General features: G+C 35.8%; 1 protein-coding gene across 8 annotated transcripts; it reads left to right on the top strand.

The window, feature by feature from the left end:
- Positions 1-47,288: 47,288 nt before the first annotated feature.
- Positions 47,289-283,590, top strand: Cpne8 (copine 8). 8 transcript variants are annotated; one of them, XM_004855010.4, is made up of 20 exons: positions 47,290-47,508; positions 81,607-81,647; positions 82,836-82,882; positions 101,573-101,676; positions 108,394-108,433; positions 127,198-127,274; positions 152,883-152,946; positions 179,347-179,450; positions 183,022-183,126; positions 184,600-184,641; positions 224,711-224,786; positions 230,011-230,064; positions 231,035-231,096; positions 246,323-246,369; positions 255,922-256,103; positions 262,044-262,171; positions 267,445-267,547; positions 269,094-269,151; positions 273,112-273,185; positions 281,886-283,590. In XM_004855010.4, the coding sequence occupies exons 1-20, from the start codon at positions 47,411-47,413 to the stop codon at positions 282,072-282,074; spliced, it is 1,695 nt and encodes a 564-aa protein (XP_004855067.1). In that variant the 5' UTR covers positions 47,290-47,410; the 3' UTR covers positions 282,075-283,590. The 8 variants fall into 8 exon arrangements, with proteins under 8 accessions (XP_087056151.1, XP_004855067.1, XP_021092187.1 ...); XM_013075988.3 differs by lacking the exon at positions 47,290-47,508 and adding an exon at positions 70,600-70,711; XM_087200022.1 differs by lacking the exons at positions 47,290-47,508; positions 101,573-101,676 and adding exons at positions 70,616-70,711; positions 71,781-71,818.
- Positions 283,591-288,358: the final 4,768 nt, after the last annotated feature.

Raw genomic sequence — 288,358 nt, 5'->3', positions numbered from 1 at the left:
CTGACATCCGAACAACTTGGGTTCATTAGGTTAATGGAAGATTCATCTCCCTCTTGTTATCTATAGCATGTACCCAGGTAAATATGCAGATCTCAGCCATATGGACTTACAACCAACTTGAGTTACAACCAATCCTGGGAAACCGATCGAGTTCATAAGTCAAGGGTCCACTGTATTTTGTTTGCCAAAGAGCATCATGAAAAATTGAAGTTGAAGGCCAGCCATTAATCAATGTTTTAAAACCTAGTAACTGCTAGGTAATTTAGAGGATTCCAAGTGAAAGACTTAAGACAAGACCTTGTGGACTTGGAGCTTAATTGATTAGTATTTAAATTTTTTTAAATAGTGAAAGATCACATTAACCTTTATTATCAATGTTAATGCTGTTTTTCAGATTCTACTAGAAGGGTAGAATACCCCTATGTCCCATTCAGTTACATGTTTATGGATTCAACAGTTATATTAATCACTCTTTTCTGAAGAAAAGTATGTTCCAAGGGATCTTAAAAATAGCACATGTTTTAAAGTATGGGCAATTCTCCAAATTACATTGCATTCTATATTTCTGTGTATTATCATCATTTGTTTAAAAGTGGTTTTCTCTCCTCCATGACAACAGAAAATGCTAAAAAACAACTATGATTAAAAATGTCTACCATGAAATTGATACTTTGGCATGTGGCATTATGCAGGTCTTTGGTTTGAGTTCAAAGCCAAGTATTATTTCTATGAATGCAAAAATCATTCCAAACAACAGAAGAATGTATAATTTCAGTAGACTAAGGTTTAAAGAGTATTGATTTCAAAGGCTAAGTTTTCTTTATTAAGTCCTGAATATTTTTTAATATTGAATTTTCCTTGAATGATACCTCTTTGTAAAAATCATAGTAAATCGTATTTCTAAAGTAATAGCTTGCTCATTTCTGTACCTCAAGTAAAACAATAAACATAGAGTTATATTTCCAGATAAAAAATGTGTCTACATCAAGGCTAGGACTAAATAGGAAAGACACTCTCATGTATGGCTAGAGGGTTCTCTGGCAAATTTAGCATACAGGAAGGATAAATCAGGAGCTCAAATAAATGAGAACTCATAAACAATATATTATTTATATAAAACTGGATACGAAATCTTCTGGGCAGGGACTATTCCAATTCTTTTATTTAACAGATATGCATTAATTGATCAGAGAGTTGATGGAACTTATCAAGGTCATATACTTTTTTTTTTTGGTACCGGGGATCGAACTCCGGTCCTTGCGCTTGTGCAGCAGGCAGCGAAACCACTAAGCTAAATCCCCGGCCCCAAGGTCATATACTTTTAATAATTAGCAAGGCTGAGTTTAGGTCTTGAGACTCCTGATATCTCATGCTCCTTCCTCTATTCCATTCTAACTAGAATTTAAACCCATTTAGTGTGTTTGTCTTTCCTCCAGGCCTTTTATTTATTTATTTTTTAAATTAATTTTATTGATACATTTTAGGTATACAATATAATGACATTTATCATTGGAAATTTGTACCTTTATAGTGAGTTTTTCCTAAGAGCTTGAAACTATATATGCTATATATATAGTTTGATACAAAACATGGTCCCTAATCCTCAATAACTTAATAAACAACATATTGAATAGATACTACTTCCCTACAATAGGAAGAGCAAGCTAGAGATTTCAGAGACTCTGAAGTCCACAAATAGTACAACATAATGGCCTTTACTCACACAGCTCAAAATACTGATTCTCTTGTTTCTAATAAAAAATAATTGATAGAAAGGTCATTTGAATAATGATTTAGGCAGAATAAATCCTTCCCTAATTGAATGGAATTCTCTCTGGGAAATGTTTTCTAGTCAGTCATTTGGTGTCCTAATCATAATGATAATTCTATACTTGAAGATTTATAATATACAAAGTATTTTCAAGCAGCATGATTTTATTTGATTCTCGTTGTGCTCCTGGCAGATCCATATGTATGGCCAACATTATCATGCAGATTTTAGTGAAGAAGAAATATTTTTAAATAATCTCAGTGTTAATAACAAAGTAATAGGTAATCTGTGCTGCCTGCCCTGTTCTCTCTGTACTTTCTGTTGTCTAAATTCCTTGGTAAAATAAAAGTGGTTGTTCCTTGATAAAATAAAAGTGGAGCATGTATGTTAGTGGATACAGGTGGAATTGTGAGTTTAATGGTAGAAACATGTGACAGTTGTTTTTAATGGTTTCTCTTTAATCAGAGAAGTAAGTAGCAATGTTACAAACTGAGACTGAGGATAGGTAAAGTTTTGGAAGTTTAAGGAGAGCTGGGTGTGGTGGTGCATGGCTGTAATCCCAACACTTGGGAGGCTCAGGCAGGAGGATTGCCATGGGTTCGAGGCCAGCCTGGGCTACATAGTGAGTTCAAGGCCAGCCTGGACTTATTAAGAAGACCATGTCTCAGAAAATCAAAGGAGGAAAAAAAAGGAAGTTTAAGGAGAGAGAAATGGAAAGGACCAGATGAGGGAATATGTAGTAGCATTGTTTGCTTCATACTAGTGACCCACTTAAAGTTATGTTAGTCAACATGCTTTGTGATTTCTTCAGCCAAATCTGGCTGTTTCAATGTAGTTAGGAACCACTAGGAGAGTAGGATTAACAGAGGTGAGAATTTTGCCAAGGGAATAAAAAGGAGAGTTATAGAGGGCAAAGACACTAAAGGATAATATAGAGTGATTATAATGATAGACCAAAACCCCAAACTGTGTAAATAAAGAAATGAGCATATTAAAGATCAATAGTTCAATGAGCTGGGGGAATTTTAACCCTAAGCTTAAAATATCCATGTCATTTCCATGTAAATGTAACCAAATGATTTAATAAGTAAGTAAATGGGGGAGAAAAACCCCATCTCCTATAGAGAAGTTGAGATACTTCATGAAGAAACTATCCCTCTCAATTGTAGGTTGCTCCCATGACTTCCTCCCTATGATGGTTAATATTAATTGCCAACTTGATTGGATTGAGAAACACATAGGAAATTAGTAAAGCACATTTCTGTGTGTATCTTTTGGTGTTTCCAGAGACAATTGGACCATAAGAGCTCTTACTTTATCAGTGGATTAATTAGTGTCATAACTTGATAGCATTATTAATAAATGATTAAAACAGGAAAAGGGACTGGTTGGAGGGAGTGGATAATGGGAATGTGACCTTGAGGACTCTATCTGCTTCTCAGCCCCTTTCTCTCTGGCTCTTCCCCGGTTCTCAGCCTCCTGGCTTCCATGAGGTAAGCATGTACTTCTGCCTCACAACAATGGGACCAGCCTACCACAGACTTAAACCTCTGAAACCATGATCCAAAATACACTTTCCCTTTTTTAGTTGTGTATGCCAAGTATTTTCTCCCAGCAATGTAAAGATGACTAATAAACTTCCAAAGAATACATTATGAGAAAGGAGAGACATAAAAATAGTAATATAAAATAGAGAAAGCTGACAGACATGATGGCAGACAAGTGGTCAAGAGTAATGTCACAGGTGATAAGCTGTGTTGAGAAGGATGTTTCATCCTCCGTGAGAGCCCTCTCAAAAATGCTCAACCCTCGAGTATGTGAAAAATATCAGACAACCCCAGATGGAGAGATATTTTACCAAATATCTGACCAGTGCTCCTAAAATCTTCCAGGCCAAGGTCATTACAGCCAAGAAAATTCTCAGCATCTGTCCCAGACCAGAGACACCTCAAGAGGCATGATGATTAAATGTAATGTGCTATCTTGGACAGGTTCCTAAAGCAGAAAAAAGCACTATTGAAATCTGAATACACTATTGAGTTTAGTTAATAATACATGCCAATGTTAGTTGAATAATTATAAAAGATGTACCATGATAATATAAGATACTAATAATAGGAGAAACTGAGGGCAGACTGCATGGAAACTGTGTACTCTCTTGGAAACTTTTCTGTTAAGTCTCAAGTTATTCCAAATTTTTTTAAGTTTATGAAAAGGCAAACATATGGCACTTCCCAAGGGTTCACATATTTGCCTGAAACTTGGCACTGTCTTCCCAGCAGGATCATTGTAGTCACTGTGAAATTATCTCTTCAGATCATCACTATTTCAGCTTTAATTCATTACGACTTCCCTCAAAGTTGCTGTGACACCAATATGGCACTTGTAAGAAGTGGCTGGTTATCTTCTGCCTGAACACAATGTAAAACAATTAGGGAAATATAATAATCTTTTCAATTTCAAAAGCTTCCAGCTGTTTATACTATTCTAATAAAACTGTTGAAATCCAGATTGTTCCCAGTCTTAAATCATGTTTGATCCAAGACTACAGTGACTAAATAAATAAAATGAGAACATACTTATTGATACTCATAGTTTGGACTTCTAGTATTGTTGGTGTGGTATAAATAAATTCATTTATTTACGAAATCGACGTCTATCCTGTGCCTCCTGTGTCACAAGCGTTGTGCTACCCACTGAGATGCAACAGGGGACCAAGACATCCTCTTGGCCTCTCTGGTCTATTATTTTAGCATCCTTTATTAAGAAGCTATTTTGGCACTGACTCAAAAGAAGAATAACTTGTGTCAAAGACCAAATATCTTGTCAAACTGGTTTAAAGTCCCAGACACTGGTCCTGGGCCCAGATTCTGAGGTCCGTCTCCTTGGGACAGAAGAACATTTCCATGAGGCCCTTTCAGGGACTCCTGCAGATCAGGGAGGCAGTCGGAGATTTTTCAAAACGGCACTCTTTGCCGATGAAAACCAAGGGAAGGGACATCAAACATTTCCCTTTCTCACTGTTGAGGAACATCTTACCCCATTACGGGACTTGCAGAGATGTTCGAAATTTCTGAGTGAAGCTTTTAAAGAGCTACATAAACCAAGTGTTTCTTTTCTCTCTCATTATGTGGCAGCAGGTCACACGCCATCAAAATGTCATGCCATGGCTGTATTTCCCCATGAGCCCCTCCTACCCTGAGAATCTTTCAAGTGACTCCATTGAATTCCTAGCTCCTGGGGACTATCAATGTCTTTCCGTGCTGCAATTGTCAAAACACATGAGACTTTTTAATAGAGAATGATTTTAAAACATGCAAAAACTTGATTATTATCTTTAAAATGTTCCTTTAATGGTTTCCTATCACTTTCTTAAGCCAGTCTCCTTGAAGTTTTTTCAACCTTTGATCACTTGGAACTAGGACATAAAATTCATAGTTTAGCATTGATCAAGAGAAGCCCTAAGGATTCCTTGACTTTTTAGTTCTATATAGTATTTAATACCTGTGTAATTACTTTACTAGAAATAGACAGTATTCAACCAAAACAAAGCACAACGAAGATAGCATGGTTATGGAGCCCAACCATAAATGGGAAACATGAGATGAATTTATTTTAAAATATATTCTGAAGACTAATTATTGCCCATTTCTAAGCCACAGAAGGTGTGAATTCAAACAAAGCATATAGCAGAGTAATATTTCTTATGTTCATTCTGAGTTCTATTAGGTAATGAGTAAGCAAGATGGAGGGTGTAACACATAATGTATTTCTTATAGAGATTATGGATCAATCTTTCTTATTTGCAAGCAAAGGAACACCCTCTGCTTATTTTCCTCAGTGTATTAATAAAGAAAGCAAACTCACTCTGCTTTTCTATAGCAAGGAAAACAACTGATACTGACATTAGAGGGAAATTAATACCAATTAGGACAATTGTGCAGCTGTGAGAGAGGCATGTTTATACTTAGACTGCTGCACTTATAGCATGCTTAACAATGGAAAAAGCTAACAAACTGATGAATCAATCAAGTCATCATTTTCAACAAAGTTTTAATTTTTATTGACAAATGGTGCTATTTTTACTCTGGTTCACAAATTGGAACTTATTTGAGTAAATTATTTGCAATGCATGTTAGAGTGTTCATTGCATTATATTTTTTGCACTTGCATTCTCAGTTCCATCTGTCTTTTTCTTCTCTGAGAGAATTCTGTATGTGTTAAAATAGAACCTTTCTTGAGGTGCTAATTATGTACAAGAGAAATCCCAACTGTGAATGGATTGTCATTGTCGAGGGATTCATGGTTTTACTCTTTAAGTGCTTTCTTGTTTGTGGTAGTAAAGTGTTAAGAGCTAGGCAGACACAATAAAGTCAGTGGCACAGAATATAACCTCAGGCATTGTGTGAATGCATTTGTGGGCAACTTACAGATATATGAACAGAAAAGATCCTTAATAGAAAAAAAATACATATTGAGATGATATATTCATCTATATAGTAGTATAGTACAGACCACATTTCATGGAGTACATCCAGCTATTTGAGAGAGTCCATGCTAAGACAAGGGACTTCCTCTGGTTAGCAAAAATCTTGTCCATACAAAAGCTTTCAGATGTTTCCAAATAAAGAAAGAAATCAATCAATTGTGTTAAATCTAACAAAGGAATTTCATACCACACTTGAAGTAGACTACATTGAAAAGCTTTCTAAAAATGAAAATGGCTCACTGACCAAAGCAAAGAAAAAGGGAATGAAGGAGTCCAAAGTGACTTGGGAAATGGCTTGAAAGCCAATACAAAAAGCTATACATTATTTATAGTAAAATGGGAAAGGTGCTATAACCAACTTAAAAGTGAATAGATTAAATTTCTTGATTGCAAAACTGTGAGGCTGAGTGTGAAGACAGATCATAGTGAACAGATCTTTAGACAGAACAAAAACCCCACAAATGGAGAAAGTTAGTGGGGAAATATACTGCATGGTGCTGCTCATGGTCCTACTATGCATGTGTGTCTTTGTATGTGTGTATGTAGGGATACACACCCACACACCACTCCTCTTCCCCACACAAATGCAGATACTCATTGATAAGTCTGGAGGACTAATTGTACTCTGTTTACTAAGGAATGTATCATGTACAATTGAATTTAGAGACCTACCAAAGTTGCCTTCTCACTTAGCTCAAAGCAGCACAATGGTGAAGACCTATCAGAGTACAGAATAAGCTGGTAAATACAGGCAGGAACAAGTATGTCATGTAATTCTAATAAATATTGCCTCCCCAGAAGTTCTTTTAAATAAGATTAAATCTTCACTGCAGGTGTTTTTGAGCCATTTCTCATCCCTCTATTCTTTCCCTACCAATCCTCCAAATTCTCCATTACAAAAGCCCTATAGTCAAGGTCTCCTAAAACTTGCCTGAGGGGAGAGGAAACTTGTGTGTTGTGAAAGACTCTCCTAAGGTATTGGTGTGGGATAAGAAGGAAAGTGAGAGAAATTCAGAGTCAGTTCTCACCTTCCTTTTGCATAGAGTTAAACAACAGCTATTCCCTTGCTGAGCATCTTCCCAAAAGAATTAAAAGAATCATACCACAGAGATATATGTGCACCATGTTCAGAGCAGCACAGTTTGTAATAGCTAAAACTTGGAAACATCCCAGTTGCCCATCAACTGGAGACTGGATAAAGAAAATGGTTTTTTTTTTTATAAAATGGAATACTTCTCAGCCATAAAGAATGAGAAATTTGAGACATTTATAGTTAAATGGATGTACACTGAGGCAATTATCTTAAGTGAAATAAATAGGATACATGTGTTTCTCTGGTGTGAGAAACTGAAAATGTAAATAAGGATCAAAATGTATAATAGATAATGTGAAATAGGAAGAAAAGGTGCAAAGGGGAATGGGAAGTGGGAGGGTTAGGGAAAAGGAAAGAAGGCAATTTAATTAACATGCGAAAAGGAAAAAATGGAAATAAAGTCTTTGTAAATAGGGAGGGGTGGAGGGGTTGAAGGGAGGGCAGGGAAATGGGGAAAAAATAAGAATCAAGATATATTATGTAAAGGTACAAATCTCCAATGATGAATATCATTATATTATATGCCTAATAATGTGCCTATAAAATTAATTTTTTTAAAAATCCTGTCCAATAGCATGTTCTAAGAGTGATATAACTAAATCCTGCATATTCTTCAGAATGACCAGTGTAGAATTTGCAGTTCATTATATTTAGTATGGATCAGTATGGCAAAATTAATAATTCAACTTCAAGTATTGCCACAGTTGGGAAAGACAAAGTGCTTGATAGGATGTTTTTGGATAATTTTCTGGAAATTTAAAAAAATATTGAATTTGTTTGAAGGAAACAAACCAATTTAGAAGGTAAAAACAGTATTCAAGCCTTTATTTTTCCTTGAATAGCAGATTTTTTTTTTGGCACTGGGGATCAAACTCAGGTCCTTGTGCTTGCAAGGCAGGCGGCAGAACCACTGAGCTAAATTCCCGACCCCAGGTTATTTATTTTAATCAGAATCTATATATACACACAAAGATGTCAGATTCCTCCCACATAGATCTTTAACAGTAGCTTTCAAATAACTCTCACTACAAACACTAAATGAAAGTACAAAGGTGATATTGAGCAGATGGACGTGTTAATATGATGATAATAACTCATGAAAATTTGTTAATCACTATTGAAAAGATAGATAATCAAATGTGATTATTACACAGTCATGTACTCTGCCAAGTTCTGAGTAGAATTTCCTGATTGAAAATTTTGTGGCATGAATTTTAAGCTGTTATAGCTGAAGGTAACTGAATGGAAATTTTCCCGAAGAAAAATATTGCAGGAAAAATACGAAATTGCATTAATATTTAAAAGCTTTAATTCAAATTTTATCAGCCAAGTATACTCATAGAATAATTATCCATAAATAACACCATTTTCTCAGAGATTTAATTTTTTAAATATTGAACTCGAATATAAGTTTTGCTCCCATGTTTACATTTGAGTGAATAACATGTAGAAATAAGTGTAATTTATTTACATCTTCTTAGACATAACTAGTAATAGGGCAGAAACAGGATTTGTTAAGCAGAGAATGCAAAGATATGTTTAAACTGCGGCCATCTGGTTACTTATTGTAATGAAATATGTATGTCCTGGGCTTCTAGATAAGGTTCAGATTGTATTGAGTAAAGTCATGGTGATATGGAAAAAATCTAATGCTCAACCTGTTGGGTGTCAGATGTGCTGAGTTTGTGTCTCCTGGAATTGCAGAATAATTCCAAGGGACAATGGAGATTAAGAGTAAGAATAGTTTATTGGGAGATAGCTTCTGAGAGATAGGAGGGATACCAAGGGGGTGGCCACCGAAGCCTTTTGTCAGGGGTAATTTATACAGCAAATTCACAATGTGGGTACAAAGTGGCCCAGACTATAATCAACCTATAGGATTACAAGTATAGCTGCTTAGCTAATATTGATCTAATAGGGAAGTAGGTAATGTAGTAAGAGTGCATGGAAAGAACAAAGGCATTTTGGGGAAGGGATGGGTCTGGATGCTCTGGTCACCCACCTGGGTGGATACCTAGCTGGACTTCCTGGATGAGGTGGTGCTAATTACAGTATAATTCCAAGTTACTGCTTATGCCTTAGGGAGATGTGTGGGTCTGGATTTTCCATCTTTATCTTGACTGGGTCTTCCTCAGATGTACCTCCAGCCACAATTCTGATGCCTTTGTTTTCACTGACTTCTTTGAGAGCCCAGTCCCTCACTGATGGTATAAGTTCTGTCTAATTTAGCAGCCTACTATACTAAGACCTCTGGGATAAAAAATGCATGAAAAAGAGATCAGTAATGGAATGGTTAGAACAAAACAGTAAGAGGAGGGATGAGTAGGAAGTTCAGGATTCACCAGATGGGAACTATGTACTACCAGCATCCTCAGATAGAATCCCCAAAGCTGAGCAAGAAAGTGTAGATACATGTGTGGCCTCTGCTCTTCAACAACCTGAGGCCTGCCTTTCTGGTGCTATAAATCCCCCTCAGGCATCATTGCTTGGGATCACTTGAATCAAATCCCCCTTGACACTCTTAATGCAAAGCAGAATGAAATGTATGCTATAGTAAAGGAATAGACCATGTATTTCGGGCACCAAGGGAGAGCTTGAGTTGCTTCAGTGAAAAGATCTAGAGAACTCTTAGGTGGTGGTGGGGGGGTAGGAGTGGGCATAGTGGGGAAGAAGAAATGAGGGCCAGTAGAATTATAATTTGAGGGAACAGGTTGTTGAAGGTTAGAGAACAGAAAAAAATGGAATTTCTAGGAAGGGGAAGAGAATGAGCAGAAACAAGATATAAGATGTTTAACTTAACATCTTTATTATTCAGATAGTTTGCCAGTTTTTTCAGTGTCATGTTATTGAATAAAATCTAAGTTTTGGTATTATTTTCATCATATTTTAATCTCTTTGATGGACTACTTTATCCAGTAGGATAGCTGAACTATTCCATTCTACTCATTTATCATATCAGCTTTAGGCAATTTCTAACTCTGATGCTGGCATCTCTCCTACATTAATAAGGACAGTAATTCATTCCTGGAAATAAATTTTATGTGAGAATACTAACCAAGTTCCTATTACTCCTATTACTCATTACTTAAAAAGTGCAAAATTAAAATGCATCCTACTCATCTCAAATTCCTCAGAAAATTTACTGGAAACCCAGTAAATACACAAGAGTATAGAGTTCAAATCTACAATGTTAGACATAGCTTCTAGGCTATTGCAATTGTTTTTAGAAAACACAACTGATGCTTTTTAAATCAGCTACCTGTAGAATTTACAAGTTATATTCTGGTAAACACACACGGAAAAGACAATAAGTAAATTTATTACAAATAAGATACAAAATCAAAAATGATAAACAAAGACTTTTACTGCAGTAAATTTTACTTACCAAGGATGATAGAAAATTAAAACTTAAAGAAAATTATGAAGGGGGGACTTAGATGCATATTGCCTTAGTATAGTTTTCAAAACACCTAACATTTGGTTCTGATAATTTACCTAATAGTCTATAGAATGTAATTTAAGAATTTTTTTGCAAATCCTTTTGTTTAATGTGTTGTATCAAATTTGGAGGAAATGTACTTTTCCCATATGAGGAGCATGAGTTGACATCTGAGTACTAAAAATAAGAGTTATATAAAAATTGGTACATAGGAATGGGGTTTATATTTGAGTTAATACTATCACACCATAGTACAATATCAATATTATTGTATCAATACAAATTTCCTGATTTTGATGCTATATATATCATGTTTCTATGTTCTCAGTAGGGGAATCTGAATGAAGAGTAGATGAGGACTCTACTACTTTGGCAACTTTTTGTGAGTCTTAAACTATTTTGAAATGAAAAGTATTTTAAGAAACATTAACTGGGAAGATATTATGAGGACACCTATACTTTGTTGTTATTGTAGAGTTAGGATATTCCATTTATGCCAGGATCAAAAATAAATTGGAATTATTCTTTTAACATACACTGGGGATAAAGGTATGCTGTGTTAGGGATGGTTAGAATATATTGAGTATCGTGATCTAACCACATTACACAAATTAGGGACTAAACCACTGAGTATATAAAGAACTGTGACTGTATTCATGTAACTTGATAAGTCAAAATTGAGAAAATGAATGGATTAACATTTTCCTGCTGGAGCTATTTTTGTTATATAAAATGTAATATATTCATTCTAGGTTTTTATAACTCATACAGCACATAATAAAATTTATGCCACCACAATTCCTTTTATGTGAACCTTTCCACTACTACATATTTGCTAAATTTTAAGAATGAGCAAAAATGAGTGAGCAAAAGTAATTTATATGTGTAGAGCATTTATTGTGTATAAAGCACTATGCTGGCCACTTCCATTGTCACATTAAATCTTCCTAATGACTCTGCAAGTCAAGTGTCATTATCTCCTCTTGAAAGATGTGGAAATTGACCGCTAGAGATCAAGCAACATTTCAAAGGCTTCCAAGCTAGTAAATGTGTGAGTCCATGGTGTAAACTCAGATCTGCGGCTCCACTCAACCCCCACACTCCCACTGATAGGGCATGATGATTCTAATTTGATACTAGCTTGGTGATTGCATTTGTCTATAAAGATAATAAATTTCAATCTTTTCTTACCCCAGAAAAGTATTCTGTATTGATCATTATGTCCTTCTCATCTTTCTGTACTCATTGAGGAACACTTTTCTAGATATGGACTAAATTCTAAATATATGGGGCGCTTGTAATTTTCTCTTGTGTTCCAAAAGTGATACAGTGAGTTACTATTTTTTCCCAACAAAAGAATCTACTCCTACCCCCTCCACAGAGAATTAATTTGAAATATATCAAATGGGCCACAGAATCTCTGGTGAAGTAGAGAAGCTAAGAAGCCAGAAACAATGTCCAAACATATTGTAGGGTTTATCTAGCTAAAGTGTCACCTGCCACCGCTGCTTGTCACCTGCTATTCTCTGAACTGGAGATCAGAATCTCCAGTATTGCTTCTTTTAAAAAATTAGTGCCTGTAGCACACTAGCCAGAAAATCAACAACCCTGAACATAAACACAGCTGGTTTGTGTTTCCTAGAATCTAAGTCATATGGCTACATCTTAAATAAAAAGAAGGTCAGGTGCATTTGTGCCACCTTTCAGTGGTTACACAAGTACTGTGAAATCTTCACTCGATCCATCGATAAAACATCCATTTACCAGGTGACTATGCAACACAGAGGGAGAAATGCCTGGTAATTTCAGGAACAACAAAACACTGACTCTGAACTGACAGGAATCCCAGAGAAGCTAAAATGTCTTATATTGCATCAGTCAGAGTACTGTCTCATGGAAGTCGGGAAATAAATGGTCCGTGAGTCGGTTACTGTACTCTAGAGTTATCTCCCAGGGGCCTGAGAGCATTGTCCTGAAAGATGACTCAGTACTTGCTGAATTACATCCTTGCCAGTGGCAGAGCCCAACCCTGAATATCTCATGTGGCACCATGTCCTATAGAACGATCTCACCATTTTCCCTTCCATTAGAGATGGGGGAGAAATTTGACTTCACTAGACACCAAAGATACTGATTTGTCTTCTCTATCCACAATATGTTGGCCAGTATTCTATTCCAAGGAATTACTGGCTGCTTTACTGAATGTCATGGCAATTCAGAGTAGTATTAGCCCTCATCAAAAAACTATATATTTTTTTGGTACTGGGGCTCGAACTCGGGTCCCTCCACTTGTGAGGCAGGCAGAGGAACCACTGAGTTAAATTCCCGGCCCAAGAACTATTTTTTTAACAGCGAAATAAGTAAAGGCTTCCTCTTAGGCTGACAGCCAAGAGAATTGCAAGTCTTGTCACATGCACTGCTAAAAGAAGCAGCACTATAGTGTGCTAGAACTAGACATGACATGTGAAAATTTTAAATTTCAGATTAAATAATGAGCCATGAGGGATAGATGTGCTATTCCAAAGAACCAGTGTATATCTATAAACAAGTTTCCATAGTGTTTCATCTTTCATGTTCAGAACATGAGGGTTGAAAAGGAATTATTGGCTTCTGAAACCCTCAAGTCTAGTCTGTTAGTGGAGACAAGTCTTTTCTGAAGGAGTCAAGGAAGGGAAGGGAGTCATTGTATTAGATAAAGAGATTGGTTCCAAATGTCCATGAAAAAGAAGGCTGTTGCTACACTGTGGAGACCTGGAGAAGCAAGCGACTGAGAGGACCATCTAGGTTTTTCCTAGTATTTCTGTATAATAATGAAAGAAGGGTAGACTACATCCACCAAATACAGTTGCAAATACCAATGAGTTAGATCCTTCAGAAATAAAGGTTTGAGTAATGAAATCTTGTAAATACAAAAAAGAAATTTATGATTAATTAGGGACCAAGTAAAGAGTGTTAGAATAAGAATGATGAATATAAAAATGGCTTCATGACTGGTTATGGAATTCGGGGCCATAATAGTGACTAAAAGTTTTCTTCCTTGCTTTCTAATATATGCCTTGGGGCTTATATCTAGATGTTACCCCAAAATCCTCATGTGGTCATAGGTGGGGTTTCTTCAGAGGTGGCTGGATCTAGAGTGTGTGATGCTGGGATTGATTCATGGTGCAGTGCTAGGATCAGGGCACTAGGATTAAGGATATGAGTGCTACCCACCCTAAGGGCAGGTAGCCTGGATAAGATATAAGGGACAGAAAGAGCTGTGACCTCTACTCTGAAAAATATAGCACTCTGAAAAAAGAGATTAAAGATGATATCAGGAAATGAAAAGACATCCCTTGCTCCTGGGTAGGAAGAATCAACATAGTGAAAATGACCATACTTCCAAAACTGCTATATAGATTCAATACAATCCCAATTGAAATCCCAGCAGCATACTTCACAGAACTGGAGAAAACAATCCAAAAAACATTTGGAACAAGAAAAGACCTAGAATAGCAAAAGCAATACTAGGCAATAAAGACAAGGTAGAGGGTATCACAATCCCCAACTTGAAACTATACTACAAAGCTACTGTGATAAAAACAGCATGGTACTGCCAGAGAAACAGACCTGAGGACCAGTGGAACAAATTAGAAGATGCAGAAACAACTCCAGGCACACTCAGCCACCTCATCTTTGACAAAGGAGCCTAAAACCCTCACTGGAGGAAAGATAGCCTCTTTAATAAATGGTACTGGGAAAATTGGGTTTCAACTTGCCAAAGATTAAAAGTAGACCTATATCTCTCACCATGCACTAAACTAAAATCAAAATGGATTAAAGATCTAAATATTAAAACAGAAACACTAAACCGGCTGGAAGAGAGGCTAGATAGAACTCTTGAAGCCATTGGTATAGGAAAAGATTTTATGATCAAAACCTCAGCTGACTGTGAACTAGCACAAATGATCAACAAGTGGGATCTCTTCTTATTAAAAAGCTTCTGCACAGCTAGAGGAACCACCAACAGTGTGAAGAGACAACCCACAATGTGGGAAAAAATCTTCACCTGCTCTTCCTCAGACAAAGGTCTACTATCTCGAATCTATAAAGAACTTATAAAGATCAGACCTCCCAAATTTAAAGACCCAATCCAAAAATGGGCATCTGAATTTAACAGATATTTCTCAGAAAAAGAAGTAGAAATAGCAAATAAATACATGAAAAAATGTTCAACATCACTGGTCATTTGAGAAATGCAAATGAAAACAGCACTGAAATTCCACCTCACCCCAGAAAGAAAGGCTGATATCATGAAATCGACCAATAACAAATGCTGGCAGGTTGTGGGGAAAGAGGAACCCTGATCCACTGCTGGTGGGAGTGTAGACTGGTGGAACCACTGTGGAAATCAGTATGGCGATACCTCCAAGAACTATGATTGGAAGTCCCATTTGACCCAGCTATTCCCCTGCTGGGAATCTTCCCCCAAGAATTAAAAGAATCATACCACAATGATATTTGTGCACCCATGTTCATAGCAGCATAATTCATGATAGCAAAAACTTGGAAGCAACCCAATTGCCCATCAACTGGAGACTGGATAAAGAAAATGTGTTTTTTAAAATAAAATGGAGTACTACTCAGCCATAAAAAACAAGAAACTAGAGACATTTATAGCTAAATGGATGCACATTGAGATGATACTCTTAAGTGAAATAAATAGGACACACATGTGTAAATACTGAATAGTTTCTCTCGTGTGAGAAACTGAAAGTGTAAATAAGGACTATAAGGTATAATAGATAATGTGGAATAGGAAGAAAAGGTGCAAAGGGGAAGGGGAAGTGGGAAAGGTGGGGAAAAGAAAAAAGGGAATGGAATTAATATGAGAAAATGAAAAAGTGGAAACAAAGTCTTTGTAGATAGGGAGGGGTGGAGGGGTTGAAGAGAGGGCAGGGGAATGGGGAAAAAATAAGAATCAAGATGGATTATGTAAAAGTGCAAATTTCCAATGATGAATGTCAGTATATTATATACCTTAAATACACCAATATATTTAATAAAAAAAGAAAGAGCTGTGATCATCCCTTACCTGCTTTGCTATCTTCTGCCTGGCGTGAACTGTTTCTCCTCTATGATGCCCCTCTGCTGTCCCACCCTGCCTTAGAGCCAGCTGATTATGGACTGGAACTTATACCAACTGTGAGCTAAATAAACCTTTCCTCCTTTAACTTTGGGTGTAGGTATTTTTGTCTCAGCAATGAGAAAAGTAACTAAGACAATATGTATTATTAAAATTTCCCCCTCCACCCTGTATATCTTATATAAGATCTATTAATACTATTATTTTAGAGTTGATTTATAAGATATCAAAGAGAGATTACAATTATTGAAATAAGAATGAGTATTCTCCACAGATGGACACAATGTCTTATGTAAATTTGGCTTTATTTTGCCTGCAGGGCACTGCCTAGATTGCACAATGAGAGGCAATCAGGATAAATTCTTAAGGAGAGAGAAAAAAACATTTTTCTCTAGTATCTACTACCAGAATACTCATGAGCATTAACAGACAGCAATATCAAGAAAGGTGAGAAGCATTGGAAATTTTATCCAGCTTTCATCGTTAGACTGCCATGATTTTATAAATTCCTATAGAAGACATGAGACTCCTAGTTTGCAAATATGTTTGTTAACCATGGCATAGCAAGCAGCATAAACTTAGAGTTCACACAAGTTCCTTTTGGCTAAATCCTGTGGGAGTGATATGGAACCACTCACTGATGGCGAACCTATGACACCTATGTGTACATCAGCAGGCACGAAGAGCCCTCTGTTGGCACGCAAGCCAAGTGGCCCAGGAGCCAGGCAGTGGATAATAGTTGTTTTTTCCTAAACTAAAATCTCAGAATTCAGGTTTAATTGTAGTATTAGCACTTTGTGATAAATAAGCAGGTTTGAAGGTGCAGTTTGGGCACTTGGTCTCTAAAAGGTTCACCATCCTATGAATAGATGCTACACATATAGTAGTTTTGCTTTGCAGCTGAGAAGTCTGAATTTAGGACATTTTGATCTTATAAAGCAGCTGCTAAAAACTTGAACAAACTCAAGGATCTTATTTTATTATCCTGATCAGGAAACAAATCTACCTTCTCCTTCAAAAGGAAGCTTTATCTGTCAAGGCTCTTTGTTATTAAACCACCTAGAAGGACAGTCCAGAACTAGAATGTTATAAGATATGCAAAAATGTCATGATGAATTGTCTTTTAATAAGCTGATATAAAGGTGCTAAATCCCTTCCACTCAAATTACTTATTTTTTCCTAACCAAATCCTGACAGATAAAATTGTTTTTTAGGAACCCTAGCTAAGACAATAAAATAAAAAACAGAGATATAAAAATGGAACAAAATTGTTATTTGTATACCTCATTATTGTGTATCATCTAATTAAAATTATTATTACTCTATCACATAAGTATATTTTAACACTATCTCTGAACTCCCCTCTCAACATTAGAATTACTAGAAATCCTCAAAAGTGACTTAAGCGTATTATATATAAATACACAAAGATTACTAGTCCTTCTATGTATCAGTAATAACATATGAAAATACTTAGCTATAATATTTATAATAAAGGATAAGTTAATCATTCATAAAATATGTATGGATTTATTTAAATTAAGAAACCAAGCTGCATTAATAAAACTAAACATTCCTATTACTAGATGTGTTCAAAGAATTAAATGAGTGAAGATAAATTCACAACTTTTAAGAGATATAATCTGATGACATATTTATATTCTTTCCAAATTAAAGGTTTAATATGGTGTTTATAAAAATTCCAATAAAACAAAAGCTCAGAGAAGTGAAGAATAAAATTACCAGTGGGAGTAAAGTACAAATCATTAAACATTCAGGAAGGGAAGAATTCCAAGTCTAGATGGGTTACAAGGGCATAAAAATAAAATAGATCTCTTGATTCAAAGCATACAATTATTTCCACTGAAGTCTATTTATTCTATCATATGAAATATTTAAATTCTATATGCATTTCTATCACAAATCAGATTAATTTTAATGTAAGGAATTCTAAGGCAGAATGTTAAATGTTATTTATTATATATATTAGTTTCAAAGGCTGAAATTCTTGTCATAGGCTGTAGTCTTTGCTATTTAGTTCCAGCTCCCTTACCCACTTTTAACAACAGCACTGTTATTTTCCCTTAGGGAACCTCCGTGAAGTGTTTTGATGCATTAAAACATTCTTCTTAGTTCCAAGATTTTACTTGAAAGTTTGGAGAGAGTGAGAATGAGAGTTGGGGGAGGTGTTAGTCAATTCACAACATTGTGTCCCCTCTTCAGCTATTGTGATTGAGTCAAACTTCTGCACATGTCCCCCTCAGAGTTACTGCACTGTAGGAGATGAGTTATAACCAGAATCTCTGAGAAATAGGGGAGTTTTCTCTCCAGCTGCTGGTATTCATAACGGTGTGAGACTGGAGCTGACTGAGGCATGAGATGGATAGCAGAGAATCATTCATATGGCTGCATCAAGCTCTGCTTTAAAATATATTACTGCTATTTTCCAGGTTATGGTTCCATAAATTATTTTCTCCAATCAATTGAGTGTTCTGATACAGTCAGAAATAGCTCAACTCACCAAAAGCTGGTCTGAGTAATATTCATTAGAAAGGAGTAGAACAATTTTATATACTAATTGACAATAATAAGTATGCAATAGATTACAATTCAATGGCACTTTAAATTCTACTCATAAAATACAGGTTTTGTCCTGATATAATGAGCCTTTTGAGAGACATTTGCTTCGTATGCAAATGTCTTTAATAATATTTAAAGAACTCCATTTGAAGAAATGATGCATAATAGGTTATATTCAAGGTACCATGTATTCATACTTATTAATTCTGAACCTGAGTTACTGTACTTGTAGATGGAAAATACAAGTGTATTAGCTTGACTACAGAATTATAGAAATATGACAGATATAGATATAAAAATATTCTCTCCTAATTATTGTCTTTACCACAGCATTCTGTCAGTTCCCATGGAACTGTCCCTGGACAGTGACTTCTGTCTAGATTGGGGGACATTTACATCCATGTGGTCAACTACTGGAAACAGGATCTCCTTATCTTTTACTAATTGTGAATATTTTATCAAGCTTATAGTATTCATTTGCTTTGGAAAAATAAATTTCTGCTCATGAAGAGCTTATCTTCCCACTAGAAAAAGCAAATACTAGCTGTATAATACAATGTCAGATAGGCGAATACTATAAAACAATGTGAAGGCACACATTATTTTAGACATTATCTAAAGATAAAATGATCAGAAAAATGATGCTGAGAAGTGATATCTAAGCAAAAATTTCAATGATCTAGTGGGTGGTCTCTGAAACGTGTTGGGAGACAACTGATGATTTATTACCAGAGTGTAAAGATCCTGCAGGTAATGCTCACTTGTTCTGTTGGAGGAAGGGTAAAAGCCCACTGCCTGGAGCAGAGGAGTTGTAGAAATTGAGCTTGAAGAGGCAGTCAGAAGCCAGGTGTATACAGCCTTATAGGTGGAGAAATATTGAATGTAATTCTGAAGAGCCATTTTTAAGTATCCAGGTAGTGAACATTAATTGCTATAAGATTACAATAGCAATAACAAGGAATTATGTGCATAGTTTCTAAAAGTAGCACACAAAATTATGTATATAGTAGTTTTCTAAACAATTGAATCTGATTTGGAGCAAGCGTTTGGATCAATCAATATAAAAACTCTACATGGGACAGAGAAGCAAGTTAAATGATACAAAAGAGATGCAGTCAACACAATTCGGGTGGTGGTATGGTATACTACAAGAAAAATGGCATAGTTTCTACCATAAATAAACTGTAAAACTGAGGTGTAAGGGGAGAGAGAGCTGGCAGACTGATAGGTAGTGTTAAAGATAGGGAGATTGCAAGAAGCTGTGTATTTATGCAATTTTAATAGCTACACCAACAAATCACAATGTGTGGACATTATTCTAATTCTGCCTCAAACAAATAACTTCCAAAAAATGTGGAACAAAAACTAACAGATAAATATGAATGCTGACAGGAGTATAACAAGTATGGCCAACTCCTCAGTTACGTGATTCTGTTTTTAAACATGCTATCTTTCAGAACTGAGTGCTAAAATGTTTATACATGGGGCGTTGTAATATGAGAGCTGCTTCAAAATAATCTGGGAGAAGTACGGAATAGTGTACATAAGAAATCAGACTGAAAATTACATAAGATAGGTAATAGGTACATGGGGGATATGACTATATTATTCTTTTTATATTTTTATATATTTGAAAATTATCATGATGAAATTCTAGATTACAAAAAATCCGTTTCTTTTCCTTTTCCTCTTCCTTTTCCTTCTCCTTCATCTCCTCTTTCTTTTTTCTCTTTCTCTTCCTTCCTCTCTATGAAATACAGGGTAGGAGAGATTAATTAATTTACCTAAGGTACACTAATTTCCAGCTAGCATTTTCTGAGATAGAGATCATTAATCTCATATCACTGCAAGAAATAACCTGTGTAAATATGTGTGAGTGTCCTTGTGTATTCACCATCTGCAAAAAAGATTTTTATTGTACTCTCAAAAGAATGCAGAATCTGATGGAGATCTCCAGAGTAAAAATAATCTATACCTCTTAACTTAAATTTTTCATTAATGATCAATCTTATATATTGAAATAATTTTATTTAACTACAAATGATAATGTATATGCCATTCTCTACTTTCAGTCCTGACCAAATTGCAGCTGTAAAATTATTGAAATTTTCATCTCTGGGCATTTTTACCTGTTTTGATTTCTGATTACAGAATACAAAATCAACACCTCAAATAATAAATATAGAGAGCTGCCAAACCCTTGTCCTCAGACTATTCACTAATTATGGTTGGGGTGTGTATTTATTCAGAATTTTCTATGTGTTTACACGTATGAATGCTTTTTAAAATACACAAATGGAAACATTATATACATTTTTTCCCATGGCTTCATGTTTTCCCTTAACAGCAATTATTAGCATATAGTTCTCTGTCAGCGTGTAGAGATTACCTCATTCCCTTTAAACATTTTAATGAATACTATGGATGCAGTGTTACTTCACTATCTCTATATCGATAGACATGTGCTTCCAGGTTCGTATTGCAAAGAGTATTGTGGTATGCTTCCTTGTATATGCAACTTTATTGGCACATGAAAGTATTTTTGTTTGATATATTTCCCAAAGAAATGGAATTACTAGAACAATGGCTTTGTTTAAAATTATATTCTGTACTACTAAATTGCCCTCCAAAAGGTTATACAAAATACTTTCTCACCAGTGTGAGATTTAAAGCCCATTTCCCCTCATTTATGGTAATGAGTTGTTATCAGCCCACTCAATTTTATATATGAAAAGTAATAACCCAAGTACTTTCCTTATTGCTAGTTAATTTAAATATTATTTATGGATTTATGGATAATTTCTATTTCTTTCATGAGTTTGTTTTCCATTATGTCCATATTAAAACATTTTTGTAGACACTCTTCATACAACAATTAAGTTTCTATGGTACATTAAAATTATATGTCTCAATTTTTTATGATTAATTTTGATTGTGACATCCTTTGACTGATGGAAGTTTTAACTTTTATGGAATTTTTACATTTGTGACCTATAATGTTGTTCTCCTACACAAGAAAACATAGAAATATAGTTTTCTAATAGTAGCATTATAAACTTGTTTTATGTATTTGACCTATAATTTGCAATTTATTTTTTGAATAGGGTGTAAAGTAAGGATTCTTTTTCTTTTTATTCCATTAAGTTTATTGGTACATTTTAGGAATAGAATACAGTTACATTCATCATTGGATCTTGTACCGTTACATGAGTATCTTGGTTCTTATTTTTTTCCCCTTCCCCTGTCCCCCCTTCACCCCCTCCACCCTTCTCTATTTGCAAAGACTTTGTTTCCATTTTTTCTTTTCTCATATTTTTTCTTTTCCCTTCTTTCCTTTCCCCTACCCCTCTCACTTGCCCTACTCCTTTAGACCTTTTCTTCCTATTACATAATATCAATTATACATTTTTAAATTACAATATCAAAATTTAGAGGACATTACCACAGATTTTACAGAATTTAGAAGGGTATAGAAAACACATTACAAAAATCTGTTTTGAAATAAATTTGACAACTTCTAAGAAGTACCTTGGAAAACAAATTAATAAAACTGACTCTGGAGGAAATATGAAATTTGAATAGCACCTATTAAAGAAAGTATATTCCTAGCTTGAAAACCCACCCATATGACAACAACAGGCTCATATATAGTTTAACTGATAAATTATATCAAATGTTTAAAGCAGAAAAAAGAAGGAATACTTCTCCCCTTATTTTGGGAAATCAACATTGTGCTAATCCTAAAACTGGACAAAGATAATAGAAGAAAAAAGTATGAACATAGATAAAAATTTGTTCAACAAAATAAACTGTTAGAAGTCAGATCTGGTAGTATGTAGAAAGTGATTTTATTATAGGGATGGTAGTGTTGGTTCAGCACTGGAAGATTCACCCCCAGAAGTCATCATTTTAACAGAGGAAAGGAAAAAGCCATATGATCCTGTCACTAACTGTAGAAAAAGTATTGGACTAAATTCTATAGCTGTTCATGGTAAAAGCTATCATGAGACTAGAAGCAGAAAAGACCCTTCTCAACAGATAAGCCATGTTCTCCATACTTCAGCAAAAACGTCTTATACGAATGGAAAAGATACAATGCTTTCTCCCTAAAGTGGGGAACAAGGACAGATATGCATACTCTTCATCTGTCCATTAAACTTTGAAACATAGGCCCGGCCCAAAATAGTCTGCCAATAAAAAGAAACAATTAGCATAGGATTGGCAAGGTAGAAGTAAAATCTTTATATGTAGATGAAATTATTATCTAAGAGAAAATACTAGGAAATCTCTAGGAGCCCCTAGAACATGTATTTGAATTTAGTAGGATTAGAAAACACGAGGTATATATAAAAATTTAGGTCTATGTATACTTGCTATAAATGAAGAATTGGATATTGACATTTAAAAGTTATGTAGGAATACAAAGGACCTAGAAAAGTAGAGAGAAAAAAACCAATGTTGCAAGACATTTACTACCTAATTTTTTTTTTTTTTGTACCAGGGATCGAACTCAGAACTGTGTGCTTTCAAGGCAGGCAGCAGAATCACTGAGCTAAATCCCTGGCCCTTATTACCTAATTTTAAGACTTCCTCTAAAGCTACAGTAATCAAGGCAGTGTTGGTGCAAGGAAAGATATATAGATCATTGGAATAAAACAGAAAATCTGGAAAAAGAACCACACATATATGGTCCACTGAGTTTTGAAAGATTATTTAACATTAACATTTTATAGAACATAAACTCAACTCAAGAGCAGAGAAAAAGATAGTGTTTTCAGCCAATGGTATTAGAAACCTGTTATCTGTATGTAAAAAATTAACCTCAACATTTAATTCCATACATAAAGATAACATGAAATGATCTATGAACCTAATAATGAAAGACTAAAACCATAAAACTTTAACAAGAAATTATAAGAGAAAATGTTCATGAATTTAGGGTAGGCAAAAATTTCCTAGGATACAAAAAACATGTTGTATAAAAGAAAAAAATTGATAAATGAGATTCCATCAAAAGTAGTCCTTAAACAGACCATATTTATAATACATACAACCTATGTCCAGAATATATAAAGAACTCTTACAGTTCATTAATAGACAACTCAATTAAAAAGTAGACACAAGAAGATGATAAATAGCCAGTACAATACAAGAAAAGGTGTGCAAAACTAGAATCAGAAAAATACTAATCAGTACAATAACGAGGTTGAATTATACACTCATTAGGGAGATCGAGTTAAAAGTTTTAAAAGAACAGATGTGAGCTTAGGTGTGAACCAGGTAGAACTGCTAATGTGAATGTAAAATGATAAAACCATTTTGGAAAACAATATAGAAATTACTTGTTTTACTGTTAAGAACCAACAGTTCTGTTCTTAAGTTTTTACTTAAGAGGAATGAAAACACCTGTTAACAATAGATTTGCACATACAAGTTTACTATCCCTTATCTGAAATTCTTGGGACTAGAAGTGTTTCAGATTTTAGTTTGAAATCCACTTGATCTGCAAAGAGGATAGCTACTCCTGCTTTTTTTCGGTTTCCTATCACATGAAGTATTGTTTTCCACCCTTTAACTTTCAGTCTGAGTTTCTTTTTTAGTTAAGTGTGTTTCTTGTATGCAGCATATTGTTGGATCTTGCTCCTTGACCCATTCTGCCAGTCTATTTCTTTTGATCGGTGAATTGAGACCATTAACCTTGATGGGTATAACTTATACATATTGATTTATCATTGTCATGACTTTTTCTTTTTGTTGGATTCTCCTCCTTTACATTTAATTTCTTGTCACACCAAATGGATTCATTCTGTTGGCCTTCCTGGGGTTTTGATCCTCATTGTGTTTTCCTAGGATGTTTTCTAAATTTTTTTGGAGTGCTGGTTTGATATTCATGAAGTTCCTGAGGTGCTCTTTGTCAAGAAAGTATCTTATTTCTCCATCTATTTTGAAAGATAGTTTTGTAGGGTACATCAGTCTGGGTTGGAGGCTGTTTTCCTTTAGAGCCTGAAATGCATCACTCCAAGATCTTCTTGCCTTGAGGGTTTGCACTGAGAAGTCAGCTGTCATTCTGATCGGCTTCCCTTTGTATGAGATTTGTTTCTTTTCTCTGTTTGTAGAATTTTGTTCTTCTGTTTGGTTTCTGGAATCCTAACTATTATATGCCTATGTGTAGATTTTTTTTGATCAAGGCTATTTGGAGTCCTGTATGCCTCACTTATCTGTATGTCAAGTTCTTTTCCCCTGCTTGGGAAGTTTTCTGCCATCACTTCTGTGAACAGTTTTTTTTATGTCATCTGCACTCTCTCCTGTTTCTTCATTGACTCCAATCAGTCTTATATTATTCTTCTTTGCATGATCTAGCAGCTGCTGGATTGATTTCTCATGGCCCCTTACAATTTTAAAGAAATTTTTTTTTCCTGGTCACTAATATCAATCTTATCTTCTATATCTGAAGTTCCGTCCTCACCTTGGCTCATTCTGCTGCTTAAGCTTTCAATGGAGTTTTTAATCTCCTGGAAATCTGTTTGCATCTGTTTTATGGATTCCATTTGTTTCCTATGTTGGGATTCCATCATCTTCCTCAACTTCTCTATTTTTTTATGTGTGTCATCTCTAGATTTATTAATCATGTCTTGCATTATGGGCACAATCTCTGCTGTTATCTGAGAAATTATTTCTGATATTATTTTTTCCAGATCCTCTTTTGTTGCAGATTTAGGGAGTCCAGGTAGTTGAGTATCAGATTGTTCCATCTTGTTTCCCTTTGGGGTTGCTGTAGGTGATCTGGAAGTCTGGTTCTGAGGCTTGTTTATGTGTCTTCTCATTTCCATGGGGGAAGGGGGTTTGCTGCTGGTGCCTGCCCGACTCACCTCCTCTCTGCTAGGAGCGGTGCTATGGTGGCCGGGGCACCTTCTCCTGGAAGCTGGGATTGGCTCACCTCCTCTGCACTGGGAGCAGTACTGTGGCAGCCCAGGAGCCTTCTCCTGGGCACTGGGAGCAGCTCTCCTCCTCTCAGAAAGGATTATTTTTTTCAACTTTTTTTCTTTTTGGTACCAGGGATCAAACTCAGGACCTTGCACTTGCAAGGCAGGTGAGGTACCACTGAGCTAAATCCCCAGTTCCTTTTTTCAACTTGATTGCTAATTCTCTACCAACATTTATTAAATGAACTTTCTTTTCCATTGATTTAAATGATTAATTTTAATATAAATTATACTTTTATTTAGAAAAATTTTTTAAATTTAATTCTCCTAACAATAAGATGCCATTTTTTAAGAAAAAGGTTATCAGAGCCTTTTTTGTATTTTCCTATATATTATTGGTACTTATTTTGTGTGTGTGACATTAACATTAATTATATGAATAACTTTCATAAGGTTTGATTATTCACACACATACACATTTATCCTACCTTCCTCATATAAACTGTTTCCCAGGGCAACCACATATTGCATAAAAGAATTTTTCTTCTACAGAATCATCATTTAAAAATACCTAAGGAATTAAATGTATGTTGGTAATTATTATCAATGGTTGCCAACAACTTGAAGTCTATAGCACCATTTATAAAGTACTCTACTCTGGATTTGGATAAATCTAACCCAGCCACAAGATTGCACTACCAAGTTCCAAGTGATATAAGGGATAGAAGAACATGCTAATAAATAAGGAGAAATGCATGTAACAAAACAAAGACTGTAAAAAATTCCATAGGACAAATACCACATCTTTAATTATAAAACCCTTGTAAAAATCACAAGAAAAAATGTAGAAGGGAAAATTATGAGACTCTAGGAGCTTATTACACAACTAAAGCACTCATTTTGCATGTTGATTCTAACAAATTAATGAAAACACTGTAAGACAATCGTTTTACACTTATTTTATTGGATACATAATGATATAAGGAAGTTGTTATTTTTTATATAGTATCATGAAATTCAGATTATTTGTTTCATTTTGTCCTGTTTGTTTGTTGAGATAGGGTCTCCCTATGTAGCCCAGGCTGATCTTGTACTCATCGCCATTCTCCTGCCTCAGCCTCCCAAGCTCTGGGATTACAGGCGTGTACCACCATGCCCAGCTAGAGGGTTATGTTTTCAACTATACTCTAGAGTGATTCCTTTGTTCATCATATAGTTCAATAACATAGTCCTCAGCTAAATTTATATTGCTATTAATTCTTTTCATTGAATGTTTTATGTTTTAACAATCACTACTTATGTTTCAACAAAATTTTCCCCTAAAAACCACTAATGTTTTATGAATGTAATAACTTTAAAATTTCTTTTAGAATATTATTTCTATTTCAATGTGTTTTAATATATTCTTTTATCCATCCTTTTGTTTTTTTCTGCCATATATTAGGTTTTGTTGACTGAATCTAGTGATTCGTGCTGTTGATTTTCCCTATATTTTACAACTCTTCTTTATACCTTCATATTTTTCAATAACAATAGAGTCTATGGGAAGACATGAACTATAGAAGGGGATCAGCTTTGCATGACAAGACCTGTAGCAGAAAGAATGACTAATGTGAGAAAAAAAAATCTCAAGGGATAGTGTTGAAATGCACATTATTTATTGTGGTTGAAATGAAATTGTTAAAGGATTGTGATTACTATAATGTGGTTCAGAGGATGGAAGAAAGGTGTCAGGAAAGTGTTTATGTGCTGTTTTAAGAAATAGTAGATTGTGTTTTAGAACTAATGAGGAGTAATTTTATATTTGTGGCTTATAAAGGTCACCTTGGGTATGTGGTTTCCAGGAGGATATAAACTAATCCCTTAAGAAAATGAGCTTTCAGACTGTTTAATAGCTAGCTCCACATCTCAGAAGCTTTGTATTCTAGGACAAGTCATATTATCATGCCTTTCTACACTTCAATATAGCTAATAGTACCTACCTCATGGGATTATTATATCAATTAAATAGCCTTTCATTGCAAGTAACACAATAATGTAAATGCTCAAGAAATGATAACTATCATAATGATTATCATTCTGGTAAATCTTCAGACATTTTGAGTAGAGTTTAATGTAGTATATTATTAAAAACAAATTAATTAACATTTTAGTTTGGGTAGTGAAGTTTAGTGCACACAAAATATTCTCTATTTCCTTGTTTACCTTGCACTAAGCGTGGGGCCACATAATTAGTTTTGGCCAATAAAATATGACTAGTGTCACATCTATATCATAAAGAATGAATAGGTCATGTTTCATACGACATGACTAAAATACAGAGGTGGGAGATCTGAAATCTTAGATATGTTGCTACTGAGATTTGAAAGTATATTATTGCAATACTTTTGATCTTACTAATATTCAAATACATTCCAAATGATGGATAGAATGAAGAGCCCAGGAAAAAATTTTAAACTGCTATATTTAATATAGTCAAAATATTGTTACGAGAGAGCTTGTGGTTTGACAATGAATTAAAATAAAGGGAAATGTTTGGACACCTGTGGGGGAAAAAAGGTAGAATATTGGAAACACATTAAAAGTGCTGATTCCAAAGCCCTACCAACAATTTGAATTCTTTGTAGGTTTCTCAGATAATAAAGATTGAGGACCAGTGGTCTGGAGAATGCTTTAATATATTCTCCAAATAATTGAAATAGAAGACAGAATTCATGATAATTATTATGTACAATATAAAAGTAAACACTTAGGATGCCTCACAGTACATTTATAAGTATGTCTGTATCTTATCTTTATTAGACACTAGGGAAGATTTAAAGAAGTCAGCACTTGGGGCCAGGGATTTAGCTCAGTGGTTTCGCCGCCTGCTGTGCAAGCTCAAGGACCCGAGTTTGATCCCCAGTACCAAAAAAAAGAAGAAGAAGAAGTTAGCACTTAACACAAGAAGAGAGATAAAAGGATAAGATTTTGCCAGATGAACATAGACAATTCAGGTAAAGGAAATGGTTCAAGCCATAGGAGGATAATAGAGATAGATATTGAACTTGCATCTAAAGTAATCTCATAACTAAAATTTATAGAGTACCTATAAAGTGTTAGGCAGAGAATTATTAAATCTGAATCTCCAGTTTTAATCTCTTCTTCAAGATCTGCTTGTGAAGATAAATGTTAGGTTTTGGTTTTGGTTTTGGTTTTGGTTTCATGTAGATACTCCTGCATTTGAATTTATACTACATTACTTGAGAAGTATTTTTGAAAATGGCAATTTCATGATTTGAGAAGTAAAGCTTTAATGTTGCTATTGAAGGTTGATTTTTGTCATAAATTTATAACACAGGATTTAAATTCTTTGTGTTTAGATTTTTTTCCATAAATGGATAGAGTACTAATCATTCTTGCCATGAAAACTGTTGGATTTTCCTAGTCCTTTCCGCAAATAATGGTTTTTAGAACTTTCCTTAGATTCTGAGTCATAAAAGATCTCTGCGATGTGTTAATTAGCGACTTCCAAAGGAAACTGAGAAGGAGGTTGTGGAGGAGTGATTGATATTTACATCCTATGGTAGTTGAGTTCAATTATACCATTGAAACCTACAACAATGAAATGCTTTAAAGTCCAATTTCTCATATTGTTAAATGTTCTGTGTCTACTTATTCTTAAGAATTATAAGTTGTTTACAGGCTTTTGGGGAAAAGGGCTTTGTGTATTAAGGTAGGTGAGAAAGCAACATTTTGGCCTATTATTTGTGATGATACCTTGTCATCTACAGCTACCACTGTGGCACTTACACAATATTTCCCTAACTCCTATTTAGTATGTTACTATAGAAACACATGTTCACAAAAAATACTTCTTTTGATTTAAAAATCAATTTATCTCGATCTCCTCCCAATTGGAAAAGTTCCTCTAGTCACATACATGTAGTCCTCTGGGATAGTTGTCATATCATAGAATATAGTTCAAAATATGTTTTCTAAAGACAGATTTTCCCTAAAAAGCCTCTGTGTTAACATTTTCTGCCTTTCAAACTAGTAATGATTTGCATTATTTCCTACAATTATTTGGCAGGAAGTATGTAAAAGGGCACAATAAAAACAACTTTTCAAATCACCATCTTGAAATAAAACTAAGTCTGGGAATAAAACTAAGTACTTTCCATCTAACATAGGCATGGTTATGCAGTGCTGTCTAATGCTATAATCAAAGCAGGAGTGAGGAATAGCATTTCATCTTGTAAGAAGGATATGAGATGGGGGGGTCACTGGTATCAGCATTTGTGGGTCATTAGGCTACCATTTCATATGTCACTGGGATTGTGACGTTAACCATTTTTGGCAAACTGGCCAAGGATTACATTTTCTGACCTAAATTTCAGATTAAATAACAAGTGACTCCAGAAATAGGGAGAAAGGAGCCTACTAACTTTAATTTTTGAACTGTTCTTTTTTGTAATCAGCTTAATTTTCATTGAGTGAAATATGTGTGTAGGATAATGTGGTGGGTGGAATAGTTTGTTGCTGTTGACACTGCACAAGTAACAGAATCATTTTGCTAGTCTGATTCTTCCTTTCTTTCTTCATTCATTCATTAAATAATTTTGAGCATCTGACATCTACCAATGATACTCTCATAGGTGCTAAGGGTCAATAAAGTAAGGCACAGTCTGGTTCCTGGTCTCCAAAAATTAATCTAGTGGAGATTAAATAGGACCCTTGCATCTAGAGGGAGATTTTAATTTTTAGTTGTTTCAAATTTGGTGTTTGCAACTAATTATAGAGCCTGATTGGGGAAAATTTTGCTGGTTAAGAAGCTAGCATATTCTAAATCGTTATTCCACAAAAAAACCAAATTTCTTTCTGCCAAACTCATATCCCAAAAAGCAACTTTATTTTTTCTGCATCTGAACTTACTTTCAGTCTCAAGTTCCTTTTCCACCCAGTAGTGTGAAATCTAATCTTGCAAATTTGGGGTAAAGTTAATCAATGTATGGTTATTGTATTCCTATCCAATCTCTGTAGGCATTTAATTTTCTTTGGGCTTTCATAATATAACAGCACAGGTCCAAGATTTGTTATTACTATTAAAATTAAAAGTCTATTCACATGTACTTCCTGTCCCTGTGCCCCTGGTTTCTACTTCATCATTACTTTTGCTATAAGTTCCTTGAACAAAGCAATTTTACAGTGAATCATGACAATGTTGAATGTTTGGTTGTATTAACACAACTTAAGGGAGGGATGCTTTCACCTGTTCAACACAGAAATGGATCTACTGGACTGGAAGCTGTGATCGCCAGCTGGTAGTTGCTTTTTATTTGTTTTTTGCAGCTATTCACTCAGCTTGTATTTAGTACATGCATTGTGATACAGTGGACTAATTTACATGATGTTTCCTAGGTTTATCATATAGCCCTACACTTAGAGACAATTTTTTCTTGTCTTTTCTAAAACAGCAGAAGATTCAGTAACAGTGCCAGTGGCATCCCTTGTTGCTTTTTTGTTTGACCCTATCCATGGACAAAGGAATCTTCTGGAGATACTAAGACATCCATGGAACTGGAAGTGGAGATTGCGGTCTGGAAAGTTTAGACTTCAAATATTGTTTAATGAAAGGCAAAAATACTCAGGGTTATGGAATTGTCTTGCATGACTTAGCCTGCACAGAAGAGGGCAATCACTTTGTTGCTGCACAGTGAGGACAGAAAGAAGAATAGATAGAACCTAGGAGATTTCTAATCTTGTCCACTAATGAAATAAAGCCAAAAAATTGTGTAGAGGCAGCACTTGCAGGGGTTGGTTTCTAAGAAATGAAGTTGTAACCCAAAACTTTAGGCAAGATTAGGTATTGGCTGAAGGAACATGGAGTGAATAAAGAGAATTATTGATGAGATATAGAGTCATAAAAACAAGGTATATTCTTATAACTGGAAGCAGGTATGAAGAAGAAGCTGCCTACATTTTTTTCTTGTGTAGGCATATGTATATACATAGGCACTTTAATTTTTCTTTCTTTCTTTTATTCCTTTTGTTTCATTTTATAGTTCTTAATTTGAAGATTAGTGACATAGGACTGTGTTAGAATAAGAAAAGGAATCAGTAGCCCATAGAAATCATGAACCTGGATATGGTACGTGATGTCCTTATGGAGGAAATGAATCTGTATTTGTTGAACAAGACACAGTTACTATGTGCTGTACATGATTACACATGTTGGTATATACTGTACATCAACTATATACTTGGATGTTTTAAATAGGAAGAGCCCCATTAAACAGTTTTTGCCTGTCAAGTCTTGCACTTCCTTTCCACATTTGGATTATTCTTACTTTGTGAATTTTGGTGGGAGATATAAACCTATTTCTTAGTATCAATGCCAATGAATATACAGATATATTTATTTACAGACATATTTATTTACAGATATATTTATTTACAGATATATTTATTTACAGATATATTTATTTTTCCAGCTTCCCTTGCATCTGGAGAATAAGAATCTACTATTGGCTCAGTGTTTCTAAAAGAGATCCAAATATTCTCTCTTTGCTAGTGATGCGGTGTAAGTGACATAAATAGTGATGGCAGTGGTGGAGAGGTGGTAGTAGACTGGTAACAATAGTAGCAAAGATGGAAGTTAGGGCTCTGGTGCTGCGTGTTGGTCAGTTTTCCAGGGTCAGTAATGGAAGTGGTACTAGAGGCAGTGTTAAGTAGCTGTTAGTAATAGTCACAACATAGGGCATCATCTACTGTTCATTGATCAAAGTAATAGTATACTCATTATACCAGTTTTGAGATATAATTTGGGGGCATTATTTTCTAATGTCATTGTCTTTGAGACTGGTACTCTTCACTCCTAGGGATTTTGAGGAGCTACCTAATATTCAGTTATTTAATCTATTTTCTGATTAAATCAACCAGACACAGCGTTGGTTTCTTTCAATTAAATAACATGACTGATAAAACCTGTTGATTCAACACTGTTAGAGAAAGGTGTTAGTCAAAGCTCTTAGTCAATGCTATGAGAGAAGGAAGGCAGAGACAGGGTCAAATATTTTCAGTTCTGACAACCAAGATTTCTTCATTTTTCTGTGATTACATTTTCCCTTTGAACCAGACCTCTGAAATTTCTATTAAATTACAAATGACGTCTCCAATAACATTAAGACGTATATCATTTAAGGGTACTTTAAATTACTTCACTAAATATTAGGTTGGCTTTTACCTTGTTTAGTGTAAATTTTCTGCTAAGCTATTTTCTGGCGTTTCCTCTTGGGGGTCCTCTCAATTGTTAAAATCCCGAATGGCTTATAAAATCTTATATTTAATGATTCTTTCAGCTCAATATGAAAGAGCAAAAAGTGAAACTAGTTAAGTAAAGATGAGAAAAGATCATTAATTAAATGCTGTGTGCCAGAAAATTTAGAGATGGCTAAATTTAATCACAGTTTAAAAAACTTAATTTCCTATGTATGTGTTACAGGAAGGATCAGTGAAAATTATCCAGGATTAGAAAATGCAAAATGGTTCTTGAAATTAATTTGGTTCTGAAATGAACTCATTTAAAAGACAAAAAGACAACATTTTAGAGAGGTATTATTAAATGTGCAACATGAAAGACTAGAAAATGTCCAAGTTCTTTGTTTCTATTAGGATTTATAGTAACTTAAAGAAAATATGTTTAACACTGTATCAATGTTTTTGGTGTTTGCTAATGTTTTCCTTGTACTAGAGAATTCAGTAATAAAAACCATGAGATTTTTTAGCCTTTTTTGTCTGATTTATAGTATTTCACTTAGCATTATGGTCTCAAGATGCATCTGTTTTCCTACAAATAACTCAAATTCATCCTTCTTTATGGCGGAGTAGCACTCTATTATGTATATATAGAACATTTTTAATCTTTTCATCTGTTGATGGACATTTAGATCATTTCCAAGATTTACTTATTTCCAAGATTGCATAACAAAAACGTGAGCATGCTTGTATCACTGTAATATATATTTAACTCTTTTGGGAAGATACTTAGATAACATATAGCTAGGTAGAACAAAATTTCTGTTTTTAATTTTTGAGGAATCGCCATACTAATTTAGTGATTGTACTAGTTTATATTCCTACCAATAATGCAGAAGAGTTCCTTTTACCCCTCAACCTTGCCAGCATTTGGGTTTTTTTTTTTTTTTTAATTATTGATGATAGCCATTCTTTCTGGGGCAAGAAATTTCAGTGTTGTTTTAATTTGATTTCTCTAATGGCTATAGATGCTGAACATTTTTTCACATATATACCTATTGGCCATTTATACTTCTTCTGAGAAGTGTCTGTTCATTTCAATTGCCCATTTTTAATTGGGTCTTTTATTTGGGGTAATTTAATTTTTTGAGTTCTTTATATATTTTAAATATTAGTCCTTGGTCCAAGGAGAAACTGGCAAAAAATGTTTCTTATTCTATAGAATGTCTTTTCACTCTGTTGGTTGTTTCCTTTGCTTGTAGAAGCTTAATTTGATAGAATATCATTTGTGGAACGTTGGTGTTATTTCTTGGGCAATTGAGGTCCTGTTCAGTAAGTCTTTACTTATGCCTATGTCTTCAAGAGTTTTACCTGTTTTATCTTCCAGAAAATTAAGTGTTTCTGTTTTGAGAGCTAGATCTTTGATCCATTTTGACTTGACTTTAGTATAGGACAGCAACTATAGATCTACAATCACTGTTACTCACATGGATAGCCAGTTTTCCCAGCTCAACAACTTTTATATACAACTTAATCTTCTCACATTAAATATGTTAAGAGTAGGGTTTGGAGAGGAACATAATACATAGAAGAATAAATGCTGTTAATTATTTTTAAAATTAAATGTTACTTTCTATTTGACTCAGGTGATACTAAGCAGAGGAAGGGCAAAAATAATCTCTAGTGAAAATAAAAGTAATACAAAAATCTGAGTCACCACTGCTTATAGTAGAAGGAAAGGGAGCTGGCAGACATCTAGTTACTGGTTATTAGTAGACACTGGGCAGTTTGAACCACAAATATTTTGCATGCATGAGTCAAGAGCTTGAATAATATGGATATAATTTTACAAAGCAAAACCTGTTGGGAGTCCATTTATCTATTCATTGGTTTTTTACTTTCTAAAAGGAAGTATATATTGTAGCATAATTCTTTTTTTTTTTTTTTTTTGTACCAGGGATCAAACTTGGGACCTTGCACTTGCAAGGCAGGTGCCAGAACCACTGAGCTAAGTCCCCGGCCCCGTAGCATAACTCTTAAAACAAACTTTCCATGTACATAGATTTCATTTGTGAAGCCATGACATTAGTTGCATACATGAACTGAAATTCATTTTCTGCAAACATAAAAGCTAGTTTTGATGTTGTTTTTCCTGTTTACTGAATCTCTATTTCTACCAAAACAGATATATTATATATTAGTGGGAGAATTTTCAACTGAAGTAGAAATAATCCACAGAGAAGACTAATTTATTTATCTGCAACACATAATCTGAGATGGGGATCAGACTAAGTGGTCCAGCAAAGCCTTTTATGAATAATTTCATAGATTGTATGGACAGCTTCTTAGAATAACCATGAGCAGACAATAAAATAAATTTTCACATACTCTATTGTTGTATAATATATGTTAACTGGTAATGTTGCAATTAGATTATTAATCAATAATAATAAAGTGAAAAAGAACCTCTTTGGAGAAAAAGACTCCTAAATAATCAATTGTTTATAGGTGAATTCAAAATGAAATTTATAAAAAATTTGAAAAAAATAATAAAGTAATATATTTTAAAGCCCATGAGATGTAGCTAAAGCAGTGCTAGAGGGAAATTCATAGCTTTAATCCATTCATTATTACACAAAAGATAAAGTAAACCTTAAACTCAGTCAGACAAAATGTGAACAGAGACAAAAACACATTAATTAAGAAAGAGCATAATAAAAATAAGAATGGAAATTAATATAATAGATCATAGTTAAAATGATTCACAGAATTACATTCTAGATTATTAGGATCATTAGAATTAAATAATTACTCTGTGAGCCATTATAAATGCTACTGGCTTTAGGGAAGGAACAGATCATGAGGGAAGGGAAGATGACATGCTACAGTGAGGATCAGTTTGGAGCTCATTGCAGCCCTTCACTACTTACTTGTCCTTGATGTGTGACCGTAAGAAGCTAGTTTAACCTCCTTAGGTAAATTTTCTTACCTGAAGACAAGAATAAACCACCCCTATTTTAATAATACCTACTTCACAAGTTTTGATAAAGAGTAAATGATGTTATTGACATTATGTATTGTAGGTCAAGTTTGGCTTTCATTGCCTTCAAAATGCTGTGATTCAGTGTATTTCATTCAAGGCTTGGAAGTGGTTAATGGGTACACATTACAATGCCCTTCAGTAACCTATAGCACATATGTGTGAGGGAAAACAAAACACTTTTATGATTAGAATTCTAGTTTTTTGTTCTCTAGATAGAAGAATCATACTGCTACCTAGTTAACTCTACCAATTTTTATTTACATTAAAAGAAGAAAATCCAACCAACTGAACAAAAAAGGTTTCCCATTTTCATTCCGTTCTATATGTATTTTTCGTGAGTAATGGTGTGCCAGGCCCTGGCCTCAGCAGTTAGGTGTCTGGGCTCTGTCTCATCTGATGAATAGTCACAGTTTCTTAGAAGCTGGCTTAGTTATATTTTGTGGGTTATTTGTTTGGACTGAAAACATGTTTTGCTTTTACAATTGCAGAGGGCAGGAGAGAGATCAATTTAACCAGAACCAGGAAAATAGATCACTTGAAGTTTTTAATGTTTTATTTCCCCTACTGATATGACTGTGTGTATTGGACCATGTACAAATGTTTGCTTCCTTAAGCAAATCTATTTATGAAGACCTTTCATATGGTTGTTAAGCAGCCATCTGGAGCTTTAGCATCCACTTGCAAATTCTGGAGTCATGGGGCCACCACTTGCAAGAAAAGAAGCTGGCTTGTGAAAAGCAGTTTGCACTGAAGAAATATCTGGCATTTCCCCTATTGAGGTTGCATAATATCCTGCTATTTTTGGCTATAGTTATAATCAAAACAAAGTGGCAGGATGAAGTCCCTTCAAAAGAAAAAGAATATTGTGTCCTTCCAATCTGCAGTTCTTCAAATGTTAGTACTTTTCCAAGAAATAAATCATATTTTTTTTTCTTTTGTGAACTCAATGTAGTTGTCAATCTCAGTACTCAGAACAATTAACTGCCACTAATATAATGAATCATGTTGGAAATACTTCTTAAAACAAGCATACAAACATTACCATCACCACTGTCATCACCAACACCTAAGACTTAATGGAGAATGTGTTGATTGGCCCCCTGCTAAAAGTAAGCCATTCTAAAATATAAATGGAATTAATAGATAGGCCATTTAAATGCTAATCTTTGTTTTATGCCTGTTGACATTATCGGAATAACTATGAGTTAAATTTTAAAAGCTTCTATAGAGATACACATGGCCTTGAGATTCTATAAATACCTGATAGAAATGTACAGGAATTGGTCATTTTTCTGTCCTCTGGAGATCTGATACATCCAAAATACAGGTCTCATAGGCTGTTAAAAACCTTGTGGCATAGTGTGATACTGATGGTTTATGAAAAAGATGCAGAGGAGGGCAGAAGGAATGGAGCAAGGGGAAGAGATATTAGAGATCACACACCTGCAAACGACACTCTGGTATGGTTGATCTGCAGGTGGGGGTTGGAAAGGATACAAATTGGAGTGGAAAAGCTGTAGTGGTAAAATTCACTTGTATATTTTCCCCCAAATCTAAAAATATTTATTAAATATTAAAAGAATTCAGAGCATTAGCTAAATGTACATATCATAACAAAGATTTGAAACTCAAAGCTAACTTCACTCAGCAATCAAAGTTCTGCTAAACTTTAGCTCTTTGAATTTTATCAGTAGTATGAAGTATGATAAAAAGTAAAGCAGTTTTAAAAGGGATAAAATCCAGTGTCTAGATTTGGCATTATACAGAGAGAGGTGTTTCTGAAAAAGAAATGAACAAAAAATCAAAAGAAACTAATGCATATACAATGAAATCTCACATTATTTTGCCCCAAACCATCATGTACAGGAACAATTACAATGAGTTTTATGTGGACCCTCCAAGAGGTATTTTTACTTCTTACAAATATACAGAGTTATTATACATCTTCCATTTTTAAATGAAAAAGTGGCAAGATATATACACTGATAACGCATGTAGTTTTTAATTAATTGACCTCTTGGAGATTGTTTCCTAGAAGTAGATAAAGAAATTATTCTTTACTATGCCTACATAATATGCTAGTCTAAAATACAATTTATCCAATTCCTTACTGGTTAATGTTTGTTTCCAGTTATTTGGAATTATTAAGTCTACTGTAAAAAATGACCTTAGGTAAATACCATTTCACACATTTGCAGATATTTCTGTACAATAGGTCCTTGAATTATAATTACCAGGTTAAATAGTATAGGAGTGTGTGTGTGTGTGTGTGTATGTGTGTGTGTGTGTACATGTACATGCATATATATATGTGTGTGTGGAACCGATGATTGAACTCAGGGCCTTCATATTTAGCGACATCTTTTTTTTTTATTTTGTATTTTGAGACAGTGTGACTAAGTTGCCCAGGTTGGGCTTGAATTTGTGATCTTCCTGCCTCAGTTGCCCAAACTGAGGGATTATAGGCATGTACTACCACTCCCGGATGGTATAGGAATCTTTAAAAAAGCTTTATTTGTGTTTTATTCATATTCAATAAACTACACATAACTAAAGTGATCAATTTGATAAGTTTTGGCATATGTATTCAACTAAGACACTGTGACAACAATTAAGAACATATCCATCACCCCTACAATTTCCTTGTGATCCTTTGTAATCTATCTCCTCACTCTCATCCCACTACTTTCTATTTCTAGAAACCATTGATCAGTATGCTTTACATACCATTATAGATTAGTGTGCCTTTTCTGAAATTTTTACATAAATGAAATCATACAGTACGTAGTCTTTTTTGGGGGGTGGGGGTTCTTTCACCAAACACAGTTATTTTAAAGTTAATCTGTGTTGGGCTGGGATTTAGCTCAGTGGCTCTGTGCCTGCCTTGCAATCGCAAAGTCCTGAGTTCAGTCCCTGGTACCAAAAAAAAATAAAAGGTTAATTTGTGTTTGATCGTTTGATTGTTTTAATTGTTGTTGATTGTTTTAATAATTCGTTCCTTTTTTATATGGATATATTTATTTGTTCACTTGTCTTTGGTAAATATTTGGGCCATTACTAACCTTGGTGTATTACTAAAACTCTGCTGTGAATAATCATAGATACATCTTTGTGTGGATATATGGTTTATTTAGTTAGCTTGAGTAAATATCTAGTAGTAGAATGGCTGGATCATATGATCAATGTAGGTTTAACTTTTAAGAAACTGCCAAACTGTTTTATCAAAGTGGCTATATAATTGTGCATTCCCAAAAGCAGTATAAAAGACTTCAATTGTTCTATATTCTCCCTAACCTTTGGTAAGGCCAGTCTATAATTTTAGCCATTTTAGTAAGTATGCAGTAGTATCCCATTACGATTTTAATTTACACTGTTCTAATGACTAGGGATGCTCAATATTTTTACTTATTTGCTATCTGTATATCTTCTTTTTTGAATAAATGTTTTGCACACTTTTCAAATTGGGTTGTTAGCTTTCTTATTAAGTAAATATATATTGTGCAAAATATTTTCTCATGTGTGATTTGCTTTTCTTTTCTTTACAATATTGTTCAAAACATGGAAAATTTTCATTTTGACAAAGTCCAATGTACCTTTTTTTCCCCATGGATCATGATTTTGGTTTCACTCCTAGAAATCTTTGTGTAATCTAGGGTTGCAAATTTTTCTCCTCTATTTTCTTCTACAAGTTTTATAATTTAGATTTTACATTGAGATCTATAATCATCTGGCGTAAATTTTTGAATATGGCATGAGATATAAATCAAAGCTCATCCTTTAGAAATGAACATCCAGTTGACTCATTTTTAATTTTGGTAAATATTACCAGATCATTCTCCATAAACATTACACTGTCACTGGGCCATGTTTGAGGGTCCCTTAGGCCGAAATAAGGAACTTAACCCATCCTTTTGAAATAAGTTTGCAGGTTTGCTGACTCCCATCATGGAAAAAGAATTTTCAAGACACTTCAGTAAAAGAGACACAAGAAGGATTTATTAGAGGTAGATGGGATGTATTCAAAAGCAGAGTGCAGGTGCTCAGAGAAGTAAGGCATGTTAAAAGCTGGAGAAGGGCACATTGAAAGGTTGTGTTCAAGATGAGTAATCTAGAATGAGTATTCTCACTGTCTGCCAGTTGCAGTGCCAGCCATCTATATGATTTGAAGTAGAGACATTCTGTTTCCAATGCAGCTGCTTTCTGAACGGAAGGAAACAGCAATTTTTAGTTGAAAAGGATGGACCTAGTGCCCAGGAGTGTACAGGTTATTGTAAAGGACCTTTAGGAAGGTAACACTATTCTCTGTAAGGATGGAGGGATTCGGGGCGGGGGGAGTGTCAAATGCTAGGATGGTCTCCAGAAACAGGAAAAGAGCTTGTCTTGAAGATGCACTTTTTACAATTTTTAAAACCTTGATTTCCTTGTCTCCTTTTTTACACCTAGTTTCATTTCTTCTATCCTATCCTAATACCATTTTGCAATTCTATCAGCAGTGTATAATGATTTCTGTTTCTCTGTCTCACAGTTCTTATCTACTAGAATAAAGTGGTATTTCCATCTCTTTTTAGTTAGCTTTTCACAAATTATAAGTGAGATTGAGTACCATTTCAAGTTTTAGATCTATTTACACTTTCCTATTAACTTTTTCTGTTCTTTGCTATTTTTTATTGGGTTCTCTTTTGTTATGTTTTAGGTAATTAAAATATTGAACTATATTTGTTTGTTTTTTAAAAACAAAACAGTGCGTAAAACATAAACACTTTTTAAAAAATATTTGAACTCTTAACATTCCAAAATAGTGATTTTGAAGGAAATTTTAAAGTATTTCAAAAGACAACTGCTGAATTAAATGTGTGATTCCAAGATTCAACTCACCTAATTCACCAAATAATTTTCAGTGACTTGGGATTGAGCAGACCAGCATTTAAAAGGTTCAGGGATACAGCGGAGGCCATGTAAATAAACTGCCTTGGCTTAAATAGACTCAGTGTTTTATTTCCTTTTAATATGTCTTTATTTGCAAAAAAAAAAAACCCTCATAATACAAACAATTGACTGCAGTCAATCAAATATTTTTAGTTCTTCAACTGCCAGGTTTCCAACTGTGGCTCAGAAAACTCTACTATTTAGCACAAGTGTCATTTATGAGAATTTGGTCTCATCAACAGGAAAAATTAGAAAGATTTTATGATGTTGAAATTTAAAGCTAATTATTCCCTTGGACAGCTGTTGATAGATGAATTTTAACTAATGCTGAGCTTAATAGAAGCAATCAATTCTCCTTTTGTTAAAGCAGAAACTAAGCCTCAACACATTTCCTTAGAATAAACAACTCAAGTACTTTCTTCTAAGTCAAAGTTACCACCCTTAGTGACTATCCAAACTTGCCTGAAACATCTAAAACTCAAGAAAAACTGAATTTATTTCTATAATGCTCACACCACCCTAAGAGACTCACTTGGAAAACACAATGATTTAATCATTTAACCTCGAAGAAAAAATCCTTTATCTACTGTGACAAATCATGGTAAACCTAACAGCAATTATCATGGTTAGGAAAGACAGTTTTGTGAATCATAAATTTTACCTAAATTTCTTGGACAGTTAGAGATAGGTCCTGTAGCACTTTCGCATTTTTTTTTTTTTTTGGTATCAGGAATCGAACTTGGGACCTTGCGCTTGCGAGGCAGGCAACAGAACCACTGAGCTAAATCCCCGGCACTTATGCATTTTTTTGAAAATTAAAATAACTATTTTGAAATTACCAAAAAGCTAAGTTATCCCAGAACATTAATTATATCATCATTAAATATTCAAGATTTATATTCTTTTTTTCTTTATATGTCCCTAGTTTCCATCAAAACATTTATTTTTTTGCATGGCTCCACACTTTAATTGTCTAAGCAAGCAAGAAACCACAGTAGATTCTGACCACATACTAATGAATACTTATCGGCCCTGCTCTAGCAGCGAACTAAATTAGGACTGTAAATTAGGCTTTAGTTCCTCATATATCATTGGCATAAAGTGCTAGAGAAGATTGTCCTTGGGCAGAGTTCTCAGCGGTAGATGGCTTGGCTGGGATCTAAATTCCACTTTAAAGACTTCTCAAGCAGGGTGGGCTTTACACTCAAGACAGTTAAGTTGGGCCTACTGCTGGGCTTCCACAGACATCATGACGTGGAATGAAAGCTTAACATCTTTAGAAGACTGCCAAATCTGTAACTGCCTGCCCAAGAGAGAGTGGAAAAACCTAGACACTGACAGCAAAGCAGGGCTTTGGACTCTGCAGCACCTGCTGCAGGGATCCTTTTTCTCCTTAAAAACCGCTTCTCTGAGTTCAGTGTCTTGGTACTTGTGTCCCCCTCGATTTGTCTAGGTGCTTCTTTCTGACCTGTCTCCTTGGTGAGACCCTTCTTTGTCTTTCTTTTCCCAGGGCAGATGTTCAGGAGAGTTGATCCTTATTCTTATTCTTTTTTCCCCTGAAATATTCAACCTAATTCTGGGCTTCAGCTATCTAAGCTCTTGATTCCAACCTCCACAGTGGTTTCCTCTCAATGTCCCCAAATCTCCACTTGAGATTTCGGTTGAGTGAACTCAAGTGAGTTCTTACTTGAACTCAATACAAATCATCCTAAACACTTAGAGTAGTTCCTGGCTAAGAGCACTGGGCTCCCTTCTGGTCCTGTGAGTGTGTATGCTGCGGGCAGGAGAGAATGAGTAAGTCAGACAGAGGGGCTCCTGTGCTGGGGAAGTGAAGGCCGTAAAAATTGTCACGTGATAATTTTTGTAATTATGATAAAGTAAAAGCTGCTATGATCTAGCTTATTTGGGGCATCTAGGAAGGCTTCTGTGAGGCAAATTATTTTAGATTTCACATCCTTAAATAAGAATGCATTCATGCATTGATATTTCTTAATTCTTTGTGCTTGCCCTTTCTAATTTATGGTAGTAAATGGATTTCTTTTGATGGCTTTGAAAAGTCAAACTCTGAATTAGCACTTTTAGTGAAAGATGATTTAAAAGAAACTGATACATTTAGAGAATGAAAACATTTATAAAAATTAAGTCTTGTTCTGGGTTTAGTAACCATAAAAAATTGTGCTGGTACAATTCTTTTGACAAGTTCCTTTGAAAGACATCTGTATTTTAAGACGTGTAGGCTTTATTCTACGAATGTTCTCAAAATTAGCTGGTTGTCATTGGCTCATCATATTCAAATCAACATCTATTACCCTGGAAGAAATATAAGTCGTCCCTTCAATTAGATAAAAATCTTAAATTTTCATCTTCATTTCATTCTTTATACATAAATTGTCATGTTAGACTCATTATTTAAAAAGATACAAGCAAGAATTTTTTTTTGATACCTCCATAAGGAAGGGTGTTTTAGATAGACCCTGAGGACTGGATAGAAGTTTGGTCAAAAAAGGATGGAGTTAAGAAGGAATACAATTTAAAAGCTTTGAGGAGAGGCACATCGCCAGTTAGAATAGTGACTATAGATCTCCTTTGGCTTTAAGAGCCACACTAGTAATTTCAAATTATTATTTGGGAGATAGCTGGCCCTTTAGTGTCCTAGAGGCAGAGAGTTTAAACTATACTCACCAAATTGTTATCTTCACCATAATCATCATCACCACTCCAAAGTGCTAAGTTACATACCTTATCACTAATTTTCATGAACTTCGCATCAAGATGATCATACCATTTTGCAGGATACATTGTGGTTGTGAGGTATCTGAAAAAGCTTTGTCAAAGAAGTGACATCTAACTGGGGGCCTGAATATTCTAGGCAAAGAGGCTTTTATAAGTAATTTAGGCAGGACATTAACATGATCAGGTTAATCCTTCATAACATACATTCTCACTGCAGAATGAAGAGCAAATTGGAGAAAAACACACCTGGAACCAGGGAGACAAGAAGGACAGTATGCCTTACCCAGGGGAAAGAACATGGTGAACTGCCAGTAGGGGAAGAAGGGAAGTAAAAGTTGAGTAGATCGCAGAAATATTTAGGAGTAGAATAGATTATCAGGACTGTCAGACAGGATTTCATAGTGTGAAGGAAATAGTCCATAATGTGCCTTATCTAACAGGGTAGTCACTAGCCACAGATGGGTACTGAGCACTTAAATGGTAGCTAGTATAAAAGAAGGACTGCATTTTAAATTTTACTTAGTAGTAATTAATTTAAATTATCATTGAAATGCATGGCTAACTGGACATGTCACGACTGTACAATTTTAGTTTACTCTCCTGTTATGTAACTTTTCTTTAATTACAAGGTCTTTTAAGATAACCTCATTCTATCCAAATTTGTACAACTCTTCTCTGGTTAATATGGTCTTTTCTCTGCTGTTCAAACATATCTGTTCCTAGTTTAACTTCTACATTTTCTCCTGTTTCCCCCTTATCTGTATTTGTCTGTCCTCTCTTTTTACTTGTCAAAAAATGCTGAGTTCCACTTGGTGGCTGTTCTTTCTCATGAACATGCCTGTGCTTGGGCATCATTTATGTTATTTTGTAACACCTGACATCTGTATGGTGAGCCACTGATTACTGCTTATTCTTTCATATTTTTATTGGTGTAATGACTTGGTGCTTCCTTCCTGAAAGCAAGGAAGATATTTTTCATATTTTCTGTATTTCTTCCTCTACATCCACTGTTCAGCATGTAGTTTGCTTAGAAATTCTTATTCACTGTAATCTTATTCATTACAACATATAGTACAAAATGTCTAGTTCTTTTTATAGATTTTTTTTTCAAACGAAAGAAGTCAAAAGTAGTGGGAAAATGAAATCAGTATTTTTAAAATGAGAGACATATGTTTAATTTTTACCTGCATTAAATTGGCTATTTTAAGTAGGTAGTACCCAAAGATGCCTGCCATCAAATCTTTCCCATTTAAATCAATATTGCCAGCACCCACATCCCTGCCCTGGGCTGGCCTTGTGACTTTTTTCTACTAATGGAGATCAGCAGAAACTGGATTGTAGCAGTTCCTTTCAGAATCCTGCTGGTTTCCACTATGGCTATTCCAAAGCCAGCCTTCCTGAGGTGGAGAAGCCTGAGATGACTGGAGGAGGAGGAGAAACAGTAGCCATGCCCCGCTGGGGAAGGGCACTGAGCTACCAGATATGATAATGAAATACTCAGGTCCCCAGGCTTCTGATTGAACACAGCTGTGTCTCTAACATGACCTGACACAATAAGGGAGCAGAACTGCCTGTCCAGGCCCTGACTTCATTTCTAACTCCAAGAATCAGGAAAATAGCAAAAATGTGATTGTTTTACATGATTAAGTTTTGGACTGCCTTGTTAGACACTGTCATTAAAATAATAGATGATTCAGTTGCAGTAAGATAACTGACCATAGTTTGGTCACTTCACTAATCTACATCCCCTTGGACTTCAGGGACTTCATGGAGCCTCTGTACTGAATAATCAGTGCTTGAAGCCAAATGACTCTTAGATAATGGCAAACCAAATACTGTCCTCACCCATGACCTTCAAAATTTCATTTGAAATATTCTTTTATATGCTTAAATTTTAAGTGTGAAGTACTGAAATTTAAAGAATCTTGTGTCCCAAGTCCTCCTTCGAGTGTAAAATTCACTAGTCAAACACAGAAAAAAGAATTTATGACAGTAAGTTGACCAAAATATCTGTCCACAATCCCTCAGAAAGGTGCTATTTGATGAAAATGTTGGATTAATATTCCTAGACACGTATTCATAAATTAATTATGCTATCACTTGTAATATTTTAAGTTATATTTTTGATTGTCTTCACCATTGGAAAATTGGTAATCAATACGATTTCTAAGGTATTGATGTTTAGTCACAAAGGCAGCTTCAAGCTAAAAGTACTAGTGATACTGTCTATTTCAGTGTCTGAAATGATTTTATATCCTGCAGATTTGATGCATTTTGGGTTATTCAGAGCCAAATGATTATGGGTCCAGAAAGAGGCAGGTACTCAGAGAACATAGTTTGGTCATTCATCAAAATGCTTTCCTTTATCAGCTACTTTCCAATAGCTAAACAGCCAACCTATTCTTTACTATTATATGTTTATTTTATTTTAAAATGAATGACAGAAAGAATTTTTATGAGAGGAGGAAGCCAGGCTAAAGACAGTCTATATACTATATAATTAAAGAAAATACAAACTAATCAATAATGATATGAAGATCAGTGTTTGCCTAGAAAGTTGCTTTTAGTGGAGAAAGGACATGTGAAAACTCTTGGAGTGACAGAATACTTAATTATTTTAATTATGATGACAGCTTTGTAGGTGTGTATCTATGCATCAAAAGTTATTGAGTGATACACGTTAAACATGTACATTTTATTATACACAAGTTATACCTCAAGAAAGAGGAAAAAAATCAAGAGTTCTACAGTTGAGTACTATTTTAAAGTTCTCATCTTTTATTTCAGCAGCAGTCTTCTATAAAACAAAATTCTGGTTAGTTTAGAAAAATTCATGTAAATCTCTTTTTCCAAATAAATTTTGGGGAGCGTAATATAAATGTCTGGAGTTTGGGCGCAGTTTTAGTCATAATCTGCTGTTTAATATGAAATGGGAAATAGGAAGAAAAGCTCAGGACTTGCGGATTTCGGGGTGACACGTGTTGGATGAGGAGACCAGCACTAGAGTCAACTGAAACAGAGGAGATGCACCGGCAAGGGCACGGCAGCGCCTGCACATCTCCACCGGCCACGGTTCAGCTTCCCTATGCAGGTAGCTCTAAGTGGATTGCAATGTCACACGGAAGCCAGGTCCTCCAACACCGCAGCGGCTCCCTCCCGGGTTAGCCCGGCCATCTAACTTCGCGCTCTGCGGACCCGCTTTCCCGGCTCCGCGCCTGCCTCTCTGTCGCCCCCTGCTGGCGAGAGCGGGAACCCACGGGCGCACGGGGGAGGCTGGCGCGAAGGTGCGGGTGGCGAAGGTCGCCGAGATGCTAGGAGCCTCCGCTGCCTTCGCTGCGGGGCCGCCGCCCCGGAATGCGGCTTCTCAGACACGGCGCGCTCCCCGGCTCCTCTCTGCTCCTTATCCTCCAGTTTCGGGTCTTGTGAGTGGGAGTTGGGATCAGGGCCCGCATTTTAGGGTTGTAACCTCCCGGTTTCGGGCAGCAATTCCATGAACTTGGAAAGGAGGGACTCCGTAGAGCCCGGACTGTAGGGGGAGTGTCACCGTCAGGTTCCCGGGCCCAAAGGACAGAGAGGGAAGGCGCGATCCAGACGCTTCCCTTAGATCTCAGAGTATCTTTACCTACTTCAGAGTCCGCTCGCCTCGGGCTCGTCCCGGGCACTGATCCCCACCGCCGGGCGCCGCAGGTTGGAGACCTGGCCCGCGCCCCAACATCCCCAGCCCACTCCGAGGTGAGCCCGCGCAGGGTGGACCCCTAGGGGCTCGTGCGGTGGAGTCCGGACCGGGAACCCCCAGCCGCCCCCGGGCGGGGACGCCGCGTGACACTCGCTTGTGCTCCTGATTGACTGACAGGGCGGCGTCGCGGCCGGGCGTGGGTGTGAGGAGGCGGGACGGCTGGAGGGTCGGCCCGGACGAGCCGAGGGCGTGGCGGAGGCCTCCCGGCGAGGCCACAGCGCCCGGGCCGCGGCCCCCCTCTCCGGCTTCCTCCCCGCCCCGCGGCGCAGCCTCCGCCCCCCGCGCCCGCCCGCCGCCCAGTCCGCCAGCTCGGAGCATGGACAGCCGCCACACCAGCGCCGCGGGCCTCGGGGACCTGAGCCCGCTCGGCGCCGCCATCCCCGCCACGCGCGTAGAGCTGTCCGTGTCTTGCAGGTGAGGCTGGGGAGAAGTTTCCACGCGCGGGGCGGCCGCGTGGGCTCCGCGTCCCCGAGCGGAAACTCGGAGCCCGGGCCGGCCGGGCTGGGACTTGTGCTCGCTTTCTGGGAAACGCTGTGAAAGTTACCGAGCTGTGACTCAGCTCGGAAGCCTGGCCGCCGCCCACTCCTCAGCCCTTCCGACGGCCCGGCCCGAGCCGGGGCCGAGTGGAGACGGGGCCGGGGCACGGGCGCCCCGGGCCAGCGTGTGCAGCCGGGGTCCGAGCTCCTCCCCACCCACTTCCCGAGCCGCGCTCCCCACCCCGCAGCAGCCGGCCGCGGGAGAGCTGTCTCTGCGGCGCCCTCGGGTTCAGCCCTGGCGGGGAATCTGTGCCTTCCTTCCTGCAGCCCCCAGAAGTCACGGACTCTCTGCAGGCAGACACATTCCGGGGCTTGCCAGGACTCAGTCCTGCTTAAGGACTGTAATTTCCAAATTCCTTTCCCCGACCTTCAGTGGGTCAGTTTCTCTGTAGAGCAAAGCAGCGTAGCTGCTGTATTACGCAAGATTCTTAAGAAGATGGGCCCACTAAGGTAAATTGCAAAGGCAAAAGGAGGAGAGGGAGGATTCTCGAATTGTACCTACTCCGGAGCCCACTCCATTGTTTGCATACTTCCATCTCCCCTCATTTAGCAGTTTTTACCCTAAGATTGTTTTGGATGCCCTCAAATCCTCCACTTCCTTTCCTTAGCAAAACTTGCCTTAAAGGAATCTGGTAAACCCAGGTAAGCTTCGGTATAAATAAGCCCAGAACTTTAAAATGCAGTCAACCTAGATTTCTGCATTTTCACAAGACTAAGACTGAAGTCGAAGGAATGATTATTTTTCATGGAAACAGAACCACCAGCACTCCCAGTAGCTGTATTATCTGGGGACAGGGATAGTCTTTAGCTGTCCCTAAGTCTGTGACTATGAGGATATCAATGCCGTTGACACCTCACATTCAGCAGTTGTTTTATTGGGGTCACTGCTTTTAGTGCTGCCCAAGATTTCTTTCTGTCAATAGGACAGGTGAAGCCATATAGACAACTCTTTAGATAATCTCTTAGATTGTTCTTTTCTTGGAAGCTGGCTTTGGCTGCTACAAGATGTATACAGACAATGGCTAGTCCAAAGTCTTACAGTCACAGCCTTTTTCTAGAGTGCCTACCCTCTGCCCAACACCCTGCAGCATCTGAATGGCACGGCTGTGCGCAGAATTAACATGAGGGAAGGTGGTGAGGCACAAAGGTGACAATGGGGAAAGTGTTCCTCAGCTGGTCATTCTGTCCTAGGGTCTTCATTTGGCCCCCTCCCCTTTTGATGCTTGTTTGCTGGGATCCTGGAGTCACTTGGCTTAAGCCGGTTTGTTTTAGTTGCCACCTCAGGCCCTGGAGGTGACCTCCAGCCACTGTTATCCCTTATTTTGGCATGTTGTTTTTAAGTTTTCAAACGGGGGGAAACCAAATTGTGAAGGAAAATCCAAGTACTGTAAAGTATCTCTGCATAGGCCACCGGTGCTCAGTTCATTATCTGACTTGCTCTTGACTCACTTTGCTGTTTACTTCCAGCTAAGTTTGATGTAGAAAGCATCCTTTGGGCAAAGTGAAACATACATAAGTTCCCAAATTAGTACTTTAAAGTGGGTTAATTTTATTTTTATATTGTTGAGAATTGGATGTTGTATACTAAGTGGCATAGTTGGGCTTTGCTATCAGAGACCTGGGTACAAATTCTAGCCTTGCAACTTACTTTTTTTAAACTTTGAGTTCTTATGGACCTTAAGCTTCTTTCATCTCTAAAAGTGAGGGTGGTTATGGTATTTACTTTATCTAGAATGTTTTCAGGGTTTAATAAAATGGGTGAAAAATTGCTTTCACAATGCAGGACACAAAAGAATAATCTCCAAAATGGTAGCTGTTATCACATTGAAAGTAGCATTTGTTGAATAAATGTGTTATTTGATTCAGTTATAGAATTCTGTGATAGTCTCTCTGTTTGAACTTTAATAAATTGGCTAAGGAAGGATAGAAGCAGCATGGAGATACCTGTTTCCTCTTCTTGGTCCTCCTTGATGTGGTATTTCGTAGCACGTTTAAGGAGATTTCACTCAGCAACAGTCATAGGGCTCTCTGTCTCACTACGGGCAGGCAGAACAAGGGATTCCCTTGCCTTCCTGTATCAGAGACCACTGATGATTCACTGATACTTCAAAAGCAGTTCAGTCACAGGATGCCTTTTGATAACCTTTCACAGTCGATCCTCTGTTATTAAAGCTTCATCTCCCTTTGAGGGTAGGTGGGAGGGATCAGCAGTTGAAGCTTGCAGCTAAATACAATTCCATTCACTTACCAAGTGTCTGGATGTCTTTTGTGTGTCTAGAATTATGCCATGCTCCATGAGATATGCAATCAAAGTTCTTTTCTCTGAAAATGTAAAATCTGGTTGGCAGGTAAACATGACATAAGGTATGGTAACCTAGAACTGCATCAGAAGTTGGGGCTCATTAATGAGCTGGGAAAAGATCACTGTGGAAGAGGGCACTTGGAGTATATTACAAAAAGGAGATGGGCTCTAGCAGATGCAAAATGGGTGGGCTTGGCTTGGATTAGGGTGGTGGGAGTTTACGTGGAGGTTTGGTACTGGCTATGAATTTGTTTTGTGAAGTGGTGACAGGTGTGCTCTCCTAGTTGTACTCAGGCAGAGCCACACTCCTTGCTTGGCCTTCTTTTCTGCCCATTATCTACCTATTCATGTGTGCACTGTTCTTTATTAAAACCATTTGTAAATTTTTAGGTTAATTAACTGAACTTGCCCAAAAGCTGAATTGACATAACTTTAAGAAGACAAAATAACATTCCCATTTTATTCTGAAAACAGAGTAATGTGGAATAAGGTAAAACTAATGGGAACATAATTCATTGTTACCTGTTTTTCCTGGAGCCTTCCTTGGTTTATTCCACTGTTTCAGTGATTTTTCTCATTTTCTCTGATTGGGAAATTGTCTTATTGATTATAAAAGCACTGAGAGCATTGCATCATGTTAGTTATCAAATATAGATCCTTGTATACATAATTTTAAATGGTAAAGTAGAAAGAAGTGGAAACTTAATGAATTTTCACTTCGGGCTGGGCATTCTGAAAAGCTGGACTTGGGTCATCTCTCTTGCCTTGTCCCTTGTCAATCTTCATATAAACTCTGTGACTGTGTACAGCTCAGACTGCATGCTTGCTTCATGCCAAGATGAATGCCAGATAAATATGGCTAGAAAATTGGACTAAGAAGTAAAGTTCCAAAGCGTGTGCCATTGTCACGTGGACCAACTCTGTGCCTGTGTAGGTGGCTATGCACACACTGTTCTCTCTACCTTGAACATACCCTCTGCCCTTCCCTTCCTCTTCTGCATTGTGACCCTTTTTCATGGATCGGGTCAAGCACCATCTTCGCTCATGAACTTTCCCAAGCCGAGTTTTTCGGTGTTCCCAAAGCTGCTGGTGATACCATGTGTGAGCCAGGTCTTATGGTTCTGCAGACACAGAGGAATGAAGTCCTGAAGCAAAGGAGGAGGTTAGGAGAGTTTTTATTAGAAATATGGAGAAGGAGAATAGCTCCTGGATTTCCAGGAGGGGTCCCAAATGGGTTGGCTGTGAGGGCCCCAATCTAGAGCTAAGTATAGATAAGCAGAGCACAGGAATTGTGTAATTGTTTAGTGGTCACCTATCACAGGTGCCTCTGGATTTAAAATGACCAATTGGGACTGAGGCTCTCAAGCTCTGTTCTTTTACATAGTGTTTACAGTAAACTGACATTCTAGAAGTAGCTATTTTATTTTATAATAACCTCAAAAATCCTAAGGCAGGGCCGTCTATTCTTAATTTTTATAAGTATGGCTGGATACCCCACTCTCTCTGAGGCCCTTCCACTAGCTAGCTGCCTTACTCATAAGCTAAGTAACTAAACTATTTTCTACACTGGTACCATATATACCAGTATTGTAGATCTGCTATGATCTGTGATTCTTGTATTCTCTTTTATCTCCTTCATGTGCATCTACTCTGTAATGGAATCATCATGTATATGTGTGTGTTGGTGGTTCTTGTTAAAATATAAACCCCCGGGCCCCATAGGAGATCTATTGAAACAAAATCTCTGGCAGTGGAACCTTGGAATCTGGCTTTTAACAAGTTCACCATGTGATGGTTATATACACTAACTTTGTTTTATTTGTTTGTGGTACTGGGGATTGGACCTAGGGCCTTTGCACTGAGGTACATCCCCAGCCTTTTTTCTTTTTCTTTGTCTTTTTTGATAGGGTCTCACTAAGTAGCTAAGTTACCTAGGCTAGGGTTGAACCTGTGATCCTCTTGTCTCAGTCTCCCTGAGTGCTGGGATTACAGCATGCACTACCACACTCTTAAATTTGTAACCAACTGGTTTGATGAGTAAATGACTTTGCAGCTGTAGATTCTCGATCCCTCTTAGCAATACTCAACACTAAGGTGTTGAGAGGAAGCTTTTTGATGAGTGCTGGAGCTGGCTTACATGGGCTTGAGATGGCTTTTTTTTTTTTTGTACCAGGGATTGAACTCAGGTCCTTCGGATTTTTTTTTTTTTAACTATACTTAAAAAGCATTCTGTGGGAATCAGGTGTCTCTATGGAATTTACAGTAAAAAGGACTACATGTCTCTACTAGATTGTTTATTCAGCTACATATCTTTGATATCAGTAAATTTTTCTTTATGCAAAAAAATTATTGCTGTTTTAGCTCAGGTTTCTATAACATAGTACTGTAGACTGAGTAGCTTAGTAACAACAGACATTTGTTTCTCAGTTGTGGAGACTGAAATTTGGACATCAGGGTGTCAACATTGTCGGGTTCTGGTGAGGGTCCTCTTCCAGGCTGCAGACTGCAGACTTCTTGATGTATCTCGTATGGAGGAAAGAGAGTGAGAGAGCTCTTTTGGGGTCCCTTTTTTAAGAGCACTGATCACATTCATGGAGGCTCTACCCTCATGATATGATGACTTCCCAAAGCCTCACCCCCTAATACTATCACATTGTGGTTAGGATTTCATTGTATGAATTTTGGAGGGACACAAGCATTTAGTCACTGGTCATTACATTAGTTAAGGGCTCAATAATTACAGAAGTCCATATGACAAAAATAAAAATCATTTATTCTTCTGTCAAACTATGAGCAAATGAATGCCTGGCTTATTTATAGCATCACACTTGTGGCTCACTTTAGTATAAAAATAATATATACACTATAACGTAATATGTTATTAGTTATGTATAGTCTAGAATATAATTACACTATATTACCATTATAATAACATTATATCATGAATATGTTATTGTCAGTAGCCTTTGAGAACACAGTCTTCCATATTTGTATAGTATTTTATTGGCATATATATTTATTTAACATGCCTTATCTTCCACATTTTATTTGAAAAGTTGGTATTTGAAACAGTGCTAACACTGAGTGTTGTTACTAACAAACATTTAACAGCATCTCTGATATTTTGGGGGAGATGGTTTTCTAGAGTTGACGCTATTCCCAAGCTGACTTCTCAAGGGGCTTGTCGTAGCTTGTTTTGATGACTTCCCTTGTTTCCCTTTATATAAGCTGAATTAACTTAAACTACTGGCTGCACCTTCCTAAATGCTTTTATTCCCCCAGAAGGTTGCATTTAGAGATTAATGAGAATATGGGGCAGGAGAGTACAGTAGCAAGAAAATGGAATTACAAGTCAGACAAATGTCTTTAATTTGCATTTTTGTCCCTGTTTGGAGTGTTATTTTGTGTGACTTATTTCAACTTTTGGAATCTCATTTTCTAATCAGGAATACAGAAATGATTTATAAGCCAAAATTTTAAGGTTCTTGGGACAAGTAGATGAAATAAGTTCTCTTGGCTTCAGCACAGTGCCTATTACAGAAACGCACTGAATAGTTGCTTGTTTTATCTTAGTTTCATGTATTTTAATGCATGGCATACAAGCAACATAGAAGAAGGGACCTGTACTGTGGAAAAAATTACATTTAATTTAGGGAATCATAGAAACGTGATGGTAATTGTAAAGCTGTATGTTAAAGATAGTCCATTATACCCTGGGCTGGGTAATTGAACGCAAAGGGGTAGTAGAAGAAAACAGGGGTAAATGCAGTGTGTATTTGAAAATGCAGTCAATTTCTAAGATTCTACCCCTGTTATGGTTTGTGTCTAGATGTCCCCCAAAGCCTCACGTGAATGAGGTGGGGCTTTTTTGGAGGTGTGGGGATCCAGATTGTGTGATGCTGGAGTTGATTCATGGTGCCATGCTAGGCTCAAGGGCACTAGGATTAAGGGTGTGAGTGCTGCCTGCCCTAAGTAGTCTGGATAAGATAAAAGGGGCAGGAAGACACTGTTGAGGACCCTTGCTGCTTTTGATGTCTTGTGCCTATAAATGAACTGTTTCTCCTCTGCAATGCCCCTCTGACCTGTCCTACTCTTCCTTGGAGCCAGCCAGCTATGAAATGAAACCTTTACAAACTGAGCTAAATAAACCTTTCCTCTGTAACTTTGGGTGTCAAGTATTTTGTCTCAGTAATGAGAGAAAAGTAACTAACAGAATTTGGTACCAGAGAAGCGGGATCTTTGCTGTGACTATACCTAACCATGTGGTTCAGGAGCCTCTGAGACTGTTACGGGAGGAGTTTGGAAAGGGTTGGAGTTGCCAGCTGAAAAAGTAGAGCCAGAGCACCTTAGGTTGTACTGTATGGGAGAGTCAGGTCAGAGGACTGAAAAGCTGGTATAGACCAGACTCGGGAGGTTTCTGCTGGGAAGAAGGACTGCATTGGCTGTTGGACCCCAGACTATGTATGCTATACCTTGGCAGAAAGTTTGTCTGTATTCTGCTTCTGTCCAGAGACTGCCTGAGACTAAGGGCAGTGGACTAATTAATCAGGTAGAAGAAGAAAATTTCAAGTCAGTCTAATGTTGAGGCGGTGACCTGGGTACTGTTGGGGGCTTTTAGCCAGATTTATGTTGATAATCAAGAGCAAAGAGCCCAGCAGAATGATTTAAAACATTGTGAATTTGGCCAGAAAGGAAGCTCCAGTAAAGTTGAGGCCTGAAAAGATAGAGCAAAGGAGATCTTGATTCCTGAGAAGGAACAGGAGAATAGAAAAGATGGCCTGAAGAAGCAGAGGACTCCACCCTTTGTAGCTTCAAAGTAGCAAAAGTGAAAGACTCTGCTTTGAGAAGAAAACCCCAGAGCACCATGTTCCAGAATGGTGGCAACCTAGGGAAGCTGGTCCTCGGGCTTTGGTTCATAGGCACTGGACCTCACGGCCAAGAAAGAGACAGACGCTGGGCCACTGCTCTAGCTGGCGGCAGACCTTGGCATCATCTACATGGTGCTGGTTTTAGGCGCATGCAGAATGCAAGAGTTGTGGGGTCAGCAAGGCTTTCACCCAGATTTCAGAAGGCCTGGGAGGCCAGGCAGTGTGGCCCTGAGAGGGCACTGGGTGAAGCTGTGTGAAGCCAAAGGTGCAGTGGAAACCTCAGAAAGTTGGAGAAGCCAGGAAAATGGATTCTGAGGGAAGCTGCAAGGAGTGAGCAAAACCAGTCAGAGAGAAGCCATGGGAGCTACAACCACTGGAAGTGCTGCGGGGGCAGAGCCATTCAAGCACCTTGTAGTTCACAACTTGCCGAGGATGCTAGAAATGGAACTGTGGCATTTAATGTTTGCCTTGCTGGATTTTGGTCTTGCTTTGTTCCCATTCCTTTTTACCTTCCTGCTTGTAACTTTTGGGATGGTAATGTCTATCATGTGCCATTGTATGTTGAAAGTGTTTAACTTTCTTCTCATTTGCACAGGGGCTTGCAGCTAAGAGTTTACTTTAAATCTCAGAGGAGTCTTGGTACTTGGACTTTTCAGGAATGCTGAAACTGTTAGGACTTTGGCAACTCTCAGAGAAGGATTAAATGCCTTTTGCATAAAGGGATGTGCATGAGTCTCTGGGGAGCCAGGGGAGGGAATTTTATGGCTTGTGACTAGATGTCCCTCCCAAAGCCTCATGCAGTCAGAGGTGGGGTTTCTTCAGAGGTGGCTGGATCTAGAGTGTGTGATGCTGGAATTGATTCATGGTGCAATGCTAGGATCAAGGGCACTAGGATTAAGGATGTGAGTGCTACCCACCCTGAGTAGTCTGGATAAGATAAAAGCCACTGGAAGAGTCTGTTAAGATTCCCTTGTAGCTTTTGCTGTCTTACTCAGCTGTGATCCTATGTCCACCCTACCTTAGAGGCAGCCGATTAGCACTGAAACCTTTACAGACTGTGAGCTAAATAAACCTTTCCCTTTAACTTTGGGTGTCAGGTATTGTTGTTTCAGCAAGGATGAAAGTAACTAAGATAAACCCCCAAATCCTGCCCCTATAACACACAATCAGACATGTGGAACTAGTAGGACATGACAGGTAAGAGGTAGTCTACCATGATAACAAAGTTTTAGGACCAAAGAACAACATTGTTTTATCTGATGAATAAAATCAGTGGTCCAGTATTTAAGAAAGCATTTACTTGTTGGATGTATGATAAATCAGAGATTGTTATTAGGCCATAACACAGGCTGAAATAGGGCAAGCACTTATTGCCGGATATAAGATAAAATGTATTTTTCCAGGGGATTTAGCTCAGTGGTTCCACCGCCTGCCTTGCAAGCACAAGGTCCCAAGTTTGATCCCTGGTACCAAGAATAAATAAATAAATAAATAAATAAATAAAATGTATTTGAAAGATCCTTTGTTTTAATGGCTGATATTCTCTGCCTGATGTGCCTCTCCAGCTGGGAATATTCACTACTAGATTCTTTTCCCAAATGTGAATATTTTGTCAAGCTTATCTGTGAAAGATAATGCTCCAAAACATTCTGTAGGAATCACCAGTTGTTTTTCTGGAGAAACAAAATATTATTTATGGTCCCTGGGAAATACTTCTGTACATTAGAAAGGAAAGGAATTCAAATATAAGCTGTACTAATGAAAATAATGAAAATAAAGGAATAAAAGAGAAAGCTTTGGTCATTTACTATATATTTTATTTAAATTAAAGTAAAAATCACACTATCGGATAATATAGCACAAGTTAATTCTCTTAATCCTTACAACTCTGTAAAATAGTGCTATTATGTCCCATTTTACAGGTGAGGAAATTGAGGTTGAGGAGTTAAATAATTTGGTCTAAGTTGCACATGTAATGAATGGCATAATTGTGTTGTTAAACCCTATGTATGTCTACCTCCTAAACACATGTTTTTGACTATTATCTATATTCTATCAGTCTTCCATATTTTTTTGAAATTCAGGCTCCAAGGTGGGGATCTTTCCAGTCCATGTCAGTGTGCTAGTACCTAACTAAAACCACAAAGCTGGGAGACACAGTTTCAATAGATAATGTCAACACTGTCACAAAAGAAATAGTTATCTGAGAATGGGAAATAGGGATTTTTGTGTGTGTGTTTTTCTGTCCTTTATTGGTGAGAACTATGAGTAGAGCAATTTTAAAGAGTGGTGTAAACTTTAATACAGTAATTTGATGTTTAGTTTCCAAATATTGATTCTTATATTAAGTACTGAGAGGAGTATTTAGAAAGCAGCAGCAAGATGAGGTGAGAACTAAGTGTTGGAGCAAGGTGATGGGCTAGAAAAGTGAAAGGTAAAGAAAACTGAATTGACTGTGTGACGTTCAGATTTGCCGGTAGAGTTGAGAATTGACTTTAGGCCCTACCATTTTCAGTCCACTGCTTTTTTAATAATGGAGAAATCACCACTTTACTCGCTAGCTTTTTGTTAATACTTATATCTAGGACTGCCCTTAGAATTCTCGGTAAATAAAATAATTATATAGATATCAAAAATGTCAGCACATTATTTTGAGCTATTTGAATTATGAATTTGTAAAAGTCAATATTCTTTACCTTGGTAATTATCTGCTTGCTTGCTCACTCTCTCTGTATATGCATATATGTATAATAAGTAACAAGTGACACATTAATTTTATTAAGCACTATCTTAAATGTCAGAGGGCGTAATGAACCAGATATGATTATAATTGCCATGACTATTTGAAACCAAGACATTTCTTAGCCTTGTTAGCATAATAGTGACTTTATAATCATTTTGAGAAATGAAATTGTTTCTCACAGCCTGAAGAGCCTTGATGTTCTATCACCTAAATTCATACAATGCTCAGGACATTCCTACAAACCTCTGCTAGTTAAATGTACTCCTGTAAAGGGAATTTCACATTAATTGTGGTTTCCTAGGTAATTGAAAAGAACTCAGTCATTCTTCATTAATGTCATCTGTAGATTTTTAGCTTTTGTGTTTACAAGCAAAGAGTATGAGCAAGAGCTAGGTTAACAGCAGGTGAGAAGGGCTTAGAGAGACTTTAGAAGTACACCAGGCCAATAATTTTGTTTGCTCGTCTAGCCTAATTACCTGCTATTTTGGACTTAGCTTGTAATCTGACTTATCTTGGTATCTCAGCTTTCAAGTTAATTGTAGGAACAGAGATATTTGAAAGTTGATTACAATTGATTTTTATGCCAACGATTTCATCCTAAACCTTTTTGTACACTTTGGGAAACAGAGGCATAATCAATAATTTGCTGTTAGTGAACTTTTCTCTTAATCAAGTAATTTAAATTAGAGAATTTAAAAATATTTTCTAAGAGAAGTTTGAAATATAGAACTTAAAAAGATGATTTTCAACTCAAGGTTTGTGGTATAATTTAAGTTAAATAGTGTCAATTTCTTTGTTTCACTTTAGTCATTTTGTCATTGGAATGTAATTTATATAGTCTTCCCTCTTTAAGGAAAGTGTAATGCAAGATCGAGACCTTTCATTTTGTTTCTGACCAGCTCTGTGGCTTTTGATAATCATACCACTTCTCTGGGTCTTGGTTCCTACAGGAAGGCTTTGTCCCAGACCTGCATGATCTGTGATGCCACCTTGAACATAATAGTTCTATGATAGGAGAGGCAGGCCATTGAAATAAAATTTAAACAGCCTCCTAACTCAAGGAAATCTTGTGATCATCAAGGGCCATTTGCTAACAAGCTAACTCAGGTACTAGTAACTTATGTTTAATAAAACAAACAAAAGCTGTTTCCACCTTTCAAAACATTTATCAGAATGTCTTTTAAGTAGCCAAATCCTCTGGTATATTAAAATGATAGTGATTTATTATTAGTAATAAGAATAGCTTTCAAAATAATAGATACATTATATTAATGACTGGCTCTAGGATTATGGAAAATTATCTATTATCTTTGAGGTTCATTTTTTTTAAGAAAAAGAAGTGAATGAAGAAAAAGTAATAGGGAAAATATGGTATTAATATATATCTAGATCTTAATTTTCCCCCTCCCAGCATGACTTGGTTGAATACTTCACATGATTTTGTACACCTAGCCTTTTAAGCCTTTGTGTGACCAAGTGAAACTTTGAAAACTTAGGTCCCAATTCTAGGGTCTGAATTTTCTAAAGGATGTTATGGTAGATTATATCTAATTCCGAACACTTGATATATCTCACAGTCCTCCTTTTCCTCACTGTCCTTCCAAAGGAATGTCAAGTTCCGTTGTCACTGTTCTAGTTTTTTTTCTCTTTCAAAAGGAAGCTATAAGCTTTATTTATTCTAGAAATGAACAGTACTTGAAATTAATGAGTATCTGTTTCTTTCCTGCAGTTTGGTTTTATAATACGTTAACCAGCTTTTGTCATTTATGTCTTTGTGACCAATAGTGAGCTTATGGTAGAGACAGAAAATGGGCTCAGTCTTGTGTGCTCAAGGCGTTGCTGAATGTTAGCTGCCTGACATCCTGTCTGGACAGATCCTGAGTGGTATCAGGGCTTAGTGGAAAAGTTGACTTTAGTGATAAAGTAAATCGATAGTGTGTGACATGAATACTGTTAGCTGTCTATCTTTATAATGCTTGACTTACTGTATTTCATTTTCAGCTTGTTCTTGTTAAAGTCACTGAAACTGTCCATCCTGTGTGTCATCTCCTTTTTCATTTCTGCTACTACCACCTTGGTTTACTACATTTTTACCCAGACTTTTAAGATATTCTCTGTGACTCTAAAATCAAGTTTTGTTTCATTTTTTGTGTACTCTATACTTAGCTTTCTAAACAAATGTTGAATTATCTGATTTTCCCTTTCCCCTTGTTTACAGAATAAAGTCCAAGTACTCTTAACATAATGTTCAGGGTATGCTTTCTCATCATGCCAGCCATCCCTTTCCATCTCAGACATGGACAGGACGGCCCAAGTGAAGTACACTACTTGATAATTTAAAAATCTATTATGTGTATTTTTACTGTCCACCACTGTTGATTCTTTCTTAAAGCCTGAATGCTTTCCACATTTCTGTCTTTCCTTGACTAGTTGTTAAGGTTGACTTCACAGCTGTCTTAGCTACTTTTCTCATTGGTGAGACACCCCAAATTAAAGGAGGAAAGGGTTTGTTTGGCTTATAGTTTGTAGGGGTTTCAGTCCATAGTTGGCTGGCTCCAAGGTAGGGTGGACATGGCAAAGGGGGAAATAGTTCATGGCTGAGGAAGACAGCAAAAGCTTCAAGGGAACCGTAACAGAGTCTTCCAGCCGCTTTTATCTTATCCAGACTACTCAGGGTGGGTAGCACTCACATCCTTAATCCTAGTGCCCTTGATCTTAATATTGCACTGTGAATCAATCCCAGCATCACACACTCTAGGTCCAGCCACTCTGAAAAAATACCACATATGACCACATGAGGCTTTGAGGGGGACATCTAAACACAGTCCATATCAATAACTCATGGTATTATTACTAAATTCCTGTAATGACAACGAATTGCTCCTTCCTTTGATCTCCCATGTTAAAATTTTGGTGTTATTATTTCATTTTGACTTAAAATTAGACTTTTACATGTATGTCTGAACCTAATTTTGAACCACCTCTTTTGTTTTATCATTGGTTATTATGAAATCTAACCACACTTTGCACGTGAAGGTTTTCAGTACAGTTAATACTTGTTGATTGATGAACAGATTGGGAAAATGAATCTGGTTATCTATGATTTTGAGTATGTCTATATCCTTAAAAATACTACTTTATACACATAGTATACATAGACATTTACATGTCTGGTTGTACCTGTATAATTTAATAAAAATATAATTATTCCATTTTAGTCAGTTTATATGTTTTACAAAGTTTTATTTGCAAACAAATGGGAGACAGATTGACAACTTTCAATGAGCTTACGTTGTCTCCAAGTAGATCAAAGCAAATTTTAGAAGATAATACTTTCTAGAGATAATACTTTCTAGAGACAAAGAGATGCTTTGCTTATCTAATCTGAGGTGAATAGAGGGCAAAAAAAGAGAATAAACAAAATTTGCATGTATGATATATAATATATCTAAGTAGGAAAATAAATGAGCCATATATGCTCCATATAGATTTTGTCTTGAAGGAAACTATTTTTAACACATACTTGAAGAACTGATAAAACACAGCAGCACATGCAGCTATCACTTGGGTATAATCTTGGTTACAGAGAGCTGTCTGATGGGCTGGTCTCCAGAGAACAAGGTTACTTTTATGCAAATGTGCTTTCCCCAGATCTTGTGTCTTTGGTCTAACTACTTTAATTTTGTGCCATGAAGTTCAAAGTGAAAAATTTTAGAGAAAGCTGAAATCTAACAACAAAATAAAGTCTCAAGAGTGAGAAGATGGAAGGATAAAAAGAAAAAATAAAAACATAACTTGTTTTCAGAGGGACAGTTGAAAAATGAACTTGTTTACTTAGGTCAGGGCACTATTTATAAATCACATCATCTCTTACACTTGTCTGCCTGTAAAGTTTTGTTGGATTATTTTAAGTAATTTCTTAAGTGATTCTAAGCTGAAGTATCCAAGTGCTAAATTGATTATATTTAGCCTAAAATGTTGTCATGCTTGATTGGATCAAATCTTTCAGAGACACAAAACTTATTAATGGCTTCAACTATAATATTAGGAAAAACTAATATTGTGAAGTCATTTTGCTTCACCTTTTGATGAATTACTCTAATATACGAGATGATGACTGATGAATGGCTCTTTATATAATTATAAATGAATGTTTACATATTTATGATTTTAAAAACCCAAGTATTGCAATTATTGTGTGGTTGTGTCATTTTCATTGTTAGGGACATGATCTAAACTAGCTATTCTCAACAGGGGTCTTGTCAGACTCACCTCAGAGGTTTTTTAAAGTATGTATAGGCACTACTGAAATTCTAATTTGCTTCCCAACAAGGGACTAATCCTCTCCGTATTTTCTTTGTCCCCAGTGCACTAGTAAAGTTTCTGTCTGTTGAGCTTCAAGCCTTCACCTCTTTTCTCTTCTACTTTAACATGACTGACTATTCTGCTGGCTGGGTCCAGACCAGTCCGACACTTAAGAAACCAGGGTAGAATTTCCATGCCTCTTCCAACCTCCCATCATGCCTAACTAATTTTCCCTTCCTTGTCAAGAATCTTGTATACCAAGTTGGTAGAGGCCCACTCAAAAGGGGCAGATCCCATCATGCTGTGACTCTCCTGGGTAGAAGCCTTTAATTGCCTATATAATAAGGATCTTCCCAACCCTGACCTAACTTTTCAGCCTTACCTTCTCTCCATGTCCCTCCACTCTCTCCTCTTCATTGACTAATCCACACTTTCTTCTAAAACCCACTTTGGATTGCTTGCATTTCTGGGAGAATCATGGTATATATACCTTGTATCTTAGTTACTTTTCTCATTGCTAAGACAAAATACCAGATCTCCAAAGTTAAAGGAGGGAAGATGTATTGTAGCTCACAGTTTAGAGAAGTGTCAGTTCATAGTTGGCTGGCTCCCAGGTGCAGTGGCATGGCAGAGGGGCAGAGGAGAAACAGTTCATGGCAGACAGAAGGCAACAAGCAGCAAAAAAGCTAAGCAGCAAGCAACCACAGCAGCCCACTTTCTGTCCCTTATATTCTATCCAGGCTATACGCCCTTAGGGCAGGCAGTAGTCCCACCCAGGCAGGGCCTTATCATTATCCACTCCCAGAACTATGCCAAGCCAATTGGTAGACTAATTTAGTAATCACACACCCTTAATCCTAGCATCACACACTGTATAGATTCAACCACCTCTGAAAATCCCACCTATGACCACATGAGGGATTCAGGGGACATCTAGACACAGCCATAACACCTTGCTTTTCTGTCTTCTGTCTTATGCCTCACATTGTTGCCTTACCTGATGGGCTCTGCTGATAGCTCAAGCATCCTTCTCACTATGCAGACTTTTTCTGAACCTTCTGATGGAATCAGCTACTCTTCATTCTCTAATCTAAACTACAATGAATTTATTATGCACATCCTACATTATATTGCACATATTTGTTTACAATTTTGTCCCTTTAATGGCATATAAACAATATAGGGCCAGAAGCCCATGTGTTCATATTACAGTCTTCAACACCAATTCCTTTTCCCGCCACTCAGTAACTTAGTGCTTATTGAATAAACATTTGAAAGTGCATCCGACAACTATTAGACTATAAATTCACATAGGACAGGACCTTTCTTACTTGCCTTTATAGTACACCTAATTTCTAATTCAATGTCTCACATATAGAGCATGCTTAGTACTTAGTAATTCCATGTACCTGTATAGTTGAAAGGAAAGGAGTGTATCTAGAGCAGTGGTGGTGAACCTATGGTACACATGCTGCAGCTTGCCATTTGTTATCATTGAAACCTCTTAAAAGGTTCTCCGTCACTGCTGTCAGGTGAATGGGGACCATGACTGTAAGATACAAAGACAGGAAAGAATGTGTTGTAAGTTCAATTGGAAAAAAATCAATTGTATAAAGGTAAAATGAAAAAGACACTGCATGGGCCAGGGATTTGGCTCGCAAACACAAGGTCCTAAGTTTGATCCTGCGCTACTGCAAAAAACAAACAAAAACTCCAAAAAACAACAAAAAAAGACACTGCTAAGCAACGGCCTTTGACTGTTTCATTGTTCCATTTGGGGATTTGTAGAACTGTGTATAGCATGTATTCATAGTTGCAACTGAGTTTTTTAAATTGTTTTATTATTTACTTACTGATTTTACCTGGTCAAGTGCTTTTGGATCAGGGACATATTTCTGGTCTAATTATCTGTGATGAGGGTAATAGACATATGTTAGGGAATTATTTTCAGTCTTCCTCTCTCAGCTGATCATTTTTGCTTATACACAGATTCTCACCGCAGATTATTTCCTCCTTAAACTGGGTTGTTTAGTCTGGAGCGCTCAGATTGCAATGGTGTACATTTGAATTATTCAGAGATTCAAACAAATTATGAAAGATATTGTTTAAAACCTGGAAGTGAAGAAAAAAGAAGCAACCCCTGCCAATCTAGCCCTACCTTTATATGCATATTTTTATTTCTTTGGCATAGCCTGTGAATGCCCAGTCTGTAACACTGCATATAAAATTTTTCTTTTGCAATGTTAATATGCTGAGCCTAAAGATGCCCCCAGTAGAAACAACATATTGCTCAACAGCTAATAAAGAAACAAAAAGTTGGGAAGTCTAGTCATATAATCAACATATTTTGTTTGTTTGTTTGTTTTTTCCATACTGGGGATTGAGCTGGGGACCTTGCACTTGTAAGTCAGGCATTGGAACCACTGAACTGAATCCCTGGCCCTAATAAACATATTTTGGAAGTGTCTGGAAGGCACAAACATCTGAGATGGTGTTAGGTAGAGTGGTATTTGGTGAAGCCTTCAGGTTTTTTCTTCATGGTGATTTGTGGACTGATTTGTGCACTTGCTTCTTGGCTCAGACATGCATCATGCATCGACTCTGGGAGACTACTAAGCTAGCTAATTGTGTAAAATATGTGGAAGCTCATTGCTTTCCTAGCTGTTAGTGAGTTGAAATATGCTTACTGCTTCCAGAGTGGGCAGGAAGAGGGACTGAGAAAAATGATGATACATAATCTTAAGTGTTGTAACATAATTAGGGGAATGTATTAAGGACCAGAGCAGGGATTTAAAGCTAGAAAGATCTGTTTTCAACTGCAGCTCCATGTATTCCCAAGTATGAAAACTCAGAAAATTAATCTTGTTATGGAAATCTCGGAAAGAAATACACAGAGACACAGAATTTGGATAAAATCATAAAATTTCTTCTCGCGAGCGGAAGGGAACGCCAGAAACCAGTCTGGTCAGTATCCACCCCCCTTTGTTCAGCATTTCCCTTTTCATATCCTTTTTAGCCATTATCTCATCCCTAGTGGTCTTTGATATATAAATACAATTCCAGTTCCTATTTACAAGTCACAGACACAGGATAGGCCATATACATTGTAAATTCACCCTGGCATGGTAACTTTGTTAGGTTAATGAAGTTACTGGTTAGAGTCAGATAATCCTCACCTTAAACAAGGAGTTAAGGGAAAAGCGAATCTTAAAAGAACACATTACTTATTTTGCTTCTACAACTACCTTAATATTCAATCTATTAAGTTATCTAAAACTTTTCCATATCATTCCTCCCTCTGTTTACTTTGGGATAATTCTTCTATCCATTACAAGTTCTATCCAGTTTATCTACATTTTTTAACACTAGCATTTGGTAGTCTTGAGCTGCAGCACTGTGCTACTGTATAAATTTTGAAATCCATTGCATGACACAAGGACTAAACATTAATATTAATATTATAACAAGAAGGGGACTCAGAAGAGCTCCTTTCCAAGTTTTTTTCATCCTGCCCAAGTAAAATAAATCCCATAAGACAGCTCTCCTATACCAAATTTCTCATCAAGAGCCTTGATCTGATCTTTCAGTTTGTCTAGTGATTTTTGTATTATACCAGATTTATTAGTATATTAACAACTCTCTTTACCAAGAAATAAGCAAGTCCCTCCTTTCTGGGCTGTGAGCAAATTGAGAGCATGCCTATTTTGTAATGACATTGGCTAGTGAATCTAGTTAGGTTTCTAAAGCCTGAAATGTGTCTAGAATTTCCTCAAGATCTTTTTAAATTTCTTGTCCTAATGAAATATATTACTCCTTGTAGCCAAATAAGATCCCATGGGGCTGGCATATATATAGATATAGGATTACATTGACCTTGTTTACAATTGTTGCAATTACCAGTGACTAGTCCAACAAGGGAGCCGTTGATCCAAACTTGTGTTTTCTCTTTGCAATATAATTTTTCATTAGAATAGCCCCCCATAGTCAGAAGTTACCCCAGGTCCCCCATAATGTTTTTATCAAAGAATATTACAAACAGCCTTCCGGTTCCCATTTTACTGTTTTAAAAGTCACATATTGTGCATCAAACTTTTCATAACTAGGCCTAAACACCCGTAGTTTGAAAACAAAGAAATTTAAGGCAGTGGTGATCTGGCACAACACAATAATCCATGTCATCGTCCTTGTTGGTGCTTCTATTCTTCAGCTGTGCGTTGAGTCACCGGCTTCTGGAGTGGTGAGAGCAGGGCTTTGAGTGCGTTGTCTTTCTCGGCTTGGCTTTCAGCATCAGCTTTATTGTTACCTTGTGCAAAGAAGTCTTTGCCTTTCTGATGTCCTGAACAATATATTACTGTGACTTTGCTAGGTTTCTACACTGCCTCTAGCGATTGTATAATTTCCTGTTTATTTTTAATTAGCTTCCCTTCTGCCATGAGAAGACCTCACTCTCAGTAAATCATGCCAATGATGTATAATGTAGCAAATGCATAGCAAAAGTCCATATATATATATATATATATATATATATATATATATATATATACCTTTTTTACCCTTTGTCCATTGAAGTGCCTGTATGAGTGCCCAGAGCTTAGCACATTGCACCGATGTCCCTGGCTAGGACCATCTTATCCTTCATGGTTAACGTATATCCAGCATGACGAACCCGATCTTCCACAGAGCTGCTCCCATCCCTGAACAGAACGAGGTCAGCATTGGACAAGGGTGTCATTTGCAAGTCAGGGGGGCTGGAAAGGAGCTCATCAGTGACACTCAAGCAGTCATGATTGGGAGGCCCTGTCTCCATGGGCAAGAAGGTAGCAGGATTTAAAGTTTTTATAGAAATAAACCACAAACAGGGATTCTCACAGAGAAGGGCTTGATACTGAGTAACCCAATTATTTGAGAGCCAGTGATGCTCCCTTGTGTTCAGCAGTTCTAGGACCGGGTGTGCAACCTGCACGGTCAGTTCCTGACCTAAAGTCAGCTTGTCTGTTTTTTGAATCAACAGAGCTGAAGTTGCTAAGGCCCAAAACAGTGAGGCCATCCTTTTGATACTGAATCTAAATTTGTAGACAAATATGCCACTGGTTGATTCCATGGGCCTACTTCTTGGGTCAACATTCCAAGGGCCACATGGGTTTTTTTTTTTCAGTCACATATAGAGTAAAAGGCCGCTTTACATCTGGTATGCCTAGGGCTGGGGTGGCTGCCTAAGTCAATTTTAAATATTTTTAAAAGCTTCCTCCTGTTCTACAGTCCAATGCAGATGATTCTCCCTTTGCCCCTTTAGGGCTTCATAAAGGAGTTCAGAGATTTCTGTAAAACCTGGAATCCAAATTCTACAGTAGCCTGTTGCCCCAAGAAACCTCAGCTGTTTCTTTGTTTGGGGTTTAGGGATGGCACCAATAACCTGTTTTTTTATTTCCTAGGCAATGCATGCCCGGTGTTATTTGAAATTCTAAATATTTAACATGCTGTACACAAATCTGGGCTTTTTCCCATGATACCTTATATCCAGTTTTGCTGTAAGTGCAGCAACAACTTTTTGGTGCCTTCCCAGCGCTGTTCTTGGGTTGAGCTGCATAACAGTAAGTCAGCCACATACTGCAGTAGGACAGAGCTATATTGTTCCGTGGGGAAGGCAAGCAAGTCCTCCACCACAGGCAACAATGGGCCAGTATCCTTCCTTTCTTCAAGTCCTGCTTTTTCTTTTCCTTGAGCCTTGTCTTTCTTTTTCCTTCTCTTCCTTGGCTCCCATAGCAACTGCTATCTTCCTTCCTGGCTCTCTTTCTCTTTTACTGTCTCTCTATTCACATATGCTTTCCCAGCTAATTGCAACAATTGTGTTATATTTATGCCTTCCCAAGTCTCCTGCCTTTGGACTTTCCTTCTAATGTCCGGTGCTGACTGGGTTACAAAAGTTGTATTAATTAGCTGATGGTTTTTCAGGAACAGCAGGATCAAAAGGTGTATACATTCTGTAAACTTTACGGAGCTACTCATAAAATCTCTCAGGGCTCTCATTGGGCTCCTGCTGTGTTTCTAGCATTTTAATCATATTTGTAGGCCTTTTACTTGCAGCCCGCATTCCTGCTAAAAGGGCTGTTTGATATTTTCTCAAGTTTTCCTGTCCTGCTTGGGTATTGGGATCCCAATTGGGCCACAAATTTACTGGGAATTGCTGTTCATATCAAGCATCTGGATTCTGCATAGTACCCGGTATTCTAGTGGCATTAACTTTTTAATTTTTCCTAAAACTCTCTGTATTTTTCAGAGGTTAACAAAGTTAACAAAGTTCTACAAAGTTTTCACAGTCCTCCCAATTAGGACAATGGATGTCAAAGATGGAATCAAATAATTGAAGCATTTTGGAGGGGTCTTGGCAGAGAATAAATGACTTTTCTCTGGACCAAGCCTCTTTTTTTATCCTTTTTAAAGTCAAATCTCAAATATCGCACCTTGATCTGACATGTTTGTGCCTTTTTCCAACAGTTTTTTTTTTAACTCGGTATAAAGCAGGTCATATTGAAACCTGTTGGCTCTTAAACCCTTTAAAGATGACCAGTGTACACATATTATAGTAACATATTTAGAATTTAACCCTTTGATGACAACTAATGTAAACATTTAAACCTTTTATAACATAGTTGAAACCAACAAACATACATTTTTTTTTGATAAATCACTTTCGTGCATTTTTTGACATACCTAGGCCTTCTGGTCTTGTATATCTTTTTATCTTTTTAACAAGACAAACACACAAAATTTTTTTATATCAAAATTGTATCTCTTTTACTTATAGCTTTTAAGAATATATTTTTATCTCACTATAGACCTTGTATCACAAACTAGTCTTTAGCTGTTAAAATTTTAAAGTGTCCCTTTTTTCATTCTCAGCTTGTTACACTTTAAATTTGGTTGGCTGCCAATAGAATGGTAGTAACCTTGAGGGTTTTTTTAATTAACAAAGTACAGAAAAGAGCAAGTTAACCTTATAATTACAATTGAAGAATTAGCAATGTACAATACTTTAAGCACACCAATTAAACATCAACTAAAACTGAAACACAGATACATTTATCAATTAACTAAAATTTGTAACTTTTCAAACTGAAACAGATATTTATCAATTAACTAAAATTTCTAAACTTTTCAAACTGAAACATTTATCAATTAACTAAAATTTCTAACTTTTTAAACTGAACCACAGATACGTTTATCAATTAGCTAAAATTTGTAACCCTTGTAAAATTTCTTACTTTCTCTAGCTTTATGTCCTTCAGAGCTTTTTTAGCTGTTTTTAATCCATTACTTATTTTTTCTTGCTAATTTTTAAAATTTGAGTGTAAGCCCTATTCGATCCTCTCTGAGTCTGACCACAGCATGGTGCTCTGAAGCCAAGCAGTTTTCATGTTTTGTCCCCACCTCCTCCAAACCTGCGAATTTAGCAACTCAAAAAGAGTGGGAAAGTCTAAATTCTCTCAGTCCAGATCTGAAAGGACTGGTTACTTTTCAGCATCATCCCCTTTCTGACAGAGGACCAGGGTGTTGCTTTTTGCTTCTGGAGCACGCATATGAAGCCAAGGAGGCATTCTGTGGCACAATTTGAGCCATAAATCAATGTAGGGAAATTGATCTGGATATTCTCATCCAGGGGTGGTGACTGTTAGCCAGACGGACTAGATGAGACCCTCACCTAGGGATCTCTCAGTTGGCCAAGCTAGGCAAAGCGTGGGCCATTCTAACTCACAAAAGGCTCTAAGCTTTGAGGTTTCATCTTAATACCATAATTTCCAGTAAAACCTTTCTTAAAATTCCTAAGCATGCATTCCAAAACAGTACGACGAGATGTTTCTGTCCCCACGATCGGCTGATCAGAGTGTTGGTGTGTGTATGGGTACCCTTGAATGGAGACACAAGACAAACAAAGGTGGGGGATCATTAGCTCTCCTGCCTGGCTGTGGGCTTCTCAGCCATTTTAAGGTCCGTTCAGGCTAAGGTGGGCTGTCGCCTAAGCTCACCATTGTGCCTTTGTTAAACGCGACCACACACAAATTCCTTTTTTTTTTCTTGAATTCTTTTATTGGTACATCTTAGGTATACAACACAATTGCATTTCTCATTGGGAACTTGTACCTTTACATGATGCATCTTGGTTTTTTTTTTTCCCCATTCCTAGCCCTCCCTTCACGCCCTCCACCCTTCCCTATTTACAAAGTCTTTATTTCCATTTTTTCCATTTCTCATCATTTTTCCTTTCCCTTCTTTCCTTTCCCCTGCCCCTCCCAGTACCCCTACCCCTTTGGAACTTTTCTTCCTATTTTGCATTATCGATTATTCATTCTAATCATTGGTACATTTTAGGATACAATATAATGACATTCATCACACAAATTCTGACTCAGGGAGGAGTCTTTAAGCTCAAGCACTTCCTCCCTCTGTCTTGTTCCGCAGCTCCTTTACACACGCCTATCCAGAACTCTTTCACTCACACGTTTATTCAGAAGTTATCACATTCCCTCCTGGTGACCCCCCTAACCATAACCAAAACAAATGAAAGAAGCTACCTCCCCAAATGGCAAAGCATAAGGGGTGATCAGGCCCCTGCACTATGTTTGTCCAAAGTTCACAAAGTGGATCAAAACAAATGGGAGGAGCTGTCTTCCCAAATGGCAAAGCACAAGGGGTGATCAGGCCCCTGTGCTGTATTTGCCCAGAGTTACAAAATAAAAATTCACAAAGCGAAACCGAAAGTTAACGACTAGGGAGTTTCCTGGGGTTTCTCACCCAGCAAAGGAAAGAGACAGATGAGACACCAAGAGCAGCAGTCCTCCTTCTGTGGTCTCCTCCTTGGGTTCAGGTAAACTTCTGCCAGTGAGCAGATCTCTGTGTCCTACTGGGGAGCCTAGGAAATTAGTCCCAGGGGCGCGCCTTTCCTCTAGAGGAGACGGAGAGCTGCTCCCTCTGGTGGGGCTCGGGATGATGCCCCAAAAGGCTATTTCATTCCTGATTCGCGGCCAACGCACCAAATGTTGCAGAAATCTTGGAAAGAAATACACAGAGACACAGAATTCGGATAAAATCATAAAATTTCTTCTCGCGAGTGGAAGGGAACGCCAGAAACCAGTCTGGTCAGTATCCACCCCCCTTTGTTCAGCATTTCCCTTTTTATATCCTTTTTAGCCATTATCTCATCCCTAGTGGTCTTTGATATGTAAATACAATTCCAGTTTCTATTTACAAGTTACAGACACAGGATAGGCCATGTACATTGTAAATTCACCCTGGCATGGTAACTTTGTTAGGTTAATGAAGTTACTGGTTAGAGTCAGATAATCCTCACCTTAAACAAGGAGTTAAGGGAAAAGCAAATCTTAAAAGAACACATTACTTATTTTGCTTCTATAACTACTTTGATATTCAATCTATTAAGTTATCTAAAACTTTTCCATATCAATCTGTCTTCACTTTTGTTTGTAAAGGAGACTAGAAATACCTTCCCATACAGTTGCTATGAGGATTGAATGATGTAATATCAATAAAATGTTTTTAGAGTTCCTAGCACTTAGCAAAGAATTCTCATTTTTAAACTGGCATTCAACTGAAATAGTTGAAGAACAGTGGATCACATAAAAAAAAAACTTGAAAATTTTAGAAAAATACTACATGATCATTGAAAAATGTATAAAAATCCATGCCAAGCTACACTGAAAAGAACAAAAGAAAATATAAATCTCCTTCCACTTCCCCACCCAGCAGTAGAACATGCCAGCCAGATATCTCCCTGCACCTTTATCTAGATATAGAAAGCACATTTCCATTCCAAGCTATGTTAGGATGACTTCAGTAAGATGGAAGTGTAGGCTTTTTTTTTTTTAATGTTGGAATTCCACTGCAGATGTTATTATCTGAACCTGGCCTTATTGTAGCAGGCTGGACGCCCTCTACCTGGTGAGCACTTCTCCAGGTAAGTGACTGACTTCAGCTTTGATCTCAGGAATGCTTTCTACTTTTCTATTTTCTACTTTTCAGATATTTGTGGCTCTATATGGTCCTCCAAGGTGATTGCCAGTCAGAACTCCTTCTTTGTGGAAATTCTCTGGGCATTGTCAGTTCTGTAAATCCATATATTGCTTGATTTTTTCCCCCCTATGGCTCACACTGCATAGTTCCAATTTCTGGATTGGGTGGAGGCCTTTTCTTTGAATCTGAGTTTGCATTGTAAGTTCTGCCTTCTTTAGGGAGACATTTCACTCAGGGGCCTGTTGTGTTTTCTTTCCATTGGACCCAAGCGGGGGCCAGTAGTAACTTTTGTAAAAAAGTCATGAATGTTCCTTTTTAATTTTTCTGAGAGGCTCTTTGATCTTTTAAAATTTCCTGGAGGTGCTGTATAGGGACTTGGAGGAGCAGCATTACCTACCAAGCTTGTGAGCCTTAGACTCACATCAATCTCTTCATAATTCTGCTTGCTTTCCACTGCACTTTTTTAAAAAAACAAATTGTAAAATGAAGCATACAGGATTTAGATTATCTAGGCAGCAAGTGAAGTAACTATGGTCATAATGATTGTACTGTGCTTCCTTTTTGATGCTAATTTTTTATTTAAATTGTCATGTTATTTATTCCATTGGACTCTAATCTTTTTATCAAGTCTTCATTTGATGACTAGTTTCTTTCATGTTTTCTTAATTATGAGCAACAGAACTATAATTATATTCTAGCACATTGTAATATGTAACTATGGGATAAGAATGTCATTGTTGTATGTGTATTTTTTTGTGTGTATGTGTAGTTTTTACTTCTGTGTTTGACATCCTCGACTACATTTCATAAAACTGAATGGGCATATCAAATGAAATACACATTTCCATTTTGATAAATGTTTTTAAACTCTGGGAAATTCGACAAGACAGAGGTATACCTAAGTTGTATGGGAATTTCAGTTTCTCCACAGCTTGCTTGATGTTAATAAACTGGATATCTAGTTTTTAAAAACTACACAATCCTTCCTCTTAAGAAAATTAACTTTCTAACAACATTCACAAGATTTCACCGTGAAATTGTGTTTTACTGTTGCCTCAAGAGTGAGCTCTCTCTCTGTACCTCTTAATGCACTTGTTATGTCATCTGCCTGAAACATTCTACAACTGGATCTTCCCATGCATGCTGTGTTTTGTTAGGAGCCATTTTGTATAATTTTGGGGAAAAATCATTTCATAATTGAATTATGATGAGGGCTAAGGCTCAATGTCTTCTTGCCCAAGAGCCAGCTCTGGCATTCAGAAACAGAACTCGGTTTTGCTTCCCTTCGATGGTCTATAATGTTACGATGCTCAAGGGCAAGGTTTAATCAGCTGAAGACACCCTGGTTCTTTGAGAACTGAGTAGTAATAAAAAAAGTGAAAGGTTTCACCTGGGGGAAGGACAAATTCTTTATTGGTATACTATCTCATCCTACCTACTACTCTCCTTAGTGCTCTCATCAACATAAGATCCTCATTGGCCCAAGATCCTCAGCAACCTAAGATCCTCATCAACATAAGATTACCGCCACCCCCTAAGTCATCCAATGCTCCCTCCAATTATTGTGTGCACCCAATAAATAGTGGCTAGCTCAGAGGTCCTTTGTCTTTGCCCACTCTGAGGTACTGACCTCCCACCCCCCTTGTACTGGGATTTTAGGGTGGCTACAGTGTTTCTAATAATAGGAAGTGTTCAGCTCTGTTTTCACCTGGTGGGATCACTGCCACATATGCCACCCACCACTGGTGGAAGAGGACGTGCATGCTTAGCAAGTCCTGTGGTGTTTAGAATGCAGCCTATGCTGGAGACTCAGACCACGGGTATAGAAAGTTTAGAGAATTCCCAGCACTGATCCAAGCAGAAACTCAAGTAAATCTTGCCACCAGAATACTGTCACATTTCTTTGAAGGTGCTTTTTGGAGTGCCTGAAAAGACAGAAAGTTGGAAGTTGGTTAAATTCGTAGGTAATATTGTGTGATTGTTTTGGGGACTGCTTGCTCATGAATGTTCATCTCTCTGGCACTGTTTGCTCTGAGACTTGCTTTCATGGCGCATAACATTCGAGAGTGAGATCGCGGTTAAAGAGACCACTGGCGCTCACTACTTCAGCAATTGAAGGCAATAGATATGACCCAAAAGCCTGAATTGGATGAAGCAATTATCAACAGTTGATACATAGGAAAATTATTGATTTTTATGTAGTCATCATGCTTCCAATTATTTTATTATTTTATAAGCTTTTAATAGTTAATTCTTAGTTTTTCTAGGTATAAAATTAAATCTGCAAGATGATTTAACTTTTTTTTCAATATTGTCTTTATTTTATATCTTATCCTTTAGAACTTCCAAAATGATGCTAAGTAATGAGGTAATTTTCAGCTCATTTCATTTTGTTCTCAATAACAACAAATTGTCAATTTAAGCAATATAGACATCAAATATTAAAATCAAAATTAAAAAGTAATAAAAATTTTATAAAAATGCACCGTGTACACTATTTCTGTGACTTTTGCTACTTTACTTAACCTCTAAGCATGTTTTAACCTCTGATTTTTTTTCAATTTGTTTGAAGCAAAACCTTTATTGGCACATTTTAGATATACATAATGATAACACTTATCATAAGGAATTTGCACCTATACCTGATATATACTCCCTCTTCTTTTTTTCCCACCCCTACCACCTCTCTGATTTTGTAATCTCATCTGGAAAATGGATTCTGCTGATACTGTTAGGGTTAGGGTGAGGGCTGGATTGAATGGTGTATTTGAAATACTGAGTACTGAGCCTGGTCCTTGGCCCACTAAATACATAGTAGGCATGGATTTTGTGATACAAGGCTCTGTTGAGTATGTTGGGGCCATGAGAGAGGCCAATCAGTTCTGCATGTCCAGGGAACAGCAAGGAAGAGAAGAGGTAGAAGTAGGTTGATGAGAAGAGAATGCTGTAGGTAAAATGTGATCATAGAGGAGTGAGGCAGGAGTAGTTTTAGAAACTTCAGAAAATCTGTAATGTCTGTAGAAAAGTTTGTAAGAAAATATAGATAGCAGTGCCACCTGGAGACATAACCTGGGACCAGAATGTGGCAGGGGTTCAGTGCTATGGTAGAGCTCAGGATTTCTATAGGTGACAAGGTATTCATTTGTTTTGTGGAGAGAGGTTTCTCTTGGAGGCATCTTGATGAATGAACTGGGAGAGGGGAGGTAGAAAGATCTGTTGAGAGATCTAAGACTGGAAAAGTAGTTGGGAGTTGGAAGAAGAGGCCAAGGAGGTACAAGCTTTAGGATTGAACAAGGGAAAACAGAAGGTGACCCTGGAGAGTCTTGTTTGGAAGAGTGGTTGGACAATGTTGGTGTTGTAGTATTCTGTGGCTGTCATTACAAATTGTAGTGGTTAATTGATTAATTGTCAACTTGAGTGGGAATGCCCACGTGAACTGAGTCATCATGGTTCTGGCCGTGGGAGACCCGCTTGAAGGAAGATTGTTGTCAGAGGAACAGTATAAAAAGAGAATGGGAGGGAAGTATTTCAGGTGATTTTCCCCAGAGGAGCTTTGGCTGTTCTCTTAGGAGGAACTCAGGTCTTCGCCTTCACCTTGGGCATGGTCTCCTGGCTTTCGACCCAGACTCTTCATTCAGCTTATAGCGCCTGCCCTTCAACCTGCCTGCCCTTTGACCTCCCTGTGGATCCCTCCAGCCTTCCTTCACAGGTCCTTTGGCCTCCTGCTGCAGACTTGCAGGCTCCTCCCAGGCGGATCCTTCACATCTCTAGCATGGGGACAGACCTTTGACTCTTCTACATTTAACTCTGTGGGCAGCCACTGTAGACGAATCTTGTAAATTTCTGTTTCCTCCATTAATTCTGATTCAGAACATGTGCAGTCTTGCCTCAGCCCTTCAAGCTCTTGTAAGTACTAATACACAAATGAACACACATTTGTTAGTTTAAAGGAACAGACATTTATTTTTTCACAATTCTTCAGGCCTGAAGTCCTAAATCAGTATCCCTGGGCTGAAATCATGATGTTGGTAGGCTTGGTGTCCCTCTGGAGGCTCCAATGGAGAACTCAGCTTCTGGTGGCTGCTGGCATGTCTTGGATTGTGGCTTCACAGCTCTAATCTTTACAGCTGGAATCTACAAATCTCACCATCTGAACTCCTCTGCTAGTGTCCAAACCCCATGCCTTCAGCTTATAAGGATATAGTATATGTGATCGCTTTTAGGACCCACTCTAATAACCTGGGTAATCTCCTCATCTCAGGGTCACATCTTCATCCCCTGCCCCCGATAAGAACACATTTATAGATCCCAGAAATTAGAACCCGTTACATTTAAGTGACCATTATTTTGCCTCCCATAGTTGCCCCTTACTAAAGTAGGAAACACAGGAGCCATAAGATAAGGGAAAGATAATGTATTTAGTTTGAGCCAAAGTTTAGGTTTTTAAGAAGATCCATTGCTCTCAGTCTCATTTTTTAGAAACAGAAATGTTTTCTCTTTCCCCGATGAAATCAGAGATTGAATTCTGTGCCGGTTTTTAAAAATTTGCATCACCTTGAATTAACCCTTCATTTATTGAATAGATCTTTTATCTCAGGTCAACCAGAGTTCCAGCCTTGTTAGAGTCTCACAAGGCCTGGTTTTGTTTTTCTTTTTTTTTTTTTTTTTACCTTTTTCCAGTACCAGGGATCAAACTCAGGACCCTTGCATTTGCCAGGCAGGCTCGGCGCCAATGAGCTACATCCCTGGCCCAGCATGGTTTTCTTTTTAAGTAATATCCAGGAGTATCAATAACAATTGAATGCCTCAGACAAAATACAAAAAATTTCACTGTCAGTTATTCTTCCTTTCAAATTATTTTGGCATCTGGACCAAATTCATCTGTGAAAAGGTTGAAAGTGTATTTTTAACACTGGCCTTTTCAGCCCAACAATACCAATAAGTAAATGCTTGGATTAACCAATTTCAGAGAAAAACTGAAAAGTAACTCAAAGTTTCTTTCATTCCTAGTGTTTGTTAAGTATCCCTGTCATTTATGATAAAGTTCTTCCTGTATGCTCAGGCTACGGAGAAAGTTTTTGAGATGCATTTTTAGTCTATTTGTGCAACTTCAAATCTGAAAATCTATTCTTGATTTCCTGAAAGCCAGATAATCTTGTTAAGTACTTTTCACTGACCATATCCTTCAGAATTACTTGAAATCTTAGATTCTAGCTGACTTTGACTTTTCAGTAAGTTTCAGCATTAAACTATTTCACTTTTTCATTTCTAAACCTACTTTTTGCCCATGTATAGTCTGTCACCCTTTGCTATAGCAATTGCAGTTTTGAGGAAAATATTTTTCCCTAAATATGTATTCTAAATTCCCAGAGAGAATGTCTGTTCAAATAAATAAAATGAGAGTAAATGCATCAGAGAGAATCAAATGTTACATTCAAATCACTTCCAAAGGTTAAGTGAATTTCCTTTTAGTTGCTCCAAAAATGTTTTTTCTATGCCTTTATTAAAAAAAACCCACTGTAAATCATTTTGTGAATTTAAGAAAATGTATATATAAATATAGTTTCCTAATTCATGTCTGTGAGGTAATACAATGCCAATAACAGGGGCCTGGTGACATGGGGCTTATTTATAATTCTAGTGACAATGTTACATCCAGGTTTTTTCAGTTAATGGATTACTTATTAGGGCAAAGGCCTCAAAAGCTATTTTTCTCTTCCTCTGTTTTCCATAATAGAACACCTCACCACGGTGAATGTGAAAAAGGTTGATGCTTTTGATTAGATAATAAAACTCTTCATTTATTCAGCAGGTCTTTGTGGGAGCCCTGCATATATGCAAGCTTGTGCTGGTTCCTGTGCCAGCCTGAGCAGTATGTGATGCAGGCTGTCAGTGGTCCAGAAACTGTGCTGAACAATAGGTCAATAAACGATTTAATGAGTTCCAAATTTTAATCAAGTCTAGAATTCTTCTGCTCATTGACAGAGTACAATTTGCAGGGTCTCTCTCATGTGTGGAAAATTTATGCTGGAAAATGTTTGTAAACTGATGAAGCTTTGTTTGGCTCTATGTATAAGGTATATTTTTGTTCCTATAGGAAATTAAATGTATCACTTTTTTTTTTGCTTGGTTCTCTTCATAAGCTGTATTTTTATTCCTATTGAAAATTACATATAACACTTCCATTCAGGTGTAGCAAAGGAGTGTCTCTCATGTTGCTGGGTCTCTGTTGCCCATAAGTAATGGTGCTGCATGGAGCTTACTCCACTCCTTCCATTTGAGGACTTATCCCCAAGACAGATATATTGTGTTCTTTATTAAATTAGCACTTTCAAAGGTCTCAAATAGTCAGATTACTACTACTCTGAAACTCATTAACTTTGAAATTTATATAAATGCCAAGTAGATTTTAAGTTGCATCTGTGGTACAATAATGATATTTGTTTTCTTTTTAAAAAGAATACTTGTTAGGTGATTTCATTTACTGAGCAGGAAAGAGAGAAGAGCAGGCCTGAGACTGTTGGCTTAATTTACAAGTCACTTTTCTTCTATCTATTCTTCAATAGATCATGTTATCTTATGCACAAAGATTTTGAAGTTTTTATTTTTCATTATTAAACCTCTGCCATATATAATAGAAAAGAATACTTGAGCCTTTTAAAATTATTTATTTCAAGATAAATGCTTATTTAGATTATTTTAGTTATGCACACATAATCTATAAATTTGTTCTAGTATGTTTTAAAAAATAGTTGGAAAAAGAGATAACCATTGTACTGTACTTGATTTTTTTCTTTAGTAGTAGCTGATTGTGTTTAGGTTACTGAACCTTCTCTCATTTTATATACACTCCAAGTTGCTCTTCAATTGTTACTGTGAGTTTGTCTTCCGAGAAAAATTCAGACTTCTTAAAATCAGGGAACATATCTTTAATATATATTTTATATTTGGTAGTACTTAGTTAGGTCTTGAGCTTACAATGCAGTATTTGCTTGAAAAGCACTTTATAGAATTGCACTGAGGTTTAAAGAGAATTATTATTTTTAAGTTAGAAAAAGGCAGCCTGAGATGTTACTTGAAAAGGCTGGATGTCTGTCCAGTATGGGTTTCAGAATGGCCATGGACAATATATACTACAACTGTCAAGAAAACTGGTGTTCATATTGGACATTTAGCATATTTTCTGGCCTAATTATGGTATGGGAAGCTGTCTTACAATTGAAAGGTGGCTTGTTGAGCATAAAATTGGAGTACACAAGGTTATCACATAAGCGAATGTATTACTGTCATCAGTACCTTAGCCTCTGCCCTAGGGGATGAATACCCATGAGGATAAGATATTTTTCTATGAGTAAGTACAGTTAGATCTGGCCTCTCATTATGACGCTGTCCTTCTATAGATGGTGTTTCCCTTTATACTAGTCTATGAACAGGAATTTATTTTGTTTTATATTCTTACGGCTCAAGCAATAAGTAAAATAGGAAGATTTCCACATTTCCAACACTCATAGGAAAGTAAGGGAAATAAGATTCAGAAGGGTTGATAACATTAAATTATTTTGTACTGGCCCATGTATGCTTCTTCACCCCCTCCACTCTCTCTGAGCCTCATGTAGTTTATTTATAAAATGACCTTCATGATAATACCCATCTTATTTGACCTAATATGATTGGGCTTTGTTTGTAATAGAATACTAGGAAAATAGGAGTTTTTTTCCTATCATAAGTCAAACTGGATTATACATTTTAACAATCACTGATTGTCTACAATGTATATATCCCTTAAAAATATTTATCTTTTCCAAACTTTGAAAATCATGTATGTTCGTGTAAAGTTTTTGGGAGAATTAAATGTAGTCAGAGATTCTCTGTTCTATTCAGATGATTAAAATATAGATGAAATTATTATCTAACAGAATTGGGTAGTTAAATTTCAAATTTCAGTACTATAGTTTATAGTTTTATTTCTCATCATATAAACGTTTTTGTTTGTTTTGTTTTTGACCTTACTATTATGTATTACAGATCATAATGGCTGGAAGACAAAATGTAAAAATAATGTCTAGGATTAGTAATATTAACCTTTGTCTATTATTGACAAAAATCCTTCATTTTATATTTGTAAATAGAAACTATTTTTTACACAACTAAGGCACTAAGTTACATTATTTTTCTTAAAAAATAATATATAGCATAGTTTTGAATCTCAATCACACTGAAATATTATGGTCTGTCTCTTGATTTTTTATGAACTCTGAAAGAGTTTAACATTTACTTTGAATACTTAGTAAAAAAGCTAGAGCTATAGGAAAGCTTGGAGAGTTTCCACTTAAGTGGAAAACTACCTTTGTAAATGTAATATCACAGTAATTTCTCAAATGGAAATGTTTTAACTTACTGTTTGCCAACCAATGCTGGAGTCATGGTGTCTGCTTAGAGGACAGAAAGGATTATTTTAATTTGATTTCCAATGAGTGGTCTTTTTATCTGACATAATTCCAAATATAAATATATCTGATGTCTTTTCTTCTTTCTAGGAATACAGCAGAGCTTGATCTCATTATATGATCTATGCTGCATAGTGTGTTGAATACATTTTTATTTTCTCAGTATACAGTGATTCAGTAGAAACAATAACTTTCAAATCCTGAAAAGGGAGAGGCTGTCAGATTGAGGTGACAGGGAAGGCTTGTTCAGCTACAAGGGCAGCAGAGTTGTAGTTCCGAGGAGGAATATTACAGCTTGAAAATGTGGTTTTTATATGAGCAATGAAAATATAAATATAATTTAGCTACAAATTATTTAAATTATTAATTTAGTTACAAATTATTACCAATAAATGGAGGATGAATATGAAATACAAATTTGAACTTTGGGAGCCCTTGAGTTACCACCATACATAACCCAAGTTTTGAAGAAGAGGATATAGCTTTAAATTATTACTTTTTAAACAGTTTTAGATGAAATTTTTTCCAATAATTGCTACCTTATTAATCAGAGCATACTAAACCTAACTTTTTAATGATTACTTACTGTCACTGTTCTGAGCCTTAAGTATAGGAGTGCGTTACTACCATTGAGGACAATAAGGTACCGCAATACCCACTTTCTGATTTCCATTTTTATTCTGTCGTGGGAGTGGAAATATGTGAGAAAAAGAATAAGTAGCTACTAATCTATTTGTTTAATCTTTTTCTTTCCTGAAAGGAATCTTTTAGCAAGATCTCTGTGTTCATCTTAAATTCCTGAAGTGTAACAGCACCATTTAACTTGTCAGGTCTCTGTGAAGCTTCATTCATGGTGTTCTAACTCTTCATACTAATGTGATCATGTGCTCTGAACCCCAAACAATTCTGTATTAACAACTTACATTTTCATTCAGGAAGCATTTATGAGCATCTATACTTTTAATGAAGAGTTAAAAATAAATCTAAAACACTTACTTTTGTCAAAGAGATACTAATTTTGTGATGCCAAAAGTTATGTTCTTCATACCTGTAGCACAAGGCTGAGGTAATAGGACTACCACTCTGCCCGGCTTCCTTTGTCTGAATAAGTACAGTATAGTTAGACCTTTAGCAAAATTTTATCAAGCTAGATAGATGTTTGCAGGTGTGTTTATATGTATGGATGTACATGCATATTTGTATATCTTTATACATTGTATACATTTATGTAAGCATACATATTTTGGCCTTATGCCAATCTAACATTTTCTGTTTTGTTCAACAGAAATCTTCTTGACAGAGACACATTTTCTAAATCTGATCCAAGTAAGTATATTGCTTGCTTTTTGAAACAGTCTCCTTCTTTTATTTACTCGATTTTACAAAAAATTGTATGGAACTAATAGTCCTTCCTGAGCCCTGCTTGCTATCTACTTGGACAACACTAGCTAAAGAGAAAATTGCTTAGCCCTTTGGAGAATAAGAAGAAATGCAGATAATTCTAGTGTAGGACAGTTCACTTTGAATTAAAAGCTCGTGGTATGGCCACACAATAGATACGCTCTTTGAAAGACATCCATAATTGACCATAATTTTTTAAGTGATTTAGTCACAGAGCACTACTTTTTCTTTTTCTTTTTTTAAGAAACGATAACCAAAGGCATATAAAATCAAGTGAAATACATATCTTCTGTTATAAGCTGAATTTTTTTGATTCTTAGACCATTAAAAACTGGAAATAACTTTTAAAGTGGAAAGGGTAACTTGAATTATAAAACAACCAAATTAGTTTTTTAAATCAATTAGTGTTCTCACGCCCTGTAACATTTAGACATTAATGTCCAGCAGCTTTACATCTCTATAGAGGTGTGAAATGGTATGGCTAAAACACAAGGGAGAGGTCATTGTCAGATGTTACACTACTCTGGCAATCATTGTTAGAGAAAAGGCATTATAATTTATTGATATTAAAAATTCTTGGGGCTCACTTGACAAGTGGGTGGGACTCTTCTTGTCCCTTTATCCACAGCCCTTCATCTTCCTCAGACTTCCTTTCTTGATTGTTAGGTTTTCTTACCTGTTTACAAATATTAAGGATGGTTCTAAATTTTAAATACAGAGTATGAGTTCCTCCTGATGGTCCCATCTATGATGACCCTGAGCACTTTAAGTATGTTAGGAAGTGTTTAACGGAAGTATCTCAAATCATTAAACTATGTTTTTAAAATTTATGTACATCTGGACCATAATGAAGAGAAAACCATCAGTAATTACTGTGTTCTTTATCCTCCAAGCTGTATGCTTATTAAGTTCCAAAGATCTGATATAGTTTGTTTTCTGCTTCTATAAAATGATGTTTAATCATTTGCTGATTTACTGCAATTTTCTTGCAAACCTAAGGCTTAGTATCAGGCATTTAATTTTGAGTAGCTTTGACAGCTGAAAAAGAAATTGTATATGCTTATATCTCATGTTTGTAATGGAGATTTATATACATGTATCTTTCTTTTGTAGTTTGTGTCTTATATGTACAAGGAGTTGGGAATAAAGAATGGAGAGAGGTAAGATAAAAATATATTAAAAATCAGAGCTGGAAGATACAGAATACATTATGACTTAAAGTATTCTTGGTTTCACTTGTCTTTTTCACCCCAACAATTGAATTTCTTTTTCATTTTGTGAAAGTTATCTTTGTGTTTCATTTTTATAATACTGAATACATGACTGTTTAGCTCATTTGTGAACTACTTATAAAATATTCTAGATCTGAGACTTGTACTTTCCTCAGCCAGTCATATGCTTAACATATTGCAATCTAATTGATATGATTCCATATGTAATTTAAGCCTGCAGATTTAGTCTCAAAACAGAAGTCAAACAGAGAGGCATTTTAAGTAGGGTGCTTGATATCAGATACCTCCTGTAATTACTTATTGCCAATAAGCAACCTATAGTTTGCAAATAAAGTAGAAACCTAGTTTCCTCACACAAATGCAGTATACATTGTTCAATGAAGCAAAAGCAAAGAAGCTGAAATACTATTTTAATTAACTGAGTTTTTAAGAGTTACTCCATGTTCAAATGGAAGGATAATCACTGAGAGGCAGGGAGTGGGGTATTAAAATGAAAGTCATTTTTATCTGCCTGTAGTTGCAGGTTACTTTGGGGAGGCAGTGCATTGTTTTAATGAGGTTAGAGTTTCTCTAGAGAGAGTTGTGCTATTGTCCCAAATTGCTTTGTGCCAGCCGTTTTATTGATGTGAGGTAGAGGGTAAGAATAAATCATCTGTAATGGACTCTCAAAACTGGAGGAAAAAACAATTCACAAGTTGTTCCTACTAATGATGAGTTTGTGGTCACTGGGATACTGAGCACCACTGTCTTATATGTTAGTCAGCTTTCCATTTGTATAACAAATACCCGAGATAACTGACTTATAAAGAGAAAGATTATTTTGGCTCACAGCTTTAGACGTTCAGTCTGATTCTTTGGCCCTTTGTATTGGAAGGTAGCACACTGACTCTCAGTTTAAATTTGTCTAAAAGCAGCCAATAATACCTGTGCCTGGTATTCAGACTGTTGCCTTGAAATTTTCTGCCTGATAAACTAATCCATCATCTCTAAGCTCAGCCTCTCAGGAGGTCTCAAGTCACTGACAAAAAGCTTTGCGCTGGTATAGCAAAGATGGCCATCAATCCATTTCCATCTCAAACATTATTAACATGGCTTTTATTGTCTGTATTCTTATCAGCATTCTGATCTGACTCACTCATTAAAGCTCTATGTAGAGCACTTCTGGCTTTCTCCTAGCTTGTTCCTCCAAAATTTCTCCTATAAACCAACTCCAAAGGTTTCTCCACAAGATATATAGCAGCAGACAAGACCACCTGCTTTCATTTTCTGTTAGTCAACTTCCTGTTACTGTAACAAATATCTGAGATAATTAACTTATAAAGAGAAAAGCTTTAGTTTGGTTCATATTTTAGCAGTTTCAGACCATGATTAGTTGACTCCTTTGCTTTGAGTGAGGAAGCAAGTTATGGTGAAAGTGTGTGGTGGAGCAAAGCTACCAAGTTGTTATTAGGAAGCAAAGAGTAAGAAGAGGACTATGGTCTTACAACACCATCAGTGACCAAAAGAGCTCCTACTCTGCACCTTCCCTTAGAGGTTCCACCACCTCCCAGTAGCACCACTGTGGGGACCAAGCCTTTAATACATGGGCTTTTGGGGGAAATTTAACATCAACTGTAGCATTGTATCTAATTACTTCCCCACATTTCCATATGGTCATCTGGTATTACCTCAAGTTCTGCATACCCAGTTGCAAACTTATCATCCTCACTGTATGCCCTCTTCATGTTTGCTGCAAATATGGCTAAGAGCATCACGAGCCAAAATATAAAACCAATTTGCTGTCATCTGGCTTTCCCTTTGTACAAGTTTATTATTTAATGAGTTTTCTAGTACTATGACTTCTTTTACAAACAAAATAAAACAGAGCAAGAACTTTCAAACCAGCCACCTCCTTTATTCAAACCCTGGTTACTTTTTCTTCTTTTTTGCAACATCCTCCTCAGTTTGTGTACTTTATCTCTCCTTTATCTGTCTCGTTATTCCTTTACATTTCTAAAAGATACCCTTTCTCTTGTTATTCACTCTCCAGTTTCCTAATTAGAAGGCCTATGACTGTTCTTACTGACCAGAGTGCCAAGCTGCTTGGGGCTCAGGATTTACTAGGAGTGTCCAGAGAATTGTATTATTTTAGAGACCAATGAGGAACCAAGATAAGTACAGAAACATGCACCTGAGCTCCTAGTCACTTTGTCTTCATTCCATCTTGGGTCTTATTTTTTCCCCATTCCTAGCCCTCCCTTCACCTCCTCCACCCTTCCCTATTCATTGAGACGCAATAACTAACACTCGCAATTTAAAGGAAAGGTTTATTTTGACTCACAGTGTGTGGAAGTTCTAGCCCATAGTCCTGTGGCTACAGGCAGGACAGCATTGCAGGCGTGCACACCAGGGGACAGCTGCTCACAAGGTCCTGGAGGACAGGAAGCAGAGAGTGTGAAGAGAGGGGTAGGGAGATAACACCCTTCCCAGCCAGGCTTCACCTCCATGCATTACATTAGCTATGAACTCATCAGTGGACTAAGCTACTAATGAGTGTCGTGCGCCCATGATCCCATCACTTCCCAAAAGGCCTACCTATGAGTGCATGAGGATTTGAGGGGACATCTAGATATAAACCATCACATGGGCCGATGCAAATCCCTCATGATGAGGCACTTTGCAATTTCATTAGGTAAGGGGAGTTTGGGGAAGAACAATAAAAATATTTCAGAACTAGACCTGGGAGCTCATGCTTATTGGGTGTTAGTGGGTAGGCTTAGCCCAGAATATCCCATGCTTAAAAAATTTCTCATGCTTTTCTATTATGTAAGAAGTAAAACGTAAATTTCTTACATAATTTACTGATTGTTTCATAATAAAAATGGCTAACTGCTATTTGAAACCTTTCTCATTTATTGACTAATCTAGTTTTTGCAATAACATTGAGAGGTGGGTGCTAGTACTATTCTTATTTTACTCACGAGAAGCAAGCACAGAATTTTAATTTGACCAGAATGGAGACTCTAACCCAAGTTGTGTGGCTTGAAAACTCTTGCTGTTAGAGCACCCTACTGTGCACAATTCTTTTCTGACCCCAACCACTACTTTCTGGTTTTATAAATGGGAAATATGTTTATGTCAGCTTTGGGGGTTTGGTTACTTTTTCTTAAGCTTGATTGTAAAAGACAAATAGGAAGCACACGTTCAGTGTTTAAGGAAAATGGCATATTAATTAAAATAAAATTGTGATAAAACAAAATGTTCTGCTTTTTTTTCTATTTGAAGGGCTAGAAAATATCAGTACTCAAAAGGGAGATAAAAACAACATAAAAATGGAGAAAATGATGAGAAATCAGACCCAGAGTTATAGTGAATAGGTAGAAACTGATGAAGATAAAGAGATAACCAGTTACTTTCATGTGTTTTGTGTTGTTATAACAGAATACGAGAGACTGGGTAATTGATAAAGAAAAGATATTTTTTTCTCCCAGCTCAGGAGCCTGGGAAGTCTTATCAGTGTTGAGGGCACTGTGTCTTGTGAGGGCCTTCTGGCTGCATTGTCCCAAGGTGGAAAGCAGAAGGGCAAGAAAGCACATGCATATGGTGTGAGTAGGTGCTGAACTCCCAAATGCATCCTTATCTCAGTAGTCCATTCCCTGTACAGTGGAATTAATCCATTCATAAGGACCTGATCTAAATACCTCTTAAAAGTCCCACCTTTCAACACTTTTGATTTGGGGATTCAGTTTCCCACAAATGAAGTTTGGGGGGACACATTCTACCCATAGCACCAGTTAAGAGGGCCTTTGGGCACTCAGCCTTACAAAGGAGATAGAAGTGTTAAAGAATGACAGAGTGGCCTGGAAGAATGGTAAGGAAGTACAGATGCAAGAGACCTGCATTGCGTAGCACCTAGTGGCTAAGGGAAATTGTGGGTAAGCAGAGAAAGGGAAGGAAAATGAAATGTACTCTATTTGTTGCTTAATTCTCCACAAAACCATCTGAGGAAGACAGTTTTCTTTTGAGAACCAGGGTAATACGGTGGTTAAAGATGTGACCGGTCCTCTCAATGATAGTTTCTCCATCTGTAACATGAGAAATGATGATGACTCTAGCTTGTATTTGTTCTGATCATCACATGTGAACTTTTCATGGTACCTGGCACATAGGAAACATTATAACTAAGGACACAACACCAAACAAAATGAGCAAGTGGGAAATCAGTAAATTAATTCCTTCATTGTAAAATTCTTTGCCCAAGTCCGCAATCGATGGGAAAATGACCTATGGGATTTACTTGGGCCTCAAACCCAATCTGAAACTGTGGTGTTATGCACCTGCCAAAAAGCTAATGCAATCCAAGGATGCACTGATGGATGTGTAGCACTTTCATCAAGGAATATAATGCTATTATGTTGAGCCATAGGAAATTGTGATTTTTGTAGGTCAAAGATGGTTGCGTGTTGGCAATTTCATGTGATTCAATGTAGTGCTATTGTATCTTCCTCTGGTGGAAGCAGATTGAAATGTGAGTTTTCAGTTCTACATTTTAGCCCAGCAAATAGCCAAGCATGTATTTGAAGACTGCCATCTTGAAGTAAAGGTTAGAAACCATGCAATTTGAATAAAGGAACGTTTATTCTGAAAAATGTGAAGATGGAATAGTCACAGTGATTGACTTCAAACTCTTACATTGTTTTCACCTAGAAACGTATGTGTGCAGGGTTGGGTTTGCTTACTTGATGCTATATAGGTGGCAACAAACATTTTGGCCCAAAGGTTAGAGAGAGGAAGAGGCATGATTTATTTCACCATGAGGAAACCCTTTGTGATACACAGAATGTGGCACAGTAGAATGAGTTTCCTAGAACTGTATCCTGGAAGTGTAGTAGATGTCTTATTACAAGAAATACTTAAACAGGGATGCATTAGTTTAACATGGAGAAGTACAATGCCCTTAAGTCTAAAATCCTTGCAGTTTGTTATTTTATGTTGTGAGAGCCGTCAAGATGAGTTTTCTTATGATCTTATAATCCTTCCAAATGCCTTTTAAAACTGAAAATTATTTTGAAAGGATGAAAAATAGCTGCCAGGATATTTGAAATCAGACCAGAAAATATGGTTACTTTTTGTTACGTCTGTGCAACTCATTTGCTGATTGAGGTGTCCACATTATCTCAATACCATCATGGTTGGGTTTCCATTTGAATTAAGGTGCATTTGTGCATGTGAATGTGGTAACTAATCCTATGATTTCATGTTCTAAGAGAATTACTTCAGATAACAGGAATAAGCTAAAACGACCTTAAATATGAACCAAAATGATCCAAATAAAGAAATAGAAAAATTATTTAAAATTAACTTGCAATTGAAATTGGCAATTTTAAATTATTTCTGATACTATTAGAAATACCTCCTTCAATAAATTCAATCTAATGATTGTAAATTTTAAAAAGGTCTTGATAGCAATGGATCTTCACTGCATAATAATTTCAGTGCAGAAATGATACTTAAATACCACGAATTATGAAAATATGAAAACCTCTTAGTGGCAAGTGAAAATAGCAAAGTAACATCCCCATGGATGCACATTTACTGTGAGAGGCTCTGAAATGTTGCAATTAACTTCTTTGAGTTTGATTTTAGTTACCCAGAAAATAATCTATTTTAAACATTTAAAATTACTGAACTGGTTCCAGATTTCCTGAGTTAGATTGGGATGAAAGAAAAGAAGCAGAAGTTGTTTATAAACCATAGTGATTGTGGTTTAGAGGCAAACGAATTTAGTGTGAAATGCCAATTACTACAGTTTGATATTGTCTCTGCTCTGCTTCATTTCACTAACATTGAGCTATTTTAACATTCATCTCCACACTGAATAATTGTATTATACACATACACATGTGTACTCCACATATTCAGAAAGAATGGGAAAATTCTTCGTATCTCAGCTAATGTGTTTGCTTACCTATAAGTCTTTCCTAACTTCACAATTCTTAACCTCACAACTAGAATTTATTTCCACCCTCTATCTCTGAAACCCAATCATTTTATGTCTTTCTTATGGCACTTGTCACCTTTCACTTATTATTTGAGAAACATCAAAGATATTTTATTAAATTTATTTTTAATGGTACTTAAAATATAAGGTAAATATTTTTCATAGTAATGAGGTATTATATATATATATATATATATATATGCTGTGTAATGCTTAAATCAGGTTAAACATATCTATCTCCTCAAACATTTCTTTATGGTAAAAACTTTCAAAATTCTGTCTTCTAGTGTTTTGATATACAGTTATGTTTTGACACAGAGTACTTATAGATATTCTACTGTGCAATAGCATGAAGAACTTTTTAGTTAGCCCTATCTAACTGGAACTTGTACCCACTGATCAACCTGTCCCCATCCCTCCATGCCCGACATGCTTTCCAGGCTCTGGTAGCCATCATTGTACTCAAAATTTCACTTGATCTTAGCCAAAAGGCCGAGAAACGATTTTTTTTTTAATGATTTTTTTTGGTACCGGGGATCGAACTCGGGTCATTGCGCTTGCGCAGCAGGCGACGAAACCACTGAGCTAAATCCCTGGCCCTGTACTCAAAATTTCTATGACAGCAACTTTTTTAGATTCCACAAAGGAGGTCATGTAGAATTTGTGTTTCTGTGCCTAGTTTATTTCATTTTACATAATGATCTTCAGTTCATCTATTCTGTCAAAATGATAGAATCTCATTCTTTTCATGACCAAGTAGTATTCCACTGTGTGTATGTGCTGCATTCATCAGTTGAGAGGCACAGATTGTTTCTGGTGCTTGCCTGTGGTGAATGGTTTCAATACAATGACTCATTTCCTTTGGCTGCAAGCCCAGGAGTGAGATTGCTGGACCACGTAGTCATTCTATTTTTAATTTTCTGAGAAACCTCCATAATGCTTTCCATAATGGAAATTACTAATTTATATTTGCAACAGCAATGCACAAGGGTTCTTTTTTGCTCCACATCCTCTCTAGCATTTGTTATCTTCAGTTTTTTTATAGTGTCCATTCTTCGTGGAATGAGTGATTTCTCATCGTGGTTTTGGTTTGATGTTTACCATTTTTCACATACCTGTTGGTCATTTGAATGTATTCTTTTGATAAGTGTCTTTTATGTTATATTGCCATTGACTCAGTAGATTGATTTCAGTAGTGTGGACATTTTAACGTTGTTGGTTTTTCCAGACCATGAACTTAGAGTCTTTCCTTTGTGCATGTGTGTGTGTGTGTGTGTGCGCTCTACAGTTTCTTTCATCAGTGTTTTATCATTTTTGTTGTAGAGTTCTTTTACTTCTTTGGTTAAATTTATTGTTAGTTTTTTTTTGTTTTGGTACCGGGGATTGAACTCAGGACCTTGCACTTGCGAGGCAGGTGGCGGCACCACTGAGCTAAATCCCCGGCCTGAGCTCCTCCTTGTTTGATGTAGGCATTGAATGCTATAAAGTTCTCTTTTAATATTGCTATATCTCATAGGTTTTGGTATGTTGTGTTTGCATTTTGATTTGTTTTAAGAAATGTTTAAATAACGTCCTTGATTTCTTCCCTGATCTATTGGTTGTTCAAGAGTCAGTTTTATAATTTCCTTTTATTTATATAGTTCAAAGTTTTTCTTGTTTTTGACATTTACTTTAATTGTATTGTGGTCAGTAAAGATTCAGTTGATTTTAGTGCTTTGAAATTTGTTGGAACTTGTTTTGTGGTCTAGCAGATGATCTAGTCTAAAGAATATTCCATGTGGTGTGGTGAAAAATGTACTCTGTCATTGTTGAATGAAATGTTCTATAGATATCTGTCAGGTCCATCTGGTCTAGGGTATAATTTAACTCTTCTCTTTCCTTGTTACTTTCCTGTCTGATCTATCCATCGTTATAAGTTGGGTGTTAAATTCCTAGATCATTATTGTATTGGAATTTATCTCTTCTGTTAGATCGATTGATACTTGTTTTAGATATTGCTCTGATTTTGGTTAGATATGCTCTAGGTATTGGTTAGATATGCTCTGATATTGGTTATATATATACAAGAGGTTATCAGAATACTAAGAGAATGTCTAAATTAAAAAAATATTACAGTAAAAAACACATTGCCACTAATCCTTTTCAAAATACTCCCCTTTGCTTCAGACAAACTTATCCCTTAAAACACTTATCCCATCATTCTTGTCACTTTTTAAAGAAGTTCTGGAAGTGCTCTTCTATGAGTATTTTTTGTCTTTATGTGGTCGAGGTGAATGTTGCTGCTAAGTGCCATTAAATAGAAAGGAAAGCTCGTAAAAACATTATGTTGTGTCTTCATCCACTTTATTTACTGGATCTGGCTCCATGGGACTTCTGACTCTTCACCAAAGTGAAAATGACTATTTGAGATAAAGGTTTTGAATTGATTCAGGACATTGAGACATTCATGATAGTGTAACTAAAGGCACTCTTGAAATCAACTTCTAAAACTGCTTTCAGAAAGTGGCAAGAATGGTGGAATAAGTGTTTTAAGGAAGGGGAAATATTTTGAGGGGGATTGATAGCAACGTGTATAACAATTTTTAAAAATTTAAACATTCATTATATTTTTCTGTCACATTTTTCATTTAGCATTGCTATTTCTTCTCACTTAGTTCACCTGTTAGTCATTATATAATGAAATTCTTTGTCTCTTTTTACTGCTTCTGATTAAAAGTATGTTTTTTCTAATATGAATATGGCTAATCTTTCTTTTGGCTTCCATTTGCATGAAATATCTTATTCCATTTCTTTACTTTCAGGCTATATGTGTTCTTAGATGAAGTGAGTTTCCTATAAGCAACATATTGGTGGCCCTGTTTTGTTTTTCTTTTAATCCACTCTGTGTCTTTTAACGAACTTAATCCTTTTATATTTAAGGTAATTATTGATAATGTCTTACTCCACCTATTTTGTAACTTGTTTTCTAGTTTTATTGTATGTAGTTCTTTGTCTCCCACCTCCTAAAGTCTTTCTTGTGGTTAAGTGATTTACTAATGTCTTTTGACTCATTGATTATTTTTGTTTTGCTCATTACAGACTTTTGGTTTGTGGTTACCATGAGGCTTACAAAAGCCACATTTTGATAATAACAATCTACTTTGAAATGATAGCAATGTAACAAATGTCCAGATTAAAAAAATAGCGATAAAAATCTCTGTACTTACACTGCATTCCTTTCCACATTTTATATTACTAGTGAGTCCTTTTGTTTTTATTTTGCGTATTATATTAATATAAGTATTATTTAAATATTTCTTTGTGTGTTAGACAGCTTTTTGTTGTTATGATGAAATACCTGAGATAATCTACTTAACAAGGAAAGAGGTTTATTTTGGCTCATGGTTTTAGAGGTTTCTATCCATGGTCAGCTGGCCCTGTTGCTTTAGGCCTCAGTTAGGGTTAATATATCATGATGAGAGTGCATAGTAGAGGAGGCCTGTTTACCTGTGGCAGCCAGGAAGCAAAGGGAAAACCAGCACTGGTGTCCCAGTACCCCTCAAGGGTGTTCCCTAATGACCTGTCTCCCTCCCTTGTCCCAATCTCCTGAACATTCCACCAGTTTTTGGTAGTGCCACAGGCTATGCATCAAGTCTTCAACATGTGGGATTCTGGGAAAGGTCCAAATTATAGTATTTTGTCTTTTAGACTCCATATTAATGATATAAATGTTTATGCACTGTCTTTACAATATTAGAGCAATCTGAATTTGTTCTTATGGTTACATTTACTAGTGTGTCTTATACTTCCATTGTTTTCTTCTTACTCATTAAGTTCTCTTTCAATTGGAAGAACTTTCTCTAGCATGTCTTACTTAGAATGGATCTGTAGAGATATATTCTCAGATTTTGATTTTCCAGGAATGTCTTTATTTCTCTTTCATTTCTAAAGAATACTTTAGCTTGGTATAGTATTTTTGGTTGACATTTTCTCCTTCCTTACTGTAAAAATCTTGTTTTATTTTTACAGGGCAAGAGACCTGTAACATTTCTGCTGGGAAGTCTACTGTCAGGATAATTAGGATACTCTATGTTTTAATTATTTTTTTCTTGTAACGTTGTGAATTTTCTGTTTGTCTTTAAACTTTGAGAGTTTTATTAATATATGTCTTGGGGTATACTTGGTTGAATGAAATCTGACCAGTGATCTTTGATCTTCCAGATACACTGGATATTTGTCTTTATTTTGGAAAATTTTCTGTTATAGAAAAGCTGTCTGCCTCTCTGGAATTCTCTAATCCTGCTTGAATCCCCATAACATGAATATTTGCTTTTCAATGCTGTCTCAAAGTTTCTATAAACTTCCTTTAGTTCTCTTCATTATTTTTCTTCTGTGATGGTGTTTTTTAAATAGCCTATCTTTGAGCACACTAATTCTGTCTTCTGTTTGCTCTGTTCCACTGATACTATTTATTGCATTTTAAATTTTGTTCAGTATGTTTTTCAGCTCAAATTTGAATTGGAAAACATTGCTCCTAGGTCTAAATTTCTCCATTAGAATATTGAATTATTATTTGTTTTGTTTTGAAGCTTGTTTAGTTTCCTTAAAATAGCAGTTTAAAATTTTTCATCTGTGAGTTTGCCTTTACTGGTTACTATTTAGGTGGCTTCTGGTACCGTAAATATTTCTTGAGGTCATGGTTCTTTGAACATCCTTGGCGTGTGTGTGTGTGTGTGTGTGTGTGTGTGTGTGTGTGTGTGTTACTGGGAATTGAACCCATGGCTTTTACAGTGAGCTACATCCAAAGCCCTTTTTAAAACTTTGAGGTAGGGTATTGCTAAGACACTGAGTTGCCCAGGTGGGCCTGACCTCATGATCTTCTTGCCTCATCCTCTCAGAGTGCTGGGATTACAGACATTTGCTACCACACTCAGCTACATTCTTGATTCTTCTGAGAAGATGTGAAATCATCTGCCTATTGAGAATTTTGTTTTTATTCCATATTTCATAATTTGCCTATGTTTATCCCTATCTTCCCAGAAATTCAAGCACTCTGCTTGTTTTTTCTGAGCAAAAATTTTGGCTATATTTTGCTAGATGATGCCAGTGGTCATTTTGCTGTGGGTCTGGTGTTGGCGTGATACTGCTGTTGCAGCATTAGAGAACAACCCAAGCCCACAGTTGTCCCAGATCTACAGTTGATGTGTTTTTCAACCATGAATTGGATGAGCACCAAAAAACAAGTAGTTTGTCCCATCTCCCTGGGACCAGTGTAAACCAAAATGCCTTGTCCATAATCATACCCTGTAGTCATGAACTGCAGAAGTTCATCCAAATCTGAGTAGAGTCACCAGAAGCAACCACCTCAGGCTTCTGTGCCACATGTGTAACCAGTACTCCCACCAAGCTGTGTCATGCACTGAGCCCACAGACCACGGAGAGCAGCTCAGCACTGGCTGGAACAAAGGCCCACCCTGCTGTGAGCCACTTAATGCTGAAGTGGATTTATGGCCCAAGACTACTGCAGCCAGCCACAGATAATGCTGGTCAGGAAAGAAGTCTTATAAAATTGTAGGGGACAGGGGTCACGGGCTCTGCTTGGCATTAGCTTTCACCACGATGGGCCTGATGCTGTGTTTCACACGTAAGGAGGAAACATCTTGCTTCAGGCTCTTTGAGGTTGGGGGAAAGGTAATGTTGGCAATATGTTCCTGCCTTTTCCAATGTCTTTTCTTTTCATTACACTAAAACCAGGCACTATGGCTTGTCACCTGGTGTTACAGTACTTGTGAAGATGGATTGATACATGAATCCTGCCCCATTAGTGCGTCTGTGGTGAGATGAGTGCTGTAGGTTCTTAGCTATCATCTTGTTCCACCTCCTGCATACATTTTTCAAGTCTGTTAGACGATCTAGACAGTTATCTCAATTAAATTGCCTCAGTTTAATTTAGATAATTATCTCAAATCAAAATACTATAATTTAAAATAATTGGGAAGATTAAAATAATCTTATTCTATTTTGTGTCACTGTTACAAAATTCTCTCATCTGTGTACCTTAAAATGAAAAGAGGTTTACTTAGCTCATAGCTGTGGTGACTGGAAAGTCCAAACAGTGCTCTGTCTGTGCTACAGGATGGCAGAGATGTGGACAGCAATCTGCAATGTGCAGAAGGGCATATGGGTGAGTAAGGAAGCAAGAGATTTCTCTCATATGAGAAATCCAAAGTATAAATAAAGTAAAAGGATAAGAGGATATGGGGAGATAAGAGGAAATGGGGAGCTAGATCTACCATAAATGGGAAGGGGACATAAAAAAGAAATAAGCTGTGTCGTGCACGTGTACCAAGTTCCCACAGTGGAAGTAGTCATCATGTATCACAAACGTACTAATAAACAAATTAAAAAATAAAGAGACTTGGGAGTGGTGAGGCTCACTTTTTTAATGATACTTTTCTTTTGTGGGGACAAATTTATTGTAATGAGACCTGACCCACTCCCAAGAGATGATAATAATCCAAAGGATGTTGGCCCTTGATCTCATTTTCTTCCACTAGACCTTAGCTTCAAAATTGCCACACCAGGGCCCAGGCCTCCAGCATATGAACCCCTGGGAGACAAGCCACATTCAAATTGTAGCTCTTAACAATTTACTTAAACAGTGTAAAGATCTGGCTTTTATGTGATATAATTAACTCAATCCGCAGTACAGACTCCTTTATAAGTTGACCCAGTTGGTAAAATATATCACTAATTGTTGGAGAAATAGCAGAGTTATGTGAAAGGCAACTCCTTAAAATACAAGTTTTAAGAATATGATTTAATTTTATAAAATGTTTTAATGAAGGTTTAAAATTACTATAATCTAAAAATTGGTGAGGTTTAGCCCTTTCTTATTTTATCTATAAAACTTAAAGAGATGATCAAGGTACTACCTTTTAATGGTGAATGATTTAAGTAAAATTCTAATAATAATAGAAGATCCCAATAATCTAATGAAAGTGTCTCATGTGAAACATTGTCTTAACCAAGAATGTTAGAAGGAAGTCACTTCATTTCTCTTTCTCTGTGTATCTACATCAATAGCTACAGTTAGTTGATCTATAATAATATAGGTTGTAGGTAAAGGCTTCAGATTTTCAAATTGTCTGAGAAATAAGTGAATTTTAGGTAATTGATTTGTGAAAAAAATCTTGCATAATGATTTACAAGAGAGAAAGAGGGACATGGATTCTCTGGTGAGTATTTAACCTCAAAGGAGGAATGTATGAGAATGTACGTCTTCATGGTGTGTGTGTGTGTGTGTGTGTGTGTGTGTGTGTGTGTGCATGCATGAGCATGTGTGTGCGCCTCTGCACCTGAAATCTTTTATGCAGGTTGGATATTTATAGTCTGAATATGAAGGTTTTGATTGAATTCATCTTATTCTGTTTTAATATTCTGTATGTTCTATAAAGTTTATCTGTTTCTCTTGTCTAATCTCTTGGAACTGAGCTCCCCTATCACTAAGTCTGAGATTTAATTATGACATAATAATTGAGTTGAAGGCGTGTGCCCATTCGGATGACTTTGTAGCTGCATCACTTTCCCTTCCATTGACGACTGAATGTGAGACAGGGTGGTTATACCTTCACAATGTAGTAAACCTTTCTGAACATTTGTTTCCAAACAGAGCTTATCTACTTGATGCCAGGAATAGATGGATTACTGAATGTTCTTTCCATTGCTGCTGCTCTGAAGGAGTGTAACAGTTAGTTAATTTAGGAATCAGGAATATTTCCACACTATTGTTTTCTATAGGATTTGTTCTTAAATTGGAAAAGTAGATATTTATCTGATTAGTATAAAATAAAGGGAAACGTTCAAAGACTTGATTGTGAATTTTTTAAATTTTTGCTTTAAGTTTTGCAATGCATAAGATTTTATATTTTAGTCAGATCTAAAGTTTACATATTTTTTTCAAATAACTGAAAACTGTCACACTTGGTGAATAAAAGAACAGTTTCCTAATTATGAGACAATGAAAACTTAATACTGTATCATTGTGTAAAAGTACTTAATATGCCACATATTGGTACATGTTTATTGTGCCAGAGATTGTTATAATAAGGCTTGTAGATACTTCTAATAATCTAGAATTGTTGATATTCAGAATGATACTTTTAGGGTACAAGTTATAATTCTTTCAAATATAGTTACTTCTGGGTATATACTATCACAAATATTTTTAATAATTATCTTTCTTCAAAAATTAAACCTCTGATATGTGTGGAATTCTATGCAACTACACAGTTTAGAAAGAATTAGAAAATTTAAATTAGTAGTATAAATTAGCTAAGACCTAAATTTTATTTCAAGTCAGAAAGATTAATCTCCTGGTTGATAGCTAATATATTCTAGCCTCTGGGAAAGAACCAATGTATTTCCCATGAGCTGTACTAGTCATAATGTGTTTGTAGATTTCTTATTTCCAGTTTTCATTCATAATTAATTAAAGATAGGAACACTTCTTAAATGTCTTTTCTTAAATGTTTTTTGTTTCTGATTTTTAAGGTAAAAGTACCTTTTTTCTAAGAAATTAGAAAAACCTTATAAATGCATAATATAATTAGAAGATGACTACAATATTCTGGCATATTTTTTCTCTCTCTGTTTCTCTCTCTGTCTCTCTCTCTCTGTATACTTACAAGTTTAATCAAAACTGGTATTATACCATACATTACCCTTGATTTTTTTCCCCTTAGACCAATATGTTACCAATCCCTCTTTGTTAACCATTTGTTCATTTTTATACAGATGCAAATCAAATAGATATGTTTATCCTATGCCTTCGTGGTACTTACCACCTATTGAGGGAAATAAAAACATATCGAAGTATAATTCCAAATTATTATATTTATGAAGGAGATAAAAAGTGCTATGAGTAATTGCAAGTGTAGAAGTTTAGAGCTGCTATGATGCTATAAGCAGAGGCATAAAATAGAAGAGTTAGCTGTGTAGGAGCAAGGTTAATTGCATTCTAGGAGGAGTAAGTAACAGGTACAATGTCCAGAGGTTGGAAAGGTTTTGTGTTAAAAGAAGCCCAGGGACCTGTGCAATGAAAAAAAGAGGCTGCTGCCCATAATGTGGTTAGAGAGGAAGATAGAAGCTAGTCTATAGACCAAACAGATCACCTTCTAAATACCCTGAGCAGCCATTACATTTTTTTAGGTTGTTGATACATGCTCTTCCAAAGATTACTCTGGTTGTTGTACAGAGGATTAATGGAGGAAAAACAAGGAGAGGTGCGATTTAGGAAGCCCTTGGAGTATTCTATAAGAGGTATGAAAAGTATGAATGTAAGATGATAGGAGATCATAGAGAGGTGGGCAGTTGTGAGCTATGTTTTTGAATTAGAACTGATAATTTACCAGGAAGTGATGAACCATTTGGCATGGGTGATCCCATTATGGCCAGAGTGGTATCATTTATTGGTAGGAGGCAAGCAGAGTAAGTACCAGCATAGAGGTGGTGGCATAAAATAAATGGTTCATGTTTGGATATCATTTTGAGGGGCCTGTAATAGAATCACATGTGTGAGTTAAGAGGACGGTTGCATGCCAGAGTCTGTACTCTGGTGAGGTAGAGCTTATGATACAGGTTTGAATGTTATACAGATGGGATGTAAAGCCAAAGGGATTGTCTTAGTTTGACTGTGCTTGTGTAACAGAACACCTAAGACTAGGTAATTTATAAAGAACAGAAATATTTTCTCCCTGGAGCCTGGGAGTCCAAGATATCAAGGTGCTGGTATCCTGGTGAGAGTCTTTTTGCTGCATTCTCACATAGCAAGAGGTGAAAGGCAAGTGATATAAGGACACAGGGTGAAGCATCTTTTATAAGGGACTTACTCCCATTCATAGGGGAGGAGTCCTCGTGGCTCAGTCACCTCTTAAAGACCCCACCTCAATATCATAACAATGTACCTGAATTTTGGAAAGGACACACTTAGACCGTAGCAGGAATAGATGACATAACCTAAAAATGACTGTGGCAAGATGAAGACAGGGCTAGAACTGTGCTCTTGAAATGACAGATTGAATGTTGAGTATCTGAGTAGGAGAGGAACATAGGGGAATGTGGTTCCAAAAAAGAGTGCTTTAGAAAGGGTAAAGAGCTGTGTCGTATGCTACTGAGAAGGCCAAAGAGAGACCACTGGACTAGCTGTATGAAGTCACTGGTGGTATCCTCAGATGCAATTTCATGATTATTTGTCAAAAGACATACTGAAATTGTTACCGGGTAACTCCTTTCAGAAATGGCTCGCCAATTAAACATTACCAGGTGTTTTGGAGTGCCCGCTTCTTGCTCCAGGTTCTTCTTGTGTTGAATAAAGAATTGAAGAAGACAATCTAAAAGTGGTGCCAAAGTTTACATGAAAAGTGAGGGTTGAGGGAGAAACTGGCTCTGGAGAGTGAACCTGGACCAAATGAAAGAGAAAAAAATTAAAACCAAAAATAAAAGTACACCCTGGGTCTGGGAGACAAAGGGCAGTCTGTCGTGAAGGGATAGGATAGCGGGCTCTTCACAGCAGCTGTGGCCTTTTATGCTGTCCACACCTCATGGGAGTCTGTGAGAACTTTACATACGGGTCCTGAGAGGCAGTGCTGTGTGGATTCTGGGTTCCCACCGTACCTCTCTTCCCAGCCAGCCTAAGCCATGCCGCATCTCCCATCTCAGAATGGATATAGTCATAATTTATAGATGATTATTAAAAACCAAGAATGTAATGGCTGGGTATTAATCTTCAGTAGAGATAGCAGAGTGCCTTCAGCCATCCTTATTGCTGACTGATCAGTGTCCATAAGAAACCAGTTTCCTGGAGCTTTAATAGCTCATCACCCCGGGGAACTACTAGCTCCAATTCCTTGGGGCTTACCAAGGGCATTTTCACTCTTAGTTCCAAATTTTGGGTTAAAGTCCACAAGAGGGAGTTGGGTGCTGAGGAGTATGGGACTGGCTGAGTTTTTATTTGACAGTGTTGTTCATTTGCTAGTTTGATACTCTGCACCTCCTGGCAGTGAGAAGACTGGGAACGCCCAGGCGTCCTCTGCTGCACACTTATCACTTGACCTCTGCCCTGCTCTCTAGATGTCTGTGCACTACTGGTCAGTGGTTAGATGTATATGGTCTCTTGTTCCTATCCCCTTAAAATCAGAAACCACAGATAGGCTTATTGCACAACATTCTCTGGGACCTAATACGTTCTATGCTTAGAAGAGAACCCTAGAAAGAGCGTAGATTTTGTCCCCCAGGTAACTGGGCTTGATAACCTCTGCCTCAATATTATCATCTATAAAATGAGGTTAATAATACTTACTTTCTAGTGTTCTAGTAAAGACTTAAAGTAGTGTAGGAAAAGCACTTAGAATTAAGTAAGTACTCGATAAAGCGGTAGTATAATAATACTGTTCAGTCATTTAGTCATTATTTTTGAAATGTTGAATTAATTACTTGGGTACTACTTTGTTGGTTCATGATACAGAATATTGTTCAATGACATCAGCAGCTGGGTGATTAGTTGGAAATAGTTCCAGTAAATCCTCTCATCAATATTTTGCACCATAGTTTTATTAACAAAATTTAAGAATTCTTATGACCTTCACATTTTAATGTATTAGCACCATTCTTCTGTTTTCCTATTAAAAAGATAGTATTTCCTTGAACTTCAATAAAATTAGTTCTCTGATAAGACAGCGTGCTTGATTGCATAATGTTATTCGGAGGTAAAGTTAAAACTCATTAGAATTCCATGGTAGTTGGATGGGAAAGAAGGACAAAAAGATATAAAGTTTATCTGTCATTAGTAGTAGTATCTGATGGCTTTCCTTTACTGTGAAGGGAGAAAGGGTCAAAAAACTTTCTTTCCTGTTTTCTACTTGCTCTAAGTTGGGGACACTGATTTTTTTCTAAGCCAAACTATGACATATATCTTAGAAACATGCAGGAAAGTTATGTCTCATTTTAGCTGATAGATACTGTAAGAACAAAACCAAAATTAAATAAAAATAACTGATTGTTGTGGCATAAATGTGTAATAGATTGCAAGACACTTGTCCAACAAACATAGCGTTTCAGCTGTATTGTGTGAAGGACTGTTTTCTATAAAAATTAAAGATGAAGGCCGAGGATTTAGCTCAGTGGTTTCACTGCCTGCTGTGCAAGCGCAAGGACCTGAGTTCGATCCCCAGTACCAAAAAAAAAAAGGAAAAAGAAAGAAAATTAAGGATGAAAGTTATAAATATTTGACCCCTCAAATTGACAATATGTATTGCCTTCCTTCTTTATACATAAGGTTAGGAAAATAATTTATAAAAAATTTAAATTTAATTAACAAATAACTTCTTTAAGAAAGGGATTTGGCCCATAAGTAGGGAAAAGGGGGGAGAAAGTGTTATAGCTTGTGATATGAATTTTAAGAAGCTGATTTTTGCATTCATGGCTCATTTTCTGCATGAATAGCAATGAAGGTTTGATCTCTAAATTTTTTTCTAAAAGACTTTATTTGATCAAGTTATTTGGATACTTATACTATATTAATGCTGTGTTATATTTACAATAAATAACCATTGTAAGACTTGATTTAAACCTCTTTATCTTCTTTTCCTCCCTCTCAATAGTTTGGAAGAACTGAAGTGATTGATAATACTTTAAATCCTGATTTTGTGAGAAAATTTATCCTGGACTATTTTTTTGAAGAAAGAGAGAATCTTCGTTTTGACTTGTAAGTTCTACCAAAACTTGCAATTTTTGTAATTTGTAAATTTACTAAAATTGTAAAGACAATTTTAGTAACATAAGCTTATTTCCTATGATTGCGCTGAATCCTTAGTCGATTACTCTGGTAGGAAGGCAGATTTATTCTTTTCGGAGTGTGGTGCTAGATTGATCCCCAGAACTCTGCATTTTGTAGGTTTTGGGCTTGTATGCTTGTTGAATAAAGAAGTGAACATGCTGGGTAGTAAGTATAGACATCCTTTTGAGCCTCCCTGTGCTGAGGTGGATTCCTTATAGGTTGTATGTATACCCCAGAGTGTGATGCTGGATGTCTCTCAAATCATTAAGTTTCTCTCTGAAGCTCCTTGGAGTAGAACATCAGTCTCTGGCTTCCTGTTACTTCTTGATGGCTTCATATTTTTAAGATCCAGAATGACATAGCTAGCATTTTTAACATTTTAAATATTCTTTAAATATTCTTTGAGGCTGAATCAAAGCTATTAAAGTATTATTGTCAACTCGAACTTACTATCCACAGAGAACCTGGAATTGGTTTGTTTATAAAATATTGTTATAGATTTTATTCCATGGAGGGTGAACTGTGGTGATAGTTGAAGTAGATGGAAATCCACTAGGGAGAGAGGGGAAGAAACAATGTTATAGCATTTACTTCATATATCAAAATAACTAAAGAATGTTTATGAACCCCACAAGTTTTTAGAAAGACAAATGCCTTATTTTAAGTACCTAAATTTAGTATACAATTCTATCACAATTTATTTTTGTAGTAACAAGCTATCAATATTTTATTTGAGAAAGTCTTACTTTGACTCCTAGTGTTAAAAAAAAGAAATTTTTAGTGTTGATAATATTCTCATTTTCCTCTAAAATAAATGCAGTAAAATAATCTGCAGTGCTTCTATTTGAAAACATTTTGTAACAGTTCCTTTTTCTTCAAGATTACTAAATATTCATCATATTTATCAAACTAACTTTATTTAGTTCGCATTTGGTTTTTATTTCTTAGAAACTCATTCAAATAATAAAAATGAGGCTTCTGAGTAGAAGAGCGGAAGTAGGATGTAATGGCTTCCTGACCATGTTTATCATGGAAGCTGCACATGGCATTGTTACTCAGAAGCAGCCCTCTGTTGTGTACAGAGTGGCCTAATGCGCCCCTTGTTCAGGCCTTCAGAGCAGTTGTTACAAATTTTCTTTCTCACCGCTGTCACAGCGCCCTTTCACATTTTCCCCTTTACTCTTTTTATCTTGAAAGCAGTCACTCTTTCCTGATTCTTTGTTCTCTGTTTTCTTTTTTTCTCTCTCCCTTTCTTATTATCCATATTTTCTCTCATTTTAAAGTAATAAATATTTATTATAAACTTTAAGTGATAGAACTATTTAAAAAGTGAAAGTTCTGTTATACCAGTTTAAAAAAAAAGAAACTATAAATGATTCAATGTATATACTGGCCAATCTTTTCTCTCTGTCTCTGTCTGTCTGTCTGTCTCTCTCTATATGCAACAGTAAATATATTTTCCATATATATTTCTTTAAATATAAATATATATGAATTACAGTAAATATATTTTTCTGTACCTTAAATATTTCAAATAGTATTTTTTACCACTGACCATGCATATAACTCATTCATTTTGTAAGTCATTGATTTTTAAAGGCCACATAATTTCAGTTGTTTGACAGAACTGTAATTTAGATATTGATAGGTAGTCTCACTGTTCTCCATTTTTTTCTGTTGCATATAATCCTGCCTTAGGTATTTTCTATGCAAATCTTGTGTATAATTATTTTTTTATTTAAAAAGAATAAGTCAAATTTTAATATAAAAGGACATGCACAAGACCACCCATTGTCTGTTTCTAAATCTTTGAAACTGTCTTGAAAAACCTATGAGCTTTGTTACTTAACAGAATTCTGTTTATTGGCTCTGACTTTCAGAACCATTTCTAAACACAACCATTTTTTTGGTTGCTGAGTGCAGACAGGTGACTGTCTATGTGTAGCTTCTGCCCAGTGACTCTACTTACCTGTGGTCCTTTTCTGTCATCTCATTTTGGCTGTCCTGTACTGGCATCTTGGTCCACATTCTTCTCATCATTCCTCACTGATACTCAGTGCCATGGGTGTTCCAGGAGCATTTATCTCAATATGACAAGAAAATATAAAGTAACAGAAATTTGCATAGGTAAATTGAAAGGTTTTTACATCCTTGACATCCCAGAAAGTATAGTAATTCTCACAGAAACCACGTAATGTTTGAAGTGTGAAAACATATTACAAAATAGAATTAAACAGCTATCATTGTACTTTTGTTTAATTTCAAAAATTAATTCAAATAACATCTCAATTTTATGTAATCTCTGAAAAATTAAAACAAGCAGAGCCAGAAGGGTTACCTTCAGACAGTTATATCATGAGAAGCAAGTACATTCTCTTAGTTCACGTAGCACTTTGATATGGCTTTGATTAAACCCTTTTCATTTCCCACTTATTGGAAATTCCCACATCGTACTTTTAATCTGTGGCAGCTTTTATTTCTCTATTTATCTTGTGACTTTTTATAGGTATTTCTTTTACATTGTGATTTTTTTTTTAGCATGTAAGTACAATAGGCTGGGGATTTAGCTCAGTGGTTCCGGCGCCTGCCATACAAGCTCATGATCCTGAGTTCGATCCCCGGTACCAAAAAAAAAAACAACAAAAAACAAAAAACCCCAGAAAAAGCATATAAGTGCAATAAGTATGGAAATAGTTTGATAATTCCCTAGTTAGTATGTGTGTGTATGTGTGTATGTATATAAATATCTCTCTTATCTATACAGTTATATATATATGTAATTTATCTTAGCAATGTATTGCTCCTTGAAATAATACAGTATATGTTCATTGTAGAAAATTTGGAAAATAAAAATGATAAATTAGGCCACAGACATCATCTTTAGTTTTAATCCCCATCTCCCAAAGAACTACTGCAAAGACTCCAGCATGTGGGAGAGACATAGCCCCTTGATGGTAGAGCCATCCTGAAAATCACGAACATAAATTTGCCAACAGATAGAGGCAATAGTTTTCTAAATTGCTTTGGAATTAGTTGATGTCTTTTGATCTTACAAAATTAAAAAATGATAAAATAAAATTTTGGAAGTATACTGTCTAAGTAACTGAATATTATGAAAGATTTAAAGATGGCTTTCAGAAATATCATTATTTACTTTAAAATTCTGAAGGAAAATTGATGGGGCAGGGAAGACATTGACTATATTTTTGGTACCACTGATCCAAAATTTATTGGTTCTGATTAAGCCACACTAATTTTCATTATTACTGTGATATGTCTGTCATATATTTTTAAGATTGGTTTATCAGTTTTGCATCTTAAAATTCTCTTGTCCTTTTTTTTAAATTCTCTTGTCTTTTGATGTAGTTTGCACTTACTCATTTCAAAGATGTAGTCTTAAAAATAAGATGTAGTCTTTGTCATTGTGCTATGTATATAGCATGAAGTCACAAACTTGGTATTTAAAAATTATAATTAGCACTCTGATAATATAATGAATTCACTTTTTTGTCAGTTAAAAATCTTTTTATTAAAAAAAAAATTAAAAAAAAAACTTTTTATTGGTAGAATAGCTGTACCAAAATGTCTTTCGGCAAGAAGTGTGGATACCATAGCACTATGGATATTTGCTAGACAATGGAAAAAATGAAGTTGAACCCTTTCCACCCATTTTTCCATGTAGACCAGTACAAGAAAAAGGAATTCATGCGTGTAGATTTGACTTACCCTGGCAAATTATTTCCTTTCTTCATAATCAAATGGTGATAATCATGAAATATATGTTATTACAACCTTTTTTTGAATTATCTTAAGTCTTTAGGGAAAAAAAAGTTGTTTTATTTCTTTCAGTAATTGTGTTAGTATGTCAGTCCCGGTTTTCACCATTGGTTAAGGGCTCCCTTGACAAGCAAGGCCTCATGTTCTGTACTTCTTGCCCCTTGTGCGTAGTAGAGCCATCTCTTTGCAATAGTTGTTGAGTAACCTTATCTACCTGTCTATCTGTCTGTCTGTCTATCTATCTTGCTGTAATGGGAATTGAACCCAGTGTTTTTGCACTGATATACATCCCCAGGCCTTTTTTATTTTTACTTTTTAAAAAAATTTCTTACTTTGAGACGGGGTCTTGGTAAGTTGGTAAATTGTCTAGGGTGGGCTCCAACTTACAATTGGTTTGGCCTCCCAGAGTGCTGAGATTACAGGTGTGTGCCACCATGCACAACATCCTTCACTTTAAAACTTTAGTGTTTCAAACTGGAGTTGAGAACTGTCTTCTTCTCCCCTGGTTGAAGCTGTTATCCCAGCTTCATACAGGAGAGAAGGGAAGAGTAGAGCAGAAAGTGTTGGTGGCCGAGATATGAGTCTCTTACCATCTGGGAAATGAAAGCCTCACCTCAGTACCAGCTTCCAGCTTCCAGCTTCCACATTTTAAGCATCCTGCTTATCTTGTCATTGTGAAAGAGGTTCCCAAAAGGAAGTTGCATCATGTTGTTCAGAACCCTCATGGGTCATTCTCTTCCACTGGCAGTCTCAGGGTAGACTTGCAAGCATATTTGTCCTTGGCTGGGGAACCACATCTTGTCCTTCACGTCTCATGGCCACCCCAGATTCTGAAGCTACTCCTCAATTGGCTTCGGGGAGTGGAAAGAACCTCTCTCCTGCCCCTAGATAAGGATAGAATAATTCCTCATCTTTTGAATACTGTGCTGATTGCAAGGCCTGGACTGGTTTGAAACTCAGGTCTATGACTCCTTGATAGGTCTGAGCTAGGCAGGAATAGTTACTTAGCATTTTATGTTTTTCACTTTGGGTGATGGTTGCTGTTCCAGAAATACAGAACTAATTCCATCAACATCTGTCCCTCTCTAATGGAAAACATAGCCTTTAAGATCCATATAAACCAGATACCGCCAATTAATTTCTTTGGTAATAAAAGTTTCAGTGGCAGGATGGAGTTGTTTATAGAATTCTGATTAGTAAATTTAGGCACACTGGGGTGTACCTTCCTGGGAGGATGAGACTACTGAGGTTCTGCTTTGCATATATTCTCTCATCCTTAGACCATGACACTCATAATCATAGACACGGTCATGCACTGACACTGACCATTTTTTAAAATGTAGTTTTTGTGTTCTGATCTGTGAGGGTGAAGACCAGAGTAGTGTTGAAAAGTTAGAAGGAAAATTTCACTAGAAGAAAGATGATGGTAATTTCTGTTGCTTCGTGATCCAATATGTTATCTAAAGACTTCAGAGGCATGATATAATTTACCTATGTTTGAGACAATAGTATTTTTAAAAGCTGCTAATACAATTGAAGAGGATTGTGTTTGAAGGTACTTTCTTTGTGGTAAAAACATGAACCGCCCCCCCCCCCCCCCCCGCACTTCTTTTAATGAGCTGACCATTGAGTTCTTTTCCTCAGACATTTTCTGAGGTTAACTTGTGAGAAGGAGCCAGCCCAATTTCAGTGTTACCTCCTGAAAAAGAAATGATCTTGAATAAGCAAAATTTCTTGGAAAGGAACATTTTTTCTGTACCTGTAGGTTTGCAGTGGCTGTTGGAATTTTGCTGATTTAAAATTCTAGGCTAGTGGGCTGGGAATGTAGCTCAGTGGTGTCGTGCCTGCCCGGCAAGTGCAATATTCTGAGTTCGATCCCCAGTATGGGAAAAAAATTCTAGGCTACAGCTGTGAAAAGTGATCTGAGTGCCCTGGTGTGAAGGAGGATGCTTTGTGATTCTTCTGCAGAGGTATTTGCATCATGTAATTTTAAATCAAGTTTGCAGGAAGCATTCTTTTCTCAGGGAGATAGCATGCCTCTGCCCAGCATCAGCTCTCTTGGTGAACTCTGGCTTTTTTGATTGAGATGCTTTGCTTCATGATGAAAACATTCTTGTTATATGAGTGAGAAGTTTAATTAACCTTTAAAAAAAGGCAGTTAAGTTTTGGTAGGAAGCGTTGTACCAGGACTGTGAAAGGGAGATGATTTGGGAGAAAGACTGGACCCAGTATATATATTTTTGTATTAGAAGTGCTTGGCACACAGGTTATTTGGACAGTTAGTGGTTGCTTTGTTTCTACAGACTTTTGAAAGCAAGATGCTAAAGTGAGAGTGGAAGATATTGTCTCAGAATCTCTCCTGGAGATAATTTATTGTCAGTACCATCTTTTCCCATAAAATACAGTTTTCCCGAGAACTGTGATGAGGGAAAATAGTTTCTTATTACTTTAGTCTGTTTTTAACATTACACGATAGCATTTAAGATATTAAGAAAGAATGACAATATAAATGGTGTTACCAGGGCCTGTTTTATTTTTATTGATATCCAGAGAAGAGGGAAGTTCAGTTTTTAGGAAATTTTGCCGTCACTTGAGTAGTACTAGGATCTTACTATTTCATCGACAAGATGCATTTTAATCTTCTAAATGTAGAATTGATGATTGTAAAAATAGTAGGATTTGTAGAAATAAAAGGACCAAAGGAAATGCATTAACATAAAGGCAACAGATTATTTAAAAACTCTAAATTTGCTAGGTTTTTCTCCCAATGGGTATTATTTTTTATTCATTTTTACATATATGTGCTTTGGAAAATATTCTCTAGATGTATTTGTGGAAATAATTTGAATTTTATGTCTCATTTTTCAGGTATGATGTTGATTCAAAGAGTCCCAACTTGTCCAAACATGTAAGTTCATATGTTTCTATGATGATTTTTACTGTTACTATTTATGCTGATTTATCAGTATTAAAATTACTTTTTATAACTTTACAATGTAATGTGACTGAAGTAGAAAATAACATTTTTAAAGAGTCCTACAGTCACATTTGGAATATAAAAAGAATATAAATATATAAAAAGAAATTTTCCTTCAATAAGTGGAATAAATAATCTTTTTTACTTTATGTATTAAATATTTAAGAACTTAAGACAATTTTTTGTTTTGTTTTAAACAGGATTAGATTAAGCAAGATGACTTTTAGTCCATGTCATTTTGGAAGGGTTCACTTTTGAGAGAGTGGGAAATTCTTGGGTAAAGGCAGAGTGATTTGTTATTCTCTTTTCCTTGTAGTTTATTTGTTTAACAGTATTTCCTGAGAGTGAACTTAGGCCAGGCACGTCCCAGTTTCTGAGGGCACAGTGTGAGCACGATAGACGTGGTTACTGTCCTCAAGTTCTGTGCAGTTTTTCTTTCTTAGTCTTGATCTTTTGGTCTTCTCCTCATTTATTCTTCAAGAGCTCCCAGCCTGCTAGCAGCAGGGTGTCCAGGCTTTGAGGACCAACAGGCAGAGGTAGCAAGGGAGGCTGAGAGTAAGATGTTCTGATGAAACAAGGGCAGTCCGTCAGCTTTTCGGATGTCCTGTGGGACTGAACTTAGGCCACACCTAATAAGTGGGGCTGAAGGGGGTGAAAACAACCTTCTGGAAAGGGTTCACTAAGGTCCAGTGAGAAGCCTGAGTATGTAGCTGTAAAATTGGCAGCTGTGCCTGGGTTGGGAGGTTGGCTGGACTAATACTTGTGCCTGCAGATGTTTATCTTTCACTTTTGCATTGTTGTACGAAGAGTAATTAGGCGTGTGATTTCCAGTATCTTAGAGCGTGAATGTCATAAGTCAGGAGAGGAGAGGAGTGAGCATAAACTAGGAAACAGACTTGGGGTGACTGAGAACTAGATGTGGTGGTTAAAAAAAAATCACAATTTACTAGTCACCCCTTCATTAAGGGAGCTATGAATTTATTTGTGTGATGAAGCATAGAGCAGAATCTTGTGAAGAAGTATTAAGAGTGTGCCTTAATGATCGACTTTTCTATAAACTGAAAAAATGCTGCAACTTGCTCTTCACCAGTAAAGTTGTGCTCACCCTGCCACCTTCTTGTTCTTTATGAGAAGGTTTATACCATCATGACTAGACATTTAAAATTTATTTTTGTAGCTTTGTATTGCAAGTTTTCCAAACATCCTTGGGAGAATCAGGAAAGGAGTCATATTTTCTTGGCATAATTGTTTAGTTGCAAGGAGAAAAATGTATTCACTCATCTCACACAGAGAGGCTTTATTACAAGAGTTAGGAGCATCTCCTAAATGTGAAATACATCTTGGCCTGTGGGGAGCTGGGCCTGCCAACAGGGACAGTGGGTAGGGAGCGTATTAGCTATTCTTCTCTCTACTTCATTCTCTCTTCTGCGGCTGCATATTCTTTTTACTGTCTTTCCTCTGAGCTTCTCCTCTCTATAAAGACCAAGTGTCTGTGTTTACTCATCATTGCACACATGAAAAAATAACCTTCCTAACCCTGCCTGGGTGTAGACTCTCAAGTCCCTGTTCTCCCTGATAGTTTTTGTGGTGCTTACTGGAAACCACTATTAAGAGGGCATAACAGTGCAGCGATTGAGGACTTGGCTATTCTAGGTTGAGTGTGCAGGTGGTAACATGTGGTCCTTACTGATCTTGCTGCCTGTGGTCAGGGAGAAATGTTGTATGTGGGATAGGAATATACCTCAGATATGACTGACTCTATCTTCCTCAGTAAGAAACAGAGTAATATCAGTGATGTGCACCATAGAAGCCATGAATGCACATACCTTTTCAAATATTTCTTCTCCAGAAAAGCTTTTATTTTTCTCACAAGAAAAAATTTATGTCTCTCTTATCCTAAAAAATATTTAGTTTATACTACTTCACCCTGCTTTCTCGATACCTCTTTTGCCTGTCTGCTCATCACCATATGTCTGAAGAACAGCCTGGGTTTCTATTGTAACTTCTCTTTTCATTTTCACTGCCACTAAGTGGATTCTGGTTTTCACTTCTGCTTGCACTATTGATGTGGATTAGATCAACAGTTAGTGCTATTCTTCATTCCTTGTCATAGCTGACATCTTCGTTGCTCTGGACAGACCTGACCTCTTCATTTGTGAAATGCTTACCTCCCCTGATGTCCTTGCAGCCTTCTCCCTCACTTTTTTCCTACGTCTCTGTTTACTCATCATCATTTAAAAACTTGGCTTCCTCCTTGTATGGCTTAATATTGGCATTTCTTGTAGCTTATTTTTAATTTTCATCCCAGTGAACTGTATGTGTTCCTTGAGTAAACTCAGTTATTTTTGTACCTTATCTTGTGACTCCCATGTGTCTGTCCCTCTGTGTACATGAGTTTCCTATTTGCTTGTTAAGTATTTCCTGGAAGATATTCTGCAAAGACTAAAACTAAAATTTGTAAAATTTATGATTTTTTTCATGTCAGTCTTATTCCACTGTCTTTAAATTTTACCGTGAGAATAATCCATCAACACAGTTTACTTGGGCAACTTAGATGTATCATTAACTACCTTTTATCACACTACCACATGCGGTGAATCACCACATCCTGTTCATTCTAACAAAGAATTGTTTTCTCTTTCTCTCTCTTTCCTTTCTTGCTGTTATTTCCTTAGTTCAGATTCTCATTACCCTTTCCTGAAGTATTACATAGCCTCCCTTCACATGTTTCATATTGTCTCACTTTTTAATCTGTGTTAAATTTTAAAAATATGCATAGTTAATAATAAAAATTGGTAAGTGCCTTGATTAATTAGTGGATGAAGTATGACAAAGAAGGAGGAAATGTATGTTTTGAATCAGTAAGAACTGTTAGAGACAACTGCCTTGAATTCCCGTTAGAAACCAACAGTAAAAGTTCTTCCTCATTTTTAAAGCATCCAAGTACACATTTTAGCTAAAGAGCATCTAACTCATTCAACCCAAAAGAAAGTCATAATGCATTTTGAAGATCGGAGGAACCAATAAACAAGCTAAATCTGTTTCCTGAGGATACGATTCTTTAAGAGTGTAGCTGTCTACCTGCCAAATTTACAAAGTGCATTATAAACTGGGGCCTTTTAGAAAAGACTGCTAAGTGCCCAGACTTGGATGTAGAGTGGAGGCATTTATTTATCTTTTACAACAGGGATTTGGAAGCAAGAAAAAAAAAGTCCTTGAACTAGCAATGACAAATGTTTAAATTCTAATTTCTGATAATTTTGAAAGAATTATCTTTTAGGATGACTTGGTGTTTAGGAATCTTGGTGTCTAAGTATCCTTTACTTAAGGATCTTGTTAAAAACCTATTTGTGATACTATTAGAAAAAATTGAGATATACTAAAGAACTATAGCCACACCCTACTGAGGTCCCCAGTCGCGTGGAACACACGCCGAATCAGCCCCCTGCAGACAGGCAGGTCTGTGCACGCCCTACCGAGGTCCTGAGTCATGCGGAAGACACCGAATCACCCCGCTGCAGACAGGCAGCCACCTGATTCCACACTACAAACACGCAGAGGACACCAGACGACCAGACCAAGGTACTGAGTTCCACTGTTCCCGGCCCAGAGGTAGGGGCTTCTGAGCCGTCGTCCCACTGCTCCTGGTCCAGAAGAAGGGGCTTCCCAGTCACCATCCCTCCCGCTGCTCCCAAGCCAGAGGAAAGGGCTTTTGGGCCACCTTCTGTCCCACTGCTTCTGGCCCAGAGGAAGGGTCTTCCGGGCCACCATCCCTCCCACCGCTCTCGGCCCAGAGGGAGGGGCTTCTGAGCCACCATCCCACTGCTCCTGGTCCAGAGGAAGGGGTTTCCCAGCCACCATTCCTCCGGCTGCTCCCAGCCCACAGGAAAGGGCTTTTGGGTGACCATCCCAACCGCTGCTCCCGGCCCCTGTCCCACCTCACCCAGCTCAGAGGAGGTCATCCATGCAGGTGCTAACAGCCCCCTGCCCCAGTTGAAATGAGAAAACACGTAAATAAATCTCAAAACCAAACTTCCAGATCACCTACAGCAACCCCAAAGGGAAATGAGATGGAACACTCTGATACTCAACCACCTGGACCCACTGAACTGGCAACAAAAGGGGATCTGGAAAAAATGAAATCAGAAATAATTTCTCAGATAACAGGAGAAATTGGGCCCCTAGTGCAAGACATGATTAATAAATCTAGAGAGGAGCTCAGGAACATGATGGAATCCCAACATAAGAAACAAATAGAATCCATAAAACAGATGCAAATAGATTTCCAGGACATGAAAAACTCCACTGAAAGTCTACACAGCAGAATGAGCCAATGTGAGGACAGAATTTCAGATATAGAAGATAAGATTGCAATTAGTGACCAGGAAAAGAAAAATTGCTTCAAAATTCTAAGGGAACATGAAAAATCAATCCAGCAGCTGCTAGATGATGCAAAAAAGAATAACATAAGACTGATTGGAGTCAATGAAGAAACAGGAGAGAGTGCAGATGACATAAAAATACTCTTCACAGAAATAATGGCAGAAAACTTCCCAAGCAGGGGAAAAGAGCTTGACATACAGATAAGTGAGGCATATAGGACTCCAAATAGCCTTGATCAAAAAAAATCTACACATAGGCATATAATTGTTAAGATTCCAGAAACACAACAGAAGAACAAAGTTCTCCAAGCAGTGAGAGAAAAGAAACAAATCACATACAAAGGAAAGCCCATCAGAATCACAGCAGACTTCTCAACACAAACCATCAAGGCAAGAAGAGCTTGGAGTGACATATTCCAAGCCCTAAAAGAAAACAGCCTCCAACCCAGATTGAGGTAACCTGCAAAACTATCTTTCAAAATGGATGGAGAAATAAGATACTTTCATGACAAAGAGCACCTTAGGAACTTTGTGAATACCAAACCAGCACTCCAAAGAATTTTACACAATAGCCTAGGAACAGATATTGAGGATCACAACCCCAGGAAGCAAAGCAGAATGAACCCATCTGGCATGACAAGAAATTAAATGGAAAGGGGGAGAACCCAACAAAAAGAAAAAGTCATGGCAATGACAAGTCAATACGTTTCAGTTATAACCATCAATGTAAATGGTCTCAATTCACCAATCAAAAGAAATAGACTGGCAGAATGGGTCAAGAAGCAAAATCCAACAATATGCTGCATACAAGAAACACACTTCATTCAAAAGGAAACTCATAGACTGAAAGTTAAAGGGTGGAAAACAATACTCCATGTGACAGGAACCCCAAAAAAAGCAGGAGTAGCTATCCTCTTTGCAGATCAAGTAGATTTCAAACCAACATTGATTAAGAGAGATGAAGAAGGACACTACATCCTTGTAAAGGGAAGAATCCAAGAGGAAGAGATGACAATCATAAATATCTATGCACCAAACACTAGTGCACCCAACTATATAAAACAAATACTAACGGACATGAAAAGTCATATATGCACTAATACAATTGTAGTGGGGGACCTCAACACCCCACTGTGATAAACAGATCAACTAGACTAAAAATAAGTAATGAAATACTAGAACTCAATTGAACTCTTGAACAAATGAACTTAACAGATGTTTACAGAGTCTTCCACCCCGCAAAATCAGAATAGACATTCTTCTCAGCTGCACATGGGTCATTCTCCAAAATAGACCACATACTCACACATAGAACATGTTTAAGTAAGTGCAAAGGAATTAAAGTTATCCCCTGTATATTATCACACCATAGTGCAATGAAATTGGAGATCCATAGCAAAAGAAACTCAAAAGACTTCATAAACACATGGAAATTGAACAACACACTACTGAATAACCAATGGGTTATTGAGGAAATTGAAGAAGTCAGACAGTTCCTTCAATTAAATGACAGTGACAGTACAACATATCAGAATCTGTGGGACACAATGAAAGCAGTCTTACAAGGGAAATTCACAGCAGTGACTACACATATTAGGAAAACAGAATGAGCCCAATTAAACAACCTGATGCTGAACCTCAAGCTTCTAGAAAAAGAAGAGCAGGACAACCCCAAAGCTCATACAAGGGAGGAAATTATAAAGATCAGAGGAGAAATCAATGCAATGGAGGTTAAGAGAACGATACAAAAAATCAATGAAGCCAAGAGTTGGTTCTTCGAAAGAATCAACAAAATTGACAAACCTTTAGCCAACCTTGTCAGAAAAAGGAAAGAAAAGGCCCAAATCCATGCAATTAGGAATGAAAAGGGTGAAATTACACCAGACCCTGCACAAATCCAGAGGATCATCAATACCTACTTCCAGAACCTATATGCCAATAAGATGGACAACACAGAAGAAATGGACAGATTCCTAGATACATATGAAATTACCAAAGTTGAACGAAGAAGACCTAAAAATTCTGAACAACCCAATATCAACCAATGAAATTGAAAATTTAATTAAAAACTTATCAACTAAGAAAAGCCCGGGCCCTGATGGCTTCACTGCTGAATTCTACAAGACATTTAGAGAGGAACTGCTGCCACTACTCTTTAAACTCTTCAATGAAATTGAAAGGGAAACAATACTCCCAAATTCATTCCTGGAAGCAAGCATCACCTTGATCCCCAAAGCAGAGAAAGACCCAACTGAAAAAGAGAACTATAGGCCAATCTCACTAATGAACATAGATGCAAAAATCCTTAATAAGATACTGGCAAACAGAATGCAGAAGATCATCAAGAAGATCATACACCCTGATCAAGTGGGATTCATCCCAGGGATGCAGGGATGGTTCAATATACGCAAATCAAACAAGGTAATACACTATATCAATAGAGCCAAGGACAAAAACCATATAATTATCTCCATAGATGCAGAAAAAGCATTTGACAAAATCCAACATGCATTTATGATAAAAACCCTACAAAAAATTGGAATAGATGGTCTCTACCTCAAATTGATAGAAGCCATCTATGAAAAACCAACAGCCAATATCATACTCAATGGTCAAAAACGGAAATCCTTCACACTAAAATCAGGAACAAGACAAGGATGTCCACTATCACCACTCCTGTTCAATATAGTTCTGGAAACATTAGCCATGGCAATTAGACAAGAGAAAGAAATAAAAGGAATAAAGATAGGAAATGAAGAAGTCAAATTGTCATTATTTGCAGATGTCATGATACTCTATATAGAAGACCACAAGAACTCCACCAAAAGTCTTCTAGACTTAATAACCAAATTCAGTCAAGTAGCTGGTTACAAGATCAACACACAAAAATCAATAGCTTTCCTCTACACCAATGACAGTCTCACTGAGAGAGAAATAGGACAAATTATTCCTTTCACAATAGCATCCAAAAAACTGAAATACCTAGGAATCATCCTAATGAAAGAAATCAAAGACCTCTTCTCTGAAAACTATGGCACTCTGAAAAGAGAGATTGAAGATGATATCAGCAAATGGACAGACATCCCCTGCTCCTGGGTAGGAAGGATTAATATAGTGAAAATGGCCATACTTCCAAAACTGTTATATAGATTTAATGCAATTCCAATTGAGATCCCAGCAGCATACTTCATAGACCTCGAGAAAACAATCCAAAAATTCATTTGGAGCAAGAAGAGACCCAGATTAGCAAAAGCAATTCTAGGCAACAGAGACATGGCAGGGGGTTTCAGAATCCCCAACCTGCAGCTCTACTACAAAGCTACTATGATAAAAACAGCATGGTACTGGCAAAGAAACAGACTTGAGGACCAGTGGAACAGATTAGAAGATGCAGAAACAACGCCAGACACACTCAGCCATCTCATCTTTGATAAAGGAGCCAAACACCCTCACTGGAGGAAAGATAGCCTCTTTAATAAATGGTGCTGGAAAAATTGAGCTTCAACTTGCCAAAGATTAAAACTAGACCTATATCTCTCACCATGCACTAAACTAAAATCAAAATGGATTAAAGATCTAAATATTAAAATAGAAACTCTGAACCAGTTGGAACAGAGGTTAGGTAGAACCTTTGAAGACATCGGTGTAGGAAAAGATTTTATGAACAAAACCTCAGTTGCCCGTGAACTAGCACAAACAATCGACAAATGGGATCTCTTCTTATTAAAAAGCTTCTGCACAGCAAGAGAAACCACCAGCAGTGTGAAGAGACAACCCACAATGTGGGAAAATATCTTCACCTGCTCTTCCTCAGACAAAGGTCTACTCTCTCGAATCTATAAAGAACTTAAAAAGATCAGACCTCCCAAATTTAAAGACCCAATCCGAAAATGGGCATCTGAAATGAACAGACATTTCTCAGACAAAGAAGTAGAAATAGCAAATAAATACATGAAAAAATGTTCAACATCACTTGTCATTCGAGAGATGCAAATGAAAACAATGCTGAGATTCCACCTCACTCCAGAAAGAATGGCTGCTATCATGAAATCAACCAATCAAAATTCTGGTGGGGCTGTGGGGAAAGAGGAACCCTGCTCCACTGCTGGAGGGAGTGTAGACTGGTGCAAGCACTGTGGAAATCAGTATGGAGATACCTCAAAGAACTAGGACTGGAAGTCCCATTTGACCCCACTATTCCACTGCTGGGGATCTTCCCCAAAGAATTAAAAAATCATACCACAGTGATATATGTGCACCCATGTTCATAGCAGTGCAGTTTGCAATCGCTAAAACTTGGAAACAGCCCAAATGCCCATCAACTGGAGACTGGAGAAAGAAAATGTGGTTTTTTAATAAAATGGAGTATTACTCAGCCATAAAAAATGAGAAATTAGAGACATTTATAGTTAAGTGGATGTACATTGAGGCAATACTCTTAAGTGAAATAAATAGGACACACATGTATAAATACCGAATAGTTTCTTTGGTGTGAGAAACTGAAAGTGTAAACAAGGACTAAATGTATAATAGGTAATGTGAAATAGGAAGAAAAGGGGCAAAGGGGAAGGAAGTGGGAGGGCTGGGAAAGGATAGAAGGGAATGGGATTAATATGAGAAAATGGAAAAATAGGAAGAAAATCTTTGTAAATAGGGAGGACTGGAGGGGTTGAAGGAAGGGCTGGGCATGGGTGAAAAATAAGAATCAAGAGAGACTATGTAAAGGTGCAAATTTCCAATGATGAATGTCATTATATTGTATACCTAAAATGTACCAATGATTAGAATGACTAATCGATAATGTAAAATAGGAAGAAAAGGTCCAAAGGGGTTGGGGTAGTGGGAGGGGCAGGGGAAAGGAAAGAAGGGAAAGGAAAAAATGATGAGAAATGGAAAAAATGGAAATAAAGTCTTTGTAAATAGGGAAGGGTGGAGGGAGTGAAGGGAGGGCTAGGAATGGGGAAAAAATAAGAACCAAGATGCATTATATAAAGGTACAATTCCCAATGAGAAAAAACAAAAAAAACCAAGAAAACAAAAAAAAAAGAACTATACCTTGGATTTCTAACACTTAACAGTGAATGTGAGGTGAGTGAGACTCAAAAGACAGTATGGTTTTGGGCCCGGGATTTAGCTCAGTGGTTCCACTGCCTGCCTCACAAGGGCAAGGTCCTGAGTTCAATCCCCTGGTACCAGGAAAAAAAAAAGACAGTATGGTTTTCATTGCCTCTGCTGGTGGTGAAGTTTTCCGTGGGAAAGCATTGTGCCCCAGGTGAAGACTGATAGAATCTAGTGACAGATTCCTGGTGAGGATTTATCCCTCTTAGAATTCTCTGAGGAAATCTCTTCACTAAAATATTTTCCCTTCGAAGTGTTAGGTGCTGTGAAGAAAACATGGCATTTTGAATTCCAAGTTTGTTCTCTGGGGTGCAAATGAGCCCACTGTTCTTAATGCCATTAACAGAACAACATAGCATACTTTCATTTGCATAATTTAATTGCATCAGTTGAATAATTAATGAAAAGATTAATAGTAACCCTATAATTGCTTCATCTAGGATTCTGGTGTGCTGGACTAGATGATATCAAAATGATACTTTGTGTATGAACATTTCATACCCATGTGGCAATCCAAGAAAACATTCTGTCAACTTGGCTGATCTCAGAAGGCACTCACTAAAACTTTTGTTTCAGATATGTTAATTGCTTACTGGATTATGTTGCTGTGAAGGCACTAACCTTCAGTGAAAGCATGTATGTTTTTAAATATATTTTCAAAGTATCATGCATTATGAAACTCCACATGTAGATTAGTTGTATTTTACATTTCCATTTGAACATTAAGTGTTTGGACTGTGAAATCCTTTTTTTTTTTTTTTTGCCATAGAACAGATACATAAATAGTGCAAGATACTTTCATTATGTTAATCTATATATAACTGAACTAAATTTTAATATTTATGTATAGTAACTTCAGCTCTCTCTGTCTCTGTCTGTCTGTCTATCTATCCCTTCCTATATATATTCCTATAGTCAGTTAAGTGATATATTCCAGGGCATGGGTGGGATATTATCAATGAATAGGAAACAAGCAAACTGTCCTCAAACAGCTTGTACTTTGTAGTCTGGGAGGTGAGTTGGGCAGATTTATTTATTCATTGAACATGAGTTCAATTTAATGATTAGGATAATTTATTTTCTTTATATCACTTGTATTAACAAGATAGTAATAGTGCAAGAGAATGACTGGAAAAGTAACATTAGCTAGAAGCTGAGGTGCCCCTCACCCAAGCAGCTTGGTTCTACCCCAGTTCACTTACTGAGTATATACTTCTGAGGAGAAGGCAGGGATACTGAAAATCTAGGGAAGTAGCATTCCATGCAAAAGAAAGAGCAGTCCAAAGGCCTGGAGACAAGAAGTAGTTTGGTATGTTGCTTTGACAGCAAGATGGTGATCGTATTTAAAGCATTATGAATGCCAAGCAGAGCAGGATGAAATAGTTGGAAGGGGACATATGAATCAGGTGATTTGAGGATTTATAGGCTATGGTTAAAAAAGATGTTTGGGCTTTGCCTTTTAATGGCTGTTCTTGGAGGGGGAAGTTCTGATTGACTCATTTGAATAGTGACTGTGGTGGATTAAGTGGAGAATGGGATGGAGAAGCACCATTGGAATTAAGGAGCACAATCTTGAGTCTGTTGTAGATAAACAGTATATGATGGCTAAAGCTGTTGAAGCGTAAGAGGTGGTGAGACTTGGAATATATATTGGTGGTATGATTGCTCGTGTCAGATGTAACAGTGAAGTGAGAATGCCTCCTAGGTTATGGCTCCTGGTGAGAACAGCCTGGTAAGTAATGATGCAATTTTTGCCATAGAGTATACTGGGGAGAAAGAGATTGAGGCAAGGGGTGAGGATTGAGAAGCTAGGAGTAAGACCAGGTTCCTGTTAAGTTTGAGTCCTTCAGTAACCATCAAAATGGAGATGGTGATTAGGAAATGTCTGGAAACTATACATTTGGATTTGGGAACCATCAACCAATAAAGTTGGAACTCAGAGTCATCTAAAGGTAGTATAAATGGAGACAATATTAAAATAGACTCATGGGGAACTTTAAGATTTAGAAATCGGGTGGAAGAAATTCAGCCAGATTACCATTTTCAAAGCCAGTGAAGAGAGATGGTGCAAGGGGCTCCTCCACACCTGGCAAGGAATTGCAGACGGTGCCAGGGCCCTGGTGACCTCCTATTCTGCTGTTCTCTGTGATTACTCTGTTTTAACATACTGGTGCTCTTACTTTTCCATGAGCACCCAGGTATGTTCTTGTCTCAGGGATTTGTACTTGCTTTTTCTCCTACTTGGCATTCTTTGCCACAGACATTCACGTTCTTCTCCCTCTCATACTACTGAGAAGCTTTGTTAGTTGTCACCTTTGAGAGGCCTTGCCTGAGTGCCCACCATGTAATCCTCTGATGCCTGCTAGATAAAAAATTTCTTTCTCTATGTAGCCTTCTTTCTAAACCTTAGCTGATGAGAGCCTCATAAACATATTCAAGCTAAAGCATTTATGACTGACGTTCTATGTATGGATTATGCTTCCCATTTACATTTTTAATAGGGTCTGAGAGAATCTGTGTTAGACTTTGAGACAGAGGTGGAAATAAGGCCTGAGGTAGGCTTGATGATAGTAACTTTAGCACTCGTTAAGTTATATTAAGTGGAATTGTAGCATTTCAGAATGGCCCTTAGCTAGACGGGGTGGCACATGCTTGTAATCCAAACACTGTGAGTAGCTCAGATAGGAGATCACAAGTTTGAGTCCAGTGGAACTTAATGACTTAGCATGACCATGTCTCAAAATAACAAAGGAAGGACTGGGGATGTACTTCAGTGTGAAGGTCCTGGGTTTAGTCCCCAGTAACATACATAAATACCGCGAAAAGACAAATCCTTGTTTTGAAACAAATTGTTTTATTGTAATGTTAAAATGTGACAAGTTGTTTCTACTAAAATACTGAATCTACTCATTCTATGTGGAGTTTGCCTGATCCCCAAGAAGTAGCATGTTTGATTTTTAAGAATGATTGCTGTATAGTTTATAGTGTGTAATGTAGCCAAGCCACACCCCAGTCTTTATTTCTGGTTTGATTTTTGTGAATTAATTAAATACAAAGGAAGTCTGAAGTATTAGCAGGGAGCACCAGAAAAACATTTTTTACAGGTAATAGGAGTTTTCATTTCCTCACCAATTTTTTTTTTATCACAATGGCTGAAAGGTTACAAAAGGCAAGAAAATTTTATCACTCATTTTCTCTTGCTGTCATTACCTAATATAAATGACTACAAACCAGTTAAACAACCACAAAATAGGTAGAAGCAAAATTCACAATTGAAGCCAATAGCAATTCTGTGTCTTGAAGAAATCTATTGATCAGCTCCTAAATAGTTGACTGCACCCAGTTATTGTGCTGTATTAAAACTGAGCTACCAATAAAACTACTGAATGGCTTTTCATCTAAATTATCTGTTAATTAGGGAAATTATATTTTCGGATGCTCATTGATCACTTATGTAATAAGAAAGTCATTTAATGATTATCTTCTGTGGAACTTTTAGGAGAAAGATGCTATACATGGAATGCTTGTGAAATTGTGTATGGTAATATTAATTGTAAATTACATGTGGTAATTAATTGCTTTAGAGTAGTATAGAAATCAGAATTTTTCCTTGCAGTCAATGGTTCATGTTCAGTATACCATTGTTTTCAAAATGTCATTGTTTTACATATGTATGTTTATTTTTTGGTACCGGGGATCGAACTCAGGTTCTTGCGCTTGCGCAGCAGGCAGTGAAGCCACTGAGCTAAATCCCGGCGCTACATATGCATGTTTAAATGTATACTTGTCAACATGTAAGACAAATAAGACGTATTTAGATTTCATACTCACATTTACAATGGGCATTTGTTTGAACAAAAATGTATTGACCGTGCCTGTAAAGCGACTTTAGAAAAGAAAATACATTATTTTATTTTGATACCGTATAGTATCCCCTGTATTAGACTCTTATAGCAAGTTTTGAGTACAGTGTATATAGTAATTTTAACCCAGGGGAGTAGGAGGATAAAGAAGACATATTATTAGATGCCTGTGCATATATTCAGTGCTTTGATATATCATTTACATATATTGTCTTATGTAGTCCTTCCAGCAACCCATGAGGTAGTATTATGTGTACATTATAGATTAGGAAACTGAAGCCGACAGACATCAGTCAGTGGTTCATTCTAGATCTGAACAAAGTGTAGACCTACATACTTCTTATTTGTTTAGGATTATGCTACTATTTATTCAAATGAGTAAGTTATACTACTTTGCAAAACAAAGGTGTGTATATATGTATGAGATCTTTTTAAAAAGGATATATAGGAACCATTAACATTTGTATCTAGCAGGCAAGCTAGGAAGCATACGGACCAACCAACAAGCAAAACCAGTTCTTTTACTGTAAATAAACTTCATTTATATATGTGTGGAATTATCAAAGCTCAAGGGATTAATTTTTAATGAATGTATACTATACAAGTACAAGTTGCATTGTAAAATAAAATTTAGGGGGAGAGAATTGATCAGTAAATACTGGTACTTAAGAAATAATTAAAGCAATAAATTTGAAGAAATAAGTAGACATTCTCCTGCATATTACTAAGAAAGAAGAGAGGAAACAAATATATTTGGATTATGATCAACTGGAACTTGATAATATAGCAGTGCTTCCTTGGACATAGAGTTGTTTGTTAAGTATAAATTTAGATTTAAATTGCTGTGGAAATAATCCTTCTGATTGTTTACTTAGGTTTTTAAAATGATCTACGTAATGTAAAACTCAAGTTATTGTTATAAAATGCTTTGTATTTCTGTACTCTTTGCTTTTCTCCTTTCTCTTCTACCTCAAACTGTTAGGTCTTTCAGCTTCAATATCAGCATACTAAATTGTGGCATTTGGATATCAGTTAAGAGTGCTGGAATGCATCCTATTTTTTATTAACAATATTAATTGGATATATTTAAACTGATTCCAAAACTAAGTTTTATTAGCCTATCATTTAGACTATGAAGTAATAATTCACTCAAACAAGTATTTACTGATTTCATGGTCAGTTTAGGGACAGCCCAATAGCTAAAATGAATAAATTGAAGCATTTCCCCTAACTACCAGAGATACTCCAAGCTAAATTTAGTCTATATGTGGGTTGGAGTTGAAGAAATGGGCCTGGAAATATTATTGTGATCTAATTATGTCTGGCCAACTGGAACACAGCACTAGAGTGAGACAGTAAAGGATCTCATATTATAGCTTAGTTTTATTTACATCTTTGCTAAAATAGCCTAAAATAACCTTTTGAAGTCACTAATTGTATTACTAATGTCATTAAAATACATAGGAGGTCTGAACCATTAAGGTAGCTGAAATATGATTTCATCAGAACTTTTTGACACAGTGAGTGATTGATAAATATTATGTGTTGACTTTTGCACTGTGAATAGTTAATATTATTGCATGGTAGGGAATACACATAGACACAGAAACATAAAACAATTCCATAAATGCTATAAATATATGGGGCAAAATGTAGTATAATATACATACATGCACACCATAACTTTTGATGCATATTTTTATTAATTTAGTTATCTTAATTTTCTTTTTGTTCAGCAGTGGTGATTCAACAGTGGCATCTTCTGTTATCTAGTAGGTGTGAACCCTAAGTTAAGTATGCTCAATATACAGGTTTTCTTTTCTAGAATGTAGTACACACCCTTTACTCAGATTAGTTACCCCATTGGCCAAATCCATTAATATGTAATGTTTGCAGCTGCCCATTAATATAACTATTCTTAGCAAAAAGTTCTAGAATGCCCCAGGTGTGTTTTTCATAGCTGACTCAGAAAAGCAGTAAAATATTACAGATGTTCAATGTTCAACTGTATCTGACTGTCATGAGATTTAGAAAAATTTAGGTTTATTAGACTCCTATAACCACATTGTAAAATCTGTTTAGAAATTGGTAAAGGATACTGTTAATGATATTTAGTTTAAATAGGTTAAAGCATTAAGTTCTTTTTGCATACTTAAAAGTAAATCTTAAGTAACTTAGTTTTTTGATGGAATAGCCATGGGTCAGTCACCAGGTTCTATTTAGATTCAGAGATTTTTAAAAATTTTTTTATTTTAACTTTTTTGGTTTTGGTCAAGGAGAGGTCTTGCCATATAACCCATTCTGGCCTTGCACTTGTGGTCCTCCTGACTTAGCCCCCCAAGTGCTGAGATTACAGGTGTTGATTCAGATCCTCTCTCCCCTCTACCGTTCCCAACTCCTACCATGTACAAAAACAGTCATTCTTTTGTGCGCTGTTCCTTAACATTTTCTACAACCTTGGTTTGGGTCTCAACAGTTGGCTTCTGATGAACTGTTGCAGCCTTTTGGTGGATCTGGCTTCCAGATTTTCCTCCCCACTCAGTCCACCCTACAAAGGCACTATTCTGGCAGTGCCTGGTCACCATTCGTGTCTGAATGCACTGTTCAAAAGGTGTCTCTGCATTGCCACAGCTTCTGGTTGCTTCTGATTATGCTAAGACAACTCTCAGTGTAGCCCTGAGGGTCTTCCTTAGGCTGGTATTTCATTTCCTTGAGCTCCTTTTCTCATTTCTTTCTTGCCTGTAACTCTGATCTGTTATCTGAGACTAGTTTCCAATGTTCTTCTCCATAGTCAGACTACTACCTAGTCCTCAAGACTTCCTTCTTTTGGGAAAATGTTTCCCAGGCAACCACAGATTGTAGAGGTCTTTTTTCCCCTCCTTTGTCTTAGAGTATTCTTCACTCCTCTTTTTACCCACTGAGTAACATGGTTTTTACATTTGTAGCTTGTTAGGCTTTGTGTAGCTGATTCTCATTTTTCTCATTAGGCTAGAAGCAGAGAAGCAGCAAGGTTTGGCATAGTGTGTAGGTGAGCGAGCCTTGGATTTAGACTGCCCAGCCTACCTGCATCATGACTCCGAATTTCTTTCTCTGTGCCTCAATTCTCTTACCCATAAAGCAAGCCAATACTAGTTCCTAAGCATGAGTTGGTATTGTTTATTTATTTTTGAGAACAGTCTTGTCTGTGACTTCAGTGAAGTGAGTATAATGCCCTATACATTTAATAAGTAGATTTGTTTACTGTATTTGGTAAATTTTTTTCCTTTTTTTTTTTTTTTTTTTGCTATTAGTCTTTTGTTCATCCTTTTTAGGGTTTTTCCTGAACCAGTTCACTGCACAAGCAGTTCAGGGAGATCTCCTACATTCTCCTTTAGGACAAAGTAATTCTCTGAGTCATACAAGGGATGCTCAAAATTTACAGTGAATGTTTAAATTAAAAAAATTAGGGCCGGGGATTTAGCTCAGTGGTTCTGCTGCCTCTCTTGTAAGCGCAAGGTCCTGAGTTTGATCCCTGGTACACACACACAAATATATATATATATATATATATATATATATATGCGTATATATGTATATACGTGTATATATATGTATATATGTATATATGTGTATATATATGTATATATGTATATATGTGTATGTATAGTAAAAGATACATTGCCATTAATTTCCCTCAAACTATTACTCCTTCCTTTGTATATACTTATCCCGTCAGTTTTGCTACTTTCTGAAGCAGTTCTGGAGGTCTGTTTTCAAAAATACAGTGAATGCTGCTGCCAAGTGCCATCTAACCATCCAAGGGAGACAGGTTCTTAAAAACAATATGTTGTCCTTAACCACCTTATTCACTAGATCTGGCACCATGTGACTTCTGGCTCTTTCCCAGATGGAAAGTGACCATGGAAGGCAAACATTTTTTTTCTTTCTTGGTACTGGGAATCGAACTCAGGACCATGTCGCTTGCAAGGCAGGCAGCAGAACCACTGAGCTAAATCCCAGGTCTGAAGGCAAACATTTTTAATTGATTTAGGACATTGAGGCAGCCATGGCAGCACAACTAAAGATACTCACAAAAGAGGACTTCCAGAACTGGTTCAGAAAGTGGGGAGAATGATGGGATAAGTCTGTTTAATGTGTGGAGGAGTGTTTTGGGGGAGATTAATAGCAATGTGTCTTTTACTGTAATTAATTTCTAAATAATGATTTAAAAACTACTCACCATAGTTTTTGATCACATCTCATATACAGGACAGGTTTGTGTTTCTTCCTGAAACACATATATACCTCATAAACCTCATATACCTCATAAACTGGACAGGTTTGTGTTTCTTCCTGAAACAGCTCCCTGTTTTCTTCACCCAAAAATCCAGATGGTGTTAGAACCCTTTTTCTATGAATATGTGAGGTTGGATTTTATTTGAGGTCTTTAAATTCTTAGGTAGCATGATGTCCATTGTCAGAATATACGAGCTGGTTGTTATTTACTATTTAAAACATTAAAAAAGCCCTCTAGAATATTATTTTTTATTTATTTATTTATTTATTTTTTGGTACTGGGGATTAAACTCGGGTCCTTGCACTTGCAGGGCAGGCGCCAGACCCACTGAGCTAAATCCCCGGCCTTAGAATATTATTTTTGTATGTGAAATTCAAATCTCTCAGGTTGCAGAGTTATTTTGAATCTTGAAAATATGAATTTTCTAGTTGTATGTTTCTGTTGTATCTATTGAATATTATATTGTATCTATTTTACTTAACACTCTTTTAGGTACTTACTATATGCTAATGTAACTCAAGAAATAACTTGTTGAACCCTCAAAACAACTCTGTGAAGGGTTTCTGGTACTAGTCAGAGAGGAAGAATCAGGTGAAACTAATTGCCTGTGAATGCAGGTGGTCAGTGGTGGTGCTGGAATAGATGTCTGGCAGTGTGGTTGGCGCCCCTACTTCACATTACCTTTCTCTAACTGGTTCTGGGATCATTAACCACCTCTGCCATGGGTATTTTTGCTTTGTTCCCTCAACCAACAGGTTAGAAGTTTCAGAGACATCCAAAGTCAAGCCAATTGGCATTCCAAACCTCAAAAAATTTTCCATTTCTGTTGCAGTTTAAAACATAAAAGAAAAGAAATGCATTGGCATTACCACAAAATCTTGTGGAGACTTTTAGGAAAGCTACTTGCTAAAATAAATTCATATCGGGTATACTTTATTTACTATTGGAGGCTAGAAATTCAGTATTTCAGCAATAAAAATGCAAATGTGAAGTACAAAATATATACTATAAAATAGTTTGGGGACTTATGAGCTTTAATCCTTTTATCTATTTTAGGACTTTCTGGGACAAGTGTTTTGTACATTGGGGGAGATTGTTGGTTCACAGGGAAGTCGCCTGGAAAAACCAATAGTGTAAGTATTTTCTAATTTAGACAATGAAATGCCAAGCTTTCCATTTCTATTTTGGCAGTTTGGAATTTATGAATACATAGTTGTAGACCAAAAGTGGGTCTAAAAATCTGGTTGCAATTTTTTTCTTCCAATAATTAACTTTGACATATTTGTAAAGGATCATTTATACTTCTGCTGTCATATGCCATGCTAAAAAATGTTCACAGGATGAAAGGATCAGATTTTAACAAGGAAATGTGTTGTTTTCTTTTTGGTTTTACGGTTAATTGTTAGATTTTGAATTTGTTGAAAAAGAGATTTTATTCCTTTTTGTCAGCCATAGGCACCATTGGCTTTGGCCTGTGTTCAATATGTTTTGGTGATTGAGATTTTAATAATGAGTTTTGATATAAAAGCGATCCATAGAGAGAGCTATATGTCTGTGTATGTTGAGAGAAGGCAATTTTTATGAAGTATACCTTCCGTCTTCTCCAATTACTGGCATCATGTTTAGTTTTCAGGCCAACTGCATGGGATGATCCTATTTTCAGTTTAAAATAAGAGAGAAACAGACTGTAGAAATATACTATGTTCCTTTCCTCTCCACTTTCTCCTCCTTTTCCCTTCCTAATCCTGATTATTTAGATTCATTCATCTCTTTACAAAAATCAGAAGCTCCCAGAACAGTACAGCAATACAGAATGAATCACAATGTCAAAAGGTTTTGGAAATTTTAAGTCCCTGACTTCTTCATTCTTTTAAGAATTTCAAATTCAATTCCAGCACTTGGGAGGCTGAGGCAGGAGGAATGCCATGAGTTTGGGGCCAGCCTGGGCTACCATAATGAGTTCAAGGCCAGCCTGGACTGCATAGAGACCTTTTCCTAAAAAAATAAATGAAAATCTCAAACTCATAAAATAAATATGTCAGAACCTCATAAATCTGTTCATTTCTGACATCACATACTTGAAATGGCCAGTGTATCCTTTTTACACTCTGTATAAAATTAAACTTTTTGCTTAGTGTGATCAGTTCTGTATAGGAATTTCTTAAGCTAATATGAATTCTATTACTTTAACTTCTTTTATTTAACTCTATTTTCTTAGAAAACTATTACCAAATGTCAGTTTGAAAACTTACACATATCAACATCCCTTTAAACATTATTTTCATGTGTAATTATTTCCCTGTAATTATAGGACTTTGATGTTTATTATTAAAATATATATATGCTCATGTTAATAACTAAATAATAAGTAATCCATACAGCTAATAAAACTATTTTATTAAATGCATATGATTCTTATTGCATTTTTTAGTAGAGCCCACAAGGATTCTTGGAAGATCACCTGAGTCTACTTCCTCAGACTTTTAAAAAATGTTTTATGTTGAAACCGGGTCTTCTTAAGTTTTCAGACTGACATGAAACTTGATCCTCCCGCATCAGCCTCCTGAATAGCTGGGATTGTAGGTGTGCCCCACCATGCCCAGTTTACCTTTTTTTTTTTTTTTTTTGGTGAAAAAAATTGATATATACAACACTACTTTAAAGGTGCATTTAATATTATCTAAGAAAAAAAGGAAAGCAAATAAAATATCAACTTTTCATTTCAGACCACAGCAATAGAATATGAAGAGTTTTATGAAGTGGTATTCATATTTTTAAATTGATGATTTTACTGGAAATTTCTAACTGCTCTTATTTTCTCTATAAAAGGAAATCATAATTCTAATTTCAGAAAACTGAATTACAATTAATTTTTCACACTGAAAATAATAAAATTCTATTTATTGTTTTGAAAAATGTTAAGTTGATATTATTGTATTGGTTGGGCTATTGGTAATTCCAGTATAACGTAAGAGGTAGCCGTTGGTCAACTGAGTGTAAACTTACAGTAGACAAAACCAATAAACACCCATTCGTGCTCAGAGGTGAAGATCTCTAGGATAGCGACTGGAATAAAGTGAAAGTGTTGGGGGAACTTCCTGGTAGTTGAGTCGCAGTCATTTTGCATACCGAGGAAGGATGGGCTGGGCTTTGGACTTTTCTTAACTCTCGCTGAGGATGAAGTACCAGGAGGAGACAGTTTGGCAACCTGTTCATATGATATGGACCTACTGAAGCTACATGCTGTGCTTCATTGGTAGGCTATTTTGAAATTTAGATAACTCTATTGAAAGTGTCAGTGTTACAGCTCTTATGGAAAAATATGCAATTCATTCATTTTCTAAGAGTACATATGTAACTAATCTTTTATTCAGTCTTTGACCTTGCTGAATAGTCTTCTCAGGCACATACACATTAAGAACAGGTTTAGAAGTAGGTTCACTGAAGAGTGGGAGAGTTTTAGATATTTCTAAGAGAAAGTTCAGCTAGTCAAGTGCTGAGTGTGTATTGAAATGCTGAGCTTGAGTGTAGCACAGAGACTGGCTACAAAAGAGAAGCAAAGATTCGGAACTATAGGAATTGCAGAACGGGAGCTTATTATGCAAGGGAATTAAATGAGATGAGTTCCATTAAGGTAAATGGAACAGAGGAAAGATCCCAGAGAGAGAAATCAAATGGGAGAGATTCATCAAAAATAGGAGATGAAACAGAATATGGTTAGTTTGCTAGTGGAAGGGCATTTGGCTTTGTTATTTAAAGCATCCAATGATCTACTCAGGTGTTGTCACCTCAGCTATTGAACACTGGATTGAAGAAATTTTGTAGTCACTCACCCTTTTGCTCTAGAAAAGACTGGCATTTATGAAAACTTGAACAATGAGAGAGGTGTGAAACTGGAGGAAGAATTTGTGGATTGAAGAGCAAGTTCCACTGGAACCTGGTGTTAAGGATGAAGTTAAGGGCTTGGAGTGAAGATAGGGCTTCTACATGAGTGACATTTTGCTCCCTTACCTCAACTCCAAATAAAAAAACTCGAAACGATTCATGCTTTCTGTTTGCAAAAGCACATTTGGGTTGAGGGAAATACTGCCTCTGGGAGCTTTATCTGCCCATCATGTCAAAGCAGCCCTTCAAAGCAAGGGGTCCTCTCCATGGACCGTTTCAGAGTCTGAGTTCATTCTTGCTGACTCTACTCAGAGTCATCCTTTCCCAAGCAGTTGACTTTCTTCCTGAATCAGTGTAACATGCACATGGTGAGGCAGTATGAGGAGGTGGGAAGACTTGAAATATTTCAGGGGAAGATGGAATGGCTTCAGAGGAAAGCATGAAGCCAGGGAGAATATGGATGATGCAGAGTCAGAAAGATTACCTTTTCTTTTCTTACAGTAAGCTCAGTGACAGGCAACTTGAAAGCTGACATAAAATATAAAGCAATCACACAAAATCTAAAACTAGTGGAAATTATGGCAAAAATGATGCACTTCATATTGGGGAAAATGATAGGTGTTTAAGATGTAGGTCTGACATTTCTTCCCCTAGTCTCTGTTCCTCTTCCTCCCTGTGAACCTTCCATGGCCAACTCTTCCCTTTTAGTTAAAGATAACATGGAAGGGCAGTCACCAAACATCTTACTGCTTGTTATGATCTGTCCCTTATGGCTGGAGATTAGAGTTTGCCACCCGTCCTGGTGCAGCATTACCCTTGAATCTTGTTAAGGAGTTAGGTGATCTTCCCTATCCAGGTGAGTAGGCTTCTGAACTGGAGCTCAAGACATTTCCTGAGGCAGGTAATCCATCCACAATTAACCAAATTGACTCATCTTGACTTAAAAAGTCTTCCTGTGTCCCAAATATTATTTATCTTAAACAGCATTGTCTAACTCATTTAACTCTCATTTACTAATTTGTTTCAGAGTAGAGATTTATTTTCCAATTAGTTTCCCATTTATATTTTAAATTATTCAAAACATTCCTTTGTTTTCATCTTTTTTAAGTGGCTTAGTTTAAATTATTTTCTGATAAGGTTTGCAGAAAAATTTCTTCCACCTTCTTAATTGCAACTGTGCTGTAATGTCTCCTCAGAGACAGTCTTTTTAAATTGATGATAACTAAAATTCAGAGGTTTAAAGGAGACCAACAAGAGTTTTAAATTATTTATTATTAATCAAGCCTTTGAAAACTAAGCTAGATTTGCTGCAAAGGAAGAGTGGTTGCTTGTGTACAGCTTCATGCTTTGTTAAATAATAAAAATGTAAATTTAAATTTAAGGCTTTTTACTTTTCTGCTTTGTATTGTTGTCTTTTTAAAATGAGATTTTCTCATTTTATGGTGAAATGAAAGTTAAAATATTAAATATTTTGGAAGAACTAAAGTGAAATAATTTGAAACTGATGTTCTTAATTTTATTTATTAATTTATTTTTTAATATCTCAGGATTTTCACAACTTCAACCAATCTGTTCTGTTGGCTTTGATCTTTGCACAACTGCACTTCTCCTACCCTAATTCCATCATACCCTTCTGGTCTTTTTTTCTTCACCCTCCTAAAATGAGTCTTGTGCTACTTAATTTGTCTGCAGCATTTGCTGTGCCTTCCTATGATTCATCAGCTCCTCTCTTTAGATTGTCCCATTATTAGTTAGCATTATTCCCACTCAGCAGTGTGTTTTCTCATGCTGGGAGATTGTATCCAATTTTCTGTGTGATGCTGTCAGAGAATCTTACTTTGTCTATCTTTAGGGATCTCAGTGATGGATTCAGCGAAGCTTTTTAAAATGCTGGAATCAGCACCAGCTAAGGAACGACTGCCATTCTCTCCCTGTGAGGGAAAACATTTATTATGTTCATCAAGTAATAGATCTGTGTGTTCCTCTTGCTGTCAGCCAGGCATGATTGAGTCTGTATAAAAAGATGGGGCAAGGAGGGACTAGTGATTAGAAAGTAGATTCTTACTCTGGGGAGGAGCAGGAACCCTGGGATAACTGAATGATCAGCTGTTTTGGCTATAGAAGTAGAGGAGGGAAAGGCTGTGTTCTTTGTTCTTTATAGGCAGGCAGTAGCAATTTGTGATCTAGGCAATTTGGGAGGAGGAGAAAGGGAAGGATCCAAAATGGATTAGTGAGTGGGGTATCCTTACAGTTGTGCAGAGTACAGGAACAGGGACTTGCCAGCAGATGATAATCAGATTCCCAACTGACACAGGGTTCAAGGACAGAACCAGGTGGATGCTGAAACTCAGTGAGAGGTGTACAGAGAACACAGTAGAAAGGAAGCTTGGGAATTAGACAGAAGGCCAGAACAGAAGAAGGCCGATGAGGATTTTAGGCTGAGCCTTGGTGTTGGCTTAGAGATCTAACATAAAAATGGGATTATCCTAAAAGCTGTATGGTGCCTGTGAATGCACACAGGGATTAAATGTTACTGTGAGAGGGAGAGGGAGAGGGCTAGGGGAGTGGTTAGGCTTTACACTATAAAAACTGACAGTAGAAAAGGGAATGTCTTTAGTGTGCTACTTTCTGCACGTGACATTATAGTCAACTTTGAGACAAATTTTTATCCTCAAAGTCATCTTTATTATTAAATTCTCTCTAAATTCAAATGACATTTTATATTCTAATGTACTTTAGTGGAAAGAATATTGGGTTGGAACCAGAGATGATATTTTTAGTCCCACCTGTGCTACTAAGGTGCTATGCAATGTTGCATTTTTACATCTGTTATGGTTTGTGTTTAGATTTCCCTCAAGCCTCATGCAGATGAGGTGGGACTTTCTTTTTCAGAGGTAGTTGAATCTGGAATGTGTGATGCTGGTATTAAGGGCCTGTGATTACTAAACCACTACATTGTGAGTGATTAGTTTGGCACCGCCCTAATCCCAATAGTTTGAATAAGATGAAAGGAGCAGGGAGATGCTGTTAAGTTTCTTTTGTTACCTTTGTTGACTTTTTTGGCCATGCTATTTCTCCTCTGTACTGCTTGTTTGCCATCCTAGACTTGGAGCCAGCCAATTATGGACTGAAACCTCTATGAACCGTAAGCCAAATAAACCCCTTCCCCTCCAACTTTGGGTGTCAGATACTTTGTCACAGCAACAAGAAAATAACTAACACGTCTATATTATTTTATTCAGTTTTCCATCACTACAGCAAATACCGGAGATAATCAATTTAAAAAGAGAAAAATGCTTGCTTTGATTCAAGGTACTAGAGGGTCCAGTTGGACTTGTTGCTTTTTCGTCTGCAGTGAGGCAGCCATTCATTCATTCCCTGGAGTACCTGACAGGGCAAAACCACTCATTTAGGGCTGGGAAGTGCAAGACAGAGGCAAGGTCTGGGCCCATTGTTACACCCAGCGAGAGAGAACCAACCACAGACCGATATTAAATCCACACAGGAGTTTATTACAGGCCGGGACTGGAGTGGGCTTGGAGTCCCGACTCGGGGAGACAGACATGTTTTATATACCTTTGAGGCCAGCAGTTTCTAGTCCCCCCCATGGGATAGACCTCTAGTAAAGCAAGCAAAAGGTACAGAAGAACGTCCTGCTGTTAGAACATTTGTAAAACAATAGTTGATTAATTGTTGCTTCTAAGAGACTCTCTAAAGGGGAGGAGGTTTCTAAGCTTCCTCCTTCTGAGTTCATCTAAAGGGCAGGCAGGTGGGTCAAGCAGCAATATGGAGTCTGTCTTGCTAACTAGGGTCCTTCACCCTTTCGTTCCGGTGAGGGCCACACCTACAGTGACATAAAGATCTCCTACTGTGTCCACCACTTCCCCATTGCACCACTCTGGGAACCAAGCCTTTTTAACATGTGAACCTTTTGGGGACTCCTAAGATCCAAACCACAGTATATATTATGTTTCTAAATTTGTGGGTCACATTTATAATGTGAAGAATTTGTTTGAGAGCCACTGCAGTGGAGGTGAGCATACATGAGTTTTGGAGGTGTCAGACATTGGTTTCATAATTTATATGTCTGTAGATTGTAATTTATTATGTCTGTAGATTGAGTAGAGTGCTTTAAATATCTCAGCTCCACTTGAAACATCTTCTGAGAGAGCTATGGTAAGAAATAGAAACTTAGGTATTTTTTAGGTAATATTTAGGTATTATTAAATACTGAGGTGTTTGTCATGGAGAACCTTGGAATTGAATAAACACTAGAGTGGCTAATATTAATATTATTATTAAAAATAGCCAATATCTTTTAGGAAAGACCTTTTTTTTTATTGTAGTTCATGTAGGAATTTATTTCTATTGTTTTTTTTTTTAGACTCTGTACCAAAAAACAGTGAATTTGAAAATTTTGATGCTTATTTTATACACTCAATAAATATTAAAAATTTGATACTTTATTTTTGATATTTTTGCCTAAGTACTCCTTGTTCAATAAAATACAGTTTATAAAATTGAAATTAATAATTCATCAATAGAAATATTTTAAAGAATAAACATGGGAGTTATATGCCCATGTTTCTGTGCCTTTATGACAAAATTGGTGTTATGTCTCTTAAGTTAAATATCATCACAAGGTCAGGATACCAGGTCTACACACAGGAATTTCCATTACACAGTTTTGTTACCTGAACAAGGGTCTCACCCAGGTTCTTGACATCCTGAACAAAGACTTGAATCGGACACCAGAAAGGGCCATCAAGGTCAAAGCTTTATTGAAATTGGAAACACACTGGGCAGGGTGGATGGACCCATGGAAAGAGGAAGCTTGGGCCTGAGGGAAATAAGTATGAATGTTTGGCTGGGATTGAGAAGTGAGTCTGAGGTTTTGCCTCTGCCCATGAGAGACTTGGCTCTGCCCTTCCAGCAGGTGGTGAAATCTTTGTCCTTTTCTGGCCCTTGAAGGAATCTGGTGGAGTCCAGATGGGGTGTGTGCCAAGTTTCAGAGTCAATGACTTGGTAATTAGTGCTGGGGTCTCCCAGGGCTGCAGAAGACCAGTGTGCTTCAAGACAGTGTGTATGATCCTGTCACTGTTGCCCTCGGTGTGTAGGAAAGACTTTTTAAATAAAATCACCTAATAACCTCTTCCCTCCCTTCCTCCCTTTCCTGCCTTCCTTCTCTACCTATGTCCTTTCCTCCCTCCCTATCTCCCTCCCTCACTTCCTTCCTTCTTATTTTTCTGTCTCTTGTCTGTTAAGCTAGGAATTCAGCAGGCTTAGGGAAAGGATAATATTAAAACAAACTTGATTGCATTATGTAAATTAAGGACTGTACAGATATAAATATTAAACATTATTTTGTCTATTCTTAGTATGTACTAGAATAATCAAATTGGGGAGGTGAATTAGAGTTCTATTTTTTATTAATTTTGGTTTTCTAAGATAGTTTTATTACTTTATTGGACAAAGCCTTAAATTTCTAATGTGTTGGAATTATGTTCTGTAATTGCAAAAAAAATTTCAAGTTCAATGTCCATTAAGAATTATTTATCTTCTTTCATTTGCAAAGTTTACGCAAATGTATATGGACATAGTAATATTCATAAAATTCAACACTTTGAAAATTAAACCACTGATTACATTTCAGAGAGACGCTGGGTGCTTCATGAACCTAGAGAAAAGCATTGCTGGACTTCTGAGGGAGACCATCTGAAAAATCACATATTCTCCTAAGACTCACTGTACAAAGGAATTTAGTACATTTCCTTATGTATCTTGCACAAACATGTGAACCTTAATATAATAGAAATTTAGTAAATGTTTAGCTGATCCACTTTCTTCAGTTCATTTTTATATCTAAGTTTATGCTTTGGGAAGCTCTCCAGGCCTGTGATTCCTAATTCAAGAAAGAAAAACAAAAAGGAAAATCATTTTATGCAGTGCTTATGGTACTAAGCAAATAATTTACTAAATGGATTTATTTATTTGTTAGGCAGAGTCTGAGTTTAGTAAAGGTCTCAGAGATTGCTTTTTAAAAATTAAAATGTTTATTGAGAACCTATTATGGATCAGAACTGTTAGGTGCTAAGTACAAATGATGAAAATGAAAAATTAATCCTGTAATCAATAAGATTACCATTTATCCATTAAATTAATTATTATATAAATAAGTATAGTTTTATATTTATATTAGCCCCATGAAAATTAGAGTATTAGCTTAGACCAGAATATGTAGGCCTTTCTTGGTGTTTAGCATTTTATCATAAGTATGGTGGCAGAGTCCATGTGTTTTGTTCAAAGAGGTACATTTAGAATTTGGAGAATGGCTGGGTATTATTTGTTGCTCACAAAAATATAGTAGTTTTCAACTAGGAAGATGAAGAAAGATGAGCAAGTTAAAAATATGTTCTGAAGGTTGATTCCACACTGATAACCTGGGTTGAAGATTTCAGAATTGACCCTCAGATTTCTTTCCTTAGTGCTTGGAATGAAGGTAATGCATTCTGACAAGAGGAAGATCCTCAGTTCCTGAGCTTGCCTTAACTGATCAGAGGCTGTAAACGTAGGTGGGCTATTGTATCCTTGTGTTTTAGCTGTCAGTATTCAGAGTGGAAAGATTTGCGAGATTTTTTTTTTTCTTTGCCTAACTTCATTGGATCTAAAAACCTGGTGGAGACAGAAACCAATGGTAAGAAATAGTCTATGATATTTTGGAGGATGGGCTGTGAATGAATTAGTACCTACCTTTAATGGATCGAATGTCTATTCTTAGTTTCCATTAGTTTTAGTATCAGATGTATTTCTAAAGGGTTACTCTTTCTAGAGATGATGTTTAAAAATCATGCTAAGACAAAGTCCTTAAGAGAAACTACTGTTTCCTCTACAAAAAAATCATTTTTCTTTCTTCCATGTTGTGTACAACAGAATTTCCTGACTGTAGGATTCAAAATGCAAGCTGGAATATCAGCTCTATAGATAAGCAAACAAATAAACAAGGAAAGACCTTTATGGGTCAACTTTGGGACATACGTATCATTCTTTTCTTAGTCTGAGCTCTACTTGATAAAATTAATGTTTGGAAGAAATATTTTGAGATTGTCTTTGTTCTTGTACTCATACTCAATTTGCTTTTAGTCTTCAAAGCAAGTGTGTTAGATTCCCATTGTTGTGACAAAATACCTGAGAAAAACAATTTAAAAGGAGAGATTTATTTTGGATCAGTTTCAGATATTTGTCTGTGGTCACTTGTCCCTTTGGTTTTGGGCCTGTGGCAGCACAGTACTTCATGGTAGGAGCTTGTGGCAGAGGAAGACACTCATCGCATGGTGGCCGAGAAGTAGAAAGAGACAATAAGGGGCTGGGGTTCCAGTATCCCACTCAAGGGCACAACCCCATGAAGTAACTTCCTGCCACTATGCCCCATCAGATGGAGGTTCTATCACCTTCCAGTAGTTCCACAAGTTGCAAACTAGGCCTTTAGCTATGGGGTTTAGGAGAACATTGAAGAACCAAACTATAACTAGAAGTGAAAGAGAGCCTGAACTGATTTTTTAAATAATGCTAGTGGCTAAGTTGGTTGAGTTCTTCTACAGTGTCAGTTGCTATTCTACCTGCTTTACCTGGTTAACTTCTTTAACCCTCAAGGTACCATTGTGAGCTAGGTAGGTATTATAATTCTTGTTCACACAGAAAACAGCTGAGTCATAGATTCTGGAGAAACCAAGATATAAGTAGATTGGTTAACTTTCAAGCTCATATGCTTAACCAAAGCAATATATTGCCTTTAATAAATAAATATATTTATATTTAGCTTTAAAATTAATTGTAAACCGTATTTTGGAAATACAGTAGTTGAATGTTTTGCTTAGGATAGCAAAAATGAAAAAGGCTAACTAAAAATATGGTTACCATTTTACCCAACTATACCATTCCTTGTTATATACCAGAAGGAATTGAAGTAAGCATACTATATGGAAACCTGTATACCCATTTATTACAGCACAATTCACCAGCCTAGGTGTCCATCAATAGAGGAATGTCTGAAGAAAATGTAGTGTCTGTACACAATGGAGCATTATTCAGTAGTAAAGAAAAATGATATTACATCGTTTGTAGGAAGATGGATGGAACTTGTGATCATCATGTAAAGCGAAATAAGCTGTACTCAGACAAATATTGCATGTGTTCCCTAAGATGTAGACTCCAAAAAGAATGAGAGGAAAGTAGAAGGGAAACTATTATTAGACAAATGGAAAAAAATAAGAAGGGGAGTAAGAAAGGGTAATGAGGTATGGGAAAAAAAGTTATTATATAGCTAGGAGATAATGATGTTGATATGAACTCACGGAGATTAAAAAGTTGTCCACTACTCTTTGTTAAATGAAATAGAAGGTCACAAAAGTACATATGGAATTGTCAATTTTTTATTTTAAAAAGTTTATTAATGTATGGAGATATCAAGAAATCGTCTAGAATGTTCATTAATTGTTTTAATCTGTCTGTGGGAATGAGATGATGAGCACGTTTTCTATTCATAATAGTTTTTGTTTTGATTTGTGCTACTCCAGAATGTTTCTAAGTATAAGAAGGTAAGAATGACTGTGTGCGCGCTGATGGCTGTGTTAATTATCCTGACTAGTATTCATTTCACAACATATATGTATCTCAAAACATGTGTTGTATGCCTTAAATATATATGATTTTATTTGTCAGTTATACACAATAAAAAGTGACTTAAAATTTTAAAAAGGTGGTTACTGGAGATAGTAGTAATACAATAGAAGAATATTTTTGGATGGTGAGCAGAGTGTCAGGGAATGCTGATTCTGACTTAGGTCATTCCAAGGATAAGGTTCCTTCTCCTTATCTTTGCCCACGCACCTTTCCTCCAGCACAGTCCCGCGTGCTGCCTTTTTGGGAACTAGACAGTGCTCAACTGTCCACCAGCACAGAGTCCACACTGTCTAGATACAGGAAGTCTTTTGGAAGGATTAAAAAACTCCATACCTAATTTTGGAAAGAGTTTAATCAGTGCACTAGGATTTGCCCCCCTGATCTGAAAGCTCATTGTTCTGAATTAATAATACGGTGATATCAAAACTGCGTGACAGTTTCATCCTCTCTCGTCATTTCTTCAGCTTGGTCCTGCAGGATGACTGGCCTCTGTCTCTAGTGATGTTGAGCTTTCTGGGCATTTTTGTCAGTGTTTCTGTGTGAATGACTGATACGTTCCTTGGAAGATACAAAGGGGAGAGATGAGACATACCGTTAGGATTTTTACTTATTTATTATCCAATAATTTAAAAAGCTTTTGTAAATATTTAGCCTTGATTGGGTTGTGGCACCATTTTTGGTACAGGTAGACTCTGCATCAGATCCCGTTCCCCCAAGAAATCCTGTTAAGTGAAAAACCAACAGCCTATGCAGTCTCAACAGTCTCACTGTCTGCTTTGAGAACAGTATTGATTAGGCCTTCCCAGTAATTGTGGAAATAGATCAATTGGATCTTAACTTTTTCTCGGCTTTAGTTAAGTCAGATGAAACACTGAAGATATAGAACACTGTTTAGTAAATTGATTTTCCAAATATAACTGTCTTTCAGTATGTGCTTTTAGTCATTTGAATGAATGTATTTAGTTTTCCTTTTAGTAAACACACCATTTATAGTCACTGTAAAGTGGTAGCTTACATACCTTTCATGTTACATTTATTTAGTTGTTTAAAATTTGATACTGCTCTTCCTTAAGCAGATCTATATAAGAAAAAAACCAAAAGAAAAAAAAAAAAGAACCCACAGAATAAAACAACAAAGGAATCAGCAGTAGTTGTTCCTAGTCTATTTCTGTGAGTTCCTCTGTGAGGGAGGACTTGAGGGCTCCTCAGCATGCTGGAACAAAACACCTGCACAACCCTCTTGAATTCAGTCAGGGGGCCAAATACTTCCCTGTCCCTTCTTTCCTACAACGATTGTGAAATGGCTTACAAAGAAACTGCTATATTCCCTGTATTATAGGAACTTCTTGTCCCTTGAAAATGGTAAGAGTTCAATAAATATTTATTTAATCCACTATTCTAGAATTATAGTTATGTGTCTTTTGTTACTGTTAACTATTTTAAATGTATCCTCTGTCATTATAGCTTTATACTTGTTTTTCAGGGCTAGGAATGTAATGTTTAGATTTTAAAAGCCTTGCTACACAGGCAATTTACTTCTTTATTAATGCAAAACATAGTTTTAGTAATACTAACCTAATATTTCTATAAATGAACACATAGATCTAACTTATCAAAGCACAGTAACTTAAGTTTTTGAAACATTTTTGACATAGGTGGCATTCAAGAGCTAGGATCATGCAGCTCTATTCCGTACTTACTTTTAAGGAAAATCTGAGTCTCCAGAGTTCATGAACAGTTTTTGTTTTTGTTACTGAAAATCTGTGTATTAAATCATTGATTGTGTACAAAATCATGATTTTGTACCATGATAATAACCATCTTCCTTTCCTTTCAAAGTCAACATTTACATACTAATTCTAAAATGAGATCACGTTTAATTTAATTACAATGTTAAAAATTACAGGGTAACAGATGGGTTTCTTGATGAGCACAGTATTTCAAATTTTAAACAAAAGTTGCAATTCCAGTTTTCTGGCATATGATATATGTTACAGTGAACATAGTAGTTTTCATTTTGTAACATTTACTAACATCTTAAAATGACATTTTGTTAAGAATTTAGGGATAAATCATATTGCATAGGAAGAGAAATGGATCAGAATTAAAAGAATCATTAGTTTTAGAAAATTGTACTTACATTGATCTTGCATTTTTACCTTTAGAAATGCCATAATTTCCTCATTGAATTAGATCTCTAGGATAAACAGATAAACTAAAAGTGATTTTCTTTTCAACTGTATGTTAGGGTTTTTAGCTGTAAGATTATTTATGTAGCTCTGATGTTTCACTGTTGATGTTTAAAGAGGGTCTTTTGACATCTGTCTTGCTCACTTTTCTGGTTGCTAAGACAAAATACCTAACACCCAAAGTTAATGGAGGAAAGGTTTATTTGACTCACAGTTTGTAGAGGTTTCAGTCCATAATCTGCTGGCTCCCAAGCAGGGTGGATGGCAGAGGGGCATTGGAGAGGAGAAACTGTCCATTGCAGAGAGAAGACAGTAAAAGCAAGCAAAGGACCTTCACAGCTTCTTTCTGTCCCTTTTATACTCTTATCTGTGCTACTGGGATTAGGGCGGTGCCAAACTAGTCAGTGGGCTGATTAAGTAATCACACACCCTTAATCCCAGCATCACACTCTAGATCCAGCATCTCGGAAAAAGCCCCACCTAGGACTGCATGAGGCTTTGGAAGACATCTAGACACAGGCATAACATCATTTTATGGCCACATGTCAGTTTGGCAGGCCTGCGGCTTGTGTTTTGAGGCAATCTGGTATATTTTGTATATAGCTCTTAATTAAAATAATTTCACACTGTTAAAACTACAGTAACACTGATTATAACAGTCAGCAGATGATATCATTTCTCATTTCTTACTGTTCTTTTAGAAATCTCTACAGATTCATCATTGAGCCCATTGAAATAATTCTATTTTGCCAGTGAATAGGTCAAAGACTTTCAGTTTATTTTTCCCCATATCCCTATGAGACCCATAGTACCTATGATTCATTGTTTCACTTCCTCCCAGTTTAGATGCCATGACACATGTCATGCACTTCGTGTGATTTGTTGTCATGTCTTCAAACTTCTCTGACACCCGGCACCATCTTTGGTAGTGTCTTTAATCCTTACCTTGAGTGTCTCCGCACCCATGTGCTCTGATCCCTGCAGGACCCCAAGAGAGATCCAGGTAGGCTGTGCCACTCACTTGGTCCTGGTCTCTAGCCCCAGCTCCACCTTTAGTGCACACATGAGCACATTTCCCATTTGTTTCCCAAAGTGTCTGAAATGACCACTTCAAGCACCCTATCGCACTTTTCTGTCTTCACTCACTCCTACCTGTTGCTTGTACGTACAAACTCATCTTTGATTCTGAGAGAATATCGTAACAAATGACTCCCTATATTTGTTATTTAATACTCTGTTAGACAGTGCCAAGAACTTTTCATATATTGTGCCTTTCAGGCTTTCCTCCACCTAGCAAAGTACAAATCATTATTACATTTACAGATGAGATGAGAGGGCCTAGGTAAGTTTAGTGCTGTGTCCTACATAAAGAAAGGAAGTCAACAGCAAAACTGGTTTTTAAAAACTAGCTCCTCTTAAGATTTTTTTCAGTATTTTTTCTCACTACATCTGAGATTTATTTTACCTCATCCTCGCCTTGCTTAGCTGATCATACGTTTCTCTTCTTTATTTAAGCATGTGCAGCCAGCAATCTCTGGATTTGATTCCACACCAGCCTTGAGTGACCTCCTGATTTCAGCTGTCGCTCATATGCCATCAGCTCTCATATCTTATACCTGTCAGATTTTTCTCCTTGATACACACATACCTGCCTACAGAACACAGGTATTCCAGTGAAATCTCAAACTGAATATGCTTCAAAAGTGAATTTGTCATTTACATCAAAACTCCTCTGCTCTGTCCTCTCTTTGTGACAATATCACTAAGCAGTTTTGAAGTAGGATAACTGGGAGTCATATTGTACTTGTTGCCTTTCTCCTTCTTTTCCCGGTTAGTAACCAGCCATTTCATACTCTTCTGTCCATACCCACTTCCACTAATCATGGACAATGTAGTGGTTACTCTTAAATGTCAACTTGATTGGAGATAGCTTAGCAAAGCACACTTCTGGGCGTGTCTTGGTGGCTCATGTCAGCACGAGCATGGGGACTGTATTTAGTCCCTGGCTCTTTCTGTTTGGCTCCCTTCCTGTTCTTTTTGCTCTCTGGTTGCCATGAGGTGAGAAATCTTCCTCTGCCGTGCCCTTCCGCCATGATGTTTCTCACTTGGAGCTAGCTGACTATGGACTGAAACCTCTGAAACTGCTGGCCAAAATAAACTTTTCTTCTTTAAATTGTCTATGCCAGATATTTTGTCTATGCCAGCCGTAGACTATCTGAACATATAGGCAGCAGCCCTTCTTACTTAGATGGCTAAATGACGACTGGCCTTGATGGCTGTGATCTCCATCTGTGTCAATCCCATCTGTGTTCAGTGGCTCCTAGTGGTCTTTCTGGTTTCAAATCTAAAATTCAGCCCCCTTCCCTTTTTCTTGACATTTTCCCAATCCTCCAGAACCTTTGATGAAAACTAATCTCAACTCTTTTATTATAGTGCTGGAGACTCAGAAGTGCACACTAATATTCCCAAACATAAATGCTTTCAGCTATGTGCATTTCTTTCTGTGGCCCATATTCCCACAGTACTGTGTCTGATCTCTTAGTCTGGAAAGTATTTGTCTATGCTTTGTACTGCTATAATAGAATGCCTGAAAAAGAGTGTTTTAGAAAGAATAGATACATATTTTTTTCTGTCACAGTTCTGGAGGCAAAAAAATTCTGGAGGCTGGCATTTGACAAGGGCTTTCTTGCTATATCCTCACCCTGTGGGAAATCAAAGGATAAGAGCAGGTTGAACTCTGTCCTCATATGGCAGAAGAGTATAAGAGAAGTCACTCCCTTAAGCACTCTCTTTGCTCTATGAATCCATTCCTGAGAGCACAGCCCTGTAAATACCACCCAAGAGGCCCCCTGTCCAGCACTGTTCCACTGGGGGTTGTGTTTCCAGTACATGAATGTTAGAGGTGACACATGCAACCATCGCAGCTCTCCTCTACCTTGTCCCACTTCCAGATGAACTTTTGTTTTTTATAAACTCAGTTCCTATCACATTCTGTGCTAAATATTGCTCATCTCTGAAGACTAGATTATGTCCTATTTTGGTGTTTGTCCAGCACCTTCATCATACTTCAGCTGTGGTGCTCATCCCCTTTTATTGTTATTGTATCAGTATCTACATCATCTATGGTATCTTCATTGGGTATTTGCTTTTCTTCCTGCTGTGCCTAGGGACCATTTTCTCTTTGATTTTGTGCCTTCACTACGTAGCATAATACCTATAGAAGGATAAGCACTCAAGTCATCTTTTAAAAGTGATTGTATTATAGAACCTGGAAGCAGCTGGTCAAGACTTACAGATACATAGAAAACACCATAAATATCTGTTAATCATATTTTATTTACAGTGCATTTCTACAAAGTTGACTGATATTTTTGCTATTTGGAACTATAAATTAATATGGAGTACAAAGTTTTATTTCCATTAATATTTTACAGTCATGATACCCACCTGACTATCATTTTCATACATTAGGGCTTTATGATCCAGATATAAAATGTATCAGTGGGATTAAAAAAGTATTAATATACTAACAGAAAAACCATAATTTTATGTTAAGTTTACTTCTTAGGATAAAACCAGTAATGTTCATGAGTAATGAATATTTAGACATTTGTTTCAAAATCACAAGTTTAACATTTCCCTGCCAAACCTAGTTTCAGACAAGTGTTTGTATGATTTATTTCCCCTCTAAGCTCTGTCGTTTCCTTTGCCCACTTCCGGTATGAACAGAACTTTCACATATTAAACATTTAGGTGTTACAAGGTTATAGTATGCACATTATGTAAGTACTTCTTTGTGCCACAGGGTAACTCTGATAATTACATTAGCATTTTAAAATTCGGTTTCTTAAAGTAATTAATCCAGAAGATTTTCTTTAAGTTGTTTTTGCTCCAGTGGAAATGGGTTGGTTTGGCATGGAAAAGGCAAAGGCCCCCCACCTAGGACCCCAGGACCCCGGGTGCCACGGAAGGCGCTGTATCCGCAGGAAACCAGAGAGTCCCCACCAACCTGGATGTGCTTTCCCGCCACGCCAGAAACTCTGCCTGCCACTCCCCCAGTGGGAGGGAGAGATCCACTCCATCCCCAAGTTCGAGATTAGAAAGACCCCTGACTGCTTCTCAAGATCCAGAACATTCCTTGACAGAATAGATTGACCACTTAGAAATGATGCAGCAGAGACTAGGAGGAGCACCTCTAGATTCTATTTCAAAGAAATCCTGTTGCCGGACAATTAAACAATGAATAAAGTCCTGTGGCTCTTAAGCTATGACAGTTCTGTTTAAGGAAAAGCTGTTTTTCCCAAGGAAAGCATGGAATGTGGCATAGGGTTCTCTTCATGTGTCCATGATGCTATCCTCCAAATGTCACCAAGTATTCTTGCCTCTACAAAGCCTGCAAAGCCAAATGGAGCACTTTTCTGTGACCTCAGTAACGGCCACACAGCTGCTTGACTCTTCTATGCCTGCGGGTGGAACCTCTACCTCCTCCAGGGAGCAAGATGGAGTGGCTTCCAGTTGTCTGTGAAGGTGTCAGATGAGAACTTTGCTTAAAAATGAAGTTTTAAAAAACACATTCAAGAAGGAAGGAATAGAAATATAAGCACTGTTCAGTTGTGAAAAAAATCTATCTTTACCCCTTTAAGCTTTAGCCCTTATTAGACCCTGTATCTTCTACATAACCCCTGCGTTTTCGGGATTTGTTGCTGGGTCAAGACTAATTCAGACCGTATGCCAAGTTGATAAATTTTGTAGTCAGGAATATCCCTTAATTTCATTACCTTTGCAGACAAAATACTTAGGATTTTCATTCTTCTGTTTTAGTTGCCTACCATTCTATATCAGAGACTAATTCTTAAGGATTCTGTTACATTCTGTTGTCTTCAGATCCCATTCACCAGAGAACTCATCAGTGCTGAGGTTATATGGAGGATGTGTTACTACTAGATTCTTCTGAAATCACTTTCTTAAATACAGTTCAGTTCAACAGATGTTTAGACAATATCTAATAAATGCTGGACACCGGTAGGTTTAGGCATGCAGAAATAACTTCATGATCCTTCCCCTTGTGGGATTTACTGCTGTACTTTGTGAATGATACATATAAGCACATAATAACTACTATGATTTATTGAATACTTGCTCTTTGCTATGTTTATTACACACGTGGTCCTTAAAACCGTATTATCATCTTGATTTCTCAGATGCGGAAACTGCGTTTCAAAATGGTTAAACAACTTGTTGAAAGTCATCATTAATTGATAGATGTGAGATATGAACTGAGCAGTGTGGAACTCTCAATATGATTTCCATGTTCTAGGTCACAGGGTAGCATTTTAGAAGTGTCTAGAAGGTAGAGAGGAGGAATGAACCCTAGCTGTGGAAGCAAGAGAAGTGGCATTTGAGTTGGGCTGTGAAAAATGAAGACATGTTTACCAGGTGAACAAAATAAAGATAAATCTGAAATCCTGAAAATTTTAAACAGGAAAGGCTAAGGTAGCAGATAGCTTAAGGCAGGAAACATTTTCCGTTACTGAAGACATGAGCCTCTAGTAATATGACTTTTAGCTCATCATAAGTAGGGTGTTTTTCTAAAATAGTAAACTGTATACCACTTCTTAATCTGAAGCATGTTCTATTCAGATTCAACTAATTTAATTGAAGTGTTCATGTATATATTTTCTGTGATGTGATTTTTTGCTCAAAATAATGTATTGAGACCATTGATATACATGATGTACATGTAGTATATTCATGTTTCTCATTGCTGTATTGATTTTTATGGATTATAATAGCTTTACCAAATACCTAGCCAATGCACTTTTTTGTAGTTTTGTTTCAGCTTATTCTTTTGTTTTTCCTCATTGTTATGTAATAATCCATTTTATGAATTATAGACAGATTTAGCTAATATCAAATTAGTGGACTTTTTAATATGTTTTTCCCTATATAAGGCATAGCACAATAAAAAATTATATATCTCATCATATATATAGTAGGAGTGAAAGTCTGGCATCATTAGGTGTGTTCAGTGTCAAATGGAGAATTTTGGTCCTGGTTACTTTTGTGGTACAATGTTCACATCCACAGTAATGCTACTGTCCATGAAGATGAAGTTTGGAGATGTTGTTAAGGTTACTGATCAGTTGAGCTCAAGATGCAGGACATGTATGAATGATATCAGAAGGCTCAGAAATCTAACCACACAAACCCTTGAAAACAGAAGAGAAAGGCAGAGGAAGACTTCAGAGAAACACAGCAGGTGGAAAACTCAAAGATCTTCAGAGCATGGGAGGGACTTGACTCTCTTTGCTGGTTTGAGGATATAGGAAGTCACAAGGGAATCCGGGCAAGGAATTGAATTCTGCCAAAACATGACTGAGCTTAGAAGTTCATTCTCTCCCTTATCTTTTAGATATGATGCCAGCTCAGTTGAAATACTTTTAGCTTTGTGAACCCTATGCAGAGTACCTAGATGAGCCTGTTGAAATTTTGACTTGCAGTGTTGTCAATAATGAATATCATTTTATCCCACTGGTAATTCATTATGGCAGCAATAATAGCAATAATAGCACATATTATGGTACCTGGATGTGGGTAGTGCTATAATAAACATCTAAAAATTTGTAAGGAGATTTTAAATGAAGGAGTGGGTGGAAGATGGGAGAATTTTAAAGAGCTTGTTAGGAAAAATGTAGATTGTTTTGAAAGATGCGGTGAATTAAGAAACCCTTAACTTACTGGTGGGTTATTGGGTATAACTGGAAATGGAGTCACTCTCACTTCCACCTTTTTTTTTTTTTTTTTTTTTTTTTGGTACCGGGGATTGAACTCAGGTCCTTGCGCTTGCGCAGCAGGCAGCGAAACCACTGAGCTAAATCCTCGGCCCTCCAACCCTTAACTTACTTAAAATGGCAAAAAACGTTTTCAAAATGAAGAAATTCAATATCAGGAAAATGCACACCAGAAAGAAGAGTATGTATATGAATCTGCAACTACTGCTAAAACTTCAGGGAGATCTGGAAATCAGAACACTCAGTCACACAGAATGCTCTTTGAAGGGATTACATATGTAACTCCTAGATCCTCACAGTTGTCTCAGAGAAAACTAAAAATAAAGATGAGGTCTAAGAATAATATGTGGAGGAACCTGTCAGCCTGTGACATAGGCAGGAGACCCACAATCTTGAAATTTTATGCAAATAGAAATACTCCCAGCGGTGACTGAAAGAGAGCTTGAGTAAAAATGAAAGTCAGCTCTCAGATCCCCTTAATTCTACTGCCAGGAAACAGGCTGATAAAACTGCTCAGCTGCAGTCCCTTGCTGCCATTCATCCGAGAGATAGAATGACCCAAGAGTGGAGCTGTGAACCACAGAAAAGTGAGAGAATGCTCAGCCAGGCTTCAGATCTCCATTTTGTGATCTGTTTTCTCTTTCTTTGAATAGAAATGTCTACAGCTGTTGTCCTGTGCTTGACCCGATATGTTAGGGAGCAGGTAATTTATTTCTTTAGAAACAGCTTTCTACATCTAATCTGAGGTTAAATCCATTGAATGAGAGTTTGATTTCTCTCTTTTTCTTTCTTTTAAAATTACAATCAAAATAATAAAATCATAACCACACTATTTCTAGAAGTTCTATTTGCTTTATTCTCCAAATACACTTGGTTGTTGTTAAAATAAATTTTATTGTGTATATTTAGGTATAAAACATGATGTTAGAGAGACAAAAAAGGTTACTATACTGAAGTAGTTTCACATGTCTACCATTTTATATCTTTTCCTGTTGTGTGTGTGTATGTGTGTGTATAAAACAACTAACATTTCATTTAGCATCCATCTCACATACGGTACAATTTTTTACTATAGTCCTCATATCGTACAATAGATTTCCAGACTTGTTTGTCCTATATATCTTCCATGCTATGTCCTCTGACCTACATCTTCCCATTTCTCCCTCTCTTTGGCAGTCACTACTTTGTTCCCTATCTTTGTATATTTGAATTTTTTTTCTTTTTAGATTCCCCATATTAGTGAGATCATGCAGTATTTTTGTGTCTGGCTTATTTCATTTAGCATAATGTCCTTAAGGCTCATCTATGTTGTCACAAGTGGATTTAATTCCTTGCTAAGGCTGAATAATATTCTATTGTATTTATGTACCACCATTTTTTTACTATTCATCTGTCAAAGGACTCTTAGGTTGTTGTCATATCTTGGCTTCTGTCAACAATGGTGTAATGAACACAGGAGATCTGATGTCTTCACAAGGTGGTGAAGGGTACGTGTCCTTAAGGTACATGTCTGTTTACATTCCCACCAACAATTATAAGAATTCTCTTTCGTCCACTTCCTCACTAGCATTTGTTATCTTTTGACTTTTTTATAATTGCCATCCTAACAAGTGTGAGATTGTATCTTACAGTTTTGATTTGCATTTCCCTGAATATTATTGATGTTGAGTAGCTTTTCAAATACTTGCTGGTCATTTTATGTCATTTTAGAGAGATATCTTCAAAAATCTTGCTCTTTTATAAATCACTGTTTTCCCACTGTTGAATTTCATGGGTTTTTTTTAAATATAAAACGTGGCTATTAGCTCTTTACCAGATATTTGGCTTGCAAAGATTTTTTTTCCAATCATTAGGCTATCTCATTTTGTTGGTATGTTTTTTACTGTGCAGAATTTTTTGGTTTGATGTGGTCTCATTTATTTATTTTTGCTTTTGTGGTTTGAACTTTTGGTGTGATATCCAGAAAATCATTCCAATACCAGGGTCTGTGAACTTTTTTGTTGTGTTCTCTTGTAGAATTGTATAGTTCCTGGTCTATATTTAGATCTTATATCCTTTTGATTTGATTATTTTTTTAACCATGATCTAAGATAAGGGTCCAGTTCCCTTCTTTTGCATGGTTTAAGATAAGGACCCACTTTCATTCCAGTTTTCCCAGCACTGTATCTTTAAAGGACTATTTCTTTTCCTAGATCTTCTCTTGATACCTTTGTCAAAACTTAGTTGACAAGAGTTGGGGGTTTAGCTCAGTGGTTCCACCACCTGCCTCTCAAGCACAAGGTCCTGAGTTCAATCCCTGGAATGAAAAAAAATATTAGTTCACTATACACTTGCATTTATTTTTGGGCTCTTTATTCTATCCCAAATATTCCTTATTATTTTTATAATCCTTTTTTACTCATATTTCCATTCTTTTCCTACATTTTAGATATGCATGTACTTACTTTTTTGTATTATGCACAAATTCTAATATTTTAAATCTGTTTGATTCTGTAGTTTGTTGTTTTGGAGACTTTATGGTATTTTTAAATGAATCTCTTAAATACTTTTAAACTTTTAATGTGAAAAAATTTTGAGATATAATTTGAAAGAAAACTTTAAGACAGGATCTGTATTTACCAGGTGCCTACGATTACTGGAATAAAACTGCATTCCTGGTTTGAAGTTTTGGTATCTATCCACATAGTACTAATTAAGGCAGCAAGTATAGTTTAGTCTTTCTTGAATTGCTAGAACTTTTTTCTCCTTCATTCATTAACAAGTCTTAAAGCAGGGATTTATTTTGTAGCTCCTCATTTCCAAAATAACTATGTATAATTTATGCTATGATGAGTAATATAGTAATTGATGCTATAATCAATCAGGCAATCTAGTCATTAGGATCCAAGTTTTATGCTGTAGTTTGGCTATTTATTGAATTCTTCATCTTGTGAATTAGCCATCACCCCTTTTTTTCTTTTTCATCTTAATACCTCAAGTAGTCATAAAGCAGAAGCTGAATATTAAATTCTCCAAGGTTCAGTTCATTTTATCTTTCTGATGTTTCAACTTCAGTTTTTCAGCTTCTGATTGGTTTTTATTACTTTCCTTGTAAGTTATCAGGGCAAATATATAGATGTTTGCATATATATATATATATATATATATATATAAAATTTTAAAGTGTTTTCTCTTAGATGTGCAGTCCAGTATATAAAGATCATGATCACAATAGAAGGAAGGTACAGTTGGATTTTAAAGTTAACCTGTTAATGATGTTGGAGGGATGCTAAAAATGCTGAACATAATATCTTAAGAAAAATGTTCAAAGTTCACTTTCTTGAGATCCTAGTCATAAGGACATAAAAAATGGAAAATCTTAACATGTATAATTTTGTGAAGGAAATAAAGAGATGGTGGAAGCAAGATCTTGTGAGGGGCAGTTTCCGGCATGGGCTATAGATGACTGTTAGCGGAAGCCTAAATGGTGCTATGAAGAGATATTTGCAAACAGAGCAGATTTAGACTGAATATGATTCATATTGATATTTTTGCAATTAATAATATTTTAGTTTTCCATTCTTTCACTTTGCTCCCAATCAAGATATTAAGACTTCACTTCCTCCAAACAGAAGGAGAACAGATTATATATTAGTTGCATACATGCTCTAATAGATTACTGGGGATGGATTATATTCTTGGGAACAAAAAACACTTGTTTGGCTGTGAATCCATCATTTGCAATTCCCAAGACATACAGAGTCATTGGCACTATAGTTTGTGATAGAACAAAGAATAACAAAGTATACCTTCAGAGTATTAGGATTGCTCTTTAGAGGATTCTTAAGGACTTATTTCTATATTTTCTTAAGTAAAGTAAGGAACTCTGTTAGTTTCATGTTACTATAACAAAATATCAGAGAAATTTCCCTTATAGAAAGAAAAGGTTTGTTTTGTCTTGCAGTCCAGAAGGTTACAATACAAGATCAGGTGGCCCATAGCATCGAGCCCCTTGCAAGGAAGATACATCGTGGCAACAGTGTGTGATTGGAGCAAAGCACTCATCTCACGAAATGAGACAGGAAAGGTCTGGGGACCCACAGTTTTCTTGAGAGTACACCCCTATAACTTGAGGACTCCAGTGATCACTAGCCCCACCTTTAAAGGCTCATAGCTCCTCCCAGTATCACCACTCTGGAGCCAAACTCTAAGACTCATCCAAACTAGAGCAGAACCTGTGCACACATCCTGCATGTTCCTAGTGGACTTTGTTCTTGGCCTTAGCTAGAAGCTATCTGAGCATAAACAAACTAGTATATATAAAGTTGAGTGTGATTTTAATTTTGCTTATGTGTTACATTCTTGCTTAAATATTGAGCACCTTCCATGGATAGTTATTTAACTCTGCAAATTAAGCAGAAGTTTATGTCATGAATTTGTTCTTAAAAACTTAGCTACTTCAGTTGGGTATGGTGGCACATGCCTATAATCCCAGCAGTTGGGTGGATGAGACAGGAGGATTTCTGAGAGTTCTAGGCCATCCTGGGCTACATAGTGTATTCAACAGCAGCCTGAACTACATAGTGAGACCCTGTCTCCAAGGGAAACAAAAACAAAAACTTAACGTACTTCAGAAAAGAAAGAGTAAGAATTTGTGAGTTTTAACAATTTAGGAATAATTAAGTGTTAATCCTTATGGTACTGAGCAATAAGAGTATAATGAAAGAGGTATGATTTTTGTGGAAAAAATAGAACTTCATCTGGAAATATGTAAAATTTGATACAAAATAAGGAACAGTTAGCAAGTTGCAGTATGCTAGGGTATGGGAATGAACACAGTAAGAAGTAAACACAAATAACTGTCTTGATGAAGGTAGTGGGGAATAATGGAAACCAAGATTTCCAATAAGGCTGCAGGACACCATGGAAACCGTGAAAGTTCTGTTATATTGCACTGTATGTGGTCCTCATTAGACAGCACAACGTAGGGCCATTGATTGTTCTTGGGAGAGGACTGGGCTGTTGAAAGTGATATTAGAGGTTGATCTTCCTTGGGAAGGATGAAGCTATAGTGAAGGAAAGAGTTGGACTGGGAATATTTCTTGTTAGACAGGCACATACTTATTAGTAGTATGCCTTTTGAGTATATAAAAGTAGATGAATTTAAATTTTATGTGAATATAAAATACTAATGCATACAAATGTATTTTTGTTGTAGAGGAATTCCAGGGAGGAAATGTGGTACAATCATACTTACAGCAGAGGAATTAAACTGCTGCAGGGTAAGTAAATACTTATTTGTTTAAAATTTATTTCTGCTATCTCTTTGAAATACTCTTTCTACAAGTATACTTCAGTAACTAATTCTCAAATAATTTTGGCAGAAATAATTAAAATTATATATTATGTAACTGTAACTCAAAACATGCCTCCTTAGATACTTAGCACTTTGACCAGAGATCTTTATTTCATAGTCTAAAATAATGAGCAATTATTTGAATAACATTTGTAAAGAATAAAATGTATCCTAAAATTCATTTAGAACCAGAAGAGACCTGGAATAGCAAATACAATTCTGGGCAACAAGGGTAAGGCATGGGGTATCACAATCCCTGGCTTGAAATTATACTACAAAGCTGCTGTGATAAAAACAGAATGGTAGTGGCAAAAGAACACACATGAGGATCAATAGAATAGACTAGAAAATGCAGAACCATCTCTAGACATACTCAGCTACCTTATCTTTGACAAAGAGGCCAAACACCTTCTTTGGACGAAAGCCTCTTTAATAAATGGTGCTAGGAAAACTGGCTTCCCACATGCCAAAAATTGAAACCAGACCCATATCTTTCACCGTGCACTAACCTGAAATCGAAATGGATCAAAGCTCTAAATATTAAAATGGAAACACTGACTCTGCTAGAAGAGAGAATAGGTGGAATGAACAAAACCTAGACTGCATGGGAAATACTACAAAGAACAACTGGGACCTCATCTCATTAAAAAGCTTTTGCACAGCAAGAAAAGCCAACAACAGAGTGACGAGACAACCCACAGAGTGGGAAAAATTTTTTTACCAGCTATTCATCAGATAAAGGACTATTATCTAGAATATATAAACAACTAAAAAAAAATCAGACACCCCCAAATTTAAAGATCCAGTCCAAAAATGGGCATCTGAAATGAAAAGACATTTCTCAGATGAAGAAGTATAAACAGTAAATAAATATATGAAAAAAATGTCCAACATCACTGGTCATTTGTGAAATACAAATCAAAACAATGCTGAGATTCCACCTCACCCCAGAATGAATGGTTGCTATCACAAAATCAAGCAATACCAAATGCTGGCAGGGGTGTGGGGAGAAAGGAACCCTTCTCCACTATTGGTGGGAGAGTAGACTGGTTCAATCACTGTGGAAATCAGCATGGAGATTCCTCAAAATATTAAAAGTAGAGGTTCCATTTGAACCAGCTATTCTTCTTCTTGGTATTTTTCTGAAAGAATTAAAAGCATTGTATCACAGCAATATAGGCAATTTAGTATCTTTCTGAAAGAATTAAAAGCATCAAATCACAGCGATATATGCACACCCATGATTATAGCTGCACAGTTTGTAATAGCTAAATCTCAGACACAGCCCAAGTGCCCATCAACTGAGGAGGGGATAAAAAAAAGGTGGTTTTTTTATATAATGGAGTACTAGTCTGCTATAAAGAAGGATGAGCTTCATACATTTATAGCTAAATGGATGGACCTTGAAACCGTACTCTTAAGTGAAATAATTTGGACACACATGTTTGAGTGCCTCATTGTTTCTCTGGTGTGAGAAACCGAAAGTGGAAATAAGGACTAAAATTGGGGTGATTGGGTCAGCAGTGTACAAAAGTTGTGGGTTTCTTCCTATCCTAAGCAAGGAAGAGAGGTCATCCCTCCACAACTGAATGAATGTTTGAGACTTTGCCTAATGGGAAAAACATCTTTGGAATAATATTTCCTAAGTCACAGGCAGGAATCCACGTAGATGACTAGATGGAGGCTGTGTTTAAGAATGGTATGTTTTGGTACTGGCAAAGAAACAGACCTGAGGACCAGTGGAACAGATTAGAGGATGCAAAAACAACGCCAGACACACTCAGCCATCTTATCTTCGATAAAGGAGCCAAACACCCTCGCTGGAGGAAAGATAGCCTCTTTAATAAATGGTGCTGGAAAAATTGGGTTTCAACTTGCCAAAGATTAAAACTAGACCTATATCTCTCACCATGCACCAAACTAAAATTGAAATGGATTAAAGATCTAAATATTAAAATAGAAACTCTGAACCAGTTGGAACAGAGGTTAGGTAGAACCCTTGAAGACATCAGTGTAGGAAAAGATTTTATGAACAAAACCTCAGTTGCCCGTGAACTATCACAATCAACAAGTGGGATCTCTTCTTATTAAAAAGCTTCTGCACAGAAAGAGAAACCACCAGCAGTGTGAAGAGACAACCCACAATGTGGGAAAATATCTTCACCTGCTCTTCCTCAGACAAAGGTCTACTCTCTCGAATCTATAAAGAACTTAAAAAGATCAGACTTCCCAAATTTAAAGACCCAATCCGAAAATGGGCATCTGAAATGAACAGACATTTCTCAGACAAAGAAGTAGAAATAGCAAATAAATACATGAAAAAATGTTCAACATCACTGGTCATTCGAGAGATGCAAATGAAAACAATGCTAAGATTCCACCTCACTCCAGAAAGAATGGCTGCTATCATGAAATCAACCAATAACAAGTGCTGGCGGGGCTGTGGGGAAAGAGGAACCCTGATCCACTGCTGGTGGGAGTGTAGACTGGTGCAAGCACTGTGGAAATCAGTATGGAGACACCTCAAAGAACTAGGACTGGAAGTCCCATTTGACCCCACTATTCCACTGCTGGGGATCTTCCCCAAAGAATTAAAAGAATCATACCACAGTGATATATGTGTGCCCATGTTCATAGCAGCGTAGTTTGTGATAGCTAAAACTTGGAAACAGCCCAAATGGCCATCAACTGGAGACTGGAGAAAGAAAATGTGGTTTCTTTTATAAAATGGAGTACTACTCAGCCATCAAAAATGAGAAATTAGAGACATTTATAGCTAAGTGGATGCACATTGAGGCAATACTCTTAAGTGAAATAAATAGGACACACATGTATAAATACTGAATAGTTTCTCTGGTGTGAGAAACTGAAAGTGTAAATAAGGACTAAAATGCATAATAGGTAATGTGAAATAGGAAGAAAAGGGACAAAGGGTAAGGAAGTAGAAGGGCTACTCTTTCAATAGAAGGGAATGGGATTAATATGAGAAAGTGGAAAAATAGGAAGAAAATCTTTGTAAATAGGGAGGAAGGGAGGGGGGGGTGAAGGGAGGGCTGGGCAAGGGTGAAAAATAAGAACCAAGAGAGACTATGTAAAGGTGCAAATTTCCAATGATGAATGTCATTATATTGTATACCTAAAATGTACCAATAAAATTAATTAAAAAAAAAAAGATAAAAAGAATGGTGTGTTTCAAATACTGGCAGTCCCAGGATCTGGTTACCCAAAGGCCTGCATTTTAGCTTTTTTTTAACATCCACTTAATCTGGCAGTCTTTGAACCCTTTTCCCCATCTTAACCTTTTTTTGGGGTACTGGGGATCGAACTCAGGACCTTGCACTTGTGAGGCAGGTGACAGCACCACTGAGCTAAATCCCTGGCCCTCCCCAACTGAACTTTCTTTCATGTTCTGAGAAAATATCCCACAGGACTGGGCCCTCATTAACTGTCTGTCTTCCTTCTGATGTATGTAAATGTCTGCAGTGCCTATCTTATGTAAAAGACAGTAGAAATTTATTGTACATAGTTTATATTAAATTTTAAAGTAAACATGAAGAAAATGAAGATAGAGAAAAAGAAAGTAGGAAGAAGTTCTAATAATTCCCCAAATTATATATATGGTGGTTTCAGAAATATTTCAATATATATTCTAATTTGATTTATTTATACTGCTAGGTCCTCTTAATTCATTGAAAAGAAAGTTTTGTGCTATTATCTAGTTGTTTCTTTTTTGTAAGAGTCTTTTTACACTATTGTATTTTGGTTTTTTTTTTGGTCCTAGGGATTGAACTCGGGACCTTGAGCTTGTGAGGCAGGAGCCAGAACCACTGAGCTAAATCCTCAGCCAAGAGTCTTTTTAAACTATGACTTGTACTGTAACATTTTGACCGTTCTTTTAAGATTATGATACACAGTGTGTTCGCTGATGTTATTCTTTAATTAATTTGTTATGAAATTTTGATTTATTTTTTCATAGAAGTAAGACTTTAAAAAATATTTTCTTTATTAATATCTACTTGTATTACATGAAATAAAGAATAAATAGTATTAAAATATATCAACACTGCTTTTTAGGTCTGATTATAAGAAATTATCATTTATCTAATCAGTTCTGTTCCTGAAAAAATGTTGAAGAATTATGTGAAATTTTGAAGGAATATTTTTAGTGATTTAAATTTAGTCCTTACTTTAGGGTATTCTTCCTCTCTCAAATTTCTAATTGAATTATTTCAGAATTTATATTAAGTCTATCGCTTGCTTGCTTGGGAAACCCACATTTTAAAAAAGGATCTAAGAGTATGACTGCATGGTCTGTAATTTTACAAAACCAGTATTTTTAGCTTTGATTTGCTCTTCTACCCACTGAATCATGCTTAGTGATGTCACTGTTGACGAGAAATGAAGTGATCGCTGTGGCTGTCCATACTGAAAGCGATGATGAGTTGCCCAATCTAAAGTTAATATTATCTACTTCTTGTCCAACACATCTCTGAGAATTGTGATTTCTGGAGAAAAAATAGTTTGTCCTAGATTATACCTCTAGGGCTTTTTATTTTCAATTTCTTGTTAATGATTTTAGGAACAGAAGCTTCCGAATAATACTAAAAGCTTAATACTTTGACATTGGGCACACATTTTATATAGTTATATATTTTTTCTTTTCTTAAAATTTAGATCAATATAGTGGATTTATTTATATATTTCTGAAAGCTTATATAAGAAAACTATATATTACTAACAAATGATAGAAACTGAGTATTTCAATTGATTATTTGAGGGGTTCTAAGAGGAGAGGGAGGAAGAAAAAGTGAGATAATCATAGGAAACCACAATAACAGGCTTGTGAAGATAATTTAATGAGAATTTAAAAATCTAATTAGTTAAATTATATGCAAATAGAGATCTTCCTATTCTTCATCTTCTGTTGTCTTTGTCTTCTTGGGCTGGTCCTGGCTACCTCCGTCTATTTTCCCACGTGTAAAATACCCAGTACCTACCCACAGTGTACGTAATATTATTAAAGGCATCAGACTGAAACTGAATTTTGGTCTTGCTATAAGTTTGTACTTTGTTTTATCAAACTGCCTGATAGATTCTAAGTTTTACTTCCTGTTTTCAAAGGGGAAAATAGACACCCACAACAGTCTGTGGATAGCAGCTAGAGTATCTAAAACTCTTTCCAGGTCTTATCAACTACCAAACATTAAATCTGTTAATATAATGTATTTTGATGAATTCTCTATATATAAAAAACAAAAATGCTTCACAAAACAATTTTTAAATGCAGTTTTAAAATATTACCTATGATTCCATTTTTCAGTTTTAGTTAAAATGGCACATAGATTTCTATTAGTCTTTTATACCTCTCCTGTCTTGAGTTTGTATATAGTGCTTAGCATTAGAATAGAAAGAGAAAGTTCAAGGTTATAGTGATATTAACATTCTTTTATTTGAACATACTGAGCTGCATTGAGTCTGTGTATAGATACATGAATACCATGATTGGTTCTATATAGTGCCAAGATACCAAGGGCATAGATTGTGTATGGGTAGGAACAGGCTACTTCTTGAGTGTCTTTGACTTTCAATTCTATGATCTTGTTTTGAAGAATGTGGAAATTCTTCTACAAAGATGAACAATACAAATGAAGCAGAGTTTATTACTTACAATCTAAGTTACTTTTATCCCCTTTTCTAATAAAAAAGCTTTAAGAACATCTGGATTATCTTTCAATGAATAAAAATATATTTCTCATATTTCAAACAATAGATTGCTGCTTAGAATATTGGTCTAAAATCATGTTTCTTATATTTCAGTTCTTAGCTACAGCTTTCATGATAATCAGCATCATTAATAATTCCTATAAACTTTGAATTGGAATTTAATTATTATGCTAATATAGTAGACTGCACAAATATTTTCCAACCAATATTGATAGTTATATCTATGCCTTAAATGTATATTTTGGCCATTCAAACTCTGAATGAAATTATTTTATTTCTTACCCAGCACCTTACAAGTCAACATTTATTTTTTCTTTAAAGCTAGTTGTTCTTGTTAACTTTTTAGACAGTGAGCACAGAGTTTGGAATTGAGGTGCATAAATTTCAGTCTTCCCTCTGTCATTATGTAACTGAGCGAGGTTATACACTTGGGGCTTCAGTTTCTGTAAAATACTCATAGCCTGTTTTTAACAACAGTTTATTGAGGGACGACTGACATACAGAAAGCTGTGTTCCTTAATGTATAAATTTGTTGAGTCTGGAGATTAGTACCCATGAAACCATTAGAACAATCTATGCCAAAAACATACTTATTGCCTGCAAAAGTTAAGTTTCTCCCACCTTCTTTATGTATCATTTTTGTTACAATGATAAGAACACTTGACCTAAGGTCTACCCTCTTAGCAAACTTTAAAGTATTCAATAGAGTCTTATTATCTATAATTCCTTTGTTTTATAGATGGCTAGGATTTATTCGTCTTGCAAAACAAACTGGTGGCAAATACTGCATTCTTCTTTTTTTCCTTAAATTCTTTTATTGGTACATTTTAGGTAAACAATACATTTACATTTATCATTGGGTGCTTGTACCTGTACATGATGTTTCTTGGTTCTTAATTTTTTCCCCATTACCTGTGCGCCCTTCACCCCCTCCACCCTTCCCTATTTACATAGACTTTGTTTCCATTTCTTTTTCTTTTCTCATAATTTTTCCTTTCCTTCCTTTCCTTTTCCTTCCCCCTCCCACCACTCCTACCCATTTAGACATTTTCTTCCTATTTCAAATTATCAATTATTGGTTTTAATCATTTTGATTCTTATTTACACTTTCAGTTTCTCACAGGAGAGAAACTATTTGGTATTTACATATGTGTGTCCTATTTATTTCACTTATGAGTATGGCCTCAATATGCATCCACTTAGCTATAAATGACTCTAGTCTCTCATTCTTTATGGGTGAGCAGTGCTCCACTGTATAAAAAACCCCCACATCTTCTTTATCCAGTTTCCAGCTGATGGGCACTTGGGCTGTTTCCAAGCTTTAGCTATTACAAACTGTGCCGCTATAAATAGGTGCGGATATATCGCTGTGGTATGATTCTTTTAATTCTGTTCGGAGATCCCCAGCAGGGGAATAGCTGGGTCAAATGGGACCTCTAGCCCTAGTTCTCTGAGGTAGCTCCATACTGACTTCCACAGTGGTTGCAACAGTCTGCATTCCCACCAACAATGGAGAAGGGTTCCTTTCTTCCCACACCCCTGCCAGCATTTGTTATTGGTTGATTTCTTGATAGCAACCATTCTTTCTGGGGTGAGGTGGAATCTCAGTGTTGTTTTCATCTGCATTTCTTGAATAACCAGTGATGTTGAACATTTTTTCATATATTTATTTGCTTCTTTTAATTCTTTGGCTAAGAAATGTCTGTTCATTTCATATGTCCATTTTTGAATTGTGTTTTAGAATTTAGGGGGTCTGATTTTTTTGAGTTCTTTATATATATTCTAGCTAGGAGTCCTTTGTCTAAGGTAAAGGTGCTAAATTTTTTTTGCCACATTGTAGGTTGTCTCTTAGCTCTGTTGGCAGTTTCTCTTGAAGTGCAGAACCTTTTTAATAAGATGTGATCACAGTTGTTGATTCTTTGTGCTAGTTCCCATGATACTGTGGTTTTGTTCATAAAGTCTTTTCCTATGCCAATGTCTTCAAGAATTCTACCTAACTTATCTTCCAGTAAGTGTTTCTGTCTTAATATTTTCATATTTAATCCGCTTCAATCTTAGTGTAGTGCATGGTGATAGATATGGGTCTAGTTTTAATCTCTGGCAGGTTGAAATCCATTTTTTCCAACACCATTTATTAAATAGGCTATCTTTCCTCCAATGAGGGTGGTTGGCTCTTTTGTCAAAGATGAGTATGTCTGAAGTTGTTTCAGCATCTTGTAATCTATTCCACTGATCCTCAGGTCTGTTTCTTTGCCAGTACCATGCTGTTTTATCACAGTAGCTTTGAAGTATAGTTTCAAGTTGGGGATTGTGGTACACCCAGCCATGTCTCTGTTGCCTACAATTGCTTTTGCTGTTCTAGGTCTCTTCTGGTTCCAAACGAATTTTTGGATTATTTTCTCTAGTTCTGTGAAGTATATCGTTGGAATTTCAAACAGCATTGCATTAAATCTATGGAGTAGTTTTGGAAGGATGGCCATTTTCACTATATTGGTTTTTCCTACCCAGGAACAAGGGATGCCTTTGAATTTTCTTATATCCTCGTCGATCTCCTTTTTCAGAGTGCTGTAGTTTTCAGTATAGAGGTCTTTTGCTTCCTTTGTTAGATTGAGTCCTAGATATTTCACTTTTTTGGATGCTATTGTAAAAGTAATTGTTTCCCTAATTTCTCCCTCAGTGAGTCTGTTATTTGTGCACAAGAAGGCTATTGTTTTTTGAGTGTTGACCTTATATCCAGCTACTCTACAGAATCTGTCAATTAAATCTAAAAGACTTTTGACTGAGTTTTTTGGGTCTTCTTTGTAAAGTATCATATCATCAGCAAATAACGACAGTTTAACTTCTTCTTTTCCTATCTTTATTCCTTTTATGTCTTTCTCTTTTCTAATTGCTGTGGCTAATTTTTCCAGAAGTATATTGAACAGGAGTGGTGATTGTGGGCATCCTTGTCTTGTTCCTGATTTTAGCGTGAAAGTTTTCAGTTTCTGACCATTTAGTTTGATGTTGGCAGTTGGTTTTTTATAGATAGCCTTAATCAGGTTGAGATAAAGACCTTCTATTCCAATTTTCTGTTGGGTTTTTTTCATGAATGGGTGCTGGATTTTGTCGAATGCCTTTTTTGCATCTATTGAGATGATCATATTTTTTTTGTCCTTGACTCTGTTGCTATAGTTCATTATATTTATTGATTTATGAATGTCGAACCATCCTTGCATACCTGGGATAAATCCAACTTGGTCAGTGTGTATGATCTTCTTGATGACCCTCTGTATTCTGTTTGCCAGTATCCTGTTGAGGATTTTTTGCATCTATGTTCATTAGGGAGATTGACCTGTAGTTATCTTTTTGGGTGGGGTCTTTCCCTGGCTTTGAAATCAAAGTAGCACTTGCTTCCAGGAATGAATTTGGAAATATTGCTTCCCTTTCAATTTCCTTGATGAGTTTAAAGAGTAATGATGATAGTTTTTCTTCAAATGTCTTGTAGAATTCAGACCTGGGCTTTTCTTTGTTGGTAAATTTTTTATTATATTTTCAATTTCACTCATTGTAATTGGGGTGTTTAGAATTTCTATATCTTCTTCATTTAACTTTGTCAATTCATATGTATCCAGGAATCTGTCCATTTCTTCTGTGTTTTCCATTTTATTAGAGTACAGGTCCTTGAAGTAGGTATTGATGATCCTCTGGATTTCTTCTGGGTCTGTTGTAACTTTACCTTTTTTGTTCTTGATTGCATAGATTTGAGCCTTTTTTCCCCCCTCTTTTTTGATAAGGTTGGCTAATGGTTTATCAATTTTATTTCTTCTTTTAAAAAACCAACTGTTTAATTCTTTAATTTTCTGTATCATTCTCTTAGTCTCCATTGCGTTGATTTCTGCTCTGATCCTTGTAATTTCCTCTCTTGCATGAGCTTTGGGTTTGTTTTGCTCTTCTTTTTCTAGGAGCTTGAGGTTCTGCATTAGGACATTTATCTGAGTTCTCTCTGTTTTCCTAATACGGGCATTCACTGCTATGAATTTCCCGCATAGAACTGCTTTCATTGTGTCCCATAGATTCCTGTATGTTGTACTGGCATTAGCATTTACTTGTAGAAACTGTCTAATTTCTTCTTTAATTTCCTATGTGACCCATTGGTTGTTCAACAGGGTGTGTTCAATTTCCATGTGTTTGTGGGAGTTTTGTGGTTCCTTATGTTATTGATCTCTAATTTTATTGCACTATCTTCTGATAATATACAGGGGGTAACTTCAATTCTTTTTGTTTGTTTTTTTTTTGGTACTGAGGATCGAACTTGGGACCTTGCGCTTGCGAGGCAGGCACTGGAACCACTGAGCTAAATCCCCGGCCCTCTTTCACATTTACTTAGACATATCCTATGAGCTAGCATGTGACCTATTTTGGAGAATGACTTGTGTGCAGCCAAAAACAATGTGTATTCTGATTTCGTTTGTGGAACACTCTGTAAATATCTATTAAGTCCATTTGTTCAATAGCTTGGTTCAGTTTTAGAATTTCATTGTTAATTTTTTGTCTAGATGATCTGTCCATTTGTGATAGTGGGATATTGAGGTCCCCCACTACAATTGTATTAGTGCTTATTTGTTTTTTCATGTCCATTAATATTTGTTTTGTATAGTTTGGGGCATTTGTATTTGGTGCATACATATTTAGGCTTGTCATCTCTTCCTCTTGGATTGTTCTCTTCACAAGGATATAGTGACCATGTTTGTTTCTCTTAATTAGTTTTGGTTTGAAATCTACTTTGTCTGCAAATAAGATTGCTACCCCTGCTTTTTTCTGGGTTCCTGTTGCATGGAGAACTATTTTCCATCCTTTTACTTTCAATCTATGAATTTTTTTTTTGAGTTACGTGTGTTTCTTGTATACATATTGCTGGATTTTGTTTCTTAATCCATTCTGTCAGTCTATTTCTTTTGATTGGTGAACTGAGGCCATTAACATTGATAGTTATAATTGAGAGATACTGACTCATCCTTGTCATGATGTTTTGCTATTGTTGGCTCTTTTATTTGTTATTTTTTTCCCTCTTTCCCTTTAGTTTCTTACCTTGCCTGGTGGCTCCCCTCTGTTGGGCCTCATGGAATTGTGACCTTCATTGTCTTTTTCTAGAATATTGCTTAGAATTGTTTGGAGTGCTGGTTTGGTGTTCTTGAAATTTTTTAGGTGTTCTTTGTCATGTAAATATCTAATTTCCCCACCAATTTTGAAAGATAATTTTGCAGGATACAATAATCTAGGTTAGAAGCTATTTTCTTTTAGGGCTTGAAATACTTCACCCCAGGCTCTCCTTGATTTGTGGGTTTGTGTTGAGAAGTCTGCTGTGATTCTGATGGGCTTTCCTTTGTAGGTGATGTGTTTCTTTTCTGTCTGTTGTAGGATTTTGTTCTTCTGTTGGGTTTCTGGGATCTTGACTATTATATGTCTAGGTGTAGATTTTTTTTTTCATCATGGCTAGTTGGAGTTCTATATGCCTCACTTATCTGTATGTCCATTTCTCTACCTCTGTCTGGGAAGGTTTTTACTGTTACTTTTGTGAACAGTTTTTTTATGTCAATTGTACTTTCTCCTGTTTTTTCATTGACTCCTATCAGTCTTATGTTATTCTTCTTTGCATCATCTAGCAGCTGCTGCATTGATTTCTCGTGTTCCCTTACTATTTTTTAAGAAATCTCTGTTTTCATGGCCCTTAACTGCAATCCTGTCTTCTATGTCTGATATTCTATCTTCAGATTCCCTTAATCTGCTGTGCATACTTTCAATGGAATTTTTAATCTCCTGAATACTGTTTCAATCTGTTTCATGGATTACATTTCTTTCCTTTGTTGGACGATCCTGGTTTCCTTTTCTTTCTTATGCTGAACATTCATGGCTTCTAGCATGTTTCTGAGCTCATCTATATTTTTATCTGTTTCTGTCCTAGAGCCTCTAATCTTGTCTTTCACTCTACTTACCATCTCTTTAGCTATCTGGGAGATCATTTCTGTTTTGAATTTTTCTAGAGCCTCATTCATCTGTTTTGTTACTTCCTGTGCTATCTGTTCAGGGTGTCCAGGTGGTTGATTATCAGTCTTTTCCACCTCATTTCCCCCAGAATTTGCCTTTTGTGGTGTGGAAGCCTGAGTTTGTGATTTGCTTAAATGTCTTCTCATTTTTGCTTTTGTTACTGTCCTTGGTTTAGTTTCTTGGTTGATACTTTGGAGTTGCTTATTGTAAGTATCTTTGTCGATGTATTTAGAACCCTTATGGAATGATTGCTTCTCAGAGGTGTCTTCCAGATATAGCTGGTCTTTAGGTTTTGAGTCTCTAATGACTCTGAGACTATCTCATTTTCATTTTACCAGGAAGGACCACTGACTAGATCAATCACAACATGTTAGCCCAAGTGATACAATCAGCAACACCATAGCATCAAGTACATCTTAGAAAATGACAATTTGTGGTAGTTATTAATCTGTCACTTTTAACTGTGTGAATTAGATCAAAATCAAGGACTAACCCAACATATCTTTATAGTGAGTAAACTCTTCAATATAGCAACTTTACCCTTTGGAATGGGGAGTTGGAAGGAGTTTAGGAGGGAGGGATAGGTAGGTAGAAGGATAGGGGAGGGTTAACTGTTAGGTCTGAGGACGCAGGTGAGAGAAGGAAAGAAAAGAAAAGAAAAATAAAGAAGAAATATGAATTCAGGCCAGAACAGATGAAGAACAATGTGGGATAGCAAGGGAGCGAGGAAGAGAGAGAGGGAGAAAGAAAGTAGAAGGGAAAGAAAAAAGAGAAAAATAAAAATTTTAACAGAGTAGAAAAAAAATATTAAAAATAAGAGCAAAAAAAATAGTGGTATTTTTGAAAATAACAAATAAAAGATAAAAGTGAAGGAACTTCTTCAGGATATGTCTCTGCTGTCACAATAGACAACATGGGTAACAGTGTGCAGTTATATGTCAGTGAGTCTCATTAAGATAGTCACAGACCCATGAGATTCAGGCAGATTTCTGGCTGCAAGTCCCAAGCTGAGCTCTCTGGCCTCCTGAAAGGTTGAACTGTGCAAGGTTCTATTGCAGGTTCCAGCTGCCTTTCCCCTGAAGATAATCCCGGTTCCAATGGGAGGTGATGATCCCTCCAATTTATTAAGTACAGTGGTCTGCTGTGCCTTTATTGCAGAGATTCTCTTCACTTTTCCAGTGGGCTTCAGTTTTCATCATAGAGCCTGAGAGAGGCCCTCTCCCTGTTGTTCTGTTCTGCAGCTCAGGACAATGGCCTTCCTTTATGTCCCCCTGTGCCTCTGTAGTGTGGAACTAGGTAGCTGCACAGCAAAGAGACCAGAGGAGGCCAGAGGCGGGGGTGGGGGTGGGGGGCTTTGTTGTTTCAGGCAACTGCATGGCCTCCGGGCAGCTGCTGGGTGTGCCTAGGGGGTCCTCACCATCTCCTGGTCACAAGTGGGCATGACCTGCCAGACAGAGCTGGGCTCATTCATTCTGAGGTGCTCTGCCTGTGCGGCTCTTCGGGGCACTGGTGGACGTGCCCTGGGGGTCCTCCAGTACAAATACTCTTATCAGTCAGATCATACTTCAGAGCTCCTTGGGAATCCCTGTGGCCTTCAGAGCCACGGCTAGTGATGCTCGTGACTGGGTGAGCCCATGGGCTCCTCTGTTGGCCCCAGTGGCCCTGCTGTCTGGAGCCCTGCCCACTTCTCTCCACCAAATATTGCATTCTTTGCTTCCATGAATTTGACTGTTTTTACTTCCTTATCTAAGTGATTTTCTCATAGTATTTAACTTTCTGTGTCTTGTTTATTTCACTTACATAGTGTTTCCCATGTTCTAGCTTATTTCACTTACATAATATTCTCAAGATTCACTTGTATTCACAAATGGCAGAATTTCCTTCTTTTTCGAGGCTGAGTAATATCCCTTAATCTATTGATGGACCAATGTGGATAATGCTGTAATGAACATGGGAGGGAGTACAGTTGTCTCTTTGAGATTCTATTTTCAGTTTCTTTTGAAAAACACCCAGAAATGGGATTGCTGTATCATGTGATAGTTTTATTTGTATTTTTTTCATTTTGTTTTGTTTTTGAAACAGGTTCTCACTATCTAGCTCAGACTGTCATTGAACTCACTATTAGTTCAGGCTGGCCCTGAACTCATGGTGATCATCTTGCCTCAGCCTCCCCAGTACTGATATTATAGACATGAGCCACCACGCCTGGCTATTTGTAATTTTTTTAGGAATTTCCATACTGTTTTCTGTTATAGCTGCACTTTCATTCCCACTAACAGTGCACAAGGATTTCCTTTGCTCTCCATCCTCACCAGTACTTGTAATCTTTTCTCTTTGATAATAGCTATTCTAACAGATGTGAGGTGATATCTCATTGTGCTTTTGATTTGCATTCTCAGATGACTAATGATACTGAGCATTTTTCAGGTATTTGTTGAACTTTGTATGTCTTTTTGGAGAATTCCATCCCTTCACCCATTTTTAAATTGAGTTTTTTGAGTTTTATTAATTCCTTATATATTTTGGATATTAATTTTTTTCACAGCTAATTTGCAAATAGATTGTTCTATTGTGTAGGTTGCTTTTTCATTTTGTTGAGTGTTTCCTTTCTGGTGCAGAAGCTTGTTAGTTTGGTATAACCCAACTAGTCTAGGTTAGCTCTTGCAAACTGTGATTTTGGTGTAATATCAAAGAAATGAGAGTCAAGATCAATCACAAGAAGCATTTCCCCTATGTTTTCTTCCAAAAATTCTAATATTCTTATTATTTACCTCAGTTAGATACTGTGTAGGAAAAAAGGACAGCATTTGAGAAATGTAAATATTGTAAATTGTGTGATCACCTTAATTTTCTTAGTGTTACATAGCTTTATCATCTAATCAAATGTCAGAGTAAAATTTAATACAATTTATAAGTCATATTTGGAATGTATTTTGAAAGTATGTTGGAATTATCTACAAACAAATATTTTACTGTCATGATGGATTTATTGATTCATTATTAAAATATATTATAATGTTCCTGGAATGGATGCTTGGAATTCATTGGTGAGAGAAAATAACACAGACACATGTACACACACATCCCAAACAAACAAAGCCCCACCATAACAAGCAACTCTGATCCCTAAGTTTGATGAATATAGAGTGTGGGCAAAAAACAGATATTACTAACCTCACTGTGCAGTTAAAACAAAAAGATGTATGCTAAGTGATTCAAATATATTATGAGAGAATATAATGAACATCTAATTGCTACTAAGTAGTGATAACTGCAGGCCTCTTTGACAGTGTGACATTTAAACTCAGACCAAAGAAGCAGAGGTTTGTCAGCCAGAGGTTAATTCCACCGTTTATGTAAGATACTAAGGTGGTGAAAAGGAATGTGTCTGGGTGTGATGGCCAGGCGCTGGCAGTGGGGGATGCTGTGAAACATTAAAAAGAGGTCTTAAAAATCTGCTAGGGGGTAGTATAAGAGATTAAAAAAAAAACCTCAAGACTTTTCTGCAATGCCAGTGCATTTTAAGGGTATATTTATGGTTATTTTTCATCCAAATTACTTTTTTTTGTGTTAGATACAATGGAATCTCTGCTAAGTTATTCTTAAGTCACTTTTTGTCATGGGGACACAATACCCAACACTGACAAATTAAAAGGAAAAGAGCTTTACTTCGGCCTTAGTCCCTGGTTAGCTAGCTCCAAGGTAAAAATGGCATAATGCAAGGGCCAGGTGCAGGGGAGCTGTTCAGATCATAGTGTTCAGAAGGCAGAGAGAGAGAGAGTGCAGCTGAGCCGGGGAAGGAGATACACCCTTCCAGGCCATGACTACCTGTGACGTGACTCTTCTGACCAAATCCAACCTCTTAAAAACAAGTAAGTTAGATTGTATCCATAAGTCAAACACCTTCCAAAAGCCCTGCCTCTGAACACATCAAAAAGTCTGTGTGTGGGGGGGCCCTTCTTGATCTAAACCATGACATTCTGCTTCTGGGTTCCAGAAGATTCATTTGCATCTCTTGGAGCTGGTCTCTCTAAGAGTTGCCTAGTATTAATGGTTCCAGCATTGCTCAGAAGCCCCAGTCCAAAGTTTCCTCTGAGACTCAAAGCAAACTCTTGGTTGTGAACCCTTGTAAAAAATCAAAACAAAGTCATATACTTTTAACATACAGTGGCACAGGGTAAACATTACACTTCTAAAAGGGAGAAATAATGGGATAAAAAGGAATGGGACCAAAATAAGACATAAACTTAACAGGGCAAACATTAAATCTCATAGCTCTGTTTCCAAAAGACTTTCACTTTTTCGCTTTGAGCCTGAGATGCATAGGGTCTTGTAGATTTCTGAAATACCTTCAGATCATCTTTCCTGTTATCCAAAGTACTTGGCTTCTTTTAATGCTAATGTTTTCAGGAACCAAAACTCTCTGCTTGAACTATGAAGATGCTTCCTTTTTGGCCACTTGCAAAATTTTTCCAATCATTCAACTTGACGTTTTACTCCTGTTTGCTTCTATTGTATGTAAGCCTTGCTAAAAGCTGCAAACAATATCCATGCAGTGGCCTAGCTGTAGGCTGCCTTGAAATTTTCTCAGCCAGCTTAATTAGTCGGCCACCCTTAATCTCAGTCTCCTGCAAAGTCTCAGGACATGAATGAGATGTAGACAAATGTTCTGGCACATAATACACATGGTCTCAGTTTCAATTGCCAACAGAGTCTTTATTCCCACCTGAAACCTTCTTACTCTGGCCTTTACTGTTTACATTTTTATTAAGATTCTTATCTTCTGAGTTTCTGGCTTACACTTTCAAGGGCTTTTATAGCCAGCATCTCCAAACCTTTACAACTTTTCCTGCAAAATGACTTCCAAAAGCTTCTGAACCACATGGTTATATTCATAGCAACATGCCCACTTCTCTGTTACCAAAATCTGTCTATCACTTTCTGGTCACTGAGATACAGTACCTGACACCTGAAACTTAAAGGAGAGGATTGTTTTTGCTCACAGTCACAGTCCATTGTTGGCTGATTCCAAGGCTGAGCAGTCATGGTCATGGTGGAAGGAACTGGGCTGAGGAAGGCAACTCATGTCATGGTGAGCAGGAAACAGAAGGGACAAGCCAGGGAGGGAGATACATGGTTTTAGGTCATGCCCCTAATGACAATCTCTTCCCAGTAGGCCCCACCTTCCAACAAAATGTAGCTGTTTTTTTCCTCTGAAAGTTTATTTATTTATTTATATATATATATATTTTTGTATTAAATTCTTTTATTGGTACATTGTAGGTATACAACACAATTACATTTCTCATTGGGAATTGTACCTTTACATAATGCATCTTGGTTCTTATTTTTTCCCCATTCCTAGCTCTCCCTTCACCCCCTCCACCCTTCCCTATTTGCAAAGACTTTATTTCCATTTTTTCCATTTCTCATCATTTTTCCTTTCCCTTCTTTCCTTTCCCCTGCCCCTCCCACTACCCCTACCCCTTTGGACCTTTTCTTCCTATTTTACATTATCGATTATTCATTCTAATCATTGGTACATTTTAGGTATACAATATAATGACATTCATCATTGGAAATTTGCACCTTTCCATAGTCTCTCTTGGTTCTTATTTTTCACCCTTGCCCAGCCCTCCCTTCAACCCCTCCATTCCTCCCTATTTACAAAGATTTTGTTCCTATTTTTCCATTTTCTCATATTAATCCCATTCCCTTCTATCCTTTCCCCTAGCCCTCCCACTTCTTTCCTCTTTGCCCCTTTTCTTCCTATTTCACATTACCTATTATACATTTAGTCCTTATTTACACTTTCAGTTTCTCACACCAGAGAAACTATTTGGTATTTACACATGTGTATCCTATTTATTTCACTTAAGAGTATCGCCTCAATGTGCATCCACTTAGCTATAAATGTCTCTAATTTCTCATTTTTGATGGCTGAGTAGTACTCCATTTTATAAAAAAACCCCACATTTTCTTTCTCCAGTCTCCAGTTGATGGGCATTTGGGCTGTTTCCAAGTTTTAGCTATCACAAACTGTGCTGCTATGAACATGGGTGCACATATATCACTGTGGTATGATTCTTTTAATTCTTTGGGGAAGATCCCCAGCAATGGAATAGCTGGGTCAAATGAGTACATGTTGCAGCATGTGCACTTCATAGTCATCTTGGGGAGTGGGTATGTGAACATAATATAACTTGATTCTTTTTTTTAATCCCCTTCTCCTTGCCTCCCACCTCCTATAACTCTTTAGCCATTTTCATTCTTGTTGATATTATTAATCTTACCTCATGTTTATGACATAAAGTGTTTATATTCATTGAGGTTATTAGGCTCCTGTACACAGCACATCTTTATTCTACTAATTTCCTTTTCTCTTCCCCCTCTCCTCTCACCTTCAGGTTCCAGGACTCTTTCTTATTTGCAAGATAACTCTTCTCTTCTCTCCTTCTATCTGTCCTTTATTGTCATCTTTACACTTTCCCTTACTCAAAGGAGAGATACTATACAGTGTTTAAGGTTGTGTGTTTTACTTATTTCACTTAACATTATATTTTCCAGGTGCATCCATTTTCCCACAAATGTGTCAAGTTTGTCTTTCTTTATACCTGAGTAGTATTCCATTGTATATAGCTATCACATATTCTTTATCCAGTCATCTGTTGATAAGTTTACAGGCTGTTTTAGGATTTAGCCATTATAAGTTGTGCTGCTATAAACATTGGTATGTGTGCATCACTGACTTTAGCTTTTTTAGGAAACTATCTAGAAGGAGGATAGCCGGGTCATATGGAATTTGTAATATTATTTCTTTGTGAAATATCCATACTGATTTCCATAATGGTTTTACTAATTTACATTCCCACCAACAGTGTCAATAGGTTCCTTTTCATTACAGCCATGCCAGAATTTGCTATTTTTTTACTTCTTGCTGAATGCCATTCTTTCTGGTGTAAGATAGGAACTTAGTGTTGTTTTAATTTGCATTTCTGTAATTGCCAGAGCTGTTGAACATTTTTAAATGTGTTTCTTGGCCATTTGTATGTGTTCCTCTGAGAATAGTCTGTTCATTTCACTTGCCCATTTCTTGATTGGATCTTTTATTTTAGGTAGTCTAATATTTGTGAGTTCTTTTTATATTCTAGATATTAGTCCTCTTTCTGAGGAATAGTTCTTGAAAGTTTTTCCCATTCTAAAGATTGTCTCTTCACTTAACTAATTGAATCCTTTGCTATGCAGAAGCTTTTTAATTGGATGTAATCCCTTATGTTGATTCTTGCTTTTATATCTTGTTCAATTGTGGTTCTGTTTAGGAAATCCTTTCTTACACCTGTGAAATCAAGTGTTCTACTTATTTTATCTTCCAGGAAATTTAATGTTTCGATCTTTGATCCATTTTAATTTTAGCTTAGTACGTGGTGACAGATATAGGTCCAGTTTTAATCTTTTGGACACAGAACCACTTGTTAACTAGGCTACCTTTCCTCCAACATGTGCTCCTGGTCCTTTCTCAAAGATCAAGTACCTGAATGTACCTGAGGAGTCCACTGATCCATATATTGATGTTGATTTTTGTTTCAGTATCATGCTTTTTTTTTTTTTTAACTTTTGGAGGACTTTTTCTTTCTAAATTAATTTTGTTGATACACTTTAGGTGTACAATACAATGACAGTCATCATTGGAAATGTGCACGTTGACATAATCTCTCTTGGTTCTTATTTTTTCCCCCTTCCCCTGCTCTCCTTTCAGCCCCTCCATCTCTCCCTATTTACAAAGACTTTGTTTCCATTTTTTTCATTTTCTTGTATTAATTCCATTCCCTTCTTTCTTTTCTCCTACCCTTCCCACTTCTCCTTTCCTTTGCACCTTTTCTTTTATTTCACATTATCTATTATACCTTTTAGTCCTTATTTACACTTTCAGTTTCTCACAATAAAACTATTTGGTATTTACACGTGTGTCTTATTTATTTCACTTAAGAGTATCTCCTCAATGTGCATCCATTTAGCTATAAATGTCTCTAATTTCTCATTTTATATGGCTGAGTAGTACTCCTTTTTATAAAAAAAAAAACACACACATTAACTGCGCAGGTGCAAGGACCCAAGTTTGATCCCTGGTACCAAAAAAAAAAAAATGAAAAACCACATTAAATAACCTGATGCTGAACCTCAAGCTTCTAGAAAAAGAAGAGCACGACAAACCCAAAGCTCATACAAGGGAGGAAATTATAAAGATCAGAGCAGAAATCTATGCTGTGGAGACCAAGAGAATGATACAAAAAAATCAATGAAGCCAAGAGTTGGTTCTTTGAAAGAATAAACAAAATTGACAAACCCTTAGCCAAACTTATCAGAAAAAGGAAAGAAAAGGCCCAAATCCATGCAATTAGGAATGAGAAGGATAAAATTATAGGAGACCCAGCAGAAATCCAGAAGATCATCAATACCTACTTCCAGAACCCATACACAAATAAGATGGAAAATACAGAAGATACGCTGTTTTTATCACTGTTGCTTTGTTGGGTAGCTTGAAGTCAGGTATCATAATGCCTCCTGTTTTCCTCTTGATCCTCAAGATTGCTTTTGGTGTTCTGGATCTCTTCCGGTCCATATGAATTTTAGGATTACTTTTTCTAGTTTTGTGAAGTGTATTGTTGGTATTTTAATTGGCACAGCACTGAAGCTGTATAACACTTTTTCAGAGTAGGGCCATTTTGACAATATTGGTTCTGGCTATTCAGGAGCAGGGGACATCTTTCCATTTTCTGATGTCCTCCTCTTCAGTCTCTTTCTCAGAGTACTGTAGAAGTCTTTCATTTCCTTGGTTACTTTTATTCCTCAGTGTTTCATTTTTCTTGAAGATATGCTGAGTGGAATTGTTTTCATAATTTCCTTCTCATTGAGTGCCCTCATGATCCAATCACCTTTAAAAAGCCATGCTTTGAGTCGCGCTGAGAACACCGAATCAGCGGAAGGAAGCTCCCCCACTGCCATCCCAAGCATCTAGGGCAGAGAAGCTGAGCTGGTCCCAGAACCCAGAAGGAAGCTCCCCTACCGCCATCCCAAGCTCCTAGGGCAGAGAAGCTGAGCTGGTCCCAGCACCCGGAAAGAAGCTTCCCCACTGCCATCCCAAGCACCTAGGGCAGAGAAGCTGAGCTGGTCCCAGAACCCAGAAGGAAGCTCCCTCGCTGCCATCCCAAGCTCCTAGGGCAGAGAAGGTGAGCTGCATGGGCACCAGAAACACCCCCCCCCCCGCCGTGGAAATGAGAAGACACGTAGAAAAACCTCAAAAACAGACTTCCAGATCACCTGCAGCAACCCCAAAGGGAAATGAGATGAAACAATCTGATACTCAACCACCTGGACTCTCTGAACTGGCAATAAAAGAGGATATGGGAAAAATGAAATCAGAAATAATTACTCAGATAACAGCAAAGATTTTGCTCATGGTGCAGGACATGATTAATAAATCTAGAGAGGACACAGATAAAAAAAATAGAGGATATGAGGAACATGATGGAATCCCAACATAGGAAACCAATGGAATCCATAAAACAGATGCAAACAGATTTCCAAGAGATTAAAAACTCCATCGAAAGTCTGCGCAGCAGAATGAACCAATGTGAGGATAGAATTTCAGATATAGAAGAAAAGATTGCAATTAGTGACCAGGAAAAGAAAAATTGCTTTAAAATTGTAAAGAAACACGAGAAATTAATCCAGCAGCTGCTAGACGATGCAAAGAAGAATAACATAAGACTGATTGCAGTCAATGAAGAAAGAGGAGAGAGTGCAGATGACATAAAAACACTCTTCACAGAAGTGATGGCAGAAAACTTCCCAAGGAGGGGAAAAGAACTTGACATACAGATAAGTGAGGCATATAGGACTCCAAATAGCCTTGATCAAAAAAAATCTACACATAGGGATATAACAGTTAGGATTCCAGAAATCCAAGAGAAGAAAAAATTCTACAAGCAGTGAGAGAAAAGAAACAAATCACATACAAAGGAAAGCCCATCAGAATCACAGCAGACTTCTCAATGGAAACCCTCAAGGCAAGAAGAGATTGGAGTGATGCGTTTCAGGCTCTAAAGGAAAACAGCCTCCAACCCAGATTGATGTACCCTGCAAAACTATCTTTCAAAATTGATGGAGAAGTAAGATACTTTCATGATAAAGAGCACCTCAGGAACTTCATGAATATCAAACCAGCACTCCAAAAAATTTTAGACAATACCCAAGGAAAAGACAATGGGGATCACAACCCCCGGGAAACCCAGCAGAATGAATCCATTGGGCATGACAAATTAAACGCAAAGGGGAAGAATCCAACAAAAAGAAAAAGTTATGACAAGGCTTTTAAAACTTTTAACTTCATCTCCCTAATGAGTGTATAATTCAATTTTATTATTGTACTGATTAGTATTTTTCTGATTCTAGAGTTGCACACCTTTCTTTGTGCTATACTGGCTATTTATCATCTTCTTATGTCTATGTTTTAATTGGGTTGTCTATTAATGAGCTCTAAGAATTCTTTATTCTGGTCATAGGTTATATGCATTATAAATATGGTCTGTTTAAGGACTACTTTTCATTTTAATGATGTCATTTAAAGTTCTAAATTTTGATGGAATCTCATTTATCAATTTTTTTCTTCTATACATCATGTCTTTTGTGTACTAGGTAGTTCTTGCATACCTTGAATTCATAAACATTTTCCCTTTTAATTTCTTCTTAAAGTTTTATACTTTTAGGCTTTCATATTTAGGTTCATAGATCCCTTCAAGTTATTTTCATGTATGGAAATAAAGGGTTGAGGTTAATTTTTTATATGCAGATACCAGGTGTTCTAGTGCCATTTTCTGAAAACACTATCTCTTCCTCGGCCCTTGAATTGAGTTTATATTCTATAAAATGCTAATGTTAAATAATCTTTCAAAACTCAGTGGACCATATATGTGTGGTTCTATTTCTAGATTGTCTGTTTTATTCCAGTGATCTATATGTCTTTCCTTACACCAACACTGCCCTGATTACTGTAGCTTTAGAAGAAGTCTTAAAATTAGGTACTAATCGTCTTCCAACACTTTTTGTTTTTGTTTTTGTTTTTGGCTTTTCTGGGTCCTTTGTACTCCTACATAACTTTTAAATTTCAACATCCAATTCTTCATTTATAGCAAGTATACACAGACCTGAAGTTTTATATATACCTTGTGTTTTCTAATCCTGCTAAATTCAAATACAAGTTCTAGCAGCCCCTAGAGATTTCTTAGTATTTTCTCTGTAGATGATCATTTCATCTACATATAAAGATTTTGCTTCTACCTTGCCAGTCCTATCCTAATTGTGTCATTTTATTGCCAGACTATTTTGGTTGGGCCTAGGTTTCAAAGTTTAATGGACAGAAAAGAGTAAGCATATCTGCCCTTGTTCCCCACCTTAAGGAGAAAGCATTGTATCTTCTCCATTCATATAAGGCGTTCTCATTGGAAGTATGAAGTACATGTCTTTAATCTGTTGAGAAGGTTCTGTTCTGCTCCTAGTCTCCTGATAGCTTTTACCATGAACAGCTATAGAATTTAGTCCAATACTTTTTCTCCAACTAGTGACAGGATCATATGGCTTTTTCCTTTCCTCTGTTAAAATGATGACTTATAGGGGTGGATCTTCCAATGCTGAACCAACACTGCCATCCCTATAACAAAACCACTTTCTACATACTGCCAGATCTGATTTCTAAGCGTTTGTTTTGTTAAACAAATTTCTATCTATGTTCATACGTTTTTCTTCTATTATCTTTATCCAGTTTTAGGATTAGCACCATGTTGAGTTCCTTAAATGAGGGGAGAAGTGTTCGTTCTTTTTTCTGCTTTAATTGTTTGATATAATTTATTAGTTAAAATGTTTATGAGCCTGCTGTTGTCATATAGGTAGGTTTTCAAGCTAGGAATATACTTTCTTTAATAGGTGCTATTCAAATTTTATATTTGCTCCGGAATTAGTTTCATTAATTTGTCTTCCAAGATACTTCTTAGAAGTTGTCAAATTTATTTCAAAACAGATTTTTGAAATATGCTTTCTATATCCTTTAAAATTCTGTAAAATCTGTGGTAATGTCTCCTAGATCTTGATATTGTAATTTGAAAAATGTATAATTGATATTGTGTAACAGGAAGAAAAGGTCTAAAGGATCAGGAGAAGTGGGAGGGGTAGGGGAAAGGAAAAAAGGGGAAAAAAATATGAGAAAAGGAAAACAATGGAAACAAAGTCTTTGTAAATAGGGAAGGGTGGAGGGGGTGAAGAGAAGGCAGGGGATGTGGGAAAAAATAAGAACCAAGAGACTCATGTAATGGTACAAGATCCCAGTGATGAATGTAACTTTTTTTTATACCGAAAATGTACCAATAAACTTAATGGGGAAAAAAAAAATGGAAAACTTTATACTTTCCAATGAGAATTCAAATAAAAAAAAAGCCATGCCTTTTTGTGCATGAGGGCTTTGGGTGTCATTCTCTATCCCACCTGTGTAATTATAAAAATGTATTTTTCCCAGCATGACTGTATGTGTTATCTTGCATTCATTAAAAGACATTATTTTTAATTAGCTAATAATTTTGTAAGAAATAAAAATAAAATTTGAAGTTGAAATCTTCGTTTATGTTTCCCAACGATTGTCATAAATTTTCTACCTTCATAACAATAAATCTCTTTGACATTTTATTAACAATGTGATACATATACATTTTATCCTTTATACATTTGAAATATATTAGAATGTTTCTCAGAATCATGTTTTGGTTTAGGTGCTTTGAAAGATCATGTATAAAGGAGTGATGTTTTTGTGTCAACAATGTCAGTGTAATTTCCCTGAATTTGTTTCTGCAAATTCACTCTCACTTACATATATGTGGAGATTAAGAGTTTTGAAAACAAACAAAAGAAAAGAGAAACAATCTTACCTTCTCAATCCTGCCCTTAATTTTATAGTTTGATTATTGAAGGTAATCCTCTAATTGTTTCCTTAGTATTTTTAAAAAAATCTTTTACTTACAAATTTGGAAAATTGTCAATTGAGACTTCTCTTTGCTATCAGGGATCGAACTTGGGACCTTGCGCTTGCGAGGCAGGCACCAGAACCACTGAGCTAAATCCCCAGCCCCACTTGAGGCTTTTGAAATAAGAGTGATGTCTGCATTGTTCTTGCCTGTATTCTTTTAATTTTCCCTAAAATGTGTATTTTCTGTATTCCTGCCTATGGTGTATTTCTTGCTTTATTATAACTCTGACAGCAGTTATCTTCTACATGATAGTGTAAAATAATAGTATAGACTTCTGAAAATGGGAAATCTAGAACTGTGGCTTTTCCAAGGGCAGAGATTGTGTTACCACCTTGCTCCAAGATCCCAACTTCAATATTGCTAAAGAAATGTTTGCAAAGTAAATGAATGAATGAATGAAAAAAATTGAAATAACATCATTTTTTAATAAGTCTTTTGAAACCACTGGAAAAAACTAATGAGAATGTATGTGGATAATTAATAAGTATTGCTGAGCTCCACAAAAATAAATAAGTAGAGAAGAGGACAATGACTTTTTAGACATTGTTAACATTTCCACCAAATAGTATTTGAACTATGACCTCTTGAAATTAATCTGAAGTACTTCACTATGTCACCTCTTCCCCCAAATTTTTATCATCTCCTTTCAGTTATAAAACACAAAAAACCCTATAAATATTGATTTTAATTTAAATAGTTAAGTATTTTCTACCTAAAAAATGCTTATACTTTGCATAATTAAATTAAACATTTAACTGTTGATTATGATACCCTGAAATCGTTTAGCTTATGAGTGCTTGGGTATGTAAATTGGTGAGAAAGATTGATATAGCATAATAATTAACGTACAGCTATTTCGTAGAAGAAAATGAAAATGCTTTATTTTTCTCGAAGCTCAGTTATAATAGAAATTATTTTAAATATAACTGTTCAGACACTGTGGTAATTGTTTATAATTAAGGGAGCCCCCCCATCACAAATATGCAAGCATACACAGAAACACACTTTAGGTTGTAAACTATTTTGTCAGAGTCTGTCATGTTGATATCAAATCATCATTAGATGATTAGTACATGTGCTATATTAACATCTCAATATCTAATGCACAGTAGGTAGATGCTTACTAAATATTTTCTAAGTAAAAAGGAATTTTAAAAAAAATTTTGTTGTAGAAATGTGTACCTGAATAATTGAAAATAAGAATGAAGATCCCATATTATAACATTGAGTATCCAGAGTCATTTGTTAGTCATCTTGTATCTTAATATTGCTTTTTTGGATGAAATGCTAAAAGTTTTTGAGAAGCAGTAGTTTTATAACTTGAATGTAAATTTCTAGAGAAAATTTTAAAGTTGTACAATCCTTCAAAAAGCAATTTTATGTTATTTGCAATTCTCCTATGCTTGGCTATTTGCATTAAAATGAAAAAATTGTTAAGTCTTGTTTGATAACTGCAGTTTTTAGTTATTTATAACCCAGCTTTTGAGATATTTTATTAATTTTTATAGGATGCTGTTTTGATGCAATTTTGTGCAAACAAATTGGACAAGAAGGATTTCTTTGGAAAATCAGATCCTTTTCTTGTATTTTATCGAAGCAATGAAGATGGCAGGTAGATTTATCTTTTATTTATTTTAACTCTATGGTAAGAGTGACATTTCAATTATTATTTTTGTCAAAGAAGCTCATTAAATTGATAAATGGAAGAAAATATTTTGGTGTTTTAAAAATTGTTGCTTTTTATATCCCAATGAAAAAATGTGTAACTTCGTAAACATTTTATATGTTATGTTTATATCATGTTACTTAAAAATGAATGATTTTCAGTTTCATGGAAACAGTATCATTTACTTTTCATATAATTATTAAATTGCCTTATGTCTTAGTTACTTTCTTGTTGCTGGGACACAGTACAACACATTCACTACTTTAAGTAGGAAAGGTTTATTTTGGCTCACATTTTGTAGAGGTTTCAGTCCACAGTCCAAGGCAGGGTGGCAGGGCAGTGGAGCATCCCAGAGGAGAAAGAATGCAGACAAAGAGAGGAAGAAATACACCCTTTCAGGCCACACCCCTATTGACCCATCTCCTCCAACTGGGCTTCACCTCCCAAATTATTTTTAGATATAAACTCCTTGGTGGACAAGTGCATTGAGGAGTATCACCCCCATGATCCAGTTGCCTCCCCAAAGCCCCACCTATGAGCTCACAAAGCTTTGGGGGAACATCTGGATATAAACCACAACATCTTAATAGTGGGCAAGAATGGCATTTTATAAAAACCTAAAATGCTGAAAGAAATGTATTTTATTATATAATTGAACAATTAAACCATTTTCTTGGAGAAGGAACTAGATTATATGATTTGTCTTTTATGCTACAGTGTTTTTTCCTGTGATATCTGAGTCTAAAATTCAACAAAATTGTTCACTATGTAAATTTGGATATTTTTGCTTGTAAGAATGATTGTTTTCTATATAGTTTGAATACATATTTATGAGTTATGAGAGACTAATTTGATGCATATGAATCTACCATTAAATTTACTTGACAATTTGTATGGGACTTTTATTGTACTGTTGGTATCGTAGAGAAAGTTCACTGGTCAAAAATGAGGTTAAGGTTCTGTTGCCAAGTTTGATTATGACCTTGATACTTCATGGCTATAGGACCATCAGCAACTTTTTAAATGTGTTAAGGCTCAGTTTTTTCAACTATAAAATGATGTGATCATCATAGCTATCTCATAGTGTTGTCAAAAGAAATGAGTTACTATGCAGAAAACATTTAGAAGTTTCTTGGACATGTAAGAAGAACTAGAACATTAACTATTTGTATTGTTTTATAGTATAACATTTCCTTTTTTGGTTGCAACAGTATGTATAATAAAATACTATGTAAAAAGAAAATATTATTTCTCTGAACATTAAGAAGCAAGAGTATTAGAATGAAAAATATCTGTCATTATTGTTACACTTGTAAACAAAATTAAACGATATTAATATGATGTAGTATAAATTTGTAAAGTTACATAAACATAAAAAGTTTGCTCTTTAAATTGAATACGTTAGGCAGTTTTAAATGACCCATAATTTATTATGGGATTTTTGTTGATGCAGGCTGAATAACCGTTGGATATTTTTGTTATGCTGCCATGTTATTTGATTTTGCATAGTCATGTTTGCCAGTCATTCAGAGTTAGAGAGAAACTAAAGAATGGTTTAAAATTCTGGAGTCATAATATTGTCTCCTCTGAACTGAATTACTTACTTTGGTTTTGTGGATTTTCTATATTCGTTTTTTTGTTTGTTTGTTTTTTGGGTTTTTGAGACAGACTCTCCCTATGTTGTCCAGGCTGGCCTTGATGTGTCACTCAGGCTGGTCTTGAGCTCACTGTGTAGCTTAGGCTGGCCTCAAACTCTCAGCTGTCATCTTGCCCTGGCCTCCTGAATGCTGAGATTATAGGCATGTGCTACCACATCCAGCTACTTTTATTCTTATTAGTTTTATTTGTAAAGCTGTAAAGTCATAAGATTTCTATTTCTCACACATTTAGTGCTACTGGTAGTGCTTTCATTACAAAATTTTATTATGCTTGTAAAAATGATATTCATTCATTCAATGAAATATAAGTATTAGGAGAAAAGTATAACTAATGCAAAAATCCCAAATCATTTAAAGCAATTGTTAAAATTTGGTAAATCTCATTTAAGAAAGCTTTTTGTGTATATTTATACCCTGGTATTTACAAACTAGTTCACCAGCTAGATCCAAATACATGTATTAATAAATATATGTTAGAACATTAATATAGGTAATTTTGCTGATATCTGAATGAGTATGTATACCTCACTTTTTTCCTGTTTTCAAATCTAGAGATTTTTGGTTTACTTTGAATTTATTTTAATATAGAAGTGTTTCAAAAACTGTTAACTGGTGTATTTGGGCTCATTTTACAAGAAAAAGTAAAACATTAATTGAAAAGCTTTGTAATATGTGATTATAAATTCTTATTTTCTTCTTTTTACATCTATTAACTTGACCTATATCCTTAATTAGGTAATAATTTTTCTTTGGAATAGCTGTTTTTAGTAAAAAGTTTCATTTAAAGTATCTTAGTATAGGTTATATAGTAAGAATATATTTTTACAATTCTGTGTGCAGTAGACACATGCATACATTTATATTTATATAGCGATACTCCTGAATATTAGAAGAATTTACATAAAAATTCTGTTAAAATTTCCACTAGTTACATTATCACTGGTACTTTTACTAGTGATATTTTACCATCTATTTCACATCTAGTACACTATAAATGAGAATGACTTATAGGAAAAAATGAATATCTGCCTCACAAATATCTTATTTTGAAAATGAGCCATTTTCTTATGAGAAGAAATTTCAAGTATCAGATTATTTAATTTTTATGGCTAGTGACAGTAGGAATAACAAAAATTCTGATTTACCACATGAGAATTGGCCACAAAGTAGACCATTGAGGATGTTACTTTAAAGATGATGGGTTGACCTCTTTCTCCTTTTTATCTAATTTGCAGTCACCTATTTAAATTACACTGCTGAAGTTTTTCCTTTCTGTCATGTATCACATATGGTTTACTCTTTACTGGATATTTAGCAAATGAAATTTCTGTTACTTCTTCCATCTTAAAATAATAAAAGCAATAATGACAAAAATCCTTTCCCTTGATTAATCTTTTTATGTAAACTCTTGCGGTGGTCAGCTTTCTGTAACTGTGACAAAATACATGAATAAAATAAACTTAAAGTGGGGAAGGGTTTATTTTGGCTCACAGTTTTAGGGGTGGCAGTCCATGGTAAGTTGGCTTTGTTGCTTTTGAGCCTCTGGTGAAGCAGAGCATTATGTCAGGGATCTCATGGCAGAACAAAGCTGTATCAGTATGCCACCACAATTTTTATAACCAGTTATAAAATAGATTTAGCATTCATTAAATTGGTGGAAAATTAGTTCTATGCAGTCTCACTGCTTTATATGATAGTGAGCTAATCTTAAAAGTTTTCAAAATCATGTAACTTTTAAAAAATGGTATAGCAGTAACAGAAGGATTGCTACATTTATTCTGCACAAAACGAAAGGAATGATTATTAAAACAATATATTATGGTTGAGTCATGAAAATAACTAAAAATTTTTTTTTACAGTTTTACAATTTGTCATAGAACAGAAGTTGTCAAAAACACTCTAAATCCTGTATGGCAAGCCTTCAAAATCTCGGTCAGAGCATTATGTAATGGAGATTATGACAGGTAAAATAAATGACAACTGTCCTGAAGATTTTAAATGTTTAGTATAGATCTAATAATCTAAGACAAATTATGTTTGAAGTGAAAGTGCCTTCTTTACTTTTGTATTTATGTATTTACAAAAACATGAATGATTTATTGAAAAAATTTCAAATAACTTAAGCCTATGGATGGTTTAAGGAGAAGAGATAATCTGGCTAATTAAAATGTGGTTACAATGACTGATTATCCAAGAATGAAAATGTACAAAGTGCAAAAAATATATTGGATATTTACATTTGAACTTAACTACTTTAAAGCTGAGTTCTGGAAGTTTAGTTGCCTCAGGGGTTTCATATGGCACGTCCTTTAAAAGTGGAACATGCATGGGCCTGGGATTTAGCTCAGCGATATTGCTGCCTGCCTCACAAACATGATGTCCTGAGTTCAATCCCTGTTACCAAAAAAAAAAAACCCAACTTGAAATATGCAGGTACATAGGAGGTGCAGACTATGGCTTTATAACTGTCCACCCTGACTTTTTCTGGAAAATTAGTATTTTTTTGGCATAACTACTTTCATGGCTGTTGATTCATGAAAGTCGCATAGATGTCGAACAGGTGTTTTTACGCACAGCTGGGGGAGGTGGTCCTGAAGATTTCTTAATATCTATTTTATAAAAGTTTAAAGTTAAGCTATAAAAATCCTCATCCTGAATGAAAAGCAAATTAATAAAAAAAACTCAATCTCTTTGTTATTTTACATAGCTTGTTATTTGCTATATTAGAAAAAAAGGAAGTTTATTCTATTAATCTGTGTCATACCAGGAACTAGAGATTACCAATTTATCACTAAATTTACTTTCAAAATTATGATACCGCCACTTAAGTGTCGTTTTATTCACTTAGTAAGTCTGTAACTTTATTTAACTGGACTCATTACTTTTTATGAAAGTAGTGTCATAGTGCAGTTACCAATTATGAGTATTAGCATCACTTGGTAATCGTACAGAAATTCACATCCCCAGGCCCTATCATACACCTACTGAGCCAGAAATTCAGGGAAAAATGCCCAGTAATCCCTGTTGATAAGCGCTCATATGATTCCTATGCATTCTGAGTGTGAGACTGCAAGTCAGTTGTCTTCTAGCCCCACTGAGGAGCTCTGTCCCATAAACTTTCTCTAAAAGAAACAATATAGAGTCTAGAAACTGACTTTAAAAGGTAAATTGTATCATAGCAATGAAGTTAGCTAAATCCATTTCAAATTACTTTGTAAAACCTAAGAGCACATGGTATCTTACTAAAGAAAATCTAACTATAATTTAGTTTTTAATTCTGAATGACATAGTATTGTACTCTTTTTTTTTTTTGGTACCAGGGATGGAACTCAGGTCCTTGCGCTTGTGCAGCAGGCGGCAAAACCACTGAGCTAAATCCCCAGCCCAATATTGTACTCTTACTAAGTAACTTTTATGTATGTTTTTCCCATGGACAGAACAATCAAAGTAGAAGTATATGACTGGGATCGAGATGGGAGGTAAGACATATGTTTTCTTTCATTCTTGCTCTTGAAACTGAGTATATTTTAGGAAGTGTATGATGAGTATGTTTTAAGAAGCAAGTGCACTTACATGACCCTATTTTTTAAATTTCAATTTTATCTGGTTTACCAAATGTTATTGAAATATTTACATGTAATTTTAAGAATAACTATCTTCTTCAACTTGGAAATTTATAATAATAAAGTAATTTACTCTTTCACAGTAATCGAGTAAAGGTTTTCAACTTGGACTGGAACCTTTCTCATTTCTTATAAATTTCAGATATTCAGTTTATTTATTATAGAGTAGTAATTCTTAAACTTCTACATCTTGCAATGTCTCTGAAGATTTTTATAACCTTTATGTCCTGTACAGTGCAAGGGAATGCATCTGAGCACTGCAAATACATCCCTCCTCCACCAGAGGCGGGGAAGGGGGAGAAACAGAGGAATTGGGAGAAATGTATCTCACAAAACAACAGCAAAATTCTAGAATTGTGATGTGTAATAATTTCCAAGCCAGATTGTTGCTCAGAGCTCCATTATTGCAGTCTCCCTGTGCGTCTCATAGCACATGTTAGAGACTACAAGAGAGGGAACGTGACATGCTACTCTTACATTTCTTCTTTAACCATTTTTTAAATGTTTCTGCTATTTTAAATCAGATTGATAATGGGAAATTTTTACAGAATGTTTAGCCAAGGGAGCCAGAAATGCTCAAAATCACATTGTGTTCTAGATTAAAAGAATTAGACCACTGCTGTCTTAGCCAGGTTAGGACTAGTACAAGCCTCAGAATTTATGGGCCTTTGTTAAGAGACAAAAAAAAAGGGAAGCAGAACTGCCACCCCCACTGGATAAGCAAGATTTACCAAGATTTATGAGTCCTTGTTAAAACAATGAGCTCTAGCAGATAAACACACCATAGCCCAACAGCCCAGTGTTCAAATGTTACAAAGCAACCTGACTTAAGACAGAAACTCCCTCTATGAAACCCAGTACCCATGAGAGGCAGTGCTGCTTTGGTCTAGTGCCAAAAGGTCCTTCTCAGGTTTTAAGGCCATTAAAGCCTGTCCTTTATGATGGAGCTCACCCACCTTCATTTTTTTCCTGACACAGATTACTGCCTCTCTAGGTGGTTCCCCAAGGGTGTGAATGTATAGATGCCAAAGGTAAATGACAAATGAGAAAGCAGAGTCCTTTTAATTTTCCACTTGGTTAATATCCTAAACTCCACCCTTCCAATTACTTACTGATTAATGGGGCAAACAGGAGGTGAAAGCCCACGATGTCAGCAAGGCCTTTCCCACTACATTATATGCAGGCCAGCAACCTAACCCAGAGAGAGAAAAGTGCCGGACTATCTGACCACTTCTCTAAGCACAGGAACGAATTCAAGAAAGCTGGGCTGTGCTGAAGGGGCAGCCCCTGTCCTGCTTCTGCTACATAAGTAGGAAGATGCCACTTGGAACCATATACATAACATTTGCCACTGTACTCACACATGTGGTCAAAGAAGTGTCCTGAAATTTGACCCAATTAGTATTTTCTCCTTTTTAAGTAGTTAGGAAGATAGAGAAGTGGAGACGCTTCAGCTACCAACAGATAGCTATGTAAGACTCAAAAAGATTTTAGTCTTCTAGTTGCATCTGAAACATGATTGTATTAAAGAGTCAAAACACTAGTGTGACGTTTACTCTTAGAGAAAATCCATGCTCTCATCTTTACATTTCTGCCAGGTATTCATTTGATTAGTTAACTATTTAGGTTTCCTCAACAAGAATTCTGCATGCATTTGGGAGAAATAGCATAAGAAAAATGTATGTTTTTTTAATAGGAAATGTATGTTTCATTAAACTTGATTAACTGAGAAAATGAATTCTGCTGCTCAAAATAAATATAAAAGGAAATAATGCCACTCTTAATAAGGATTTAATGCCCTATATCATATAGACTGTTTTACATCTTACTTGAGAATGGGTAGAAATGATGGTTTCCTAAGCATCTTTAGAAATTGGGGAAATGGTTTTAATTTGACCACTTAAAAATGAAGGGTGTAAATTCAGATGCATGAGCATCTAAGAACATTCAGTACTGTTTGCAGAAATTGTGAATAGTGTGTTGTCTTTGAGTAGTGTGTTTTTATAGCTCTTCTATTACCTTCATTTTATTTCTGAACCACAAGAATTTTAAATAGTTTTGAGAATCAGAATTGGAATGTGATTTTTCTTTCTTCTGATTTTGGGATTTTGAGGGTTCCTATCCAGGATAATCTGATTTATTGAATGTTCCTGTTATGCCAGGTATTCTCTAAGCATTTTTCACATTATTTCTAATTGTAATTTTTATAATAAATGATAGGCACTATATTAATTCCACATTACAGATAAAGAAACTGAGGTAAAGAAATAACTTACCGAAGGTCACACTAAAGAATGGCAGAGCCAGCACTGGAACCTGGGCAGTCTGCTTCCAACAGTACACTTATAAGTAATGGATTATATTTCTGCAGAACTTTAATTTTAAATTTTGGCACTTAGATAATAGCATTCTACAAGGGCATTGGTTGGACCCTATATTTTGTAATTGATAGATAATTATGAAGAATGGAAAGCCTATTAAGAAACTATTAAACATAATTTAAGTGTTTTTTAGTACCTGAAACATTATATCATCTGAAAAAGTGGGTAATGCTTTCTTGGGTGGCAAGTGTTATGAAACAGGTGGATGGAGAAAAATGAGTATTATAGATTCTGAAAGAATGTTAATAGACATTGAAAGGGCTAATACAGTGTACCAAAGAGCTGCCTTAGATTTACATAATAGAGAGGAGGCGGGAGGGAGAGAGAGAGAGAATTCTTTATATTATAAAATGACTGGGAAAATATTTTTCAACAAAAGTAACTGTATTTGAGTCATCAGATTCAAAATCAAAGAAACTATTTAGATACCATGACTCTAAACTCATTTTGTCATTGGATTGTCACCTACCTGGGGGAAGATTGGTGCTAGTGGGTGATATGCTGATTTATCTTTTCATTTTGGCTTCAATATACCTTCATTAATAGCATTCCCAAAATAAATCTAAACTATTAAAGCCTTTGAAAATAAAGAGAATGTTCCTTGGAAATGAATTATAGTATATGATAAGTAGAATAATTAGAGAACTGCATTGTAATTCTATAAGTGGTCTAATACCTTTTTAAAATAGAATGCTTTTTCTTTAATCCAAAATGTAGATCAATATTTTCATATAAAAAGTCAATGTATAATTCCATATGACCAATGGACACCAAAGCAGCCTTTCTCAACGTGAGCAAAATAAATGGTTCGTGTATGACATAAAATGGCAATGCTAAAGTAATAATTGTTATTCTTGATAACTTTTCCAATTAAGTATGAAATTTGAAAGGCATATTTGTCTCTAATGGAATATAATGCATAAAAGTTTTATAGGATCTACATATTAATTTTATAATAAGTCACCATATAGATTGATATGCAAATTGATATCCAACTTGTGGTTACATGTGGTATAATAACATAATTATTTAACTTTTGTCATGTACTTTTAACATAATTTCACAATGTAAATTTCCTTAAATCAGAGTGAATATGACATTTATTATATTTTATGACATTATGTAAAACTCAACAGATCTTTTTCCTATTCACCTGTTTGTCTGTTTTCTTTAAATGTTTATCCAAAATCTTGTTTATCTATCACTTTTTACTCTATATGTGCATCCAAAACTTTTATATTATTTTTTTATAAAAACATAAGCTTACATTTTATACCAATTGAGTATGTGGAAATGCACATTTAGTTGTCAAAGACCCTACTAACGAGTTTAACTTTATTTTTCTTACGTAAATGACATTTTTCTTTCAGATTCTAAGATTTTGTTAAAGCAATATCAGTACAGATTTTACCCTTTTGAATGAGAGTTGTCTCTGACTTCTTTTTTTTTGGTACCCGGGGATCGAACTTGGGACCTTGCACTTGCAAGGCAGGCGCTGGAACCACTGAGCTAAATCCCAGCCCCAACTTCTTTTAGTGACTAACCTTATTAGACTTTCCAAAATATTCAGTATGGTCTTAGAGAATCAAATTTATTTCTATTCACAGTCATCTTAATAATTAGATTAAATTTTATATGATTGTAGTAACAAAAACTAGTTAGAAATAGCTGCAGTTTAATTATTGGGAGCAGAGGTCTGCTGAGTGTAGGGCTTGTTATCTTTTAATCTAGATAATCTATTAGAAGCTATGGAAAATTTACTGCACCTCAGGCAAGTAAAGTTCCTACCACTACAGAAAAACTGATTTTGCAGGTAGGATTGAGGAACAGATCAGCAGGAAGATGATCCTGTGCTATGAAACTGGTAAGCAGTTATCAATTTAAAAATTACTGTCTTCCCAGGAGTAAAAATCAAAATTGTGTGTAGGTGCATACAAAACTTGATTTAAGAGAATGTTGAACCTTTTTAATGCTTTTTATGATCACAGATTATTTTCTCAGTGGATCTTTTTTTTTTTAATTGACAGTCTAGGCCAGCAGTGTTCAATGGAAATGTAATGCAATTCACATGTATAATTTTAGTTTTCTAATGGTAACTTTGGGAAGTAAAAATAAACCTGTGAGGGCCAGGGATTTAGCTCAGTGGTTCCACTGCCTGCCTTGCAAGCACAAGATCCTGAGTTCGATCTCTGGTACCAAAAAAACCCAAAACAAAACCAAAAACCAGTGAAAGTAATGTATTAATATATCATATTTAATCCCATTTAATATAAAATACTACCATTTTAACATAGAGTCAATATAAAAATTATCATGGAGGGATTTTACACTTTTTTTTTGGTACCAGAGATTGAACTCAGGACCTAGCACTTACGAGGCAGGCAGCAGAACCACGGAGCGAAATCCTTGGCCCCAAATTTTACACTTTTTATGCTGTCTTTGAAATCTCCATTTTATGCTTATAGAGCTTCTTGATTTCAATTGTTTTTATGTCAAGTGTCTGAACAATATGTGGCTATAAGTTCTTCTGCTGGATATCACCATATAGGTTTTAATGAAGTTCATATAATATGCATTATAAACAACTTTATATCTAATGGAATATTTTATCTGCATTGAACAAAAATTTATAACTGCCCCCTTATGTGATTGGGAATAATTGGTTAGATAGCTATGTCCTTTTGTGTATAAATTTAACCATAGTGAAACATTTATGTAGTCTGCTGTTTTAACCCGAAGGGAGTATTTCCATTAACAATTAAAGTGGAGAATGCTTGGCAGTATTGCTTGTTTACAATTTCCTTTTACCAGAGAGGGTCTCACACATAATTGTGATCATAATGATGTCCACATTTTGGGAACTTCAGGTTGCAGCATAATCTTGTCAGCATTCTGACAGTATTTTCAACTTGATTCATCAATTTGAAATTAATTCTGCAGGGACATCTTGTGATTCTGTGAGCTGAACAAAAAATATGTTAATGCTGTTGGATAAACAACCAATTGGCATTAAATTAGGTGCCCTGAGCTAATCTAGAGTAGAAGAAACAGTCATCTGTCTTCTTTATTTAATCACATTGACAGTGATCTGAAGGAACAAGAGGTTTTGCTTAAAGTTTGGATAAATGATCAGCTTAAATGTACTTAATTTTCAACAAGTTAAACCACTTTACCAAAATCATTCCTGTAATTGCCAATGTGTCATTAAGGAGTGTGAAGGAAGGATATTTAAAACTCATTGAAACAGTTGAAGCTGAGTGCTGGAGCTGTACCCTCTGAGTTAGAATCAGTGGTCTACTCTTAACGAGCATCAATTGCTTGAAGTTCTTAGGCTGAGTTTGTAACTTAATTTAAAATTCAGAGAGCATCTGTGGAGAGCACTGCATTCAATCCCTGTGGCTGTGATGAGGGTCTGATTGTAACTGGGCTACCAAGTGGATTGCTGTCCGCCAATAATGGTGATTTGATGGAAAGGCTGAGCTAGTGAACTGCCAGTCGTCAAATTCCAGCCTATTATGTCTGTTGAATAGGGAGAGGAAAAGTGTCATTGCTTCCTGCCACTCTGCATTTTATCAAATGTTGTCAGTTCAAATAGTGATGTTTACTGTAACAAAGTCATTTATCTCTGAAGTGCTTTAGAAATGCTATCATTTTCTATTGTGTAAATTTTGAAGCTAATATTTTATGAACACATTTGATTCTGGGGTTATGCATTATTATGTCCAAGTGATTCTTGGCTCAGTGATTAAGAATTTGCTTTTGAGTTGTTTAAGGAATGAGAATGAATTTAGGAGGACCATTTTAAATCTTTTATATTTTTCTTATTTATTTTGTTTCCTCACTCACTGTAGCTAATCTTTCCTTAAAATTTGCTTGTCTTTTGCTTATATTTAACTCTGAATGTCCTGTGTATTCAATAGCTAATACTCAATCTTTATTTTCTTGTTTCATTGTTCACTGAGACTTTGAAAAACATTGATACACTTTCATAATCTGCATATTATTCACTCATTTGCCTTTTTTCCTTTCTCTACTAAGTGATTTTTTCAAATGGAGTTTGTGAGGTTTTTGTCCCCGATCCCTTTAATCTATAATTCTTGCTCACAAGAAAGTGTGAATTAATTATGAATTGTTAGATACTTAGTAGTAATCAATTTTTAACTCCTGAAAATCTATATTTATTTATGATGCAATAGATATTCTGTCGGTTAACATTGGAATTAGTTGTTGCTTAGCACTGATATGTGTTAAACAGTTTGCAAGATGATCCAAATTTTAATCTTTATACAATATTTTAGTTAAACTTAATTTGTTTTCTTAAATCATCTCTACCATGAATGATTTTGAATTCTTTCAGATATCTGTCTTGTTTTTAATAAGTTTTTTCTGTAGAAAACATTTCACACAGGCCTTTCATTAATGGATATGTGCAGGATAGATGTTGGGAAGTGTTACTCTAGCCAGTTTCCACTCTGCAGTTTCATGGTTTGTCCTGTCTTCATCCATCATATATTTGCCTACGTAGCCTGACCCCTTGGGAGGCCCTTCTGTGTTCCATGTTACCTGTTGGTTTTCAAATCAGGCCCAATTTAGATGCCATCAATTATATGAAAGGTTTTCTTCTGCATCTTGTTTATCCTTAGGAATATTTATTAGCATATTTAACACATGACTTCGGAGTATCTGTTTCTTCTTTGTGTTTCATGGTAATTCTAAACTCAGTGAAGTCAAGGACTGTCTCTTCTTTTTCTGTGTCTTATTCTTCATAATGTCATAATGTAGGTTACCTTGCCTTGTACATAGTAGCTCCTTGCTGTGTTATTTCAATATTACAGAAGAGAGGGTTTGAAATAGCTATTTTCTAGTGAACACTCAGTCCTCTCTCAATACTTCTTTATCTTCTCATGCTTGCCCTCTACTTGAAATTATGAAGCTATCTTGGGTAATATTAGAGTTTTCTCTCTCCAGTGAAACTTTAGTTAGTAATTAATTTAGCTGTCATCTCTAAAGTCTCTTTTTTGTCATTTGCAGTTATCTTAGATTTAACACTCATGTATCTATGATCTTATTCAGATTTATTATCTATTTGCATTATTTCATGTCAAAATACTGATAATTTCTTCCAACTATGTAGAATTATCAAATTTAAATCAGCAAATACATTTATACTGTAAATTTTGATTTGTACTCACCTTATTATTTAAATTATTTTGTCTCTATTAGAATGTCATCTGTCAAATGTAGAATATAAATTAATTTTTAATTCTGGTACAAGGTAATATTAGAATCCTCAGGGCTGGGAAAGACTTTTTTTCTTTGCAGAGAGAAATTGAACCTATTTTATTATGTTCAGTCTTGAAAGAGTCATCAATTTCACCATTGTATCTGTTTTCTTGCTTGAGTTTTATGCAGTTGTGAGGTAGATATTTACACAGCATTAAAACACATGAGAATCAGGTCCTGGCAGCCCTTTGTCAGAGCCAGTCTTTGAATTGCTGGGCATAAAGGGGCCTTTGGGTCAGGTCTTTGGAAGAAACACAAGATTCTGAGTGGTAACCAGTTATCAACAGGGTTGAGAAACATCTTCATATTTCATATTGACTTTGACTACTGATTTATATTTTTTGAATGTAAGCCATAGGCATTACTATGTTAAGACATGCATAATTCAGAGAACACAATTGCGTTGACTGCTTCCTGCTCTCATATAACGTATCCTGTTAATTGCCAACTCTTGCATATGTCAGACATAAACAGTGAATAATGACATCTTTGTCACCAGAATGAATTAATGATTTTCCTGAAGTTAACTCTGTAATAATTTTTAGTTTCCGTGAGGTGAAAGATGGAATATAGACGTATGTGAAAAAAGTTTAAGTAGCTGTTACTATAATAAATTTACTTTGCAACAGTAGTATAATTTGTATAACAAAATACTGGGAATGGTTTTTTAAAATCATAAAGAGAGGCTGGCTTAGTGGGGCATGCTTGTAGTCCCAGGACCGTGGGAGGCCTAGGCAGGAGGATTGCAAGTTTGAGCCCATTTTGGGCACCTTAGGAATGTAGAAAGACCTTGTTTCAATACAAAAAAAATAAAAAGAGGCTAGAGATGTAGCTCAGTGTAAAAGCCCTGGATTCAATAGCTAGTGCCTCAAAAACAAATGAATAAACAAAATAAGCATTGAAAGAATAGTAAAGATAGCAGCATAGCAGTAGAAAGCATTATTTACAATACAGCCTAGGAAAAGAAAAAAATCAGAACTAAATTAGTAAAGTAGTCTGAATCACGGAAATGAAGGAAAAGGAATTAATTTAGAGAGAAAAGACTGTTGAGAATGAGACAGGATTTTCTGGCAAGCCCTTGAGTGAGGACAAGTGGGTAGAGCTTCCGCCTAGTAAATGTCAGTCAGAATGATTTGGATGATGAAGTCTACTTTTCCAAAACAAACCACTTTATATTTCTCGTGCCTCTGTTGCTGAATTAGTGTTGACTCTGACATACAAAAAGCACTCAAATTACTTAAAAATGTTAGTTTTTACTTTATAGGCAGATTTAATATTAAAATCTGTCTGAACACAACATTCTACAGCAACTCATGTTAAAACCTTCTGGGAGAGACTTTCTATTGGAGGGGAAACAAATTCCATATTTTGAATTAGAATAGAAAGAAAAATAAATTAGAAAATAACCAATTTAGCTTTTGTAATGATTGGAAATAATTTATATACAATATTAGATTCAAAATAACTTAATAATTGATCAAGACTTATACCATTAGCTAAAATAGTGTCCACATAAGTAGGAAGAACACAAAGAAAAGAAAATAGATGGCCGTGAATTAATCTCTGAATTTAAAGGGCTTCTATCATAATAGAAGATAAAACTAAGGGATATTTTACAAATATAATGTACTATACCAGAGTGCACAGATCATAATAAAGATTCCTAAGTTGAATAACCATGTGATGGAAGACTACACCACCAAACAGAGCATCCTCAGCGCTTCAGAAATTTTCTCTCACAGTCACTATCCCATGTCCCCCAAACTAATCATATTTCTAACTTCTACTACTATGGTTTATTCTTGCCTGTTTTTCATTTTAGTATAAATGGAATTACATAAATGGAATTTCATCATAAGTACCCTTTTATGTGTAGCTTTGCTGGACATTAAGTTCATGAGATCAATTCATGTTGTTACATGTGATTTGTTTATTGCAACTTCTTTGGTATGTTCTACTATGTCAGTAGGCTACATGATTGATAAACATTTGGCTTTTTAAAATACTTTTGGTTGTGGCAGACAGTGCTGCATGAATGTATTTGTGTGTGTCTCATAGTTGTATGTGGTGAAATTTAGTCCAGATAGGCATATAGCTAGAGGTGGGTCATGCATGCACCTGTGTTTAGCTTCAGTTGATTCTGACTGCACTTTCCAAAGTGATTTTGCCAGTTTATTGGCATTGTGTGAGTTTCAGTTGTTCCATATCCTTGTATATATTCGGATCCAGGTTTTAATTTTAGCCATTCTTTCATGGTTCTCGTTATGCATGTCTCACCTTGCAAATCCTTGGTGACTGATCAGGTTGAGTGTCTTTTATGTTTATTGACCATTGTTGGAAGCTCATAGATTTGAATACATAAAGTCTTTTGAGTAAAAAATATCATTTATTTGAATTTAAGACTCCTAGTATTGGAATAAAATGCCTACCCTTGGTTATAAAGATGCAGACTTTATCACTTGACTAAAAGCCATAAATCATGAGAAATATTTTGAAAATCACTTTACTAGTATTAAAAATAGAATTTAAAACATATAGCTTTATATATAATACACAACTTTTAAATCAAATAGCGTTTTAAACCAAATTGGTAAGTATTTTAGAATATGCTCTCTAATATTGTTCAAGGTACTTGAGGTAGGTGGTTTTATATTTTAAAGGCATAGTAAGTTGGTACAAAGTTTTGGAAAATGTCTTGATTACTTGTATTAATATCCTTAAAATACTCCTTTAACTTTCACATACTAATTTCACTTCTAAGAATCTATTCTAAGATAATGGTCAGAACCTGAGAAAGTAGACTTATGATAAAAATATTTGACTCATTTATAGCAATGTAAATGTTCACATTAAATTGTAGAACACCCATCAAGAGGAATATTGGAAATGTATTAGTAACATTGCTTTTTAGGAATGCTTAATCATTTGAAAGTGTGCTTCTAATAAAAAGATAAGTGAAAAATTTAGAGTACTTTATATCAGTACTATTCAATAAGGATATCATATAACTCATTTTCTAGTAGTCACATTGAAATAAGTAAATATAATCAGATGAAATTAATTTTAATGATAAGTATTAAAGTGATATCCGAAGTACTATTTTTTAGCATGATTAATATCAAAACTTTGTTTTCCTTAAATTCTTTTATTGGTACATTTTAGGTATACAATATGTTTACATTTATCATTGGGTGCTTGTACTTGTACATGATGTATCTTGGTTCTTATTTTTTTCCCCATTAGCTGTGTGCCCTTCACCCCCTCCACCCTTCCCTATTTACATAGATTTCATTTCCATTTTTCTTTCTCATAATTTTTCCTTTCTCTTCTTTCCTTTCCCCATCCCCTCCCACCACCCCTACCCCTTTGGACCTTTTCCTATTTACAATTATCAATTATTCATTATTAATCCTTTTATCCTTATTTACACTTTCAGTTTCTCACACCAGAGAAGCTATTTGATATTTATACATGTGTGTCCTATTTATTTCACTTAAGAGTATTGATTCAATGTACATTTATTTAGCTATAAATGTCTCTAATTTCTCATTTTTTATGGCTGAGTAGTACTCCATTTTATTAAAAAAAAAAAACACCACATTTTCTTTATCCAGCTTCCAGTTGATGGGCACTTGGGCTGTTTCCAAGCTTTAGCTATTACAAACTGTGCCACTATAAACATGAGTGCACATATATCACTGTGGTATGATTCTTTTAATTCTTTTGGGAAGATACCCAGCAGGGGAATAGCTGGGTTAAATGGGACCTCTAGTCCTAGTTCTTTGCGGTATCTCCACACTGATTTCCACAGTGGTTGTAACAGTCTGCACTCCCACCAACAATGGAGAAGGGTTCCTTTCTGCCCATAGCCCTGCCAATATTTGTTATTGTTTAATCTCTTGACCGTAGCCACTCTTTCAGGGGTGAGGTGGAATCTCAGTGTTGTTTTCATCTGCATCTCTCTAATGACCAGTGATGTTGAACATTTTTTTGTATGTTTCTTTGCTGCTTTTACTTCTTTGTCTGAGAAATGTCTGTTCATTTCAGGTGCCCATTTTAGAACTGGATCTTTGAATTTGGGAGGTCTGATGTTTTTCAGTTCTTTATATATTCTGGATAGCAGTCCTTTGAGGTACAGCAGGTAAAAATTTTTTCCCACATAGTAGGTTGTCTCTTAGCTCTGTTTTTATCTTGCAATGCTAAAGATTTTTTTTGTTCTTAAATTCTTTTATTGATACATTGTAGGTATACAACACAATTATATTTCTCATTGGGAATTGTACCTTTACATAGTGCATCTTGTTTCTTATTTTTTCCCCATTCCTAGCCCTCCCTTCACCCCCTCCACCCTTCCCTATTTACAGAGACTTTACTTCCATGTTTTCCATTTCTCATCATTTTTCCTTTCCCTTCTTTCCTTTCCCCTGCCCCTCCCACTACCCCTACCCCTTTGGACCTTTGCTTCCTATTTTGCATTATCGATTATTCATTCTAATCATTGGTACATTTTAGGTATACAATATAATGACATTCATCATTGGAAATTTGCACCTTTACATAGTCTCTCTTGGTTCTTATTTTCATCCTTGCCCAGCCCTCCCTTCACCCCCTCCATTCCTCCCTATTTACAAAGATTTTGTTCCTATTTTTCCATTTTCTCATATTAATCCCATTCCCTTCCATCCTTTCCCCTACCCTCCCACTTCCTTCCCCTTTGCCCCTTTTCTTCCTATTTCACATTACCTATTGTATGTTTTTCCCCTTATTTACACTTTCAGTTTCTCACACCAGAGAAACTATTCGGTATTTATACATGTGTGTCCTATTTATTTCACTTAATAGTATCGCCTCAAGGTGCATCCATTTAGCTATACATGTCTCTAATTTCTCATTTTTTATGGCTGAGTAGTACTGCATTTTATTAAAAAACCACATTTTCTTTATCCGGTCTCCAATTGAAGGACATTTCGGCTGTTTCCAAGTTTTAGCTATCACAAACTGTGCTGCTATGAACATGGGTGCACATATATCACTGGGTTATGATTCTTTTAATTCATTGAGGAAGATCCCCAGCAGTGGAATAGCGGGGTCAAATAGGACTTCCAGTCCTAGTTCTTTGAGTTATCTCCATACTGATTTCCACAGTGCTTGCACCAGTCTACACTCCCACCAGCAGTGGAACAGGGTTCCTCTTTCCCCACAGCCCCACCAGCATTTGTTATTGGTTCATTTCATGACAGCAGCCATTCTTTCTGGAGTGAGGTGAAATCTCAGCATTGTTTTCATTTGCATCTCTCTAATGGCCAGTGATGTTAAACATTTTTTCATGTATTTATTTGCTATTTCTACTTCCTTGTCTGAGAAAAGTCTTTTCATTTCAGATGCCCATTTTCGGAATGGGTCTTTAAATTTGGGAGTTCTGATCTTTATAAGTTCTTTATAGATTTTAGATAGTACACCTTGGTCTGAGGAAGAGGAGGTGAAGATTTTTTCCCACATTGCGGGTTGTCTCTTCACACTGCTGGTGGTTTCTCTTGTTATTCAGAAGCTTTTTAATAAGAAGAGATCCCACTTGATTGTTTGTGCTAGTTCATGGGCAACTGAGGTTTTGTTCATAAAGTCTTTTCCTACACCAAGGTCTTCAAGACTTCCTGCTTCAATCCCAGGTACCAAAAAAAAAAAAAAAAAAAAAAGTTCTACCTACCCTGTGTTCCAAATGGTTCAGAGTTTCTATTTTAATATTTAGATCTTAAATCCATTTTGATTTTAGTTTAGTGCATGGCAAGAGATATAGGTCTAGTTTTAATCTTTGGCAAGTTGAAACCCAATTTTTCCAGCAACATTTATTAAAGAGGCTATCTTTCCTCCAGTGAGGGTGTTTGGCTCCTTTATCGAAGTTGAGATGGCTGAGTGTGCCTGGCGTTGTTTCTGCATCTTCTAATCTGTTCCACTGGTCCTCAGGTCTCTTTCTTTTGCCAATACCATGCTGTTTTTAATCACAGTAGCTTTGTAGTATAGTTGCAGGTTGGGGATTGTGATACAACCTGCCCTGTCCCTGTTACCTAGAATTGCTTTTGCTATTCTGGGTCTCTTCTTGTTCCAAATGAATTTTTGGATTGTTTTCTCAAGGCCCGTGAAGTATGCTGCTGGGTTCTCAGTTGGAATTGCATTGAATCTATATAGCAGTTTTGGAAGTATGGCCATTTTCATTATATTAATCCTTCCTACCCAGGATCAGGGGATGTCTGTCCATTTTCTGATATCATCTTCAATCTCTCTTTTCAGAGTGCTATAGTTTTCAGAGAAGAGGTCTTTGATTTCTTTCGTTACATTGATTGCTAGGTATTTCAATTTTTTGGATGCTATTGTGAAAGGAATTATTTGCCCTATTTCTCTCTCAGTGAGTCTGTCATTGGTGTAGAGAAAAGCTATTGATTTTTGTGTGTTGACCTTGTAACCAGCGACTTGACTGAATTTGGTTATTAAGTCTAGAAGACTTTTGGTGGAGTTCTTGGGGTCTTCTGTATAGAGGATCATGTCATCTGCAAATAATGACAATTTGAATTCATTACCTATCTTTATTTCTTTTATTTCTTTCTCTTGTCTAATTGCTGTGGCTAATGTTTCCAAAACTACTTTGAACAAGAGTCGTGATAGTGGACATCATTGTCTTGTTCCTGATTTTAGTGTGAAGGATTTCAGTTTTTGACCATTGAGTATGATATTGGCTGTTGGTTTTTCATAGACAGCTTTTATCAGTTTGAGGTAGAGACCATCTATTCCAATTTTTTGTAGGGTTTTTATCATAAATGCATGTTGGATTTTGTCAAATGCTTTGTCTGTGTCTATGGAGATAATCATACAGTTTTTGTCCTTGGCTCTATTGATAGAGTGTATTACATTGTTTGATTTGCATATGTTGAACCATCCCTGCATACCTGGGATGAATCCCACTTGATCAGGGTGTATGATCTTCTTGATGATCTTCTGCATTCTGTTTGCCAGTATCTTATTAAGGATTTTTGCATCTATGTTCATTAGTGAGATTGGCCTATATTTCTCCTTTTCGATTGGGTCTTTCTCTGCTTTGGGGATCAAGGTGATGCTTGCTTCCTGGAATGAATTTGGGAATATTGCTTCTCTTTCAATTTCATTGAAGAGTTTAAACAGTAGTGACAGTAGTTCCTCTCTAAATGTCTTGTAGAATTCAGCAGTGAAGCCATCAGGGCCCAGGCTTTTCTTAGTTGGTAAGTTTTTAATTACGTTTTCAATTTCATTGGTTGATATTGGGTTGTTTAGAATTTTAAGGTCTTCTTCATTCAACTTTGGTAATTCATATATATCTAGGAATCTGTCCATTTCTTCTGTGTTGTCCATCTTATTGGCTCTAGAAGTAGGTATTGATGATCCTCTGGATTTCTGCTGAGTCTGTTGTAATTTCACCCTTTTCATTCCTAATTGCATGGATTTGTGTCTTTTCTTTCCTTTTTCTGACAAGGTTGGCTAAGGGTTTGTCTTTGTTGATTCTTTCCAAGAACCAACTCTTGGCTTCATTAATTTTTTGTATCATTCTCTTAGTCTCCATAGCATTGATTTCTCCTCTGATCTTTGTAATTTCCTCCCTTTTATGAGCTTTGGGGTTGTCCTGCTCTTTTTCTAGAAGCTTGAGGTTCAGCATCAGGTTGTTTAATGGGGCTCATTCTGTTTTCCTAATATGTATATTCACTGCTATGAATTTCCCTCGTAAGACTGGTTTGATTGTGTCCCATAGATTCTGATATGTTGTGTTGTCATTGTCATTTAATTGAAGGAACTGTCTGATTTCTTCTTTAATTTCCTCTATGACCCATTGGTTATTCAGAAGTGTGTTGTTCAATTTCCACGTGTTTATGAAATTTTTTGAGTTTCTTTTGCTATGGATCTCCAATTTCATCGCACTATGGTCTGATAATATACAGGGGATAACTTGAATTCCTTTGCATTTACTTAAACATGTTCTATGTGTGAGTATGTGGTCTATTTTGGAGAATGACCTATGTGCAGCTGAGAAGAATGTATATTCTGATTTTGTGGGGTGGAAGACTCTGTAAACATCTGTTAAGTTCATTTGTTCAAGAGTTCGATTGAGTTCTACTCTTTCATTATTTATTTTTTTGTCTAGTTGATCTATCTGTTTGTGACAGTGTGGTGTTGAGGTCCCCCACTACAATTGTACTAGTGCATATATGCCTTTTCATGTCTGTTAGTATTTGTTTTATACTGTTGGGCACACTAGTGTTTGGTGCATAGATATTTATGATTGTCATCTCTTCCTGTTGAATTGTTCCCTTTACAAGGATGTAGTGTCCTTCTTCGTCTCTCTTAATCAATGTTGGTTTGAAATCTCCTTGATCTGCAAAGAGGATAGCTACTCCTGCTTTTTGGGGGGTTCCTGTCACGTGGAGTATTGTTTTCCACCCTTTAACTTTCAGCCTATGAGTCTCCTTTTGAATTCAGTGTGTTTCTTGTATGCAGCATATTGTTGGATTTTGCTTCTTGACCCATTCTGCCAGTCTATTTCTTTTGATTGGTGAATTGAGACCATTAATCTTGATGGTTATAACTGGAACATATTGACTTGTCATTGCCATGACTTTTTCTTTTTGTTGGGTTCTCCCCCTTTCCATTTAATTTCTTGTCATGCCAGATGGGTTCATTCTGCTTTATTTCCTGGGGTTGTGATCCTCAATGTCTGTTCCTAGGATACTGTGTAGAATTCTTTGGAGTGCTGGTTTGGTATTCTCAAAGTTCCTAAGGTTCTCTTTGTCATGAAAGTATCTTATTTCTCCATCCATTTTGAAAGATAGTTTTGCAGGGTACATCAATCTGGGTTGGAGGCTGTTTTCTTTTAGGGCTTGGAATATGTCACTCCAAGCTCTTGTTGGCTTGATGGTTTGTGTTGAGAAGTCTTCTGTGATTCTGATGGGCTTTCCTTTGTATGTGATTTGTTTCTTTTCTCTGACTGCTTGGAGAACTTTGTTCTTCTGTTGTGTTTCTGGAATCTTAATTATATGCCTATGTGTAGATTTTTTTTGATCAAGGCAATTTGGAGTCCTATATACCTCACTTATCTGTATGTCAAGCTCTTTTCCCCTGCTTGGGAAGTTCTCTACCATTATTTCTGTGAAGAGATTTTTTTATGTCATCTGCATTCTCTCCTGTTTCTTCATTGAGTCCAATCAGTCTTATATTATTCTTCTTTGCATCATCTAGCAGCTGCTGGATTGATTTCTCATGTTCCCTTATAATTTTGAAGCATTTTTTTTTTCCTGGTCACTTATTGCAATCTTATCTTCTATATCTGAAATTCTGTCCTCACATTGGCTCATTCTGCTGTGTATACCTTCAATGGAGTGTTTCATGTCCTGGAAATCTATTTGCATCTGTTTTATGGATTCCATTTGTTTCCTATGTTGGGATTCCATCATGTTCTTGAGCTCCTCTCTAGATTTATTAATCATGTCTTGCACTAGGGGCACAATTTCTCCTGTTATCTGAAAAATTATTTCTGATTGCATTTTTTCCAGATCCCCTTTTGTTGCCAGTTCAGTGGGTCCAGGTGGTTGAGTTTTAGAGTGTTTCATCTCATTTCCCTCTGGGGTTGCTATAGGTGATCTGGAAGTCTGGTTTTGAGACTTATTTACGTGTTTTCTCATTTCGACTTGGGTCGGGGGCTGTTAGCGCCTGCATGGATTACCTCCTCTGAGCCGGGTGAGGTGGGACAGGGGCCGGAAGCAGCGGTAGGGATGGTGGCCCAAAAGCCCTTTCCTGTGGGCTGGGAGCAGTGAGAGGGATGGTGACCAGGAAACCCCTTCCTCTGGACCAAGAGCAGTGGGATGGCGGCTCAGAAATCCCTACCTCTGGGCCAGGAGCAGTAGGAGGGATGGTGGCCCAGAAGCCCCTTCCTCTGGGCAAGGAGCAGCAGGACAGAAGGTGACCCAAAAGCCCTATCCTCTGGACTGGGAGCAGCAGGAGTGATGGTGACTGGGAAACCCCTTCCTCTGGACCAGAAGCAGTGGGATGGCAGCTCAGAAGCCCCTACCTCTGTGCTGGGAGCAGCGGGACTCAGTACCGTGGTCTGGTGTTCCAGTGTCCTCTGTGTCTTTGTAGTGTGGAACGAGGTGGTTGCCTGTCTGCAGAGGGGTGATTCGGTGTCTTCGGCATGAATTGGGACCTCAGTAGGGCGTGAACAGACCTGCCTGTTTGCAGCGGGCTGATTCAGGGTGTTCCTTACGACTGGGGACCTCGGTAGCGTGTGGGCAATCCTGCCTGTCTGCAGCGGGGTGATTCAGTGTATTCTGCGCAACTTGGGACCTTGGTAGGGCGTGCACAGACCTGCCTGTCTCTGGATTTTGCTTCTTAATCCATTTTGTCAGTCTATTTCATTTGATTGGTGAATTGAGGCCATTAACATTGATGGTTATAATTGATAGATATTGACTCATCCTTGTCATAATGTTTTACTCTTCTTGGCTCTTTATTTTCTTATTTCTTTTACCCCCTTTCCCTTTAGTTTCTTACCTTGCCTGGTGGCATCACTCTGTTGGGCCTTATGGCATTGTGACCTTCATTGTCTTTTTCTAGGATATTGCTTAGAATTGTTTGGAGTGCTGGTTTGGTGTTCATGATATTTCTCAGGTGTTCTTTGTCATGAAAATATCTGCTTTCCCCATCGGTTTGAAAGATAATTTTGCAGAATACAACAGTCTAGGTTGGAAGTTATTTTCTTTTAGGGCTTGAAATACTTCACTGCAGGCTCTCCTTGATTTGAGGGTTTGTGTTGAGAAGTCTGCTGTGATTCTGATGGGCTTTCCTTTATAGGTGATTTGTTTCTTTTCTCTAACTGCTTGTAGGATTTCGTTCTTCTCTTGGGTTTTGGGGATCTTGACTATTATAGGTCCAGGTGTAGATTTTTTTGATCTTGGCTAGGTTGAGTTCTATATGCCTCACTTATCTGTATGTGCAATTCTCCACCTCTGTCTGGGAAGTTTTCTACTAGTACTTCTGTGAACAATTTTTTTATGTCCATTGTACCTTCTCCTGTTTTTTCATGGACTCCTATCAGTCTTATGTTATTCTTCTTTGCATCATCTAGTCACTGCTGGATTGATTTCTCATGGTCCCTTAGTATTTTTAACAAATGTCTGTTTTCATGGTCCTTCACCGCAATCCTGTCTTCTGTATCTGATATTTTATCTTCGATTCTCTTTATCTGCTCTGCATGCCTTCAGTGGAGTTTTTAATCACCTGAATATCCATTTGAATTTATTTCATGGATTCCATTTCTTTCTTATGTTGAGCTATCATGGTTTCCATTTCTTCTTATGCTGGGCATTCGTGGCATCCAGTGTGTTCCTGAGCTCATCTATTTTTTTTATCTGTTTTTGTTCTAGAGCCTCTAATCATGTCTGTCACTTTGCTCACCATATCTTTAGTTATCTGGAAGATTATTTCTGCTTTGAATTTTTCTAGAATCTCATTCATCTGTTTTGTTACTTCCTGTGCTATCAGTTCAGGGTGTCCAGGTAGTTGATTATCAGACTTTTCCACCTCGTTTCCTCCAGAATTTGCCTTTTGTGGTGTGGAAGTCTGAGTTTGTGACTTGCTTAAATATCTTCTCATCTTTGTTTTTGGTACTGTACTTGGTTTAGTTCCTGGGTTGATATTTTGAAGTTGCTTATTGTGAGTATCTTTGTTGATGTATTTAGAACTCTTATGGAATGACTGCTTCTCAGAGGTGTCTTCCAGAAATAGCTGGTCTTTATCTTTTGAGTCTCTAATGGCTCTGAGACTGTCTCCTTTTCATTATACCAGGAAGGACAACTGAGTAGATCAATCACAACACCTTAGCCCAAGTGATACAGTCAGCAGCACTATAGCATCAAGTACATCTTAGAAAATGACAATTTTTGTTAGTTATTAATCTGTCAGCTTTAGCTGTGTGAATTAAATGAAAGTCAAGGACCAATACAACATATGTTTATATTGGATAAACTCTTCATTATAGGAACTTTACTCTTCAGGATGATGAGTTAGACGGAGTTTGGGAGTAAGGAATAGGTAGGTAGAAGGATAGGGGAAGGTTAGCATTTAGGCCAGAGAGCACAGTCAAGAGAAGGAAAGAGAAGAAAAGACAAAAAAGAAGAAATACGAATTAGGGCCAGAACAATAACACAAAGGGGAGATGAAGAACAGTGTGGGAAAGCAGGGGAGAGCAAGGCAGAGAGAGAGGGGAAGAAAATAGAAGAGAAAGAAAAAAGAGAAAAATAAAAATTTTAAAAGAGTAGACAAGAAGAAAAATAATGAATATTAAAAATAAGAGCAAAAAATAATGTGGTAATTTTGAAAATAACAAAAGGTACAAATGAAGGGCCTCCTTCAGGCTATGTCTCTGCTGTCACAATGCAGAACGTGGGCAGCAGTGTGCAGATACAAGTCAATAAGTCTCAGCAAGCCAGTCTCGGACTAGTGAGATTCAGGCAGATTTCTAGCTGCAAGTCCCAAGTTGAACTCCCTGTCCTCCTGCAGCATTGCACTCTGCATGGTTCTATTGCAGGTTTCAGATGCCCTTCCCCTGAAGGAAGTCCAGGTTCGTTGGGAGGTGATGATCCCTCCCACTTACCAAGCACGGTGGTCTGGTGTGCCTTTATTGCAGAGATTCTTTTCACTTTTCCAGTGGGCTTCAGTTTTTATCATGGAGCCTGAGAGAGACCCTCTCTCTGTTGTTCACTTCTGCAGCTCAGGACAATGGCTTTTACATCCCCCTGTGCCTCTGTAGTGTGGATCCAAGTAGCTACGCAGCCAAAAGGCCAGAGGCCGGGGCGGGGGAGTGGGGCCTGTGGGGGGGGGGCTTTGTTGGAAGAGCCCCTGTGGCCAAGCTGGAGGCTGGTGGGTGTGCTAGTGAGGGGGGGGTGCAGTCTTCCTCACCCTATCTTGGTAGCAAACTGGTGGAGCAAGCCGGAGGAAGCAGGTCCCAGTTAGCCTGCAACCACTCAGCCCTGTTTGGCCAAGCTGGCAGCTGGTGGATGTGCGCGAGGGTGGGAATCGGGGTGTGGGGGGGTGTCCTCTTCACCCTGTCTTGGTCGCAAGCTGGTGGAGCAGGCTGGAGGAAGCAGGTCCCAGTCAGCCTGCTCAGCCCTGCTTGGCCAAGCTCCAAAACTTATTAATGAGATGGTTTCTCTTTCATGTACTGACTCCAAATTATAATATATATTTTATATCTTATTAAAAAAACTCAATTCATTCTGGTCACATTTAGGCACTCTGAGTGCATATGGCCAATGTCTGCAAATTGATTCTTGAAGTCTTATTTTCTATATCTGAACTAGTTTTATAGAATACATAAATAGAAAAGATGCATCAGCCACCAGAAAGGTTATCTCTGAATAGTGGACTTTAGAAACACTTTACTTCTTTTTTATGCATTGCTGTATTCTGAAAATTTTTTACCATGAACACTTAAAATATATTAAAGTGTCAAACAAACTATCAATGTAAGTGAGCCAACTTGACATATCAACTCTCCAATACCATTAGGGGCTAGAGAGCTCAACTTTTAATCCAGTTCATCTTTCCTTAGGTGTGGGATTAAGAGACCAATGATTAAATAAACAAGAAGAGACTATCTTGGGAGAGAGATAACGAAAATAAATAACAGATGCCACAAAAGATTCTATGTAGAAAATCCAGCAAAACTTTCAAATATTGAAAATAGTTTTTTAACTGTTAGTTCAGCACCTTGCTACTGAATTAGAACCTGTAAATTACTTAAAAAACCAGCAGAGTAATGTGATTATAATTCACATCAGCGTATAAACTTTACAAAGAACTAGAAGAGAGGAGTTCAAAGCCTTCTAACACAAAGACATGATAAGTGCCTAAGGAGATGGAAATGTTAATTACTCTGATTTGATCAGTACACATTATATAAACATCAAACTACCACACTGTGCCCCATAAATATGTGCATTTATTATGTCAGTGTTAAAATTTCAAAACAAATAATCCAGAAAATATCAAGATCAGATGACTGGAATTTTATAGTCTGAGGATAGAGGCATGAGTTAAGTGTGAGTTTTGTGTAGATCATCCATTTCAATCATTTCCAATTTCTCTTTATAGAAACTACATCTTAGACTTTTTCTTCTCATTCATTTAATTAGTATATGTTGTAGTCCTGTCATATTAGTCCAGGAGAACATCGAAATCATGTACAAATTCAATTTGCATTCTCAATATGTGAAAGTATAGATTCTGTTCTAAAGTTGAGTGGTAACAAAGAGCAAAATTTTCATTGCATTTTATTCTCCTTAAAAATTAAGATAATAACTATTTTACTGTTGATGTTGTTGATTCAAGTTGCTGTTAGTATCTCCATGGATTCTTATTTTCTATTTTTAAAGTGAAAATCGTTCTGACTCTACTGCATTCAAAACATTCTTGAATAATTTCTTATGAAGATGCTTTCATCCAAAGATTAATCTCCTGATGAGAGACAGCAAAGTCCTTGATACCATACTGAGAGCCTGGCCCTCGTATCACCAAGATGTTCAGTCATTCAGTTCTGAAGCACTTTAACATTGTTTGTGTTGTCATTTTTGTTATAAGGTGATAGAGTTCTTAGGACCATCTTATAGCTGATAACTTCATAAAAAATTACTCTGAAAAAAGTAGCATATTGGTATTATATTATGCATGAGAAATTTCCTAAAGTTTCCTGAGGAAAAAAGACACTACCGCTTTTATACCATTTATGGCAATCTTTTATGACCACCAAGTCGCTGAATAAATTATTCATTGATTAACATATTTCTAACTTCAGGTCATCTTGCAGCTGCATCCCAAAAGATTTTTAAATACATATTCAAATAATTTTCTTTGTGCTCATGATGAAGATTATTTTGCATATCTCTGTAATGACCTTAAGTGACAGCTCTATCCCACGTAATAAGACATTGAATTTTTTCTGTAACCAAGAGTAAGTTTTACTTAAATTATCTTACTAATTTCCACATATATATACTGTGCACCATACACAGCCGTGGTTTCAACTGGAGGTGCCCAACAGGACCTTGTGGAGAGCTTCTTTTAAAATGTCACCACTCTTGACCCTGCTTCAGTAGCTTGGGACACAGTCTAATGTGAGTTGTTTAAAAAACTCTCTGGATCATTCTGATTCATATTTGGGCTGACAAGCATTTTAGGCACTCATTCTGGAAAGGATAATAAGAAACCTCACTTGGTGAGGGTATCATTTCCTTTTGATATTAGGAACTAAATATTAGTAGGTAATATTGAAGAAATGATTTCTTGGAGCATGTATTAAGAGCACCTTGCTTTATTAGTTACTACAAGGGAATTTAAAAAATGATTGGCAAACAGCTTGTGGGTTGAAGAAGGTTATGGTCCTGCAGATTTTATGGTGCAGTCCCAAGAGCAAAGTCCTTGTTAGTGTATAGAAAGGAGTAAAATGTGAGGCTGAATTTCAGAAATAGTTAATTTCACATCTGGGTAAGAGTATACAATTTTTGTTTTTGATAATCTATGACAGGTGAGTTTCCTGACAGGAGAGTAGTAATTTTAAAGACAAGATGATATGTGCTCAGTAAGTTGAAGGTTTTGTTTGGGCCATGTTTCTGTCCAAACAGGCTATCAAGTATTAGAGAAAATTAACAAGAAATAAAGATATAAAAGGGGGGCTCAGGATCAGATGGTGGAAGGCCTATAATGACAGATATGATTATTGAATCCTTTGGAATTTTGTAGCATTTGAGACTTTTTTTTTTTTTGGTACTGGGCATGGAACCCAGGTCCTTGCGCTTGTGCAGCAGGCGGTGAAACCACTGAGCTAAATCCCCAGCCCCATTTGAGACATTTTGACTCTGAACTGGGGACATTTTAAAGTGATTTGAGATATGAGGGGCAAAAAAATCTGTAGAGTCAGGAAGAGACCTAAATGTAAAGACTAGCAGGGATGTTTATGGAGGTTTTTTGTAACAGTGATGAAAGCTTGTCTTAGCCCAATTAGCTTGGTAAAAAAGAGAGTAACTGTAGTAATCAGTCCATTGTCATGAACAGCCACAAAAGTACACATTTTTTTTTTTGCATTTCAATAATTTTATGGAAAGGTATATCTCTTAGTACTAAACATAATGGTAGTTGGTTAGGTTACCTTTGCCAACTGAAAATTAATACTGTTGTTATCAAAATACTGAAATATATCAGCCTTATGGTAAAACTGAAGTTATCCACAAAACATGGTTTACAAAAAATTAAAGGTAGAATATACTGTGGTTCTTTGGTTTATTTTTCAATGCTTATTTATCAGTAACATGATGTCAAAATTAGTTACATCCATTCTGGATAGACTCAGGCTTCAGGCTGCACTATTTATAACACTAACAATATATGTACATCTCCTTACGTTGATTGGCTTGCATAGAGAATTCCAAACACTACCTCAGCAATCTCAACATTATGGTTGTGCCTCCTTACTTTTCTTAAGATACATTATGGAAATTTGTGAAAGTATATTCTATTCCTTAAAAAAACCCAACCTGGAAGCAATGGCAGTTTTATAGAAACAGTCAATAGTAAAACCTGGAATGCTTTATCTAGCCAGAACTTAAGGGAAAGCAAGTTTTCACAGTAATAATTGATTTTGACTGTAATATAATAGGACATATTTTTTCATGGAACTAGATTGAAGAAGTAGATTCGGTATAGTTTTTATCAATATAAATGTCACCTGGTTTTTAGAAGAAACATTAACGATAGCTCAATGAATATGCCAAACTTAGTAGGTCTGTATTTTGGCTTAATACAAAATGTTACTAAATTTAAATGTAATTTCCATATTGCGGTAACATCTCTGAACTATTACTTGCATTATGGGTACCAAGAAACCATTACATTATCTAGAATATAACCTTTATTATGCCTTAAAAAAGTGGGAAAAGATAAGAACCAAGATATATCATGTACAGGTACAAGCACCCAATGATAAATGTAAATGTATTATATACCTAAAATGTACCAATAAAAGACTTTAGGAAAAAAAATTAAAATAAAATAAAATTACCTTGACAAAAAAAAGTGCATGTGTGAAATGTTGGTTTTGATGTAAACCTCATAATTTAAAATTAAACACTTAAATTAATAAGTAGGTTACCAAGTTTCAATATCACCTAAATATAATATATTGATCCAATATAGAAAGTTAAATTACACTTTTGACAATGCATTTGCAGTTTCCAAAGTGCTTTTCAGACATTTTCTCAGTTGATTTTTGAAAGAATGCTGATAATCATCATAATTTAAGGTCTTCTTATTTTGTTGATAAGTGAATGGAGGTTAAATTTCTTATCTAAGCTTAGCAAGATGGTGCTTCAGATGTGGAGCCTTCAGATTTTACCTTTGTGAACTTTTCATTTCTCGTATCATGTAAGGATGGATACTTAAAGCCAGTGATAGTGAGCCAGTCTGTGGGTGTATAACACCTGAATAGTTTTACTTAAAGATTGAAATAAAATCCACTTCTCAGATTCTAAATGTAGTTGACAAAGAAAAATTTGCATTATTGATGGAGATAGGATAACAAGGAGTTGCTAACTTGTTAGTTATCAGGGATAGAAGTGGATATGATAGACAAGTTTCTAATTGGTACTTTAAAATTCCAGTTTAGCTTTTGTTTGACTTTGCTGAAGAAACTCCCAACTATAAATCTGGTAAATGATTGCAATCCAGACAGTAATGTAACTCATGATTGTCTCCTGTTAGAGGGACAGAAACATTTCAGCTTGCATCAACCTGATTCTATTTTACACTAGACTTAGACACTTCTCCTGGAGATCCAGATGTTTCCAATGCCTGCTTGTGTTTTACTCCAATTCTCTTTGTGTCTTTAAGATTATCTTACTAAAGATATCTCCATTCACTGCATCTCCTTTACCTTTTTCTATCCCCAGGTCCTCTTCTTAAAATTATACAGAACAGTAGAGATGTGTACCAGGCTTTTAGAAATGTACAATAAACTGAAGTGAAGCTGTAATGTAAACTAAACATATGAGCTGGGGAATCTTCTACTTAAAAGATCTGTTTGAAGCAATAAAAGTATGTCATTGGTCATGAAGATTTGGGGGAAATGGCTATTGAACTGGCCACAAAGATCTGATGCTTTAATGGTTGTCCACTATTTTTTCTCTGTAATCCAAAAATACCAAAACAATTTGAAGATTTGTGTCATCAACATGTGTTATATGATTGTATAGTGTTTGCCAGTCACTTAGTGTTCCAAATACACACAAAATAGGTGACACTCAGTGACAGGTTCTTTGATCCAGGCACAGTAAAAAGACTAGAGAAAGTATGGCAAACACACACATTATTAAACAATTGTGGCTTCAGCTAAAAGGATTCAACAGTTGGTTGGTTGAAAAAATGACCAAGCTGCTGCTCCCAAAAGTAATAGAGCAGCATGTTTTTATTGATTTGCTGGAGTAGGCTAAAGTCAAATATTTTGCATTGACCCAAAGCATGGATGTTTCTTCTTGTGATGGACTTGGCCCACTGGTTAGTTTGTCAGTTAACTTGTCTTAGAGTTTGTCAAATTTTTATGCATATGTCCATCATCCTGCCAAAAGTAATGCATTCCAGCCTTGTAGGTCTGGGACCTGTGATGGGGCCAAAAGACTTGGGTCCTTGTTTTTTGTTTTATGTTTGGTTTGGTTTGGTTTGATTTGGTTTCTGAAAAAGCACAAAGGTAAGAACAGAAAAGTGGTGAGAGAGAGAAAGAAAATGTATACTAGCTCCAATGGGCAGTAGTCCTAGTTAACCCTATATTATAGAGTTGGACAAAACATTTTATAATAATCAACATGCAAAGCTGCATAGCATCCAACCCTAGGCTTGAGACAGCAAAGGGGACAGACGCAATATGACGACAAAGATGCTGAACATCTCATCCTGTGTTGGTCACACGTCACATTTCTGTAGTCTCACATGAAAGTCTGTGTTTTCAGCAAAAATGACTGTGAAGTCTCTAGGATTTAATCCAGGCAGCTGTTATCATAACTGGCATGACTGACATCTATATGAAGGCACTAGTAGGAAGTTAATAGAAAGCTAATAATGTGTTATCCAGTTGTGCGAGCTCCAAAATTAGTGGTATCACGTTGACTAAGAGAAGGTGAAGGAAGCCAGGGGGCTCACTTATGTTTTTTTTCTTGGTAACAATTTTTCATTTTATGGAGATGTTCTACTTTGGTGATTTTATCAGAGTTTCCTCATGGGTATGTTGAAACATGCCATGCTACCAAGGGAAATAGTTCACTGTACCCAAGGGCTTATTTTGTCATCCTAGGCCTCTCTGTTCCATGGTGCTTCGTAGCTATCTCAACTAAGTCCTGGAAAAAAAGTTTGCTAAAATTTAATAAATGAGAAGCTCACTACAGCTGTGAATTGACAAATACTTAGCTTTGTAATAATTTTAATATTTGATTGCAATTGGAGAGAGAGACACTAGAGGGATGGGAAAGATACTATTGTGTGGTCTGTACGTTAATTTTACAGAAAAGCTTGTTATAATACAGTTCCATTATTATTCATTATAGATGCTTAAATTTAATTTGATATTCCAAGCAGTTTTACATATCCCTTCTTTAATCTTATAGATATGAAAACTAAGGTTCAGAATGTGGTCATTTCAAGTGATGGTGATTAAGTAGTCATTGGCCTTCAAAGCAAACTACTCTTATCTCAGTAGATCATAACTATCCCAAACATGGCTTTTGTCCATCATCCTTTGCTTCTTCATGTAGGAAAAAGAGTATGACATTCAGAGATCCAGATTCTCTCTGGAAAAACAAGTTCCAAAGCATTTATTGATGACTACAGTAAACAGAACCTGAAAGAATAACAAAACAAAAACATGTTTTAGCCATTTATTCATGTTATAGTCAAGTCATGCTTAGAAAGGAAAATTTTTTTTTTTTTTGTACTGGGGATCAAACCTGGGTCTTTGTGCTTGCACAGCAGGTGGCGAAACCACTGAGCTAAATCCCCAGCCCCTAGAAAGGAAAATTTGATAGTGGTTGACGTAGGCAAAATATAAGACAGGTATAGTACTCATAGAATATGGTCACTTACCGATGAAAATTAAGCTTTGGTAAATATTCAAATATTTATGCTGCTTTTATATATTTATTTTTAAACTTTTTGTTGGGATGAGTAGCATATGTCTCTCTTTTATGTTGAAGCCTAAATTCCCTAAGTGTCATTTTATGTCCTAAAGTTTAATTTGCTTCTCTCCTTCAAACATTTCTACTCAGTGTTTGAACTTTAAGCTCTGGAGTTCCACTATGATATTGTTGGTTCCAGCCACATTTGTGCATAGTTTTGGTTGTCCTAATTTTTAACTTGTATTTACACACACAATTTAAGGGAGAAAATACAGTCTTCCAAAAAGTTTTATTTGAAATACATAAATATTTGTGTATTTGCATTATCTAAATAATTGTCTTGTCTATATTCTTGCAAATGGAAGCACATTTTTGTGTATATTTCAAAATATTTTTTGATCATTTTCTACATTACAGTTGAAAGCAGGTAGCAGACCACCTTAAGATTTGTTATTAAAAATTGGAACATTTGAATAGTAAGCTAACACCCTATAAAATCTGCATCTTTGGTGTTTTACTGAATTTCATATCACCAAAGAATATCTAAGAGAGGAAAACATTCTCTTGAATTTTTCTTATTCATCCCATATGTATATTTAAACATTAAATGAGGTTATCTGAGTCTTCTTTGGTATCATAATTTCTTTTCAGCTAACATTTATGATACAGTGTTTTTTAAAGATGTAAAAATGACATGGGTTTATGCATAAATAGCTTTTTCCATTCAAGGTATGAAGATAAGAGATGCAGTGTTATAATCTGTACACCCTTCTATCACAACTGAAAATATATTTATGCAAAGTTTGACAAGTTGGGAAGAACAAGGGCATGCTAATCCAGAATTAATACTAAATCAGAACACTCATATGGTTATAACTGGGGCCAGATGAATGACTAGCAAGCAGCATAGATCAATAACTTTATAGACTTCCTCTGGGTAACTATCAACCAGTAGCAAGTAAGATAAATAGTTTTCGTGACTTTTGATAAATTATAGATTAGTTAAACATTTAATGTATTAACTATCATTAAGTATGTTATGCTAAAAAGTGTTGCAGAATTATCCAGACATCTTCTTTTACATTTCCATCATGATACACTCAGAGTACTTGAAACAAAACATTACACACAAGCAGCAATGAATTTTCATAGATTATAACATTTATTTATTTATTTATTTATTTATTTATTTATTTATTTTGGTTTCGGGAATTGAACTCTGGACCTTTGCTTACAAGGCAAGCAGCAGCACCACTGAGCCAAATACCCAGCCCAGATTGTGATATTCATATGTGTGTTCTTTCTAGTATTATTCTGTGACTGTGACTTTTGCATAGAAATGTAAATTTGTTAACTTACAGGTTTTGGACTCAGAGGAAAACCTACCCCAAACAGAAGAAGAAATTTCCGAGTTGCCATTTTTCTTATGGGTTATGTATTTAAAGTAAATTCAAAATTAGAATTTTCATTTAAGTCTGTAGAAAAATATTTTTATATTTGAGCCTTCACACATTCACAATGTCTTTTTCAAGCTATATAAACATGTTATTGTTTTATTTCCTAAAGATATAGAATAAGGTAGTTAATGTGTAAGAAGAGTATTATCATATCTACTTTAGATCACATACTACTTCTAAATATAGGGTATCATCCTAACAAGTCAAACCATTGAAATATATGTATTATGAATTTATAATTGAATCTGCAAAATGTATTTTAACACATTAAAATTAGAGCTTCATTTTTTCCCATTTTCTAACATAATAACTCTCTTCAAAGAACACAAGACAAATTTTTGCTATCTCCTAGGCCAATCATGAATAAGAACACATATTTTATGATTTTGAGGGGTAAAAAAAGTTACTAAAGTCTAATGAGTAACCCATAGTCAGTAGAACCCAAAAGGAGAGCCAATATTATTATTTGGCAGTGGAGTGGATTACATGTATTTCTACTAGAAAATTCAGATTTTTGTAATGTGTTTTATAAATTTACAAATTTTCTACTATGCCAATATTAAAAGGAAGGTTTTCCACATCTACATTTTGTCTAATCAAAGCAAAGTGAACAGTTCTATACTTAGTATTTTTGATTCTTAGATTTTCATATCTAGGAAACTCAAGTAATTTTGCTTCAGAGTTCCATGGAGCTTCATTTATTTATAAGATATATAATTTATTTAATCTTCTAGCAGAAAGTCCTTCATGAAATGAGCTATATTACTTCCATATTTCAATATTTTGAGGATATGTAGCCAAAGTCATTCTCATAAAAATACTACATGAGAAATTACTTAAGGCTCCCAAAATATCTACAAGATATTTTTCCCCTAAGTAGTTTAAAGAAGTAATTTTAAATTGAGAGGTGAGGTGAATAATGGTATAATAGTTCAAAAAAATTTATAAATTCAGAGTTTTAATAAGTAGTTTTTACTTTTATAATAATAAAAATACCCCCCCACACACACACACACACCATGAGGGTTGAAAATTCTTTTAAATCTGAATGATTTGAGCTCCAAAATGAGATCTGTGTCAAGGGTTATGGCAGACCTGTCAGGTCCAAACATGAAGCTTCTTCAAAGTGGGATGATTTCTTTTTAAAATTGGTAATGTACAAGTTTGACTAACAATGCCTTATTTACTCAACGCAAAAGAAAGTTAACATTTGTGGATTATTTGATTTATTTGAGATGCATATTTTCGGCAATTTGGAGGGAACCAGGATGACTGCTTTTGGTAATTGAATTATCTGAATTGTTTATACATATAGACTGGAAATGTTACCAGCAACAACTCTCATCAATTTGTACTGGGCAGACATACCTTTATGGGGCATGTGCATCAATTAAACTCAAAACCTTGACATTGATCAAAGGATTCTCTGTGAAATGCATTTCCTCCCATAGATTTGAAAAAATTTCAATAGCAGATTTACTTTAGTCTCCTCGTCTTTGTGATTTACCCTTTGCAGTTGATCCCTTTTGCCCTTTTTGGAATCCCTCAGTCTGTCAGGAGGATAATGGACAGTGTGGAGACAGGTAGGAGTATGGGAACTGGTAGCTGGCTCCACAGCTAGAACACTTATGATGTGTGTTGGCACCTCTGGCATGACTATAGTAATAGTATCCCAACATACAGAGTGGAGAAGGTATACCAGAGGCAAAGAAGAGACTGTTCTCCAGTGAAAGGCCCTTCCTCTGAGTAGAAGAGGACTGTAGTGTGCACCTGCCAACCTGTGTTACTTCAGCCTGGAAGTTTTGTGTTTTAGAGATGTGTATGTGTGCGTAGGGGGAGACAGAGACAGAGGAGAGTTACTCCAGCTGGATATCTTCCTTGTGCATTTATCATACAAGGTGCTTATCAAAATATGAACATTGGTTCAAAAAGTTATGAATCCCCTGTGCTCCAGGCTTCATCACTGTGAAAATGGAAAGCAAATCAGGACAATACCATTCCCTCTTAATGACAAACAGTGATAGTGAAAGCTGACAGAGACAGAACAAACCTAGTATATTATATAAAATCTATCTGGATGATTACGCTTAAGTTACCTATGAATTCAGGCAAATTTGAGGGTAAAATGAAAAAAAAGAAATAAGTACTAGTCTATATTCAGCACTAGTGCAGAAACATCCCACTGTGTAAATGAACAGTATGTTTTAGCACAGAGCTAAAGTGAACTTTTAAATGATGTACTGAATTTGTCCTTTTATGACTGAAACATGTATTACTTAATTCTTAAATAAATCTATCATTTATTATTATGTTGGAAAGCAAATAGTCACCTTGAATTGCATTTATGTGGCTGTAGACCAGGGGCAGAGAAGGAACCAAACAGTGCAAGCATAGGAATTTGGTAGCCGTTTCTTTTTCCTTTCCTTTCCTTTCCTTTCCTTTCCTTTCCTTTCCTTTCCTTTCCTTTCCTTTCCTTTTTCCTTTCTTTTCCTTTCCTTTCTTTTCCTTCCTTTCCTCACTTCCTCCTCCTCCTCTTCTTCTTCTCCTCCTTCTCCTCCTCCTCCTCCTTCTTCCTCTTCCTCTTCCTCTTCCCCCCCCCCCCCCCGTTTTCTTTCTGTCCTTGGTTAGCAGTAACTTTGTACTCATTTTATACTAATGTGTCTGTTTTTCTTTTCTTTTCTTTTTTATTGTTGTAATTATTCTTACTAGCTTGAAAAAACACAACTCATTGTCTGATTGTTTAAACTTTTGAAACTTAATACCTAAAAAAAATCACATGGACTCTTTTCTGTAGATTAATATTCAAACTAAAACCCAGAATTCAGTGACTTTGAAATTACAGAGAAATGTGTGACATGAATGTCATGAATATTTAAAACTCCACGATCTTGGAAGACATTTTAACTTCAGACATTGTCTTAATAACTTTCTAATTCTTATTGTCCTAGATAAATATACAGAGGTTCTGGGTGGTTAAAGAAACTTTTTTACCCTCTGATGGATTACATTACATTTGCAAAGCTATTGCTAGGTAAAAGTTACTCATTTGGGGGATTTGGAGCCCTAAATATTATATGCTTTTTATTTGACCAGGTAAATTTTAATTTGGATGGGAAGTTTTTGCCTAACAGTATTTTGGTATACTAATCTTATTAGAGGCAATAGGAAAACAACTAAAGATAAAAGTTTAAATTATGTCTAATAGATACACATGCTGTTTATAAACACTCTAACATTATAATTATATTTTAAAATCATTTATATGCTACCTCAAAAAACTAGAAGTAACTACATAGATGTTTAATTTTGGCTTAAATGTGATAAGCTATCTTATCTAACATTTCCTTAATTATGGCATGCATCATTTGCTATACCAATGTAAATGATGTTAAAAATGTTAATCTTAGAAAATGTAGTTTGTCCAAGTGTCTGTGTAGACACAATGAATAAATGAAAATCAGATTTATAAATGAAATTCATAATCATGAGGTAAAATACATACAGTAAAAATTATGGTTATGTAGTTATTATATATAATTATATATATCAAACCCAAAGGACAGTTGTGTTTTATACATATTTTGTATGTGTACATGTACACAATTTTTTTCTGTATTAGAAATGGGAAGCAAGTGTGGATAAGACTGATAAAATTAGTCTAGTTTCCTACTAATACATGACATGGTTATCTCTGCCTATCTCCCTTGGGAGGCCCAGAATCACTGTTATAAGTGGGAGTAGAGGAAATGCAAACCTTTTGAAATCACTTAAAATTGTCATAAAAGTCGTGATAAATGATCACTTTTAGATTGAATACATTCATATATACTTTATATATAACAATTTCTATTAGCAAAAATATAATTTATGAAGAAAACTTGTGAAAATGTACTTATCTGTTTATTATGGCCATTTTTTTTTTTTTTTAGGAAAAGCTATGTTTATTGAATATATCTTAAGAAATTATCAGGCACTTAAATAAAAGCCAGTGGGAGTTTAATATTAAAACAGAACTTTCAAAGAATTTTTAAAAAGTGTTTTCTTTTTCCTCCAAAAGAGTGACTCACACAATCCTGGATCCACAAAGAGAGAAAGAGAACTCAAATGAAAGCTAAGTAGGAGATTTCGGAGGGCTCATGTTTCAAGTTTGGGAATTATCTGCTTGAGAGCACTAAAATTTAAAGAAAACAAAAGACAACTGCATTAACACTTAGTATGTGCCTCTTGTTATAGTTTGTTGTTTTGGGCCTTAATAAGTAAAACAGAGTTTCCAGCCTTTATACCTTCTCATGTTAGTGAGGAAATGGATGTGTGATTTAATAAATACATTACTGATGAGTGATATAATAGAATGTACACATTTTTAGGGGAAAGAAAGAAGCCAAAGGCATTATTTGTAACAAAATCAAACAAATAGAGGAAAGGAGAATTAATAAGCACAACTTAGCTTCAGAAAATCTGCTAGGAGCTTTTGCACAGTATTTGCTATTGAATAAGACTAAAACAAAATCTGAAAAAGAAATATCTGTACATAAAAATTCCAAATAAAACGTGGTATTTTATTTAACTTCCAAGCTCACATATTCCTTTTTAAAAATAAATTTTATTTTATCCCATTCTCTCTCTTACACTCCCCCCCTCCTCTCTATGTACAAAATCTTTCTGTTTTTCCTTCTATTTTCAATTTTTCTTGTCCCTTCCTTCCTTCCTCCCTCCCTTCTCCCGTGCTCCTCTTCCCATTTGAACATCTTCTTTCCATTTCCCATTTCCCAATATCTATTACACATTTTAGTCCTTATTTATTTCCATTTTTGGTTTCTCATACCAGAGAAACAATGTGAAATTTAAACATGTGTGTCTGATTTATTTCACTTAAGAGTATGGTCTCAAGGTCCATCCATTTGGCTATAAATGTCTGAAGCTCATCCCTCTTTAAGGCAGAGTAGTACTCCATTGGATTTTAAAAAACCCACATTTTTATCCACTCATTGATTGATGGACATTTGAGCTGTTTCCAAGATTTAGCTATTATAAACTGTGGTGCTATAAACATGAGTGCACATATATCACTGTGGTATGATGCTTTTAATTCTTTCGGGAAGATACCAACAAAAGAAATAGCTAGGTCAAATAGAACTTCTAGTTTTAGTTGTTTGAGAAATCTATGGCCATTGATTTTTAAAAAGCTAGTTCCTGCAGATTAAGATAGACAGATTCATAATCTAGCTACATTTAAAATTATATGTCTGAATTGTTTTTTGGGAAGGAGAGTATCCATCAGGATATGAAGAAGTTAAAAAAAAAGACTTGATTTTATTGAAGTTTTAAGACAGAACTACTCTTTTCTTTAAAGGAATCAGTGAAGGCTGGTGTTATTTTGTTTAAAAAAAATCCTAAATGCTGAAAATGTAAAAGTCAAAGAGTTATGATGAGAAGAGAAACAGGGAAAATTACCAAAATCAAAGAGACCAGGTGAATTATTATTTGGACTCATGAAGACTGTTTTGTAGTATCCATGGGCAACTGCAAGTCTTATGGTACCTTTTACGCATAGCCATGGGACTGATGCTTTGGTACCAGTCACCTCAGGAAAAAGAATGCTTCCCTCTTCCTACAAACAGGGGTCAAACTTCAAGAATATCAGGAACCTGTGCATTTTCTCTGGGTCTCCTTAACCACACTTTAAGTAAAAGAGTCTACCATTTCCATGACCAGTCAGTTTTCAAGCTCTTTGTTATTTTTGAAATCCTCAGTATACTAGGTGGGACTGGAGCAGATTTGGCAAGACAGGAAAACATGGGAAATCACTATTGAAGTACAAATGGAGGAGATAAAAACTGAGGCCCTTATTCTCAAAGGGAAAATCATGCCAACTTTTTAGTAAAATCTTTCCAGTATCCAAATTAGAGAAATTCTCTTTGATACAAAATTTGTTTACAAATATTCATTTGAGATATCCTTCATATACGTCTGAAACATTGCACTCTGGCACACCGTAAAGGGGAATGCCTTAAACATTCTTACATCAGAGCAGTGCAAGTCATGTGTGTGTTTGTGTGTCTGTATGTGTGTGTGTCCAGAATATCATGGTCTCTCATATATTAGATTATGAACTTACTACATCTTTATAAATGATTTTGTTCAAAACTTCTTTATTGATTACATTTATAGGCACCTGGAATTGTGGTTGTAATAATGAGAATACATTCTAATAGTGTCTTAAAAAATTCAGTACCTTTTACAGAAATAAATCAATTCTCTGGGATTATTTTTGAAGTAGAAAGTAAGCACTGCCTCCAGTTTTTAAGTGAGTATGACAAGGACTCTGAAGCTGACAGATTAACTCAAGACCATAGAGTGGTAGAGAAAAGGAGGAAATGATTTGGGTGCATGTTGGCCATTTCTCCACATTCTTTGTGGAAGCATTGGATGACACACAGGAAAATAAGAATAAAAATCATCAGGTGTCTCAACAGAGGCAGCAGTTTCTGTTTATTCTATACCATTAGGGTGGTTATATGGATGTATTTCTGTGAGAAAATAGCAGTCATCAGCCTCCCTCTTAGATTGGCTTGTGAGAGAGGCTGACACCATTGCCGCTTGTGCCATTCTCTTAGGAAGAATATGATTAAGGTGAGACAAAACTTTCATATTCCTAGCCAGGTAGGATCACAGTGTGGCTCTGATAATAACCTAGTACTGCGAATTCAGCAGTGCTCCTTGTGGGTAGCTCCTAGGAATACTGTGGTGGGTATATCACCTTCCTCACCTTTAAGTATGCTAGCAGCTGAGAGGGCAAATATATAAAGAAACATGCCTAATGCAATATAGGCAATGTGGTGATGAATATTCAGTGGGGTTTTTTTTTATTGTTTCTTGTTCATTGTTTTGAGAGCAAACTGCTGGCATGAAATAGGAAAGGATCTTGGAGGAGGTAATAGCTAATCTCTCGAGTGAAAGCCAAGTCATGCAAGGGAGAATTACTAGCAGCCAGGGAGGATGGACAAGTCTGAAGACAAGGGTAGGTTGCAGGGCTAAATGAGACTATACTACATGAAATTTTCCACTATTAATGGAGCACAAATATGATTATAATAAGTGAAATTTATCCAACACTTTAATCATTTTAACCAAATTTTTCTGAAGCCATATTACTAGCTATAGTAGTAATCAATTTGCACTAAAAACCTTTTCAGTTCATTCTTTTGTAATTTAAATAATACATACGCAGTATAAAAGTTTCAGGAAAAAGTAGACATGTAAACAAACACAAGTCAAATATATGTTACAGGAGTAAATTTTATTTTGCAAATGCAGTCAGCTTGGGACTTACAGCAGAATAATTATTCTAGTTACAATTACATTAACAGGAAATAACAAAACATCATTATCGAATCACAAGGAAATTGCTAGTACTTTCTGTCTTATTTCTCTATATAGCCAGAAATATTTCAATATAATACTATTTAATATCACAAATAGGTAAAAGTATTAAACCAAATTCAGTTTGCTTTCCTTTAATCTCAGTAGAGTCTAGGAATAGTTGATAGGGAAAAAAGATAATTATGAGCATAAATCAGTATAAACCACCTTTAATATTCTCTTTAAACTACTTGACCATAATTTAACATATGATATTTGAAGTAGAACAGGTTACAAAGGATGGACATTATTTTTTAAAATCCATGTATTCAGAGAGATTTATAACAAAATTGACCTGAGAATTCATCCCCTTAGCCACTCAGATTTTTCAGATTTATTCTTCAAAGACCATTATATCTAGGCATTTTAAAAAATTGCCATCTCTACTCCACTTATGTTTATGATCTTTGGCAAGTCTTCACTTCTTAATCATTTCTCTGGATACTGAACGGATACAACAATATATATTCTTTTTCTCACAGGAATGTTTTCTTGGAGTCTGAAATATAATTTGTAACTCCCTTAATATATTTTCTCCTGTATAACAAAAGGATAGTGTTGCATCTATATTACATGCAAATATCGTTTTTTATTTGAAATAAACATTTTGAACAAGATTCAAAACAGGTAGCAAATGCTTTATTTTATTTTCCATGTATTTATGCCCTATTTTATTCTAAAATGAATCCAAGGCAGCTTTTTGAAATGCATATAATAACATAATAATGTATGTGAGAAAACCTAAACAAAGGTGTAATAAGAATTAGAAACTCAAAAAGTCTTCACAGGATTGCATATTAAGAGATATTTTGCTGGAGATTGATCACAAATTTGGTTCTAAGCTCTCAACTAATTCAGAAGAGAACTCTGCATTCATGATGAACAGAGATCTTTCAGAATAGAAAACCCAAGTTAGCCACAGAAACACTGATTTCTAGCATTGAGACCAAAGAGTTTGTACCCTGATGTTCATTACTCAATTCTGTAGAGAATAATAAATGTAATAACAAAATAGAACCAAGTGTCAAGTGTCAGTGAACTTATTGTTAGTTCCACAGTAACTAAGACATAGGCACATCAAAGTACAGTTTGCAATTGGACAGAATACATAATATGTTCTTGAGTCTTTATTGAGTAATTGCATTTATCTGAAACCAGTAAATGACTCTTTCTTACACCAAGTTTTGGATACATGTTAAATGGCAAAAATCTAATGATAACAATTAAGAGGTGAACATTTGATTTAAACAGTTAACCTGAAACTCTGTAGAATTACCACAGTCCATAAACCAAGGGCTGAAGTGACCCAGGCATTTTTAAGGTCTCTATATTAGGCTGTCACCGCTGCTGCAGTGAGCTCAGGGTTAAATAAGACTTTTTCACATCTGTCTACATCAAAGTGTTTTTTGAAGTGCTTCAGTGAACATTTATCTCAGTAATTATTAAGATATTTGAAACTTGCATTGCAGTAGAAGAGGATGGATTCTAAAACAGAACCTCTGTAACCTAGAGAGCTTATAATTTCAGTGAAAGATATCATTGGTATTAAATGGCACTTCTGAAGGTTAAAGGAAATTGTTTTATTTTTCTTGATTGAAGCCATGTTAGTAAATGTCCTAAGAAATGTATTCAAAGTAGTGTGTAACACTATTGTACTGTTTTGTAATTGCCACGTGTAACTTAAAATGTGAGTTTTATCAGCTGGGTTTATAAGTACAAATATATTGCAATCTTAATCCTGTTTCCTTTACATTTTCATGTGTGTATATCTGCTTCAGAAAGTTCAATCTAGAAGAGGGTGTTGATGTAAAAAGAAGAAAAAAGGTTACTTTAAAGGAAATGAGATAATAGGTTATTCTGAGCCACATAGGAGTGAGTGACCATAGCCCAGGAATATTGATTCAAGTTGCTCTAAATGGAATGTTCCACGTTGAGGAGGTTACATGAGCTTCTATAGTCACAGAACAAAAGAAAGTAATAATATAATCTAGCACTTTCATGGGTAGGAGGATCAGGTAGGTAGGCTACAGCAAAGCAGAGGAAAATTATTCTATAAGATTCAAATGTTGTCTTACAGCATTCTTAGCCTTAGGATTGATAGAGGCTGGAGGTCTGCTAAACTTAGTGATACATTCCCAGAGTATCTATTAGTCACAAGAATATTAAGCCAAATACAAAAATTAGGGTACATGGCTATTAAGGGGCTTAGGATGGCTCACAATAATTTTGGTGAGAGATCTATAATATTCCATCTTCCCAGTCACAGCCAAGAGCAAGCAGTCTGCAGGATGCAGCTTCTTCAGGAGAACTTAAATTCACAAATTCAGAGTGATATTAATGTAAAGAAGAATGTCTCATATAAAGTATTATGATGTATTTAGAAAAGATTTTAGATAAGGGAGAATTGGGAGGCTGGATATCAAAAGGATTTGTATCCCAAAAACGTTTTGAACACATTTTCTTATGGCAGAAACTCTACTAAAATTAATAGCAACTATTTTTTTCCCACCCAAATCTCATCTTTAGAAATCGTATTTCAGCTGGCTAAACACAATTTATCTTTTGCTTATTACTGGTCATCAGGTGTTTGGAAGGGTCATTGCTTTTCAGTGATTCATAACTAAACACTAAGCCTGGGTAAAGGTTTGCAGGAATGTCAGTTTATATGACAACGAATGGCTTGTTTTTGTGAAACAAATAGCTGAGCATGAAGTTTATGTTACAAACAGCTACTAGTAACATCCTTATGTTTGTTACTTTACTCTTACCCTCTACATCTTCTTTCTTTCACCATTGCACCGATACCAGCATTTGCATTAATTTCTCAGTAGTTTGGGTAAAACTTAATGAAATAAGTATTTAGATAAGGTAAATGTCATGTTTTTGAAGTATGAGTTATTAAATCAAATGTACCTATTTGAAATATTAATTTTGGTGGGTAAGTTAAATATTTGAATATTGATAAAATAGAATTGTGTACTCATAATTTTGGTTAACGAAAGAACAATTACATTATATATTGGTCTCTTAAAATATGAACATTATATTCATAAAGATATTGACCTTTCTTCATAATGATTAAATTATACCTTTCTAAAAAGCTTTAACTTATAACTGACAAATGTATGAATTTAATAGTTCATGCTTTTTTTCTCCTTAATTCTAGTCATGATTTCATTGGGGAATTTACAACAAGCTATAGGGAACTTTCTAGAGGACAGTCGCAATTCAATGTGTATGAGGTAAGAGACATTTTACTTCTGTTTTTGTCTACAGTAAGTTTAGCATGGGGGTATAGTTCATTGGTAGAGTCCTTGCTAGATGTATGAGATAGAATAAGCCAATTTATGATTTAAAATATGGCTTTTGCAAAGGATGACAACCGACGATTGGCTAAGTTCCCTCTCTCTGCACCTCTTTGTCTCTCATATCAATAGAGGAATATAGGAATTTTAAAATTTATTGAGCTAACTTGTTTCTTAGAATAAATGATATTATTTGCCTTCAGAGTTATATAGTGTTTTAAATCTATTTTGAGAGATTGTTAATTCTTGCCTATGAAACTTTTTCTTACTTAAAAATTCAATATGGATTCATGGTTATTTTTTCTTAAGGGTCAGCCTCTGTCTTTGGTTTCTTGCCAACCTATCCCCCACCTGCTTCCTAATTAAAAGAAAAAAAAAGAAGAAAACATGTATTTCACTTGTGTCAGTATGGGTTATTTTAAATAAACTGTGGTCTGAGCACTTTCACTATTATTTAGATAGAGGCTGAAGAGACTGACAGGGTAATATGCAATCATTAGAGAAATTTAAGTTATTAAAGCAAACACACACACACACACACACACACACACTGTAGTTATTTCTGCCTTAAAGCACCTTGCTAGTTAATCACTAGATATGTATTGAGCATGTATTATATTTTAGCATGTTAACCTTGGAGCTACATTATCTGTATATTCTTTATAGCTTTTTAAATTAATGTATATGCATAGCAAAAGAGAATGTCTTAATATTTAATCAGTGATGGGAATTCTTCCCTGCCAGTTTGACGCAAAAATTGTCCAGAAAGTGAAGGAATCTCCGATTCTGCCACCTTCTTACTGGGCTAAAGTAGTTGTACTCCATTCACACATCATCATTCATTCATTCTCTTATTAAAATATTTATTAGGTGTCTTCTGTACTCCATGTTCTTTGTATCCCCAGAGGGGATACAGAGATGTTTAAAAATTTGAGTATGTCATGGAAGAGAGAAACATGTCAAATGTATTTAGTGTAGCTTGTAGGGTGGTCTGTGCTCTGAACAGTAGTATACTTACTAAGCTATGCAATTATTACAGCAGGACCAATCTCAGCCCGAGAAAGCTTCTCAAAGACAAAGATAGAGTAATAAATCAATCTCTTCTATCTGGGTTTTTCAAGGAATAAATATCAAAACTCTAAACAGATGATGAAAGAAAATAAGACAGTTTGTAAATATGTAAATGCTTGCTTCCTTCACCTGTCCTCAAGGCTGAGGAGAAACACAGAATCGTATCAGTTCTCCTTGCTCTTAGGGGTCATCTGTGCTAATCTTCACATGACCCTATAGAGGTCAATCACTTTGATCATCCTTAGCTTGTATAAAATTTTCTAATTTTTGCTTTCAGTCAGTTCCTGTTCTCTCTTGTCCAGTAAACCTTGCTTAATGAGGATACTGGTGCCACATGCCACACCTGATAGGATAACAAAGATGGTTAATAATGATAGTTCTCTATTATTTGTGCCATAACTTCAAAAGTGAATGTCTTCTTAATACAGATAATTACCAAGAGACAACATCAGTCTGAAGAAAATTGGGTGGGGGTAATTATTATGTATTATGAACAAGAAGTTTAGGATTTCAGTGGACAGTGCCCCAATACACTGGAAATATCATTTTCTACACTCATGATCTTGGCAGCAATCAAAGTGTTTTTCAGCAATTATTTCTTCCAGTAGTCTTTCTGCTCCATTCTCCCTCCCCTTTCTTTATTACGTATATGTTATTTGTCCTCATAGTGTCTCACGGGTATCTTAGGTTTTGTTTAGTTTTCTTTCTTTTTTCTTTTTGTTCCTCAAGCTGCAGAATCTCAGTTGACCGATCTTCAAGTTTACTAATTATTTCTTATTCCCCCTCAAATGTTCTATTGAGCTCTCTTTTGTATTTTCCATTATAGTTATTGTGATTTTCAAGTTGAGAATTTTTATCTGGCACTTTTTTTGTGTGTCAGTGCACTTATTGATGGTTTCTGTTTGTTAAGACACTGTACTTTACGTCTTTGTGCTTGGTCTCTTTTAATTTTTTGAACCTATGTATAATAGGTGATTCAAAGCCCCCACTTTCTTTGCCCATTTTGTCCTGATATATCAGAATGCCTGAAGACTACTTATTTTCAAATGATAGTTTCAACAACCATCTCTGACCAAAAAAGCTTAACTAAACCAAAACGAGTAATTTATAAGGAACAGAAATTTAATTCTCATCATTCTAGGGACTGGAAAGGCCAAGATCAAGGCATCGCCAGCTGGTGAGGGAGTCTTCATATGTAGGAAAGTGCAAAGCAAGGGAGAAATAGCTCCTGTTTGATGCCCTTTATAGGGACATCTAATTCCACTGACCAGGAGGAGCGTTCTCAGGGCTAAATCATCTCTTGAAGACCTCCCTTCATACTGTCACACTGACAAAAACTTGAAATTTGGAAGGGACGATTTAAACCGTGGGACCCGTCTTTCCCAGAGTTTGTGTTTGTTTAGTGACTTTCTTGGACTAATCCTCTGAAGTATGGATTATTTGTTGTGTGAGCTATTGACATCTTTGCTTCAGTAGCTTAGTGATCAGTATGAGATTTGTCATAATTTCCCTGTGCACCCCAATGGTGTAAAATTCTGCCTTAGCTTTCACTCTCGATTTGAGCAGAGACCTGAGGTCACCCAGAGATAAGGGATTAGGGCTACCTCAGGTCTTTCCCGTACACGTGTGCACCCTTCACAAGTACATGGCTTTCTAGATCCTCAACAACAAGCTAGAGCTATTCAAAGCCCTCTGGGACATCTCATTCCCCAGATCTTCTCTTTTGATTTTGTGTCAGCCTTTTACTTACCCAAATTTGTACCATCTCCTCTAAAGATATGATGTGTAACAATTGCCACTATTTTCAATAAATGCCTTAGAGTTTGGGCTTTTTCCACTGAACAAGGTTTGAATCAGGTCAAATAAAGACAAATCCAACCCACATTAATGGAACTTCTCCAGAGAATTTTCAAATAAGTCAGTTAATGATAGTTATCTGAAATAGGCACATTTTGATGAACTCCATACCCTTTCTGTTCCCTTCTGTGGCTTTTAGATTTCTCTTTTTCACAGCTAATATGGATGCAAGGCTGGCTTGTTTCCAGTGCTACAGAGGTAAAGAAAATAAGATTGGATAGGTCAAGATAAGTGCATAAAGTAAGATTCACACTTTTTCTTCCAGGAATGATCCTCAGGATTGCTACAAGCCCTTGAGCTTTTTTTGATTTTTGAAGGAAATTTGTTTTTGACATTTTTTTGTTCTTAACTGTCTTTTCTGTGGTTCTGAGGTTCTTACTCCCAAGGTTCTGAGGTTCTTTCTGAGATTCTTATTCCTCCATTCTAAAAGTGATTCCCTCTATATTTTTAGTGTTATAGATAATAAGTGCTACCATTCTGTATATGATCACCATTGACTGTTATATGAAGTGCTTTTTGTTGATTGAAACTGTCCTATGTGATCAGATAACAAATCATTAGGTTATCTAATAATAAAATTATATAACTTGAGATAACTTCTCTGACTGTAGTAATGATAATATTCTAGAAACCAAAGAAATTAATATGAACTATTTGAAAAATGTTTATGAAATTGTACTGCAATTTCACTCCTAAAATCCAGGAAAATCTTTCTTTTCCAAATGAAAGACTTAACATTGGATGGATGACTTTAGATAGCAACATGCTAAATACAAATTTTCAGAAAATATACCACTGAGCTTACTTTTTAAATTTTGATTTAATTTTTGTTATTCCTGGTTTCTCACATATTCTTAATTATTTTTGCTTCCCCAATAATTTTGAGGAACTGTTGAATTCCTCAAAATTCAGTATCAAACCTGACCTTTCTTCCCCAAGCAACTTCTCCATTGTTAATAGTATAATTTGAACTATTTACGTAATCTGAAAAATGTGTCTTATTGCTGAAGATGGCCCACATGCTGACCATTGTATGTTTCCCATATAAAATATGCTCAATCAGAATTTTCTGAAATTAATAATATAATTGTTATATTGAATGACTTACTAGATGCGTCATCAGTTTCCACCTTGTTTTCCACCTATACCTATCAAATCAAGCTTATGTCCCCAGTTCTTCTCATGAGTCATTACCAATGGCACTAGCTTATTTAATATTTCATTATTTTTACATACTTGGTTTAAGGTAGGACCTTAACTGTTACCTCCACTTGCTCTCCTTGAAACTCTGTCTGGCAGGTTGGTTATTTCATTGCCCCATTTAAACATCACTGAGTCACACCCAAACTCCCTAGCCTAGAATTGAGAAATTTCTTAATATAACTTCAGCCCACCTTTTAATCTCTTTCTGTGTACTTTCTACACCAACTAACCTGGACGTTGCTTTTTCCTTTTTTCCACAATGCTGTATTATTTATTAAAAGTTTAGTTTAAATCAATAAATCCTAGTTCAAGTAATGCTTATTCATAAATTCTTTCATCTTTCCCTGTCAAATGGTTCCTCCATGTTTTGGATTAAGATGAGCTGAAGAATTATCTCAAGGCACTTCCATATTTAATTCACCATGTTAGATTGACAAGTCTTGCTCATCTTACAGTCCTATATCCCCCAGTGTCTTGCGCAATGTAGGATTGTAATAATAGTTCCTCAAGGAACAAGTGGTGAAAACTTCGGTCTTAGGCACACAAATGTGACCTTATCAATTAGTATTAGCATTGGGTGGAAATTTCTAGCATTATAAAGCAGTACTGAGGTCAATAGGTCCCTTAAATATTCACACACTGGGTGATTTGCTGTATTAGTGTATTTAATCTAATAAATAAAATTTATATCTCTCAAATATACTTTTCTTTAGAAATCTATGATTTTTCTGCAAAGCAATGATTATTATTTAGGATTTTGGATGTCAGTGGTCTCTCAGATGAAGAACATGCTGATGGTAATAGGTAATCAGTCCTGAAGTGATTGATAAGAATATTACTGCTTTTTAAAAAGTAGGTACCAGGAACTTTTGCAGAGAAGTTTGGCCAAATGATCATGTAGGAGTCATACTGACTGGGGCCAGTGGTAAATGGTCACAATCATAAGAAGAGAAGGCAGCAAGTTGAACTGCATTATTGAAAAATTACACTGTAAAATCTAACTTTGTAACTGTTCTATTTGGTTTTTAAGGTGGTGAATCCTAAAAAGAAAGGAAAAAAGAAAAAATATATTAATTCTGGAACAGTAAGTCAAAATTTATAGTATTCAGTAAGGATCAAATTAATGAAGTACGTGTATACATTTTAATGAGACTAGAAACAACTAAACAATTAGTTTTGTTTCATCTAGGATTTTAATATGAATGATTCTAATAGAAATATTAGCTTAGGTGAGTTTGCATCTTTCCTGCTTTCCCGGGGTTTATAAGGACCTATAGTTTTCTTATGAACTCTTCATCCCATGGAATCAGAGTTCAGAGACTTAGGGAGACATGAAATTGCTTAAGTGGTAGTAAGATGTGATATTCTTCGTAGGCCGCACTTAACCACTAGGACTCATTTCATGGGATGTGAAAATGCTCTTAAAGTGCATTAAGATTTATGGAATGCCATCCTAAGTCAGTACAGGAGGGGCAGAGAGGAAAATATCTAAAATTGTGAAAAACCAGTATCATCCTATTTTGAGAAATAAATATCCTAAAGTAAATATCCTTAGTAAAATCTATGTTTTCATCATTTCCTTTTAAAGATTTTTATAAAGCAAGTCACTTGGTATATTAGATGGCCTTATTACAGAACGATGTCAAAAGCACACAGTTCTTCTTGTATGGCTTAGCTCACTGATTACAGGGTTTTTTTAAACTTTTAACCATTTTCCACCTCCCTTTCATCTTTCCTTTTATCTAAAATGGAAAATAACACTGTGTCCTTGTAGTTACTTTTTATGTTGTTCTTCAAAGAAAGTAAACTGGTCCCAAAACATAGTTCATTTATTATCATCATCATCATCATCACCATCATTATTTTGGTACCTTTCCTTCTGGTAACTTTAAGTGTAGGAACAATCAGTCCTAGCAGATTTTAATAAAGAATAATGTCTTCAGTGATATTCAAAATGCTAGGAAATATTTTCTCTCTAATAGAAAAAACTCCATTTGGGTTAAAATTGTACCAACATGTAATTCTGTTTCTCCCTCTTTACTTCTTTTTTTCAGGTAACTTTGCTCTCTTTCTTGGTGGAGACAGAAGTTTCTTTCCTTGACTACATTAAGGGAGGGTAAGTCACACTGTGAAATTTTTTCATTCTTTAAGCATTTCTTTGAACGTATATAGCAAATGGCAGTACAAGGAACCCAAGGTGCTGTCGGTCACCTTTCTGTATTTTGAAGGTATATCTACTCTACTTTGTTTCAGTTTTAAGCAAAAAAAAAACCAAAAAACAAATCCTTGTGTACCAAAGGCTTTGCTTTTGGTACAAATTATAACCAATCTCTAGCAAGAGAAAAAAAGTATTATATCATTAATAGTGGTAGATAAAGGTATAATGTACACTCTTATAGAATGTTTTCATTTGTCAAACACTTGAGACTTCTTAGAGGTACTTTTTATTCCTTTGAAAATAGTAGAAAAGCTTGAGGGCTTGAGTTAAATGTATATCAGAACAAAACCATAATGCAGAAATGTATGATGGTGAATATCATTTACTCGCTTTGTTGGCTCACAGGTAAAAATACATTTCAGAAAAAAAATGTTTGTGGTAGTCATTTTTAGAATTGTCCTGTGTCCAGACAAATCCTGTACTGGTAATGTCTTATAGACTCTTAGAACTTGGCCAAAATTTGAAGCAGTACCAATTGGCTCACAGCATATTCTGATTTGTTTGGTTTTATCTTACAATACAAATATTTATTTGTTTTTATTTTGTATTTATAATACACAGAAATGGTGGCAGGCAAATTTGACTGTTTAGTAATATCTTGAAGAGTAATAGTCAGAGATGTGACTCATGAAAACGTTTCCCTGATTGTGATTCATCATTTTTTTTTGCCAGTACTGATCCTTTGATAGAATGTCATCAGGCCCCAGAAATGGATAAGAACATGAGGATACCAAAGGCTGAAATAGTTCCCCTTCCCCTAAACAGTAGAGAGCTTGCTCCTTTTAAAATTTTTTGTTAAGGAAATGCAATATGCAAAAAACAATACCTGTAAAAATGGGAAGTCTATGGTATGCACAGGTATCTTTCAGTCTGCTACCTGAGGAAATGGTGGTTGTTTCAATAGAGTTGAAGGAAAAAGCACTAAGTAGAAAAAAATGTTTACCAACTCTTCTTTTATTCCAATATCTGTGCATATATGTGTTATTAGAAGATGGAAAAATAAAAAATTGAATTTTGCATACTGAATTTTACTGTATAGATAAAACTCTGTGATGGCTATAGATAATAAAATAGGATGAGACAAAAGACATCTTTTACCATACTCTTTATAAACTTAAAAAATTCTTAATATATCTGGCTATATTTTGCATGTTGAAATACTGAAGTTTTGAAGTACTATAAATTCTTTTCACCTGTTTTCTTCTGTGAATATTTGAAGTGTATTGTGTTGCGCATGTAAGAACTATAATGTGTTTTGCCATTGGTGCATGTATAGTAATATTTTGCTGTGTGTCTATCAGTAAACCAACTTTATTATTGGTTGTTCATGGTCTCCTTTTGAAAAGCTTCAGGGCTAATGAGAGAAACAGTGGGGTTTCTACAATACTCAGGACAAAGGTAGTGTTGACAGGTTGCACTGTCCTGTTTTGCTGTTGCCTGTGGCCACCAAGATTCATTTTCTTGGCTTCCAGACTTCCACTTGATGGCACTGCCTGTTCAGGAAGACTCGCTGTAGGCAGTGTGTAAACGGAGCCCCCACTTACAGAGCACACTTTGCTCCAGGCCTCACTTCCAGAGACTTTTATAGGAATGCAGTTTTGATTTGCAGTTGGAACCTGGGAAAGTGAAGTTTGAATTTTACTGCATAATAAATCTAACTGGACTTAAATTAATTTCCATAGACTCATTATTATAGTGGTCTACTTGGTCCACAGGCGATATGGTTCAGAATGTTCGAGGGATGCTTGAAATCATGGACAGTTCTGCACCCTGTATGTAGTGTACCTCTCCTGTCTATACATTCCTAGGATAAAGTTCATTTATACCTTAGGGATGTGGAGAGTATGAGAACAATAATTATTTATTATTAATAAAATAGAACAGATATAACACTACTCTATAATAAAATATGTTAGTTATTTCTGGAATTTTCCATTTAATCCTTTCTGCAGGTAATTGAAACTGCAAAGGGAAAAACTACAGATGAGTGGGGACTCTTGTATCTGAAAAGTTTACATTTATTAAAATATATTTACTAAATGTGTGTAATATATTTTAAATGTTATAATTATTCATTTACCTATCATTCACCAGTGTTTGTAGTATTTATTAGTAGAATATAGTTATTAGTATATTATCCCTTCCACAGTACACTCAAAATCAACAGCAATAATAATTTTATTGTGACTTGATGTGTATTTATGTATGTTTGTCCTGAAGGAGTTCCTCCTATAAGCAATTGGGAACAAATTTAAATTCTGATTTTTATTATTGATATAGCTCAGTGATCTACTCTATATTTTATATAAAAGGTAAATAATTTCATATATCTAGACTTCAGTTTCTGGGTTCACATGAATCTCATGTTCTAAAAGTTTGTTAGTAAAGGATGTAATTCCACTAGATCTTACAGCTCTTTTATGGACTTACCGATACCTTATTTTTCTTCACCCTGAAATAATTGTTTCTGTTCTTTCAGAAAGCTTACTGTAACCTATCAACTTACTGTGCAGCATAATTTGCATATAATGATTGCTAACATTTGCTGACCTCTTGTCACCTTCCAGACCCTGTGCTACATGCCACAAAGAAGCTCTGTCCTCCTTCTGTCTCCTCTACCCTTCTATTCAGCCCTTTCTTCTTCTCCCCTTTTCTTGCGTGAATCTTATTCACATTGATAATATTCTTCCAAAAACAATAACAACGAAGCTCATTTATTTATTGTGTTTACTTTTTGCTATTTGTACAACTACTATATATCATCTATTGCCACCAGTCACAATCCAGTTGGATTTACCTAGTCTGAGGAAAAGCAATGTCTTGGAATGCAGAATATACAAGAATTTTAATGTTAAATACGTGTGAAGTTTTAGACTTTATTTAACTGAGTTTGGGGGATTAATTAATGCTTCATAAAATACCTGATCGACTTTAAATATAAGAAATGATAGTGTTCCGTATTCATTTATTTTTTTTTTTAATTTCTTAATGTGAAAGTTTAGAGCATTAGAATTCAGAAACATGAACATTGAAATAATTGTAAAAGTAAGTGGCTACCAACATCTCACTCAGATATTTCAGTGAATGGTATTTTCTTGATAAATTTTTTACATATTTTCACTTGTTTTAGACATTATAATTCTTTTGGGTTTTATATCCTTGATATTAATAAACTTCAACTTCCAAGTAGATACATGTACTATAATGATTGAAAGCCAGATTAAAAATTATTTAATTACATCAAAATTTCAGTAAAATAACGATCTATCAAGTGAATATAATGAGTTTTACTCACTTCAAATTAGAACTAATTGTAGTACTTGGCAATTAATTATATATAGTTTCAAAAGTGGCTGTTATCTGGTGAATGACATTAGATGCTCATAGACCCTTTTGGCTTAGCAGACAGATTTTAAGTCTCTCAAAACTGAACAACAACAAAAAAATTCTGAAAACTGTTTGACACCTTAGTGATATATACCTAGAATGCTTCATAATGTTTTTTTAAATCACAGAATGCTTTTATTTTATTAATATTTATTTTCAGTTATTGTGGAAATAGGTATTGCAAGTCCCAAATTTTAAAATAGCTATTTTTTGTCTCACATTATAATGATAAAAAATGGTGAAAAGAAAAATTAGATGAAATGGAAAGCATTTTTAAGTTACAGTCCCCCATAGTCACACACTCTATGAATATCACAGTTAGAAACTTGATAGTCTTCCTTGTTTATTTCCTAACATCCATCACTGTTTTTTAGTGCAGGAATATGCACATATTTGGAGTTATATGTTTTGTTTCTTAACTATATTGTGTACATATGTTCCCACTTATATGTATCTACTTTGTTTCAACAAATTTCCATGTATGACTATGGATAATTTAGTTCTAAAATCTCCTGTTGATACATTTAGTATCCATTTTATAAAATTATGAACAAGGCTTCCATGTAAAGCCCAGATGCATAATATTTTGTATACTTCATAAGGCCTGTCTTCACTCACTGCCTAGAAATAATGTTGTTGGATTAAACAGTGTGCATATTTTATAAGTTGTTTTATGATTCTTAATTAATTGTACCACTGAAAGGCTATAATAATTTACTGTGTAGAAACGTTTGCTTACCATACCCTTTCCTTTAATAAGTAGCATCTTTGCCGTTTTATTTTGTTAATTTAATAAATAAAGTCTTGTAAGTAGTGTCCATTTTCATTTCTTAGCTGGTTTCATGTTCTCTAAAAGGCCATGTTAAGCCATCTTTGTCTTTGAACACACAGCATTCTCTATTCTTTTTCCTGTGTTCTCTCTGACTTCCCATCCACAATACTGGGTGGAATATTTTCTAGGGGAGCTAGAACACAGGAAGGCAGTTTGGTGTTCCATTCCTTGGAGTGCTGAATATCCCTAGGTGCAATCTTGACATTGCTCCTCCTCGGCACACATATGTAAAGACTGTTCTAGGAACAGCCTGTCTGACCTCGCCCTTTGTCCTCTGATGACATTGAAGAACAATAACATAAACACTTTTGGCTGTTAGCAACCAAACAACGCAAAGTTGCATAACAGATGTCAAATTTATTAGTACATTTGAGGATTTGTGGAAATTCGTCAAGGTCAGCTGTTTGGAAGAGATGCTTCACCATATTTCAAAATAAGTATACTTCAGAAACAATTGGAAAAAAGTGCTGACCTCAGTTTGGTTTTTCCAAGTGTCAGTCTCTCTTCCTTTTTAAGAAGCCAGGATATTTATTATTGATATTTGTGAATTGTTTTGTTGGTAGCTCAGGGTGACACTGATGAGGGTCATATTCCCCATACCTTTTCTCACCTGGGAGATTATTGGGTTATACTTACGTTGAGTATTAATTGGCAAGAAAACTACAGGTCTTTAAAAAGAGTTTTAAAAAATCATTGTATAAAATATGAATAAGTAAATTGGTAATCTAGTTACCTGTGCTCATTCCAAAATAATTTTTTGACGTTTTTCCCTACACATTTTGTCTTCAATGTTAACTTTATAAATCATCTTTCTTTTTATTTTCCTATTTTTTTTTTCTGTAGTAAGAATTGAACCCAGGATAGCTAAATTGCCCACACCAGGCTTGAACTTTTAATTTTTCTGCCTCAACTTCCCAGAGTGCTGAGATTACAGGCATGCATCACCATGATGGATTTAAACCATCTTTCTTAGATGGATGCCTTAGAAGCCTGGGGTGAGAAAAAGGGATAACCCACAACTTATGTGGACCATGTAGCAGTTTTGCTAATAGTCAAAAACTGAGATTAAACTTGTAGAAATTCAATTGTATTTTAAAATTTTGTCTCCTTTCTTCTCATGAAAATAATTGAATAGGAAGTTATAAAATATCTTAAGTGATTTGTTTTCTCAGGAACCCAAGTAGAAATTATGCAGAGTCAAGAATGAACAAATTTAAATACTAAACAAAATAATTTTCATGGTCTTTTAATAGCTTCCCCTTCAAAGGAACTTCCTTTTAGGCCTGTTTCTTAGTATCCTGTATTCTACGTGTGCATTTCTGCAGTGTTTATTGATGTAGATATTTACATAAAAATATAACCCTGATTATTGTGCAACCACATTGCAGCTTGTCGCTTTTCATTCACTGTCTCATCCCTGAGACACTATGGTTAGCTCCAGGAGACAGGCTTTTGGAGTTAGGGAAGCCAGCAAGGCAGATGCACTCTAAATTAGCCAAGATCCAATTTTTATGCAAATGATCTCTGAAAGAAAAATCTAATTTTTAGACCTTTACGTTTCTTTTTGGTTAAGTTTGTGCCATGTTTTTCTTGAAGCATGGGAGTGTATGACTTTATTGAGGGAATGAAAGGTTTTATTTTCAAAATAGAAAAAAAATGCAAAAGGGGCTCTGGTATAGAAAAATGTAAACTATTTGTTTCTCCAGGATTATTGCCTTTGGGGTTATTATTTTTAGTCACATTATATATATTTATCTCTGGGGTTGTTTTGTATCTCTTATTAAAATAATTTAGATATTAGAAGCATGATAAATTGTCTCTTTAAGAAGTTTATTTAGTAATCCCCCATCAATAGCCTTTAATATTTTAGTTATCATTAAGACATTGCCAGAATCATTTCAAATCACAGATCCTTCTGAGATCTTAGATACATCATTAGATAGCCATTGTCATTATTTTAATTATTATTTGTGAAATGGGTTTCTTTTTACCTAGATACTGGTAGAATACATATTTCCATATTCCTCACAGCTGGCGTTATATGTATCTAAGAGCAAAATCATGAATTTCATTTTGGTTTCTTTGTCCTTCTGTCTTTTTGCCTCTCAATCTCCATTAAACTCCACTCCATCTCCATAACTAAGAATAACTGAAGCTTTCCACATCTCCGTGACTAGCGGCTGAAGGGGGAGAACAGATCACAAATTGACTTGCATTCTGAGTCCATGTTAAGCTACTGGAATTTCATGTCAACATGAAACCTTGGTCTATGCTTTTATCAGAAACTTGGAGGTCTGTAAACTGTTGTTTTCTTCCTTTGAAAAAAGCACACTCTCACCCACAAGTACAGGTGAGCTGTACAAGACTCTCCCACTATACTTAGTGACTGCTGATTTTCTTAGGTGTCATTTTAATTGTCCACTTGTGATTTGTCTCTTGGATAATTTTTAAATACTTTCACAAGACTTAACACAAAATAGCCATTGAATAAATGTAGATTAAAAAGACTGATTTTAAGTATTACTTTATATTCCTCCCAAATCTTTTTTTTTTTTCTTTTTCTTGTACTGGGGATCAAACTCAGGACCTTGGACTTGCAAGACAGGAGGCGGAACCACTGAGCTAAATCCCTGGCCCCTCCCAAATCTCATAGTGAAATTAAAATATGAACCAATAGAACTTTAAATACTGAGTGTGACAGTTCAGTGGACTTGGTTACAAACTCCCATGTCTGTCTCTCTCAGACCTATCATCTGCGCCCTTCCTCTCTGTGTGCCTCATACCAAAATCAGCAAACGAAACAGATGGACCAGGCTTTCTGGGAGAAGAAAAAATGCTGTTGTGTTGCTTCTACCAGAAATTATCTCAGCTGGACTTTTAAAATTCTGGTTGGTAGTTAAAGGAAAAGCATGATCAAGATTAGAAGGAGGAAGTGCTTTTCTTAGTATCCTAACAGAAAAAAGCATAAAAGAATGTAATATTCCCATAAAATATCTCAGTAAGGTCTCAGTGGCAAAAAGTCAACATAGTTGCAAAAACGTGACTGCTGGTCATTGAGGCAACAGATAGCAGCAGCCTAGAATCTGAACTCCATTCCACAGTTTAGATCCTAGCTCTGCCTCGTGCTAGCATAACCTGCTTCCATTTCTGAGAAACAGGTATAAAAATAGCAATGCCTTGCTCATAGAATAGCTGTGAGGATTAAACAGTATATAGTTAACTGTCAATAAATGTTATTATTTTTTTGAAAATTTTCAGTGTGTTTGAATTTTTGATATATTTCATTTGCTTATCATAATATTGTTGGTGACAGTTGCTCTAGTTATCAGAAAAATGGAGGGAAACATGAAAAGAGCAAAATAAGATCTAGATAATAGTAAGTAGGGGGGAGATAGGTTCTTCTCTAAAAGGAAAGAGATTAAGCGATGGGTGGAGGGGGAAATGGAGGAAAGGGCTAAGGGTGAGAAAGAGGAATTGGGATGTGTTATGTACATGCACCAACTCCATACAAGAAGTGTGAACATGTATGGAAACGTACAAAAAAATGAAGGGGATCAAGAGATGAGAGGAGGGAGGGAAGGGAAAGGGAATGAAAACAATATCTGTATGTATATGTACCAATTTCCCACAAAGAATGTGAACATTATGTACTACACATGTGTACTAATAAACTAAAAACAGTAACAACAAAAAAACAGCCTCATTAAAAGTCAGTTCCCTATACCAATTCTGTTTGAGGCTAACTCCAGGACTCCCGTTTCGTTCCAGACAGTTCTGTTTACCCTTACCCAGAATCTTATCCTGAATTTAAAACTTATCCCGAGGTATAGATAATAGGTTTATAACCCTTTTAAAAGAAGAAAAAAGTCTTTGCAAAACAAAACAACCCCTCTTCTTTCTACAAAGCAGCAACATACATATCATGAGCTAATTTTAAAGACTAAAGTGAGCTCCTTGATATTGCTTGTTTTGGAAAAGTTAAATATAAAAAAATGCCTTTACCAGCAAGCTCATGAGGATTTTTAAAAATACTTAAAGGAATTGCAATAATGGTGTACAATGTTTGGCTTAGTTTTAAAAAAATTTATGGGATTGCATTGGATATGTTGCCTCAGGGAGCACATATTGCTAGAACATGCATTAGAATGAGATTTTTTCCTAATCTGATTTCTTACTTGAAAATTGAACGTACATGTCTAGGACTTTTTTATAGGGCTTCTTGTTGTGGCATCCAGTGCTTCGCATTCATCAAATCAGTGGAAAGCTAAACCCTGCAGCGCCCAATAGGGGCAAATCTAATAAAAGTAAAGCCATTGTGCTTTCCGTAAATATTCACAGAGAACATTATCATTTCTCAGCTAAACTCATCTAAACTAAGGATTAGAAAAGAAACTTTTACAAATATTAAAAAGACTCTCATAAACATTGTTTTGGTTAATGATTGATTTTAATTTTTCTTCTTTTAAAATACATGCTTGGAAAGGCTAGAGGTATATGTACTTTAAGGTTGTGATTCCATTGCCAGCTTTTGTTACTCTGTGGGTAATTCCTCAGGGCTAATCATTTCAAAATCAAAGAAAACACTGTAAACATCCATCCTAAATAGGGTTGATTTAGACAAAAATCTACAGTTTATTTTGTATCAGGCAGCTTCTTAGTTCTGTAGTATGATGAAAATGTGTACATTTAGCCAAAGTGCATACTAAAGGAACTGAGTGATGTAATAACATGTTTTTGTTTTTGTTTTTTTAGGAGGGAACTATTACTAACATTAGAAAAACAACCTTAAATCTTTTCCTAGTAGTGGTGGGCTAATAATTTTCTCTTTAAACAGAACTTTTCTTTAAAATATAGGAACTCTTTCTGTGAAATTTTTCTATTATGCACAGCACACTTTGCACTCTAAAATAGTTTCTCTTTGTGGCCAATTAAAAGATTGGGAGAAGAAGAAACATAATAAAGCAACAGTTGCTTACTAAAGGCAGGTAGTAGTCAGATGGAAGAGAACTAACCTGGCTTCGAATTGCTAATATTAGGTGTAGAATGCATATTAGTAGATTATGTATTAAATTTGTTAGAGGCAGTGCATCCTGTACTGTCTACACTAGTGACAGCTTCACTGCTTCCCTTTTGATACACGGACCAAAAACTCAGGGAAAGATTAATGAGAAATTATGACAGTTGAGAATTATCTCTTCTTACCCAACAGAGGAAATGATTGGTATGAACAAGTTGTCATAGGTTGCTCAAGGAATTTGTTCTCTACCAGGTAGAGTATTTGTCATATTCCAAGTTTTATTCCTAATATTTAGCAGACAGCTTCAAAGTAGCTATTTCCTATTACCATATTAGAAAATTGGTTGTGCAGGGAATTGGTCATTTTGCAGTCACAGCTCCCTAGATAATTGTGATCCTGGGACTTAAACTCCTGTCCACGTGATGAAAATCTCCCTGTTTTTCTACTAAGAACCATTGCCTGTCTAGCACCTACCTCACTTAAAATGGTATTCTCTTAGGTAGTGCTTAAATTTTGATTTGAGGTGTTTTTTTCTTATTTTGATTATGTTACTTGTGAGATATTTTTAAACTCTTGATAAGTTTGAAAGGAGTTCTTGAACCATAGGAAGATAAGCTAGCTTCCTTATGAAGTTGTAGTTTGGATCATTCTTATTGTGTTAAAAAAAATGCAGAATCTCAATCTTTAAAGGCTGGTGGAAGCAGACCATTTTGTTAATGTATGAAAACTGCATTGTTTAAAGACTATTAGCCTAAGGAGTTGAGGAATCATATTACTTGTCTCCAGTTTCTTTTTGATTTTTACTTTCAAAATTTTATTGATCGCTCCAAAACCCAGAGTGCTTGGAAGGATAGAAAGGAAAATAAATCTGAGATCAACTGCACTTCATGCGATGGGATTTTTGGTACGTACCTAGATACCTCTTTTAACAAAGATAGATCACTCATGGTTAGTCTGAAGTTGGGCCTTAGATGGCATGAAGGAAAGAAAATCTGATAGAGTAAAGTCAGTACCTAAGGCAAATGAACTAGGGGTTTAGGGAAGGTTCCAGATTGGAACTGTGGACTAGAATACACTTTGGTGAGAGTGCACAAGGCAGAAGCATAGTTGTGGTATCCACATAGCCAGAATGAGAGGACTGTCAGGGTTGGGTGGGTGTCTCGACTGAGTATGGGCTCTAGATTCCAACAGGTCTGAATCTGTGTTTGTCAAAATTAATTTTAAAAGGGATAGGAAAAAATGCATCTTTGGGATTCATGATGTTTGGTTTATGCAACTTGATAGGATTTAAAATTGGGAATAAATTAGTATAGTCCTGCACACCCCATCACAGCTGTTAGTTCATGATAATTAATTCATAATAACAGCTGTAGGAAACATATCTGAGATGGTATGTATGTCATTTTCTTTAACATGCACATATATTCTAGCTTTCTGTGGATCTTTGTTGATTTATATTTTATAATAAAGGTCTCTCTTGAGGGAGACCTGAGACCCCGGAAAGCACCGACCTTTAAAGAAAGAAAAGGAGACAGCCTGGGGGACGACAACAGTTTATTCCTCTGGCACTATTGGACAATCACAAAGGGAAGAAGCAAGGCTTCTATACATGTAGGAAAGCAGCTTAGTTATTCTGGCTATCGTCTTTCTGATTTTCACCTCTGATGATAACCAGTGACTTTAAGTGACTCACAAAAGCTACAGAAGAATTCACAGGTCCCCTGTTTCCATTCACCAATCCTGTACATCAAAGAGCACACCGAGCACACCGCAGCCCTCTTCTTATCAGATAGTATCAAGACAGCAGGACGACTTTAGCCAAAAATGAAGCCCACCGGCCCACCATAAACATCACAAATGTGCATAGGGAGTCCTATCTCTCTCACCACCCATAGAGTCATTGGCTTGCAGTCCTCTGATCCTGGAAAATGGTAAATAAGAAAACTAGGAAAACCTGTTTTTCTCCTGTGAGACTTTTACAAGGTCTCAAAGTTTTCTGGCATTCTTTTAACAAACAGACTTGTGGAATTTCCCAGAAATGACTTAATTCTCTTAGTTAACAAACTTCTTGTGATCTATTCTTACAATTAGATAGCTGAATTCTACCATTTCTCACAGATCTTGCTGTATTAGTAAATTTTTCTCATCTTGAAATCTGATTTTTGTGTCATTCACAGCTTTCGGAAAGGTGGCAGAATGAAAGGGACACTTTCCAAGTATGTAATTTAGTAGTACTAGGGACGTCTCATGAAAGATTAGCAAGAAATGTATGCTACTTGGCAGCATGGCTTTTTTAGAGTTCAGAATATAGTACTGCTATCTGAGTTTCCCCATACCCTACTTTTTCCTGTCTGTTTGTAAAACCTAAAATGACAGCTAAAGTAACACTTCCTAAGCAAAATGTTCCGAGGATTTATGTGTTTGTTTTATGAATATTCTTCCAGCAGTGAGCATTCAAATTTGTTTACTTTGACATATGATTGATTTTTTTCTCTAATATTAGGCTGCAAGCAATATTAGAGAATGAAAGGAGTAACACGATTATGGATGATGTTGTTTGGCCTACTTTTATGACACAAATCATTTATCAAAGTCTTGAAGAAATTTGTCTTATGACCGAAAGTTGTCAAATTGTTAACATCTTTCTTTAAAACATTTATTAGTTAACATTTTCTACGTATCTACAAAGTGATACTTGGCATAATAAATATACATTTTAATATGAATGAAAACTTTTATGAATCATAGGAATGAATAAGCTGTTATTAACAGTAAGTGTACAATTGTTAATTACATTATCGATAATGGATTTGATGATAAAATGATGGGCTGTTCTGGTCATTGTTTTCCATAAGAGAAGGTAGGAAAGGTAAGCTCTAGGGGATCAAGACAGTGTTTCAGTTGCCTTCATTTCTTTTCATCATTTAGTACAGTGCTTGACAGCAGGAAGATTCTCAATATGTAATTTTTGATCTTTAGTTTTTTTGAAGGAAAAAATGTCAATGGTAGGATACTGGGCCAAGGGATCCTTGCAGCCATGATAATGCTTTGTGTAATAAGCTGCAGTGTTTTCCTTCTGATATGAATACTACTGCCTTTTCAGAACAATAAAGGAGACCCTTACTGATACATAGACTAAGACAATCAAATCCTTATAATCAATTAGTTACCAAATATGCATTAAAGACTTTGTTACTGTTATTCTATGATTTCCAGATGGTCTTATTTATTGTTTACTGATAAATTCATTAATCTTCTTTACTTATTCATGGAATATCTTGGGCTTCAATTGTATTCCTTAGGCCAGCCAACAATCCACCTCTTTCTTTCCCTCCCTCCTCCCTCCTTCCCTCCTTCCCTCCCTCCCTTCCTCCCTTCCTTTTTTCCTCTCTTCCTTCCGTATCTTCCTTTCTATTCTTCTTTTCTTTTTACAGTTGATTAATTTACATCTATAATTTTGTGTGGCTTCTTAGTTTGAGTTAAATTCTAAATATCTACTCTTTCCTTTTAAAATCTACATACAAGGTAGTTCTTTAGTTAACAGCTTTAACTTTTTTTGTAGCTTTAGTAGGCACAATGTTGGCTTTGAGAGGGCCCTTAAATATATAACCTTTAAAGTGGTTTTTTGTTTCTTTGTTTTGTTTTGTTTTTTTCTGCAAGTAATGGTTTGGAGAAGTTGGTGATGATGTGATTCATCCTAGGCTGCCTTGGAGTAATAGTTAGAAACAACCATAAAACAAATGTGTGCATTTACCTAGAAGACATAGTGATCTTCCAAGATGTGTGCAGAGCCTTATGCAGATGCTGTTATAAGAAACAGTGAGTCAGTACAAAGTGTGTGTCCCTGCAGTCTAAGAAACTGTTCAACCAAAGACTGAACTTCTAAATTGGTATTTACCATATGATAAAATGTGTGTTGTTAAAGATCAGAGTTATTTTTCATTCTTAATGAAGTACCATTTGAATAAAATAAGAAAGACATTTATACACATGAGTTTCTGATTATTGTAGTTGATAACTTGATAGGATAGATTTAACCAAGTATAAGATTATGTCCTGATAAGAACATCTCTGCCACACTTTTTTAGATGTGTAACATAATAATCACTATCCTTCATTGTGTTTCTATTATGGCCAGGCAGGTTGCACATATTTAATTGAAGAAACAAAGTACTATAGAGATTATGAACATGGTCTGTAAGCTGGATGTGAATTCAAATTCCACTAGTTGCATTTATTATTGGTGTGGGATATTATGAAGTTTTGTGAGCATAGGTTTCCTGGTCTATAATAATCTGATAAAAGTACTACCAAATTATTGTGAGATTTATATAACCTGTGAAACTATACATTTATATGCAAACTAACATATGTGTATATATTATGCATGTGCAGCATATTTTATATATAATAGTTCATATTGTTTTCTCTCAATTCTCTTTTTATCAAATGCCAGGAAGTTACTCTCCCAGAGTTGTAAAATTTGGCTAAGGACATCAATGGAGTTGCTGGGACTCAAGCCCAGTTCTCTTGGATTCAGAAGCTATACTGGTCCAAGACACCATGTTACCCTGAATTACAGTCCCTTGTTCCCAGGCAGCAGGGTTAACAAGTCAGTGAGCTGATGCTGAGAGTTCTTTTCAGTTTTTTCCCAAATGCCTCAGTGTATTCTTTTTCCAAAAATCTATACTTATTTTCATCCAGGCAGGTCAGTGTTATGCTCCAAATTAGCCTACATTCTTAGCCTATAAACCTGATTTCTAACTAAGAAAAAAGTTATCACACAGCCATAAAGGGAAGCTACATAAGTTTTTGTTGAAGGTTATTCATTCCTTAGGGGGAAAATGTATGAATTTGATTCCCTGAATTGTATTTAGGTCTTTTCAGGCTGATTTTTAGAGAAAGAAGGAAATACTATTGTATTTTTTTGCTAAGAGAAGCTTATTTATGCCTAAATCCTCTCATCATCTCTTCAATTCCAAACTTTGAAGTTTTAAATCAATTACTTAGTGTAATTTTTGCTAAATTCAGTAATTTTTGCTAAAATATTCTAAGTACTTAAGTTTCTAAATGATTTACTTTTCAATAAGAATTACTTTATAATTATATATGATTACAGGTTATTACAGTAATATATCATATTCGTTTGTGATTTATGGATCTTCTTTGGCATGAAAGAGATGGAATTACATATAGAAAGTGTCCTAAGTATACCCAAGAATGAATTTCTTAAATAAAATCCATCTAGTTTCCAACGAAGGAAAAACCCCCCACTATTTTTTAAAAAACTGATTACCTGAGTATACTGAAAATTTTAAGTATATATAACAAATACCATCAATCTCTCTCTGTACTTATCAATAATCTATAAGTATACACGTATACACAAAAAGGCACACTGAGATACACTGGTATCTGAAATACTTGTTTCTAAAGAAAACAGAATCTTATTTTCAAAATTGTTGAAAAATTAAGGAGTATTATTATTTAGCTCTGCTACAATAAGGTATAATAATTCATGACTGTGGAAGGATTTTAAAAGTAGACAAATTAATAATCAAATTAATAATAAATGCTGGCATTTGCAACTTGCAAATAATTATAAGGAGTTTGATCTTTTCACTATGAACCACTCAGTTATTACAGCCCAAAGGGAGAACTATTATTATTTCTAAGACTTTACTTTTCATTTGCAGTAGTATAGCTATGAAGATTATTTAAAATCCTATTCTTACCTTATAAACCTGCCTATCTAATGCTATCCAGTGAGCAGTGCAACATATTTCCCTTAATAAACATTTACAAAAGTCAGTGACATGAAAATGTAACACAAATGGAAAACAAACTCCCTTCATGGTTATAATAATTCTTCTTTGCTTATATTCTAGCACACAAATCAACTTCACAGTGGCTATTGATTTTACAGCATCAAATGGTAAGTGATATGACTATTCCCTGGTAAATATTGTCCCCAATTAAGTAAAAAAAATTATTTTCATGAAGGTTGAAAATTTTTATTCCTACCTTTACATATTTCTGAACTATTTCATTAAAAATTGACCTAATGTTTTTTCTTTTCAATGTCACAAATAGTGGAGATATGAAAAAAGACTACAAGAAGTAAAACAAAAGTACATAATAGATATATTAAATGTTGAAATATTACCATTTTTACTTCATATGTATTTTAAAAGAATGTAAATTTTAGATATAATTCAAACTACTGTATTGTGTATGTCTGCATTATTCTTTTATTTTCTATGTATAACTACACTACTGAAATGTGTCTTATATAATCATTGTTTTATAGTACTTTTGTGTACTCATCTGCATAAATGGATTTCAACAGTTCGTGTACCTTACATAAATTAATTTGTACACAATCATTTTTTATTTTTTTAAATTTTAGTTTATTAGTATATGTGTATAGTACATAATGTTTACACCCCTTGTAGGAAGTTGTTACATGTGCATAACACATCTGAATTCCTTTTTCATCCTTTTCCCTTCTCTCCCTTCCCCTCCATCTCTGGATCCCCTTCCTCTTTGAAAAAGATCTATCTCCCTACTCCCTGTTATCCATCTTTTACTTATCTGTTTATTTTTACTCTCACTTTCTCATATAAAAGAAACAAAGTGATATTTAAGCTTGTGTGTCTGATTTATTTCACTTAACATTGTGGTCTCAAGGTTAATCTATTGTCCTACAAATGACTCAAGTTTATCTTTTTTATGGCAGAGTAGTACTCCATTGTGTATAAATACCACATTTTCCTTATCTCTTCATCTGTTGATGGGCAGCCAGATAGAGTGCTTCCAAGATTTAGCTATTATGAGTTGTACTGCTATAAACATGGGTATGCTTAGATCACTGTAACATGATGACGTCTTTAACTCTTTCGGAAAGATACCTAGAAGGGGAATAGCTAGGTCAAATGGAATTTCTAGTTTTAGTTTTTTGAAGAATCTCCATAATGATTTCCATAGTAGTTATACTAGTTTACTTTCCCACCAACAGTGGCAGTGGAAAGGGTTCCTTTTATTTCTGTGCAGCCTTTCAGTTATCTTGCAGAATTAGTAGCTTGGTGTGGTGACACGTACCTGTAATCCCAGCAGTATGAGAGGCTGGAGCAGGAAGATCACAGGTTGAAGCCTAGCCTGGGTAACTAAGTGACTCAAGGAGAACCTGTCTCAAAATTTTAAAAAAAAGAAAGAGCTGGGGATGTATCTCAGTGCAAAGGCCCTGGGTTCAATCCCTAGTACCACAAAAATAGAAATATTCACATTATCACACTTGTATCTAATTCATTAAAAAGGACTGGCATATAATATTCTATATATGGGTATTCATAATTCATATATCAGGGTCTGGGATTTAGCTCAGGTTCTGCCCCCTGCCTCGAAAGTGCAAGGTCCTGAGTTCGATCCCCAGTACCAAAAATAAACAAACAAACATAATTCATATATCCAACATTTTAAGGAGGAAAATTTGTAGATGTTTAATTTTATTTTGAGCCAACTTTGTTTCAAATATGTCAACTGTATGAAATCAGTTCTTAGATATTAGAAGGTATGATATTCTCTCAAGCTGGGCAGCAGCAGCAAGTCCTAAAACCTAGTCAGCTATGGGATGGCAAGAGTAAACAACTCAGACTCTGTAGTTTACTGGGTTGCTAGCCTATAGTGTCCAGTAGGTGTGTGCATTAAGTTCGTTTTTTATTTATGATATTTTCAACTGAAGATAGGTTTATTGGGATATAACTCCATTTTAGATTGAAGAGCATTCTGTAGGCATTTTGTTTTTATTTTTAAATTACAGTACTCTTGTACTTGTGTATCTCAAATTATATTTCCTTTAGTTCACATTTCTCTCACATTTATGCACAGTTCACAAAATAATAGAATTTTTAGGGAAGAAAGATCCATAGAGATCACTAAAGGCAAACTTCCTCTTATACAAATGAAGATGAGATCCAGAATGAACGTGAGATCTAGAAAATCTGTTTACTAATAAATACATCTTGACATCTTAGTGCTAGAGCTGGAACTGCAAATGAGGAGACTGAACTGTAATTCAGCACACTTGTCATTCTATCTTAAGTATATTCCCTAACATTATAGTTTCAAATGAATGATTTTATAGTGTTTCATTCAGTAAACATCAAAAGATAGAGATAAAGTGCAACTTGTTTTAAAAACTAGCTTCGGTTCACTAATTAATTTTAGAACAATTATAAAAAGTGAAAATCTAAACTAGAAAAATCCAAGGTACTGAAATTTATTTAGGGGCAAAGAAACAGTATGAATGGTTCCACAATAAGAAAATCAATTGGTAATTAAGAGAAACAAACAAAATCCCCAAAATATTACTTTCAAAATTTGTCTGTCTAAGCTAAGGCCCAGATAGTTTCACTGATGAGTTCTACCAAATATTTAAAGAATAACTAATACCAATTCTTCACAATCTCTTGCAAAAAGTAGAAGACGGCATATTTATCATTTAAGGCCATTATTTGCTAACAAAACCAGAAAAAGACATTTTCTAAAGAAAAAATAGTAAACGTGTTTTATAGATATAAAGGAAAACAATCTTCAACAAAATAGTAGCAAATTGTATTCAGAAACATATAAAGATAACTATATCATCTGATATAAGAGAGTTTCTCCCAGCAAAATTAATTCAGTATTCAAAAATCAAAGAAGGGAAAGGAAAAATTATGAGAAAAGAAAAAAATGGAAACAAAATCTTTGTAAATAGGGAAGGGAGCACAGGTGATGGGGAAAAGATAAGAACCAAGATACATCATGTGCAGGTACAAGCACCCAATGATAAATGTAAACATATTGTATACCTAAAATGTACCAATAAAAGAATTTAAGCAAAAAAAATCAAATAATGTAATACACCTTACCAGTAGAAGAAAACACAAAAGCCATATGACAATGCCAACTGATGGAGAAAAAGCATTTGGCAAAGTCCAGCATGTGTTCATGATAAAGAATGCTCAAAAAGTTAGAAATAGAGTCTTTCTAACCTTATAAAGGGAATCTATGAAAAGCCCAGAGCTAATGTCACACTTAGTGGTGGTGAAAAGCGGAAAGCTTTTGCCTGAGATGTGGTGTAAGCCAAGGATGCCTGTCTTCTCTCACATCGTCTAGTTAATACTGTGTTAAAGATTGTAACCTCAAAAGTAGGCAAGAGAAAAAATTAAATATCTGGATTGGAAAGGACAGAGTGAAACTCTTTTCTACTGCAGGTAACAGGATCATGTACATAGAAAATCCTAAAGAATCTGCTAAAAGTCTATTACAACTAATACATACATTTAGCAAGGTTGCATGATAGAAGATAAATTATATATTTGTACATAAATCAGTTATTTTTCTATATAATTCTAAGAAACTGTTTCAAAATGAAATTAAGAAAATTCCATTTATAATAATATTGAAAGGAATGATATAACCAGGAATACATTTAACAAAATCATTATGAAATCATTCTCTGACAACTATACTTCGAAAACAATTGGCAATAGAAATTTCACTATCTAAATAAATAGAAAATATATGCCATGTTTGTGGATTAGCATATCCAACATTGTTAAAATGGCAGTATTCCTCAAAATAATTTTGACAGTGCTATCTTTATCAAAATCTGAAAGGCCTTTTTTTAAAAGATGGAAAAATCATTTGGAAATCCATGTGGAATTGCAAGGGATCCAGAAGAACCAAAGAAATCTTGAATAAGAACAATAAAGTAGGAAGTCACATTTTTAATATTTAAAATTTTCTGCAAACCAACAATAATCAAAACAGTGGGGGTACTGGTGTAAATTCAGATATATAGATCAGTGAAGTGGAATTAAGATTACTGAAAAAAAAATGTCCAAGATAAACTATCAAGAAGAGCATTAGGACAATTCAGTGTGGGATAGAATAATCTTTTCAACAAGCAATGCTGGAACAGCTGGGTAGCTACAGGCAGGAGAATGGAATTAGACTCTTACCTCACATCATATACCAAAATTAATCCAAAATGGAACACAGGCCTACAGGTAAGAACTACTGCTATGAAAACTCTCAGAAGAAAGTATAAAGATGTGCCTTCATGACATTGGATGTGGCACTTGATTCTTATTTTGACACCAATATCATGGCTATAATAGTAAAAATTGAAACATGTTTCAATGGACACTACCAAGAAGTGAAAGGAAGCTCAGTGTGGCGACATATTCCTGTAATCCCAGCACTCTGGGAGGCTGAGGCAGAAAGACCACAAGTTCAATTTTAGCCTGGGCAACTTAGCAAGATCCTGTCTCAATGAAAAGAGAGGGTGGGATGAGGATGTAGCTCAGTGGTACTGAGTTCAATCCAGGAAGAAAGGAAGAAGAAATATAAAGTGAAAAGTCCCCAAATGGACAAAGTACTTGCAAAGCATATAGCCCACTAGATACTTGTATCTAGAATAAGTAAAGGACTTATATAACTCAATAAAAAGACAACTAAATTGTACAAAAATAGGCAAAGGATCTGAATAAAATTTCTGCACATAAGATATATAGATAGCCAATAAGTTCATGAAAAGATTCTAACATACATAGACTTTAGGAAATGGAAATCCAAACTCTAATGAGATCGGATTTCACACCAATTGGGGTGGCTATAATTAATCAGATAACAAATGTTGGTGAAGATGTGGAGAAGTAAAAACCCTTATAATATTGTGGATGGGAATGTAAATGGTATGGTCTCTTTTGAAAATGCTTTGTTTTAGTATAATCCCATTTGTTGATTAAAAAGCTTCTGAACAGCAATGAAACAAACAGCAGAGTGAAGAGACAGCCTACAAAATAGGAAACATTTTCTTGCCAGCTATTCTTTGCACAGAGGATTAATATCTAAAATATATAAAGAACTCAAAAATTAGATCCCCAAAATAAAATATCTAATCAAAAAATGGACAGCCGAAATGAATGCACACTTCTCAGAAGAAGTACAAATGGCCAATAAATAACATTTAAAATGTTCGACAATGCTGCCCATTGAAATAAAGTTACTTAAAAAAAAAGCACTGAGATGTCATCTTACTCAAGAAAGAGTGACCATCGTGAAGAAATCAGAAAATAACAAATCCTCACTAGGATGTGTGTGTGTGTGTGGCAGGGGAGGGGCTCTTCTACGTTCTTGGTGAGAATGTAAACTGGTACAGCCACAATGGAATTTAGTATGGAGATTCTTCACAAAACTAAACGTAGAAATTCCATTTGATCCAGCTATTCCTTTACTAGGTATCTTCTTGAAAGAGTAAAAGTCATCATATTACAGGGATACATGAATACCCATGTTTATAGCAGCACAATTTATAATAGCTAAATCTTTAAAACAGACTATATGACCATCAATGGATGAATGAATAAAGAAAATGTGGTATTTATACACAATGGAGTACACTTGGCCATAAAGAAAGATAAGCTTGAGTCATTCATAGGTAAATTGGTGCAACTTGAGAACATAATGTTAAGTGAAATAATTCAGACAAGCTTAAATATCAAATGCTTTCTCTTATCTGAGAAACTCATATATATATACACATATATAAATATATATAGAGAGAGAGAGAGAGAGAGCATGAGAGAGCAAAATCAAAAACAGATAAATAGGAAATAGATCTTTTTCCAGATCAATCAGAAACAAGAGATAGAGGGAGAAGGGATGCAGGGGAGGGAAAGGATGGGAAAAAAGTAATTGAAGGGAAAATATGAAAATCAAGCTTTGGCAAATGGGAAGAAGACAGAGTTGGAACAGCAGGGAGGGGCGGGGGACGGGATTAAAAAAAGAATTAAGGTATGTTATATACATGGACCGGCTCCCCATGATAAATATAATCATTATGTACTGCACATACATGCTAATAAAAAAAGATGTTAACATTTACTCATTGGTAAATACAAAATTACCATATGACCCAGGAATTTCTCTAAGTATATGCTCAAGGGAAATGAAAACATGGGTAGAAAAACATGCCCATGAATGTAGCAGCATAACAGCCAACATGGGGAAAGAGCTAACTATCCATCAGCTGATAAGTAGATAAACAGAATGCAGTACATCCATACAGTGGGATACTCTTCCACAATCCTCAGGAATGAAGTACTGATACAGAGTACAGCCTAGATGAACCTTGAAATTCAGACCACATAGTAGGTGATTTATGTGAAATGTTCAGGTTAGGAAAACTAATAATGACACAAAGTAGATGAGTCATAGTATGGGGTTGGGGGTGAAAGATAAGGGGGAGGGTGATAGCTAATGAGTACAGGGTTTTTTTGAGGTGATAAAAGTGTTCTAAAATTGACTAGTGAAGGTTGCACAATTCTGTGAATATTCTGTGCTGAGAATCATAGAACTGTGTGAGCAATTTGTAAATTAATGAATTATGTTTCAAAAAGCATGAAAAAAGAATCTATTCAAACCCTATTTTCTTATGATAGAATAGTACATCTCTAAAAGGTAATCCTATTTAAGTTTTATAATATTCTGAGATTAAAATACTACAAGAAACCTTAAGTAAAGAATTACAGCTAAGAGCAAGGACAATAAAATCTGACTGCTTAGACTTATATTCTTGTTTTGCCAGTTATTATTCTGTATGATTTGGAGCAAGTAATTTAATCTGCAAAATAGGTATAACAAAATTACTATGTCATAGGTTGGCTAGAAAGCATAAGTGAGATATAAAGATGGAAGATGTTCAATATATGTTAGATTTTCTATTCTTATAAGTAGTATTTCTACTAGTTAGGGCCTAATCTTAGCAACCTACTGGAATTTTATTGTTCATAACCATTGGTGTAGAGACAGAGGAAGGACAAATATGGTCACAGTCTCAAGGACGTGGCATTTTTAATTACTAAATTTTGTAGTGTAGAACACAAGAACCATAGCAGGATGAAAGGAAAGACAATCACAGCCTGCATAAACAAGGGAAGTTGTTTGGTCCATTTGAGACATGAGCTGTAGGAGAAAGTGAATTTCAGGACAAGGTGGCAACTTGAACGTATCAATAGTGTCCAGTAACTGGATAGGCCTGGGTGAAATTCTGGAGAGAAATAGGCAACACCTTTAGATGGTAGGGCAGGCTCCTCCTATGTATGGTAAGTAAGATAAGACATGCTGCGGTATTAATGGTACTTTTTTTTTTTGGTACCAGGGATTGAACTTCGGTTCTTGCGCTTGTGCTTGCGCAGCGAACAGCGAAACCACTGAGCTAAATCGCCGACCCTATACTTTTAAAAATTATTTTCTGAGTGGTACTCCATTTTATAAAAAAAAACACATCTTCTTTATCCAGTCTCCAGTTGATGGGCATTTGGGCTGTTTCCAAGTTTTAGCTATCACAAACTGTGCTGCTATGAACATAGGCGCACATATATCAACTGTGGTATGATTCTTTTACCAATAAAAGAATTTAACACACACCAAAAAAAAGGAACTAGGAAATTTCTACATAAAAAAAAAAAATTTTCTTTTTCAGTGGTTTAGTTATTTTCATTTGCCAAATTACCACCATTGGGTAACAATGCTTCTTATGTTTGAGAGTTGTGCTAAATAATCAGTAATGGAATTTCTGATATTTGATCAAGTGGCAAAGTCCCTACTTTGGAGGGAAGTACCAAGGAAAATGTGTACTGGATAAATAAAAAAGACCAGAATGACTTTATGAAAACAGAGATGAGAAACAGAACTCAGTGGCTCTGATACAAGATTCTGTGGGTTGTAAGTGGTGAGTGAAGTGGGTGAGGAAGGGCAGGGACCCTGGCAGGGGTGTGGTCCCTGTGACGAGGCCATCTGTGTTTGCTGTAGCCAGTGGGTGTAGTGAGCCGGAAATGGGGTGCTCCCATCTAAGCTTCCAATGCTTGCTCTCTGCAGAGAGAGGGAGATGGGGTGTGGTCTGTTGTCTTTCTTGATGATTTTATTTCAGAAGAATGAATCCCAGCCTTTGAGAACAATATTCCTTGGTAATAGAGGTTTACTTCTGAAAGGGAAAGATGAAGGGAATTAAGTGACATAGCAAGACCCTATCTCAAAAGTAAACAAGGGCTGGGACTGTAGGTCAGTATAAAGTCCCCAAGTTCAATCCCCAGTACAGCCAAAAAATAAGTAAATAAATAAAATTGAAAAAAATGAAATTAAAATTTCAATTTTGATAAAGTAAATGCTTTAAGAAAAACAAGGTTAGAGTCAGGCAGAAAAGTTAAAGTTGAGGTGAACATTAAGGACGTGTTGGTCAGAAGACACTTTTTAAGAAATTTTGTCCTATGGAATCAGCACTTGATTGATATGAAATGTATGTGTGCCATGAATTATTTTTAGGACAAAAATGTTCTGTTGTAATTATATGTAGGATAAACTAAAGAGAGATCATTCCTTTATTTTCAAAGTTCTTACATATTATTTTTTTCTCTTATCAGAAGAAAAACTGTGCCCTGTGGCTTTGCTTCTTCAGACCATATTTTAATGTGGAATTGAGTGTTGCATGCTAATATAAGTTGCATTTAACTTTCCATTTCCACTAAAAAAATTAAATGGACTTTCTGGCTGTACTGTTAATCATGGTAACTGAATGTGAATCTCAATGTGTTTGAGCTGATAGGACATGTATGACATTCTCAATTTTATCTCCATTCAAATACAACATTCTACATAGAATACTCATTTTAGTAATGTAGGACATTGTGGGTGACTCAGAAAACTAACAGTAGTAGGTAATCTTACAGTTCTATGGTACTTTATTATTTTTAATCACTTTTGAACACATAATCTTATTTTATCTTTCCAATAACGACTATGCTAGAGTTTATTTTACAGATGTTTTCCTGAAAGAGTTGAGACTTCACTCTTGGTTTGCCGCTCCTAGTTTAATGTCTAGTGATCAAATCTAAATAATATTTTCCAATCTAGATAATCAGCTTGAGTTTGAAAATTGCTATGCTTTCCTTTTTAAAGTGATAAATTGGAATATTTCTCAAATATTCATTTCACATTTGAATACAGCATTAGGAAGGCCTTGTAATTATTGAACACCATTAAATTGGTTGGGTCTTCTGATTGTCAGCATTAGAATTAATGCTGACATGTGATTTTAAAAAAACAGAGATATTTTCAAAATGAAATAAGACTAGCCAAATCTTATTTTGTATTCTGCTAGAATGGCAACTCAAAAATATCCTATGAGATTGATAATAAGGAATTACTTCTGGAAAATTCTGCATAGCTTTGGCATTTCTTTGAGAAACTTTCTCTGGGTATATTATAGTAAATATTTACATGTTGTTAAATATCCAGAAAGAAGCTATGAGAAACACTGTGGATGTAGGTAGAAAAACATAATTGTTGAAAATTTCATTCTGAAATAAACATCAAAACAGTGTCGTAAAAAGAGCCTTAACCTGATTGTTTGCATGTTAAATATTTTTCCTGCCGCCAGGCAACCCTGCCCAGCCTACATCTCTCCATTACATGAATCCTTACCAGCTGAATGCCTATGGCATGGCACTGAAAGCCGTGGGAGAGATCGTCCAGGATTATGACAGTGATAAGATGTTCCCAGCTCTGGGTTTTGGTGCAAAACTGCCTCCAGATGGAAGGATATCTCATGAATTTGCTTTGGTAAGGATACATCAAAAAGATTTGATATTGAAAAAAATATGTTGTGTATTTTAATACTCATGTTTTCTTATTCTTTACCCTTTTATGTAGCAAAGCTTGGTGACCATAGACTCAGCTCACTTTTAGTAATTATCCATAAATCTGCCTGAGTGCATGCAGTTTATAAGTATGCAGTCTTTTCTGGTTATCAATTGCTGTATAACAAATGTCCCTAAAACTTAGCGGTAGACAACCACGTCATTCCATTATGCTCCTGACTTATGGGTCAGGAAGCACGCACGTGACTTGTGCTCCAGCAGCATCTAATGGGAGAAGCACATTTCTCCTTTTCAGCATCTGAGGCCTCCTCTGTGGCCTCGAATGGGAAGAGGTGGCTGGGATGGTTGGACCAGGGTCGTATCTCTAGGTCCTCTCCATGTCGTGTCATCTGGAACTAGCCTGTTCCCTAAGCTGGCATCTTCATGTCTAGGGCCTGACCTGGGGTGGCTGAGATGGTTGGGGCTACCTGGATGTCCCTCTCTTGTCACATGCTTCTGTCCGTGTGGTCCTCCTGGGCTTCCTCCTGGAGTGGCGGGCTCGGCATCATCAGACTTCCTACATGGCAGCCAGCTTTCCCAGGATGAGTATTTTTAAGTCTGAGACAGAAATGCCAACACTGTTTAGACACAAGTGTAGAAATGGCAAAATGTTATTTCTGCCACATTCTGTTGGTTCTATAAGTTGCTAAGGGCAGCCCGAGCTCAAGGTAGGGGAATTAATTTTCTTTTAAGTGGAAGGAATATCAAAGAGTATATGGGTATTCTTAATCTTCTCTTTCCTTATGCCTAAGAAAAAGAATGATTGTTTTAAAGTAAATTAGGTTTATTAATTTTCTTTGCTAATATTTCTTTGCCCCTTGTGTGTTTCCCTTTCTCTTTCCCACTAATTCTCTTATCATTTTTACCTTAATCTGTTCTTTAACTACTTATATGGTAGAGATTACTACGATTTTAATGTGTCCACTCCAAAATTCTAGTAATGCCCATGTGATAGCATTAAGAAGCAGGGCATGTAGAAGGTAATTAGGCCACAAGGTCACTTCCCTCGTAAATGGGCTTGAGGCCCTTATCAAAGATGCTTTACATGGTGCTTGTCCATCTGCCGTAAGCAGCCACAGCACTCTGCCTACCTGGAAAATTCAGCCTCACCAGACCACTGAACCTGCTGGAACCACGTTTGTGTTGTTTAGAAATTATCCAGTCTCATACATGTTCTTACAGCAGCACAACACACATAAAGAGATCATAACATTTTAAATCTATGAGAAACAGTCTGCCAAATCGATGATGGAAACAGCAATTATTATATCAGTGTTGACGATAATTTCTCAACTTTAGTACTGTTAGCTTTTTTTTTCAAAATACTTTTGTTTGCTTGTGTAAGATAGATCAGGGGTAAGTGATGTTCTGTGATATAGTATTAGATACACAATAATTACTGAGTTTTGAGATACATACTTTAGACTACCTTATATAATCTTCACAAAATTTCTGTCTGGCAGGTACATTATGGTGGACACACTGAACCACTAACACTGTCCATGGTGAGCAGGCGGCTTCCAGGAGTTCTATAACTCCACTAAGAAGCCCGAGATTGACTAGAGTTCCAAAGGACAGGACTTGAACCCAGATCAGACTTATTTTTGGGTCTGTGCTCTTAAACACTGTTTATTAAACTATGTCTTATAAAGGCAAGAGTAATCCTATCACTCGGATACATGCTTTAGCAATTCAAATACATATACATGGATATGTATTTCAAGATGCTTTTATAGGAATATATTTCCTCTTTCTCAAAGATATTTTAGGAGTGCTTTTACTTCTTTCTTCCTATACTTATTCTTGCTTTTCTATTCCATCACCCACACAATTTCAGGAAAGGTTGCCGGAGGGCTTAATTCTTTCTTCCATGAAATACCTCACATGTCACACTCCCAATGTCACATAAAAATGAGTATCTGTTGGGATTTGGTTGTGTCTTAAAGAATTAAAATCTCCCAGAAACTTATAAAAGCATGAAAATCACTGATGTGATCCTCAATCTTAAGTGCCTCAGGAAAAAGGTCATGAGTTATTTTAATGCTTTGGAAAAGAAATAATTGTGTTAAACTAAATAAGGTTTATTAATTTTCCTTCTACATATTTCTTCTCACCTTTGTGTATAATCTTTTTCTTTTCTTTCTCCCTCTACCTTTTCCTTTCCTGCTTTTTTTCTACCCCCATATTCATTCCTTGAGGCCAAACCTATAACATAACAACTGCTGAGGAAGGATTTGTTATTATTTGCACCTTAACTGCTCTGAAAACTCAATTCATAGACCTGTGAGTCTATGGAAAAGTCTCCCAAATTGCTGAGGAAACAATGGCTGTGTTGATCATGTTAAGGATATCTTAATTTAACTGGGAAAGGGAGTATATATCTATAACCCCAGACCTCTAGGAGGCTGAGATAGGAGGATAGCAAGTTTGAGCCTACCCTGGCCAATTTAGTGACTTGAAGAGACCAACTCGTTCTCAAAACCAAAGAATAGAAAAAGGGCCAGGAATGTAACTCAGTGGGCAAACCCTGTGTTCAATCCCCAGTATCAACACACATATCAACAAACACACAGTTCAAAAAAAGTTTAAACTTTAGTATCGCCAAATTATATTGCTTTAATTTTTCAAAGAACTTTTATTTTCTTAGAAAATTAGGACAAATAAGGGATAAGTAAGCCTTTAGTGAAATAATATTTGATTTAATGCCTGCTAAGGTATTTTGTTACATTCATCATAAACACTACAACATACATGTATAGATACTGACAATGAGAAGTATAAAAATGTGAGTCACAAGTCAGGCTGATAATAAACAACCTGCATTAACAAGCCCTCATATTCCCATGGTAAGGGCATCTGATACGAGTTCACTGCCATTAGTCTTCTCATCGAATTAGAATATTTTTAGATATCAAAGGAGGCATATTTGAAAATTAAATAATCTTTAAAAAATTAGCTTTTTTAAAGAAGATGTTGAAATTGAGATTTGCTTTATCAAAAGAGTCTCAGTAAACTCAGTCTTTCATGTGAGACATGTACAAGAACAGATACTATGGGAAAAGAAAGGAGATGGGGAAGTAAAGTATTTTCTGCCACTTTGACACTTCTGGTTGTAAAAACTGTGAGTCATTGCTCTCCTATCCTAATAGTCTTCAGTGGCTCCATCTGGAGCTGTACTGAACTGCAATCGTGTGGGCCTCTGGAGAGTATTTCTAAAGGGCATGGAGCTGGAGCCCCGTAAAGATGGTCTTCCACATTGATCAGCAAAATGCTACACCTCTGCAACAAGAGCTCCTTCTAAATATCTAAAAGTGCTTGCACAGTTCTCACTGATTTTGGCATTTGTAGAAATCTGTGTAATTCAGTATTTCTGTTTATGTCTTTTCTTCCAAGAAGACATAGAGAATTGAATAACCAAGAGTCTTTAACACCATACTGTGAATAAAATAGTAGCTCAGTAGATATTTGTTCATAAAAGAAGCCACCCTCCCAACTTTTCTCCATGGTAAGCAGTCTGAGCAGGAACAGATACATTTCAGGGTAGAGCAACAACCCCTTCAAGCTTCTCTCTAGTACTTGTCAGTTTGTTAGCCCTGTGAAAAGTGCCACAGGCTATGGGAGCAACAGAAGCTATGGGATTGCTGCATGGAACTGAATCCAAATTCCAGCATAAGCTCCAGGAAAACCACAGGGAGTAAAATGGGTGAGAACTGGACACTGCTCCCCACTGAGGTCTGTGTGGTGGGATTACTTCTCTATATGCTGATGGGATAATTTTCATCACAGTTCTTTGTAAATAACAAGGGGAACTGAGCACAGCAGGTCACACCTACAAGCTCAGCACTCCAGGAGGCTGTGACTGAAGGACCACATTTGAGCCTGAGCAGCTTAGAGACTTAGTGGGACCTTGGTTCAAAATTTAAAAACGAGTGAGAAGCTGAGGATGCAGCTCAGTGTGAAGGCCCTGGGTTCAATTTTATGCCAAAGAGGGAGAGAGAGAGAGAGAGAGAGAGAGAGAGAGAGAGAGAGAAATGAAGGGAGGATGGGAGGTGTGGAGGGAGGAGCAAAGAATTAAAAGAGAATTATAAAAATTTTGTAAAGTTATAAAATAGGGTATCCACTTTGTTTTTCATTAATAAGCAATAAAATGAAGTGCACTTATTTTTTAAAACATCCAGTTTTATTTTTTGGCACCCTGACACATAAACTTTGTAACTGCCTTTGACGTCATTTTGTGACTCATCACAGCTCCACACAGGAAACTCTCATCTTGGGAGCTATACCAAATTTAAAGGAATCCTGATATAATACAGCCCATGTATTAAAAAGAAGATATGAGTAATGTTATAAAATATTCTTATCCAAAGGCTTTGAAGAAACCTTAGAACAACTTATTGTATCAGGACGGATTCAGAAATTAGTGCTTTAAAAAATACATAACAGTGGACAGAGTATCCAGTGATTATCTTTCCACTACTGCAAGAGAGAAAAAATGGTGACCTTGTTGTAATTCCAGTTCCAGAGGGATAGAGAAAATATTTTTACAGAAATACAAACTCTCAGTAAAATGTTAAAATGCTGGTTGAAAAGCAGCTCAGAACTACCCTATTTTGCACTTGTTCCCTTTTAAGGCTGATATATAATACATTTTATATGTCCAAAATCAGTAATGAGTTTTAATTTTAATTAGCTTCATACTCTATCAGGGGAAAGGAGCACCATAAAATTTTATTTAAAGAAAGGTTAAATTAGGTCAGCTCAGATTAACATTAAAAGCAACCATTTATTGCCTTGTGCTAAATGTTAAACTTTCCTTTAACATTCTAATTTCGGAAAACTCATGTAACCAATTTTACTATGTAAATTGGTCTTTTATGATTTTTATATTTTAAAGCATTATGTCATGGTTAATAAAAATGTGTGAAAAAAAGATAAAACTAAAAAACGGTATATACTGTTCTCTTCCAAATGATGAGATTGAAGTGGTTGGTAACATGTGGTTCAGTTTCCAGGACACCCAGACTTGCAAAATATTGATGATATCGGAATGTGGTTCGCATACTGTGGTTAAGAGACAGCTCTAGAATCAGACTGCCTGGGTTCAGATCTTTTGGATATCCTACTTGTGTTACCTTGGGCTAGCAAAACTCAGCTCTTCACTTTCTTCGTCTACAAAGTGGGGATAGAGACATTACTTCACCTACCTTTTTTAGGGTTGTTATATAATATATGTAAATACATTAGTGTAAAGCTTTGTGCATAGAATTTATCAAATTTTGCTTTGTTTTTTTTTTTTGTACCGGGGATCGAACTCGGGTCCTTGCGCTTGCGCAGCAGGCAGCAAAACCACTGAGCTAAATCCCCGGCCCTATCAAATTTTAATTATGAGTTGTGATTGAGTAAAAAAATACATGCTAAAATTTTTGCTAACTATGTTTATATGTAGTTACTGTCAATGTGTTTGAAAATATACCTATGACATTTTGAATATGCCACTTCCAGAGGTAGAGCTTAATTCTAACTCTTACCTTGAGTGTGGGCGACACTTATTGACTCATTTCTAATGAATGAATTGAAGTAGAAGTAATGGTGAACATCTTCTGATAACGCCTCCTAAAAGGCATTGGGGTTTTGTTCTTGCTATCTCTTGGATACCTCATTCTGGGCGAGCTGGCTGCCATGTTGTGAGACGCATTCCCATGGGGAGTCCATTTGGCCTCTTGCCTGGTGCCACATAAGTGAGTCTTCTTGGAAGTAGACCCTCCAGCCCCATCAAGCTTTCAGATGCCTGCAGCTCATCAGTATTTTGACTACAAAATCTTCACAGAATCTTTTTTACATTTTTTACTATAACTTTCTATAGAATGGCAACCCTCAAAACCCCTACTGTGATGGTATCGAAGGAGTCATGGAGGCTTATTACAGGAGTCTGAAATCTGTGCAACTCTATGGTCCAACCAACTTTGCTCCTGTAATTAACCATGTGGCAAGGTAAGTGGAGAGGAAACAAGGTATTTATTCTTCTATATGGGATGATTGTGAAAGTATACCATTATTGTTAACATGACTCCACAGATAAGCAGTTTTTTTATTATTGTGATTTTTTTCTAATTTATGTAAAGTGAGAGGAAAGATGCACTTGTCATTCTCCTGCCTTTGCCTTGCCAAGTGCTGGAATTACAGGTGTCCACCACTACTCTGGCCCCAAACCAGTTTTAACTGTGCACTTAAGTGAGCAAATGTATCAACAAGGATAGGTGGCTCTGTTTGACTTTCTTTTGTGATATTTTCCTTTGTAACAGTGAGAAAGAAGTTTTAAAGATACAGGGTATCATAACACAGTGACCTGACATCAGATTATTGTCGTTGGACTTTTATCTCCACCACAAATGTCTGTTCTCTGTATCCATTCTGCCATCAGCAAAATAGGAAGAATAACATTGCTGTCAACTCTGAGAGCTACTGTGGAAATTAAAAGAGATGAACCATGTAACAACAGTGAGAATATTTCCAGAGATGATTCATAGGCTCAGTGGTTTTATTATCACACTTACGGAAGAGATGAAATAACACATTCTATAAATTAATTCAAAAATTAGTTATGCAAAATCCAATGTAAGTTATTTTCTGAAAAATAAAAGTTAATTTTAGCTATTTGTCTCAATCCTATGAATTAATATTAGTGAAAAAATAAAAATATCCAATAGATAGAAATTGATTGATCACTCTTCCAAACTGAATATTACAGCTTCAAGACAAGTATCTCATTAAGGATAGGAAACAAATGACTGACTGTTAGGAAACAGTGAATTTTATCTAAGTCAAGTGAAGAAAATAGTGAAATTTCTATAATAACTTAAAATGATACTTGATATTTCCTTTGGTGTATTGGTTTATTGGTAAACTATACCAACAAATAAAATTTATTTCAGAATATTTGATATTATATATAAATTTTAGATTAATAAAAACTTGAAAAATAAAAAGAATTTGTAATGGTAACACCATATTTAAGTAGAAACTGAGATTAGTCATGTGATAGTTAAAACTCCATTTTATTCAAACTATGTATACATACATGATTTGCTTAATATTTTTCTTTCTACTATTACTAACAAATGAGATCTGAGAATACTGTTATAAACATTAGGTACCTTATTAAATTCACATGTGAAAGCACTTTAAAATTATTTCACTTGTTTTCCATTTGTCTTCAATATAAACTTTAATGGTAGGTAGTACATGTTTTTCTTTAGTAAGTGTGATGATTAGTGTCATGTGTCAACTTGGCCACATTATAAAACCCAGTTATTTAATCAAATACTAATCTAGGTACTGCTGTGAAAGTATTTTGTAGATATGGTTAGCATGTACAAATGACTTTAAATAAAGGAGATTCATTGAATTAGTTGAGGCCCTTACAAGAAAAAACTGGTTTCTTAGGCAAAAAGAATTCTGTTTCCAAAGTGCCAACCCGTCTGACAAATTTCACACTTGCCAGCCCCTCCAGTGACCCAGGCAAATTCCTTGAAAAGTGTTTCTGTATTTCTTTGTGTGTATCTTTCTGTTTCTCTGGAGTGCTCTAAAATAGTAGGTGTCAATCCCAATCACATTTTCCACAAGATTGACTACACATCATCATTCAAAAGTTGCTTTAGCTTCCAGGTGTACACTCATCAATCGATATGCATGGCTTTCAGATAACCCAGTTAAACAAATAAATATGGATTTCTCAGTATATGCAAAGTATTGTGCTTTCATTATCAATGTGTGCACATACATAAATATACAACTAATGACAAGGAATAATTCCTCCCTTCCATGTAGAAAAGATCTATGTGTAACAATGCAGTAGCATTAAATTTATACTATAGTGATGAACATATATGTAGAAAGATATCACAGGTCAGAAGAAGCCCTGATTCTCAGTGAGGGAGCTGCAGTATGTTTCAGGGAATGTGGGAGGAAATGGGGTTGGATGAGTGAGTGGCAGTCGGGTATGGGAAGTTCTTGAATGCTAAGCTAAGCCTTTGTGCTTAAACTTATGACAAGGCATCAACAGATGTTGAGTAGGATTTTTACGTCATTTGAAATCTTCCCTGGATAGTTGGGGAAAGAAGATTGGGAAAGCAAGAAATAAGAAGCAGGGGGTTAGGAAGCATCACTCTGCTTTTGCTAGGAGCAACCTTATTTGAGAATTAGCAAATACTGAGAAAAACAAAGATGGCAGAACACCATGTAACCTGTAGATTTAAAGTTAGTAGAAATTTACCTAGAAATTTTATAACTACAATTGTAACTTTTACAATAGAGATATACCAAGATGAAAAATACAAAATTAGCTGAGTGTGATGGCACACACCTGTAATCCCTGCATTCGGGAGGCTGATGCAGGAGGATTGCTGTGAGTTCAAGGCCAGCCTTGGTTACATAGCAAGACCATCTTGAAAAATAAAACAACAACAAAAAAAACTCAAAAATTAATTTGTAAACACTAATGAGCACATTTATATTAGCATGAATTCATGCAAAAGATGTCTTGTCAATTTTGTCTTATCTTTTTATAAAAAAGTCTTTTGTATGCTATAAGAGAATTAACTGAAAATTTATAGTGTGCATTAATATATTTTTTATTCTGTTTTATTTTATAGCCATCAATTAAAACATAGCATATATATATATAATATGTATATTTCTTATATAATCTAATGTAATAAGGTAGGATACGCTTTTCAAATGATAGGAAATGACCTCTTAGTGGATTGTGAAGTCAATTATGTGGGTCAAAATATAAACTAGCAACCAAAAAAAGAATAGCATACCATAGAAACAAAGATAAATGTGAGGTGAGAATATTATTATTTCATATTTTTTGGTGGTGCATGTACAGGGCTGAGATAGAAGATTCATATTTTAGTACAAATTGCAGATTTGAAATGTTGGGATGTTCAACTCATTTCTGTCCTTATTAATCTTTCAAAAATATTACTTGTTTCTATGGCACGTGCTTATTGGCATATTGCTGCACATTGTAAGTAAATCTAAATTTCAAACAATCTGTAATTTATTTCCAAATTAAGTGTAGTTAATAAAGAGACCACACAATAAACAAATGTATCTTTGTAAAGCATTAATTCTCTCGAAGTTAAGAAATACAAAACAAATGTGTATATATTATAAAGTAATCACTTCTCAGCCTTTTGGCTAAGATCAAGTGTATTATAAAGTAAAATGCAAAATTCTTGAGTTTTTAAAATATAACAACAAACCAGAAAAATTCCAAGTTTACTATGATCTGCTTTAGTCTATCCCCACCTCTCTTCGTGGTATGAATATAGTTTTCTCTTAGACATATATTCCAGAAAATCAAAAGAAAATCAGTTAAGCCACTTGCAGTGGAATTTTAGATGAACACATAATATTCACCTCTCTGTACTGGTTTTTAATCTGGTAGAATTTTCCATTTTAAAGAGAACAATTTGGTAAGAAAGTCATAAAAACAAAACTTTATTCAGAAACGTTTCCTCTACTATTTCTAGCTTTCCATTAATCACCTGAAATATAAAACTATGTTTCTGAATTATGGTTGATAAGAAATGGTTTTTAAAGTAGTGGCTAAATATTAATAACTGAATTCATGAAGGCAATTGCTAGATTTCTTTTCTTAACAAAAAGTCAAGTAGGAGAGTAAGTTTCTCTCTGCTTTGGAATATTTTCCATTGGTTGTATTACCATCAATGAATACAGATTCTTTGAGGTCCAGGACAAGTTGTTCAGTACCACAGAATCTTTCTGACTGTACATTGTGGCATTATTCCAACCCTCTCTTCACAAGCATGAGTAAACACAGCACTTCACTGTATTCTCTTCTTCATTCTCTAGAATTGCCACTTTATAACTTTTAGTTCTTCATATGGTTGCTAATTCTGCTAAGAAATAAGTTGTGCTCTGAGATGATTTCCTATGTGTCTGTCTCCACCCTATCCAAACAGGATCTCTTTGGTCCTTCAGGAGGGAAGCTATTTTATTGGCTAATCAATGGAAATTTTCTTGAATCTGTTTCTATCTGATCCGGTCGATAATACTTTAGAAATGTAGGCCAAGGGCTTATTTACTATCTTTTCTCATAAAAACACCAGAGTGTTTACTCATCACTGGACATGAACTACATAGCAATCATTTACAAAATTCATGAAATTTATCCTGTTGACAGTATCTAGATACCTGAAATATAGAACATCATAGGAACAGAAGAAATATAATATACAACATATTCATAAAATCTTTCTCTAAATTATCAAGTTCTATTTGGTGAAAATTCTTAGAAATTCTTGAGGCACTAGAATATGTTATGATGATCCATAATTTACTTGATTATAATTCTCACTTCCCATCTTATATCAAACACATATTAAGAACTTAAGCTGAACACAGTGGCCCACACCTGTAATCCCCAGTATTCAGGGGACTGAGGCAGAAGGAACACAAGTTTGAGGCTCATCTGGACAACTAAGCAAGACCTTGTCTCAAAATTTAAAAAGTAAAAAGGGTTAGCTGGAGATATAGCTCATTGTGAAAACCCTAAGTTCAATCCCCAGTTATCCAGTAAAGAGAACTTGACTTGCGGGTATGTCAAAAGGTCTTTCTTCTATTGCATTTTTATATTGAGGTGGAATTACTATAAAAATTAACCATTTGAATTTGTACATTTCAGTGACGTTAAGTATATTCACATTGTTGTGTGTCCCTCAGCTCTATGTGATTCCAAAGCAAAAGTCATTTTTTATTATTGCTAAAATTTATAAAACACCATTACATATTGAGTAGCAATTTACTAATCCATGCAAAAATACAAAGCTGGAATATTATCTCAGTTTTCAAAGTTAGAAAGTTCAGATACCTTAAGTAAATTATTGAAGATCATACACACAATGTGTTGCTTAGTTAGAAGATGTCTGTTTCCAAAACCAGGTTCATCCCTTTGTTCTAAACAAACCTTCATCTTGGTAAACTTTATTAGTGTACAGACTTCTCGGTCAGCCACATATTTGTGTGCTGGCAGGCACTGACATTGCCAGCATTCTAGTGTGTTATTTCAGAAGAATATGTACTCAAGATTTTGCTTAATGTAGGCTTCTAAAATACTTTAATATTTTAAGATCAAAAAAGTTTTTTGACTCTTCCAAATTGTTACATAGCACCATCATGCAGAGAGAACTTGTTTTATTTTCTGTGGCATTCCTCACTGTCCTCTTGGATTTCAGATATGCTTCTTCTGTAAAGGACGGTTCCCAATACTTTGTGCTCCTGATTGTGACGGACGGTGTCATCTCAGATATGGCTCAGACTAAGGAGTCCATAGTCAATGTGAGTAGGGGTCAAGCATTTTGGGCTAGGTGACAGAATGGCGCTTTTATTCTAGGTAATTTAACAGTGAAATAAAATGCCCCTACCGTTGTTACAGATGGTAGTTTTCACCTTACCCAGACCTCTCACACACATCTGTCCCACTGATCCACAAGGACCAAGCTAGAGTATGTATAGTTGAATAGGAGCACAGTTCTCAAGTGTGTGTGTGTGTGTGTGTGTGTGTGTGTGTGTGTATGAGAGAGAGAGAGAGAAGAAGAGAGAGAGTCTGTTTGCATGAGTGTATTTGATTAATAGATTAGTTTGATGAACTTGCATACAATCTTCTGACCTGTACAGGTTATTCCTTAACATTTACCCATCAGTGACATGAGAACTTTGCTAGCTAATTCCTGTTTCTGTAAAACTGAATAGGAACTGGACTTGATTTATGTATGTACTTTCCTGCTCATTTTAATTCCTACTCATATGCTTGGTGTTTATGATTTAATTATCTTCTTTAAAAATTATCTTAAAAAATCTGTATTTCTTAAATGTTAGTCTATTAAAATTATATCTGATTCTACTCATGCCACAAACTTGACATTTAAAAATGAGTTGTGTGAATAAATGGCTTATCAAGCCTCACTATTTTTAGTAACATGGAGAAATATAATTAGCTGTGATAAGAGAAAAATAGTTACATGTCGGGAAAAATCAGATCCTTTATAGTTCTTTTTAAAGAAAAACCAAATGTAAAAAGGAGAGGATATAAAGTCATTCAAGTGTGTTTATGTTTATTTATTTTTAACTAGATACATTTGAGTTGAATTTGTCTTGATTGCCTTTATGTTCTGGTCAGTGGCATTAGTTCACACTTTAAACTCTGGATTAATAATTTAGACATGGTGCACCGGGAAACAGTTATTCTTAGTTTCTTGACCTTCATAGCTGAAGCTGTGGTTGCCATAGTTTGCCATCTATTTGCGGCTGGGGTTCCCAGTCTTGCCATTTAATTATTTAATAATTAAAGTGATACATATAATGAAAAAACACATTATAACATCAAATTTTAGTATCCCTCATGATTTCCTGGATATTTAATAAATTAACACAAAAAATAAGTTTCTGTGAAAATCATTTCTTTATACTTGCTATTTACTGAGACATGAATTTTTCTAACCATCTATAACTCTGAGCAAGGTAGAGTACGGTACACTGTTTTGTGGGGCTCATACTGTTTTTTCCCATTGGCAACTGATAGATTTTGTTGAGAAAGAACATGAAAAAGAAACCAAAGATACTGTCAGCTGAGGAAGGTTTTGGCTTATGGTAGCCAATGAAATCATATGCCTGCCCCTTAGCTTTTTAGCTGAATTTATGTAGAAGAAATCATAGCTGAAGAATAGATTAGCATATGCACACAGTTTGTAAAGGATATGAGTAAAATTATGCTGTTAATTTTGAATATGAGAAGAAGTTATCAGTCTGCCTTAAAATTCAGCATATTTTCTTCTTCTTAAGAACTCAATTTCTTAATTGACACTGAACTGTTTTCTTTTTGAAGGCCTCAAAACTTCCAATGTCGATAATTATAGTAGGTGTTGGGCCAGCAGAATTTGATGGTGAGTAGTAAAATTTCAATTGTATTCCTTGGGAGTTTATTTAATCTGATGTATAACATTCTTAGCTTCCTTTTATTATTTTTTCCATGTAGAAGAATATGATTGTTTTGTTTACTATGTCCTTGTAGACATAAATATGGATAGGTCATGAGGATGTCTATTAAGGTAAGCAAAATAAACGATTCTCTCATCTGAGTAGGACATTGTCTCTCTATAGATTTTCAACATGTAGCTTGACATTTCATTAGAGACATGTGGCTTGTACCTCAAAATAAGACTGACAAGGTAATAAACTGAGTTTTAGTTTGGAAGGCAAAACACTCTGGGCTCACTGAAAACTTTAAAGATGAACACTAAATTAATAAATCATTAAATTAAGAAAAGAAATGTTAACATAAGCATAATACGCTAGTTTAATAAGTTTCCAGGCCCTAGCTATTTGATGGACATTAGCTTTATAAATAAGGAAGTTCTGTCATGTAAAGGAGCAAAGTAAAATGAAAAATGAAACTGACCAGCTGAAATTTAATGAGCTATAATTAAGCTAAATTGGCTCACTGAGTAGTGTTCTGTTCGCTCAGGCCTTGTTTAAGTGCAAATTATGTGACAGGTGTTTGTATTACTCATGATCTGGGTTAAACTGCTTTAAGGATAATCAGTTTCTGGTCATCTGAGGTGAATTCTTTTCAGACAAGTTTGTGCTGAACAGCAATTGTATGACCAGATAACATTCACCTGGTTGAAGTTTTATTTGTTTGCTTGCTTATTTGTTTATTAACGATGGCCATTTATTTCACTTGGAACTTTGAATATAAGAATAGTTTAGAATGATTGGAGCCACTTTTGGTAAATTATCCATTAATTTATCTACATAGGTGGCTAAAGTGTGATTGTCACTGGGGTGACTCCTGCACACACACACCCCATAAGGAAAATATGGATCTGTCAGTCTCAGGTAAAACACTACAAGCAAAGCTGACCCTGAGAAGGCTAAGCTACATCTTTGTTTTTAATGCTTTCCATACTTGATCATCTGCATTTAATCAGTGATCCGCAAACTTCATGTTTGCTAAGCTAAAGTAACTCATATTTTCCTCTTTGGGTACTGTTGTCTCTTGCATCCAAAGGATTCACACTCAGGGTTGTATATCAGGTCTCCCAGACTCTCTTGGAAGTTCCTCTGTTAGGTGCATGGGCTCAGAGATGACAGACTCCATCCCTTCTTGTTCAGGAGCCTCCATCCATAACTCATGAGCACAGAGCCCTGATCTTCCTAGTGTATATTTCTGGCTATACATTTCTATGCAGACCAGCAGGCACAGCTGTTTGGGTACTGTATTCTTCAAATGGTCACCCCTACTTTTGTTCCTAATGAATTCCTTAGGGTTTGAGGTTTAACAATTCATTCTTTCCTGAGGTCTTGAACTAACTGAAAAACAAGTGTAGGAGTCGCTAAAAGCAATACCAGAAATGAATTTAAGATTTTTGTTAACCTGTGGACAGGCAACTTTTCATTGTTTTCACCCCCAAAGATCCCATGTGTTCACCCTTATTTCCCAGCCTCCTGTGGTAGGGTAGAACTTGGCTCACATTGGCTCCTTTGGCTCCAGGTGGAAGAGTAAGTGAAGATTCTAGACAAAGAGGAAGTTGCTTTCTCAGTACAAGTTCCTCCCAGAAATTAGAGTGATGGTTTCCTCTGGGAACATGTGAACAAGGAAGTAGGGTCCTGCTCTAGGTAGCTTCTGCTTTCACCATGACAAGTTTTAACAGGATGGAGAAAATTCCATGTCCTGAACTAAAAAAAAAGTCATTTATCCTGCTAGGAAACAATACTTGCTTCTCTAAAGTATTTTTCTTTCTTTCCTCTCAAAAGAGATCTCTTCTCCCATAACTGAGGAGAAAAGGGAAAAAAAATACTCATGTTTAATACAGAAAGTCTCTGAGTTACAATTACCTTGACACAGATCTCTGTCAGCACTACCAAATTTGCTGTAGTGTTCACCTAGCCCACATATAAACTGACATAGGTAAAAACTGAAATCTCAATTGCAGATTGTGTCAGGTAACCATATAAATCCACACCTACACATTTTTATCCAGAAAGACATTGTGTGGGCAAGAAATGCACTATTTTGCAGTCCGTGCTTTGAATAAATTATAAAATTAGTGAATATTCATATTTATTTCTATAGTCTAATAAGAAAAATTTTAAATGCTCTGCATAATTTTCCATAGCGATTTTCACTTCTCTATAAAGTACCTCCATTAAAAAGAAAGATTCTCAAAGCAAGACTTTGTTTTATCTATAAAGGGCAATCAGATTCAAGTAAAGCAGGATCTGCTACCTGCTTTGATTCAAGTTAGAGGAATGGCTAAGTAGAATGGATTCTACTGTCCCAGTATCTCCCATAGCTGGAAAGATGTACATCTGCCTCTCATACACCTCTTCTAGGAGAGGTACTAGTAGGAGCTGGGACTGAAAAACTGGAGAGTGGAGTAACCCTCCACCTCTTACACATCATCTCTTCTTGCTCTTAAAGGTATAGCCTTCAGTTCACCTGTAAGGTGAGCGTATTCCACAGACTCTCATTTTAGGATTACTTGCATTAGTCATTGTCTTCATTAATGGGCATGAAACACTCTCAAAAGACCAATGGAGACTGTAGAGGATTCTGGACGTTGAGACTTAGGTTGTCTTCTGATTCTTGCTTCCCATTTTAGAGGAAGTATAGGGTAATTTATGTAGAGTATTAGGATAAAAGGAAAAGTGTCTGTGTTTGTTGGCGTTTAGAAATCAGTGTACAATTATGTTGGAGTAGTGTGAACATTGTAAAAGCAAACCTGGGTGAAAACAGAAATTAATTATTGAAAATATTTAAGCACCCTACTTACATGTCTGTGAAGCAGAGGAAAAAAAATAGGTCTTGTGTATTTTGAATACATTGATTACCTTACTTGTTGCAATGCATACATTTTACAAAATTATGACATACTATGTACCTAAGCATATCTTTGGTGGTTCTCTACTAATTATATAAACTAGCAGTGGATTAGCCAAATCATTCCTTGTGAACAAGTGTAGAAAGATGAAATTTTTAAAGGCGTTTATTAACCCAAATGAATTATCCAAATACTAAAGAAAATTGTGAAGAAGGGAGGATTGTATTCTGATTAAGTGATATTTTAGTTTGAGGGGTAAAGAGGCAAACATTATACAGGTTTTCTGGAGTCTGGTAAATGTCATGTGTATACAAAATGAACTATCAGTAACAGAATTATACTTTAAGCACAAATGAGCGTCTCTCGTGTAATTAGATAATTCTTACTAAAAGCTTAATAAACTCTGGAAATTTTCTTAATTGAAGCATAACACTATGGGGCACAAGCTATCCCTTTATATCACAGCACTACCAAGTATCGGCTGATCTATACAATATTGAAATTATTTCATACATAATTAAAAGATCATACTTGATTCAGTCAATTCAAGGACTGAGAATCGCACTTTGTATTGTAATTGATTCATAAAGTAAAATTAGGTACCATATATATATAGCTTTGTTGTTTCTCAGTGAGCATGAAGTCTAACATGTATTGAAAATTTTATAATTACTGCCGAGTTTCTTAACGTTAGAAAGAAAAATTAAAACCAATGCTACAAGGATAGAACCTGTTCCCTGGAGAGAGGAACCAAGTTTGTTGCACAGTGCATTGGCCCTGCCTCTCTTTCAAGGTCAAAGTTTTGCCTTGCTTTTGTCTATGAAATGTGCACTCATTCAATGTTGTGGGAGAAGTGAATGAAGAGATGATACCAAATGGCTTTCTGTAATGACATAGACATACCTGTGTGTGTGTGTTTGCATATATGTAGATATGTGTATAGAGATGTGTATGATGTTTTTCCCCACAGTTTTAGTATTTGACTAAAATGTGTTGAATTGATCATATTTTATTTTCTAGCAATGGTTGAATTAGATGGAGATGATGTAAGAGTCTCCTCCAGAGGAAAATATGCTGAAAGAGATATTGTACAGGTAAGAAACTAAACAAAAATGATCTGTTTTGTTCATTATAAAGAGCCCTGTCTTCTCTAATTTGTAAAAAGCGACTTATATTGAAAGAAAGAGTTTTAGTTTCTGTTTAATTTATGACTTTCAGGAACTAGAAGAACACTCAATTATTTTTCCCTTTACTTCTGGTTCACAATATATAAAGTGGAATTGCTAAAAAGTGTCTTTTCCTATATTCCCTATTATCAGAAAATATCATTACGATCTTTAGTAACATGAGAAGCCTGGAAACATTACAGACTTTTTAATGAGGCTTATCTATTTATTCTTTAGTCCTTAAGAAAAACTAAGAGTGTGTGTGTGTGTGTATGTATATATATACATACATATTTTTATTTTCATTAAAAATGTTTGCAGTACAAAAGTGTGGGTAGTTGGCATGTGGACATAACACATTTTAATTCTTTTTATGTCTCCTTATCTTCCCTTTTCTCTTCATTCCCTCCATCTCTTGGTCCCATTACTAATTGCAAAAGGTATATCTCCCTGTTTCCTATAATCTATTATTTTGGCCTTTAAATTATACTTTGGGTTTCTCATATAAAAGTATTTAAGTTTGTGTATCTGATTTATTTCACTTAACATTATGATCTAAAGGTACATCCATTTTCTTACAAATGACTCAAATTCATCTTTCCTTATAGCACAGTAGTATTCCATTGTTTATAAATCCCACATTTTCTTTATCCATTCATCTGTTGATGGACAGACATACAGGCAGCATTCAAGATTTAGCTATGAGTTATGCTGCTATAAACATGGGTATACATGTATCACTGTAATATGATGTCTTTAACTCTTTTGGGGAGATAACTAGAAGGGGAATAGATAGAATATCTACACTGATTTTCATAGCCATTCTACTAGTTAATATTCCTACCAGCAATGTGGAAGGGTTCCTTTTTCCCCACAGCCTCACCAGCATTTCCTATTATTTAATATTGATAATAGTCATTCTTTCTGGAGTAAGATGAAATCTCAGTGTTGCTTTAATTTGCGTTTCTCTAATGACCAGAGATATTGAACATTTTTCATGAATTTATTGGCCATTTGTACTTCCGAGAAGTGTCCATTTAAGTTTCCTGGTTTTATTAAGTCTTTTATTTGGAAGGGTTCTAATTTTTAAATTCTTTATATAGTCTAGATATTTGTTCTCTGTTTGATATGTAGCTGGCAAAAAAATTTTTTTCCCTGTTCAGTAGGTTGTCTCTTCACTCTATGGGTTGTTTTCCTTGCTGTGAGGAAGATTTTTAATTTCATATACCACGTGTTGATTCTCAGTGTTATTTCTTGTGCAATTGGGGTTAAGACTATGTGTGTACTTATCCAAAGTAAATGAACTTAGTGTAAAATGCACCACAAAGATTGTAACTGTTGTCTTACTTAATTTCCTCATAGATTATGGTTAGAAAAGTAGAACAAGAGATTTTAAAGTTTGTCACACAGATATATATCATAATATATATTATACGGTTTATATAAATTTTACATATAGAAAATGTTAGAATTAAGAGAAATATTTTACTTCAGACTGTTATTTGGGGAGTGAATAGAAAGATAATGATAAGTAATAGGAATATAGATAACATTTATAATTGGCAGCAGGGTGGTCGCTCACTTCAGCACATCCTGTGTGTGGGGTGTGAGGAAGGAAGTGAAGCTCACCTCTTTAGACGGGAAAAGGAGTTGTGTCTCGGCATCACAGCAGCACGTGTTGGAAACATTCAGCGGCACAGTGGATTTCAGTCTTGGTTCCTAAATAATGACTTATATATTCACCCGTAATACAGCTATTAAGAGACTATTATTTGAAATCCTACAGAATTTGGTTCAGATCCTCACTTGGAATAACTTGGAAAAGCTCTCTAGATTTCAGTGTTCTGCAGGATAAATAGCAGCACTGTGAAAATTGTTATAACCTATACAAAATACATTCCTGAAATAGAACTTGATAAAACACAGCAAAAAATGAGTAAGGGAGAAAATATAAATTAATCTACAAATACGGTCACAAAAGGAATAATTTTTATTAAGGTAAAAAGTTGTTCTTCATCAGCCAGCAAAATTCAGTTTTTAATAACTACATGAATTTTTTAAAAGATAATTACTTTTCAACCTAATAGATTTGGCAGAATGAAAAACACATACATATAGTAAATGACTAAGCTACAAGGTTTTGAGAAAGAGAATGAAGTGACATCATTGTGTTTTTCCTTTAATTACTCACATAATTATTCATCTTACCCTTATCATAATTTAAGTCTAAGTAATTATACTTTACTTAATAGCTGTCCATTATATCAGGCTCATAGTTTCAAAAGAAATCAGATTACAGAGGGAAGGTATGAATTTGAAGTCCTTTAAAATTTGTTACATTGCTTTTGTGATGCATTTTTATAAAATTAGCTGAGGAAGCCTCTTATCTCATAGTTTCATTTAAATGATTTTTAAGAGAAACTTATTATTACTTTGTCCCTTAGGAACTAGCCAAGATCGCTCACATCAGTAAAGTTTCCTTGACAAGCACCAGTATATTATGTCAGTGAAAACTAAGGGTCATGGCTATTTGCATTTATAAAAATTTAAAGTGTCCTTGATTATAAAGTTAGTCTCAATGGATATACTGCACTGGACAGAATATTGAGATAGGATCCAGACAATCTATCAAAGTATAATTGTGTAACTCTGAACTTGAACCAGTCATTAAATCTCTGTTAGCTTTTTATTTCATTATCTGTAACTTCAAAGTTCTTTCACTGTTCCCACGAGGTTTCAGGTCAACAGATATATATTATCATATCAACATAGATATATCAGTATAATTATACGTTTCTATTTATTTAGTTAGTTAACAGCACTGGGGGTTGTAGCTAGGGCCTTCACACTGAGCTGGATGTCCAGCCCTTTTTTTTTTTTTCCGTCTGGTACTGAGGATCAAACTCAGGACCTTGCGCTTGTGAGGCAGGTGTGGTGCCACTGAGCTGAATCCCCAGCCCCACAGCCCTTTGTTTTGTTTTTTTAAAATTAATTTTATTGGTACATTTTAGGTATACAATATAATGCCATTCATCATTGGAAATTTGCACCTTTACATAATCTCTCTTGGTTCTTATTTTTCCCCCTTCCCCTGCCCTCCCTTCAACCCCTCCGTCCCTCCCTATTTACAAAGACTTTGTTTCCATTTTATCATTTTCTCATATCAATTCCATTCCCTTCTTTCCTTTCCCCTACCCCTCCCACTTCCCCTTCCCCTTTTCCCCTTTTCTTGCTGTTTCACATTATCTATTATACCTTTTAGACCTTATTTACACTTTCAGTGCCTCACAGCCCCTTTTTTTAAAGATAGAATCTCACTAGGTCTCTAAGTTGCCCAAGCTAGGCTCAAACTTGCAGTCCTCCTGTCTCACCCTCCCAGAGTGCTGAGATCACAGACATATGCCACTTTGATCCTTGGCAAGTTTCCTCTTCTTGAAAGTCAGAATCTATGAAACCAGTTAACAGGATTAAGAGCTATAGCACTACATCGATCACTTCTTAATGTTATGTGGCATAACTTTGATTACCACAAAACAAAAGTGGAGTTCAAATTTTTCTTGTCCATAACCCATAGCTAAAGATAAACAGAACCTGGATTTAATCCTAACATATCTGGTTATAAAAGGTATTTTGTATAGTTTTGATTCTAAAACAACATACCATTTAAGATTCTCTACCACCTGACCTTAGTTTTCCTCCTTGGCTATTATACACACAAACACAATACACTTTATCTAGACAAATGGGCTGTCTTTCACCACACACTCCAAGATTCCTGGTTTTATCTTTTCTTGTCATTTAATCTGGGATTTTTCTCCTGGATGTCCTACAAAGCCTCCTCCAAAGTGTTCACTCACCATCCTTGAACTAATTGCCCTTCTTTCACTTTTCTCCCATGTAATTTTTATCTTTTAAACATATTGATTATTTTTGTCTCATAGTCATTTATGCATAAAGAAATTATGGTCCAAGATGGAAAGTGAAATAACTTATACAAAGTTACTTAGGTCATATGTTGATAGATCCAAATTACCAACAGAGTTCTGATTGCAAGACCTACATTCTTTCTGTTATAACACACTTGCTCTCCTAAAAGGCAAGATTCTAAAAAATACTGGGATCATTTCCCAGTTTCACATTACAATAGGGTCTAATGTGTCAGAGTCAAATCAATTGGAGTTCAAATAATGACTCACCATCTAATAGGAAGGCTAATTGTATGTCACTATTTCAAGCTATATCTTGATATATCACCCTATAGGGAGTCTTAAGTGTGATAATGTCTCATTGCCTCAAGGTTTGACCTAATATAACTATAGTATAAACACTAAGCAGGACAAGTTCCTATGGTGGTATTCTAAAACTTAGGTGACTTAGTATCTTAAGTCAGTATATGTAAAGGCATTTCTTCTGCTTGTTTGTTTGTGCTGTGGAATGTCTGTTGTGCATAATGCCATGCCCATTTTTCCTGGCTGCATGCAGATGCTGGCCAGTCTATCATTTCCTTAAAAATTATATTTAAATCATATTTTCCATTAAAAGGAGAGTAGTAACCTTGAAGGCTTAGACTAAAAATCACTAATGGAGCTCTGCACAGTAGGAACAATCAAACAAAATTGAACAGGGCAGCAACTAAAAGCCCATTTGCCCAAAGTGATTCAAACTGGTTTTTGCAAATAGGCAAAGCCAGCCATTAGAGCAGCCAAGTGGAACATTTTCCTTAGACTGGGTGAATGTGGACGGTGAAAGAAAGGTGGAGTATAGGGGATGCTATATTTTCTACATAGGAGAGTGCATTTATTTGTATTCTTCATATGAATGTGTTCAATCAGTGTAAAGTGAAAGTTGATTTATTCTTCTAAATTGAGCATGCATTTTAAGGGTCTGAGTTTTTGTGGTCAGTGTGCATTCACAAATGTGTGGGAATGTTTTTCAGCATCCTCAGGTATCAGACTCAGAAATGAGAGATTGGACAAGAAAACAAACACTGGTCTGACATGTTGAGTGGGAAACTGTAGTTGGTAGAAGGATATGAGCAATCTTCCAAAAACATTGAGAGCATATTTTGTCATGAAAGCTGTAAAATTTGACATAATAAGATGTAAAGGAAATGAAGAGTCATTTGTCAGTTTCATTTCTCAGAGTATTTCATGATACAAGTGAAGAAATTAATGTTTCTTTTGAAAAGATTTAGATACTGTAGGCTTAAAGAGGAGAAAGTTCTGAATGACTTTTTCTCCTCCCAACATACCTGTAGGCTGAAGTATGTTCTTCTTGCCAACTGTGACTTGATATGACAATGATTCTCAAACTGGGATTTAAGAGGCACCTTAGACTCTGTACCTTCACCTACCAAGCCTAAGTAAAATAAGATACACTCTCCCATCTTAGGTTGAAAACTAGGATTTCTTCATTATTCACTTTTTATAACCAGGTTTTAAAAATGATTAGAACTGAATGTTTGGAGAACATGATTGTGCATCTTTAATTTTGACATTCTAGAGCAGTGGTGGTGAACCTATAGCAAACGTGATACAGCAAGCTGTTTGTATCATTGAAAGCTCTAAAAGGTTCACCATCCCGGTTCTAGAGTATCTTAAAAATGGATTTTAATTAACTTTAATTTAAAAAATTTCTACACTGGGGCCGGGGATTTAGCTCAGTGGTTCCGCTCCCTGCCTCGTAAGCGCAAGGACCAGAGTTCGATCCCCCGTACCATAAAAAAAAAAAAAAAAAATTTCTACACCATTGCACTTTCTAGGGAGGTGGAAAAAAAAGTGTTTTAAAATAATGGAAGTCTACAAATTATTGCTTTTAATTAGCTGCCACTGCACTAAAATTTAAAGAAGATGGATAAAATATCGTATTTAATATTTGCTCTGAATGTAAGTTAAAAACAATTCAGCAAATAGTTTCATTTTTATTTTGATCATATAAATGAGTAGTAATGAAGAGTGATAGTAATGAGGATAATGATACTATCGCATATGGTAATTGAGTTTAACACTCTTATACACTTTATATATCAATTTAATTCAACAACCTAATGAGGTAGATTTTATAACCACTATCTTCATTTTAAAGAAGAGGAAACTGAGACAGAGATTGGAAAATAACTTACCCAAGATCATGTAGGTCATGAATAGTAGAACCAGACCTTTAACACAAGTCTAATTCCAGAGTTTGTGAGAATAGGGATAAAAAGAGAAGTGGAGTTTAATGTTCACGATGTGGTAGAAAGAAAAGGAATCAAATAAACATTAGTAAAGAACACAGATGAGTACAATCTCGCCTTTCCTAAAGAAGTAACAACTAGGAAAGAGGTATACCTGTTTTCCTGAAATGAACATATTAGCAACACATTTTCAAAGAGCTGAACCGTTTTCAAAAAGTAATTTCAAAGATAGCTACATGTACACCAAGTGTACCAACATTACTAAATGTTAATTTTTGAATGTTGTGCCTTCTAAAATGTGTGGAATAAAGTGTAAACTATAACTACCACTATAATTACCTTTTTGTTATCTTTAATTATGACTCCTAGTTTCTTACTTTGTAATTTTAGTTTTCTAAAGAAAATAAACCTTGACTTTTTTCTTTTGTACCTCTATGATTTTTGCTGATATCAAGTCTTAATCATAATTAGGTAACATGACTTCACCAAACTTCATGTTCACCTTGTTCTCTTCTAAGCTAAAGACTATATTCACTGTTAGTTTTTCCTTCCCCTGACTTAGTGACCCTCAAGAGCAAGAGAAAGATGTTTCACTTTTATATCACGTGCTTTTGAAAAACCTCCCTGAGTTTTCCACTTGATAAGATAGGTGGAATTATGGCAACATAGGTATGCCTCTTCCTATAAAGTGTCTTCTTTTAAAAGCAAGGAGTAATTTTCTATTCTTCTTTTAAAAGAGAATGGTTTTACTGCATCAAAAACTTTACATCTGCTATTTGGTTCCCTAAAATTTTAGGGAACCAAAATGTAGTGAAATGTAGCAGTTTGATCATTTTAAGCTTCCTAATAACAGTTACTTTGTAAAAGCACATCTTGAATAACATTTTAGTTGAATGCAAGCTTTTCAAAATAAATATAAAACAGTTATATTACAATATAAGATGGGGATATTCTTGCTCTTCCTTTCTTTGGACAAAAAAGAATGATTTGGTTCAAACTTTCAAACACCACACTGAGAAATATTTCAACATTCTAAAATGTCTTCACTGTGCCTTTTCTCTGAAAATCAGTAATTATTTTGCTCCAAACTATTACAGCATTAACAATTGCAACCACTTCCACGTTGCTTCAAGAATCATTATGTTCCTAAACAGATTGAGCTAATTCCCTTAAACAGCACAGTGTTTGTTACTTACCCATTCTAAATGAGAAGAGAATCAAGCAATCTATTGCTAGAGTATTTGATGTTCAGCTATAAGGGTTTTCACATAATTACTTATGTAAAGATAGTGCAGTCATTTTCAGATTGTATAAAACTAAAAATTATATTTAAGTATACCAAAATCTCATGCCAAGATGTTTCTTTCACCTTCCCAAATAATAAGTATAAAAAATCAAAATCTGGGGCAAGATTCAATGTACTGAATATTTCAGGTTTCTTCTGATAGTGGCTGTGTGAATTTTACTTTTATTGTCCATATAATATCCAAGTAATAATTAAAAATAATGTGTTGAAGCCTCCCAGTATTTTACGCTGAATCAGGTAGTATTTGTCCTTTATGCTACATTAGGTAATAGTTTTGCATCAGAAGCTCAATTTGACATGTATAAATTCCATTAGATAGAAAACTAAACCCCAAAGAGGTGAACTTTTTAATCCTGATGCGCCTTAGTCTATAATGTGCATAATCAGGACCAGGTAGCATGAATGAGTTAATGATAAACAAACAAGAGAATGACATCCCCTTTTAAGTAAAATGAATATCAGAAAGTTTGGGTTACTGTTGGTTTTACTGTCAGAATTTTAAAAGTTAGTTCTGTCCTGGGCGGAGAGTCTCAGAGATCCCAGGCCTGACTCCCAAGACGCAGAAGGTTGTGGAAGAATCAGACAGAGATCGAAAGTGTAGAAGCAAAGTTTATACTTTAATCTAGCCAGCATGCAAGAGTATAGCTGCCTTCCCTCAGAGAGACAGGCAGGGGGTTTCCTGAAACGGAGCCACCCTTGAGGGTGGGCTCGAGATGTTAACTTTCTAGTAGTCAGGGGCCTGTACTGTTTGTGGGCTGAGGACGCCCTTACTTGATTGGTTGATTGGCTCATTAATAGGGAGGATGGGGAAGGGTCTTTGGGGGACTTTCCACATTCTAAGGTTAGGTTTCCTTTTTTCTTTACCTTCTGAAAAATAAGCTTTGCAGGGTACAGCACACAGAGGAAGTGTGACCGCAGCTGTCTGCTCTTCTCAGGTGGTTAAGCCTGTTTGTTTGTCAGAACTCCTGGGGGGTTGTCCTGCCTTTTCCCTACCTATGGGTTTCTATCCCTACAATTCTTATTCACCTCATTCTTACTCTGGGCTTCCAAAATTCTCCTACAGTCAAATGTTTACACACTGTGATGTTTGTGTCCATTTCAGAGCTTTTTAATCACATGGAATTACCTTCTCTCGTTTCTGTTTTAGTTTGTACCATTCAGGGATTATATTGACCGAAGTGGAAACCACATCCTGAGCATGGCTAGACTGGCTAAAGATGTCCTGGCCGAGATCCCCGAGCAGTTTCTCTCCTATATGAGGGCCCGGGGCATCAAGCCGTCACCTGCGCCTCCCCCGTACACCCCACCCACACACGTGTTACAGACGCAGATATGACTGTGCCCCAAATGCTCCCCGCATCAGCTGCACATCAGTGAGAGCTGCTGAGTTACATTCTGCACCTCGTGCTCTGTAATGAACCAGGGAATGAGATACTTTCGCAGTTTGGGTTCAGCAGTTCTAGTTTATGTGCTTTCTCGGATCCAAAATTAATTCTCTTCCTAAACCAAAACTGTAAATATGGTTGTTGCATGAGCAACAGAAAAATTGTTTAAATGCTTGAAGCAAAATACAGATGTCTTCTCTGAATCTTTCTTTTTTCCTTTTTGACAAAACAGCTAATTTCCAATGTATTATTGGGAAAAAGCACAAACTATGTTTTTAACTGAAATATTGTCTTCGACTGCTGTATGTATAAGAGAGCAGTCTCTCTGTATCAATGTTTACATGTTACTACTTTTTAAATTTCAATACTTTTATAACTGTTCTTAAGACTAAGAGTTTTGGATATTGAATCCTTTGTCTTCTAAATTGCAATAGCTATAATCACAAGAGCAATATCTCTTTGAATGACTGTCTGGACAAACACAGTTACAAATAAGGGAAGAGAAAGATGTTTAATATTTCTCAGTAATTGAATTGTCATAAGAAACCGCATCTGCTCAGTAATAAAGTTTTCTGTAACATTTGCCAAGTGTGGGAGTTTAAGCTTAGCAGATGTGTACCCTGTAAGAACACGCATTTTTCATGGAGTTTGGGTTCTAAATTTAGGCTGAAGTCTGTTTATATTTTGTAACACGAAGTAGAAATAATAAAAAGTCAAACATTGTGAACTGTAAATGCACAGAAAATACTATGTGTAAATAGCATTCTTATATTGTAATGTTATTTAGAAGGACTAAAACAAATAATATTTAACTATGAATCATGTAGCAGATGTTTTAAACTTTTTATTCCATTGTATCTTGTCTAGATATTTTAATTCAAAGGGATACTGGCTCTCGAATTGGGATTACTTGTTATCACCTTTACACTTCTCTACACAGGGTGCACAGGCTGGAGTCTTCTGTGAAATTTCCAGTTCAATATATACAACCACGTGACTTAGTGCACAACACATTTGTGAAATAACCTACTACATATACTGACCTGCCTGTCCACTCTACAATTAATTGTAAAGAGTTTTTGCATGTACAGTTTTTACAGTTTTTGTGAAGTTGTGTCTAAATTAAAGCATTTCTTCAGAACAAATGGCCTTAAATTCTCACAGAATTCCTGGAAATGATTGTGAATTGCCTTTAAAAACTGGAAAAGTATATTCATTTATTTTTCTTTTGTGTCAACAATGTAACTTCTTTATAATATTTTTCCTTATCTATACCCAATTTATTACTTGGTTTATTTCTACTGTATGTTGTTCTTTGTCCACCTTGACCTAGGGTGACTTTTATAAGCATGAACCTATTTTATTGAAAAAAATACATAGGTACACATATCTAACAGAAACTGTTACAAAACTGTAATACTAAATTGTTCATTTTTAGGTATGTATTAAAACCTTTAAAAAGAATAACTTTGCTTTGTACATTTCATTTATGAATGACATGGAGTCTGGTGATTTTCTTAACTTATCTTCAATATTTAGGCCAGTCTATTTTTAACTTAAGTTTTTTTAACTTATAATTTTTAAAATTTATTCATCAGTCCAAGCACCAAGAATAAATAAGATCAATATACTCTTCCTCTTGTCAAACATGAGTTATTTTTCTTTGAACTGACCTGAGAAAATGAAAGATGTACATGTTCTTGTTTAAATAATAAGGTAGACAAACATAGCAGGAATACATGGTTAGGAAAAGAGCAGTCTCAGTTATAAATCTCCCCTTTTGTGAGGCTGAGAAGAATAACCAGAAACATTTGTGATGTTTTGTGTGTGTGTAAGACTAGAAAATATCAGGTCTTCTTCATTATAAATGAAGACACCAAGACTGGAAGGAACAAGTAAGTATGCAAGACTAACTGGAGAAAAGCTCATCACGAAAATATTTATTATAACTAAATTCTTTGCTTTTAGGTTATGTGCAATAAAAAGTCCCAGAAACATACTCCACAAATTCAAATCTATACCAGTAGCAGTACCTAAAACTAGGCATCAGCGTTATTCAGGCATTAGATGAGAAGCAACAAGAACAGTTTTTACTGAGAGAAGAGTGACAGATCCAAATCAGAAAATCTGCTACAGAAATGAATTCCAGATGAGCAATGGGCCCCTTAGGGATCCCAAAGGCTTTGGATGCTGTCCTCCTAACTCCACTCCCTTCTTCTACACTGAACCCTCCGATGACCACTTTGTCTCCACAATGAACCTTGGCCACCTATTTGATCATCTCCATCACCAGCTCTTACTCAGTTATTTCATATCAATCCCCACTGCTTCCCAAATGAACACATTACACCTGTCGCCTGACTTCCCCAACAGACCGAGGTCAATCAAGCATCTCCTTCATTGTGCTCATGCTTCTCTCAGTGGGCCGTCTTCTCTCGTGCCTACTCAGAACAACCCTTGGATATTCCAGCTCAAATTTCAACTCCTCTTAACTGTGCTCTTTAGCTTCAGCTCATAGCAATCAGTCCCTTCTGTGAGCTCATCATTGTGGCATCTTAGTGTAGGTGCACCTCATCTCCCCATCCTTAATACTACTTAATAACATCTGCATATGAGACAAGTTTGAATGCTTCTCAGTTTGATATGCAATGCAGTATGCAGCTGCTGCAATTGAAGAATGTCACATGACTCCGTGACTGCTTTTTAAATCCTCTCCAGCCATGCAGCACAGGGAGAAAAGAGGCAGGTGTGACTCCCACGGAGAACAGCAGTGGTTGGAGAAGAAGACACTTCAAGCACAGAATCAAAGTTCAGATATTATTTCTTAGAATGAGTACAATTCTAGAAGCCATCCTCTCCTCTACACCACTATAGTGCTGCTGGGCCATGCACCCCATCTTCCCACCAAGCTCTCCTCTTTGCTCCCCTGATAGCTTAATGTCATTTAATAATAGACAAAGCCTTTCCACAAATACAGGAGCTGCTGAGACAAAAGAGATGGAACTTTTAAGCACTAATAAGTACATCTGGTAAACATGCTGACAATTCTGAACCAAGAACTGTTTCCAAAAGTCCTTTCTTCATCTCACGTTAACATGATTTTAAGATGTTAAATGCATCTTAAATACCAACTTTCCAAAATAAAGCCTATCCTCATATAATAGTAACGTTCACTAACAATATAATAAAAAGGATATGATTTTGTTGAGGGAAGATTTGGTACATCATAAGCATACAAATGTGTGTAAAGGCATCCTTTGAAGATGTCAGAGGAGAAACTAGAAAATTACCACAAGTGTTTAATAGTCTGTGTTTATAAGTCTTTTAATAGATGATTCTCCTGGAAATATTTACATCCCAGATTTTAGGTTTCACAACCTACAGTGAGGAGGCACCCAGTAGAGGTACAGTATATATTTCTACAATACCTAGTACTGTGCTAAAGGTGACAAACAAAATTGCTTTTCTTTACATTGATGTGACCCAGCAACCACTTCGCTGTATGGAAATCTTATGTCCTTAAACATACACAATATACAGAAATCCTCCAGCATGAAGTTCATACTCAGATTGCTGCTAAGACATACTAGTTTTAATTCATATCACACAATTCTGAACAGTTTTTAAGGACATTTCTTCAAACTTCACAAGGCAGAGCTCACCTCACACTCCATCACCACCCCCCATTTGACCTTGCTCTTGGTTCCTGAGCTTTGATGAGGGTTTTAATGTCAAATCTAAGAGGAAGATGACTGCTCACCTCCTGCTGTGGAAAAACCAAGAGCAAACTGATCTATCAATTTGCTCATTTGATTTTAAAGCCATGACCTCATGATTTTCTCATCACAAAGTTATTCACTGATTTAATTCCCATGAAATGGGCCTGTTGGGTATTCCTAATGCATATAGATAAGCTGATTTCATGCAGACAGGATTTGCTATCAGTCAGAGGAGTGCAGATCACTGACCTTACAATTAGGAGGAAGGATGAAGTTAGAAACATGCTTAGGGTTGGCATAAAAATAGCTGCCCTTCCACCGATCTTCCTCACCTTGCAAAGTAAGACAATATGTCATAAAACTCATTCTGTAACTTTACAAAGATCAATCACCTTGATTACAGTTAGATTTATACAAGATTGTGCTACAATAAACGTATAAAGAACATTTCTGGGAGTGGATGTGAGGCTTGCTCCCATAGTCCCAGCTACTTGGGAGGTTGAGTCAGGAAGATCACTTGAGCCCTGGAGTTTGAAACCAAAGAAACAAAAATAAAACATATTACCCCAAAACAATGTGCCTTACAAATCCTTAAAAACAAGCTTTAAATCTGAATCTACTTAACATTAATTCACTATCATTTTTGACAAGACCAAAAGGCATATTCTATAATTTAGAGATTAGAAAATTTGGTAGGTACTTTAGATAATTCTGAACCACAAGGTTTAGAAATACCTGGGCAAACTGACAAAACAGACAAACACTAGAAACTCCTTTGTGTTCATCAAGAGCTATCTTCTGGCCAGGGGATTTAGCTCAGTGGTGCCGCCACCTGCCTCGAAAGCGCAAGAACCTGAGTTCAATCCCTGGTACCAAAACAAAACAAAAACTGTTTTTTAAGCTCCTAAACACTAAATAGACTTAACCAAAACAAAACAAAAAATCTATTATATCAATTTGTGCCTGAATTAGGTGGCAGTTTTGAAAGATGAATTAAAGTCACCTTTAATTTTTCACTTCATCTTTCACTTAAACTTCTGGATGCTTACAAAGTACTTTATACTCAAGGATTTGTCCTAAAAATCACTCTATTCAAAACAAAGATCTCTTATGAAGTGACTTAACGTGATTGACTGCATGGATCTCATGCAGCCCTTGGATGTTGCTGGCTGCTGCCTGTTCTTTGTGTGTCTCCTTTAGCACCATACACTCACAGAGTCTGTCCTGATGACGGGCTGAACAGAATCTCCTTGCTCTGCATTCCCAAAATACCCTGTTCCTACCCTTCTGGTGTTGACCTGTATAATCACTTATTTGTGGTCTGCATTTTGGTTTCCTCCAAGAACTCCATGGGAAACAGAAGCAGGCAAGACTTACTCATTTTCTTCCACTTACCTGGGCCTGGTGCTAGGCGGGTCATCAACTAACTCAGGAAAATGAATTGAATGGAAAAGCTGACTACTAAGAATGTTACATTAGTAATCTGGTATCTTAAGGTGAGCCAGAACTTCAATATATCCAGACAGAGAAAGATCAGTGAAATCTTAAAGCACTATCAAACTCACTTTTCCCATTTTTATTTATCCTTCATTCTAAACCAGAACTGTGAGATGGAATGAACGGAGCTCAACTGCCTCTCTCTCTCTCTCACCACTTGCCCTGATAGGGCTAATTAGCAGTGAAATAGTCAAAGGCAGGCAAGCAGCAGGAGAGAAGAGATTAATGAAGCTTTGATATACTGTGATAGCCACTTGGCCCTGATTAAGTTAGACCCAGGAGAAATTATTCAAAAGGTGCCAAAATCTTACATAATGTCTGCAGTGAAATTTCTTTTGACAAAACATGCTATGTACAATATAAAACAAGATTTAATAAAATAGAAAACTATTAAGCACGTTGGCCCACATTCCCCCATAAAATTGATAGATGATGAGAATTCATCTTTTAGGTACTAGAAAAGCACACTACATCCTAACCTATGCATTTTATCTGCATGTGTGCCTTTCCTGAGTGTACTGTGGTGTGCATGTGTCTGTGTGTGGGAGGTGACCACATGCCTTCATTTGTGCATGTGCCATCACATATATCCAGACAATAGTAAATGTGGACACAGTAAACAAGGGTAAGGGGGTGCAGAAAAATGACTTTTAAATGGATTTACCACATTTCATGATGTTGATTACCTATCCTCGAAGTGGTAATGATGGACTCTACAGAACGTGTACAAATTCTGAAGGCTAAAACTTTGCAACTGCATTCATAATAGGACAGGTTAACTTGCAGATCCTACTATGATAATATTTATGATTTTTAATGTATTCTTGCATCCTCTGCTTAGCAACAAGGGGGAAAGATTTAATGAATATGAATTTGACAGTGGGGAAGAAATGCGGAGGACTATAGGCATTTCATATTGACATTTTAGCTCATAATTCCACCCAACAGTTGATAAGACTGAATCCTATTTAACTTTCTGAGAAGGAATTAATAAATACTCAAAATCCTATTAGTATCCT

The sequence above is a fragment of the Heterocephalus glaber genome, unplaced genomic scaffold (assembly GCF_053883595.1).
Source record: "Heterocephalus glaber isolate CG9 unplaced genomic scaffold, H.glaber_assembly_v1.0 deba00001733, whole genome shotgun sequence".
Taxonomy (NCBI): Eukaryota; Metazoa; Chordata; class Mammalia; order Rodentia; family Bathyergidae; genus Heterocephalus; species Heterocephalus glaber.
This window is presented reverse-complemented; position numbering and strand designations above follow the sequence as displayed.

What these genes read in the sequence shown, in the direction of transcription:
- Cpne8 (XM_004855010.4), top strand. Translation starts at nt 47,411, where the DNA reads ATGGACAGCCGCCACACCAGCGCCGCGGGCCTCGGGGACCTGAGCCCG. An exon ending in TGTAATGGAGATTATGACAG is followed by an intron (nt 183,127 to 184,599) that starts GTAAAATAAATG and finishes TCCCATGGACAG; the next exon opens with AACAATCAAAGTAGAAGTAT. An exon ending in CGCAATTCAATGTGTATGAG is followed by an intron (nt 224,787 to 230,010) that starts GTAAGAGACATT and finishes TTGGTTTTTAAG; the next exon opens with GTGGTGAATCCTAAAAAGAA.